Source organism: Peromyscus maniculatus, chromosome 19 (genome assembly GCF_049852395.1).
Source record: "Peromyscus maniculatus bairdii isolate BWxNUB_F1_BW_parent chromosome 19, HU_Pman_BW_mat_3.1, whole genome shotgun sequence".
Lineage (NCBI taxonomy): Eukaryota > Metazoa > Chordata > Mammalia > Rodentia > Cricetidae > Peromyscus > Peromyscus maniculatus.
Genome location: NC_134870.1, coordinates 71,748,153 through 72,034,121, shown reverse-complemented (window position 1 = coordinate 72,034,121; position 285,969 = coordinate 71,748,153). Strand labels below are relative to the sequence as shown.

Genomic DNA, 285,969 nt, shown 5'->3' with positions numbered 1-285,969 from the left:
TCTGGGAAGGCAGTCCGCCCAGGACCCCTTCTCTGATGTTCACTGGGTTGTTTCTTTTTAAGGACGCCTTCTCCCACTGAGACTCCAGGGTTGCAATTACAGATCTGAGCCATGCACACAGGCCTTCACTCCGGCTCCGCTGGGCTGGTGGGTGTGGTTGGATTATGATGTTTTATTCTAGGGGAGCAAGAAACATCTGCTTCTTGATGGGAGCCATGTGTTATTACAAGACACTACGTCAGGCATTTTAACACGATATATTCCTCGCAATTACACTCACCACACAGAATACCGATGCAGAATTCCCACTAATGTTCTCATCACACACCAACTCAAGGATCTTCCTCTGCACCTCCGTGGGATTGATCAGTGCAATTATTCTGTAAAGGTCTTTGTCAGTGGATTCAAAATAACCAGAAACAGTAATTATTATTATTTAGGATTCAAGTGTTAATTTTCCAGCTGAGATGCAGCCTCAGCCACACACAGCTACAGGTGTAGATAAAAAAGAAAACAAAGTTGTCTGCACACAGCATATCTTCATATCTCAGGAAGGGGTCCTGGGGACACTGTTTCTCGGCTCTACAAGAACAAGTGTTGAAGATGCTGCTACAGGGGTCTCTGAGGACCCAGGACGACCCTCAGGCTTGGCAAGTACATCATATGCTCACCCTAACTGGTCTTCCTTCTCCGTCAGATAAGATCTTCTCCGAAGATAAGCAAGCAAACCCAGAATGCTGCCTAAGCAGGAGGAGGCTGATACTGCCTCCAGGGCACAAAGCCCCAGCAAGTTGAGCAGGGCTGGAAAGCAAGTGTGAGCAGCAGCTGGGGGTGAACTGGAGAGCCATGTCCATGAGGAGCCCCGGCCCAGACTCTAGGATGCTCTGGTTGCCTCCGCTCCCCCTCCCCTCCTCCCCCTCCCCCTGCTTCCTTGCCTTTCACAGCTGTGAACACATCCCACCTAGAAGTCCACCTGCAAGGCAGACCCAACCTATGATGCACAGGCAGCCTAGGAGGCCAAGAATCATCCGGTCCAAACCATCCATGCTGCGGAAGCTGTGGGAGGCCCTGAGATAGACTGACCAGGGAAAGAGACTGGAAGCAAAGACAGGAAAAGAAGACAGGAGTCATGAGGGACAGGGACATCCCTGACAACTGCACCCCCCCCCCGCCCCGAAAAAAAATTAGAATTACTTTGATGGAATACACACAAATTAACACGGAATGGGAAAACTTAGAAAGATTCAAATTATCAGAAGTGACTCAAGAAGAAGTTTTAAAAACCTGAACAGCTTATAGCAAGTAAACAAATTTAGCTGTGACTAAAAAATCTATCCACAGAGGAAAGCTCAGGCCCAGATGGGGGTCAGGCCTCTCAAGCTTCTAAAGACAATATAACACCAGTCAGTCCTACACAGCTCTTTCAGGAAAAGGACCACGTGACGCTTCCGAGCTCATCCTATGCGGCATATGTCACCCTGGTACCCAAGTTCCAGCGGCGTGAAACGGTATCGTAAGTCATGGCCAACTGCAGGATAGCGCAAGCTTGGTTCAACATCTGAAAAGCAATCAATCTATAGAAAATATGGGGAGAGAATAATAAAACTCAACATCTGTTTGCGATTTTTAAAAATCTCTCAACAAACAAAGGCTGGGAAGAAGGGAGTGTTCTCAGTCTGCAAATGGTGATGGACAAAACCCACAGCTGCTATGGGAAATGACAGGAAGAGGCTGAACGCTTCCCCTTTAGACGATAAAACAAGAAGTCTGTTCCTACCCTCCTGCTCAGCACTGTGCTGGAAGTTCTAGGCCTCTAGAAGGAGAAAAGGGGAAAAAAGAAAATGGATCAGAGCCACAGATACTGAAAGAAAATTGTTAATAATCAACCCGATCTACCAACAAACAACAACAACAAACAAACAAAATACCCTAAGAAACTTACAATAGAAAAAGTCTATTCAACAAGATAAACAATGGGATGACAGGACACAAAACCCATTACATTTTGTATAAGCAATCTAAACATCCAATGACGAAAACAAGTCCATTAAAAACAGCCCCAATTCACCAAGGGCCTGGGAGAGCTGGCTCCACCCCCACATCTGAGAGGAGCGGGCCCCAGCATCCCAGACTGACCAACTCAGCTGCCACCCAGGCACACAATCAGGGCTTGGAGTAGGCACACCCCAACACCTACCCCATCTAAGACCTGCTCGAGTGGGTGAAGGGACTGGTCCTGTGGAACCATAGCAGCAGGATCTCCATGACTCGGGTCAACAGCAGGATGTTAGGAATGCCGATGAAGGTCCAGTATAGATGGTGTACCAAAGCCAGAGGTCTTGAACCTGACCAACAGCTCATCACACAATGAACATGTGCACATAAAGCTGTTTGGGCAAGAGGGTGTAGTGCATGATACACAGCAGCTCCCAGAGCCACTGAGACGAACGAAGAGGTGATGGAGAGGTGGGAAAGATGAAGGAGTGAAGTGTTTTTCTTTTTTTTATTATTGTTTATTTTTATCTTATTTTTATTTATTTTTTAGCTTTCCTTTGGGGGCACCCTATAAGAGGGAGGGCAGTATAGAGGGACTGGGAGATGAGTGTGATTGGGGTGCATGATGTGAAGTTCCCAAAGAATCAATCAATCAATCAACAAACAAACAAACAAACAAACAAATAAATAAAAACAAAAACATCCCCCAAAAGAATAGAATGTGTAGCAGGAACCTTAAAGAGTCTTATTAATAAAATCAAACCTGTGAGCCAGGTATTGGAGTGGAGCTGGAAGATCAGAGAGACAGAACAAGCCACAGCTATCTCAACTCGCCGGATCCTCAGCTGGTCTTGTTTCCTCAGACTGGAGGCCTCTGAATCCTCATCCCAATGGCTCTCAGCTGAACTGCTGCTCAAAAGCCTGAAGCTTAACCAGCCAGATGCTTCTAGTTTCTGGTCTCCATGCCTTATATACCTTTCTGTTTTTGCCATCACTCCCTGGGATTAAAGGCTGGCTTTCTGGGATTAAAGGCGTGAGTTACCATGCTTGGCTGTATCCTTGAACACATGGATTTCTGCCTCTGGAATGCTAGGATTAAAGGTGTGTGCTACCACTGCCTATCCTTTATGTTTAATATTGTGGTTGTTCTGTCTGTGACCCCAGATAAGTTTATTAGCATGTACAATATTTTGGGGAACACAATACCACAAGAGCGCCCTGGCATGTTGGGGAAATGCCTTTAATCTCAGCACTCAGGAATCAGAAGCAAGCAAATCTCTGTGAGATTTGAGGCCAGCTTCATCTGCACCCTGAGTTCCAGTCCATTCAGCGCTACATGGTGAAATCCAGCCTAAAAAAATAATTTAAAAATAAAAGCTTTTTATTAAATGTAACAAAAACATGCAGCACTTATTCTCTGAAAATTGTGAAAACATGAGAGCTGGGCCTGTAGCTGCTTTACATGCCAAACATAGATCTAAATAAATGAAGAGATAATCTACACCCACAGATGAAAAGACTTAATAGTGTTTATATGTCAATTATCCCCAAATTGCTACAGATTCAATGCAATCACTACCAAAATGCCTGCACGCTTTTGTGGAAATCAGTAAGCCAAGCTGTTCATTTAGATGGATAGGGAAAGGGTCTGGGACAGTCAGAACACTATGAGAAAGAAAGAATTGAGAGAATGCACACTACTGACTCTAAACTCATTAGAAAGCCGTAGTGTCACGGACATGGGCATTGCTGTAAGGACAGACCGCAGGATCTTAGAACAGAACTCGGAGTGGTGGGTGCTGGTCTGGCTGGTGCAGTGTTGGAGAGCCCCTGCACCGAGGTGTCCTTGGAGAGGACCCTCTTCATCCTGAAGTTTACCCTTGCGTCTGCCCTTCACTGTTGGTCTAGGACGCCAGCCCATTCGGTTTCGAATTACGCTACAATGGTCCGTCTTGAGACCTACTGTTTATAAACTCTCTCCAGTGAATGGAAACTCAGAAAGGATGAAATGAGAAGCAAATGAGAAGGTAAGGTGTATATAAGTCATAAGTGAATTTATTCAGTGAGACTCTTTCCTCTGACTCAACCTTTAAAAGTGTTCATTATGAATAAATTTCAAACACATACAAAAGAAATGACATTCCTACCCATCTCAGCAGCCGCCAGTGCAAAACCACCTGGTTCCAGCTGCCCACCTGTCCTCTGATCCGTCTAAACCTCACAGAGCATCTCACTCCACCTGTAAGAGCTCTGGCAAGCACCTCTTAGTGACAAGGCTTCTTAACTCAAGGTTTAAGCACTGTTAAGCTCCTGCTGGGTTTCTTCATCTACACAGACACCTTCCAAGGGCTGTGTGGGTTACCCACACTCAGCCCAGGAAGCCAGAGGTCTCCGACGGGGCCTCTGCAGACCCATGTGAAAGGAGAAAGCAAGTGGGCTTTGTACCACGTTAAAAACCTGTACCCGTCCCAGCTGGAAAGCACACGGTATCCTACGCGGTGGTGGGTGACCTTTGGCAGCTTACCTGCCGGAAGAAATGGGTTAGGGATAAGCCATGTTAGGACCTGGCCGCTTGCTTGCCGTGTGTTTCTGGGGCCAGTGACAGAGCTGGAGAAGCTGAAAGCTGCCCACCCACTTCCCTCCAGCCCCACAGGGCTCTTCCTGGAAACCCCGTTCCACACCTGGCAGAGTGAAGTACTAAGTGGAAATCTGTGGGCTGCAAGTGTGAATCAGAGCCACTCTGAAATTTCTTTTCTTAATGCCTGACTTATAATAACAATAGGAAATTAAAGCCAAGCTGAGTGGAAATAGCCAGAGTGCAACATTTTGATCCACACACCCCCATCTCTTGTAGTATTAACATATATATATATGTTATATATATGTGTGATATATATATATATATATATATATATATATATATATAGAGAGAGAGAGAGAGAGAGATGATTCTGTGGTGAAATCAAACCCCTCACCGAAGTATGACACTAGAATCCCAGCCGTGAAAAAATACAACTTAGAGGGTCCAGAGGAGCGTGGAGGAGTTGTGAAACCTGCCCTGTCTGTTGTGATGACTCAGGAGGAGCAGAGATGACTGGAAAGCAATGTGCTCTGCCCTGTGCTCGCATCAACCCTGCACAGCCCACCAGGTGCTCTCATGGTATTTGTCTTAGTTAGGGTTTCTATTGCTGTGGAGAGACACCATGACCACAGCCTTATAAAGGAAAAACATTTAATTGGGGTGGCTTACATTTTCAGAGGTTTAGTCCATTAAGCATCATTGTGGGACATGGTGGCGTGCAGGCAGACACGGTGCTGGAAAAGCAGCTAAGTACCCTACATTTCAACTTGCAGGCAACAGGAAGTGGTCTGTCTCACTGGGCGTGGCTTGAACATATACAAGCCCTCAAAGGCCGCCTCCACAGTGACACACTTCCTCCAACAAGACCACACCTACTCCAACAAGGCTAAACTTCTTAATAGTGCCACTCCCTTTGGGGGGCATTTTTATTTGAACCATCACAGTATTCAAGGTTTGTTCATGTTGTAGACTGTCCCAGATCTTCATTTCTCTCTAGTGGTTGAATAATATACTACTATATGTGTGAAGAATAGGCCTATATATTCATCGGCTGATAAACATTCAGATTACTCCATCTTCTGGCTGCTGTAACATGCTGCATGCAAGATGGGATGGTTGGAGGATGAATGACCTACAAACCACAGGTGACCAGGAAGCTCTGGACAGGAACCTGACTTGACTGACATCACCTGTGGAAGCTTCAGATCCGGAGCTCCACACACCAACCCCCCCCCCCACCCCGGTATTCTACCTCTCCCAGACTGCAGGGGAACCGACCTGCCGACAGAACTGTCCATCTCCCAAAGTCCCCTTTTCCTAAAACCCCCAGGCACCCCATGCCACACAGGCACAGTCTCCGCTTCCGCAGTGAAACTGTGGCTTCTCTGAGGCCCGACAGTTCGGATTAAAGGAGCCGCGCTGCTTCTGGAGATGCCTGTCTGCTTTCTTTTATTCCCAGGTCACCTCCATCAATCCTGACCTAACAACAGCTGTGTTTAAAGACAGAACATCACAGGTGTTGATGAGGCAGTGGGAGAATCAGAATCCTTGTGTAAAGCGGGTAGAAACATAAAAGCGTGGGGCTCCTAAACTACAGTGTTTAAAGGTGTTTAAAGGCTCATTACATCAAACTTTCCAAACTTACTAAAAAACTTTCAAAACAGAACCAGAAGCAGAAAAGAAGGAAAACTCCCCCGAACTGTTCCAGGAGGGGAGTGAAGTTCTGATGCCAAATTAAACCTGGATAAGCAAGAGAGGAGGCTTTGGGGGTTATCTCAGTCATCACATGTGAGAAACCAGGTAAAAAAGTATCCAGAACGGAGTGAGGTTATCTCAGGAATGATCAATTTTCTTTAGGCATAAATGGAATCACACATACACATATATATATATTCAGGTATGCATATATGCATGTAAGCCATTCTATCAGCTGATGGAGGCTGATGTTTGATAGATAATATTCCAAAATAGCCATAAGAATATTTTAGGAGATGACAAATGGATTCGTGCTGATTTGAATAAGAATGGGTCCCACCTGAGCAGATGTTTGAATGCTTGATCCTCAGTTGTTGGAACTTTTTGGTAAAGATTAAGAGATGTGACCTTGTTGGAGAAGGTGTGGCCTTGTTGGAGAAGCTGTGTCTATGTCCCCATATGAGCTTTGAGGTTTCAAAAGTTCACACTATTCCAGTTAGCTCTTTCTCCCTGCCTTAAGCTTGTAGACCAGATGAAAGCTCTCAGCTACTGCTCCAGGGCTGTGCCTGTCTGCCTGCTGCCTTGTTCCACCATGGTAGTCAAGGATTAATGCTCTGAAACTGTAAGTGGGCCCCCAGTTAAATGTTTATTTTTATATATATATTGCCTCGATCATGCTGTCTCTTCACAGCAATAGAAAAGTAGCTGACAGAATTCTAGTTTCTCTCACTTGATAAATAACATTGGCCAAATCCAATTAGCACACATCCTCCATAATAAGGGCATGTTAGCATTCTCCCTTTAACATCTGGAATGAGGTGGGGATTCCACCATGGCTAACCCTGACCACTTCTGCATAGAAAATAAACTGAGATGGCGGGCCATGGGGTGAGACTGGAAAGCAGTAGTAAGTGATTATTTAAGTGATTATCTGTAAATGATATGGCTTTTCACAGAAAACGCTGAAGACTCTACTGGCACACTAGGAATAAAAGATCTTTGTTCTCACAGTCAGTCCTAAGGACGGCACCGACGCCTTGCTCGGCTAGCATCTTACCACCGACTCTCACCCATGTAGACTTAGTGTGATGACGTTCAGGTCACACATCTTTCCTGAAGTTTCATAAACCAGCAATGATGGGAATTTTAGAGTTCCTATTGCTGTGCTAAACACCGTGACCCAAAGCAACTTTGGGAGGAAAAGGTTTATTTCAGCGTACAGTTGCACATCACAGACCAGCATCAGAGGAAGTCAGGACAGGAACTCAAGGCAGGAAGCTGAAGACAGGAACTGAAACAGAAGATTTGTGAAGCAGTGTTCAGTACAAGTTGGAATGGAAACCCCAAGATCTTGGAGATGCCTGGAATGTGTGTCATCTGCAGGGAAGCTGCAGACACTGAGCAAAACCAGCTCAAGAGAGATCCCACGATGCTACAGGCAACAGGGCCAGAGTGACTATCCAAGACCCTTAGAGCCTAGGTGGTGCCCCCACATGATCCAGGTGCCAGACCTGGAGTTGCAGGGTTTAATGTTTGCCATATGGGATTTTGTTACGGTTTGATCTTGTCTTTCCGGTCTGTCCTCCAGTTCTTCCTTTAAAAAAAAAAAAAATAGGAATAGGTGATGATTAATTTTAGTTGTCAACTAAACTGGATTTAGAATCACCATGGAAATACACCTCTGAGTGTATCTGTGTTTCCACAAATGTTTAACTAAGCATGAGAACCCAGACTGACTGTTGGCGGCACCATCTCATGGGCTGGGGTCCTGGACTGAGTAACATGAGAAGGTAAGCTCAACACTGGCCTTCACCTCTCTGCCTCTGGACCCTAGAGGCCATGTGAAGAGCTGTCCAGCAATGCCACCATCACACCTTTCCTGTCCTGATGAACTTGATTCCCAGCGTGTGACCTAGAATAGAACCTTTCTTGCTTAAGTGACTTTTGGGGGTATTTTGTCATAGCAAAAGGAAAAATTACTAATACTGCCCACTTTCGAGGTAGATCATTCATCAGAAGTTAAACCTCTTCGGAAACTCCATGAAGACACAGCCAGAGGTATGTCTATGAGGAGATTCCTAATCTTGTCAAGTTTACAATAAAGATTAATCATCACTGATCCACCCCTTGTCACCTTGACACCCGAGCACGTCACTTTTTAACTTCTGACCCTAGGTCCTCCATAAAGTGCACAGCCATCTCATGCTACAAAAGGCATTGAATTCCATCTTCAAAAGCCCCCAAAGTCTTCACAATTTTAAAACTGTCCAGAAGTTCAAAGTACCATCTCAGACTCAAGGCAATCTCTTAAACATGAACCTGTTTAAACTTACATACTCTCTAGCCTGCAATGGCACAGAATAAACACTGTTATTCCAAAAGAGAGGAAAGGAGGGAGGGCGAAGAAAAGCTCGCCCAGAGCAAGCCCAAACCCCACAAGGGAAACACCACATTTGCATCTCCATTGCCAGCATCCGGAACTCACAATAGAATCACTTACTGTCCGGTGACCTTTGGGGGACCCACCTTGCAGCTTTACTACCGATAGCTCAGGTGGCCTCTCTTTCCAGCCAGCTTCCTTCCGTGCCTGTGGCTTTCCTGGGTGGACGGTTCACGCTCCAGGCATCTCTAACATTATGGGGTCTTCGCTCCAATTTAGGCTTCACATTCTGCTTCCCACAATGGTCTCCCAAGGCCTCTCTGCAGGGAATCTGACCCTGTCGACATTGCCTGTCACCAGTGGCATTGTCAAACCCGGGTGCAAGTCTCCACGGTCCTCTTACTTTCGCATTTTGAACGCCTGCAAACCAGCACCATGTGGATGATCCTGGCAAGTTCTGCCGCCAGCTCAAGGTGTAGCCTGGCACCTTTCTACCTCCACTGTGATGCCCTCTGTGTACTTTTGTGGCTGAACCTGGGCAAACACTCCCCTGCCCCAGTTGTTTTGGAAACAAAATAGCCCTTCAGCGGCACTCCCAGTTCAAGCTCTCTTTCTTCAGGTGAATTTGTGTTTGTACAAGTCAGAGCCTTCAGTGGGTGGGATGAAAGCACCTTTCCTGCGGTCTCAGTACAGGGTCCAAGGTTTCCCCTTTAATGACACTAATGTCTTTAACAATTACCGCTGTTTTCTCCTCACTTGCTTTGTCTGCAGCTTCCAGCTCTCAGGTACCTTTCCTTGTCAAACTGCATATCTTTCAATCCTCATTCTGAACCTTAAGTGAAATGAATGGTAACCATTCCACAGCCTTAGTGCCGTTCAGCCCCAGATTCTCCTCTGCCAAATGACTTAGTGAATTCCTTTTGAATTTGGCCTCATTCTGACGGTAGGACACAGGCAGAATGCAGCCAGATTTTCCCCCATCAAGTGTGTAAATGGTCTTTCACTCAATTCCTAATAGAATCTTTGTTCTCCTATGAAACTCTGGAGCAGTCTTTACTACTTGCTTTCCGATTGACATTCTGATCTCTACCTTCTCACCACTAAGCATTCTGGGAGCTTCTAGTCCACAGTTCCAAACTCTTGCAAATTCCTCCCACAAACCAGTTCCAGAGTCCTATAAACCATGCAGACAGGCGGTCACAGCAATAGCCCCACTCCTTAATATCAACTTCCTGTCCTAGCTCATTTTCTTGTCACTGTAAGAAAATCTCTGACAGAAGCAGCTTAAAGATTTATTTGGGCTGAGAATCTAGGGGGTATCCAGATCAGCACAGCAGAAAGGCTGTGGAGTCCAACAATGACTGTATGCACACTCAAGAGCTGGAGAGCCCAGTGGCTGCTCAGTTCCTGGAGCTAGATGCCTCAGGTGTCCCGATCAAGTGCTGATGGCCTCTCTGATTCCTGGAACACCTCTGCTGTTCAGTCCAGACTGAAGGTCAAAAACGCTGGGATCTGATGTCAGTGAAGGGTGGCCGCAGCAGCAGCACAGACACACTCACCATCAAGAAGCAAAGTCAGGCAGACAAGAAGACGGCTTCTTTTGCCTCAGACCCTTTATAGTTAGGCCATCTACAGGAAGGTGCCACCCACTCTGGGGGAGGGTCTCCTTCAGTTAATCTTTCCCAGATGTGTCCTCTTAGCTGACACCAGATCTCATCAAGTTAGCAATTAAGATTAGTCTCCACATGTTGTGACTAAAATCTAAGGCCATTTATTATTTGGGGGAAGAAACAAGTTAAAAGAAATTTAAGAAAGAAGAAAAGTAATCCAGTATAGTGGAAAGTGGCATTCACTGTCTTACTTGTATTTTTGTGAACTGAGAAATGATCAAGGATCTAAGTGGAATCAGGCTTTCTTTAGTCTATGTTATTAATTCCCCTTATCTATTTCCATACTTTCAAGCAATTCTAGTTTACATTATGAAATAAGAACAATTGCATTAGTAGAGTATGTGATTCACAAAACTTATTACTAATTTTAGGGGCTATATCTCAATGGTAGAGTACTCGATTAGCATGTACAGAGCCCTAGTTTCAATTCCCAGTACCACCAAAAAAATTCTTGCAATATCTATTTTACTATGCAAAAATTAACTAAAACCATGCTAAATGGTTTTCTAAACAGTCCCCAACTTTTCCTTTTTAAAAATTTAATTGTGGATGGCCGGGCGGTGGTAGCGCACGCCTTTAATCCCAGCACTCGGGAGGCAGAGCCAGGCGGATCTTTGTGAGTTCGAGGCCAGCCTGGGCTACCAAGTGAGTTCCAGGAAAGGCGCAAAGCTACACAGAGAAACCCTGTCTCGAAAAACCAAAAAAAAATAAAAAATAAAAAAATTTAATTGTGGTTATAAAAAAATCCACACAGAACTTACCATACACCTGGTAAATTACCGAACACTATAGTACATAAACCTGCTTATTGAGGTACCATGGATTTCCAGAACTCTGTATCTACTATACCATGTCTACTTCCCTTCTAGCAACCATTAACTGGTCAACTTTTTCTTTAAAAGTTTATTACTTTAGGTACATCATAGGAGGATTTATGCAGTATGTGCTCCTTTGTGAGTGGTTTATTTCATTTAATACATCTTTAACATTCACTGCATTATAGTATGAGCCAGATCTTCATTATTTGTAAATCTGAATAGCATCCCATAGACTGTATTGCCAGCTTTTGTTTGTCATCCACGCAACCGTGGGCTCTTTGGTTGCTTCTGTTTGGCTATTATGGATAATGCTTCTATGAACCTAGACATGGAAGTGTCTCTTCTAGATAGTGACTCTAATTCGCTTGGATAAATACCCTCTCTGACCTTTTTCTGGGACTGTTGGGGTACACAGCAATCCCATAGTGATAATATTTTATATATCTGCCAACAGTAGAACAGGCTTTTAATTTATCGTATTTTTGCCAACACTGATTTGTTTTTATGGTGGCCATCCTAATGGGTATGAGATGATATTCCAATAAAGTATTAGTTTACATTCCTCTAATTGAGGCTAGCAAGTATAGAGAAAAATTAGCCACCTAAGACCCTATTTGGCTTGAGCTACACACACACACACACACACACACACACACACACACACACACACACACACATACACCCTTTCTTAACAATACACTTAGAAACCTAAGATTTCTCCTTCATTGAGCTGCATGTACACTCCTCTCCAAGCAAAAGCAATTGGGACAGTTTGTGGTGTCTTGAATGAGAAATGTACCCCATAGGCTCAGATATTTGAACACTTGGTTTCTGATTGTTGGTGCTGTTTGGAGACGTTATGGAACCCTTGGGATGTGGAGCCTTGCTGGAGGATACATGCCACTGCAGGCCGGCTTTCAAAGCTGCCTCATTTCCAGCTCATTCTCTACTTCCCATCTGAGGTCAAAGACATGTTCTCCCAGTTTCCTGCTCTGGTTACCTGCTGCCATAGCTTTCCTACCATTATGGAGTCTTTGTAACTGCAAGACAAGATTAAACTCTTCCTTCCATAAAACGCTTTGGGTCATGGTATTTTTATCATGGAAACAAAAAAATAACTAATATGCATTCTGACCCATAGCTCTTTCGCCACCTTTAATAACTGCTGTGGAAAAAATCCTCTTGTGCACTGTAAAGATTTGTCACTTGGATTGGTTTAATAAAACACTGATTGGCCAGGAGCCAGGCAGGAAGTATAGGCAGGGTGACCAAACTAAAGATGATGGGAAGGAGAAGGTCGGAGTCAGGAGTCGCCAGCCAGATGCAGAGGGAGAAGGAGATGAATGTGCCATACTAATAAAGGTACCGTTACATGGCAGAGCATAATAAGGAATATTGGTTAACTTCAAATGTAAGGGCTAGTTAGTAATGAGCCTGAGCTATTTTTGAGTATTTACAATTAATATAAGCCTCAGAGTGGTTATTTGGGAACAGGTGATTGGGACAGGAAATGTCCATTTACAAATAACTCTCTTTCTTATTTGCTTTTCTATTGCTATGAAGAGACACCATGAGCAAGGCAACTTACAGAAGAAAGAGTTTATTGAGCTCATAGTTTCTGAGGGTGAGTGAGTCCATGGCCATCATGGGGGAGCATGGCAGCAGGCAGACAGCATGGTGCTGGAGCAGAAGCTGAGAACTTACATGTTGAGAAAACAATCACGAGGCAAAGAGAGAGGTGGAGCTCACTGGGAAATGGTGCTGGCTTTTGAAATCTCAAAGCTTATCTCCAGTGACACACCTCCCCCAACAAGGCCACACCTCCTAATCCTTCCAAAATAGTTCCATCAACTTTGGACCAAGTATTCAAATATATGAGCCTCTGGGGCCATTCTCATTCAAGCTCCTACATTCTACTCCCTGGCCCCCCATAGGCTTGTGGCCATATTGTAATACAAAATCTATTTGGTTCCTAAAGTCTCTATCATCTTTCAGTCTCAAGACTGTCTAAAAGTCCAAAGTTTCTTCTGAGATACAAGGCAATTCTTAGCGGTAACACCCTGCAAAATCAAAAAGCAAATTACATACATTCACCGTTCAAGGCACAGAATATATATTACCATTCCAAAATGGAGAGATTGGGGCATAGTGAGGAAATACTGGACCAAAGAAAGACTGAAACCCAGCAGGGCAGAATCCAAACCCTGTAACTCCTATGCCTCATGTCAGAGGACCTAGATGGCTCCATCCTTCCAGCTCTGCTGACGGCAACACTTCTCTTGGGCTGGTTCCATTCCTTATGTGCAGCCCTCCTTGGCAGACATCCCATGGTGATGGCATTTCCAACACCTTGGGGTCTTCAACATAATTCAGGCTTCACTTTCACAGCTTCATTCAATGACCTCTCAGGGTCTCTAAGCAGGGCCTCCTCAGCCACATGCCTGGCCTCAGGAGCTTTCCTTAACTGCAAAGGAAGATTCTACAACCCCCTGCTGTGGGATGTCTTTCTGTATGCTGTGAGTATGTGTGTCTCCCATTGGATAATAAGAGCATTGGCCTATGGCAGGGCAGGATGGAGTCAGGTGGGAAAATCCAAAAGAGACAGTGAGAGAAGGGCAGAGTGAAGGAGACGTAAGCCTGCTTCCAAAGGAGCTACAAGATGCCAGCAGACCGGTAACACCACGGCCACGTGGCAGCATAAAGATTAATAGGAATGGGTTAATTCAAGAGGAAAGAACTAGCTAGCAAGAAGCTGAAGCCAGAGGCCATACAGTTTGTAATTAATATAAGCCCTGTGTAATTATTTTATAAGTAGCTGTGGGACCGTAGGTGGGAGAGATTTGTCCAGACCTCAGGACCCGGCAGGACTGGAGAAACTTCTGGCTACAACTGCCTTTCTCCTTCACTCTTCGTGACTCTAAAGCCAGAACCACCACACTCCCTCATCTTGAAACTAAGGGTAGTGGCTAATCCAGCCTAGACTGGTTTGGGGTCTGTGTAAGGCAAACTATATATTCAAAATGAAATTTTTTGGGGAAAATCTTTTACTTACTCTCTTATGCCTAGGCGCAACTAGGCATTAATTTGGATGCTGGGGATTTGAAATCAAGTCCTTATGTATGCATACTAAGTGCTCTTACCTAGTGAGCCATCTCCCTAGCCCTACTAAGCATTAATTTGATTAAGTCAGCTGTGTCACAAGAAGGGGTGCACAGTGTACAGAGACCTCCGCAATCTGAGTCTGTCAGTCAGAACAGAGAATCACCTGTACTCTACCTCTAGTAACCAACTCCCCCTTTTAGACTCTGGAACAGAAAGGTCCAAGCAGTGGCCCGGTATTCTTGAGCACTCACTCTAGTCTAAGTAGCCCACCGTTCCTTTCCCTTACGGTGCATCTGCTCTGCTCCTTTGTTTTGCCTTTGAATAAAGCTTCTTGCTGCTTTCCTATTTGTGTGTGCTTTTGAATAAGATTCCAAGAACCTGGTAACACTCAGTCAGGACAACTTCCTGTGATGTTGTTAGTAACTATGAGCATCTTTCCATTTATTATTATCTTGTTTTGTTTTTGTTTTTGTTTGTTTTTGAGACAGGCTCTATGTGTCTATCTGGCCTTGAACTTGTAATCATTCTGCATCCACTTGGATTAAGGGATGTGCCACCAGGCCTGGAAAATAATGAGTCTTTTTCTTTCTTCCCTCTGTGGTGCTGGAATCAAAGGCAAGGCCTTTAAACATCCTAGTTAAGACGTCTACAACTCAGCTACATCCCCAGTCCATGTGATTTTTGGTCATTTTTAAAATATACCTTACCTTTAAGAAAATGTCTACTTTGCCTCTTTTGTACCCAGTTCTGGAGAGCAAGCCTACCTATCCATTTTTAAATTAGGTTGTTTGATTGCCTTTGAGTTGCAGAAATTCTTTGCATATTCTGGATACTAGCTCCTAATCACATACATATACACCTTCCAAATATTTTCTCATTTTTTCAAGCTATATTTTCATTGTTGTGTCCTCTGAGAACAGACAGTTTTCAAGCATGTCATTTTGTTTGTCTATTTTTACTTTCGTTGCCCATGGATCTGTGTCGTATCAAGAAATCAGTGCTAACCCCCATGTCACGAAGCTCTTCCTGTTCTAGAAATTTTGTGGTTTTTAGATCTGTGTTCAACCTAGTTCAAGATGATTCCCCCCTACCTTATGAAGATGCGTACTTGAAGCTTTTCTGGAAGCCACAAGTTTGTGCATGAAACAAACTTTAGCACAGGCACACAATCATGCAGACGAAAGTCTGCGAGCCTGAGAACTCTGGGTGTTGTTCTTGCCCTGGCAGACCTCTTAACTGCCTCTTAGTTTTGACCTCACTAGCATTGACCCGTATCTGTTCATCAGAAAACAGAGTCTGAACGAACCGTATCTCAGCCAGGAAAACAGATGAGGTAATGCTCCAGCTCTTGAAAAACAGTCTAGGTAAAGTAAATCAGCCTGGGATTCTAGAGACATGGGACATAGAGATTAATTCATCACATACATAGTATGTGAGGTCTCAAACTCAGGACAAATGGCTGAGGTGCTGATTAGCATGTCAAAACTGCCACTGGCTGCCAGGTCCTTCCAGCATCCCTCAGTCCCCACCTGTTACAAGGTCCTCCTGGCTGGCATTCCCAGCCCCCAGCTGCTCTTCTCTATAGCACTCGGCCGTTTTGGCTATACTGGTCCTTTTTCTTGGCCTCTTGCCCTCTTGGCTGCTGCTCCTGGTTCCCTCTCTCTTCCTAGCCCCTCCCTCTCTCATATGGCCTAGTTCAGCTGGATGCTCACGTTCAGTCTGGACTCTTCCAGATGTCTCTGGCTGTGCTTTCCCTCATATCTACAATAAACCTCCTCCACCATACCTAGGAGCAGTGATGTCCTTATATTTCTTTTTTCCATTAGTAGTATTCATGTCTTTCTCTATAGACCCCAAATACAGTTTAAAACACAGTAACTTTAGTGTAACTTATTTGATGGCAGAATCTGACATAATTTGACATATAGTTTTCATTTCCTTACATTTTTTTCTATAATATTTCATGAAGATGCTGTCTCTACTTGCAGGTGATACATGCACACAATCTATTTCTTAAAATCTGAAAAATTATGGACTCGGAAACCCATCTATTCCTAAGATTTTAGGTTAGAGGGTTGTGGTGTATGATAAACTTTCCTGGCTCTGGCCTCACCTTCGGCAAACCAGTTACCTTTCTTTCTAATGAGTAACAATTGTTACAATCTGTCTGATGCTCATGATTGGTCTCAAATTTGTACAAAGTAACTGTATGGTGGATTTGGGCTATAAGACAGAAGTCACATTCCCACCCACCTCACCCCCCCCCCCAAACACACGCACCTCTCAAGTCTCATAATCTGGTTACACTATTTCAATTTGTTTCCTTATACATTTCCTGCTAGACTAGTAAAAAGTAACTTGGAGAACCTTTTGTTTCTGCACACTGCAATCCTTACCTGGTGTCTTAGGGATGCTAAAGCTATGAGGAAACATTGTATCTATTTTGCTTAGATTTCCACATCATTGTCTGTCTTAGTTAGGCTTACTATTGTTATGATCAAAAAGCAAGCAAGATCGGGAGGAAAAGAGTTTATTTGGCTTGCACTTCCACTTCATAGTTCATCAATGAAGGGAGTCAGGCAGGAACTCAAACAGGACAGGAGCTTGGAGACAGGAGCTGATGCAGAGGCCATGGAGGAGTTTGCTTACTGGCTTGCTCCTCATGGCTTGCTCAGCCTGCTTTCTTACAGAACCCAGAATCACCAGCCCAGAGGTGGCCCCATCAACAATGAGCTGAGCCCACCCACATTAATCATTAATTCTGCAAATGTCCTACAGACCTGCCTACTGCCCAATTATGGAGGTGTTTTCTCAATTGAGGCTTCCTCCTCTGATGACTCTAGTGTCAAGTTGACACAAAACTAGCCAGTATACTATCATCAAAGCAGGGTCCAGGTAAGAACTCAATCAGGGCAGGAACTGATGCAGAGACCTTGGAGGGGTGCTGCTTCCTGACTTGCTCCCCATTGCTTTCTCAGCAAGTTTTCTTATACACTCCAGGACTACCTGTCCATGGAGGGACACCACCCACAATGGGCTGGGTCCTTCCACATAGATCACCAATTAGGAAAATTTCTCAATTGAAGAACCCCTCTGAGGTGTTATTGTGTTCCCCAAAATATTGTGCACCCTAATAAACTTATCTGGGGTCAGAGACAGAACAGCCACAATATTAAACAAAGACGATAGGCAGTGGTAGCACACGCCTTAAATCCTAGCATTCTAGAGGCAGAAATCCATGTCTTCAAGGATACAGCCAAGCATGGTTACTCATGTCTTTAATCCCAGAAAGCAAGCCTTTAATCCAGGGAGTGAGGCAGAAAGCAGAAAAATATATAAGGCGTGAGGACCAGAAACTAGAAGCATTTGGCCGGGTTAAGCATTTGGCTGGTTAAGCTTTTAGGCTTTGAGCAACACAGTTCAGCTGAGATTCATTCTGGATGAGGACACAGAGGCTTCCAGTCTGAGGAAACAAGATCAACTGAGAAGTTGGCCAGGTGAGGTTAGCTGTGGCTTGTTCTGCATCTGATCTACCAGCATTTATCCCAATAACTGGCCTCAGGTTTGGTTTTATTAATAAGACCCTTTAAGATTCCTGCTACACCTCTCTTCCCAAATAACTCTAATTTATATCTTCAGTGTAAAATGTCGGTAGAGGACCTATCAATGAACTGCCATCCCTTGAAAACCCATTCAATTAAAGCAAGCAGTTTTGAACAGTATTTTTTAATTCTCTTGGTTTTAGAAAAACCAGACTCCCCGGACGCTATTCGCTGCACTTTAGGCAATTCGTTGGAACACAGCCCATAGAAACAAAGGCCTGTGGCCTGTTTGCATAAGACACGGTAACAAGTGTAGGCATCTTTGGGACAAGCGTGCTCACAGCCCGGGACACCCACTCAAGCTTTATGAGAATGCTATTTGATAGGATTCAGAAACTGTGACAATAGAGATCCTCCCGGCTCCCACTTGTAGGCCTGATGAGTAATGAGCACGCGGCAGCCCAGGAGGAGCGAGCCGGCGAAGTGGATCCCCTCAACCAACCGCAGCCCCACGCTGGGAACGCCACTCTGAAAAGAGCGCCAGCTGCTAGCGGCCACTGCGTACGCTCCTCCGCCGCGCACCAGGCTAGGGCAGAACCGAGTGAGTCCAGGTCCGCGGCCACTGAGCCAGCAGCAAAAACTCAAGTCTCGCTACTGCAGGATTCACAGTGCACGACCGGAGCAGTCGGCTAGAAGTGGACTGCCGGTCCCGAAGTGTATGGGCAGCACTGCCTAAAGGGACCCGGAGTTTCTCCCCGGCAAACCTCGCAGAGCACGACGGGAGTGTTGGGGGGGGGGCACAGGTTCGCGTTGCATGCTGGGGCCGGTAGTTTTCTCTCGACACCAAGACTACAGCGTACTATCAAGCACAGCCGTCCCCGCTGAATGCTAGCAATAAAGTCTCCCGTAGTCGGAACCCGCAGTGTACGACGGGAGTTGCCGCAAGACCCGCGCTGCATGCCGGGACTCGTAGTCCCGATGCGTCAGGACGTGCAGCGTGTGACAGAAGTCTTGTGACAGCGACCCGCGTGGCCTGTCTGAAGTCTCAGTACCGCGGACCAGCGCCCGGCGGACGCGAACCAGCGCCTCCCGGCTTCGCGTGGGCCGACTGTTTACCCGCGGCCCGAGAGCACGCCGTCACGCGGCTGCACGTCGCCGGCCCCGCCCTCGTGACGCAGCACGCCTCCCGGAAGTGAGTGCGCAGCGAGCGGCGGCGGGTGAAGCCGGTGTCGGAGCGGGAACCGCAGCGTCGCTGCCGCCCGCGGTGGGCGCCGCGCCCTGAGCGCCTGTGTTTTCCTTTCTCGCCTCCGTTGTTCCGACCGTCCTTGCCGCTCGCTGGGTCGCGATGGAAGCGCCGCCCGCGGCCGGCGTTCCCACCGAGGGCGCTCCGGCGGCGGCCGGGGCAGAGGTGCGCTGCCCGGGCCCCACGCCGCTGCGCCTGCTCGAGTGGAAGGTGGCGGCCGGCGCGGCTGTGCGCATCGGCTCGGTGCTGGCAGTGTGCGAGGCCGCTGCTTCCGCGGAGCCCGCAGGCACAGCCCCGGCTCGCACCACCTCTGGGGGCTGCGTGAAATCCGCGCGGGCCGAGCGCAGGCTCAGGTCGGAGCGCGCCGGCGTGGTCCGTGAACTGTGTGCGCAGCCCGGCCAGGTGGTAGACCCTGGGTGAGTATGCGGGGACCCGGTTCCCAGGGGTGTCCCAGGGGGTCCCTGGGCTACAGCTGCGTTCGGGCGTGCAGGGCGGCCCGAAGGTGCTGCAGGGTGAGAGTATATAGGAAGAATGGGCGCCGTTTGTGATCTAATCAGACCCGAGATACTTGGAGTTTGAAAAGTTCTCGGTGACCCAAAGTTACCCCTTTGGGAAATGTTTTGCATCTGTCCCTCTTCTATAATTGGTAGACTCCACCTTTGTGAGTGAAGGCAACTTGGGTGGCTGTGGCCGCAGGACTACTCAGGCAGGTTCCAGGCTCGTTATTGAGATAGAAGCTGTGGGGCGTGTGTGCTTCTTTAAACGCTTATAAAACTTGGTGAAACGCGGTTATAAAACCTGATGGTTCTGCATCATAGCCACGAAATGGGTAGGCAGAACCCAGGCTGCATCGGGCGCCGGGTACTTGGTCCTCAAGTCATGTGTGGATTCTAGCTGTCCTACTTGTGTCCCGATTCTACAGGGTCTTGAATTGGTTTGATCTGCCACCGTCTGGCTTTATGTCTGATTTTGCCAGTGTTGTGTGTTGAACCTGAGTTAACACGTCGGCGTGTGTGTCACATGGCTGTGATTGTTTTGATTGTAAGGAATAGAAACTACCGGGAGAAGGTGACTGTTCCTGCCTACAGTGTGGGTTGGGCTGGGCGCTTCCCTCTGAAAACATTCTTTTGGCTCCTATTCTGGTGTCCTGTGCTCACCTCTTTGGTACTAATCTTGCCTTTGTTGAGTATTTGCTGCCCACCATTCTCCATAAGGAAAATTCCCATTTTCCATTGGTCTTGTCACAGAGAACCCTGCCTGGCTGTCTTCCTGGTCACTCCCCCTCCTAGTGCATGGTTGCAGATGTTGCCTGGGCTCTTGGCCTGTGGACCTTGCCCTTACTCTTTCTGACTGGATGCTGGAGGGTGGGGTTGTACAGCCACCGGGAAGACATGGTTCTTTGGGGCTGACCCCCTGAGGGAGCTGTCTGCTTGGCTTCTTCTGGAAGGACAGGGCTGTGGGTTTGGTAGGCATGGTTCTTACATCAGAGAAGCTGCTTTTTTTGTTAGCTTCACCTGGGCCCTCACTGGCAGTTTCTCCTGTGGTGATAACCTGCTTTTCAGTTGATTGGTAGAAAGTGCCCACAATGAATGTCTCATTTCCTTCTGGTCCCCTATGACAGGATCACTGAGGCCCAAACAGGTACCACCATTGTCCTATAACTAGCTAGTATACATATTCAGACTCAAATCCATCAGTCTGGTGAATCAAACCTACCGAGTTCTTTGACCCAAGGAGCCAGCGGAGGGCTACTGTAATGAATTCCCAGCTGATATTTGCTTCTTCTCTTCGATGTTTGAGATCTTGGTGCTTAGAGCAGTGGCTTGAAGCAGGACTCTGAAACTGATGAGCTATGTCCCTTTTCAGATGAAGCATCTAAGTGTCCTTGAAATGATTCTTGGAATCCTGGATCACTCGTGGCACCTGTACCACCAGTTAAGTGATGTCAGGTGAATTCCTACTTCTGGGGAAATCACTAGCAACATTACTTTGATTTAAAATATTTCCTTCCCTATTCCTATATGTGCATTTGTGGACAACATTTTGTCAGCATTCTGGGGAGTATTGCAGTGAGACAGTATTTCTCACAGTATTTTTCCCATAGTATTCCTGTATGCCTGCATGTACCTGGGTGACCAGTGTGAAAGGACTAGGAAGAAACAGTTAACAAAGCCTTAGTGTAAAGCTCTCTTTCATTCCCTGTGTCAATCCTAATAGTTTCTTTGGAATAAATTCATGGCTGTGGGTTGCATTTCCCAGTTGAATTCATGGGTGTTGGGCATGGATCAGGGGCTGATAGATGTGCAGTACTTTTGGAGCTACTGCTCTTGGGGACACCAGTTAGGCCTCCCCCCAAATGGCTGTCGTACTTTTGTGGATTAAGTCACTTTGTACAAAGACCACTCAGTAGAGAATTGTCTTCCTAAGGCATCAGCCTGGCCGAAGCAGCATCCACTGAGAATCTGCACAGGATGCTGTGGGTAGCAGTCAACAGAGCTCTCCATTTAGAGTCTGTACAGGCTTTTGTAGCACACAGATTTCAGCCAAGTGGGTCTTCGTCACACAGTTTACTTGTACAGGTTGAGTATCCTTAATTCTATAATCCAAAGTCTAAAATATTCCAAGATCTAAAACTGGGGCATATTTGCTTTTGAGTTTTCCAATGCTTAGTATGCAAGGCCTATGCAAACATACAAACTCCAAATGGCCCCCCAAAACTGCAGCACTTCTGGTCTCTAGATCTTTGAAGGTGGGATTCATGTATTAGAAAGTCTTTCTAAAGGGCATGTGCATTTCCCTGTTTGAGAAAACAGAATAGTAGATATCATTTGATGCTGGTATTGAACGATACTTGCCATGACTCTTAGACCTTGGTCAGCAAAGCGCTGTCTGGCTCACACCAGGTACCCTGAGCCAAAGCCCTCTCTCTGTTTTTAGAAGGATTTCCATGTGTGGTTTTGGTGCAGCCTCATCCAGCAGCAGTTCATCACAGCACTGCTTCACCCCAGGTGGGGACCCTGGAAGAGGGGGCGGTCAGGAAGAAGCAGCCATGCCTGATAGCCGACTAGATGCTTACTTCTTTCTGAGCACATTTCAGAATCACACTTGAGACTACTTTATAATGGGTTTATCAGAGCAGTACTAGAAGTTTGCTCATGACCTCAAGTTCTGGTCTTCCAGCAATACCATCCATTTCTTTCTCAGTGCTAGGGTTACAGATGTGCACCACTGAGTCTGACTAGATATTCTAAAAGTCACATGGGACAGCCAGCATTTACTGACATTTACACTTAATCTTTGTAGGGTGATTATTGGATGGTGGTCCTTAGAGCCGCGCCCCCCCCCACTTCTATAGACTTAGGATTGGTGAATTCAGAACTGTTTTGAGGATACTCTTGCCCACCTTCAGCTTGTCTGTTGGCAGAGGAAGCATCCGTTCATGGACTTTTCTCCCCCTACTTGAATCTCCCCACACCAGTGGAACCTGTGGCTCTAGCGATGACCTGCACTAGTCCCTCATTGGTGTCTCTTCTGAGGTCAGGCCACTCTTAAGCCCTTGTAGGCAGCATGAAGAGGTTCTAAGCCTGACATCTTTGTGGTTTTCCTGCCCATTACTGTCCTGATTTCTCCCAGGGTTGGCTGACACCATACTTTGGAAGAACGAAGGAAGATCACCCACAGTCTGGGTGCTGTGGCACAGCTGCCCCCAGATGTGTGCACTTGGTGACAGCAGCCCTCATTGACAGGTTGTTTGACACCAGCTTGTTTTTGCTGAGACGGAGAAGGTGGCTTGTGTACTTAATAAAGACTGACAGAAATGAGACCCTGTGGTTGTGGTTGTCACTGCTGTTTTGGTCATTAGCAACATCCAGTCATGCCGCATCTGAGTTTGTTTCCAAAGAACTGTGTCTGGTTGAAGTTGAAATAATCACTAGGCTGTCATCTTGCGCTGTGCTAGGACTGTTTCCATAGCACTTCATCCTCTCGGATGAAAGAAGGCGCTCTGCCGAGCAGGGGAAGGGAGGAAGCTGAAGGTGCACGGTGGCACACGGGTCGTCTGCCATGTGTAGGCGTTATCAGTGACTGGCCACTTAGTACGCTCCCTAGACCTTATCATGGTGCCAGAGCTCAGAAGAAAACAGGGAGAATGATAGATACTCTGTAGCAGTTTATAGGAAGAGTGATACTTCGTATCGGTTTGCCTTTTTGTAATGTTTACATGGGTTACAGTTACTATGGTTGAAAACACTGGTCATTCACCATCTGTCAGAAACCTGAATTGGTTCGCCCTAGTGCTCTGACCCTCTGCGGCACTTGTTTGCTTGTTTTTGTTTTTTCTAGACAGGGTTTCTCTGTGTAGCCTTGGCTGCCCTAGAACTTGTTCTGTAGACCAGGCTGGCCTGGAACTCACAGAGATCAGCCTGCCTCTGCCTCCCAAGTGCTGGGATTAAAGGCTGCAGGACTTTTTCAAGTTCCCACAGAGGTTTGAGCATGTACTCACTGGAGGGGTGGGATGGAGAGAGGTGATAAGAACCCTGCATCAAGGAGACTTCACTTTGCAGGAGAGTGAAACCATTACAGAAAAACCACAAACAAAATGCAGAGTTGTGGAGCCCAGTCCCAATAGATACATCTACAACACGACTCTAGTACCTAAGGCTCAGGAATCATTGTGGAAGAGGGTATGGGAGGATTGTAAGAGCAGGAGTCTGCTCTCAGCTTGTACCTCCTAGTGAGGTCAGAAGCTACACCCATAAAGTCTTACCAACACGACTGCCTAAATATGAACTGAACACGGACAACAATAAACATACTAACGTGGCTGGTGGAGTCCTCAACTCTACACAAAGAGGTACAGGCAACTAAAGAATGCTGACAATGGGAGCAATGGTCTTCCCTACTACCAAATGGTCAGCCCTGGAAACATACATACAAGTAACATGCATACTAAGCCATTTATACTTATGTAATTAGGTTTCTTAAAAAGCAAGGAAGGATACCTGGGAGGGTTTGGAAGGGAGAAATGATATATTACAATCTCAAAAAAATAAAAGAGATAAATTTTAAAAATATATATCTATAAAACAAAACAAAAAACTACAAACCAGTAGAGGCAGAGACTGTAGATTGCATTTGGGGACAGTGCCTGTGGGTTGCTGGGAGACGAGCATTTGCCTAGCCAGCCCTGGCTAAAACCAGGAGTTATTCCAGCTGCCTGGAGAATGAAAAAGATCTTAGAAAGCCTATAATAAAATAACTCAGGGTTGCTCCTAGGATTAGCTCCCTATTTCAGTGTGGGAAAGTTAGATGAGGAGAGGTGCCCAAAATCACAGCACATCCCAGGTGCCACTGAAGCTGTTGCCTACACAGTCTGGCTTTGGGAATAAGATTTCTTTTACACTTCCATACCCAGGATTTTTATGAATGAATATTCTTTGGCTAGTACTCATGACTCTCCCTGCTGGTGTCTGCTCTATCTAAATAATTACTCAGAAGACATTCTTGAACATTCTGAAGCTAGGGACATTGTTCTTTTAACTGAACCTGTTGAATACAGATGATCTGTACTTCAGATGGAGCTGTGTTATATTGTGTTGTATTCCTGGTTTTGAAGGAACTCTTCCGGCGTTTTTGGTTCCTGTGCAGGCTTTTAAGTAGCTTGACATAATCATTTAACAGAGGCCTCTGAGATAGGTGGGCTTTGAAGTGTGTCTACTTAGGAACAGCACATTGGCTCTAGAACTGTATGTATGTTGTGAAATGTATCACTAGCCTTGTATCTTCTTCATTTCATTTTAGAGGATTTAAACGACAGGGTTCAGAGGTTAAGAGCACGGACTGCTCCTCAGAGGATCTGGGTTTCATTTCCAGCACCCACATGGTAGCTCACAACCATCTGTGACTCCAGTTCTAGGAAATCTGACACCCTCTCTGGCTTCTGCCAGCACCAGGCACATATGTAGTACACAAACATACATGCAAGCAAAATATCCATACACATTAAGTAAATCTTTTTTTGAAAAACATCAAATGAAATCCTCATATTGATGTGGAGGAATAGATAAGTCAATTCCATATTTTTAAAATTATGCATAAATACCGATGTCATTGTCAAACATAACAAGTGATGTACATCCATTGTCTCAGCAAGAGTGTTAACTGAACTGGTAGGAATGTAAGTCTTGCGCCTGTAGGTCGGCAGGTGCACCCTGCAGCTTTGGAGCTTGATGAGCATCAATGGCTTTGTACAGCTACAAGCATTTAAACCCTTGGCCAATGAAATTCTGAGACAGCTTTGGCTGGTACATCCATCCTTGGAGGTCTGTTTTCCAACAGAGCTAATAGGGTGAGTACACATGTGTGCAGCTTCCATACTTTTGAGACTAGCAGCTCTGGACCACAGAGGTGGTGTCTTTGTGTCGTCAGAAGTCAGTAGCAATCTCTTGAATCTTAGCTGACCCTCAGTAGATTCCGTAGATGGTTTTGGGAAGTGTCCTTCTCCAAATGTCTTAGACTGTTTTTTATACTGCTGCCATAGCCTGGCCTATCCGGTTGTTCCAGGCTTTGTCCTGACCCTGTGTCTCCTCGGCCCCAACCCAACTCTGGCTGCAGGTTGGCAGATGAGTGTGTTCCCCATGTGGCACCTCCACCCCACCAAACGGTTATAGAACAGGAAGTGTGGTCTTTCAGCCTTTTTAAAAACTTATTGCCCCCCCCACTTTGTGCTATTGCGGTATTTTTTTGTTTTAGCTATTGTGTTTTGATATGAATTATCCCCCACCATAAGGGATTGAAGGCTTGGTCACCCAGCTGGTGGGGCTTGGGTCATGAAGGTGCTAGCCCTCAATGGGTTAGCACCGTATTGAGTGGGCGAGGAGGAGGAGTGGTACCTATCGGAGGAAGTGAGTCCTTGGGGTGTGCCTTTGAAGAGTCTCTCTTACCACTGGCCCTTCCTGTCTTTATTGCTCTGCTTTAGAGCCGCCGTGAGGTGAGCAGCTCTACTCCACTATGCCCTGTCGCCCTGATGGGGCCAAGTAACCAGGGAACTGTGAGGCAAGTAACTCTCCTCCTTCGGTCGATAAGCTCGGGTGCAGCCAGAGCTTCCGACTTAGAAGTTACAGAAGAGCAGAGCGTTCACATGAGTGCCACTCGGGCTTCTAGAGGGTCGGCAGTTACTGTGTTTGCGTTCTCTTTCTCTCTTCTTGCCCAAGTCACTTTTCTCTGAAGAGTTGGAGGGTGAGTTGTCCTGCGGTATGACATTCTCCTAAATACTTTCTGCAAACCCAAGGTCCTCTTATGTAAGCACTGTGTAGTCAGCATCTGTGCGGTGTGCTGTCTTGTCCTCTGCAGCCTGCTCTGCTCTCCGTCTTGATCATGTCCTCTAGAGTAGACGCAAACTCTGTCCCACTCTGCCAGTTGCATGTGACAGTCAGCTTCTGTGCCTCCTTCCCCTTAGCATTAGTGGTGACTTGTTTATAGGCTGTCCTTCAGTTACACTGTGGCTCGACTGATGCACAGCGCTGATACCCTTTCAGATATTAGTTTGTCTCACTTTGTATGGTTGAATGTTGATCACTGGGTAATGGTGGCATCTGGTGGGTTCCTGTTATGGAAAGAGACTTTCTCATGAGTTTCAGTGTCATGATAAATGTTTTATTCATCTATAAAAACTGTATATTCTCATCAAACTTTGACCCTAAAATAAGGAGGTGTGGCTACACCTGAGTTTCTTTGAAGCTTGTGTCGGCTGTGTTCTGTCTGGGCCATCATTGTGCATATCGTACCTGTCTCTGTTCGGACACAGGCAGCAGATACCATGTGGGTTTTGCCTGTGTTTGAGCAGACATTTGTCTGGAACAGTGGCATCTTCCAAAGATGCTCTGTTGATAAGTTGTTCACTTCCCCTCCTTACACTGTGGCTGTGGCATCTTCCAAAGATGCTCCGCTGATAAGGTGTTCACTTCCCCTCCTTACACTGTGGCTTTGGCTTCAGCATTCTTTTACCATATGGCAGCTTCCAAAGGTGCATTGCATGGACTTTAAATTTAGTGGGTCACTTTGCTGGGTCATACACTTGTGTTCTGTACCTTGTGTTATTTTACTTCTTCCTGAGGTGCGGGCAAGCCCTGTCAGCCACATGAGTTTGGAAGGAGTGAAGCACTTACTGCCTAAGTGACAGGCATCAGGAAAGTCTGGCTTTGTGGTACACCCTCAAGACACCATTTGCGAAGAACAGGAATTCTTAGAGTCACTTGGAGTTGGAGAGATCAAATTTGAATTTAGTAACATTTTAATGTTTTCAATGAATGCAATTTGTGTATTCTTAACCATTATAGGTAGAAGGAAGGTCACAGGTCAAAACTTAACAGATGGGGTTGTAGGTTTGGTTTGATTTTTTGTTTTAGGTTTGGTTTGATTTTTGTTTTGTTGTTTGTTTTACAAATTTGGAGATCAAATGCAGGTTAGTGTGTATGCCAGCCAGGTGCTGTACCAATGAGCTATATCCCCTGCCCACTGAGATTTTTGAAATCCAGGCATGTTATAAGAGATGCAAAGATAGATGAAACCTATGCATGGTCCCAGGTTGTTTTGGTGATGCAAGCTGTCGCACATATTAGCTCTCCAGGTGGATTAGCATGTTGGCTGGCAGTGATTCATTAGGGGTGATGTCTCTAGGACACTGAGAGCACCAGTAAACTGGATGAGCATAGACAGTATATACTCTGGTGTGCCGTTGGTCTCATGTCTGTGCTTTCCAATCTGATCCTGGAGACATTCTGAGACAGTTACTCTGTGCCCTGTGAAATAATTGAGCAGTGACATGTGTAATATCCAGAGTGTCTATAAACATGGTCGTGGGTCCCGGGGCAAAAACTGCCGTACAGGATAAGATGGGCAAAGCCTTTTGAGTCCAGTACAAAATACTACCTGATTTTCTCATCCAGTGAGGCCGTCAGTTTCCTAGTGCCTGAAGTACAGGGTCCGACTGAGCTGCTCCTCCTGGGCCCCCACTCTTCTTCACGGCCTTCCTGTGCATGCTTTTGTTTTTCCCTGCCCCTCTCCTCGTTACCAAGGGTCCACAGCAGCACTCTTCCGCTTGCATGAGAATCCACCCTCTGTGTTGGTGGGATTCTTCCTTCCAGTGCTTACTGTCTTGATTTAACTCATGGGAACTGGGCTGTGAGCTTCCCTTCTCGTCAAGTCTCTGAGAGCAAGGTTGTGTAACCCACTGCTTAGATTATGGCCGTGTTTCTTCTGTTTATGAAGCTAGCCTTTTCCCAGAGGAATTTTTACCCATGGCTTTGATGCCCATGCTCCAGGGAAGACCAAACTGGACAGGTCACCCACCAAGGTAGTTGGCTTTGTTACCAGCTCTGTCTTCACAGCAGACTTCCTTTTTAACTTGACCCCTGTCCTTGATGGTGGCTCAGTGTTGCCATGTAGAATACCATATAGTTTCCAGACAGGCACAGGAGCTAGAGAACCAGGCTGACTCCACATGGGTGGGTGGACAGGGGTACTTAAGGGCTCAAGAGACTTCCCTGTGCCTGAATTAATACTAGTAAGGTAGGACTTGTGATCTACTGCTGGTGGGTGGGGAGGGGGTTCCACGTCACATGCTTCCTTGTGCAGCCCCTGTGGCCATGGGGAAGATGCTGACTTGTTACCCGAGCAGAGTTTAGCAGCTGTGCTTACAGAAAAGGCTGAACTGGTCCTGATGTTTGTACGGAAATACAGGGAACCTTAACTGCTTGGAGAAAGAATACAGTTGAGAAAAATAGAGTTTTACTTACTGATTTGGAGACTTACTTTAGAGCTACAATAATCAAGTTCCCCATTCAGTTTTACTGTTGAGTTGTGAGGATTCTTCATGCTAGATAGTAGCTCTTTGTTAGGACTGTGGTTAACTTCTGGGGCCTCACTGACCAAAAACTCAGATCCTGCACCTGACACTGGGCCTTGTGTTTAGTTGTAATTTGTTTTAAGTCAGGTTTGGTATAAGATATGAGCCTTATACCAAAGGTCCTTTGTTTTGCTTTTTCTTACCTATGGTATCCCACAGCACCAGGGGAAAAGGCTCTCCTGTATCCACGGGACTGTGGTGTAGACCCTTGGGCATGTGCCCCTCAAGTCAGTCCCTCTTCCAAACCTCATGCACAAGGAAAGTCAGGATGCATGCGGAGACCTTGTCCAGTGAGGTTGATCTGGAGCTGCGTGTCTTGGGTCTTGGCCTTCTACCTCCTGTGAAGTACCAGGGAAGTCCTTTTGTTGTTCCTACATGGCCAAGACTTGGTCTAACCTTTGTCCTGCTTTCCTTCATCTCTTTCAGAGTGCTGTGAGGGGAGCAGTGGATAGGCTTCCCTGGCCAGGTCCCTGGGAGGGCCAAGTGCTCTCACTTACAGTACAATAGATAGGTTGGGCCCTGAGAGCTTCTGCTGGGGACAGAATAGACCAAGAAGCAGAGTGCCCTTGAGTGTAGAGCAGGGTAGGTAGGGCCAGTTCTGGTTTCTGGAAGGTGACCCTGCTTCTGGAGACTTTAATTTCATGCCACTAGGAAATAATTGGAAAGGTCCCAGCAACAAGCATGGGCCTGACAAGCACCCGACTGAACCATATTAGAGAAGTGTGAATCTCTCTCTGCTGGGTTATCTATCAGAGTTGTAGCCTCTGCTTTTACAGTCTGGAGATTTGTCTATAGTAATCCCTCTCTGAGGCAGTAGTGTGTGTGGACCTAATAAGAAAAATAATTTCTGTTTATTTAAAATAGAAAGTGGGCATGGTGGCATAGCCCAGTACTTGGGAAGCTGAGGCAAGAGGATGTTCAAGGTCAGCATGGGCTACATGGTCAAATATTGTTCTAAAAGGAAATAAACAACCAACTAGGGATATTATAGTAATTCTTTCAGAAAAATGTCAGATGAATATGAACTGGTCTAGTCTGGGAGTCATCTGTGGGAAGGAACAGAAATTTATTTTTGAATTATACCAACATGTGCTTACAATAATGTAGGTAAAGCGTGATTTTGATGCATTCCTTGTTAGAAACATGAGAAGATCGTGTGCACATAGTTATTGAGACCATCTGTATGTCGTCTCCTCTTCTGACTAGACCTCTCTCTGCAGCTCTTTCTTTCTTAGGCAGTGGATGGTTGTCCTGGCTAGAGTAATCTGAGTCAGATGGAGGCAGCCCGAAGACCTGTTCCCCTTCAGACGCCCTTTCTCCCACCATGTGATACATTGTTACCGTTTGCTTCTGTTTCTGCAGAGCACTTCTGGTGAGACTGGAAGGATGCAGCCATCCTGTCGTCATGAAGGGCCTGTGTGCCGAGTGTGGCCAGGACCTGACCCAGTGAGTACACATGGGGAGTGAGGCTCAAGAGTTTTAGCTCTCAGGTGGGGACCCTGGGGAGACAGAAGGTGTAAGGCACCATACAGGGTCCCGCTGCTTCTGCTCAGAGTTGGCCAGTTTCCCAAGGAAAGAATCCTTTTTGTTTTCAGCCTTCACTGCCTGACACCTAGATTATGCAGGGTACCCTTCTCCAGTATTTCTGGAAGGCATATGCTTTCCTCACAGTTGGGACTGCAAATCATCTTCTACGTCTAGAGCACCCCCTCCCTCTCCACACACACACACACACACACACACACACACACACACACACACACACTCAGGGTGTAGCTGACCACTGATGCCAAGTGGTCTCTGAGCTCTGTTCATTCAGCAGTGTAGGTGGGGGTGGCCGTCACTATTTTTGTTTCCATGTGACTGCCGTCGATTTACAAGGAGAGTTGACTCTTGCACTGAGCATGTGGCTGGCATATCTGACTGCAGGTGTGACCTGGAGCTCAGTTTCTCGTGTTCTTCCTGTTTTTAAAGAAGGCAGCATTCACTTTGCTGTCTGCACACAAGTGTGCTAGGATAGAAGTGTTGGTGACCACCTGCGAAGGCACGTCACTCACAGTTAGATGTGCCTTCCACACAGTTAACCAGGGGCTCTTTCCACATTCACAGGTTGCAGAATCAGAATGGAAAGCAGCAGGTCCCACTTTCTACAGCAACTGTTTCCATGGTCCACAGTGTGCCGGAGTTGATGGTGAGCTCTGAGGTAAGAAGAGTAGCAGCCACTGGGTTCTTTAGGGGAGCTCTGGAGCATGTCCTGGTAGACATCATTTTATAGGCAACCCTTATCTGGAATACTGCTTTCTAAGACTTGGAAGCTGCCTTTTTTCTTTTCTCATTCATTAACAATGTGTCTACACAGATACTTGGAAGCCCCACAGCTCTTAGTTTTATGTGTTGGTCATCTTCTTGGTACTGCCAACACTGCAGCAGGGGTGTTGAGTTCCCCTTGAGCCAGACTTTCCTAGAAATGCTGTGATGGGCTGCCAACATGGAAGCAGTAGTGGTGGATGGCTAGGGACCTGTCTGTGTGCTTTATATTAATAAAATTGGATTTTATTAGTATTTATAAAGTATACACATACTTTGCCATTTTTCTCTTTTCCTTTTTGACTTTAGCAAGCTGAAAAACTAGGAAGGGAAGATCAGCAACGACTACATCGAAACAGAAAACTGGTCCTCATGGTTGATTTGGACCAGACCCTGATTCATACAACTGAGCAGCACTGTCCCCAGATGTCCAACAAAGTGAGTGACACCAGCTTTCCCGTGGTAGCTGTCACAGCAGTCTTAGACCCTATGGTTCTATTTCAAAGTGCATTATCGTGTGTGAGTGAGTTCCTGTGATCACCTAGAGAGATGTGGGAAGCAGGCCCATCGCATATCTGTGTCTGGGCTGGTCCAGGCAGCACTGAAAGTGGCCGCTTACTGTTAGCATCGAGCTTTTGGGTGAGGTTCACACTTGCTGGGGTCAACAGAGTTCAGAGACCTGTAAAGACAGTGAGTGGGGACACAAGGAATGCTGTTGAGGGTATGGTCTTGGGAAGAGGTCTTATGTGGAGTTCCTCATTTCTGGATGTCTAGAACAAGAGGCTATCTAGGTCTGTGTTTAAGAGAACCTAGGAGTCACCATGAGGGAGTTGAATTCTCCAAGGTGACATAGGAAGTGGCCAGGTGTGGAATCACATTCAGGTTAAGCTTGAATGGGAAATCAGCCACTTGCTGGCAAGTTGAGGTTCAGGAGTGAAAAGCTTTTAGTGCCTAGTAGAGAAAGATGACCTAAAGCCTGTAGTCATGCATACTATTAACAAGGAAGGCCTGGCTAGTGTCAGTTTGTCGGGTTTTAACATATGAGCTGTTGGGAAGTGACACATAGACTGTTACTTTAGATTTTGGGTACATTACAGCTTTGTGTGTGTCCTGCTGTTCCTCCAGGTCTAGGGATGAGACGGCGCTAGAAGCTAATCACAGCCTAGGCTATGGGTCACCAGAGAGCTAAATTCCTTTGCTTGAATGAACTGCTGTGGATATAATGGTGAGATGAATAGTGACCAGTGAAAATAATGTAATGACAAGAGTGTAGGTAGAGTTTTGTGAAGATTAGCCTAATGTGACTAGAGTTCTGCCTCCACAGCACAGCTTACACTTAGACTTACATTAGTTATCTCTGTGTACCATGGCGTGTTACAGGACAATATGCACTGTCCTGTATGCAGTATTTGGTGTGATAGAAGTTCTTACTGAATAGTGTATCGTTTCAGTCACACCGCCTGTCGGGGTAGTGAGCGTTTTGGAACGTAGATGGCATGTAGATGGAGGCCTTTGCTCCTGTGCATCTCAGTGTGGGTTGCTGTGGTTTCCTTTTATTGTGCCTTTGGAGTTGCACATTTTGAATTAGTTCAGTAAGATAGCTTGAACCAGTTCTCAATTGTAAGGGATCTGGAGAACTACAGTGTGTGTACCTCTGTGTAGGGCAGTGTTTCACAACCCCTTTCATAGGGGTCACCTGAGACCATCAGAAAACAACATTTACATTATGATTCATAACAGGAGCAAAATTGCAGTCATGAAGAAGCAACAAAATACTTTTATGGTTGGGGGTCACCACAACATGAGGAGCTGTTAATATTAAAGGGTCACCACATTAGGAAGGTTGAGAACACTATAGGAAGATTTAGGCAGGACCAGCCTTCTACTAATATCAGGCTATCCTGGTTGTGATTATCACAGGTAGTTATCATGGTGGTTGATCCTAAATAGTTACAGGTGGTTATAGGTACCAGGTAGTTTATAGTAAGTAGTGTCATGGACATTTATAATTATGAGAGGTAGTTATTGCAGCCTGTCATTACAGTGGCTGGTTGGCGTAGCCATGATAGTTAGTGGCATCCATCATCATGGACCTTCCCATGCCTCACTCAGGCAGTATGTGGCTCTCATGTGCCCTGTGCAGTTCTTCATTTAACCTGGGTGTCTGCAGACCCTTGCAGGGCCCACAGCTCAGATGCTGCCTGGGCAGTTCTCCCTGCATCCTCTTCTCATTCTTGCCTCTTCTTTACAGGGCATCTTTCACTTCCAGCTGGGCCGGGGGGAGCCGATGCTGCACACCCGCCTGCGGCCCCACTGCCGGGACTTTTTGGAGAAGATCGCCAAGCTGTATGAGTTGCATGTTTTCACTTTTGGCAGCCGTCTGTACGCCCACACGATTGCAGGTCAGTCAGGCACAGTGTGAGGTCTTTCCTGTTTCCAGGGTCTGTCTTCAAAGCAAGGAATGGTACAGAAACTCAGGTTGAGACTGGCAGTTGCAGTGGGAAAGTTGACTGGGACCATAGGTGAATGGAAAGAGAAAACTTACGTGCGTGTGTTTTCAAAGGTAGCTGACTGAAGATGGCTTTGGAGCTCTGTTGTCCAAGTGTGTGCCAAATGCTGTATTGGCCATCATGAGTTACTTGAGGACTGAGTGACCTTTGCTTGTCTTGGTTGGACATGAACTGCTGGCAGTCACTTCCATGTGCTCTTAGTGTGCAGTGGCCACCAGGTGGCAGCACTGTCTGGGGAATGAGTTCTGGCTAGAGCCAGACAGGAAGTTACCACTGAACCACTCACTGTACATCACAGTCACCGCCTAAGTGATGAGGCAGGACACATTTCATTCCAGCAGGCTCGTGGCACCTGAGTAGCAGTTGCAGAACTTGTTCAAGGGAGCACTTTAAAATCCAAAGTCCTGGGGCTCAGGAGATGGTTCAATAGGTACAGCTCTTTTTGTGCAAGTGTGAGGACCTGCGTGCAGACCCCAGCCCCCACTACAAATCAGAATGGACAGCCAGTTTCTGAACCAGTAAGATCAGATTCCCTGTTTCAAAACAGCAGAAAACAACAAAACAAAGCAAAAAAGCGATAGAGGAAGAAGCCCAGTGTTGACCTCTGGCCTTCACACATGCATGCATGGGTAAGTGCGCGCGTGCACGCACACAAAAAACACACACACACACACACACACACATCAAAGATACAGATTGATCTCTGTCTTTATTGATGGAGTTGGTAGTTTAGACTCTCCTTTTAGTCTTTAGTTTCTTTGTAGCCTGTGTTTTTAAATAGACTTTGTCTTTTAGGTCAACTTTAGATTCACAACAGAATTACAGAGATTTCCCATATACATTCTCCCTCCACAGACTCTGCCCCCACTACACACCCCCTACCCTTAACACATCCTGCCTCCCCACTGTCAACAGCTCCCACCAGAATGTGTACTTAGTAATCTGTGGGTCTACACTGATACTGTGTTTGCCATATTGTCTTTGATTCAGTGTTTTGAGGGTGTGATTCCTGTGTACCTGAGACATAGGATTTGAAGATTTGTGTAATTGTGTAAGAGGAAGGTAAGCCATCTCAGACCAACAAAGAAGAACCCTGTGCTCAGACTGCATAGTCCAACCTTTAATCAGCAAGGTGATTATTAAGAGGTGGCCTTGGGAGGTTATGGAAGTGACCCCAGGACATTAGCTTGTCATTTCCACGCTTCGAAGGCATAGTGAGGTGGTACCACACCAGAACGCCTACCACCTGCCCCTGGACTGGAGCTGCTGATGCCTTGATCTTGGGTTTACAGCCACTAAAACTCTGATGTGTAGATCGCTGTTGGCTGTCAATTACCCAGTCTGCAGTAGTTGGCTGTGGCAGCCCCAACAGCTAAGGCATCCCTATATAAAAGTAGATCCACACCCAAGCTTGTGGCTTTCCCATTGAAACCCTCCTCTCTAGGTGGTAATTAGTGACTCATGGGCTAATAGCAATAATGGTGCAAGCTTTAGGCAGGTGACTTGGGCAGACATCAGCAGAGTTTAATGAAGAAAACATCCCAGTGCATTTTCAGACTTTTAATTTTTTTTTTTCGACTTTTAATTTTTAAGTTAAAGATGTCAGAAAAGTTAAAAATTTGAACTGTTCATCACTATCATCATGTCCACATGCATTCCCTCTTCTCTTGCTTGGGGTGTGTGTGTGTGTTTTACGTAGTTTGTCTTAAGTGTACATACACATTCATGCCATGTTCTTCTTGAATAAGAGTCTTACATCATCGTGGTTGTTAGTAAACCTGTGTCACATAACTGCATAGGAACCATTTCTTTTTGAACAATTGCAATCATTTCAATCTTTCTTCATAAGAAAAACGTCCACTGAGCATCCAACATGAACGAACTTCTCTGCTTTGGATTGGCTCCTGTGGGTGAGCACGTCAGCACCCATGCCTCCTGTCCATCTAGTAGCGATGACAATATGTATTTGGGGTCTTTTAGCTCTTATCCTAGTTACTTAGGACAGTTGCTGGACAAATCTTAGAGCAGCAGTTCTCCTGGAGCTCGAAACCCCTTCGGGGGTGGAAGGACCTTTTCACAGGAGTCACATATTAGATATCCTGGATATCAGATACTTTCATTACTGTTCATAGCAGGAGCAAAATTACAGTTATGAAGTAGCCATGAAACTAATTCATAGTTGGGGGTCACCACAACCTAAGGGACTGTATTAAAAGGCCACAGCATTAGGAAGGTTGAGAACCACTGGCCTAGAGTCACTCTTCCTTGTAGATACTGTTTTATTGATCTGACCATGTAGACCCAGCAAGGACCAGAATGAAGGAGACTTAAGGACCGTGCCAGTACTGAGCAAGAGGACATTTGCTTAAGCAAAACCACATCCTGGGTTTCATCTGGGTCACCTCCTCATTAGTCCTTTTGACACTCAGCCCATGTGATACTGCATCAGGTCCGTGTCAGTAAGGCCCCAGTGATGAAGATAAGAATGAATGAATGAATGCCAGGCTGCTTTCAGACCAGCAGCAGGAGAGCGTACTGACTGTGCCCACCGTTGACGGTGCCACACCGTAGCAGCCAGCTAACAACCCTGGCTTTGTGGGGCTGCCAAAAGCAAATCCTGCTGCTCTGAGTCTTCTGTGCTAGGCAAGCACTTGTGGCTTTAGCAGAGACTTCCAGCATCTAGTTCTTCTGAAGCATGTAGGACAGACTCGGACAGCAATATCCAGTAAAACTGGAGACAGTATCTGTAAGAACCTAAGTGTGAAATTCTCCCAGGAACACTGCACGCCAGAGCCCGAGGACAGCTGTGGACAGGGTGTGAATCCAATGGCAGATATTCCTGTGGCATATTCTACGTGCAGCACACTTAGCACAGTGCACGTCAAGGTGACTGGACACCAGTGGGAGGTGGTTGGGCCTTAGGAAGTTGGCTGAGCGAGGTCACTAGGGCAGTGTCCTTAAAGGAGGGAATACTGGGACCATGCTCCTCCTCTTCCTCCTCCTGTGCTTTGTGCAGGACAGTTGCATATTACAGATTGCTTCTAGTTAAAGTTACTGTAGACAGACAGCAAGTGTGGCTTTGTTTTAGAAATTCTGGCGCGTATAAGAGAAGATCAGACTCAAATGAGCAGGTCTCAGCTATACCGGTCACAGTGGAGTGCTGTGTGCACAGTGTCAACTTTGCCCTTTGTCCTCTTACAGGCTTTCTGGACCCTGAGAAGAAGCTTTTTTCTCATCGAATATTGTCTCGAGATGAATGTATTGACCCATATTCTAAGACAGGAAACCTTAGGTATGTACTTGGCTGAATTACCTTGGAAACAGCTTACTATTCAGTTTCCTCTTTAAAATTTGAATTTTGAGCCAGACAGTGGTGGCACACGCCTTTAATCCCAGCACTCAGGAGGCTGAGGCAGGTGGATCTCTGAGTTGAGGCCAGCCTGGGCTACAGAGCAAGTTGGAATACAGCCTGGCCTATACAGAGAAACTCTGTCTTGGGGGAAAAAAAGAAAGAGATCAAATTTTGAGAATCAGTTTCAGAGGGTCGGTACATGGTCATCATTGTGGGGTGCAGGACAGCAGGCCTGGCATTGGGGTACTGGCTGAGAGCTCACATCTGGGCCTGGTCTGGGTTTTTGAAACCTCCCAAGCCACCCCCAGTGACATAACCTCCTACAACAAGGTCATACCTCCCCAAACAGTTCACCAGCTAGGATCTAAACATTCAGATATATGAGCCTATGGGGTCTTCTCCTCCATCCACCACAGGCCCTAAGGGGACCCCACTCCTTTCTGCAGCCTCCAGTCCTGTTCCCTCCTCTGGACCATACAGTTATACAACTACCCTGAGGTGGTTCTTCATTTCTGTCTTCACCACCTGGGGTGGTGGTCATCTTTCCCTGCATGGGATGCATGTTGGCTTGCTCTTCATCGCTCACCCATCTGCTTCCATGTCTGCCTTCACCAGCTGACCTGGGAGAATAGGCCTTGAATTTCAGGCCTATTTAGAGGCCTGGCTAGAACTCACTATTGCAGAGACAGGAAGCAGTGACTTCAGAGGTGTAGGGTTGGGGCTCATAAGGCAGAGGAGCCTAGAGGAGGTGAAGGGCTCACAGGAGCAGCAGTGTGACCCCAGCAGCTGCCAGAACTTCACATGGCCCTCTGAGGTGAAGGATGAGCAGACCAGTGCCACCATCTCAGAGTTATAATTCAATAGGAATTTCCTGGGATCCATTCCACTAATACATATAAAACCCAAGTCACATAGCCAAAGTTTCCCCTTCTTCTGTCTTGCTATCTTTTTGCTTGTTTCTTGTCATTTCTAAGCTTCTACTCAGTCCTACTTGGAAAGCATTGTTGTATCTGAAATTTTTCACTTTGTACAAGATATTCCCCATTTCTACCAAGAAAGGGCTCTACCAAGAAAGGGCCATGTCTACCATTCTTATGCATCAAGTGGCATTTGTTTCTATAGTGTTTCTGTCAAGACGTGGACCATAGCGGTTTTGTATGCCAGCTGAAGGGGGTGGGGCTTGTGCAGGCATCCTCTTCTGGTTTCATTTTTAGATCAAGGGATCCACAGAGACTTGAAAGCTGTGTGCTGTTATTAACTAGAAAAGAAGAATGTGAAGTGTTTAGTTGAAACAAGACCTCACTTTGACTAGCTGATGTAGAGGGGGCAGACTGAAAGCATGGGTTTGTGATTCATCAGCACACAAAGCTGGCTGCAGGGAGGGTGCTAGACTCCAGTGGAATCACCCCAAATAGGCGTATGCTGCCACCTGTGGTGTGGACAGCTGGCCATCCACTCTAGGGTACCAGGGGAGCAGTTGGCTCTTTTACCCTGGCTGTGTTTGTGAATGTGGTCTGACCCATTTGTTTACAAGAACTGAATTTTCAGAGTTGCGTTCTGACCTGTGACTGAACTATTATCATCTTTAAAAGTTTTCTTAAGGAGAGCCAACAGTGGAGAAAAATATTTTAATGTTACTTTCTCTGGACAAAAAAAGTATAAATTGTGAATTAAGTGAAAGTTCCCTGTTATAGCTTGCTTCTTTTTAAGGAGTCTGCTGTTTGCTCTTTATATGTAGTCGAATGTCCTAAACTTTTATTTTTAGCAGAATAAAAGATTATTGCAAGTGGCAAATCAATGTTTGTGTAAACTGCATGTTTTTGCTTGTAGAAATCTCTTTCCCTGTGGAGACTCAATGGTTTGCATTATTGATGACCGGGAAGATGTCTGGAAGTTTGCCCCTAACCTTATAACTGTGAAGAAGTATGTCTACTTTCCAGGCACAGGTGATGTGAATGCACCTCCTGGGGCCCGGGAATCTCAGACAAGAAAAAAAGGTGGGTGATCCCCTTCCCAATGTGAAATTAGCATTTTGATAAATTTTTATCTTTTTTTATCTCTATAATGACTTGTAAATTCAATATTCACTTGATTCTTGTTTGCTTTCTATTTGTACTTTAATTTTCCCGAGGCAGTTGGGTTTATGTAATGAAAAATAGGATATTTAAAAGTCATATTAGGGCTGATGATATAGTTTCATGGTATACTGCTTACCTACCTTTCACAAGTCCCTGGATTCAGTCCTTAGTACTGGAAGGGCGGGGGCAGCAGCAGATAACATACTGCTCTAAAGTTTTGCTGGCTGTAAGATTAAAGATGCTGGCTGAGTATCTAACTATGATGATGCTACTTTCATCCCAGGTTTTCTTAAGCAATAGGACCAGTGGATTCTGTATCCTATAGAGGAAGTGAGGTGCAGGATACAGCTGTTCCCTTTGTCAGAACCAACCCCAAGCAGGGACTCCATCTATTGCCTGCATGGAGACTGCAGGGAACTGTGTCTGCTGGGCACATGTGAGCCAGAGTGTCTGAAGGAAGTTTATATTTCTTTTTCCTCCCTCTTGTTTTTTGAGACAGTCTTTTTATGTAGCCCAGACCCTCTACCTCAGCCCGAATACAGGGATTACAGATGTGCATCACCAAACTCAATTTAAAGTTTTGGTTTTAAGAGTTTGTGGTGGATTTTAGTTTTGGGGGAAATGTTTAGAGGCATGCTATTGCTCCTGTAGTCATTGAAGTAGAAAAAGAAGGTAGAACGTTTTGGGGCCTTGTAGATGAGGCCGTTGACCGGGAAAGCCATGCCTGCATGGGCTGTAAAGGTCTGTGCTTGGCCACAGGCCTGAGCTAGAGGGCAGACAGTTCAGACTGTCCTGGAGATGGGTGCGGTTTAGGTTTGAAAGTATTTACTACCATTAAGTAACAGTAACTTTTTTTTAGTAAATCACTCTAAAGGAGCTGACATCTTGGAACAAGCTCTGTCAGTGAAGGATCCTGAGGAAGGCAAGCCTGCATCTGGGGTGGAGCAGAGCAATGGCCTTGGGAAGACCTCCCGGGAACTCAATGGTGGCGAGGCTGTACCAGGAGCTCTCCCCAGTAAAACAGACGAGAAGGATACCTGGTCCCTTCCCCGGGCCTCTCCTAGCAGCAGCCCCCGCGGCCACGAGCTGACGGAACCTTCCGAGCTCCCAGTGTCTTGTGAGTGGGACAGTCGGACCACAGCAGGGAGGCAGCCCCCTCGGGGCGACTCCAGGCAGGATTTGGATTTTGACTTGTCCAGCGACAGTGAGAGCAGTGAGGGCAGCAGGTCCGAAGGGCGGAAGTCGTCCTCTGCTTCCTCCGATGGGGAGAGCGAGGAGAAGAGAGGCCACAAGTCTCCAGCCACCCAGGACAGAACCCAAGTTCCACAGCAGGGGGCACCCCCTGACCCAAGTGCAGGGAGACCTACAGCAAGCCCCTTGGGAGAGTCTGGCTCCAGCACCCACCTGCATGACAAAGGATCAGACCTGGATACACAGGAGGAGAGTGAACGGGACAGTCTCTGTGGCCTGGGCAATGGCTGTGTGGACCGGAAGGAGGCTGAAACAGAGTCACAGAACAGTGAGCAGTCAGGTGTCACTGCGGGCGAGTCCCTGGACCAGAGTGTGGGGGAGGAGGAGGAAGAGGACACAGATGATGATGACCATTTGATACACCTCGAGGAGATCCTAGTCCGAGTCCACACCGACTATTACACAAAATATGACAGATACCTCAAGAAGGAGCTTGAGGAAGCTCCAGATATACGGAAAATTGTGCCAGAGCTCAAGAGCAAGGTGCTGGCAGATGTTGCTGTGATCTTCAGTGGGCTGCACCCAACAAACTTCCCCGTGGAGAAGACTCGGGAGCACTATCATGCTACGGCCCTGGGAGCCAAGGTCCTCACTCAGCTGGTGCTGAGCCCTGACGCCCCAGACAGGGCCACTCACCTCATTGCAGCTCGAGCTGGTATGTGCCACCGTCTCTGACCCCTGGGGTAGGGACATACAACCAGCCTGCTCCCGGGCATGCATGTACCTTTTGTGCTTCGACTTGGTCTCTTTCTGAGGCTAGATCATAATGGAACACTCTTTATAATCATGACGCTTTAAAAACAGGGTGACTGGCTAGGGAGAGAAATGAGTTGATCAGGTGTTTGTCACACAGGTGTAAGGACCTGACTTGGGATCTCCAGAACCCATGTAAGCCAGGCTCAGTGGCTTATGTCTGGAATGTCTGTGCCCCTATAGTATGATACAGTGACAGAGACAGAGAATCCCAGAAGCTCGTGAGCAGGATAGCTGGTGTAAGCAGACACCAAAGACCCTGTCTCGAGGTGGAAGAAAAAATACCATCTAAGGTTGTCTTCTGACCTCCACATTGTGTGTGGCACCTGCACACACACGCAGACACACACACTCAGGGGTGATAATTGACTTTGGGTAAAGGTTTTTCCTGTACACACTTCACCTGTCTTGGGTCCCTAAGCAGTCGCCTTCCTGTTTTGTGTGACATGGTCATAGAAAGCCAGTAGCAGTTTGGCTTCCCTCATAGAGCTCACGCACACTGTCTGGGCACTGCTGGTTCCCTTGCTGTTTCTCAGCAACAGTCCCTGGGCTGGAGTTCCTCATGCTTCACCTCCAGGCTCTGCACGCCTGTCGATGGCTCATTCCCATCGTCTCCCTGCAGGTTTCAGCTTGTGGGACTCTGGCTTCTGACCATGATGTCATCGGCTCGGTAGAAGAGTTAGCACAGACTAGAGGGAAGCTGGCAGGCTCTCTGGCCCCAGCAGCATCTTGTGTCTGAGGAGGGAATGTAGCAGCAATCTTCCTCAGGAACAAAGGGGGTTGTCCTTCCAAAGCACTGGGAGTACAAGTCAGGTCCCCCCTTGGGTTGTGTCTGGGTGTGCACCTGCTTATGTAGGGACCGCCCAGGACTTGGTCCATATCTCTATTTTGCCTGGTTCTGAAGCTCTTTTTCCGTGGACACTTGAGCCGTTGGGACGATGTAAGGTGTGACCGTCATGTTGTCATCCCACCGTTTCCTTTGAAGAGGAGGACTTCTTGAAGCCACAGCCAGGGGCTCAGTTGGCCATCCTACAGCACAGGGTCCCTGAGCCGTGTACAGACCAGCTGTAACACATCAGGATGGGAGTCACTCGGTGGGGGACCAGGAGCCCTCCAGGGAGCTCTTGCCATACATAGGAAGGACAAAAGACGAGGCAGGGGACAGGGTCAGGACAGGGCCAGGCTGGTTAAGGAAGCCCTGGAGTTGCAGTGATAGGTTGCCTCAGTGTGGGGAGAATTGACAGGGCCTCCTGATAGATCTCTTGCCATGGGTGGTGCCAGAGCTCAGGTAATAAACAATCCTGGAGGGCCTCAGGCTGTCATGGGGATAGCTTGAGGATTAGAAAGTAGCTTAGCTACAGAAATCCTGTTGGCAGAGGTTCTAACCCCCAGTGGTGAGGAGGATGCTTGGCTGTAAACCTCCGTGCAGCTCCATCCTAAGGAATATATAACCCCCACTCGGGTCCACCAGGCAAGCAGTCTGACATGTTGTCTCTGCAGGCACAGAGAAGGTGCGCCAGGCACAGGAGTGTAAGCACCTACACGTGGTCAGCCCTGACTGGCTGTGGAGCTGCCTGGAGCGCTGGGACAAAGTCGAGGAGCAGCTCTTTCCACTCCTAGACGATGATGCCCGGGCACACAGGTAGGCTCGCTCCCCTCCATGTCATTCCACGCTGCCTTTCTTCCATGAGGTACCCAGACACTAGCAGGCGTCTAGGTGTGGCCTGCATGATCTTCCCAAGCTGGGTCAGGAGTGTCTGCGGACTCAGTTACACTTCAATCCAGCAGTGTTTTCAGGTGGCTGGATACAGTGAGGAGAGCCTTGTTGTTCAAGGGTGTCCATCCAAGATCCATGACATATTAGTTACTTGTCCTGATGCTGTGACACAGTACCTGACCAACAGTTTAAAGGGGGAAGGAGTCTCTTCTATCATGGTAGGGATCTGGTCGCAGGAGCTTGAGGCAGCTAGTCATGCTGTTTCAGCATTTTAGGAAGAATGATAAATGTTGGTGCTCAGCTAGCTTTCTCCTTTCTGGGTAGTGTAGGACCCAAGCCCAGAGAATCCAGAGATGGTTCCCCACATACCTTTAGGGTGAGTCTTCTCTCCTCAATTAACTTAATCAGAATAATCCTTCACAGGCATGGCCAGAGGCTTCTCCTAGATGGCTGTAGATCTGCACGGTAGTCATTATTACCGTTACAAATGCCACCCAGCCCTAAAGCTGCAGTGCTCCTTAGAGGGAGTGTCCACCCTGGCTGTGACCTCTACAGGTGATCTTATAAAGATCCAGAAAAGCATCAGCTCTGGGTTTTCTTTTAGTACAGTTCAATGTGGGATTCAGGAGTACATCCTAGTTTGCATGTATTTCTTCAGGGTTGATATTATACAAATTATAGAAAGGAACCAAAGGATGGGAGGTGGGGTGAGGGCCATGGAGCAGGTCTGCAGAATTACTCCAAGAGGGAGATATATGGAAAATGGAACTTCGCATCTTATGTGTATTTGTGATGAGAAACTTTTGGTGTTGGGGTCAAGTGGCAGTCAGTTTCTGTTGAGAGTACCTTTGAGCATTGTCAGCTCAAGCAGCTCTCCAAGTGTGAAGTACAAAGAACTGAAGTTGTCCTGCTGAGGTAAAGGCTTCCTCCAAGCAGGCCCTGCTGCGCAGCAGACTTGGTGATGCTGGTGGTTGACCATCATGTTATTTTTACACATCGTTATGTTCTAGAATTCCAAGTTGCAAATCTTCCATCTTAAGCTGAATTCAGTCAAGAATTGAAGAAGCTTTTCATTTGGAGCCTAGCCAGTAGTTTGTGGTTGTCCCTGGTACATATTGCCACCTTTCCTGCATCCACATCCTTAACGTTGCTGTACATCTCTTTCCTCTTGTGTCCGTGGGCCATGTGTTATTGATAATACCGTTCATGGCCCTTGCTCTCCTCCCACAGAGATAACAGTCCTGCAGCCTTTCCAGACAGACAGAGTGTGCCCCCAACAGCCTTGTTCCACCCAACACCCATCCATTCCAAGGCCCACCCGGGCCCCGAGGTTCGGATCTATGACTCCAACACAGGCAAGCTCATCCGGATGGGCACCCAGGGTCCTGCACCAGCTCCCTCCAGTGCCCCACTTATCCATGGGGAGCCTTCCTCCTTCAGGTACGTTGTGGCACTTGGAAGCTTCCTTCGCTGAGAAAATAGGCATCTGAAGTGTTAAGGTTTAGCTTTCTGAACCTGTTAAGATGGTTGTGTTGGCCCAAGTGGTGTTGGAGGCTCTGTTCAGTCCTGAGTTTGTGTTGGGTTGCTTGCCTAACAGCGGTGATTTCCAGTGCATAGAGCACCTCCAGCTTGCGCTGGGCTCTTGTGGTTATTCTGCCGAGTCTTGGGTTACAGAACCAAAAGTAGAGGAATCTTGCTTTAGTTCTGCAGTATCCTATACAAGTCATGTGTCTCTACAGAGTGCTCAGTGCTGGCAGGGTATTCAAGAGTATCGTGGGGTGCCCAGCAGAGGAGGGTGCTCTCACTTCCCTCGCAGATCTGTCCTCAGGCCAATCTGTCCTACAGGCAGGCAGTCTTGGCCCCCTGGACTCTTCTACATACTGAGAGAAGACACTTTGTCAGAAGGGTATGTGAGAGCACTGAGTAGATTAAAAGTCACTTCTTGGTTGGGTTGGTGATGCCCCACAAGCGACAGCCCCTTATTACCCCCTACTTTCTCTGTGCAGCCTTCGTCACCCCCATCCCTCTGAACCCCTCAGACTGCCCTTATATACCCAAAGCACATCCTGCTTGTTTAAATAAGGAGTCAATAAGGGGCAGTAGATACAGTGTTCAGCTTGCAGTGGGCATGTAGTCCCCTGCCCATTCCTCTGTGATCCTCTCTGCAGAAGCAATGAGATCATTCCTGGTACTCGCCCTATGTGGTCAGCAGCCCAGAACTATAATGCTGTTCATTCTGCTCCGATTGTAATGCTTTACATGTTTTCAGCAGAGCAGTCTTAGGGCTGAGCAAAAACTTGGTCCTGGGTGGCCCAGCCTCCATGACACACAGGCAATAGGAAGTAGGATTGGCACAAACAGAAAAGCCAGGATCCTCATTCAGGACTGGTGTGAAGCGGCTTTCTGCTTCCTCGGTGCACACTGACTGCACCTGCTGCTCTGCAATTCAAAACAAAACTTGTTTTCTTCCAATTAGTCACTACATGCTGGAGCGTGTCCACTTGCTGCTGCTTCTAGTCTGTACCATCACATCACCAAGGTGGGGTCGCGGAGGTCAAGGTTGTGGATATTTTTAACTGTAGTACAGCATGGCAGCCATGTTGCCACAGCACGCTGCCCTTTGCCCTGACACCCAGAGAGGAGACCTGTATGCCCTGGGGAGGTGGGGGGGGGGGACATATCCAGCAGCTGTCCTGGGAAGCTAATGGCTAGCAAGAGCTTGGGAAGGCGGCCTAGCCTCTCTGGGTGTGGCTCACTATCGGAGTACACTTGAGCAAACTGCCTTATTATGTCCTTTCCATCCTTTTTTTTCTACTGAGTTCTTCTTTGGATAGGGGTGTAAGGGGTAGGTTTGTCATGTGAAGCCCCCTCCGTGCTTACAGGAGAGAGCCATGGTTAGTACCATGCTGCCACAGCTTCCCTCCCTGTGCAGGACCGCGTTTTTGAGTGGTATGGAGTACTAGGTGTTTTCCTCCACAGCAGGCACCTGTGACTCAGACATTTGTTCCCTGTCTATGAGATTAAGTTCAGTGTGGATTGGCTGTACATGGTTTTTCTTGAAATTTTTACATTCAGTTTGAGTCTCCTTTCAGATTCTGTTGTGATTAATACCATTTGGCAAATTGTCCATGCTCTGGAGTGTTACCTGGTCCCAGAACACAGGGACGGCAGAAGTTCGGCACCTCCTGCCATAGCCCCAGCCAAGCCTGACTGCTGTGCTGAGCCCAGCAGGTGTGAGGTTGCCGTCACACACGATCCTAAGTCATCTGTTTGTGTTGCGGTGTGAGAAGTCTGAGTTTGGTTCAGAGCACTGTATGTATTGTACTGTCCTAAGGTGAAACGTTCACTCTTTTGCCAAAGTGTCTTTAAAATGGTGAGGCTATCCTCATTTCTGAGGTCTTGGTTAGAAAATAAAGAGGATGAATGTGCACAGCTGGGGTGGGGGTATGCTGTACCCCTAGAACCCACATAAATGCTGCACAGTGGTGTGCATCTGCAGTCACACTGCTGGCCAGGTGGAAACAGGCAGATACCTGAAGGTCAGTGACGAGCCAGCCTGTCTGAGTCAGTTAGAGGCCTTGTCTCAGACTTGTAGTGGAGGGTGGTTGAGCAGACACATGATGTGTCGGCCTCTGGCCTGCACACGTGCACCTGCTTGTACGACCATGTTCATCTATCCATCACATCCACGTGTAGAAGAGTGCTATCCCCTCGGATGGGCAGCAGTGACACCTTGTTCACCGGCTTGTTCTGTCATCTCACGGCTTCTGCTTCCGTGCACATGTGACGGTGGAGGAGAACCACAGGCACCAGGCATGCCAGCAGTGTGGAAGGGCGGAAGCTGGAGGCCAAGGTGGGCTGGGGCTTCTAAAGAACCTTCTAGCAAAGCTACAGAGCAGAGTGTGTGCTGTAACAGAAAACATAAAATCACATGGGTACAAAACAAGCCCAAAAAAGTAAAACCACAGGGAACTTGTTGGCTGTAGGCCTGCACATCCTTCATGTAGGACGCAGATGCACCCAGCTGGAAGTCAGGGCAAGTGTGGTCTTCGGGCTGACCTAGATACTGGAGCCCAGGTGGTCTCAAGAGGGGGCTCTGGCAGTGGGGAGAGAGAGGTTAAGCATTCAGCTTGTAGGAATTGGGGGTGTGATGAACATTCGCCCCCACACGTCGCTAAGTACAAAGGCTTTATTCCAGTGCTGCCTGTTCATTCAAACGTGAAGTGTGCTTGTGTTTCGCTGAGGATGTTTAAGTGGGCTCAGCACTTGGCTGAGCTCTGGCAATGTTTACTGAGTACGTACCCTTTGACCCAGGTCCTGATTTAGGAGCTGTGCTCTAGAAGTAAAAGCAGTAGCTGAGGGCAGTGGAGTGGGGGACAAGATTTGGAACTCTAATTTCTTTCTTGCTGAAAATAATCATAACACTGTCACACGAAACACTGATGCATAGTGTTGGGAGCAGCCCAGTGACCAGCTGGCCTATGGCCTGTATCCACACTGGTGCTATTCTCTGGGCTGCTGTCGTGTGAGGCCTGAGCAGCTGTACCCTTCTGAGCTGAAGGGACAGAGACAATAGGGAGTCGAAGCCACCACAGCCTCCAGGATTTGAGAAGCAAAGCTGAGGGAGGGGAGGCCCCGGAGGAGCCTGGTGGGATTCTGGAGTTGTGAGTCCTTCCAGAGCCTCTCCGCCAACAATATCTGTGGAGGGAATGTGCCATGGTCAGCCCAGAGAAGCAGATGGGTATGGGAAAGGGTGGAAAGATGGAGAACTCAGGTAGGATTCGAAAAGATGTGGGCCTTTCCTGGGGTCGTGGAGGCTGGGCACAGGAACCTCAGTCCCTATGAAGCTGGGGCACACCCACTCCAGAGCTCTGTGAACCCACCCTCTGGAGGTGGAGGATACTTTACATGGGTATAGTAGGTTAATCCCTGCAGCTAATGATTGGCTCTCTGGAGGTCAGAGGTTGGGGTTGGGTTTTGAAGTTCCAGGTCTCAATCTTTCTAGGGACGAGCCCTGTTCTGAAGCCATAGCACACCTCCATGGACACTCCAAGGTTTTGACTTTTGTGTCAGGAACCGGGAACATGCTAAGATTTCCCCTTGGAGCAGAGTCTCAGTGGTCAGGGGTGCACATTTCCGTGGCTGTCTGTTCTGCAGTGTTACTATAAGCTGATAAGGGGCAGGAAGGAGCTGTGATTGAAGGCTGTTTCTGAAATTGAGTTTCTGAATTGCAGTTGGACAGCAGTGCTTCCAGGATTTAAAGTCAGGATGTGCTGGTGTGCACCTGCGCATCACCTGTGCAGTCTGCTTTCCACGCTGCGAAACCAACCCAGCCTCTCTTTATTTCCCCTTACATAAAAAGCAAAGGCACCTTGTCCTAAGGTGAGTACAGTGTTAGGTACAATACTGTTTTGTAATTATTTGGCTTTGTTTGAAGTGTGTGTCAGTAGACCAGAGATATCTAAGACAAGTGAAAAGTAATCAAGTGTTGTCTGAAAAATAATTTGAGTATGGTAGGCTGAGCCTCAATAAAGCTTTTAATATGGCAACAGAGAAAGCAGGTTCTGAAAGGTGAAGCTGCCTCGTGCAGCTGCAGGAACTGGTCTCTGGCAGTGCATACTGGGAGGTGACTTTCGCTGGTGTTTTCTTCTTTTGAACCTGGAAGTGTCTTGTGCACCCAGGTTCCAGCCTGTCCTGTACATTAGAGGATAGCAATGAGTCATCACTGTATTGGTTGTAGACCCTGTATAACGGACAGTGGCTTTGTACAGTCACACTGACAGGTCATCTCAGCCCAGTTCACTTGGGAGGCTGCCAGGTAACCTGTCAAGGGCCCATACTTCTGCTGTCCACACTTGAAAGCACAGGGAACTTGGAAGCGCCGCAAGGTCAGCAGGTGTCAGAACTACTTATTCCTGACCCTGATTTCAAAAACTGATGAACTGACCAGTTTACATAAGGACACATGGGGTCCCTGTCCCTTCCTCTCCACTGCTTACAAGTCTGCACACAGAGAATTGCATGTGTGAGGAGCAGGAGCATCCAAATGCAGAAGAATGCTTTCCTTGTGGGTGGCTGTGTCCACTGAGGAATGTAGCTGAGGGATTTGATCCCACTCTGATCTGACCCACTCTGCCATGACCCCTTCTTTGCTGAGTGAGGAAACCTAGCATGTTTTTCCTAACAACACCTTGTAGAATACTACCTTTTGATTTAAATTAGAGACGTCCTTCCCATCCGTGTTGGACTTTGCTTCCTTTCTGCTGAGTCTCATGTGTTGAACACTGAACAAGTAAAGTGTGCTCGGGTTCAGCTCTCCATGCTGGTGGTTGGCACCTGGTGACTTTGTTTTTAATAGTCATACCCACCACAATTCCAGACATCCACAGCGGCCTTTGCAGCCGCTCTACATCTTTGGCTGTAGAGCGTCCTTGGACCCATCCCAGCATAGTGGAATGGACCACTGTTCCAGCCATCTTACAGCCTGTAAAGCTCCTGCTTTGTCTGTCACAGGGCTCCTGTGGCAGCTAGCCTCATTCTGGGCCTGGAACTCTGTGCAGACCCATTGTGACAGGGCACTTAGCAACAGCACCAAGCACTATCCTTGATGACCATTGTCACCCATGCTGTGAAGTTGTAAGTTTTGTTTGGTACTTGGTGGCTAAGAGCACAGTGGAGTCTCCCAGACTTGTCACTGAGTGAAGTCAGGGACATCTGCAGGCACTCCTGAGTGACACTCAAGCGTAGTAAATGTGTAGTTTGAGACAGGCTGTGTCCAGTTGCTAGGTGATGTCCATCTGATCCCACTCTAACTTGGTGTCTGAAGCAGGGTGAGGTACAGATCCCCACTGGCCATGTGTGGAGGCGGACCCCTTGGCCTTACTGAACTTGCTAAGATGACAGGGTCCCATCTGGAAGTGAGAGCCCAGGGAGAGGCCAAACATGGCTCTCTGAGGGGCACTGAGCTATGAGCATTCACTGACGATGCTTACTCCCGGTGGAACGACTGTGCCCAGTCTCAACTGAAGTGTCTGGTTATTACTGTTAACGGAAGCCTTTGTGTGCTCTCCACTCAAAGGAGCGTTTTCTCAGTCCACCGCAGCCTGTCTGTCCACCTCTCCACGGGCCTTTGCTAGGGTGATAGGTTTTTACTTTGTGAAGTTGTGCTTACCAGCTCTTCTTCTTCTTGTGAATTGTGTCTCATGGTCGTTTATTGCTGGTAGCCCAACCCTGTGTTTCTCTGGTGTTCTATTCTCACATTTGCACATGCTGAAATATGATCTGTTTTCAGTCAGGGTTGGGTTTTTTAGGAGGATGGTGTGGGGGGCGGGGTTGGGTGTGTGTGTGCACACACCCACAATGTATGTGGAGGCCAGAGGTCAGTGTTCCATATCATCCTCATTTGCTCTTAGCCTCATAGTTTAAGACAAGAGTCTGTCACTAAACATTAGCTCACCAGTTTAGTTAGCAGACTGGCCAGTGGATTCCAAACATCTGTCTGTCTGCCTCTCCAGCTCTGGGATTAAAGGGGCATGTGTGTGGCTGTGCCAGGCTTTTATAGGGCTTCTGAGGATCCCAATTCAGGTATTCGTGTTTGCGTGACAAACACTTTATGAGTCTTCCCAGCCTGAGTCACTTTCTATAGAAATTGGGAGAGGTCTTTTTCAATGGTGGGATTATTGGTTAGCATTTTGAGACAGTCTCACTTTAGCCCAGTGTGACTTGGAACGTGGCTATCCTCCTGCTGAAGCATCTCCACTGGAATTACAGGTGTACATCTCCACACCCCACTAAGCCGGGAGATTTTCTTGCTTCTGTCTTTCTTGTTGAAAATGTCATTTTCTCCCCTGACCTTCATTTGCAGTTCTCAAAGACACTCGAGTCCATATATCTCTGTGGATCTGTTTCCTAGTTCTTTCTGTTCCGTTGACCGAGGATGCACCTCTCTTTCAGTCTTGGGTGGAGCACTGTCTTGTTGCTAAGCTATTGAGAGCTGTGGGGTTTGGTGCATCCTCCTTGTCACACTGGGGAGGGTCCCTCCTTCTTCCCCTCTTGCTCTTAGACAAACTTTCCTTATTTGGTGGCTGTGAATGTTTTGAATGATTGTATATATTAACTAATATGAACATGGGGTTTTCTTCTTGACTTGCTTCTACATGGGTAGTTAACCTTCTTTGCCCTTTCTTTATTAATTTATGCACTTAGTTCTTAGAGGGAAGGTGTGTGGGCTTGTGGGATGTGCCATAGAGCAAGTATGGAAGTCACAAGACAACTTACAGAAGTAGTTCTCTTCTTTCACCATGGAGGTCCTGAGGATCAAACTCAAAACTCAGGTCAGCAAGTTTGACCGCAAATACCTTCATCCAGAGCATCTCCCTGGCCCATTGATTGGTTATAAAACAAACAAAAAAAAATCCTTGAACTCTTGGAATGGAGCTGTGTTTATGGGTTTGTAAGTGTTGACAGGCACACCAGCTCTGCGTCTGTGACATCTTTCCGATTCTATGCATTTTCATGCCAGTGTGACTTGTTAGTGTTCTCTCCATTCCCTTCCTTTGCTGAACCTGTAGAGAGCTGTCTCTGTTTCAGTGATACTGACTGACCCTGGGGTGCCCCTTGTTGCCCTGATACAAGGAATCTTGTCTTTTTGCATGTCAGTCTTGCTGGAGACCTCTTTCTAAAACCAGTTATTTGCAGTTGTGAGGTAGAGAAGCAAGAGGATCAGAAGTTCAAAACCATCCTAAGGCCAGCCTAGACAACATGATACTGTACAGTCTCAAAAACAAAAGAAACAGCAGTTATTTAATTTATTGACTTGTGGTTGTTTCCTTCTTCTGTTCAGCTCCATGGTTTCTATTCTTTATCATCTTTCTCCTGCTTGCTTGCTTGCTTTCTTGTCGTTTGTTCCAACAGTCGAATGCAGTCCAGGAGACTCCTTCAGAGCAGGGTCCTCTGTAGCGCCCTCCCCTGATCTGTCCTGTATGTCCTCCAGACTCTTCCACAAGAGAGATCCACAGTGGGCTCTCTGTTCCCTTTGCCTGCAGTAGTCTTGACTTAGCTCCATTCCTGATAGTTCTCTTCTAGTCTAAGGATCCAGGCTAAGAGTTCTATTTCAATCCTTTGGAAACATCTGGTCCTCCTGGTCTCTGAAACTGATAGGCAAGCTCTAGTGTTGGCTTTCTTTTTCCCTTTAGGAACACGTAAGGCATCTTTCCTCACACTGCTTCCAGGACACTTTGGGGGGGGGGGGGCGGAGGGGGACAGAGCTTTAATTGTCTGCTTTGTGGGCTGATATGGATTTTGATACTCTGTGGAGTAAAGGATTCACTCAGTCTCTTAGATCAGAAGGTTTATGTCTTATGCTGGACCAGGGACATTTCAGCCATTGCTGTTGGTTCATCTCTGCCTCTCTTGGGAGTCGAAACCTTTGGTTCCCTCTCACCTGACTTCTCAGAGCTGATTCATCTTTTCCTCTCCGGTTGTGTTTTCTCTCTGTCCAACCAAGGTGATTTCTGTGGGTTTGCTGACATCCCCCCTTTTTCAGTTTGCTCTCAAACCTAGCCTGTGTGTGTGTTTTCCTTGTGCTTTTCATCTCGTCGATTTCCCTGCTTTTCATCTTCTAGTCTTTGCCAAGGATTTCTTCTTCTTCTTCTTCTTCTTCTTCTTCTTCTTCTTCTTCTTCTTCTTCTTCTTCTTCTTCTTCTTCTTCTTCTTCTCCTTCTCCTTCTCCTTCTCCTTCTCCTTCTCCTTCTCCTTCTCCTTCTCCTTCTCCTTCTCCTTCTCCTTCTCCTTCTCCTTCTCCTTCTCCTTCTCCTTCTCCTTCTCCTTCTCCTTCTCCTTCTCCTTCTCCTTCTCCTTCTCCTTCTCCTTCTCCTTCTCCTCCTCCTCCTCCTCCTCCTCCTCCTCCTCCTCCTCCTCCTCCTCCTTCTCCTTCTCCTCCTCCTCCTCCTCCTCCTCCTCCTCCTCCTCCTCCTCCTCTTCTTTTCATCTCTTTCAGATATACTTGTAATTGATGGTTTAAAGTCTTTATTGTGGATACTTTAAAATCTCTGAAAGATGAAAGGTCACCTTGGAGTTGACAACCCCCTGTTAACTTTCCTTTCCATCAGTTGGAGGTCTTCATGGTTCCTACACAAAAAGTCATTCAGATCGAAGCCTGGTTACTTCCCCATCGTGATAGACCTGGGTCTGGTTCATCCTCTGTCTTACCTGACAAGTGGTATTGAAATGGGGGAGGGGTGGCAGTATTCCTAGAAAATGATACCAGTCTCCTCTCTCCTGTCCTCTTCCGGTGCCCGGCATGGAATGGCCTGCTGTAGAGAGAGGTGTTGGACTCCAGCTTCCTGTCTTCTTAAAGACGGCACAAGCAGGGCAGCACTGGGGCTTGGCTCTCTTTAGCTAGAATAGAAAAGTGATTGTCCAAAGATGGATTTATCAGCCCATTTTAATAGAACATCAAATGATCGTCGGTTAGTTAGCACACGGTTTCTGTTAAGTGAAGTTCCTTCAGACTGAGAAGGAGTGTAATGGGAGTGCTCTTCATTTCTGTGACTCTCTCATGTTTTCTCTTTGGGTGGCGGTTCTGGAGGAACTAGTCTTGCCTTCATTCCTGGAAGAGCAGGAGCTCCCAGGTGCTCCGAGAGGTCCTAGAAAGCTTTGGTGTGGGTCTGTATGTGGTCTCTTACAGGTCAAAGAAGGAGTTCTGCATTTTTCCATGCTCCTGGAACCTATTAATTACCCTTTCAGAGCTCCCCTGGCACCAGCAGACCCAGGATGGCTGTGAGCTGGGCATGGCCTTGGCAGTGTTGACCTTTGAAGATGAGCACTCAGCTTTAGAAGACAGGGCTTTCTCTTTCTTACACTTCAAACTTGGTTGAAACATTAGACAACCTTAAGGAGAAGCATGGTACACTTAATGTTAGAAAAGGACACTTAGACGAGCTTTTCCTGTTTCTCTTTGGAACTGTGGCATTGGGAGCACGGTGGAGGCTGTAAGTGTCGTCAGCCGGTGTCCGGGGACCTGTTGTTGCTGTCCTGGAGAGAAAGCATGCCAGCGAAGGAGAGGCTCTCTTGAGGTGCTTGTTCCTCAGCACTGGGCAGCAGCACTGGGCAGCAGATGGCGCCCTGGTGTTAGCAGTTCTCCAGCAAGCCTCTGGCGTCTGCGCCCTTGGATCTCCAAGTGTTTGTCCAGTTTACAAGAGAACAGCTCCCTGTAGGCCTAGAAGATTCAGAATTCCTTAGATGTTGGCACAAGTTGGCATTGGAACTTCCGTGCAGGCCTAGATGCCAGTATCCCTAGCCCTTGACAGCAGCTGGCATGAGCTGCCCAAGCCTGGGTGGCTTTGACTCTCAGGGCTAAGCAACACTGTAGAAGTCTTCCTGCACAAGGTCCATGGGTGCTAGTCTGCCGCTGGGCATCCTCGCTTCTCCCCTTGTTCTTGTCCCGGCTCCTCTGAGCTCTTCAGCTGCCAACCCTGGCCCTTTGACAGCTCTGTGTGCCGACTGCTCAGCTGTCACCTCCCCTCACTGCCTCTCCCGGACTGTGCTCTGCTGTCGCTGCTTCCTTCATCTCACCACCTAGCCCGCTCCACCAGAGTCAGGAAGAAAGAAAGGTGCAAGAGAAGCCAGTGCTGCAGAGCCAGGAGAGGCCACAGGAGGGCATTGCCATCCAGCTCTCCAAGTGAGCCAATCGGCCTGCCCCATAGAGAGAGCCGGGGGACAGGGTTTTCATGGTGCTCACAGCATTGCCCTTGGGGCCAGTCAAAGGCCCCCCAGGGGAAGTGGTGTCCCTTTAGTCTAGGTGGAAATTGTTTTAGAGTCCTCTAAGCTTGCCAAGGCTTGCATATGACAGCAAAACTCTGGTACAGAGGGCTGGAAATAGCCCTCTCTGGGCAAGCACCTGAGGTTGCCATGTAGCTTTCCTGCAGTGTCCATGGAGGTTCAAGACTGACCAGGGCTTGCATAAAGATAACTCAGCTGTCTGTTCCAGGCAACCAGGACAACAAGGGAGAGTGCGCTTGCCTCATCCCCAAATTCAGGAGTGGATACTGTAGCACATGTATCAGTACTAATAGTGGTGTTTTGTTGTTTTCAGAGTCACCTCCTCTGTCTCAAAAAGGCAGTATTGGGCCGTGGCCACACACACCCTGATCATACTTTCTGCTGAACTTTTGACTGTGATCAAACTGAATTTGCCAGGGATAGGAACATGGAGTCTTCACTTTGGAAAAGCAGAGATTACACTTTTTAGATTTCTAGGTAGAAAATCTTTTGCCCTCATTAGATATTTGGTTAGCCTAATACAGTTACTTTTTAATTTGTGAACTTTGAGTTAATGCCCTATTATTCTTTTTATTACATTTTAATCTTTCTGTTTGTGTGCATACTTACATGCATGTGTTTGTATGGGGATGTATATGCCAAGGCATTCTTGTACAGGTCAGAGGGCTTGTAAGAATCGGTTCTCTCTGTCCACCTTGCGGGTCCCAGAGGTCCAATTCAAGTGGTCAGGCTTGGCTGCAAGGACCTCTACCAGCTGTGCCATCTTGCCGGGTCCCACATGTTTCTTCATGTAGTAGGGTCTTGTCACCTTATCTACATGTCAGTGAGGGCCAGCCTGGGACCCAGTGGACAGGGATACTCTTCTTCTCGGCTCACTCCCTTACCTGGGGAAGAGCCCGTTAGAGAGACACCTGTCTTACTCTCTAGCATAGGCTGACCTCAGCCTCACAGCAGTTTTCCTGCTTCAGCCTTTCAGGTCCTGGAATGTGTATATGCGCCACTGTGCCTGGTGTGCCTTAAATTTTGACACAAACTTACACATGCATAGAATATATTCAGTGAGGTTTGGCACACCTAGGTGCACCTTGCACACAGATGCTGTTTGCGCAGAGCTGCAGTTTTTGCCAGTGAGAATACCAGTTGATGTTGGCTTGTTGGGGTCACAGGTAGGAAGTGTATTTGAGGTTTGGACTTGGTCCTTGAAGCTGGTTGGTTACTGTAGTACTTACTGAGCCTGTGCACAAGGAATCTAATGTTTCTTCCCTGTCCTTTGTAAGCAGATTTATTCTACTCCGTTGATAGCCATCTCTTAATTCACTATTTTTGTTTGGGTACTGTTCTGTGCTCTGAATAGAATGTAAATGTCACTATGGTTTCTTTTGTCTTGTGATCCTGTGACTTTATTCGAGGATAAATGACATTTCCTGGTGATTTCTAGCAAGCCATTGGTCTTTAAGTTTTGTGCTCGGGTCAAGTCAGGTGATGCTCTGTGGACCGGGTGTGAAGGAGGTGAGTGTGAGCTTCCACAAGGCCCAGGGAGAAACGCTGGGTATGCTAAACAACAGAGAGAGCAAATGGACACGGTGGACAGAGCTCCTTCTCTTTCCCTCCAAGTGTTCTCCACGCGTGTCACCCGGTCCAGGATTCGGGTGTCTGCTGCAGAGCTGGGAAGGGGCTATGGAACTGCTTTCCTCACGCGGGACTGTAAAATTCCTTTCAGAGCTGTTCAGCCACATCAGCAGCAGATGTTTGGTGAAGAGCTGCCAGAAGCTCAAGATGGAGAGCAGCCTGGCCCTGCTAGAAGAAAGCGACAACCCAGTATGTCAGAGACAATGCCGCTGTACACTCTCTGTAAGGAGGACTTAGAGAGTATGGACAAAGAGGTGAGAATGTGGTGCAGGTCCCAGGTCCGGGAGGCTGGTGTGACCAGCACATCCCAGATTCAGTGGGTCTCATGCAGAATAGATACAGGTGTTGTGAGCCACACCTGTTTTCCTCTACAAAGGGATCTCTAACCATATGAAAGGATGAACTCGTGTGTTTGGCAACAAGAACACTTGAGCCCCCCTCCCAGAGCTTCATGATCGTGTCTGCAGACATCCTACATTGTCATAACGAGGGTGCTTCTGCATTTTGTGGTGCAGGAGACACAGTGCTTTTCAGGATACCTAAGGGAACAGTCCAGACAGAAAGTCGATGGGCTTCAGGATGAGAAAATGTGAATTAGTTTGCATTCAGTAGAACATAGATTTTAAATACATGAATTCAGACAAATGAACACCAGTTTCTTCTGTCATTTCTATACCACTAACTAGTTTTAGGTACACTTTTTAGTTAACTTTTGGTTAGCTTTTTCTGATGCTCTGTTTGGGGAATTGCATACCTGGACTACAAATGTGTTTTGACTATACCCTAAACACGGGGTGCATATCATTTAGAACTAACACAAAACTGGCTCCTGGGTCAGTAGTCTGTATTCTAGACTCATGTTCTTTCTTACACAGCCCTGGCTCAGCCCTGGATAGCCCTGTGTCCCTTGGCCGTACACATCTTCCTCTGGGCTCCCAGGCTAGCCCTCTGACAAGAGCCTTTGCTCCAGGGGTTTGGTCGTGTGGTCTACAGTGTCACTGCCCTGCACACTGCTTTCAGGGGACCACTGGAAGAGATGAGCCTCGGGTCCAGTGACCAAGCTGCCTACACTTTCCCTGCAGCCACGGTTGGGCACAGTCTACCTGGCATGCTGTGCTATGAGGACAGGAATGTCATGTTTCCATTGACCATGCAGCAGAGAGTGCTAAGGAAGAAAGCATGGCTTTCATTTATTTATAGCAAAAGCAAGAAAATGCAAACATTATTTTCAGGGTGGAATCCCATCAGCAACTCAGATTTTCTCAGTCGATACCTTACTTTCTGAGCTCTTTACTATTTCTGTGTTTTTAAACATTAACTGTTTCATTGCATGCAAAGGTTTCTCTTGGCCACTGCTTCCTTGTCCTCAAGGTCAGCTGACTGTTACCTAGAGCAGTGCCCACTCCCTGCAAGCGTAGTTGGCTCTCCATCCTGTGTGGCTGCCATGCGCTGTTTCCCTTCTGACTTCCTGGTCTGTCACAGAGGGCTTCCCTTGTCCAGTTTGACACAACTTGGCCACACTAGGCTTTTTTTTTTACGTTTTTTTTTTTTTTTTTTTTCCACACTAGGTTTTTATTCATCTGATGTTAAAAGACCTCAAATTATCATATGAAACAGCAATTTTGACTTACTCCAAAATCTTGCTTTCAGCCATAAAAGCCAGCCTTAACCCCCAGCCTCCATTCCTCAGAAGCGTGCTCCTAAGGAGGAAGGGCTGGCCCTCTGGCTTCACGTGCATGGGCGCTGCTCAGGTGAGGGGAGAAAACTAGAGGCTTCACAGCCCTCGGCACCTGCACGACTTTGTCAGTCCTGGGTCCTGGGCCAGAGGAGTAAACGTCCCTATCCTCCAACAGAGATGGCAGCCAGGTTTCCCTACACTTAGGCATAAGGGAAATGTTCCTGCCTTCTGAGTGCCATGGGCCCCAGATCACCATGGGCTCTTTTTTCAGTCTCCAGGGGAGGAAGAGGACAGTAGTCTCACAAGATGTAAGCACCAGGCTCTTCTCATGTGCCTCTGGCCACTAGGATCTACCTGAACGGTCCACATCCATTTAGTGTTGATATACCACATAGGTGCTTAGGTTTAACTCTCCTCCATGTCAGGGCCTGTCCTTTCAACAGTCAGTGGTCGCTCTAGGACCACCCTGATGTAGGTGACCTCATCTTACCTAACACATCTACGAAGACCCTGTCTCCAGTGAAACCATAGACACAAGGACCAGAGCAGAACTTACAGGGCAGGGGGCAGTGTTTTGGAACTTGGGGCTCTCTCTGACAGAAACACACACTCACATCCTTCACTGTGGCTGCCTGGGGTGCTTCCTTGGGTGAGTTGGAGCAGGGGTTTTTTACCTGAGAAATTTAACCTAGTTTATAAAATAGGTATACAGATCAAACATTTACTTGTAGTACATCATGAAGAATTTTATTTTAAAATAATTCTTTGATATACATAATAATCTTGTCATTTACTAAAGATGAAAGCAAACTTGTATACTAATAAGCTGAATAGGCTTATTTGAAGAGTGTTCACAAATACATATATTTCCATGCGTGTGGAGGCCAGAGGACAACCTTGGACATTGTCCCTAAGATACTGTCCACCTCGGTTTTATGGCAAGGTCTCTCACCAACTAGGCTAGGTTGACTGGCCAGCAAGCCCAATGGGTTTACCATATGCCTGGCTTTTTTGTTAAGTTGTAGGGAATTTCATTCAGATCTCCAGATCCTAATGCTTGCATAGCAGACACTTTCCCAACTGAACTCTGGCCCACCACTGTTTGTCTTGGTGGAATATTGATACTGCAAAATACGGAGCATCTTCAACATTTTTCAAATTAGTTGATATTTTTGATTTTTCAGTTATCAATTCTGAGAATACTATTTACCAAACACACACGAAGGGGAAAAAAAAAACATGTAAAATGGAAGTAATATGCTTAGGGCCATTTCAAAAATTTTTGGGAAATTATGTGCTAATCCCAAACCAAAGTTCTTCTGATGATTTTTTTAGTGAAATTCAAGTGAACAACTCAAATACCATGTTTAAAAATCAACATTCTAACACAATATAATTGAAAGATACACTGATTTCATATTTATGGTTCCTCATGAGAGAACAATATTCTTTGAGCAGAAAACAGTGCGATTCCGTCTCAAGTCTGAGCTGGGGTATTTCCGGCGGCATTCATCAGTGTTGTGTGTAGTGGCAGGGTACAAAATGTACGTCCTATGTGTAACTCGGCTAGTAAGTGTTAACTGTCAACTTAGCACAACCCAGAATCACCCAGAAAGTGAGTCTGGTTCAGGTTGGCCTGTGGACATGTCTGCAGAGGGACCCTGAATGTGGGCGGCACCATTTCATGGACTGGCCCTTGAACTGTGGGAGTGAAGAGAGTTGGCTGAGGGAGGAGGCACGGGCAAGCAGGCAGCATGGTGCACTCGTTTCTGCGCCTTTTACTGGATGGCACGTGACTGGCTACTTCACCTTCTGCCACTGTGACTTCCTCAGTCATGGACTGACCTGAATTGTAAGCCAAACAAGCCCTCGCTCCCTTACGTTGCTGGTCAGGGTGTTTTTATCTTAGCCACAGAAAGAAACTAGAACAGAAATTGTTACTAGAGAAGTGGGTTTGTTGTTGCCATGAACTTGACCATGTGCCTTGGACTCTTTTATTGGAGGATTGTGGAGGATTTCAGAACTTTGGGCCAGAAAAGCTTTTGAGTGCTTAGAGCTTAATGGGCCTTTCTGGTAGGAGTTGGAAGATAAAATTGCTAAGAATAATGCAGACAGTGGAGAAATGTTTCAGAGGGGAACCAGATTTTTTGTCCTTGACTCAATTGAGGCTATTTGTGGATATTTTTGCTAAGAATGTATGTGCCTGGGGCTGAGAAATGGCCGTCATTGTCCAAGAGGTCCGTACCACTGAAGTGAAGCCTTCCCTGCCTTCCTGGGACAATAGGAACATGTTTCCTCAAAGTCAGCACACAGGAGCTGCCAAGGGGCCCGGCTGCATCTTGAACTTCCAACAGAACTTGGCAATATCTGAGCATCGTCCACATGGTGCTGGTTTTGAAAGCATGAAAGGTGCAAGATTGAGAGAGCCATAGAGAGTGGCTGAAGCTTGGTGCCGTGTGGTGGGGTCACAGTACCTGTGAAGGGAGAAAGACTCAGAAATAAGCAGACTTCCCCTTCTTCCCCACCACATCTGTTCCCCCTGAGTGGTGAGAGAGACCCCGCCCTTGTCGCCCCCGTCCCTGACTGACTTCACAGAGCTTTGGATGGCTTACTGCCTGCTAGAGCGCTGTGGGCAGGGAACGCCCGTGCTCTAGCACAGTGCTGGTGGTGCCATTCTCTGTCCAGAACCACAGAGTAGTCCTCATTGCCTAGAAAGCAAATGAGAGGTGGGGTGGCCACGAAAGGTACAGCAGAGACACAGAGTTGATAAAAAGCTGCAACTCTGTCTTCGCTACCTTGTAATCCTGTGTATGTTTCTAGAGGCGTGGAGAAGCCAAAGATTCTTCTTGACAATCTAGGGAGTCAAGTGGGCTTGGAGGATATGGGCTGCCCCATCACTAGTAACATAGATAGGTAACTAGGTTAACTAAACTGTCCAGGCCTTATCACTAGTAAACTGCTCTAGTAGTTATTGTTCTGTACAGTCCAGAGAATGATCTTTGATAGCCATACTTCTGGTTTTGAATGGGTGGATTTATTACATACACAGCAGTGAAAGAAGAAAAATAAATGTCTTGTAGCAAATAGAGAGCAATGATAGATAACCATCTAGCAGAGGAGACTGGAGTAACCTAGTTGGGGGAGCAAACAAAAGGTAACCTCACTAAAGCAGGGGCTTACAGAAATCAACTGGGGAGCCCCAGAGGCAGCCAGGCAGAGGTCCTGGTCCTGAGTCATCAAACCAGGCAATTCCCATCATCCATCAGCAATGAGCAGGTCAGCTGAAGCAGTCAGCTAGAGTTCTTGATTGTGCCTCTCTCTGTGGGAGAGCTTCCCATGGCTGAGCTTCCAGTTTCCCAGGCCCACAGTAGGCACTTTCATACCATAGGATAAATGATGATAACGCCTGTTAGAAATGGTTCGCCTCTAGCTGTTCTCAAAGACATGGTGTTTTAACTCTTGAACTGTTCTCTTCCCTCCGTGTTACAGATTGAAGTGGGCTAGCTCTTCTGTAGCTGGGAAATCTTGGAGGACACTTGGAGACAGACATGCTTAGGTCTGAGCCAGCTTCTCAGTGAACTTACATAGCACATCTAATGTGCATTACATTATTCAAAACAGTTATGACAAAGGGACTTCTCAGTTCTTCTACAACAACATGAATTTGACAGCTTGGGTGCTTATTTTGCAGACTTATTTTGCAGAGACAACCTCAGTCTGTCCAGCCCATGGTCAGAATTTACACTCTGGCCCTAATTTATTCAGTGTCAGGAGGAGAAATGAGAACAGTCTGGGCACAACTGTGTGGCCTTAGCCTCCTTAGCCCATGCTGGAGAGAAGAACCCATCTCAACAGTGAAACAAATCCCATTCCTCATTTGAGCAGGACCAGCCATAGCCATTCCCCCTGTCCTGGTGGACAGGGTCTCCACCCTTGAGATTAGGTGCTGGCAGTTTCCACCCTGCAGGCAGATGCAGCCCAGGATTATGGTTTGAAGGTTGTTTTGTTTTATCACTCACTGGGCGGGGAGGGGTGCCGTGCATGTTGAAGATCAGAGGAGAACTTGCAGGAGTTGGTTCTCTCTTTCTCCTCTTTGGGCCCAGAGGGTGGAACTCAGGTCATCAGGCTTGACAGCAAATGCCTTTACCAGCTGAGCCATATTGCTGGTCTCAGAGGGTTTGTTTCTGCTGAACATTTATATACTTGTTTAGGATGCATACAAGCTTAATGGTTGTATGCTTGGTTCATGCTTATATGAGTTAAAGGTGGCTGAAGAAAATGGAAACTCTGAGGCATGTTCATATTACCTGGTTAGTTCAAAGTCTGTTTGGTGTGAGCTACTTTAAGGTAGTGACTGCTGGGTCCTACAGAGACCCCACCCCAGAGCCTGCAAGCTGGTCTTCTGTACAGTTTGCATCCAGGTGCCCTGTACCTCGGGAAGCCTGGCAGTGGCGGGCACAACTTTCTCCTTTGGTGTCTCACAGCTGTGCCCAGTTTGGGGCTGAGGCTGCTGCACATAATTGCTTTTCCCACTCCTGCTGGGTGCCATGTTCACAGGCAGGTTGCCTAAGACATGTTCTTTGCTGGAGGCAAATTGTCTCTGGCAGTTGTTCCTTTCTGAGTGAAACAGGTATCTTTCCACTGCCCTGCAAGCGTTAGGACAAGTTGAGTTTGCTTCTGGAGCTGAGAAAGCCCATGGGGACAGGGCATGGATTCAGGCCTACATGCTTGTGTGTAGTCAACGTTGCTAATAATGCCTTCAGAATCCTTTGTGTAAATTAACCTGCTCTACTGTGCAGTCACTTTTGAAAAGTCATGTTCTCTGGTTCTCTCAGGGCACTGTATGGGATCCCATCATTAGTACATGAGGGTGGGAGCAGGTAAGTTCTGCTTGGAAACTCAAGTGTGTACTGGGAGGTGTGAGGTCGTACCATACCCCGTGCCAGGAGCACTGAGCCAGAGGAAAGGCAGAGTGGCACTTTGAGGGCAAAGTCAGTAGGACGGACAGACAAGTTGTCTTCCAGGGCAGTCCATCCTGCTTTGTCCATGCCACAGCAAGGATTTGTGTCGTGAAGCAATGGCATTTTATGTCTTTTCTATTTTGATGTACCTGAGGACTGCCGGTCTGAAAGGAGGGATCCCCAGTCTGTACAGACAGTCCTTAAGTGATGAACATGGGTGTGCAGAGCTGTGCAGGAGTCCTCCCCAGGCTTGAAGGTGGTAGAGGAGACTGGCTTCCGAGTGAAGGCAGGCACACCAAGGCTTCTGTTGGCCCTTTAGACATCTGCTGGGACCAGTGAAATGGCAGAGCTCTCATCAAAACCGGCCGGCCCCTATGGTTCGAGAACCCATGACTTACCACTCTGCCAAAAGCAGCTCTGGTCCCAATGTACTACCTACCACTACCCACTGCCGAGTGGGGGCTGAGGGTAATCTCTGAGGAAGACCTGGGGAAGGAATCCCTCCTATGTCGGTTATGAGCCCATACCAGTCTCAGGCTCATCTGAAAACACAGGCGTGGGCCAATGCTGTTAGAACTGACTGAGGATAGAAGTGATCAACTCAGCATCTACCTCAACAGCAGGTAGCGTTACAGAGCCTCTCAGATTCACTTTGGAGCCTTGTCCACAGAAAGCAACACAGATTTCCTCTGCCAAGTCAGTACTATACAGTGAAAAGCAGGACTATGACAGTGAAATGACCAGACAGGAACTTTGATGCCGCCTAAGGTGGCCAGTGGGAGGTGAGCCATCCTGAAGTTACTGAAGAAGTAGGAACTACACAGAAGGACTAGTTTCAGAAGTGACGTGTATAGAAGTGTGGCAGAGCACAAAAATCCACCAGTGGAACCACAGTGGGCAGGGGCACTGTCCTGGGAACTGTCACAGGACCCTTCCACACAGAATCTCAGGAGTGGTTTACCTTGAGGAGCACCCAGGAATGGAGGGAGGGAACCTGGGAGTGCTGCTGCTGGTCTGAATCTGAAGGAGGACGGCTGGAGCAGGAATGTTCCTGAAGAAACGATGGCTGAGAGTGTCTGAATGAGGAGGAGGAGGTAGATAGCAGCCTCCTGGTGCACATTGGCTTGGCCAGGTGTGGAGGTGGATGGGTTAAATCCATACTGTGTCAGTGTCAAGTCCAGACTTTCCTGGTGCTTTTGTTTGGGTCGGAGAGACCATGGGAAGGTGTGTGTGTGTGGGGGGGGGGGGCTGGGCCTCTGTCAGGTGGTCACCAGCTAGGCTTGTGCGGTCCTCTGCTTCTTAACCTGGTGCGAAGGCTCTGTGGAGAGTAGATCTAGGAATTGGCCCAGGGGCTCTTAGATACCAGGAAAAGTTTGTAGTTCTTTGCCCAGTTTTAAATGCTTGTTTTCACAGTGGCTGGACTTTGGTGTATTATTCCAGACTTCTTTTTGCCGCTTTGTGATTGTGTCCTGTGACTGGAGGAGAGGTGGTCCATGTCTTCTGTCTTGTGGCCCTATCTATTGTATACTGTCTTGGGCAGAATGTGTTTGGTCAGCCATGAAAACCAGGAAACTCTCTAGCTTGTGCAAGATGTAGGCTTCCCAGAGCAATGTTTTAAGAAAAAAAAATCGGTACTGGAGAATTCTGTGTTTCCCATGTCTTTTATCTTTCCATTTTAGGAAGCAAGTTACTATTGTGGACATTCTGTTTATCCTCAGCTGATTAATAAATACTACCTTTAAAAAAAGAAGCCAAGAGCGCTAGCACCTGAACAGAGATGGTTTCGTATTGTGATTAGGAGGCAGGGCAGTGCACCACCTCATCTCCTGCTTGCCTGCCTCTGTGATCAGTCTTAGAAAGTTGTTGCCGAGGAAAGTCAGGCCTCGAAAGAAGCGGGCCAGGTGCCTCACCGGCTGTGGAGAGAGGAGATCCCTCCCGTTGCTGGGGTCCTCCTTGGCTGAGTGGACACCTTCAGTCCACCTCGCTGTCTTTGAAGACGGTCGCCTCCTACTTCAGGAACCTGTGAGGGAGGGCATGATGAGTACCTGCTGAGTGTGTGTGTGTGGGGTGCTTTCCTTACACAGTGGAAGAATCATCTGATTCCGTGTTTGGCACCATAACCTAAAAACTACCCTTGTTAGAGTGGGTTTGTTTTCCCACTGAATTCAGCACTTGTCTATCTGCTCCCATTCTCTTTATAACAGTAATTAATCACTCTTACCGTTTGGCCTAAGATCGACTGTGTAACAGTAATTCATGCTGGATTCCTCTCTGTCCGGGAAACTGAAAAGACAGCCTGGACTGTGACCATGCTCTGCGTACTCACACATCTGAGGATTAGTTTCCCAGAGCACAGCGGACATGGAAAGGTATTTGGGAATACTGTTACTGAACAGCAGTTGTTTCTACCTCTTGTCAGCTTGTGACTGGATCTTAGACGATTGTCCTAGTTAACCAGTCCTTAAGAACACATCCTTTTTGTAATCTGTTTAGTCAGTAGAGGTCATTGAGCCATTTGGTAACAATGTATCCTACATAGAATGTCCTTTGATGGTGATCAGAAACTTCCTGATCAGGTGTTTGTGCTTGATTTTGATTTTTTAGTAAAGTGTTTGGAAGAATGGTCCTGTCTCTCTGGCCCTTTGTTTTTTCCTGAAAGTATTGGTCACTGGAGTTTCAGTGAGATAAGGTTCATTGCATGTGAAAATCTATGTGTGAGAAAGTTTGTGGTTCTCTTTTGTGTTCATCTCCCTGGTGTAAAGAACTTTCTGGGGGTTGTGGAGTCATTTGCATAAGTCGTTTTCAGAGCATATGTGCTGCCCACAGCCAGCATCTGTGTGAGACTTGAAATCCTCTTGAGCCGTTTCAGAATGCCTCAGTTTGTTTTCCAAGTTTGGGGGTTTTCACATGTCATTAAAGTTCCTCTTTGGCCTTCCAAGTGTTTTCTCTTCATAAAAATAGCTTCTCAGTTGACATCATCCCCTAAAATACATTCTACCTCTGTATTAGTTTTCTATGCTGCATACCGAGGGCCACACATGTAAGGCAACAACCCATGTCTCCCGCCGTGTTCCCAGGGTCAGGAATCCCCTGCTGGGCCTCAGAGCATCCTCCCGGCTCCTAGGGATGCACGTGATTTCCTGCTGTTGTAGGACTGAGGTCATGGGCTGCCACTCTTGCCTTGGCATAACCACTAGGCCACTGGACGTCCAGTAGGAGTCCTTCCAATGGCCAGAACAGCCTTGTGTGGGAATATCCACCATTGGAATGGCGACTTCCTCTGTTGCAGCTGCCCTTGGAGTGAGTTACAGGTCCCTCCTGTCTTGGTTGGCTGCTTGGCTCCCAGCTGACTTTCAGATGCCCACCACTAGAGTCCCAGAAGCGTTCTGTGTGGAAAACACAAGGCCTTGTCCAACAACAGAAAACTAACCTAGCTACAGACAAAGAAGAATGCATATAATTGAGTTTAAAAGTACTGTGAGATGGTGGCTGTTTATGAAGCTGAATCATGGTCATAGGAATATGTCAGGAACTGTGACTGATGGACATTGACTTTCATGTAAGGAGGAGACCAGGACAGTCTCAGGAAGCAACAGGGTGAACCAGGCCATGAAGTCAGCATGTGTCAGCAGTGTCCTGTAGGCCCTGAAATTCTGTGTGGAATCCTCTCTGTCCTTTGTAACATCGTCAGGAAATTTCCAGAAAAAAGTGACTTAATGCATCTATAAATTGAGTTTTTCTGTCAGAAAGTTCTATTAATTAGAAGATTGGTTGCTGTGGGATGTTCTGTATGTCCTATGGGAGCTTGTTCTTGGGTTCCTCGTGGCTTTACCCAGCAGGTCCGCATAGAGGATGATCAGGACCACGGGCCTGAGTGCAGGTATCTAAGATGGTCTGCACTTGGCTGTGCTGGGGGATGGTCTGTATGGCAAATGTGTTGCTCTGATTGGTCAATAAATAAAACCTGATTGGCCATGGCTAGGCACTAAGTATAGGTGGGACTAACAGAGAGGAGAAATAAAAGAACAGAAAGGCAGGAGTCACTGCCTGCAGCAGCCGCCAGGACAGGGAAGATGTAAAGTACCGGGTATAGATTTGTGGAAATGGATTAATTTAAGCTATGAGAACAGTTAGCAAGAAGCCTGCCACAGCCATACAGTTTGTAAGCAATATAAGTCTCTGTGTTTACTTGGTTGGGTCTGAGCAGCTGTGGGACTGGCGGGTGACAGAGATTTGTCCTGACTGTGGGCAAGGCAGGAAAACTCTAGCTACAGGTGGTTCTTTGGGACAAGGAAGTAAATATATTCATTTGGGTTCCACGTCAGTTGGTGTAAGTTTAAGGTTGAGGAACTTGTTCCTGGAGCTCCTGTTCTCTGGTCAGGTCTGTGAATAGTGGCACTGTAAGGTACGCTGCTCCTGTCTGAACTGGGCGGGGGGGGGGGGGGGGGGGTTCGCTGGTTCTGCACATTCCCCCTCTGGGTCTGTACCATGCTGAGAAGAGGCTGTCTGTCCGTCCGTCTCTTGCATGGCATTTCCATGACCGAGGAGAAAGACGGGCTTCTGGGCTGGCTGCTGGCTTCTGTCCCTGGGTTCAGATGTCACTGTTCACCTCTTGCCACACTTACTGGCTCTAAACCTGTGATGAGACAAATTCTCAGAGAGCTTGTCTCCCGAGATTGGCTGGGGACCCAGGAGTGTTTGATATGCTGTGTGGCCTTTTGTGAAGATTTAGTACTTAAGTCAGTATATGTTGAATTTTTTTTCCAAGTCACATACTGGCTTTTAAGTTTTTCCTTAACATTTAAAACAACTTTCCTATTTTGTCTTTTCAGTAAGTTCATTGAAAGATATCATTGAGGTAGTTCTCGTTAAGATAACTAGTTTTCAAAGGCAGTTGACACATTTGTAAACGAAAGCTTCTGGAACATTTATGGCATTCCCAAGAGAAGCCTGAGTGAAACAAGGCCAGACTTGGTGTCCGCCCACATTTTTGTTTGGGCTTTTAAGATGTTTCTGTAAGTCTTTGGCCAGCCAGCAGAGTTAATGCATGTTGAAGTCAGTGTCTGCCACACAAGAATGCTGGCATGGTAGATGAAATGCTTTTCTGATCGGGATATAGATGCAGTCAGCCACGCAGAGACACTGGTGGCCATGTATCTCACCCCGGCTGCCCCTTGGCCTGGCAAAGCTGTGCTGTGGGCAGAACCTACCCCGTTATATTGCTCGGACTCCGTAAACCACTTGAGTGGTGACAGCTGAATGCAGACCCACTCTCCCTGCTTTGCTCATGCTGCAGTGCAGGAAAAGAGCTAAGAGCTTGAGTTCTGGGGCCAGAAGGCCAAAGCCAGGTGCCTTCTCTGCACAGCATTGGCCGCTACTCTCTGGTACTCGGGTACACGGTAGTTCACTGTAGTGTTGGCCCCAAGTGAGGTTCCCCTAACGGCAGCCTGTCACCTGTCTTCTACTTGCTGTGTGTCCCCCCATTCTCTGCCCCACCACCTCACTTCCCTCTGCCCACCCTCAAATCAGGAGCAGGAATCCCAGGCAGGCAGGCCGGCCGGCCTGTTCCTCCTCGCCATCACACTGTTGTAGCATCATCCTCATGTGAGATTCCTAGCTTGAGGTAGGTGGGAAAGAGAAAAGCCAGCTAAGCAGCAGCCTTGCAGCACAGCTGCAGGCCAGCCTCCAGTGTCCAGAAGCCACTTCCTCCTGGGAAGTGGGTGCTCAGGCTTTGGGTCTCACTGATCTAGAAGATGGTGAGAAAATGGCCAGCTCACAGACAATCCATCAGTACTGTATGTGAGAACTTCAGCGGGTAAATGAAAGCACCATCCCTTCCTCCGGGCTCGTGTGCAGGCTCCATGGGAATTTCTGCTCTCTTGCTGTCATTTAAGCTTAGTTTCAGACCCCAGAATTCAAGTAGAAAGCAGAAGTAAACATCCGGCCCCTGCAGGATGGTGCTGAGTATGCCCTTATGTGAGGATGATGCGAAGCTATTGTGGTCCTTTCTGGGTGAGTGCGGACCATGTGACTCTTACAGAAAGCTAACTTGCAAGGCCACTGACTCTCCACCTTTTGTCAGGTCGATGACATCCTTGGAGAAGGCAGCGACGACAGTGACAGTGAGAAGAAGAAGCCAGAAGACCCAGACACGGAACAGGAACGAGCTCCGAAGCCCAGGAAGCCCAGGGCCCCAGGGGTCCGCAGAGAGCAGCCTCCAGGGTTGTCCTCGTCTGGAGAGAGGAGCGCCACCGGCGTGCGGGGGCCCAGGTGACGGTGGGCAGGGTCCACGGGAGGGACCACATGAGTGGGAGTCCCCGGCCCGCACACTGCCGTCTTTTTCACAGCAGTGGGAAGGGAGCAGAGAACCCTACTTGGCCTGTTTTGGTCTCTAAGACTCTTCCGACCATTCATGGGAGCTGGTTCTGGTTACATGTGGTTCTGCTCTCTACTGAGAGGTCTGACTGTCACACCTCAGGTCATTCTGTGCAATGGTAAAGGGTGGCAGCTGTGGGGTGGGGGACTGGCCTGAGGTGTACCCTTGGCCTTGCTCCAGGAGCTGATCATGGAGCCTGTGCAGCGTCTGCCTGTGCCAGTCGATCTTACCAGTGGGTGTGCGGTTGGCTCTGGTAGCACTTAGAGACCCGTCCCGGGGAAGCTGCCTTGCCCTCCCTTCTCCTGTATGTCAGTACAAACACGGATGAGGTGCTGCCGTGGGGACTCTTCCTAAATATCGGAGGTCACCGTGACGCTGAGTCCCAGCTCGGTAGTGCCTGTCCTGTCACTAGTGGGCAGTCGGGGCAGAGCAGGACTCGTGCGGCTCCACCTGCTGCTGTCAGAATGGAAGTGATGGGCAGCATGCCCGTCGTCACCCTCCTCTCAGGACGGGGCAGTGCTTTTCCAGTGACAGACCTGTGTTCTTTAGCTATCGCTTGTCTGTCTTGTCCCGTCGCACAGGTGCTGACAGCTTCTGTGCAGAGTCAGAGCTGGCTTTCCTGGCCTCAGGGTCTGCAGTGACACACGTTTCTATCAGATACTTGAGGTCCTGACTTCTAACAAACATCTCAGCAAAGATTCACCTATTGTAGTAAAACAAATAAAGGACCTAATAGTTCTGTCACAGTTTATTAAATAACATTCTCCACGAGTTTGAAATTAGTCTCTGGATATATGGTGGGCTTTTTGTTTTTATCTGTTGATCCCTGTGTACTATTATTAAATAGTGGTGTAGGGCATTATATCCTCAACGAGCTGATTTGCCTTTAAAATTTTGTTTTACCAAATTGATGGGAATTTATTTAAAATCCCAAAAGCAGAAAAAGGCATAAAATAAAAAATAACTAATTCAAGTGTTCTGCCCCCAGCCCTGCCCCGCCCCGCCCTCCTCTGCCCAACCTTGCCCTCCCCTCCCCTGCTCTCCCCTCCCCTCCCCAGCCCACCTTTCTGCAGCCTTTGTTGCATTGTCCCTGTTAAAGAGAAAGCCCCTGCTTTCCACACTTTAACTCTTTCCTTGCCTCAGTCCTGCCTGTGTGATCCTTTCAGGTTTAGATTATAAAATGATGCAGCATTGTTTGTGACTTCAATCATTTCACTGTCTAGAAGGCCACATGGTTGTATTTTCCTTCATAATCATCTTTGGTCTTTTCTTGATTTGATATTCTCATCTTTTCTTTGCTTAGTGTTTGTACCTGGCTGCCTGTGCAGAGGGTAGCTGAGTACAAAGTTATATAACGTCTTGTCCTCTCCTATTTCCCAATGGTGGGCAAGATGCAGAGCTCAGGAGTAGTGTGTAAGGGCCCTTTTAGAACAAACAGCGAAGATAACATGGCTCAGCCGTATGGCATTCCTGTGGCCTCAGTGTCACGGCAATCTTATTGCATCCATGTAGTCTTAATGGCCTAGCGCTGTGGCTGTAAAATAACATCCACTGGAATGTTTGTTATCATCTTAGAAGGGACAAAGGGACTTAAAGTGTGTATAAGACAGGGCCCCCACTGCACTGGGCACCAGCCTTTGGATGTGAGTCCCCTGATCCCCTGAGTACAGCTGCTCCTGCAGAGGAAACCCTGCTGTCTGTGTCCCTGTCCAGAAATGCCATCGCCATCACGGTTGAGTCCTTTGACTTCCTTGCCCTGTCCCTTCTCTCTAGGATTTGGAGTCTTGTCTTATCCCTGCTATTGTCCCTTGTGTGGTCAGAGCTCACAGCTCAGGGTGAGGTGTGGACTGTATGTACCACGTCACAACTGTGCTCTTTTTCTTAAAACCTTGGACAGCTCATCTGAGAAAAAACCCTGAGCTCAGCAGTCTGGCAGAGCCTTGGTTTACAAAGAAATGCAAACCAAATACATCCTCAGGGTCTCCTTTAGAACTCGGTTTCTGGTGCCCTCTCCCACCCACCGTATGACACGGGAGAGTTGCTCAGCCTCCTGGCATCCACCTGAGAAACCTGAATGAGAAGAGCAGCAGCATGGGTCTGTTGTCATCTAGCCGGGCCTTTAACTATTCTTTAGTGAAAATGCAGCAGTTAGAAAGAATGTGTGTTTTTTGAGGTCCTATACATCAGCAGCAAATGGAGATGGTGTCGCTTGTAGCGGATGGCCCTTACCCCAAATTTAGAATGGCTCAGGACAGATGGGCTCACAGCTTAACAGGAATCGGGGTTTTCATTATGCCATCAGGAAGGGGTACTTTCCAGGGGCATTGAAATGGTGCAGAATCATGTTAAATTAAAAAGATCTGTAACTTCTATACAGGGTCATGACAAACCTGTCTTTCCACTTGAGTTACATGTTTTGGTAGATGTGTCTTCAGCTCTGGGAAGACACTAGGGTCTACAGGGAAGCTTGGAACTGGTCTTGGGGAGGGAATCATGGAGTGGGGCTCTTAGGATTAGATTCCATGCCCCCTTGCGAGCCTGAATGAAAGGTGGGCTTCATTGTGCTAACTTGGTCTCTGTGCCGTGGTCAGGATGAGTCCTCTGAGCAAAAGCCACCTGACTTAGCCAGAAGTCTGGGTGTAGCTGCATCAAGATGATGTAGACTGGTGTATACCCACACAGATTTCTAGGTAACAGGCCTGTCTGTTCTCTAGCTCCTCAGGTAAGAAGTCATGTCTGTAGTTGTTTAGTTTTGACTAATTGTTTTGGAACTTAAGAGCAGAAGAACAAAGGATGAAGGAGGGGAGCCTTGTTAGCAAACACACACACAGTTCTCACCCCAGAGACCCACGTCATCCACAGCAGTTCTTGAGGGGAGAGCTGCAGGTTCCGTGGCCTTTCTAGCTGTCACAGCCGACAGAGCCAGCACGCCTCTATTGGGGACTGGATGGGAAGGTGACATTCTGGGTGGGCCCGGCTTCCATCAACTCTGCTCTTAGACTCGGAGGTCTCACATCTCTGCCAGGTTTCTTAGTGATCCTATTCCTCGTGTGCTGAAGCAGTGCAACTGAGGTGCAGGCCTGGCTTGTCATGTGTGCTCTGCTTGGCAGCACATCTTGTCAGGTTCACACGGCCAAGCTGTTCAGAATCTTAGCGCCACTTGAACTTGAAAATGACTAACAGAAGGAAGGAGGCTGTATTTTGTACTTAGCCACTAAGAAGTGATTCATTCTCTTCTCATAGCAGCACACAGCATTCTCTGTACACATTCCTTAGATAAGAGACCCAGCCAAGCCTGGAAAGTGTCTGCCACCCAAGTAGAGTACACAGGTGTAGCAGGACCTCTTAGGCTCGGACCTTCGTAGCTACCTTCCCTTCCAGCAAGAGCTTTCTGTAAGGAGGGGGAGTAGGGATCACGGCCAACCGCCGTCAGCTTTGAAATACAGCATGACCTTAGTCTGCTCCTAGAGTGAGGGGGAAAGGGAAGCAACAGTATTTAAACGGCAAAGCCCACAGCAGTTATGCTGATACTGTAACTCTTGGGTGACAGAGAGCCTGATGAGGTCTGTCTGTCCTGCCCTGACTGTGATGGCACTAGAACCTGTTCCTTATTGATTTCAGTGTTGCTACTCCACACATACTGGCTGGCAGGACCCTCTGAGATGCCAGCCTGAGAAGATGCCAGATGGACACAAAGCCCCAGGGCAGGCTCTGCTGCGTATTTAGCACTGGCCTAGGTATGGGGACATAGAGGGCACAAGGAAAGTAGCACTGCTTTATAAAGGAATAGTGTCCTGATACAACCTCCCTATCCTGGCCCCAGGCTCTTTCTGGTCTGTTGGATCTTCTCATGCAGAGTGTGTGGTTACAGGGATGGCCAGGGCAGCTCTGCCCAAGCCTGCCCCAACCCTTTCTTTCCTGGAGGCTTATGTTAGTCGCAGCTCTCACATCTAGGTACCTCACTAAGTAGAGCTGCAGAGATGCTCACACAGAAATTAGGTTTGGCATGATAATTAACTTTAAGAGAGAGAAAGCAAAAAAATATATATATATTCTTGGGGGTGGGGCTAAAAACTTCTGAAATTTGATGACATTGATATTTATGACCCAAACGTTCAACACACTCCATGTAAGATAAGAAATACACCAGACACAGTACAGTAAAACTGTGAACGTGAAAGATGAGAAGAAAACTTAAAAAGGCAGCAAGAGAAGCCTGATGTATTTCCAAAAGCTCTCCAGTGAAGTGAAACTGCTTTCAGGTGAGAAACAGGACAGACAGAAGGTCATCCAGGTGCTCCCAGAGCACTCACCTGCCGAGCGAGACTCCTGTGCCAGCAAAACTGCCTCACAAGTGGAGTAGACTCCTTCTAAGGAGCCCTGACGCTTTCAACTGAATGCGTCCTACTTGAACAACATTGTGAACCCCACAAGCAGTAGGGCGTGTCGGTCGCCATGGAAAAGAGTGCTCTGTGTATCTCCTCCTCCTGATTGACTTACGCTGTGATGCACAGAGTGGACTGCTGGGCCTGTGACATACTGAAGTGCGGTGTTTGCCAGCAACATTGTAGAGGAGAGAGGCAGGAAGAGGCAGTTAGGAGCGCACAGCTGTCGCCTCAGATCTGATGCCGACTTACCCATGCCAGCCCTTGAAATAGAGGCTGTGGTCCAGAAGGAAGCTCAGGATCTGTGGGCAGCTGGTAGTCTATGAAGAAGTCTAGCCTGAATCAGTCTATCTGAGGCTAGCAGGAAGAAGAGCAAGAACAGCTCAGAAATGCTCCTAGCTGAAACTTCGATCACCTGGGTCTGTGTGTGAGCTTGCAGTTTTCAAAAGCTGTCAGGTGCCGGGTGGCGGTGGCGCACGCCTTTAATCCCAGCACTCAGGAGGCAGAGGCAGGCAGATCTCTGTGAGTTCAAGGCCAGTCTGGGCTACAGAGTGAGTTCCAGGAAAGGCTCAAAGCTACACAGAGAAACCCTGTCTCGAAAAACAAAACAAAACAAAAAAAAGCTGTCAAGATAAGTGTGAAAAACACATGAGCTGTGTGACCACATTGTATGTCCCAGCTGCATTTTCTGGACTACTGCCTGTTCAGATGTAGACACTAGAATGGACCTCCCAAAGTGTGTGTATGTGTGTAAGCAGAGGCACATTTGTTCCCTATGTAGTTTTATCTGTGTGCAAAGCCACACAAACACAAATCTTTTGGGAAGTATTTCTCCAGGCTTGTGCACCTACCCGTCCATATCCAGTGAAGACAGTGGAATAAAGAAAGCAGGGTTGCCCCGTAGAATGCTGGCCTTTCCCTTCCTTTCTACCGAACAAACCACACAGCTGGCTCCTCCTAGATCGGGTGCTGGTGTAAAACAGCACTGTGATTATTAAAATAGTGCTGCATCTTTGAATAATAAACCCTGGGCGGTGTTCCATGCATGCTGTGACAACAGTGAGTTCAGAAAGCTGAAATATTGGGGAGGAAATTTACATCTATTATTCATATTTATATTCTTCTACCACATTGAATTAGATATGCTTTTTTAAGCTTTCAGCTTTTCCAAAATTAAATCTGCTAATATTTCTCTATGGAGTTGTGCAGCTGGTTGTAAGAACAAAATATAAATACTGCATGTTACACTAAGAGGCAGTGAAACCTATCAGTTGTGGCACTCATCACTGTGGCCTACAGCTATCTGTTTCTAATTTTCAAGGTAATTTTTAATTACCTTGATTTATTCATGGTGTATTTTAAACTGTATTGCTGTAGACATTGTTTTAGCCAAGAGTGGACCCTGTGCATTGTTTTCTGTAAAGCTCTGCCAGGGTCTCTTACAGGCTGAGGCCATAAAGGGCTGAGCTAGTCTGGTTGTCTGCAGTAGGACTTGTCTCTTCTCATATGGACCTGCTAGCCTGTCCCCTCCTGCCATGGACCTGCTCTCTTGCCTTTCTCTTTTCCTGTGGTCTTCGTGCCCCATCAGTCTGCTCTCCCCTGGTCTTACCATCTCTGCAGAGGACATGTACTCTGCTTCATGTTCCCTCGGAGTTGGCACAAGTTTCACATCCATGACACATGTCCTGTGCATTTCACTAAGAGTCACTCATTTCTAAGGTGATGAGCACACGCAGTCCCTCTGCTCTGTCACACCCGTGGGGCAGACACTGCCCTGTTTTAAGGACCTGTGAGACTCAGCTCCTTGAGATTCAGACAGATAAGACAACACCCACCAATGGGTTTCCTGTGACCATTAAAGGAAACAGCACCCAACTAGAGATGCAGCGGTAACTGCTGTCGTAGCTGGGTGGGGCCAGCAGGATGGGTAGCATAGCTTAGGCAGCCCCTGTGTGCAGCTCAGAGGCTGTGTGGGGAGATTCTGTCAGTCTGAGTATCCTGGAAATAGGAAACCTGTTGTAAAATTCAACTCTGATGGTGTTTATTCTCTCTCTCTCATCTAAAATATAAAATATAGTTCGTCATTTGGCTTTCTATCCAAAATGGTGTTCTACCTTTATCTTTCCTTTTACTTACGTTATACACATAACTTTAAGTGCTGGTTTAAATTTTTAAAAAATTAAAATGCCAAATTGACCTTCAAAGGATTGCTTGAAGACCAGAAAAAGATGGTATTGATACTTTGTGTATTGTTTTCAAACAGTCAAAGCTAGGTGTGGCAATACTGTCTGTAATTCCAGGAAGACAAATGCAAGAGGATTAGGGGCCCAAGAACAGCCTTGGCTACCTGAGACCCTCTCTCAAGACCCCTCCCCACAAAGCACTTAAGTTTGTAGTAAAAATGTACTTGAGGGAATTAAGTCTCCGTAGGGAAGCCAGCCATTGTGTGCCTGAGCTCTGCATCACACCCCAGAGGAAGTGAGAATTTCCAGAATCTCAACCAAGTTTCCCTGCTTTCTGGAGGGTGGCTGGGGAGTAGCGGCCTGGCAATAGAGAAAATAGGGAGGCCTAATAGTGCTGACATTTGAACTCACATGGGAGTCAGTTCCCATCCCAGCACACTTTGTGACCGAAATTTACAGCCCCAGGAGCCATGAAGTGTGTATTGCTATTTGAGAATGGAAGTCACCAGTGACAGCAGCATGTGACAGCAGCCAGTTGTGTCAGATAGAAGATCCTCCTCCTCCTCCAGTGTTGACCACCTGCAGCTGTTTCCTCCTGGCCAGCGAGCAGGTCCCCAGGACAGGCACATGTGGCTGTGCCATCCTCCCTTATGTCTTCAGGTCCTGGGAATAGGACTGGAAATAGTCAGGTGCCTCTCATATTTTTATTTAACCTTCGGATCATTTTGTCACTCTGTTTTGGGGGTTTTGTAGGATTCTTATTTGGTTGGTAGGGTTTGGGTTTTGTTGGGTGTTGTGACAGAGGCTTATTATGTAGCCCCAGCTGGACCTGGAATTCACAGAGATCTACCTGTGGCCCCATGCCTAGCTTCTTCGATGTTTTTATCTTTAGTTTTTTGCTAGTAAAACATTCGATCTTTTTCTGTAATGATGGTTTCTGGGTAAGCAGAATGGTTGTTTGGTTGTTGGTAGGAAGTGGTGTCTCCAGGACAGGCTGTGGCAGCTTATGAGCCAGTGTCAGCTCGAGGAAAGGCTTCTCGAGTCATTTTTCAGTCTTAGATCCAAAACTCCTGATGGTTAGGACATCAGCTTCCTACTGTAGACTCCTTCCACGTCACCCGTGGTTTCTGAACACACCTGCCAGCAAGACACTGCTGGGCCTGCCAGGCTAAGAGTTGCCACGTGGGGGCCACTCTTGTTCTTGTGGGTGCTCTGCAGGCCACCACTAGAGTGCTTGTCTACCATGAGGCTCCTTCACGGCGTGGCTTTAGAAGGATGCTGTGAGGACCAGTTCTCGTGCCTTTTGCTGTCTTTCTCTGACATTTTTCCACCTGCTCTTTCCGGGTCCTACTTCTCCCCTCATAGTTCCTCAGGAACCTCTCGCACCCAGCTGCAGACCTGTGCCCACTCTGGGCATCGTTGTTAGTCCAGAGCAGGCAGCTGTGCCGCTCGGCTGTCAGTTGTGCACCAATGCTGTAATCAAATGGAAGGATCTTCAACAGTGGACACACACGTTTCCATATGCTCCAGAATGCAGCCAGCTTTCCCGGAGCAGAGCTACATGGGTTCCATGTCTGCCCAGAATGTTCTCCTGCTCAACCACTGGGCATTCATTTGCGCTACACCATAACAAATGAGCCCACTTGGAGCCCAGTCCTCAAGGTGGGGAAGCTGGCTGTGGTATTCATCCATTGGCCACTCAGCCACAGTTTGGGGCTGCCCTGTGCTTGGGCTCACTCTGTTTGAAGATGCTGTTGGAGAAAGAAGCATAAGTGGGAGGGACTTTTGAGGGTGGGTGAGACTTATTTAAAGCCCTTTGAGCATGGCTAGCAAGCACTAGTTAAAAATGCATTTCAGAATCGGGTGCAGGTTATCCCAACTTCTGCCAGCTCTGAACCTCCGTACCCTAGTATCTGTCTACCTCCTTCTCTGTTGGCACAAGTTTGAGTGACCCCCTCCTTGGCTTGTTTTTGTGTTCAAGAGCATGCACACATGCATAGGAGATGCATCAGCCTATGCATGCACATCTGGAGGGCAGCACTGGGTGTCTTCCTCTGCCACTGCATCTTATTCTTAGATACGATCTCTCACCTAATATGGAGCTTGCCATTTCAGCTAGACTAGCCAGCAAGCATGTCCCCAGGATCCACTCTTGTGTACCCCCATCCCATCCCTAGCTGGGATTATAGACGTGTACTATCATGTCCAGCTTTTACATGAGTGCCAGGGATCCAAACTCAGACCTTCCTTCCTTCCTGTACTTTACCCACTGAGCCATCTCCTCTCCCCCTTTGGCCTCCTTGGCTTTCTGGCAGTCATGTTCATCCTGGACCAACATTCTCATCTGTGGATGCTTTTGTTCCTGACACGTGATGTCCTGCAGGTGGGACAAAGCAGACTTGGACCAAAGCAGATGTGTGTTTCAGTGTCAGTGTGCTGTTGAACCTGTTTCCTAAAGAGCCTGAGTTCACATGGCTTCCAGAACTCAAGGCACTGAGTTCTTGCACCCAGCTGTTTGAGGGCAGCCCAGCTGGGGAGTGAGGTGTTCTGTACCCTCAGTACCCTGACTTACATTTCGCAGCACTGTGTTTTCTGTCTGCTTGAGTTTGGGTGGTTTTTGTTCACTGAAGGAGTATTTCTCTTGTAGGTTATTTGTTGTCCTGCCGCTTTTAGAGCATTTCATACATCACATCACATACATGGCCAAGTATGCGCCATCTGTCTTGCAAATCCAGTGTTTGCAACTTGGTGATCTGTTTGGCTAAACAAATACTCGCTTTCCTGCAGCCAAGTACACTTCTGGGGAGGTTTCTTCTTTTGCTTCAAATTCAAAAGGTTTCTTTAAATAATGGGTCTTTATATTCCCTCAGGCAGTTCTTAAATTTTCTTTCCCACAATTGGTACTATAGCAGTGAGCTGTGCAACTGTAGAAGAAAGAAATCTCAACCCATACCTTACACCCAACACAGAAATTAACTCAGAATAGATCCAGACCTAAATAGAACCAGAACTAAATGTAACCATGTGTTACACCGTGAGTTTCTAGCAGCAATATAGAACGGACTGGCTATAAATCAAAAGGTAACTTTTTTGTAAAAGAACTGTAAGAAAATAAGAAGATAGCTGCAGATGGGGTGATGCATGGGTGCACGTCTAAGGAGACTCCCCCAGACCTGAGCAGTGAGAGACTATACACACCCTAAGAACAGCAGAGATGAAAGATGTGGCCATAGTCACTGGGAGTTCAATAGAGCCACAGTGAGACTTGATATGCACTGGTTCAAATGGTCAAGACCAGAAACAAAGCTGTGGCATTCCCGTAAGGGTGACAAGGGTCTGTTTGTCAGCAGAATGTGGTTAGGCCACAGTAGATAGTGATCTGGTGGGTTTTTATAGGGAGTTTCGGGCAGCTTTCTTTTCCCTGCCTTTGAGAAGTTTGAGGTATAACCTGGCAGCCATAGATGCATGTGTCTGCATTGAAACCACCTGAGAGCATACTGTGTGAGCCTGAACTGAAGGCTTGAGCCTGGGAGTCGTGCACTGTGTTCTGGAGCTGTGCCCTCTGTACAGAACCCAGGTGTCTTCAGCACGGAGTTCCCTTGTTTCCAAAGGCCCTGCCCCATTCCTGCCAAAGTTTCCAAAGGCCCACGTGACCAGCTTCTCTACTGCTCACTCAGCATCTACTCCATGTGCATGGGCTTGCAGTAGCCTGGGGCCAGACTACTCCATGTTTGTCATGATTTCTACCAAGACTCCTGTCTAGTCCGGACCCCTTTACACTATCTTCCTGGAGAAATCTACTTTTACCTCTTCTATAGTTCCTCTTCATTTTAATTGTCTTTTACAAACACTTATTTCTGCAAAATAATGTGTTTCTATATGTGGAGCTCTGCAAAATACAAGTTTTTCTGGAGGAAAAGGACCCAGGCCAAGGATCTGGATTCTGCCTTTTATATCGGTTTTAAGATAAACTCTTTCGGGGCTGGAGAGATGGCTCAGAGGTTAAGAGCACTGGCTGTTTCTTCCAGAGGTCCTGAGTTTAATTCCCAGCAACCACATGGTGGCTCACAACCATCTGTTATGAGATATGGTGCCCTCTTCTGGCCTGAAGGGATACATGCAAGCAGAACACTGTATACATAATAAATAAATCTTTTTTTTTTTTTTTAAAAAAGATCAACCCTTCATTTTTGTATATTTAAAAAAAATCTGTTTTTATAGAAAAGTTCTGCTTGACATTTCAAAAATGATTTATGGATTTTGAATTTAGGCTGATAACATACATAGCTTTTGATGCAAAAATCTCACAGTGCAGGGGCCCCAGCATGTAGATAAAAAAAAAAATCACATTCCTGTCCTCCTCAAGGGGTGCAGGGTAGGGCTGGGGACCTTGGAGGAGCCAAGGCTGTCATGGAGGTTACAGTGCACTGAACTGTTGTGGTTGTTAGTGTTGTATTCGCTGTAACACTGATGCTACGAGCCACCTGGAATGGGCACTCCTTCACTTGGATACAATCAAGGAGTATCTTGTCTAATGCTTCCATCCCATCACCTTGTTACATTGTACCTGCCTCACATGTAAACCACAAAGCTTTCCTAATGTTAGCATCAGTAATTTCAAGTCATTATGCTGCAGGTTCCCACTGTGCATGCTGTAGAGTATGTGTGTGCATACATGCATGTGTGTTAGCCAAAGAAATTTCTGTTCTGTGGCCATGATTACAATGTGTTTAGTTGTCTGAGGATTGGAGCTATTAGATCAGTTAGGGTACAAGGTCATATAGAGAGAAACTTGAGAGATCAGGGTCATTAGAGCCTGCGGGCTAAGGAAAGGAGCAGGCTAACCAATGTGGTGCCTCTCTGGCTCTGGTCTGCAGATTCCTGGGCAACAGAATTTGGTGATTAGAAGCATGCAGTAGTGCTTGCTGTTTGTACAAAGTGCTGGTGATTGCTTTAGTTTATGTAGGAGAGTGACGGCCTGAGGAAATGGATCTTCAGACAAGTCCCGAGTGCTGCACGGAGTTACCTGAAGAGACTGCAATTTCTTTTCAGAACTTAGCCTTGAGTGGTTGTTGTAAAAGAATCCCCTTCTGAGTTGTCATTCAGTTGTTCCTCTGTGGATCTTGTCTTTTCTTTATGCCAGTGTCTGGAACTTTGAATAGCAAAAGAAAGGAGTATATGCATGTCATAAGCTCCCCACCCCACCACACACACACACACACACACACACACACGCGCGCGCGCGCGCGCGCACGCACACACAGCTAAGGCGGTTCACGAGTAACTGAGTCTTTATAGAATGTGTCGTGGCACCCATAGTAGCACCTCTTGTCACTGTGTGGTGTTCATTCCTGTTGTCCTCGCTCAGAAGTGACATGCTCTTTCCACTTAGAATCTCGGAGCCATCCCTGCATGCCTTACTGGGTTAGAACCAGCTCTGGTGAGGCTGAGAGTTCATGGGTGTGTCTGAGTACCTGTACGTCACCCACCTCTTACGTAAGCTCCTGTTACAGATCCGTCACCTATACCTAACAGAGTTCGTCCTTGGCATGTACCTCAAGATTGGGATGTTCTCCACCAGTCCACCCAGCCCTCTGCCACTCCCTCCTCTCCAAAGGCAGCCAAGTGTGGAGTGTGCCCAAATAGCATGCCTTCCTGAGACAGTGACCACGGGGTTGTTTCTGCACCAAGGTGACTAGGGGCTGCATGCTTGCCCACTGCCAGTTCTCACAATGTCTGGCTTCTCTTCTCTCTTCAGAGGCCACAAGAGAAAACTGAACGAAGAGGACGCTGCCAGCGAGTCCAGCGGGGAGTCCAGCAACGATGAGGAGGAGGGCAGCAGTTCAGAAGCCGATGAGATGGCCGCTGCTCTGGAGGCGGAGCTGAATGACCTCATGTGACGGGGACCTGCCACCAGACAGCCCCTGGGGCGGCTCCTTTTTCTCCAGAAAAACTTAGATTTTGCAGAGCTCCACATACAGAAACACATTATTTTGCAGAAATAAGTGTTTGTAAGAAGTTTTACTATAGGAAAGTCTACTTTTTTAAGCGACAAAGTGTTACGAGGAGTTGGTGTGCTATGCCAAAGAGCTCGGCAGGGCCTCTCGTGGCGAGAGTGGACATGTGATGTCTAGTCATGTAGTGAGGGCCTTGGGGGCTTCCCTTTGAATACAACAGCATATTTAGTGTGAGGACTGGGGACCCAGGAAGACTTAGAGCAATGTAGCGAAAACCTGGCGTCTTGGGCTTTGTTCACAGCTGATGCGATCAGAATTGTGAAGGATTTTTAAGTGAAACGGCAGTGTACATACTTGTGTACAGGACACCAAGACTCACAGGCAGGCCTGGGAGCCTCAGCCACCCTGCAGGCCCTCGGCCGATCTGCAGATGACCTGGTTCCTGATGCAGGTCCCGTCTGCAGCCTGGGCTGCCTGGGCCACAGCCTGCCACTGTGGGCAGTGTGACGAGAGGTGGCCTACGCTGCCCTAAGAGAGCTGATGTAAAGTTTTTGTATATTTCATACTCCACCCACCAGATTCTTCTTCCATTTAATAAAGTCCTTTTTGTAAGTTCTCTCTGGTGCCTGACAGCAGCGCGGGCGGCCTCTCGGGATTCCCTCAGCCAGGCTCCTGCTCAGCAGCAGGCGCTGTGCGGGCCAGGGTGACCAAGCCTGAGTCTGTCCCTGTCAGAGCTGGTAGAACAACAGACAGCGCACTAACGGAGAAGGACGTCCTGGGACTAGACGACAGCGCTTGCTGCCCCCAGCTCTTCCTGTTCCCTGGGGAAGTTTTTCAGAAGCTTTTACCAAACCATGAAGGATGCAGTCATAATTTCCAGCATGAGGTGGACACCTGGGGAATCGGGCAGCTCTGTTCTGGTGCTCGGGGCCCGCAGCTAGAGAGAGGGTTCGTCATGAGACGCATCTACTGTACTGTACTGCATTATTGCCAGAGCCAGTCAGTCTGCCACACAGGCATCCTCGGGAGAAGCTGGGGGGGGGGGGGGGGGCGGTGTCACAGAGTGCCCTCTGTCTCCAAAGGTACCTGAACGAAAGAACCAGTCAGTCACTCACTCTTCTGTTTGTTCTGTAAGCGGTGGGTAGTGCGGGAAGAAGTCTAGGTGCGTGTTGGGTCCATGAGGTCACTGCCAGTGCTCCGGACCTGTCGTTCAGACGGTCAGTTCTGCCTCTCACCTGCTCTTTTCTCACCTTCCGCGAGAACGAAGTGAGCCAATAGCGAAGGTGAACAGGATGAGACTCCGTTAACGTGGGATTGGAGTCCCAACAAGAAACCGCTCACCACACAGGCATGACAACTGAGGGAGGGTCCCAGTCTCAGATGTGCAGGGTGCTGGCTAGCTGAGAGCTCGCCAACGTACATCAGGAGGCGGGCGTTCCAGCCTGCAACCAGAGCATGGAGTCTTAGAGAATGCAGCGGTGAGAGACGGAGCCAGGTCTCTGCCTAAGGCAGCACCCTGAGGGGTGGTGAGAAGCCCAGCGTTCTTCCCTCGCCATTACTCCAGGCACGTTGTTTGCCTGTCCAGAGCCTGTGCCTCCTGTTACACAGACCTCTGTGCACTGATTGGCTGGCCGTGTGTGGGCAAATAAGTATAAAATGAAGGCCAGGCCAGGGAGCTTTCCCAGCTGGTGGGGGTGGGAAGCAGGTACTCGATGGTTAAAGGGCACAACAGGACCGTCCATTTCAGGTTGCCCTATCCAGGAGGCGGGTCTTTGCTTGCATGTTGTCGAACAGCCTGTTCATGGCTAGAATTGGGGCCTGAGGTTTTGTTGGTTTCCCAGCAGGTTTTTTCAGGCGAGCTGGAGCCCCTTCCGTCCCTATGCCAGGACCTAGGGGCAGCCAGGATGAGTTTTGTTGATAAAGACACCTTCTGTCCCTTCTGCCCCTCTCCTGGTTAACCACTACATTGGCAGTGAAGTTCCAGACCAAGACAAGGCTGCATCGCCCGTGCTCAGGGGCACACTCCACACTCCCGTGGGCTCAGCTTCATGTATCGACTGGATTTTTCAGAGAAGTTACAGATGGAGCTCCAGGTACTGCTGCATCTACGTGTGCAGATGCTCGGACGTCGTCAGGAACTGGAGCTCCCTCTGTGGTTTACCTTGCCACTCTGCTGGGCTTTCCCTGTTGCTTGGCTAAGGGGGGTCATACCCTGAATGATGTGGACAAGGAATGAGGTCATGGAAAGACTGCTATGGACCCCGAAGTGAATGTTGAGCAGGCAAACACCCAAAAGCCAAGCCTCACAAGTGTCACTGAGTGCATTCATTTACTCCAACGGCAGTAAACAAAACCTGTCTGCCAGTCAGCGCTTCCTGTGAAACGGTAAAGGGGGAAGCCTTGCTGGCAGAGCTGCGCTGGGACGGAAGTGAGAACATCATTAACGTCATCTTGGAGTATGCCAAACCAGCTCTCCGCCTGGCTTTCTGAGCAGTGATGACCAGCATCGGCATCTTCTCACAGTATCGTTCTGTCTGATGCTGTGCTCATCTGAGCTGCCATTCTGCTCCTCTCCCAGACCATGTTCCTGGCTGTCAATCACCGATGTTTATATTGCTATTCATTCATTCATTTCATCTTATTCCCTATATGGCCCAGATGAACAAAAGCCTTTCTAACATGGCCCCAACTTCTCCTTCCCCCGGAAGGAGAGAAGGAAAGCTGCTGGGGGAGGGGGGGGCGCGAGTCCTTATCTGCAGCCGAGGAGCACAGACTTGCTGCAGATGCTGGCCAGGGCAGTGCCTCTCCCAGGCCACCACCAGCTGTCTACACCTGTACCCAGGGCTTTGCTGTCCTGTTGGAGGTGGGGCTTAGCCCCAGAGCACCACACACGCAGATGCTTAAGATGGACTTTCTTCCCCCACCTCAGTTCTGGCTGCCTTCGCACATCAATGCCAGGGCTGGAGCAAGCAGAAAAGTGGGTGTTGAAGACCCTACCACAAGGTTTTCCATACTGACTCCTACCTGTCAGAACTAGCCATGTCCTCTGGTAGGCCCTGACTGTCCACTGACGACCTATCTCGAGCTAGCTGCACACCTGAGGGCAAAGGACAAAGGCCTGCAGCAAACCCAGGTCCTCCAGACAGATCGTATCTAAACCGTCAAGAAAACACGTTTAATAGTTGTACATCTATTTGAAATAAGGTCTTAGTAAAGCTTAATGGCTTGAATTTGCTTCTCAGAGGTTTGTTTTGTTTTTTTAAATAGGACAGGGTCTCTGTGTAGCTTTGGCTGTCCTGGAATTCACTGTGTAGATCAGGCTGGTCTCTAACACTCAGAGATCCCCCTGCCTCAGCCCCCACCCCCAACTGCTGGAATTAAAGATGCGCACCACTATGCCAGACTGACATCCTTTTTATGATCCAGAGCTTGGCAGGAGGAGTTTGGTGAGGTTGTGCACTCAGGAAGTTGAGTCAGGAGGCCTACTGTGAATTTAGGATCAGACTGGGCTACGTGAGACCCTGTCTCAACAAACAAACCAAGAGAACTCATCAAAGCCCAAAAGAAATCTTTATATAACTAGGCAGTAAACGGACTTACTTTCCACTATTTGAAAATCTGTAACAACTGGAATTGAATGGTTTTCCCTTGTTTTCTTTTTTCCAAAACTGTCCTACTGTATAATACAGATTCAGCTTCGGCTCATGATCAAGTTACAAGTGTTGGAGTTACAACTGTGTGCTGCCATGCTCAGCTGACTTTCTGATCTTTTTTGAGAAACAGAATGTTGGCATTTTGAGTGTATTTCATATCCAGAGGTTTTTAATCACAAATTTTCAAGGTGGCCATAAAGCACTGACCTCTGAGCACATTTGCTTTATGTTGCAAACGCAGATCTAGCCACAAGGCCTCCCTCCCCAACTTTCGTGGCTTCTGAGGCCTTTGTGGCTACATAGCTTATTCTTTTTGTCTCTCTGGGTGAAACACTTCATTTAGGCATCCCCTGCCAAGGGACATTTTGGTGTTAAGTGTGCACAGTGATTAATAGAGCTATGGGTAAATACTTGAGTGTGGAGTGGCTGGGTGCCACTGTAAGAGTATTTAGGTTTGTAAGGATAGGACAAAGCTGTTGCTGCACTGTGACATGCCAGCTTGGCCTGGGCGTCCTGCCGCAGCACACTAACACCGTTTCTACCATGCCCTTTTCCATGTTTTGTGCGCAGTCATTTATCACTGGTTAGCTGGTTTTCAGGGGCCCTTATTTGGTGCTGGGAAATACCTGATTTTCACATGGATGTGGTATCTTTGTCCCAGGAGTGGCTTGGAGATCTTTCCAATCGCCCGGTCATCAGTCTCTTGCACTTTCACGTGTCTTCATGGTGACCTTTCCACTTTAATATCCGGCTGACCAGGCACATGGGCTGAGTTAAGGAGACCTTCCACAAGGGTATGAAATGCATCACACTGCAAATGATACGAACTTGTCTTCTTGTAGTTTTGCTAGGTTTGCTTGTTTGTATTTCTGTACTGGCACTCAAACCCAGGGCTTTGTGTGTGCTAGGCAAGTGCTCTGCCCCTGACCTACTCCCCCACAGTACCTCCTTCTCAACCATTTGTGTAGGTGGAGTTAAAAATTCTCATCAATCACACGGTTACACTTTAAAACGCAGTGCATTCAAAATCACAACAGGAGGGTTTGAAGCATAATTTCCTCCAGTAGACTTGCAGGTCTCAGAGTGGTTTTCTTAAAAAACAGAACAGAATAAATTGCTCACTTTTAGGGGATGCTATTGTAATGGTTTACTCTTCATTGTCAGTTTGGCTGTCTCAATACCCACCCAAAAAAGAAAGTTATTATTTTATATATTGAAAGATCTATGGATAAAATGTGAGTCTTCATTAAAATACATGGCTCAGGAGTGGTGTTTTAAGATCCGCCATTCTCAAAGTTGGCTCATGAGCCAGCCCAGATTCTACCTATTTTTGTGTTTGAAATGATCTGTAGTAAGAACGTAATAGTCGTGAATTCTTAAATACATAAAATTATGCAAGATCTTTTGTAATCAAAATGACTTAATTGCTCTGTGGCAAGCCAGGTCTTCCTTTAAAGTCATTGGAACTGCATGAATAAGTACTGGAAGCACACAGTGCCCCTTTCAGGTGGGCTTCTGGAAAGATCAAGATCCACAGACAGACTTCTGGGCCTTTGTCAATGCTCGGCACAGATGAGGGTCGGCTCAGCAGTTGCCCGGGCTGTAGGATTCACAGTTGTTCGCATACCCAGAAGACTCTGGTGGGCCTTTTAATCCACAACTTCCTGGTTCTTGGGACAGGACTTCCACTTCATCTGAGAGGATGGTCTGGTCTTTGTCCTGAGCCCTTGTGGACCAGATGATGACTATGATCTTCTCAAAGTCAGTGATTACTGGTCAGGCTCCACTGTAGCGCAAACACCATTACTACAAAAGTTCATGTGCCAGATCAGCTAGAACATTTTTAGAACTGTTTTTATAATTTTATTTCAGGATTTCTTTGGATATACTGTCTTGGTGCTGATTTTTGTTTGAGAATGAGCCTGCATACATGAATCCTTTTAGCATAAATTGCCTTTGGTTTTGCTTCCGTTGGGGTTTTCCTGGGCCTTTGGGAGAAGCGTGGTTCCCACTGTCTGTCACTTCTCACATTCTCATCTCCTTGGCATCTGCATCTGCCCCCGAAGCCTGGGAGGACGTCCCAGGACGTTCTCCACACACTTCATGGGAAAGCCAGGAGCGCTCCTGGCAGGCAGCTCAGCTCTGGGGCTCGGCCAGGCGCTTCCTTCCCCAGCCTGAGCCCTCCGCCCTTGTCCTCATGACATGCATACAGCTTCATGCTTCTCTGCGTCCTGCATAGAAGGCACAACTCTTCTGAAATGTTCTTCAGGTTAGTGACTTTGCAAAACATAATCTGTTTTTTTTTTCTGCATAGTTTTCAAAGGCCTCCACTTAGATTTTTTTTTTTAACCTCGGGAAGAGAGGTGTACTCAGCTTCAAAATGGAGTGCTTTGGGGCCCGGAGATGTGACTTAGTCATAGAGAACTTGTGTAGCATGCAAAAGGCCCTATAATTGATCCCCAGCACGTGTGTACACACACACACACACACACACACACACGCACGCACGCACGCACGCGCGCACGCGCACGCACGCACGCACGCGCACATGCACACACACACACCACATGAGTAATAGTCACAGCCCCAGCTGTGGTCTCTGAGGCAGCTCCTTGTGGAGTCCTAAGCCTCTCAGCTCTGACAGGATGGCCTGTTCCCATCCCAGGGCTTTTACATGTGCCTTGGGCTTCCCTCCTTGGGCATGACAACTGACACCAGACAGTATCCACCCAGTGTTGGGAAATACTCCTTTACACCGTGTCAAGATGTGTCACTGTGATTGGTTTAATAAGGAGCTGAATGGCCAATAACTAGGCAGGAAGCGGTTAGGCGGGACTTCTGGGGACAGAAAGGACTCAGAGAGGAAAAAAGGCAGGGTCAACAGCCAGACCAGAGAAAACAGCATGAACAGTACCGAGAGATGAGGTAAAAAGCCTCACGACAGAACATAGATGAAAAGAAATGGGTTAAAATTTAAGTTATTAGAGCTAGTAGCCCAAACCTAAGCTAAAGCCAAGCTTTCAGAATTAATAATAAGTCTCTGTGTCATTATTTGGGAGCTGGCAGTACAGGAAAGATTTACCATGACCAAGTCTCAGTACATGCGTGCGTGTGCACATGTACACACACACACACACACACACACACACACACACACACACACACACACACCGCCCCTCCAGAGCTCCCCTTACCCCGTCTCCTCTCATTTAGTCTCTGCTAATGTGTGGTTGGTTTGGGCTCTGCCCCCATCTCCGTGTCTTGCCTGACGGCTCCACGCTATGCTCCATGGCAGCGGGGAAGCAATTTGACTAGTGTAGCTTCTCCTCCCAGCGCAGACCTGGTTTCTGGAACCTGTTCAGTACAGGTTTGTTGTCTGGTATGGTTCAGGTACCCCACAGCTTTCTTACTTCACTCCCATCTCACGCTGGGGCTCTGAGTTGCTTCTCTGCCTCCCGTCACAAACCAAGGTTACACTTGGTAGATGCAATTGTCCATCCAGTGCGAGAACCAGAGGAGCAAGAGCCTGAGGTAAGGGGGTCTCTCAGACCTTGCCACGGGCTGACATTGGTACCCCAACTTCATTCCTTTGTGTTGTAGTAAGAGTGAGCATGTGAAGTATGAGTGCTCTTTAAACTATGGATAGAACTGGGTAGTTCTTGAAGGAAAACTCACCCAGATTGTATATATGAAACTGCCTTCCCAAGTAACACGTTTGTATAGGGAAAATCTGAGTAACTTAAACTGCTGTTGGCTCTAAGTTAGCAAGGTTGCAGGATAGACCATCAGTTCATGAAAGCAGGTTGTAGCAGGCCTGGTGGCACACATCCGTAATCTCAGCACTCAGGAGGCCGAGGCTGAAGGGCGTATTTGAGGCCAGTCTGGACTGTGTGATGACCCCACACAGAGCAGCCTGGGCAGCAAAGCAAGACCCACTAAGAACAATGTCTTCAACAAATGGTCCTGGGAAAGTTGGATTGCACATGGAAAACAGTGAAGATGCCTCACCCCCTCACAATGGAACAAAGGCCTAAATGTAAACCCGAGACAGCAAAACCATCGGAGAGGACATAGATGTAAACCTTCGTGTACTGGATCAATATAAGATTTCTCACGTGTGATAAATAGAGCACAGCAGCTAAAGGAGTGGGTAGGTGGGACCTCACCAAAACTACAAGATTTTGTACAAAATACACTATCAAAAAATTAAAATGCAGTCTACGGAAAAGGAAAATGCCAATTATATCTCTGATAAGACTCTAGAATATGTAAACAACAATAAAGCAATCCAATGTAAAAACAGTTGAAGAACCTAGACATGATATAGATATAGATATACACACAAATAGCTAATGGACAGATATTAAACAAGGCTCAATGCCATAAATCCAAGAAGGTTTCAGGGCTGGAGAGAGTGCTCAGTGATTAGGGCTGCTTGCTACAAAGTGCTGAGAACAGGTTTGACTCCCACTTAATAAGCCAGGCATCCCACAGACACCTGCATTGGAGGGATCTGACGCCATTCCTGGGCTCTATGCACACAAGTGCACACACACACACACACAGAGTAAGCTAAAATCACACTCCCAAGAGTTGACAAATGGGGTACATGAAATCTAAGAGTTGTTCAGCCAATGACAACCAGCAGAAAGAAAAGTGCCCACAGAGTGGGAGAAAATCTTTGCCACCTTTGACAGGATTAGTATCTACAGTATATGAAGAACTCAAATACCAATGAAGCAATCCAATAAACGAGCAGATAACGTGAATAGGCAGCTCTCAAAAGATGGAGTACAGATGGCCAAAAAATATATGGAAAAAATGTTGAGTACCTTAAGCATCTGGATTAACGCAAGTGAAAACCACACTGAGATCCCATGTCACCCTAATCAGAATGGCTAATGAAAAGAGAATGAATGTGGGCTGGGACTATGCCTCAGTGGTTGTTTGCCCAAGGGAAAACAAATCTGGAAAGCATGTGGAGAAAAGGGAACAAGAATCCATTGCTGGTGAGAATGTAAAGGGGTGTGGCAACTATGGAAATCACCGTGGAGGTCCCTCGAAACTCTTACATAGAACTATCCTAGGCTTCAGCTATCCCAGCCCTGGCTGTATACCCAAAGGAATCTAAGCACACCCCAAGAGATATTCACACACATCCATGCTCAATACAGCACTAATTATAATTCCAGAGCAGTGAAGTCAACCTCGCTATCCATCAACAGATGCACAAGCCCAGCATGACGGCCCTAGATTCTACAGCTCCCAGTCGAAAGAAAGAAAGGAAGGAAGGGAGGGAGGGAGGGAGGGAGGGAGGGAGGGAGGAAGGAAGGAAGGAAGGAAGGAAGGAAGGAAGGAAGGAAGGAAGGAAGGAAGGAAGGAAGGAAGGAAAGAAGAAAGAAAGAAAGAAAGGAAGGAAGGAAGGAAGGAAGGAAGGAAGGAAGAAGAAAAGAAAAGAAAATGCGAATATATCCAGTTGTATGTCATTTTGCCATGAGGAAGAATAAAATGTTTGCAGGAAAATGGAAACAGAGGGAACTACAAACCATCATATTGAGTGAACTAGACCAGTCTCCCAAGTGTCTCCTCTTTGTTTTTCTCATATACATACAACATTGCAGTAGATGAGGACCCGTGGCGGAGCAGAGAATGGGTCAGCAGAGAGAAATGGGGGGATTTGATCAGTGTTAAATCATATCCCTGATTGATGAGGAAGCCATGACTACAATGAACGTGTACTAATAAAGATAAAGATGGACAGTCACTCATACTTCAGAGAAATGGAATAGGCCATTTTAGTTCATTTTAATTAGAGCATTAAGTAGTTACATGTGGCTGGTGACTTGATTCTGCAGACTTTAAAATTTTCTCAATGATGATATTTAAGTAAAATTCTTTTCAAAGTACAATTCTTTTTTTTTTCTTCCAGTTTCCAGCTCCTAGTAACCGTCTGCTTCTGTCTCTATTGTTTTGACTTTTCCAGAAAGTCATATAAGTGAAATTATATATGGTGCACTTGAGATTCATTTTTTAAATGATGGCAGAGAGCAGAGGGTGTGTCTTCTCAGCTTGTGTGTCCCAGGCGTGGGTGGCTCTCCCACATTCTGAGCTTCTGCAATAATGTGAACCAGGCACTGGCAGCATTTTAGCTCCAAGATGGTTTTTGTTGTTACTAGTTTCTAAAAATTCATAGTTTATGTTTTGCCATGGAGAAAATCAGGAAAGCTGGCAGTGGGCACTTGAAGCCCGGAGGCTCTGGATGTCTGCAGCCGGGAAGCATGGCTGGGAAGCTCACAGGAGCTGCAGAGCCTCGGGGAAGAAAGGTCTGCAGTCACAAAGGGGCTCCCGGAGCAGTGGTACCAAAGTGGACTACCTGGGCAAAGGCAAACACCCTCAGGGTTACCCTAGCGTCTGCCAAGAACTGTTCACCACCGCTGCTTTCTTTAAAAGGCTCAGTTCTCCAGAGAATGTCAGATGTTTTACAAGTCAGAGTACGGGAAAGTGATAACTCCCAACCCAAGCCCGAGGCGGGAAGGTGTGGGAACGCCACCTCAATCTCTATTCCAAGCAGCTCCCAGAAGACACCTTGATCTTCCACAGCTGCTGTCTCCATGGCAGTCGCCTTGTCGCTGCTGTGCCGCCACAGACTGCTGAAGCTTTTCGGCTGCCTGTCCAATCAGAAAGGCTGCCTCAATCCACTCTGCATTTCCCAGAACAAAAGCACTCATGCACCTGGAGCTCACTGAAGGTCAGCACAGAAGCCTCAGACCTCCACAGAGGACACGTGCTATCCATGCTGGGACCCTGGGTAATGCCCCTGGGCCCTGGGCTGCTGGCTGTCCCGAGAGCCCAGATGTACCCTAAGCACTAGTGTTTGTTCTGGGGCAGGAAAGTTGCCTGTGCAGCCTGAGAACCTCCATCTCTGGGCCAAGTAGAAGACAAAGATGTACCTCCTCTCTCAGTGCAGCATGGGTAACGGAGTGCTCCTCCACCCTGTTGCTTATGGCTACCAAACTAGTTTATTTTCCCTCCCCGGTAATTGAGTCTTCGCCTCCCTCTTCCTGGACACCAGAAGTCCTGAAAGCTTCTGAGTCAAGGGTCTCCCCAGGTACTCAGGTGGAACTGGGTACTGAATGACTCAGGCTGGGCATACAGAGAACAGCATCATGTTAGAGATGCCCATGTGTCTTCTTCTGCTTCTCCAACCAGTTTTTAGCTTTTCTTGTGTGTGTGTTGGGGGGGGGGGGAATCATGCGACCTTCTCACCAGCATGAGGAAATATGCAATACCAGAAAGAACAGAGCAGCCTCCTTGGACCCATCTCTCAGGCCTGGTCTGCATGCCTAGTCTCCTGTACACGTGGAGGTCTGCAGCTTTTCTACGGTGCAGAGCTGACATGCATAAGAAGTCTACCTTCCCTGGACCTCTCACTGGCTCTTCCACTTCACTGCACCCACTCCCTGAGAATAGTGAAGTACATTGGCATTTAATAATTGCACCAATAAGCCAATATCCACCAATATGTTTTTGAAAGCATAAACAGGTTGTTAGGAACCTGGCAGGCCAGGCAAGTGTGACGTGATGCTCCAGAAGGTGAGTGTGACCTTCTGCAGTCAGCACGCTTTCAGGGATGCAAGCAGCATCAGGACCGGAGGTTTCCTCCTTCCTCGGCTCAGAGCCCTCGGACACGAAGTCACCCTGAGCATGCACACATAGCTTCAACGGCACACCTGCTGTGGGGCCAGGCAGAGCCACCCTTGATTGTCAGCGGTTTCCAGAGCATTCCAATCTACTGGGGGAAGTGCGGGGGTGCTGCTACCCCAGTGTTGAATGAAGCACAGCTCTGTGGCCCTATCCAGCAGCCATCGTGTCCTCCCGTCTACCCTGCTTCCTCTTGGGGGCCACTCTCACAGGGCCTGATGAAACTTAACCTCTAGCACCTCGCTGTCCAGGGCACCTGGTCCCTGGCCCTTCTCTATGCCCCACCCCCTGAGATGACAGAACCATCAGAGATGGCACTGAACCCGGAGTTACTGTGGATGCCTTCAGATGTTTTCAGTTAGCTAAGCCCCACTCTCTGGGGAGGAGGGGTTAGGGGCATCTGATACAGCGAGTTGGGTTCACATTGAGGCTGATCTGTGGCAGGCACATCTCCACACGGCAGTACCTCCTCTTCCGAATGGACAAAGCTCCATCACAGAGAGCCACCTGGTCCAGGAACCACAGTGCATTTGGGCATGTATAGTCCCTTCCTGTTGTCTTTTTAACCCAAATTTCCAGATGACCCCTGTGAGCCTCACAGAGCAATGGTGACTCTGTTTTCTGTTACTTAAGAATGTGCCATCTCTGTTACCTTTTATTTGCTGTGAAGGACACCATGACCAAAACAACTCATAAAGGAAGGCATTTAATCGGATCTCACAGTACCAGAGCGTAGTAGGGTCCATGGCCATCATGGTGGATAGCATGGCAGTGGGCAGGCAGACATCAAACTGGACTAGTCGCTGAGAGATGACATGTTGAAATAACAGCCATTGAGGCAGAGAGTGAGAGCTAGCTGATAATGGCATGGTCTTTTGGAACCTCAAAGCCCGTAGCCAGTGACATGCCCCCTCCAACAAGGCCACACCTCCTGATCCTTCCCAAAAGTTCCACCAATTGCAGACCAAGCCTTCAAACACAAGAGCTATATGAGTCTATGGGAACTGTTCTCATTCAAAGCACATGTGCCTTATTCCCTAGATCACGGAGTAATTAGCATGGCCCTTGGGAAGCAGAGGACTCAATGGATGAGTAAAGCTCAAATAGTTTCAACCACCGAAGGCATGCCCTTGAAAATATAGTACCCACCAGGATACAGATGGCCAGTGCTGTCCCATGCCAGGTACCTCCAGCTCCAGCCAGGAGGGGTCTGAGCTCAGTCACATCAGACTCCATCCAGGTGGGCATGGTTGGCCAGTGTATGCCACCTGTATGGCACATGATATCATAGAGTTAAGTCACTGTCCTCCTCACCAAACATGCTGGGTCAGAGATCCTCACTGTAATGACAGCACAGGACTCCACTATCCATGTGCCTGCAGTAAGGAAGTTCCAGAGAGAGTGGGCCACTTAGGAGCCCAGGTTGGTGGCTAGACATTGCAACTCTGCACAAAAACCCTCTGTAAGCAGACTACCCAACACATTGACCAGAGGCTGTGTTAGCATGTGTGCAGGGCCACCAGGATGTCCCCATGAGGAGAAAGGCCATGGTGCCTGCAGGAAAAGTCCTATTCTCCCTTAATCACACAGGATTTCCATTTTGGTTGCCCCAAAGGATATAAAGGAGCCATCCCCACAAGCCTGGCCAATGGAGGAGACATATACAACTGAAGTAGATAGGAAACTCCAAGGAGGCCAGAGGGGAGCTGTGGATATACTTCTCGAAGTCTGCTTACACAGTCAGGTCGGTAATGGTCCCCATAACTGCCACACCTAGAAAGACACGGCCACCATCACAGCAACGTGGTCTACTTTGCAGCAGACTGCAGAGAAACTAGGATCTTCAGACCAGCACTGTTGTACAGGCTGGACGAGAGTTACTGCATTCTCCAGCCAGGAGTATCACCTCACCCTGCAACTGCAGTACTTAGGGCAAAGCTGAGAGGCTCATTCTACCTTGGGCTCCACAGATATTTTCTCTCAGATGTCACAGTCTGTCATTCATGAACAGTGAGTTACAGGACATCACTTCTCAACCTGTGCATGAATGGATCACCAGGAGGTGAGGTGTCTTTCCATTAGGACCCAGGTGGTCGGGGCTCACACAGAGCATCCTGAAAGAACAGGGTGAGGATTTTGTCTTTGGTCTTCATCACCTGAGCCATGAAGCCAGCGACACAAAATCACTGGTGGGCTCCTTCTGTTCCTTTGCTCCTAGAGCCATTAGGCAGAAGGCATGCAACCATCTGTACCTGTCTTAGGACCCTTGGACACAGTTCCCAGGACAGGATTCAAGGAATCTGGTTTCATACCCAAGTCTCCCTTAGGGATGTCGAGGTTCTGGCTGTCCTGGCTCTAGGCTTGGCTAGACTCGTCTGAGGCTCCATGGGACCTGGGGCGTTCTGCAGGAACACAAATGGCTGCAAGTTGTTGGTCTGTGACTGCAAAAGAAGGCAAGTCTCCATCTCAGAGGAGCTGCAGGCCCTGTGGCCTCTACTGGATGCAAAGCTTGGCTACAGGAGGACCTGACACCCAGGGAGACCCAGGACACAAAAGACAAGTCAAGGCCTGGTTCCAGCCCCAAACCACAGCATCCTTGGTGTGTGTTGATCACCAACATCCAGTCTGCAGCTCCTCCCTATACCCTGGCTCACTGAAGTTGACTTCAAATACAAACACAGTCCCTGTGCTTTTATATTATTTTTTAATTTTTTTATATCTTGCTTGGAAAATGTCCAACAGGGCAATGTTCTTGGAATCAACACACAATATACATATATGCGTATGTCTTGTTACATTTCCCATCTTAGGCTGAGCTCTTGGGGAGTCCAGGTGATTCAAAAGTGACTTGGAATTGTGTTCAGAGCAGGTGCTCACAGAACCTTAGCACCCTGACTCTGAGCCCATGGTACCAGCTAGGTCACAGTGTCCTCAGGTACCTGCTCAGGGAGGGTATAGGCAGATGCCACCTCTCTTCCATGTCGGCAGGTTTTGCTTTCACATTGCTCCTGGCTTCTGACCTCAGACCTTCTGGTTGAGCTTTAGCTCTGTGGTCAATACTGATAAAATATAGGTGGACCAGTATCCCTCCCCAGGACGCACAGCCTGGAGCTGGCTGGCTCCATTGTTGTCTGCATAAGACAGTGATTTTCCTTTCCTGGAATGATATGTGTGGAAATGCACATCTTCCTAGGACCAGCGAGCCACAGTGTGAGATGACAGGGTGTACCTACAACGTGAGATGACAAGGTGCACCCCATCAGCTTGTCCCTGGGAGACTCAAGAGAATTCTGGTCACTTTCCCATTTCCCTGGAGATGGTGGCGTGTTCCAGAAAAGTCAGTCCAGATTTGTTACTAGGGAACGAGAAGATGGTGTGACACAGCTTCCTGCTTCCCACAGGCCTAGCTACCTGGAGCTCAAGGTCAGAGCTGGCCAAGGACTAGGCCTGGCCTCGTGTCACCTTGGGAAAGGACCTTTACTCCCCCTCTGGAGTGTGGCCCTGTGTGCACACTCAGCTGGAAACCATCTACAGATGCCCCTGTCCCAAGGCGTCTGGGTATCCATGAGGCACAACAGAGAGCTCTGAGCAGTCCCTGCTTCCAGAGGCTGCAGGGGGTGGAGACACAGTGGTACAGCTGCCCATGGAACAGTGGGCATTTGCATTCTTTATGATTATTGAGTTTATTTTATTGTGTCTATGAGTGTTTTGTCTGTGTTTATATATGTGCACCGCATGTATGCCTGGTACATGAGGAGGTCAGAAAAAGGCACTGGAGCCCCACCTGGTAAAATCTCAGAGTAAATGTTGACCAATAGTGACTGAAGATGAGGATGGGAACAGGAGGGTGAGTGAATCCTTCTGCTGGGGGAGGGGGGGACTCCATCATCTCCACCATCCATTCAGGTTTCCTCTGAGGATGTCTGGTGTTCAGTCACCTGTTCTGCACCTGACAAGAGGCCCAGTAGCAAAGACATAATGTCTCCCTGGGCCTTGCTGCTCTCCTTATGCATCTGAGCAATGGTCGGGGGGTCGGTGCATCCCACAGCGGGTGATGTTATAAAGTGATTAACCTCCTGCCTCCCTTCTTTGTGTAGCTAGTTTTCTCCAGTCCTGCCTGGCCCACAGTCAGGACAAATCTCTCTCACCCGCCTGTCCTGCAACCGCTCAGACCCAACCAAGTAAACACACAGAGACTTATATTGCTTATAGACTATATGGCCACAGCAAGCTTCTTGTTATCTAGTTCTTATATCTTAAATTAACCCATTTCTATTAATCTGTAAGTTGCCACGTGGCTCGTGGCTTACCGGTACCTTACATCTTGCTTGTCATGGCGGCGGCTGGCAGTGTCTCTCTGCCTCAGCCTTCCTGTTCCCAGAATTCTCTTCTCTGCTTGTCCCACCTATACTTCCTGCCTGGCTACTGGCCAATCAGTGTTTTATTTATTAACCAATCAGAGCAACACATTTAACATACAGAACATCCCACAGCACCTTTGTGCACGGCAGGGGCCCTCAGAAGGATCTGGGACTCTGCAGCAGTTACAAGGTGGCACCAGAAACAAGTTCCCACATCCTTGAGCCCATCCATGCTAGCTGTCACTGTTCATGACGTGAGGAGAGGGGTGTGGACCGGAGGACTTGGTGGCCAAGTGCTGAGTGCTCAGGTAGGGGAAGCAGGTATGTCAAGAGCTCCCCTCACCAGGAAGGGTCACCTGGACCCTGGGGGAGCTACAGCCCCAGACATACCCAACTCCAGAGCCGGCACAGTGGGGGACCAATGAAGCTCCGTGGGAGCATTCACAGGATAAAATCAAACTAAAACCCTATGTAGCAGTTTGACATCACAAAGGCTAAGTGAGGAGGGTATAGCCTAATGGCTATTCTCAGCTTCAGGACCCCTCGGGCCTCATGGAATCACGACCTAAGTGTAAGAAACTGATTTCTGTAGCATCTGTGACTTATGAGCAAGTGTTCAGAAGGGATCCGTTTAATTAGTGCTGGCATCAGAAGCTACAGATTGTACCATGTGTCAGCTTTGCTCACAGAACACCGTGTGGTGGCATTTGTTCCCTTCCGTGGGCTGCACGAAGAGCTCAGTCCGCGGCCCCACCCTGCTGGCTAGCCCTAACGTCCCCAGTGGAGATGTGATTGTGTGTCTTTTTACACGGGCTCTCCTAGAATCTCAAACCTGTTGGAACAAATGCTAACACTGAAGAAATCAACACGAAGGAGTGTGAGCCCACTGTGCGTGCAGGTCGCCTGCAAAGCTGTTGATAGTTTTCAAGTGTGCCGTACGGCTCTGAAGGTGTCAGTTCTAATATGAAGCCGTACACGATTCCCAGAAGTCAGACAGCCATGAGGTAACCTTTCCCAGCTGTGAGCAGGCAGACACAGAGGGCTCGAGCCCCAGGTTTGGCCTCCTTTCTACCCCCTGACCTTGGTAGTGGTGACAGCAGCTCCCCATCATCTGGGACTGGCTGGCAGCAGCCTAACTGCTCTCCCAGAATCCCCTGCGTTCTGAGCCGTCACTTCACATGGTCAAGAGCTGCTGGGGGCCAGGTGAGATGGTACAGATGCTAAAGACACCATCTTCCTAGCTTGAGGGCCTGAGTTTAATTCCTGGACCCCACGTGGTGGGAGGACAGAACTGACAGCCTCAAGTTGTTCTCTGACCTCCACATATGTGCTGCAGCATGTGTGGGTGTGAGCATGCATGTACAGGCGTGCACACATGCATACACACACACACTTAATAAATGTGAAATAATAATAATTGCTTTTATTTTTATCATTATTATTATTATTTTGTTTTTTGAGACAGGGTTTCTCTATGGAGCCCTGGCCATCCTGGAACTCACTCTGTAGACCAGGCTGGCCCTCAAACTCAGATTCACCTGCCTCTGCCTACCAAGGGCTGGGATTAAAGGCGTGCACCACCGCCACCTGGCAAAAAATTAATTACTTTGTAAAAAGAGTGGCTGGGGCCCACTGGCTCATTCTCGCCTGAAGGCCATGCTTCCTACCGTCGTGTGGATTACAATGCTGAACAATAGCAGATTGGACTTGCAGGGTCAGTTCTTCCTCTAATACCAGTGTCGATGGTCTCTAAACTTGGGGAGCAAAGGTAAGCCCCATTCCTGTGTAGTGGGTCCCCAGCCAGAGCCAGCACGGGAGCAAGATGCAGCAAACATGGGCTGTGAGAAAACACTAAGGTCATTCTCCTGCGGTAGCCCCAGGACCTCTCAGTTCTGAAAGTGGGAGGCTTCGGGGTATTGTGGTGGCTGTGTCTTCAGCTGAAGCTGGCAATAGGCGTGACCCTAACGGCCCAACCTCTGGAGGCCTCAGCTCTTCCGAGTCCAGCAGGCTCCTGGAAGCAAGCCTTTGGATGACAGCAGTTGTCCTCCACTCGTCCCCTCCCTGCGTGTCTCACTGGCTCTGTCTTCCTGAGCCGCCGGGTCTCCTCACTGGAGGAGCTGCTCCACTCAGCACCCATCTTCCTGCCTGCTTCCCTGTTGAGGCTTGGTGGCCTCGCTGGACCCACACAGAGCAGGTGCCAGCGGCTGATCCGTGAATGCTCACTGATCAGGGACAGAAGTGGTGTTCCCAAATGCAAGAGAGAATGATGGGTACAGCCCTGGGGCTGCAAGGGGGCTCATTGATTATCCCCCTCAGGCTCAGCCCAGTGCAGCCTTCTGTAGCATACTGGACTTCCACCTCGGCTGCTGCTGGCAGAAACGGTTTCCCTGAAAATAAAAGAAATAGTGACATCAATGATGAAGGTGGTGATTCTTGGAAGGTTGATGGTGCTAAATTTGGCACTTCCGACACCAAAAAAGAAAATAATCACACACACACACACACACACACACACACACACACACACACACACACGTGCGCACGCGCGCACACACCCCACAGATAACCCCTTCCTTGACACAGAGAGGAAGCCAATCTGCCTCCGCAGGTGAGCTCCCCTACAGCACACACAGAAACACTTGGGAGCCTTCCTGTAAACAGAGTAACCAAGCTAATCCATTAGCACTCAGGATGTCACAACATGCCTTAATGAATGAGGAAGGAAGCATCCCACGCATTCCCTCAGCCTGAGTCCTGGTAGAACTAGGGAGCCTCTCTGTGGGGAGTGAGATAGATGCCTGCCTGGGAGTCGAGATGCCACTAGGTGAGGACCAGCCCTTGGGCATACCTGTTCTTCAGTGTCACAGGGTGAATGTGGGGGTCTTCCCGTACATCTGCATGCAGATTGCTCCAGCCTGCTCCTGCCACCCAGGCACTGGGCTGGCCTGCTGGCCTGATAATGGCCTTCGAGTTACTTGTTACTTGGTGCCGTGCAGAGAGGCTGGCACCAGATGAAACCATGTTCTTTTCCCATGGGTGAGATCAGCAGACATGGGAGTCAGCAGTAGGTCTGTGGATGGAATAAGCATCCCCCTAATGGTTTCTTTCCCAGGACCAAACCTTCCTATATCCAAACCTCTGTCACCAGCCTGTGCTGGCCTTGTTATGACTGTGCCCTTTTATATCTACTTCACAGGATGGTGGCAGGCTTGTAGGTACTGCACCTACTCTGCTCTGCTGTGACTTGTCCTCCACAGCATGACCAGTGACCTGAAGACCCTCAACAGAAGCATGCCTCAGGTCCAAACTGAAGTGACTCCTCTCTTGGGATCCACAAAGCCATGAGTCTTGGTCGCATTGTTCTCTCGTGGTTTTGCAGGGCGGTGTGCTGGGATAGAAGCCATAACCTCACGCGTGGCAGGTGAGCACCCTGGTGCTAAGCTGTGTGCTCAGATGCCCAGCCCCAATACTGCCACCAGGAGCGGTTTCTACTTTGTTCCTCGGGGACAGCTTGTTTGGTGAAAAGATGTCTGATGGCCTCATTTTTGTGTGAGGAATGCTGCTAGCCCCTGGGGTGCAAGGCAGGGGTGCCATTGAACACCCACATGCATAGAACACCCCCAACAATGAATAGCACATGTCAATGACCACAGCTAAAAAGCCCGGCTCAGTTCCAGCCTGGAAATGGTACCCCTAAGACAGACAATGGAAAAACACACACAACCTTCTTCCTCCCAAATCTCTGAGGGTCTGTACTTGGGCAGTACGGAGGAGGAGAGGCTGTAGAAACAGACAGGAAATGTCCTCAATTTTTATTATTATTATTATTTATTTTACAATACTATTCAGTTCCACGTAATAGCCACAAAGTGTCCTCAATTTTAAGGCTGTCTATAACTGGGAACAGCCTCTCCTGTTGTGCTTGGGAATGTACGATCTGTGGCTTGATCTATACTTGTTCATCTTAAAAAATGGTTGACTTACTCAACAAAACCATAGAACTGCCTCTACAGGAAGGCAGCGTGCTGTGCTCTGAAGCACCCCCACCCTCCCATCATGCACTGGGGGTAGATGGCTTGTCCTGTGGTGTGGAGGACCTGTCCTGAGATGCTTTCAGGTCAGATGTCGGGGCAAAGCACAGCTGTCCCTCAAAGGGAGCAAGATCGCTTATCTCAAATAAGAGTAGCTATGGACAGGAACCTGGATTCAGACCGCATCCAATAATAACACATTCCAACCTGGACGTGGTTATGTGTATTTTCATAATACAAAAATCATAAATCAGTGTATTTTCCAAATACATTTGTGGGAACATCAGGTAGGTGGTTACAGACAAGCTGGGGAAACTCTGCTTTAGGTCTCAGATGCCAGCTAGAGACATTTAGCATTTGGGTTAGTGGGAGCTAGGAGTCTGCTAAGTTAACACATGCCAAAAGTTTTACCTGATAGTTGAAAGGATACGGGCCAGACACTGAGATGTGCAACAAATGGTTGTTAAAGGGACTAAAGAGAGCCCAAGGTGATTCCAGCTCTCCACAATCATAAAGTTATACTCAATCAGCCTCATGGAATCATTTGTACAGGTGTGTGTGTGTGTGTGTGTGTGTGTGTGTGTGTGTGTGTGTGTGTGTGTGTGTTCTGGGAACTTCAGTTCACACAGGTATGCTCACATCTGAAATGCTAGGCAGCTTTCAGCAGAGCAGGAGTATAGTGAGACTTTCTTTAGACCACCAGCCTCAAGAAATGACATGGTGGCTTTTTATTAATTATGAAAGCTGGGCCTTAACTTGGGCTTGTTCCCAACTAGCTCTTAAAACTTAAATTAACCTGCCATTTATATTAATCTACACTCTGCCATTTGACTTCCTCTGTATCTGGCTATTGCATTCCCTGCCTCAGATTTTTCCCCCAGAGTTCCTTTCTCTGCCTGGAAGTCCTGCCTACCCTCTCCTGCCTAGCTACTGGCCATTCAGCTCTTTATTAAACCAATCAGAAGGTGCCTTAGGCAGATGGGGTAAAACAGAGACACATCTTCACACTGTTTACAAAAAGATTATCCCAACATCTCCCCCTTTTATTTTGATTAAAGGGTCTTTCTCTAAGATTAATAAACTATATAAAATAAGAACAATTATCAGATAAGAATTATATTCACAATGTCCAGTCCATTTGTATTTGGCAACTTTGATGAAAGTAATCTCTAATCTATCCTAGCTCAGTGAGTCCAAAGTTTTGGATCTAAATCACTTTCTATCATAACTTCTATTATCAACCTAGAAATATCTTTTTAGACCTTAAAACATTTTCTTAGATAAACAATTTAAGCTTTTATGTCTCTCAACCTTTATAAATTTTATGTCTTTTGTGAGTTTCTTTTCTGAATTTGGTAACAAGGAAAACCTGTAAAACTATAACTATCTAGTCTTCAACTCCATCAGAGACCCGAGAAGAATAAAATATTACCTGAGTAAATAGGAAGTGCAAAACAAGCAACTTTCAAAACTATAAAAATGACAGAGATCAATGGCTGGCTGGACAGTCACCCAAGGTTCCTTTGCAACATTGGGGCATCCATCTTTGGCCTACAGGTCTAGAATATCTGACAGACTTTCCTATGGAGCAGAAAATTTGAAGGACTGTTCTACCTTGTCTTGGCAGAGTTCAGGAGTTGATTTCTTTTGTGTCCTGCTTGTCCAATTTGGACAGCATACTATCAGCAGTAGAAGTAAAGGGAGTTTCTTGCCCAGTGGCTAGCTTTGCCACATTTGAAGCAAACTCCATATGGAGATTCTTCAATGCTCATCATCTTCTTTGAAGTAGATTGGTGCTGTCAGGAGCAGATGCGTCTCACTGTTATGAAAGACACTATGTTATTAAAACATCTTAAATGCCATATTCTGTAGATCTCTGAAATGTTTGCAGACCATTTATCTATCTAAAAATATATCTGCTAACCTTGAAAACATACTTAACATGATTACAAGTTTGATCGTTATAGATAACTAACTACTAACCTGTATTTGTTAATTATCCTAAGCAGTTTATAATAGTAACTTTCAAGGACTAGAACTTTACATTTTTTTAAATTAGCTATTTGAGCAGATAAAAGACAGCTGTCACCTTATAAGTCCATTTGGACTACATAGCCAAACTGTCATGAGGACTCTGTAGCCAACAAGATTTATCATGTCTCTTCCAGTCTCATGGCTGTTCCCATGAAGGGGATCAGCATATATTTCACCTGTCTAGTAGTTTTTCTTGGTTTCTTCCTTCATGTCAGCAGCCAAGATTTTCAGGAAGTATCCCATGATCAAATCAGGTCTTTATTAATTTTGAAGAAATTCATAGCTTTGTGTTCCCTGTGGAAACAAAGGCATAACCTCTCCCCCAATGCAACACACTTCCTGACTTCCATTCTAAAGTTAAGACATCCTTAAAATATATAGACTGGTTTAATCCAGCAGATTTCCCCACAATCCAGTGCCTCTCAGCAGCTATTGGTGGTTTTTTTTCTCATTAGCATTTAAAAATTTTTAAAGTTAATAAAGCACAATATGGGGTCTGAACACCCTGAATTTTGGTATTTCCCATCCTTACGTGGCTCATTCTTTTTATATTGCTTTACTCTCTCTTTAAAGACTTCATTTTATTATTTTCAAGCTATTTTTTTCTATGACTGTCTATACCCATTTTCTTTTCTTTCTTCAGCACCTAAGCACATTTTCTAGCACACTATACCTGTTCAGAGATTTTTCTCGGTCTGCACCTGGCTTTTTGCATGCCTGCAGCGTAAGCCAAGCCTTAAGGGGGCCAGGCCACCTACCCCAACTGGACCCAATAGGACCGGGAGGTCGCATGAGTGTCTGCAATGTTGCCAAAGAGACTGCAGTGTGTGTACACCATGACTCTGGGGAAATGTCTTGTATGTCCACAGGTTCCTTCTGCGGTTCTGTGCTGTGGGATGGCCAGGCAGGAAGTATAGGCGGGACTAACAGACAGGAGAATTGAGAGACCAGGAAGATGGAGGGAAACACTGCTAGCCACCGCCATGACAAGCAGCATGCGAAGATGCCGGTAAGCCACTAGCCCACGTGACAAGGTATAGATTCATAGAAATGGGTTAATTTAAGATATAAGAACAGTTAGCAAGAAGCCTGCCATGCCCATACAGTTTGTAAATAATATAAGCGTCTGTGTGTTTATTTTATAAGTGGGCTGTTGGACTGCCAGGGCTTGGCGAGACCCGGAGAGAAAACTCCAGCTACAATTCTGCTTAGCACATGGCACTGGCAGCTGGCTCTGTCCCCCTCGGGTTGGTTCAGCAGGCTACTCCACTGGTTCTGGGCTGCAGCTGTTGCCTGTGTTTCCATGAGAGCCTAGTCTCACACCTCTGGGTACCTGCCTGCCTGAGAGATGATGGTTGCTAGGAAGATGCACCCAGCTCAGTTTCCAGAAATTTTCTCAGCTTTCTCAGGCCATATGTTTGGATATATGTGCCATGCATTGGGCACCAGTAATAGTCTGATTTTCTGTGGACCGCCAGCTCCTGAATAATGACTCAGAGACTTTTTATTAATTATGATGAAAGCTTGGCCTTAGCTTAGGGCTTGTTCCTAACTAGCTCTTAAAACTTAAATTAGCCCGTTTATATTGATCTACTTTCTGCCACATGGTTCATTACCTTTCTTCAGTACCATACATCCAACTTCCTCCATGTCTGGCTCGCTAATCTCCTGCCTCAGCTTCTTTCCCAGAGTTCCTATCTCTGCCCAGACATCTTGCCTATCCTCTCCTGCCTAGCTATTGGCTGTTCACTCTATATTAAACTAATCAGAAGGTGCCTTAGGCAGGTGGGGTAAAACAGAGATACCTCTTCACACAGTTTGCAAAAAGATTATCCCACCACAGGAGTCTTTACACATCTTGCAGCAGTCTTGTTATATCATTGATAGAGTTAATGTTGCATTTGTAAGATCACACCAGCTACAGTTACCAGTAATATTGTTTGCCTGCAATATTTTTTATAGTATTAATCAAATGACAACACATCATATCAATTCACAATAATAGTAATAGTACAATAGTATCAGTAATGAGAATTGGCCTTACTTTTTTCTCAAAGAATAAAAGCTATTTGTTCTAGTTTGTTTTCTGATGCTGTGATGAACACGATGATGAAAAGCAACTTTGGAGGTATGCTGGACAGTTTTAATGCCAACTTGATACAAGCTAGATTCATCAAAGATGAAGGAACCTCAATTGAGAAAATGTCTCCATAGGATCAGGCTATAAGCATTTTCTTAAAGTGATTGATGGTGGAGCACCCAATTCATTGTGAGTGGTGCCATCCCTGGGCTGGTAGTCTTGGATTTTATAAGAAAGCAGGCTGAGCAAGCCAGAAGAAATAAGTAAGCAGTACCCCTCCATGGCCTTTGCATCAGCTCCTGCCTCCAGGTTTCTGCCCTGTTTGAGTTCCTGCTCTGACTTCCCTCAGTGATGGACTGTGATGTGGAGGTGTAAGCAGAATAAACCCTTTCCTCCCCAAGCTGCCTTTGGTCATGGTGTTTCATCACAGCAGTAGTAACCCTAGCTAAACCAGGAATGAAGGGTATATTTCAGTATACATGTCCAGGTCATAGCCTATCATTGAGGGAAGTCAGGGCAGGTGCCATGTAAAAGCCTTGTAGGAATGATTTTTACTGGCTCTTCTCCAGGCTCATGGTCAGCTAAACTTCTTGGTCAACACATGCAGACATGGCATTACCCACAGTGGGCTGGGCCCTTCCTCCCACATCAGTCAACAATCAAGACAATTCCTCACAGACGTGGCCACAGACCAGTCTGATCTGAGTCATCTCCTAGCTGAGACTCCTTCAGATGACTAACTCTAGGCTGTGTTGACTGCTGAAGCTAACCAGGACACAGTACGTTCTTTGCATTGTGTGGAGGCCAGTGTGAATCTCTTGCATGTAATGGGCCTCTCACAGTAGGACACGGCTCAGCTTGAATCCCGAGACCTATTGTCATTGTAGGCACTGGACATTTGCTTGGCTGGACCTCAGAAGCTGTGTCAAGTGCATAGACAACTCCAAACTTCTCCTTAGTCTTGCCTCCTCACCCCAAGTCCTTGCTCAGTCAGTCTGTGGCAGCCTATGATGAATCTCCATGCTATAATGCAGTGGGCTTGTCTCTCATTCTCACTGGCTCTAGACTCACCGAGACTGATGCACACAGCAGCCTGTAAATCCTCAGCCCAGCATGACATGGCTTGTCCTTCTCCACACATTTGAAGCCACATGCCAAAACAGCCCTAGAGCTCAACTGGGCTCTTGATGCCTTGGATCCCTACTTTGGCCTCTGCACCCAAGGGAGAAAGGGTGGGAGGGGGAGACAAGACCATATATCCTGCTTTTCACACAGGTGAGTAACTAATGGAGTTGGGATACATGCTATGTCCCTCCTTCAACCATACACTACCTGAATGTGGGGGGGGGGGAAGAGTTCCAGGCTGGGGAGGAAGGATCTAGACTGAAGGGTTTAGAAGAACATGAGGCCAGGTGGAGTCCATGGGTCCATCACAGCTGAAGCTCCTTGGGAGCCATGCTGCTCAGTCACTGATGACAGCCCTCTCCGGTTTTGGTGTGGAATGATGAGAGAGCAAATAGCGGATGTGCCAGCGGGGGAGACTGGGCCGTGGGGACAGAGTTTCATGGCATCCCAGAGGTCAACCCTGGGTATTTCTCCTTAGGAACCCTCCACCTTGATACTTGAGACAGAGACTTTCACTGGCCCAAGGCTCACAAATTAAGCCAGTTTGGATGGCTGACAAGCCCACATAACTGACAGTCTTTGCCTTTCTAGGGCTGGATCTATGTGGGCTGCCATTCTTGCTCTTTCTACACACGTTCTACACGTTCTACAGAGTGAACAGAAGTCCTCATGCTTGTGAGGCAAGTGCTCTGTCAGCTGAGCACTCTTCCTAGCTCTTTAAACTTGTTTCAAGTCTCTTCTACACTAGGAAGTGATATGGATGAAGGTTAAACATCGCAACTCTACATCCCAGGGTCTCTCCTGGACAAGCCCCATGATGACCAGGACTGGCACCATTTATTATTGGGCAGTGTTTCCAGAGCACCTGGGCACCTCTTGGCCAAGGGCAGACCGGAAGGGCAGCAGAACTGCTCCTTAGTAAGAAACAGAAGTACTCAATGGAGAAAAAGACACGGGCATTCACACACAGCCTTCAGAGAAGCTGCAGGTAAGAACAGCATACGGAACTGGAAAATCTGATGTCTCCTCCTATCAGATGAGACGATCTCCAGTGTGGTGGCCGGAGCCAGGGCATCATGGGGAAAGGAGAACCAGAGGAGACTAGGGGAGCAGGCTAGGTGCGCTGTTGGAGGGAGATGAACCGGTCTGAACATGTTCAACCTTCTCCCTGCATTTCTGAAACGCAGTCCAAGATGGACAGCACAGGTAGTGATTTTCCCGTAAGTGCTTGGAGAGCCCCTCCCCCACCAGCCCAGCCACACTGAGAACAGGTGGCCATGGAGTGGCCTAGGATGGGATGCCATCACGAAAGATAGACAGCCCACGGGACGACAAGACAGCCCCCACAGTGCAGGGCAGATGCGCAGGACATTAGATCTCGGAAGAAACAAGAGGGCCCTGTAAATTCCAGCAAGCGAAGAGTCTGAGAGGCTCAGCTTTCGGGATCAGCGCAGGGCTGACGGGAACTGGCCTGCACATCTGGAGGGCTTAGGCCTGCCTGCTTTTGATGTGTAGGGTTGAAAACTCCCAGCGTCAAGGCGGTAAGTGTTGTGGGAGCCGCTCGAGCCAAAAGCACTGCTGTCCCCTCGTTCTCGCCCCTCCCTCATTTTCCTCCTCCCCGCCCCAGGCCCCTCCCACTCCTCATCCCTACCGGCTTCGCACACCGCAAGCCTCCACAGGGCAGCTGATTCTTCATTGCTGCAGTGACCCCTCCCCCCCCCCCAGCTGAGTTCTTACAATGCGGATGGACCTGACACACAAAAAGAAAAACTGGGATCACATGATGTGGGCTCCCTGATGGAGAAACCGCAGGACCCCAGAAGCTTAGCGTGTTTATTATATACAACTGAACAGAGAGGTGGAGCGATTGCGCACAGCTGAACAAGGAAGCTGGTGATTACAGATAAACAAGGAGGCGGGGCTTATGGTACACAGCTGGATCAAGGAGACAAGTTCAGCTAATCTGAACAGGAGGGGTCTCTGTAGGAGAGCAGTCTTCAGGCAGTAAACAGGGAGTGGCAATCTATAATAACGTTTTCTGCACATGCTATCATCATCCCCACATGGATCAGAGGAAAACTTTGTCCTTCCTGTGAGCCTCAGTCTATAGGGAAGACTGCCATTTGCCCATGGGTCTGAGGTTATGGGACCCTTGACATGGCTGTGCCCATGTTGACAGCATGCATTCAATCCGGACTTCACTCACTCGGGGCTTAAACTCTCCTAGGAGGGATGGTGCTGTATGGTGGATCTCTGCTTCCTGTCATTATTGTGTAATGAAGTGACTTGGGGTTCTGAGCAGCTAACAGGATCAACCGAGGAGGGCAGACTGATATAATTATGCTCTGGGCTTTTAGGGTCACATGGCCTGGATTTGCTGCTGTCACGTATGGAGCCTCATGTGACTGCCACCTGCCATTCATGAAGTTTACCGCCCATTTGTTTGATTTCCTGTTTTCTTCCAGCACCCAGCACCCAGCACCCAGAACCCAGCAAATGGTGACCCAGGGGCTTCTCCGTCCTGGCTGGAACTGTGGCCCTTGGTCATATTGAAAACACCATGCAGGGAAAGGTTTCTGCCTAATGCTGCATGCTCTTGATGCCATAGACAAAGGAGGTGTCCACTCTGGGACCACAGAGGCTGATGACTGGGAGAAGCCAGAAGCAGAGGCCACACCTGGGCTGAGATGCTCAGGAGCAGCAGGGAGGGACAAGAAGGGTCCCTCACAATGTTCGCCAGTGAAAACATTCAGTATCTGAAGCATGCTTAGGAAACTGAATATGAAAAATACACACTGGCCGGGCGGTGGTGGCACACGCCTTTAATCCCAGCACTCGGGAGGCAGAGGCAGGCGGATCGCTGTGAGTTCGAGGCCAGCCTGGGCTACCAAGTGAGCTCCAGGAAAGGCGCAAAACTACGCAGAGAAACCCTGTCTCGAAAAAACCAAAAAACCAAAAAAAAAAAAAAAAAAAAGAAAAATACACACTGTATGTAATATAAATCATGCATGTGCATTGAGCTGTGGTTTTCCACTTCAGCAACAGAAAGATATAAATACAAAATCCACACGCCTGGTGTGGCTGTTCAGTGACCCCCAGAGTGTGGCTACAAGAAAGTTTAGAGAGGTAATTAGCAATTGATGAGTTTTCTTCTTGATATATTTAATTTGAAGTTTATGAATGTTCATTTTTAATAATAGCTGCTATCTGACTGGCAAAGCTTCCAATTCTCTGACAACTCCCAGCCGCCCGCCCTACCAGCTCGTGCATCTCTTTGAGCTAGCAGCCAATAATAACAGCCCTCTGCCCGCTGACCTGGGCCATTCTGAGGAGCCTCACTGAGGTCCCTTTATGGCCCTTTAAGAGCTTGCCCTTCCTCTCTCAGAAATAAAATGAACCTGCAGTCAGAGCCCCGAGGGATCCTCTGCTCAAGCTCTTCAGACCTTAATTACACGGGATCACCTGGAGACCCTGCTCTGTGGGCGATGGGCTGAGACTCAGCCTGTGCTCCTAACGCTACCCACAGGAGCACGCAGACCACAATGCAGGCAGCAAAATCAGCCAAATACCTGCAACCGAGGAGAAAGAATCAGAGTCACAGGAAGGTTTCATACTTCCCCAAGCCTCCACAGTTCATAGGCAGTGGTGGCTTGTTCCTCACAAAGTCTTGTCGTCTTGTGTCAATCTACCTTACAGCTCTCTTCCCATTGAATGTGATGAACATTCTCCAGCATTTTCCTGACAAACACACTCAAATATGCATGTTAAAACAAAAAGAATCACTATAGGGACAAAATGCCGGAGAATATTTGGCTAATTACATGATGGTAAATACGAAAAAAACCAGCTAAAGGGGGTGATCCTTCAGGCCTCATATTTCACAGGCATGGGTTCTCCAGATCTCTGTGCATAGTGCAAATGTGCCATCTCTTGTAGAACAAGCTTGTCCTGTGTTTGAGGACACTTCTGAGAAAGCTGCCACCAATCCCGAGGCCCATCACCCTCTGGCGCTCATTGTTTGGACACACCGTCACCTTAGGCCAATAAACTGGCAAATGTCTTTGCTTCGGAACTGGGAAGACAGCATCCTTCCCAGATGACTGGCACCGGAATCCAGCAAGGGAGAGCGGACAAGTGAGACCGTGTCTGTCCCTGCCACACCGAGAGCCGCTACCCATTCCCTTTCTCCAAAGCTCCTAGACAAACCGGCTTCCTAGGCAGCCAGGCCTAGCCCCCGACTCCTCTTTCTCCCCAGAGACAACCCCTCCTCCACTGTGCTTTGTGTGGCTGCCCATTTGGAGAGCAGGCAGCAGCAATGACGACCAGGACAGAGATGGTCGAGCTCCTGAGCCGAGGAGAAGCCAAGCCTGCTGCAGGCCAGGCCCACATCTGGCTGGGATGCAAGCAGTCTTGTTCTCTGCTGGGGTGCAGGAGGTAAGACAGTACCTCAGCTGGGGAGAATCTCACGTTCTACCTTGGAGGAAACTAGAGGCCTCTGGGAACATCAGCAGCGACTCTGGGCCAGTCCTTCTCTGGCTGGAGATGTGGGGCTCCTGGACACACCTGCTGTGGAGATGACTGTCACCGGTGTTTGCAGGCCGTGCACTGGTTGTGTCTGGAAAGACGTCAGGGTGCCAGCTCTAACGAGGGTCTTCTCTCCCTGTCGCCACCTACACAATGTCCCTTCTGCAAGACCGGCTGCTCCTCTTGCACCCAGGGGCTGTCGCGTTTCCCTCGAAAATCCAAATTCGCACATTTATAACTTGGCCCGAGTCCAATGTGACAAAAACATTTTAAAGGCAGCAGCATTTGATATTTTTTTTTCTCTCTCACTGGCAAATGCTTCTCTAATTGCTCTGCCTTCTCGGAGTTCCTGCCAGGCACACTGGGGGAGTCTCGGGGGAGCCTTCAATCAAGGTTGTACCTGTTTGGAAAGCTGTGGGGTGTCTTTTTATTTTTGGTCCTAGTAATCTCTGGCTCGTAGGTGTTGAGGGATAAGGAATTTTCCAGTCACTCTACTGCAAATGCAGGACAATTAAGCAGGGTCACAGTCCAAGCTCAAGCTCTAGCCTCCCGCCATGCGGCTTTTCCTACCATGGAAATCTGCCTCTCTAGCCTCACAAAGGCTCTTGAACAAACATTTTCAAAATCACATACTGACTTATTGTTAGCCAAGCCCTTAAGGTCCTACAGCCCGCCTTTTGGTGGCCAAATCAGTCACAGCAGGTGCCCTAGGGGCTGGCATGGGGAGAGAACTTGATTACCATTTGCTAGAGGAATAAATGAGAAAACAGATGAAGGGCCCTTGGCCGATCTGAACAAATGCTCTTCCAGCGCGGGCAGCGGCTGGAGTCTGCGCTAATGTGTAGCTGTTACTCCGGCCTCAGTGGGCAGTCTTTGGGTTCTCCAGGCCTCAGCTGCTCAGCTGCAGGCACTAAATTCATATCCAAGGGGTCACTGTGGGAACAGTCCCTGCAGAACCGAGGTACCTGAAGCTGCTCAGGAGACAGCTGTCATTGCTGCTGCTAATTCTTCAAATGGCATGCAGGAGCTGGCTTGTCCAGGGCCTGGAGTCACAGGCTGCCTGGGGGGTTGATGACCCCAATCAGCAGGCTCCACTGACCATGTGGTTTACACTAGTCACTGACCCTGTTCCCTACCCCGCTGAAAGCGTTCCCCTCGGTGCTTCCCTCCGGAAAACCTCTTCAGAGCATTTGATCCAACAGTGTGTTCTCAAGGCTGTGTCCGTGGGCCACTGGCCAGCATTCATCCCAACACCTATGGGAGATGCCACTTCCGTACAGAGCCAAAAAGCTTCTGCCTCGAGTTTCTTGGAAACCATTCCAATTTTCTTAAACACACTGGTCTTCTAAAAGAATGACTTATTGCTTGTTCTAGCTGACTTTTTTTTTTTCTAAGATAAAAAACACTCTAACCAAAAGCAACTTGGGGAGAAGAGGGCTTATTTTAGCTTACAGGGTACAATTTATCATCAAGGCCACGGCAGGAACTCACAGCAGAAACCGTGGAAGGGAAGCTGTTTGCCAACTCGCTCTTATCGGCTCACACTCAGGGAGCTTTCTTACACAACCCAGGTACCACCTGCCCAGGAGTGGTACGGCCCAGTGGCCTGGTCCTTACTACAGCAAGCAGCAATCAAGAAAATGCCTCAGTGGATCTGGAGAGATGGCTCAGCAGCTAAGAGCACTTGATGCTCTTGGCAAAGAACTCAGGTTCAGTTCTCAGTGCCCATGTGGATGCTCAGAGCCACCTGCAATTCCCATCCCAGGGCATCTGACCCCTTCTTTTAGACTTTTCAAGTACCACACACATGTGCATTTGCACATATGCGGGCAAACACTCACACATACAGAATAAAATAAATAAATCTTTAAAAAGAAAACGTCCCACAGAAATTCTACAGGCCAATATGCAGGCAGCGCCTCAACTGAGTCCTCTCTGCAGGCGACTCTAGTCTGTATCATTGACAGCAGAAACTAACTAATTGCTATTTATCTTAATAGCAACCAAGTACAATTTTACATTCAAAGTATACATTTCTTCAGATTAAAAAGACAAAAGGACTTTCCAGGCCAGTGAAAGAGCTTAATGGGTAAAGGTGCCTCTGCCAAGTCTGATGACCCCAGTTCAGTCCACAGGATGCACACTGGGAAAAGAGAACCAACTAGCATAATTCCCACAAGTTGCCCTCTGACCTTCACATATGTGGCGCGCGCACACACACACACACACACACACACACACACACACACACTAATTTTTTCAATGTTATAAAAAGGATATTCCTTAAGTCTTTGCATGGTGACCAAATTACCCACAAGTGCTACTAAGTGAGGAAGGCACAGTGTTGGGGTACGGAGAGATCCTGCAGTCACCCCAAGGACAATCTGAACCCCCCCACAGAAATGACAACCTGTGGCTGATGCTCTAGGGGTCATGCCATACAGGATGAAATCACACAAAACAGGACCACACATGATGTGTCATGGAAGTGACATCACTATGGGACGATATCGCAACCGATGGCATCACACAGAACGTTGTCATGGAGAGGGTATGGAATGGCACAGCACCACACACAGTGACATCAGGGGAGGCAGCATCACGTGAGATGAGGTCACAACTGGTGGCATCGTACGGGATGCATAGCGTAGGGGATGGCACACAAATGTCCACTGTCCGGTGTCGACATGAGCAGAGTGACCTCAGCAGCCGAGAGGGCCCAGAGGACTCTCAGAAGCCCATCCCCCCAACGCCACCCCCCACTGCCCTGCCCTGGCTCCCCAGCTCTGGACACAGTGTTCCTGGTGCTCTGGAGAAGGTGAGATCCACCCATCACTTTGAATGACCAGTGATGAGTGACCAAACTGAACTCATGCCTATATTTGCTCTCAGATGTCCTGACAGGAAGGGGAAACATGAGGGAAGTGTTAGGGGCTACCAACCAACAGAGGAGCTGGACAAAGGCCTTGTCTCCTTCTTCACAGCCTCTTCACCCCCTACGCTCTCTTTGTACTTGGGTGAAGGCTTGCAATAGAGTACGCAGGGGTTCATGAATAGTGACTGTGCTCAGTGTGGCACACGGTCTCCTTCTGCTGCCTGCAGATCGTGATGGAGAGCTCTCAGCTCCTTCTCCTGCACCATGTCTGCCTGCATGCTGCTGTGCTCCCTGCCATGATGATAATTGACTGAACCTCTGAAACTGTAAGCCAGCCCCAATGAACTGTTTCCCTTTATAAGAGTTGCCGTGGTCATGGTGTCTCCTCACAGTGGTAGAAACCCTAAGATGTTGAGTGAACACCTGGGAGTTAATATGGAGAAAACATTCTAGTCAAAACAATAAATATGATGAGAGAATAAGGAGGGCAGATACACAGGGAATGCCACAGAGCAAGAGAAAGCCGTCCTGCTGTGTGTGGACTCTGTTCCCGACAAGCCTCGGGTCCCTGTGCAGGACGGTGTTCTTGGCATCTGTCCATAGTCAGCACAGCTGGTCAAATTCCCTGCTCTATGGCACAGGGGTCATAGACGATGATATGGAGCTTGAAAGGTCTAATATAGTGCCCATATTTCCATATGTCTGCAAGCATGGAGGACAGACCACAAGATCATGTACAAGAGAGCTGTTTAATTAGCCAGTGTCCTTTGAGATTTCCTGCCCTCCTGATAACACTTCCAAGTCCAGGCTCCTAAGACCACCCTCAGAGAGGGAATTCATCAGAGTGAGACAGAGCTCACAGACCATCTTGAATGTGTAGTAGAAGAGATGTGGACTAAGGGCAGACAACGCCAGCCTGGTGGGGAACTCAAGAGGTGCCATTCCCACCATGATCAATAGTAACCACATGGTGGGCTTTCTCCAGGGAGCCCACCTGGGCCAGGGCTCAACCTAAGGACTCCAGGGCCTCCTCAAATCACTCTGTTGGACTTTCTAAGTGATTGAAAACCCCAAGCTGAGGACGACAGCGGGGTCAGACTAGAGGTGATGTTTCTGTAGCCAAACCTGGCTGCAGGGCTCAGGAAAAGTCAGGAAATACTGCCATTCTGCACTGAGAGTCCTGCTGGTCAGCTCTCTGCAGTGGGGCAGCTCACGTGGGAGGTGGTAAAGGGACTTGTCTGTGGTCACACACTGATGTGGCTCCACCATACCCCTGATCTCTACCCCGCGTTCTTACATAGAGAGGCTCACTGCATCCCTGTCCCGTGTTCTTATCCAGCTAGGGTGACTCCTAGCAGGCCAGGTCCTTCTGAGTGCTCTTAGGTCCCTCACGTGCACAGCGCCCACGAAGGACAGCACCCACGATGGACAGTAGCACAAAGCTCCGAGCTGCAGACCAGGAGAGTGAAGGTACCAGATAGTTCCAGACATCCCCAGAGGTGGTGAAGTGAGCAAGCAGGTGAGGTATTCCATCAGCCTACTGGCAGATGTGCCTATTTCGTTCCTACTTGGAGTCTGCTCCACCACGAACAGACACCAGGCCACACGCAGTTCTACACATGCCTTTGCCAGAGTCATGAATTATGCCAGTTTCATAAAACATTCTTTGGATTTTGTTGTTAATGTTTGGTTTTGGAGTCTTTTTGAGATAAGGTCTCATGTGGCCCCGCATGCCCTTGAACTGGTTATGTAGCTTAAGGAGACCTTACACTCCTGATCCAGGTTTCCACATCCAAGCACTGAAATCACAGGTGTGCACTACTGTGTCCAACTTCTGCGAATGCTTTTAATGGCTGCATCTTTCTGTGTGATGTGGCTGTCACATAATCTATCAAATCAATCTATTATTGGTGCCCATGGTTCCGATCTCTCACTGCTATGGAATATTCTTCTTGTACACTGTAAAGATTTGTCACCCAAATTGGTCTAATAAAATGCTAATTGGCCAGTAACCAGGAAGGAAGTATAGGCAGAGTGACCAAACTAAGGATGACTGGAAGGAGAAGGGTGGAGTCAGGAGTCGCCAGCCAGACACAGAGAGAGCAAGAGATGAACATGCCATGCTAATAACGATACCACCAAGTGGCAGAGTGTAAATAAGGAATATGGGTTAACTTAAATGTAAGAGCTAGTTAGTAATAAGCCTGAGCTATTGGCCAAGCATTTATAATTCATATATGCTTCTGTGTGTTTATTTGGGACCAGGCGATCAGGACAGGAAACATCTGTTTACACTCAGTACTGTGATGCAGCTTCTGTAGACATTCCTAGACACAAACATCAAGGACTTCAAGGGCTAGATGAGGAAGTTAGGGTTTTTTAGCTTGGGAGTGCTGACAGCAATCCCTGTAAGAAGCAGCAGGCTGGAAGTGGGAGGGGCAAGCCTGAGATATCCCCTCCTCCCCCCGCAAACCCTGTGGCCAGAGCAGCCACTAATGCCCAGCTGTCTACGCCTCTCTTGTTCTGCCCGAATCTTCTCCAGGCCACTTCTGCACCCCAGCCTTACTGAAGGAAGAACTAATCTTCATTACAGTTCTGCAGATTCATTAACCTCCACAGGAAGGTGGCCATCTCCCTCACAGGCAGAAAACTCCTGCTGGTAGCTGCTCACTTGTGGAGAATGGCTTTGTTCTAATTGGGTTCTGGGGGTGAGAAGGCCATGCTCCCACACTCCTGGCTCATTCCAGGTGTTGGGTCTGTCCTCTGTGACTGAGCCTGGGAAGGAAGAATTTAAAGCTCATTTTAAAGGAGGAGCAGAGGCTATGGGCATTGGACACTTAGTCTCTCTCTCTCTCTCTCTCTCTCTCTCTCTCTCTCTCTCTCTCTCTCTCTCTCTCTCTCTCTCTCTCTCTCTCTCTCTCTCTCTCTCTCTCTCTCTCTCTCAGGCTTGCTTTTTAACCACCCACCGAATCTGACTTTTCATTTGGCTGAATACCTAGGACGCTTCTTCTTCGACAGTTTTTGAGCCTCTGGCCTCTTGAGAGCAGTAGCTGTTTGAAGTTTCTGTGCCTAGTACGTCTGACCTGGGGGTGGGGGGATGTCTCTTGGTGTGACGGGTGACCAGACAAATGCACAAGACAGATAATGATCTACCCCCAAATGGAGAATGGGGTCCCACTGCACAAAGGCAGGAGACGAATCTCTTCAGAATGTCTCCATTACCATAGAGTGTGGGGAGAGAAGGTGCCCACCACCCAGAACCTCATCTACTCACCAGTCAGCGCGGAGCAATGCAAATACTTCAACATGTGACTCTGTCCAGCTTGAGACTGCTTCTAAGCATCAGTATCACAGTGGTGGTGAAGGGTCCTGTGTTCCACAGGACCTGTGATCACCAGGATGCTGCAGAAGAAACTCTGGATACTTGCTGGACACAATTATGAATTAAAAAAAAAAAAAAAAACCTGTGTCGTGAGGCTGGAGAGAAAGCTCAGTGGTTAAGAGCATTTGTCACTTTTTCAAAGAACCTGGGTTCATTTCCCAACACTTACCAGATGGCTCACAATCACCCACAGCTCCAGTTCCAGGGGATCTGGGCCCCTCTTCTGACCCCTGTGGGTTCCAGGCACACATGTGGTACACATCCATACACACAGGCACACATTCATATACATAAAATTTAAAATTCTTTTTTTTTTTAAGCTGTACTGTGAATGTTGTCTGACTCCACCCCTAGACCTTGACCATGAAAGTTCACAAGCGTAACCCCACACAGCAATGCTGGCCGGCTTCAGCCACACACATAGCTGCATGTTGCAGGGGGACAGGAACCCTGTTACACACAAAGCAGGCTACTCTTCCCTTATCCCCCGGATAAGAAAATTCAAGGGGCTAAACCCCTCCCTTTCGTAATAGTGAGAAACCAGCTGCTTATCCCAGAGAAGTCAAGGAGAGAAACTCCTTGCAGCGAGTTGTTGTGTGGAGGACTCACATGCAGGAAGTTGTGTGGAGGACTCAGGTGGAGCACTCACATGCAGAAGGTTGTTGTGTGGAGGACTCACGTGGAGGATTCACATGCAAACCCCCTGGCAGCATTTCAGTTTACACAGATTTCAGAAGCGCATCTCTTTCTCGAGCGACACTGCCTGCTGCTTCTGCATGCAGGCACACGCCCAGAGGACAGAGTGAGCTCTGCCTTGCAAAAGTCCCTGTTCAGAGGTGGGAAGATAAGCTGAAGTGATGAGGTCTGTGTTTTTGGCTGCCTCCCTTTGGAGCCCAGACAAGGTGAGGACACAGAATGATGGTAAATGTAGGAGGTGGGGAATCAAGGATACAGGATTCAAAGTAAGGAACAAAGGTGGGAAGTTGAGAAAGCTCAAAGAGAGTACACGTTCCCTGGGATGAAGAATGTTTGATCTATCAAAAGCCGGGTGGCAGGGAACACGAGAAAGGCGTGGCTGGCAGAAGAGTGGAGGGACAGATGTGGGGGCAGCTGGGGCAGTTGTGTAATGGACTGAAGATGTGGAGCACTGCGGGCAGCTGACAGGAAGAAAAACCAGAGACGAGAGGAGCAAATGATCCCGCACAGCTTCGCAGTGTTGAGGAAAAGGCTGGCTGTGGCGATGTGGAGGCCCCCAGAAGGCTCTTCAAGAGGGGGTCAGGCTTTGCAAGCGGAGATGAGTGTTCTAGAAGAGAAGAAGCTATGGAGCAAGGCAGACTCACAAAAGAACACAAGTCCCCAAAGTGGACAGATGTCCGAGAAGAGGTGGCATACACAACACAAGGGGACACCAGGCTCCTTCGTGTCCCCTAAGTGCTGACGCAGGAAGAGGTAAGAGGAACAGACAGGACCAGAGGTACCAAGTGTGAGAAAAGTGTCCGGGTGTCCTTATGGATGACAGGCATGTCAAACTGGCTGTAGAGATGGCTACGAACACGGTAAGAGCCGCAGGACTGGCCACCATGAAGTGCGCAGTGTCTAATTGGATCTCATTGAAGCTGTTAATGGCAACCTAATGGAATATATCATCTTCCTTTGAAGAGCAGCCAAGAAATGAAAATTATAGTTAAATGTCTAGGAGAAAATCACCAATTTAGAAAATGCCAGCAAGGGAAGTAACTTGATATCTGCTCAAGTTAGATAAAAATGGAGGCCCAAGCTTGAAGAATGCTTTAGACGGAGCCAGGCAGGCCTCTGAAGCGACCCAGCACACTTGGTTCGCAAACATCGGGAGCACTTGGCTGCGGCTTGTAAATGCCTGTGTTAAAAAGAAGCAGAACCTGAGCTCAGGCAGTCATGTTACATAACAAGTGCCTTCCAGCGGAGACGCTGTCTATGTGGCCCCACCATCGTGACCGGTCAGACTTCTGCTGTTTGCCACACTATACTGGTCCTGTGATAGCCTCACTTGGTTCCTGAGCCACTTCCGGGTTGCAGATCCCCCAGTATGCTAATCATTATGGGCTCGGTGTCTCTGTGAGTTTATTTTACCTCTCCTTACTTTATAACACACAATTTACAACAGTATCCACTTACCTCCTTACTGATATAAACAGTAAACATCTATTAGCTTACAAGCTCACATGATAGGCCCTGTGCTGAGGACCAATGATGCAAAAATAAAACATGTCCCTACCCTACAGGCCAGTGTTTGCTAAGACAGAGAGGCAAATGTGCTCAGAATTTCCTGTTTCTTCAAAGAAATCAATTTTCAACTTCAGGTCAAGGCAACATTTACTTCGGGGATTTTTTGCTAATAATACGCCAGTTGTGATTAGGTTATACATTAACACAGTCAAGAACAGGACCCAAATATGTCTATGAAGGTAAAGTTCTTTGAGAGTGGAAAGTTGGAGAGAACACCATGTCAATTAATAAGGCATGGTACACGTCACAGAGACTGGAATTCTGTTTAAGTAACTCCTAACTTTTATGTGGGACAATGGAAACATTGGGAACATTTGTTACCTGTGTGGTGGTGAAATGTCAGCATATGTTATAATGTTATTTTTGTATATAAATGAACCAAAAGTATTTTTACATAAAAATGACCAAAGTGTTTTGGTGTCAAGATTGGTACCAATATATTAACAGTGGTGAAGTTTAGATAATGGAGCTACAGGAAGTTTTTCCCTTTTGTGTTTTTCACTAGTTGATTCTTTTTTTCTATAATAATTATGTACTGTAGACAGAAACCATTCTAAAGCATTCCTCCTTCCTAAACAGTGGCTACCCCAAAATGTAAATGCCTCACCCAGATGTGAACTTCATGTCATTTAGAAAAAAAAAAACAAAAAAAAAAACAGTGTAAGCCCATGTTGGCAGAATCACTACCACTTCCCACCAACTTCCCAGGGCTTTCCTGTTGGTGGGAGAAGCTGGTGTTGGCACCAGCAACCAACAGAATGTCCCATGCCCTCCCTAGACACCTTCTGCTGCTGCTGCCCAACTAAGACACAAAATGCTCAGAAGCCCAGAGATGAAGCAATGAGAATTGGGAAGGTGGCGCCCAGTAGGGGATTGTGGGGCCTGGAAAGAGGGAGACTGGCTGAAAGGCACACCATCCTTCTGCCTATCGTGGAGAGTTGTATGAATGAATGCTCCTTAGAACATCACTATGCCTGAAGGCACCGTGGGTCCTAGGGCAGGAAGCTGTGTGACTTCACCACACACCTATTGGATCCTGCATCCCAAGATCTCTCAGTGGGAACATTGCTTAGTGCATCAACCTTCCTGAAACATTTTTACAATATTTGTAACATTTTACTTCAGTGTTTTGCAAGCTTTAACTTTCAGTGTTTACAATGGGCCTGGCATTCATATTACTCCATTCAGCTACCAAAGGGAACAACACAGAGTTCTTGTCTTGGTTCTCAGTCTGTGGACAAGGACACTCAGACAGAGGTAAGGGATGCACAGATGCCTGTGCCACTGGAGGCAGATGTGCTCACCTGCACTGATCTACCAAACACGGATTGCGGTGGTAGTTGCTGATGAAGTCATGTTAGGTTATATGTGTTGTCCTGTTTGGGCATGTGTGTAATATCTTTATGGGCTCAGTGTCTCTACAAGTTTATTTTACCTCTCCTCACTTTATAACACACAATTAGTAGAGTTAGTTGTCAGTTCAAATGTTCTGCTGTGGATATCGCTCTATATAAATAAAACACTGATTGGCCAGTAACCAGGCAGGAAGTATAGGTGGGACAAGGAGAGAGGAGAATTGGGGGAACAGGAAGAAGGAGGGGAGACACTGCCAGCCACCACCAGGACAAACAGCATGTAAAGATGCCGGTAAGCCATGAGCCAGGTGGTAAGGTATAGATTTATAGAAATGGGTTAATTTAAGATATAAGAACAGTTAGCAAGAAGCCTGCCATGGCCATACAGTTTATAAGGAATATAAGTGTCTGAGTGATTATTTTATATGTGGGGTTGTGGGACTGTGGGGCTTGGTGGGACCTAGAGAGAAGCCCTCCAGCAACAAAGTTCCATCAATTATATTTCAGTTTCAAAGGATAGTAAATCAATGCTGGCATCGTTCTAAAACACTTGGGAAACACTGGATGGATAAAGCAGCCAAGTGCGGACCAACGCTGAGGCTGGTAGGACACCGGGGCCCCCAGCTGTTAGCTCCTGCCTGAGTCAGAGCCTGCCCTGGGGTGGAATGCTGTGTTGTAGCATTTTGAAAACTGGGCCCATACTGAGGACAAGCTACCCTAATCAGTTTTATAGATATCCAAGCAGATAAGGGGACAAAGTAAGGCTGAGTCTAAAGTATTTTACAGATTCACTAAAAGGGGAAATAAAAACGAATGAGGTGGAATTTAATAGGAACAAATTGTAATTTACATTTCAAGGAATAAAAAAAACCTAAAGATTGTGATAGATCAGGGAAATGAATACCAACAACCACATGGATGAAGCACAGACTTGAGGACTTGGGTTGAACAAAGCCAGGGTCATCTGCAAGTGTGCTGGGTGCCAGGATAATGAGTGCTTTGGCTGAAATAAAAACACAGAGGTACAGAGTCTTCAAAAGTGAGGGAGACAGGCTAGTTCCAGTGCATGGTCACTGTGACCCAGAGACTTGGCACAAGGTGAGGGTCTGAAAGGGGTTGCTATAGTGAAGCAGGACCTGGCCATTTCCTCCCAGGAAGAACAGGACAAGGCCAGAGACTATGAGGCCCAGAAATCACCTGGATCCCTGGATCCCTGTGAAAACACGACCAGCTGGGCACCGGCTGTGAGTGTCCCTAGGGTTGCCCTGCTTATCAAGTTGCTTATCACTGCATCAAAGGCATTCCCAGCCTGCCCTGCCTCTGTTGCCACAAGTATCCAGAGGGCTGGCCAGGAGTCCCCAGGGACAGATTGTGTTGACAAGTAGAATTACCTCAAAGGGCACAGGCCCCAAAAGCAGTCATTTCCTGCGGAACATGGTGGCCTTCCAAAGATACAATGCCTGGGCTCCTGAGCTCTAAATCCAGTGAACGGTTTCCAGGGAGAAAACGCCTCTCTCCCAGGCCTGGTGCAGGACTGAAGCTGGAAAAAAAAAAAAAAAAACCATTGCCATCTCCATGCAAACAACGACACAGTGGCCACAAGAGGCCTCCTGCCACCAGATCTGTAGAAGGTCCCTGTTAAAGCGGGAAGCCCACACCTCCTGGTGACTTGTGCTCCAGGTCCCACAGTTGGAACTTGTCCATAGACTGGACACTCACACCTCATCCTTCAGTGTCTCCGGAGTTTGTTTAGAAGAGCTGTGTTTCCTTCTCTTGAGGAGCGAGTCCGTGCATCTCAAATGGCACAGTGTGCGAGCTCAGGTGAGTGAGTCCCTTCCTCGGTATGGTATGAGTGACTGTGCAGGTGTGTGTAAGAATGAGTGTGTGCATGCCAGTGTATCTGATTGTGTGTGAAAGAGCACTCTGTTTGCTCCCGGGTGTATTTGTGAGCAAGTGCCTATGCATAAACCATGAGTGTGTGCCTGTGTGCTCGTATGAGTGCCCTAGGTTGTGTATGGGTGGTGAATGTGAGTACTAGTGAACATGTGAGTTCATAGGTGTGTGCCTGTGTAGCTATGTGTGCCTTTTTGAGTTTGGTTGAATGTTGAGAGTAGAAGCCCGTGTGTTTGAGTGCGTGGGTGAGGAAGCGCACGCCTTTGTCCTTCCACGGCCCCATGGTCCCGCACGGTGCCCAAAGAAGCCAGCCTCGAGCTCCCCCAACTATGACGGGGGTCCTCGCCCTGGGACCCTCTGGGCACGAGGGGGCGCCTCGCTACCGTAGCCCGGACGCGCTGGCCCGGGCGGCCCGGGGGCGGCTCACGGGGCGGTGCCGGACTCTGAGCTGTGGGCTCTGGGGACGCTGCGCTCCGCCCCGAGGAGCTACGGCCGGGCAAACGGAGCAAGCAGCCCGAAGCCCGGGCCGGAGGTAAAGTTGAATTTACAGTGTGTGGCCGGAGTCTGCTCCGATCGTTCCTGGGACCGTTCGGGAACAGGGGCGTAGCTGCGAAAGGGGTCTGTGCGGAGGAGCGCGGGCCCTAGCGGAGCGTGGGCACCTGTCCGCGGGCGGCCACAGGCGGGAACGCAGTTCGGTTAGGGTGGCTGGCCACGCTGAGGGCGCCGTAGCCCACGGAGGGGCGCTCGAGGGGTCGGGCCGGGCTGGGGCAAGCGGAGCGGGGTCGCCGCGCGCCACGCGCTGGAAGCCGGAGGACGGGGCTCGGCCGCGTGGTGCGCTTTCATGGAGGTTCGGGCGGCCGCCAGAGGCTGGGTCCTGCTGCCGCCCCGTCTGCCCGCGTCGGTTCTACCGGATCCTGGGTAAGAAGGAGAGAGGAGGGCAGAGGAGGTCTGCATCCGGGAAGGGGCCAGGGCTCTCCCGGACGGTCCCGGGCTTGAAGGCTGTACGCACCCGCTTCGGGAGAGAGGTGACTGGGCGAGTCCGCGGTGCTGGTTCCCTTTTCTGGTCCGAGGTGGTGAAGTGAACGCCCACCCACCCACCGCTTACACGCACAGTCTCGTGCACACGCGCTTTGCACGCTCGGCTGTCCTGCTACCCTTCCTTCTCTAACCTTCCAGGGCGCCGGCTTGAATCGGGTGCGGGTTCCGGCTCCCGCACTCCGAATTCTGCAAAGTCTGTCCTTCTCAGCTCGGACAGCTACATCTTGGTCGGGACAGTGGCGCCAGGAGTGAGAATTGTTGGGAGAGGAGGGGGGGGTCTGAGCCTGAGCAGGCGTGTGCAGAAGGTGAGCTGGCTCCTATGCGCCCTGGAAGATTGTCCAATCTCGCGATTTGGGGGGCACCCCACGCGTGTTTGCCATGGAATGGTTTCCGAGTGTGGAAGACCCTTGGTCTCAATCGAGTTCTGACTCTTAAGCACTGCCCCGCGAGGAAGCACTGAGGTCATGTGCTGTCCTCGGGACGCTTTTGGTCATGTCCAAATTCTCCTGCTCTTGGACCCCGGAGTTTAGGGGCTCGGATGCAGCCTTGTCCTTGGCCCTTAGAAGTCCTAGATATCCTCCCTCGCATCCTCTGCCCTTGGCTTAAAAAGGCCAGGCCAGCATTCGGAGCAATGGCATGCTGTGGATAATGGATTTTGATCCAGTCTGGAGCTCTGGGAGTGATTAAGCAGGGGCTTACCCTGTGACCCTGCCCTTGGGTCAGTTAAGTAAACCGCCCCCCGTCGTCCCCCCGTCCCCCCCCCCCCCCCCGCAGGATTGGCCTTCAGCAAGTGGTTTTCATTTCTTCAGATGTCAGGGCCGGGGCATCCACAAGCACCAAAGGCAAGAGGACTGCCCTCTCATCCCTCTTGGGCCCTGCAGGACTTTCACTGGCCTCTGGCTGGCTTGGGTAGGTTGTGGGTGGGATTGCTGTGTTCCCTTACACTATGAACCCCCGGGGGTGTTGTGGCACACCTGGGGTGAAACCCACTTGCCTGGATGTCCCTGTTGTGCTGTATGGTCGACACAGACACAGGCACACTCAGGAGGGCTCTTGTTTCTGGGTCTCTTTGGGAGAGACTTGACGGCAGCTCCCCAAGACCAGTGCCAGTTTGTGTATTGCATTTTGAGTCGTCGTCGTCCCCCACCCCCGCCTTGCGGTTGCCATAATTAAGACAAAACAAACTCAAGTTGGGTGTTTGTGGGGGCAGGGAAGAGAGGGGAGAGAGCTCCTCGCTGACACCGACTGGAGCTGGTGGTTTTCCTTTCCCACTGCCGAGCAGAGCCGTGCGTGGGCCAGATGCTCAGAAAGTGTGTACTGGTTGATTAATTGTTTGAGTTATAATTAAGAGGTTCTACCTAGTGTATGGCTGGGATCGGCATTATCATAATTACAGGTGTGTGCGCCATAATTAGTAGGTCCTGTGAAACACATAGGTTGATAGGAAATGATAAAATGTTGGGGTTTGCCCTGGCAAGGGCAGCTCCTAAGCTTCTCTGAGTTTGGAGGAGGATGGGTTGAGGCAGATATGATGAGGCTTGGGGTCCTCTTTCCCCTAGCTCTGGGCTGGTCTTCTGGAAGAAGTGTGTCTCACCAAGCATCCAGAGCAGTGTAAGCCATGGGTGCCTGGAGAGGGGAAGAGTGTTATCTGCTCAGAAACCCTATGCAGATATGTGGGGGCAGACTGGAGGGGAGCAGATGTGTGGCAATGAGTGTGTAGGTGCTGAAGGCAGGCAGATCTGAATGATGAGGCTGGCCTCTGGTCCAAAATGGTGCTTTGGGTCTGAAGACCTGAGTGCCTGCCCACCGATGGTCATTTGGTGAGGAACAGAAACATCCAGAGCTAACACCATCCATCCAGGGATATTCTAAAGGGTAGGGACTCAGGGAGCTCTCCACTTCTAGAGTGGAAGTTCTTACTGAACAGAGACTGCCATGGGACGGCTCCTGCCATGAGGAGAGGCAACCACGTTGCTAGGGGCTGGTTCCCTGAAGCCTCCACAGTGGCTGACTGACAGCCACTGAACCACAGCTGGCTTGCAAAATGCCCCCTACCGCCAAGGCTGACTCAGAACTGCCTTTAACAGGGGTCACATCTTCACCTTCCAGAACTTAAAAGTACATGGGATCCCTTTCTGGGGCAAAGAACCGCCCCACCCCACCCCACCCCACCCCCCAGTCTCTCACGTCCACCAACTTCCTTAAGCAGAATCCCAGCGGTTCCTTTTCCCAGCCAGACTCAAGAGGGAGCCAGTACAGGCACTAACATCTCCAGTGAGTTGGAGGAGCTTGGGCCGTGGCAGATATGATGAGGCTTGGGGGCCCTTTCTCCCTCCCCCTTTCCTACACAGCTTGGAGGAAGACACTTGAGAAGCAGCCATGCATCCGACCAATGGTCACATTCCTCTGAGGACACAGGCACAGCAAACACTGGTCTCCCTGTCCACAGATGCGGGGCAGCCTGCAGGGCTCACGTAGAACTTAGTCCCTGAATCGGTAAGAGGCTGCCCCAAACGACATGGCTGCTGCATTCTAGCTCCAGGGAGATTTGCCCATAACGTAAAACGCAAACCACATTCCGTGAGAAAGACCCAACGTTTTGATTTGACTGTGAGTTCGGAAACAGATTACTTGAAATGCGAATGTAGTACAGAAACCTTCCCCGAAGAGAGGGAACCTGTGGTAAGAGACCCATCAGCCAAGGCGGAGGCCTGGCTCCGGTGGCCCCAGGGCCTTGGGCACAGCGACCTCTCTGTCACTCTCCCTGATGAGCCATGACACCTCTTAGTTTAGTGTTTCCTCTTTCTCTAAGCACCCCAGTTTCCTCCACCAAGGCAGCTCCCCAAGATCTGGGGTCCAGAGAGGAACCCTGCAGGGTGCAGGCAATAGCCCAAGAACTCGGTGACTCTCCTGGGTATTCCCAACCTCCCTAGACATTTAAACAGTGGCGTTTAGATGTTAGACTAGACCTGAGTGGTGCTTGAAATCAAAGGCTAGAATTCAGAGGCTCCTCTGAGCCTCCAAACCCTCTGGCTGATGTGAATACGGAGGCAGTTTTAGCTAAATTCCGTCCCTAAGAGGCAGATTTATTTTTGTCAAGGCTTCGGCTGTGGTGGGAAGGGCTGTGGGATCCATTTGTGCCTGACTCCCGGCTCCACTCTGTGTGGCTTCCTGGCTCTGGAAACATCCTTTAACTGGTGGGCTTCTCGGGGTTCAGTGGCCACTGTGTTGTCACATGTCATTCTACCCTCCCAAGTAAAGAGGGATCCGAGGGTCCTCCAGACAGCCTGGCACGCATACCACTTGGCTGTTCCAGATTAGGCCGTGCCCTGGGGGCCAGGCTCTAGTTTGGTAGTGAAGGTGGGACCCTGGGGATGTAGATTCTGAATGTGGATCCTAAGTGTGCGTGTGTGTGTGTGTGTGTGTGTGTGTGTGTGTGTGTGTGTGTGCAGACCTAAGTGTGCCAGAGCATGTGTGTGGAGGTCAGAGAAAAGTCTCGGCTACTGGTCCTCACCGTCCACCTTGTTTGAGACAGGGTCTGTTTGTGGTACATCCCTGGCACCTGAGCCTCCAGGAATTCTCCTGCTTCCTTCCTCAAAAGGTGAGGCTCTTCATACATCAGCCTGGTTTGTTGCACAGGAAGCTTATGTAGGATGAATGTCTAATCCAATTACCTCTCAAAGGCTCCACCCCTAAACAAACACACAGTGGGATTAACTGTTCACCTCCTTAATACATTAGCATTTGGGGGCCTGAACTCCTGAAGGAGTTAAACTACATTCGAAACAGAGATTGCCAGGCATGGTGGCTAACGCCTTTAATCCCAGCACTGGGAGGCAGAGGCAGGCGGATCTCTGAGTTTGAGGCCAGCCTGGTCTACAAAACAAGTTCCAGGATAGCCAGGGCTGTTACACAGAGAAAACCTGTCTTGAAAGAAAACAAAACAAAACAAATAAAAAAACAAAAAGCGAAGAACAGCAGAGGCGAGGCAGTTGTCCTCGTTGCCTCAGCCTGACTCTGGCAGGGGCCTGCATCCCACGTTGTCGTCGTCACAGTAGCTCCAGGTCAGATGGAGGGTGGCCCTTGAGTAGCTTTCCCTCTTGCTTTGGGTGTCAATTGTCTCTTGTTCAAAGCTGGTAAGAGTCTGTGGTAGTTTGAATGTGATTGGCTCCTCATAATCTCGTAGGGAGTGGCACTATTAGGAGGCATGGCCTTGTTGGAGTAGGTGTGGCCTTGTTGGAGGAAGTGCGTCACTGTGGGAGTGGACTTCGGGGTCTCATATATGCTCAAGCCACATGCAGTGTCTCAGAACACTTCCTGTTGCCTGCAGGTTAAGATGTAGGAATGTTAGCTCCTTCTCCAGCACCATGTCTGCCTGCACACCATCATATCACACCACGAAGATAATGGACTGAATCTCTGAAAATATAAGCCAGCCACCCCAATTAAATGTTTTCCTTTTAAGGGTTGCCATGGTCGTGATGTCTCTTCACAGCCATAGAAACCCTAACTACGAGCCATTCTGCTATGACGCTCACACAGTGTGTTCCTGGGCAGTGCTATTGTGTCCCTAGGCAGTGGGGGGTCAGGAGGTGGGGAGACCTGCAGTGTTCTCTGTGTATTAGCAGGGCTGGTCTTGTAGTTTTTGTTCAGGCTTGGGCATGACCTTGCTCTCTTCTGCATCCCATTAATGGGATAATTTTGGAACTCTCAGACACTCATTTGATTCTAGACAGGCCTTGAGAGGAATATGGACTGGTGAGAGACTCTCTCTTCCCTCAAATTGATGCACGTGTGTATGTGTGTGTGTCGACATGTGTGTGTGTGTGTGTGTGTGTGTGTGTGTATAAGCAGGTGAATTGTTGGGGGCAGAGGTTGAAGGCCAGAGGGCGACATCAAGTGTCTTCCTCTATTATATATATATATATATATATATATATATATATATATATATATATATATATATATATATGTATGTATATATATCATTTTGTTGTTGTTTTAGCTAGACTGACCAGCCAACAAATCCCTAGGATCTGTCTGTCTGTCCCCTCCCTCCAGCCAATGTTAAGGCTACAGGCACACTCCCCAATTTTCTGTGGGAGCTGGGGATCCAAACTCAGGTCCTCATGCTTCCACATGAGCCATCTCTTCAGCCTCCTGATGCTTTTAAGAAAAGTACTGGTAGAACTGATTCATCCTTGCCAGGGGGAAGCTGGAGAACTCTTGCTGTTTCTCCCTCAAAGCGTTAGTTTAGTATCTTGCTCTGTCTCACGGGAGCAGCTTTTAGACTGTGTAATGACTTTCTTGGAGCTGACACAGAGGCCAGGTATACACATCTCTCCTGGCAAATTAATAAGGAGGAAAACATCTCCTTTCCTTTCTTGTCAGCTCAGGGCAGTCAGTTCTCAACAGTGTGCCTCAGCTCAGGGCTAGAACAACAAAATTAATAAACGAAATGTTTCTACTATTGTCTTCCCTCTCCTCCTCAAAGATCCAGGACATGTTCAGGGCACTGCAGTTCCAGCCAGGATGGAGCCCTTCCTCTGTGGTTCTGTATTAATGCTGAGTAACATCTGAAACCTCTGCCCTCAAAATCAGGCCCTCAGAACTGGAGAGGTCCTGGGGGTTAGGTGCCCACCCAGGTATAGAGGTCTCCATCTGGGTTGGTCCCAGGGTTAGCTGTGGAATATTTGCACACTCAACACTCAGAAATAGTAATGAGATGTCATCAAATCCTGAGGTTGGGGTGTTTATCTATAGAAGAGAAACCAGTGTTATGAGGGGCATCCAGATCCAAGTGAGTGCCAGCCCTTTCCTGACTCGGGTCCTCATGGCTACTTCAAATACCATTTCAAATACTTGAAGAGCAACTGAGCTCACCTAGTCCAAGATTTAAGCAGCTGCACAGTTGCTGTACATTTCCAGAAGCTTCCTTCATGAACGTTTTAAACTTCTCCCATCCATGTGATTCTGGTCTAATGGGGGTCCTTGGGCTCTTCATGGGGCCCTTGCCTCCTGCATGCCAACTGCAACAGCCTCAGAATGCTCATGTGCCTGGGCTTGGAGCAGAGAAGCCCTTTACTCTCTGGGAAGCTGAAGGAAGACAGGGACAGCTTTCTGCCTGAGTCGGGGGGGAGGAGCTTCTAGAAGTTTTGTTAGAGCCCTGATCTCATATGGGAAGATTTTCTGTCTGTCTGCAGGGTGTGTGTGTGTGTGTGTGTGTGTGTGTGTGTGTGTGTGTGTGTGTCTGTGTCTGTGTTTAGTTTGGTTAGCGTATAATAAGTGCACAAAATGTGTTTTATTATGACATTTGCGTACATGTATAATGCACTTTAATCACATTCATGGCTCCCAATGACCCCATCTTGCACCTCCGCATCCAGTTCCTTCCTCCTCCCAAATGGTCCTCTTCCTCCTTTCACATCTTCTGTAGTTAAATCTATCATAATCTGAGTGGCTTTTTAATAGGAACTTAGAAATGTCCTAAGAGACAAAAGACAGGGCAAAGGGGACAAAGGGAATCTTTTAAAGGAATGTCTGGAAAAGAAGGAAGGCTGGCATTAGAGAGAGCAGGAGGATTGGGAATTCAAGGCCACCCTTGGCTGAGTAGTGAGTTTAAGGCTACCGTGAGTCACATGACATCTCAAAACAAAAGCAGGAGGAAAAATAGACTTGAAAAAAAGAATTTTAGTGACAGGGACCTGTGTAACAATGACAAAACCATCAACACTAATATTATTTTATTATATGGTCCTGGAAAGAAATGGTAATAGAAAAGCATATAGGGAATGCCTGCAGACATCGCAACCTGACTGACAGACTCAAACCTACAGAAGTGAGAAGAATAGAAAGACAAGAGCTAAACATCAAAATAACACAATTTAAAATAATAGTTCTATTAACTCTTTGAGAATTTCACACAATGTATTTTGGTCACATGCTCCTCCCTACTCTTCCCAGATCGACCCTACTTCCCTATTTTCCCAAACTTTGTGCCATCTTTTATTTTCATTTTAAATAACCCATTGACTCCAATTTGTGGTGTCCATATACCCCCGGGTGTTGGGCCATCTGCTGGAGTGTGGTCACCTTGCCAAGAACTACACATTAAAGTAAACTACCTCTCTCTTCTCAAAACCATGAGCTGTCTACAGCTCCTCAGCTAGGAGTGGAGGCTTATGAACCACCTCCCACTCCACAATACAACGTTGATTGCCTTGGTCTTGTGCAGGCAACCATGGCTACTGGGTTCATGAGTTCAGGGGTCCTGTCATGTTCAGAAGATACCGTTTCACTCTCATCAATCCTGACCTCTGCCTCTTTCAACATTTCAGCCCCTTCATCCATGGCCCCTGAGCCTTGCCAAGGAGGTGTGACATAAATGATGCCCCATTTGTACCTGAGCTCTCCACAGACCCTTCTCTGAACTTGGACGAGTCATAAGTGTCTGTCCATGTTGCCACCTTCAGCTTCACAAGGAGACTTCTCTGATGAGGTCTGAGATCTGCACTAATATATGAGTAGAGATATATGAATTTAGAGGGCATTTCTTTACTACACCAATTTAGCAGAATAATAGTAGTTGGTTCACCCCTAGAATTTGTGAGACCCTCAAAGGTGGGTTCTTGACCATATTTATAATTTAGGCATATGTTTCCTCTTGTGGGTCATGCCTCAGATCCAATCAGGAAGCGGTTGGTTACCCTCCAGACGCCTGCACCACTGTTGCTGCCCACGGGCATATCTGGCCACGTTAGTCATTATTGCAGTTCACATGGCTCACAGCTGAGGAAGACTGTTGTTGACTTTTCCACCACTGCAGCCTGTACACAGCATCTTCCAGGGCTATGCAAGCTATTCAGCAGGGAACACGTCTCTAGGTCAGTACCAACTGGATTTCTCCATGTCTTATGACTATTGTGTTGGGTATCTTCAGGAATACTGTGAAAATGGCTATTCTTCTAAAAGCCATCCATAGATTAAATGCGATTCCCATCAAAATACCAATGCAATTCTTCACAGATTTTTTTTAATCTTAAAGTTTATACGGAAGCACAGATGAGCCCAGGTAGCACCACAAAACAAAACAAAAGCAATTCTGAACAATAAAAATACAGCTGATGGTATCACCATACCCATTTTCAAATTACACTACAAAACCACAGCAGTAAAAACATCATGGTACTAGCACAAAATAGACACATTAAACAATGGAATGCAGCTAAAGGCTCAGTTATAAGTCCATGCAGCCTATCTGAGTTCTGACTAAGATAACAAAAACATACACTGAATGAAAGATAGCATCTTTACTAAATGGGGTTGGGAAAACCGGGTAACTACATGGAAAAGAATGAGATCTCTCTCATCTTGTACACAATCAACTCCAAATGGATCAGGTATCTCAGAGTTAAACTCAGAACTCTGAAACTTCTAGAAGGAAGAGCAAGGAATGCATGTCAGCAAATAGGCTTAATAAGGACTTCAGGACAGAATTCTGGTTGCCCAGGAAATAAGGCCACCAATCAACAAGGGGCATTTGATTAAATTAGAAAGTTTTTGTGCTGTAAACAATACTGTTAACCAACCGAAGAGGCAGACTATAAAGTGAGGGGGAAAACCTTGGATAGCTGAACACCCGAGTAAGAATTAGTGTCTACAATACACAAGAAACTCAAAAATTAAACATCAAGAAAACAACTCAATTAAAAAAGGAAAGGAGGGCTGGAGAGATGGCTCAGAGGTTAAGAACACTGGCTGTTCTTCCAGAGGTCCTGAGTTCAATTCCCAGAACCCACATGGTGGCTCACAACCATCTGTAATGAGGTCTGGCTCCCTCTTCTGGCCTACAAGGATACATGCAAACAGAACACTGTATACATAATAAATAAATAAATTAAAAAAAAGATATTCAAAAAAAAAAGGGAAGGATTGAACTGAACAGAAAGTTCTCAGAATAAGAAATACAAATGGTTAACAATTGTTTTAAAAAGTGTTTGTCATCCTTAGCCATCAGGGAGTGCAAATTACTTTGAGATTTTATGTCACTGTAGTTAGAATGGCTAAGAATAAGAAAACTAAAGACAGCAAATGCTGGTGAGGATGTGGGAAACAGGGAACCTTCGTGTATTGTTGGGGGGAGTACAAATTGGTGCGGCCACTATGGAAAACAGTCTGGCAGTTCCTCAGAAAACTCCATACCACGGCAACTCCTACAAAGGAAAACATTTAATTGGAGTGGTGGTTTACAGTTCAGAGGTTCAGTCCATTATCATTGTGGTGAGACACAGCACCATGCAGGCAGACATGGTGCTGGAGCAGTAGCTAAGAGTCCCACACCTTGCAGGCAACAGGAAGTGTTCTGTCTCACTGGGTGGTATCTTGAGCATGGGAGACCTCAAAGCCCGCCCCCACAGTGACACACTTCCTCCAACAAGGCCATACCTCTTATTAGTGTCACTCCCTTTGGGGGGCATTTTCTTTCAAACCACCACAAGCACAGATTTAAAATCTTCAAGAAAATATTAGAAAACTGTTTTTGAATATTGAACAAATATGATCAAAGTACACTGCATATATGAATGAGAATGTCATTAAAAAAACAAAGCATGAATCCTATCTTTTTAGGTGTTGGGGGGAAATAGAAGATTTTCAAAATTAAAGAGTCAAATTTTAAAATATACTAGAAAATTAATTTCAGCAATATATAGAATAGCTGAGCCAGGTGAAATTTAATCCAGGAATGCAAGGCTAGCTGGCCTACATTTGAAGATCAATTAATATATTCTACTACACCAGCAGGAAGCCAACAGCTGATACAGAAGAGCATTTAACAAAATCCAACACCTAATCAGAATGAAAGTTCCCATAAACCTATTCATAGGCTCTTTGCTGGAGAGAGTGTGTACATGAAAGGATGAAAGTGAAGACTTTCTTTAGGATCAAGAAGAAGGCAAGATGTTCACTGCCATCACTGCTACTCATTAAAGTCCCGGAAGTTAAGAAGAGCTGTGGGAGAAATAATAGATATGCAAGTTATAGAAGAAGAAGTATTACCCTCTCTGTTTGCAGATGACATGATCATTCCAAGAAATGTATGTTCCAGCAAATTATCCCCCCAAAATCCCCCAGAACTGGCAAGTGAGTTCAGCAAGATTGCAGCATGTATAGTCACAAGAGAACTCACACTTCTGTATGGAAACATCAATCTTTAAAACAAGTCTGGGCTAGGGATGTGGCTTTGTGGTAGTGTGCCTATCCAGCATGCAGTTCAGTCTTCAGCACTAGGGGATGGGGAGTGATAGAAAGTCATTTACGATCATTCTAAACCAAATTATGTAGGAGGTATGCATTACACAGTACACCCACAATCAGTATGCTTCAAATTAGAAATGTTGATTAGGGATATCAAAAAAGTTCTGGGGATATAGGGCAGGAATATAGAACATGCTTAAGGCCCTAGGTCCAATCCTTAATACCACAGAAAAGGGAAGAAGCTATCCAAGAAACACCTAGGTAGAAAGTCATACCATGTTCATGGATTAGAAGACCGTGGTACAGGTATTGTTTCCCAAATTGATGGATAAGTTTAATGCCACTTGTGGGAACATCCCCATACAGTTTTTGAGAGGAACTGTACATAGGCATATTAAACTTGTTCTGAAGTTCACAGGGAAAGTACAGGATACAAAACAGTCGAAAGAATCCCACAAAGGACAATGGCTGGAGCCATTCTGGCCATATTAATACTTACTCTGTACTTACCATTATCCAGACAGTGGTATTGATTGTGTCCTGGTGGGACATATAGATCAATGGAACAGGACACAGAACCCATACGTTATGCCCAGCTGAGTTTTGGGCTGTTTCAAAGCCAATTCAATGGTAGGCCCTCTCGGTGAAGGATATGGGAGTGACTGGTCACCTGTAAAGGGCTGGGCTGAACCTCACCCTAAGCCTACAAGTACTCTGAAGTCTGGCCCACAGATTTCCATGTAAATGTAAAATGTAAGACTGGGGAAAAGATCATCCTGATCTAAGGTAGGCAAAAAATTCTTAGATTTGAAACCAAGACTATGGCCCATAAAAGACAACCTGGACACATGAGACCTTATCAGAATAAAAAGTACCCTACAATGACCTTTTTAACCATGTGGAAGGAAAACTATAGAGTGGGAGGACATATTTGCAAACCATACATTCAGGCAAGAAAACAAGAATATGAAGAATCAATAATCTATCAAGGAATTCCAATTAAAACTAGGCAAAATATGACAACAGACACTAAAGAAGAAACCCAGATGATAAATAGTCATGAAAATATATTCCAGGTTATTAATCTTTAGGGTTGTGCGAATTAAACCACAGTGAGATATCATGACCCATCAGTCAAAAAGACTAGAGTAAGAATTACTAGCAACACCAAATGCTGACAGAGAAGCAGGGGACCATGGCTCACACAGGCTGGTACAACCACTCAGTGTTTTTTGTACAAAATAAATATCTATCTACAATCATTATGACTTAGCATTGTAGTCACTGTCCTAAAGAAGTAGAAACTAGAAACCAACAGGGCGGTTGAGTAGGTGAAGGCACTTCCTGCTAAGTGTGATGATCTGAGCTGGCTCTCCAGGACTCACCTGGGGAAGGAAAGAATGGACTCCCAGGCTGTTCTCTGACTTCCTCATGCATTCTGTAGCATGTGTGTGCACATGTGTACACACACACAATTTTTAAAGTTTCAAAAAGAGGGAACACCTGTCCAAAGCCTAGCCATAGATTTCCACAGCACCAAAAATGTTCCTAGTAGCCCCAAGCAGGAAATGACCCAGATGACCTTCAAGAGGAGACTGTTAACCAAGGATGCTTCTCTGCGGTGGAACACAGCTCTGAGAGAGAATTATTGAGAACAGTGAAGAGCAGATCTCATGGTTGTCAGACCTCATGATTCTATTTTCACAGCATCAGGATAGCTGAAATGTGGGGCTACAGTGGTTGTTATGTGCTGTAGGTGTGCAAGGCTGTAGAGGGAGATAGGATCATGCTGGTGGTGATGTGCTATGGTCAGGACTGCCCTGTTATCTCCTGGTGGATTTATAAGAAGACATCTTTGTGAGAACTGGCTGGGGGGTGCTGGGCCCTCCCAGTGTGAAGTGCAGAGAATTTCAACAAGCTAAGTGTAATTTACAAAGTCCGGACATTCATGCATCACACAGGCTTAGTGGAAGTTCTGCACACATAGAATTCCCTTGAAAGTGGTGTCCAGCGGGGAAGGGACTTGACTTCCAAGGGCAGAAAGTGGCCGCACGTGTGTCGCTCTACAAAGACTGGGCAGGGAGGGTCATGTCTAGGTCTTCTCGTTCTCCTTCAGAAGAGCTCAGACGGGGGCCCCAACGCCACTGTGAGCATGGGCCCGCTGTAGGCCAGACACCGTCCATGAGGTGACCGCGCCTCCCAGCCTCCTGCTGTCTCTCCTTCCCCTGCCCTCCCAGGCTCCTCCTGGGGCGGCTGCCTCACCTCATGCCTGGGGCTCCTTCCCTGTCGCCTGCAGATGATTAATAAAATTCTTTCAGAATCAATTTTCTGAGCAACGTTGGTGTGTGAATGAGGCATTTATGTAATTCCCTCACTGTTTTTCTTCCAGAAGTGGATAATGGGCTTGTTCCAAATTGAATTAAGAGATAATTAACACACATGCAGTCAGAGACAGGGAATTCTCTCTCTCTCTCTCCTCTCTGTCTCTGTCTCTCTGTCTCTCTGTCTCTGTGTGTGTCTGTCTGTCTGTCTCTCTCTCCTCTGTCTGTCTGTCTATCTCTATCTCTCTCTCACGTTGTTTCTATAAAGACTTGGTTGTGGGCCTGACCAGTGGGCTATATAAGGAAATGGTCCCTGACCCTGTCATACGACCATGGGACCCTTGGAGAGCCTATTGTGTGTGAGCTGGGAGGGACACAGCAGCCCTGGTGGCCTTTGGGCCACTAGGAAGGCGATGAGGACCCAGCCTCACCAGGTCATGCGTTCCGAGTCAGATGGTGTATCCTCCTGAACTCTCCCCCTGAGTCTGCCAGCTCTTCTTCCCTGGGTCCCTGTTCATTTTCACCAGGGCCGACTTGCCCCTCCCCCATTTGAGTGTATAATGAGGCCAGAGGCGCTGCTCAGGCATCTTCTGCTGGACCCCAGGTGTTCCCCTGGGCCACCACAGGATCAGCTTCTCAGAGAAGGTCTGGTTGAGGCATGTTCCAGGAAGAGACCCCTCTGGGGAAGCATCTGGCTTCCTCCTGGAGGGCAGGTGGCCTGTGGTATCTGGTATGGTGGCCAGGAGAGTCTATGCTCTGGCCTGATGGGCTGACATGATTCACCTCAGACCTAGCTAGCTGTAAAAGCCTCAGGTGATGAGAGAGGAACCTGGTACAGACACACAAGCTACAACTCCCATCCCCACAGGAAACAGTATTTCTTCCAGAAAATGTGTTTTCTAGTCCTGCACATCTAAGCAACCCACACACAAATTACCCAAAGGCGTGGGCAGGAGTTCCACTGGGCCCTAATTATACCGTACAGCATTGGGGGAGTGTCAGGTGCCTCTGTGGAGGGTGCTGCAGGGCCCAGGAGGCAGAACTCAGCTCTGGCAATGGTCCTGGGCCTGAGCCTCTGTCAGGCAACCTGCCCCCACCCCAGAGTGCCCAATGCTGCGCCCCAAGCTGCCAGAATAGAGCCTCGGAGCCCAGTCAGCCAAGACTGCAGCTTTAGAGCTCGCCTATCCTGTGCTTCATTATAAAACACTCTCTCTCTCTCTCTCTCTCTCTCTCTCTCTCTCTCTCTCTCTCTCTCTCTCTCTCTCTGTGTGTGTGTGTGTGTGTGTGTGTGTCACAGAATCTGCCATTTTAGCCATCTTAGTATATAATTTAGTGGCACCAATGACATTCACAGTGCCATGCAACCTTTACCTCTGTTCCAAAATTTTATTACTCTGAGCAGAAACAACCCTTACCACCACCACCATCACCACCATTACCACCCCATACACATCATACATTCTAGTCTACTTTCCAAGTGTATAACTTTGCCTGGTCTAGTTCAAGGCTTCTTAAGATTTTGTTATTTGCAATCCCTTTTATGTGACCGTGGATATGTATACACACATGCACCATAGTTATAGAGATAAAACATTTATTGGTAATCATGCTGAATTTTTAAAGAAGATTCTTTGGCATATATATCTGTACTGGCTGATTTTGTGTGTCAACTTGACATAAGCTAGAATCATCAGAGGAAAGAGCTTCAGTTGAAATGTATCCATGAGATCCAGCTGTAAGGCATTTTCTCAATTAGTGATCAATGGGGGAGGGCCCAGCACATGGTGGGGGTGCCATCTTTGGGCTGGTAGTCCTGGGTTCTATAAGAAGGCAGGCTGAGCAAGCCAGGGGAAGGAAGCCAGTAAGCAGCACCCTCCATGGCCTCTGCATCAGCTCCTGCCTCCAGGATCCTGCCCTGTTTGAGTTCCTGTCCTGACTTCCTTCAGTGATGAACAGCAATGCTGAAGTAGAAGCGAATGAACCCTTTCCTCCCCAACTCGCCTTTTTGTCATGGTACATTGTTGCAATAATAAAAGCCCTAACTAAGACAGTCTCTAATTTCTACCGTTAACTAAAGACTAAAGCAAATTTGCATGCTACTAAGATAGAATGCTTGTTTATTTTTACAGAAAGATTGAGTCTTGTCTAAAGATCTGACGTCTGTGGGTTGCAGGATGTCTTCAGTGATTTTCACAGTTGACTGATGTTTCAATTTCATAGTCAACAATGTTGAGGATGTTACTTAATATAAATATGTAGTACAAAATGGAAGTGTATGTTTAGGAACCAGTCAAAAATAGTTGAAAATTTTGTGCTAATCTCAAGCCAAAGTTCATTTAACATTTGTTGTTGTTGTTTTTAATGAGATTAAGTCAGCAGCTCAAACACTGACTTTTTAAATTAAACATCCTAACACAATACAGTGTCAGGGTAGTCTAACATTCTCAGGAATGGTGGTAGAAATATATTAAAGGTGTTTTCTGTGATGAAGCCATTATGTTTCTGTAAGAGTGGAAAGCATTGTGTGTACAGTTAAAACCCTGCAATTCATAACAGAATGGTCTTGAATCTGAGCCAAGGTGTTTTAGGTGGCATTTGTTGGTATCGCATGGCATAATAGCATGCGAGGTGCAAAGTGCATGTGCTGAATGTTTAAAACTGCAGTGCAGTTTAGGCTGCAGTAAAGCTGCACAACGCGACAGAAATGAGCAATACCGGATCAACCTGGACTCATTACTTACTTGATTTTGCTAATGTTTGTCTTAGTTTGTGAATTTAGAAATCTTCTGCTCTTGTCAAATGTTACATGACACACATTGTTACATGAGAAATCGTGACCCTCGGTTAAAGAAGATGTACTCTAGGTGTTCCTGGAATTGTGCAACATAGTTCACCTATGTCATAGTGCTGTATGTGGTGTGAGGCTGGACCTCCTGCATGTGGGTGTCCCCTGTCTCAGCACCGTTTGTGGAGGGGACTCCTTTCTGACATGTCTATATCCCCTGTTCCCAAGTGTGCTGCCCATAGACACCAGGATCTATGTCTGGGCTCTTTGTACTATTTTTGTTGATTAATATATCTGATACTACACTGTCTTAACTGCTGTAGCCTTTTAGCTCCTTTGGCAGTTGGGAAGGGTTCCAGGGTAGTCCTTCCATGCCAGAGTATGTGGGCTGCCCACAGGCCATTGTGACTCCATATGAATTAAGATTAGCCTTTTCCATTTCTACAAAACTCTATGAGATTTTGATGAGCTGTTCCAGAAAGGCTTTGCTTGTGAGGAAGTCCCAGCATGAACATTTGGGGTGTGAAGACTTCAGTTAACACATCAAATTCTGACTCAGGGTGCTTTTCTTTCCAGGTCCCCAGGGTTTAAGCTGGAAAAGTTAGGGTTTTAAACACTTTTATCTGAGCAATTTTTAGACTCACAGAAGAATTGGGGACTTTGTGCCATTTTCTAAGCCAGTGTCCTCCAGTGCTGGTGTCTCTTGGTGGAGTTAGACCTCGCTCTGTCCCTCTAATGCTGTGCTGTAAGGCTCTGTCCAGGACCTTGTACATATCCCGTTTGTACTTCTTGGTTGTTGTTGGTTGTTTTTGCTCCTTTGCTCTTTGGGGGACCCGCCATCCAGCTCCCAAATAAATCACACACAGAGACATGTTTTATTACTTATAAATGTCCAACCTTAACTTGGCTTGTTTCTATCCAGCTTTTCTTAGCCTAAATTAGCGCATCTACCTTTTGCCTCTGGGCTTTTTCCTTTTCTTACTTATGTATACCTTACTTTCTTTCTTACTGCATTGCTGATTGTGTAGCTAGTTGGTGGCTCGTCCCTTGCGTCCTCCTCCTTCTTTTGCTCTTTCTTCTTTCTTCCCAGATTTCTTCTCCTATTCATTCTCTCTGCCTGCCAGCCCCACCTATCCTTTCTCCTGCCTCGCTATTGGCCATTCAGCTCTTTATTAGACCATCAGGTGTTTTAGACAGGCAAAAAACACAGCTTCACAGAGTTAAACAAATGCACCATAAAAGAATGCAACACATCTTTGCATCATTTAACAAATGTTCCACAGTGTAAACAAATGTAACACATAAAATAATATTCTACAACATCTGGTCTCCTGCCTTTTCTAAAGGCTTTGCAGGTTTCTTTGGGTCTTCTATGGTCTCGACACTTTGAAACGTGTTATTCTGAGCCCAGGAGGCCTTTTTGATTGACTGGATGAGGCCTTGTAAGCACAGATTTTTGTCTCCATGCTTGCGGTTTCAAATGATCATTTTCTGGTAACTGGAGTGCTGTTCTGACCATGGTTCCTTGTGGCTTTGCACTTGCCTGGGATGGGTCCTGTCCTGTTTGTAGCTGTGTGTGTTCATGTGAATGTGGTTCTGTCTGTGGGGTGGGGACCGGTGACTGAGCTCTGGCTGTAGAGGCAGTGGCCTGTTGGGTCCTGTCCTAAGCTCCCTCTCACCTGTGCCTCGGGCCCAGTGTGTGCAGTGCCACAGCCCTGGCCACTGTCCATATGCCCACCCAGCATTCTTTTGCACCGAGGCTTCGATCTCAGCAATATTCCCTGCACCTTGCTCCAGGATGGCCAGACCCTCTTCCTACGGATGCAGTGTGTTCCTGAGGAGGCCATGTTTATCCACTCTCTTCCTCTGCCAGGAATTGGGATCTTCCTACCATTTGCCAACTAGATAGAGCCACTTTGCAGCCAAGAGCCCTGTGTAGGCATTTTAAGTTGCTCTGTTGTTATATCCTAGAGGTGGATCGGCTAAGCTCTTCCAGACTTCATGCAGGGAACTGGGCACCGAGTGGCCTCCACAGCTAAGTGATGCCATCTCATGGTGACAAGGGGCTCCTCAGTTGTGTTCCAACTGGCATGTGTCTAAATAGGGGCGAACATAGACATTTCCACCCACACACTTGGGGGCCATTTTTATCCTCTGACTTTCCCTCTTTTTCTATTGATTTGGTCCTTTGTCACTCAGTCATCAAGAATTCTGTGTCCATTTTTCTTCTCATGCTTCTTCAGTGTCCTTTCACACTCATACTTTATTATAAAGATGTCTTAATTTGATATCAACTTATTTTGTTTTAGGGAAAAGGGGATAGGATTTAATTTGTAATTAATGCCAAAAAGGAAAGTATCATGGTCTGAGGAGTTGGCTCAGTGGGTAACACTGAGTTTGAATCGACAGCCCCCAGGCAAAAGCTGGGCATGGTCATGCATCTCTGAAACTCCAGACCTAGGGATGTGGAGACAGGAGGATTCCTCAGACCTGCTGGCCAATCAGTCTGGGTGAAAATGGTGACCTCTGTGTTCAGTGAAATCCTGTTTAGGTGAATAAGATAGAAAAGAGATAGGATACCCAACACCCTCATCTGGCATATGTGAACAAACATGAATCACTACCCCCCTCTCTCAGAAGGGGGAGGGAACATCACAATGTTCAGCTGCCTTATCCAAGGACAGAGAATTATGTTCCATGTGTTCAGGGTGATTGTTCTGATACTGCAAATGGAGCCCAAGGCCTTGCATATACTAAGCAAGCGCTTGATCACTGAGCCATACCCTAGTCAGTTCAAGTTTACCTCTGTGTTTCCAGAGTATTGTCGACTTTTCCTGTTAAAAACTGTCTGCATGCCTTGTGAAACTTATTCATCTGTTTTTTTTTTTTTTTTTTTTTTTTTTTTTTTTTTTTTTCTGGTTTTTCGAGACAGGGTTTCTCTGTGTAGCTTTGCGCCTTTCGTGGGACTCACTTGGTAGTCCAGGCTGGCCTCGAACTCACAGAGATCCACCTGGCTCTGCCTCCCGAGTGCTGGGATTAAAGGCGTGCGCCACCACCGCCCGGCTATTCATCTGTTTTTTGTTGTTGTTATTTTAAGCAGACTTCTTTTTAGTCACCATGCCCCCTGTTCGTTGATTTTATAGCCAGCTATTTTAATAAACTTTTTTTATTCGTTCAAGGCATGTCCCTGGATTCTTGAGGTCTGCACTCTCTTATAATCTGTCTGCAGATAGAGGGATTCATGCTTCTCCCAGCCCACCCTGGGCCACTGGCCGCTCCTCTGTCTACTGGCTTGGCTGGTGCCTCTCAAGCAGTGACAAACGGGGCCAACCCTGTACCATCCATTCACTTGCCCCTTGCTTTCATTCTTCCCCATTAAACACAAGAGCGGCTTTGGACCCCAGCCTGACAGTTCATCCGTTTCAACCCTCCATTCCCTGAGCCTTTGCGGAAGGAAGGCTTTCTTGGCATCTGTAGATATGTGACAAGTGACAGAATGTTGCTCACACTCAGCTGGCATACACTGATGGACATGTACAGTATCATGTTCTTGTTCTTCTGTCCTCTGGGTCCAAGACTTGCAACATGAATAACATCTCTCTTGCCCAGAACTGCAGAAGAAGGGAATGGGCTCAGGGCCATGAAGGTCCTGATGAGCCCTGACTCTTAGCTGACCTCAGGCTGTCCATAGGCTTCATACCCAGGATGTCCATGAGAGTTATGGTGCAGGAAATGATACATTATCATTTCACAGGGACTACACACTCCTATAAAAAAAAGCTGTAAGATGATATTTTCTCTCCTAAAATTGGAATGGTTTCATTCCTTTTTCTAGTTACTAAAATTACCTGTATCTTTTGTTCAAAAGAATCTTAAAGGAAAAAAATGCAACAGAGAAAAACTAAGGAAGAAGTGAAATTGCCTAAAGCTTCATACCCAATCTGTGTTCTACCGAAGTTGGTTTGGGTGTCCACTCTTGTTGTCAAATGCACCCTGTGACCTGTCCCACCACCTGAGTGCTGTCTCTAGACACTGTTCTAGCTAAAACCAATGGAAAGACTGAAGAAAATACGTAGTCCCAAGAGAAGGCTTGGGTTTCTGAGTTCATTTCCACTCCATGGGCCTGCCCCTGGATTGCCTCAAATATTGTCAGGAGGGAGTCCAACTGATGGGCTGCCTGTGGTCTTGGGGTACAGGGCCATAAGGGAGGCATGTGTCACTATTGGCAAATCCAAAAACACCGGTGCCGAACAGAGAAGGGTTTTTCTGAGCAAAGGTAAGGTGAAGGAGACTGGTGCTAAGGGAAAGGTTAGCAGTTCCAGGTCTGGAGATCATGCATAACCCCCAAAGAGTGTCCCCTGGAAACCAGGCTAGCAGGGCATTGAGAGGCCAGCATTAGCCCCGATACATTGCTGCTCACAATAGCACAGTGTGGCCTTCACAGTGAAGCACCTGATATCCCGAAGTTTAACTGTGTGCCTTGCATGCGGTGACAGGTCTGAGATGAGGAATCATTTATTCGGTAAAGTTGGAAAAGAAACCATCAGTTAAGAGCCATCATCACCGATAAGTAAAAAACACAGGGGCTGGAAAAAATGTCTCCATTGGTACAGCGTCTGCCACACAAGCATGAAGACCTGAGTTCAGATACCAAGAATCCACGTAAAGCTGGGCACAGCAGCACGTATCTGCAATCCCAGCTCTGCAGAGGAAAGCATCTCTCTGGAGCTCATCAGCTATCGGCTACCCAGCCTAGCCAAATCAATGAGCTCCGTGTTCAGTGAGAGATCCTGACTCAAAGAAATAGAGTGGAGGTCAGGGGAGCTGGAGATGGCTCAGCAGTTAAAAGCACTGGTTGCTTTTGCAGAGGACCTGGGTTCAGTTCCCAGCACCAACGTGGTGGGTGGCTCACAAACATCTCTAATTTCAGTTCCAAGTGACCCAATGTGGTTCTCATACATACATGTAGGCAAAACACTCATATACATAAGATAAATAAATACTTTTAAAATTTTCATAAATAATCTGGGTAGCAATAAAAAAAAAATCACCTGATGCTGACCTCTAGCTTCCAAAGACATGCATCTGCAAAGCACATGTACACATATCCACATAAATACCTCACACTCCCACACCCATAAACATAATAAGTACAATTTAAAAAGTAAAATGTGATTGTCTGGAATAGGTTCTGGTTTCCGGTCACTTTCTGTGCATCACTGGGGCTGTTTCTGCTGTTTTTGCTGTTTGGCTTAACCTGTGGGCATGGGCACTGACCTCCACTGGTGAAGTTCCAGCTTCTCCCCCAGGCAGAGACTCTTAGGAGCAGAGCTGGAGCCTGGAAGCATCTGTAGCCAGTTCAGCCCACCCTTGACCTTTGGTGTGTCCACCTCTGACCCTTAGCGGTTCTGTTCTAGCCTGGCACTCAGCGGTCATTAGTGGTTCTACATCTACCCTGACCTCTGATGACTGAGCCCTCGTGCATCTCTGTCCACTCTGAGCCTCAGTGCATCTGTGTTCACTCTTAATCCCAATGGATCTGTGTCCAACCTCAATCCTCAATGGACTTGTGTTCACCCATGATCCTCTGTGCATCTACATCCACCCCTAGCCTTCAGTGGATCTGCATTCACCCACACTTCTCTGTGCATCTACATCCACTCCTAGCCTTTAATGGATTTGTGTTTACCCCTCGCCTTTAGTGTGTCTTTATCCCCCCGACCCCCGACCCTCAATGGATCTGTGTTCACCTCTGATCCTGAGTTGATCTGTGTCTTTATCTAGCTCCCAGTAGGTCTGTATTCATCCATGGCTCTTAGTGGATCTGTATCCATCCTTGGCCCTCAGTGGGTCTACATTCATTGGATCCTCAGTGGGTCTGTTTGACCCCTGGCCCTTGGTACACATCTACCTTAAATCACGGTGTGTGGTCACACTTGTCCCATTGCCTCCTCTGCACACCTTGCCCACACATCTGAGTGCCTCTCTGGTGTAGTACATGCCATCTGTCATGACACACTCCAACCCCACTGACAGGCAGGAGTGGAGACCTTTCCTCAAGCAACCATGAGAATTCCAAGTCAGACCCTCAGTTTCCCCATGACTGTCAGCATCTCTGGCTCTGAACAGTCTGCTCACTGGTCCCCATCCAGGTTGAACGTGTCTCAGGCACACAGTTGTTCTGGCCTAGAGAGGGATTCACTCCAACCCCTGGTGGAGCAGGAGGCCAGGACTTGGTCGCTGGCTGCCGTGACTCTCAGATGTGAAGCCTTAAGAGGGCTCAGGACTCACAGGACTTACATTCATGAAACGGGGAACAGCACCCGAGGTCCAGAGAAGAGGGACTCTCAAGTGTGCCAAGGTGGTGGGAGGCTGTGTTCTTAGAGCTGTGATGCCCTGTTACCCCTTTTGCCTGCAGCTCCGCAGATAGAGCTCCGTGGGCTGGACCGAAGTCCCTCTTCTCTGGGCCCCCCAGCAAAAATGCTGACGTAAATAACCACATCAGAGGGGAAAAAATGGTCTTAACAGTACATTTGCATACAAATACACTAATTATACTCCTCTTCCTGTGTGCTGGAACGGAATTAGCAGTTACAGCTATTCTGGAACACAATATTCTTAAAATCTGTAGTCATATAGGCATACAGAGTTGCCTAAATACACACGGGAATGCATTTGTTTGAACATGCATATGTATGCACACTTTGCATCTCTGTGTCTGTATAAATATCTGTGTGTGCATATATACCCATATGAGTATATATGTATGTGTCTGTCTCTGTGTGCATGTATGTTTGGATGTGTATGTTGTGAGCATGTGTGCAAGTGTGTCTGTGCGAACATGTGTGTCTGTGTGTGCGTGTATATCTGTGTATTATGTCTGTGTATGTCCTTGTGTCTGCCCATTGGTGTGTCTGTGTGTGTGGATGTGTCTTTGTGGCCATGTGCACACATATGTGTGTGTGTGTGTGTGTGTGTGTGTGTGTGTGTGTGTGTGTGTACCTATCCATGTGTACCTGAGCATTGGGGTCAAACGGCATATGAGTTTAGGGGACATTTCATATCAAAGCCACATGCTGAGCATCTTTGTGGTTGTTTGTGCCTGTGTGTTAGGGTAGGAAAACTATATTTCTGCAGCAGACGAGATCGGGCATGTTCAGAGTGGTAGCTAGCTGTAGACTATTTCTGAAACAGAACCATGAGGTCCCCGGGTCTGTATTTGAAGGACTTGCCTTCTGTTGACACCCACTTCAACCCCGCTGCCACACATGGCCTACTGCTTCCTGGGGGAGGGCTGTTTACTGTGGTTGACTTTTGAAAGGCAGAGGAGCGAGCGGCTGGTGCTCCCGAGGACCTCCAGTCCAGTCACACCCAGGGCTTCACGGCAGCAGCAGCACCTGAATAAAAACTCCTAGTGTCAGGGGACGGAGTCAGACTGCTTGGCAATGGAGTTCCCTGGAAAACCAGATTGTACTGTGGGAGCAAACTGCGTCCTTCGATGAAAGTGAAAAGTCTTGGGAACAGCCGAGAATGAACATCCCGTTTCTTCTTTATCCTGTTGTGGCCGTGGCAGCCGAGCTGAACAGTCACTGTTCTAAGTCAGGGAACGGACCAAGCTAAACAGAGGGGCAGCTGACGCTCAGGGAGTAGCATGGTGGGGCCTGGGAGTCAGCGGGGGCGCCAGCGATCGATCGAGGGGCAACCTTGGGGTGGGGGAGGGCAGGGAGGAACAAACAGGACACACGGCATGAACGGAGCGTGAAGCAGACGGGGGGGGGGTCAATCTGGTTAGAACCTTTGGACGATTGGCCCGCGAGGCCGGCGAGCCTGGCGTGAGAAGCTGCTGTGACAGAGGTAGGGTGGAGGTCCTCTTTCAGAGATGCGGGTCAGAGGGTGAGAAACAGGCAGAGCCGGGCTAGAGTCACAGGCCTGAGGGAGTTCCTGCCTTTCCGCTTCTGTGTGGAGAAGGGAGAGCCTGGCAGAGGGGCTCGGGAGAGAGGTGATGGGAGGAATCGTTCCTCCCGCTCTGGGCGGGTGGGACCGGGCGGGTGGGACCCAGAACACAGAGCACAGAGAAATCCCCTTTTCCGGAGACAAGAAGGGTGGATAAGACGGGGCTCTGGGACTGAGATTCGGGAGATGGTTCTTGCCTTCTCCGGTGCGACGTCTAATTTGGTAATGGAGGACAGGACGCTAAGGAGGAGGAGCCAGTTCTGAACAGCTATTATGTTTTCATTTATCTTGTCAGAACTCAGCACGGGGAGACTCATTTGCACAGTGAGGACGTCACTGGGGGAAGGAAGCACAAACCACAGTGATTCAGTTAAACGCTGTCAGAATAGATGTAAAATGTCCCTGAAATGGCTCTTAACCAGGGGTCAGTGCAGCGATGAACAATTCCACTGGGTCCCGGAGCCACATAGAACCCCAGGCAGTGAGTGGCTGCGTACATGCTGCGAGGGATGGAATCTTTCCTGGCTTCTTCAAGGGCTGGGCGTCCCTGGACTAAACACAGAATTTTTCCTATCATTTCAGGGGTTTGAGAGGCGTTGGCAGAGAGCTCATGAGATGGCACCAGATGAAAATGGGCCACTAGGATGAGCCCCCACTTGGAAATCGTGATCACGGGTAAGGAATGTCGAGTAAGGGCATATTGCCTGGGAAGAGGCATGGGCCCGCCATGTACAGCCCCAAGGCAACATTAAGTGGCAGATAGCTTTATAATAGGCCAGAAGATAAGATGCAGAGGAAGAAGCAGAGGATGAGCACTCCGCTGTGGATCCCCCATGGTGTTCTGGGGATGCTGTCCCTGGTTATGGGCTGGGAAGTTGGCATGAGGGAGCTGTTTTTGGAGACAACACTAAGTTTCGTGTATTGAAGGCTTGCAGGATGGGCGTGTGTGGGAGGGGACCATCCTCCTTCAGGGAGCTCGAAGCCTCCTCAACCTGCCTCACTCTTACCTGGTAGCCTTGTGGGTGACTAACTTGAAGTTTGGAGCTTGTAGCTTCCATCTTCCTCCTGCGGGCACACATGACCCACTGTCACCTCCAGCCGCTGCGGGAAGAACGGTCTCCAGTCAGGGAGGACCGTCAGAAAGGCAGGTGACTGACCTCTGTGCCAACAGCAGCCCTGTCTGCTGTTCACGGGGCACAGTGGATGTCCACCGGCCTCCTCTCAAGCGTGCCCACTTCAGTCTGGTTCCTGAATCTCTCCCCGCACCCCACACTCCGCTGGGTCCTGGGCCATCCCCACCTGCCTTCTTCCCTTCCCTCCCTTTCTCCCCGCCCCTTCCGGTGTCTCCTCACTCTTCCTCCTGACCTCTCCCCTCTAGCTTCACCTGCTCATTCTCCCTTCCTAGCCTCCCCCCCCCCCCCGCCCTCTCTCCCTCCCTCCCTCCTTCCCTCCCTCCCTCCTCCTCCTTCTTTCTTTCTCTTTCCTCTCATCACCTCTCCTCCTCACCCACCCTTTACCTGTTCCCCCTCGCTCTACCTTCAGCACCTTTTCCTTTCTCCCTCACCCTCTTCCTGGTCCCTCTCTGGGTTTTGTTTTGTGTGCTCATCTGGGGCGTTTTCAGGCACCTCATATGTGGACAAGAGAGGTGGGCACGACAGGTGTAGACAGTCATGTTGTGACCACGCCCGGACCCTTTCTTCCCGCTCAGTGCCGGGTCTTCCATCCAGGGAGTGGAGAGTCCTCCTTGGCACACAGTGTGGGTGCTCCTGAAACAATGCCCGGGTAGGTGAAGGGGGACGTCTTCCCTGCAGCCTGGCTTTGTTCCACCCATTCCTCTGTCTGCCTCAGCTGCCACATCCTCAGGCTGACCCAGAGGTGCTTTGGTGGGGTGCCACGAGCTGCCTGCTCTAATACCTCCATTAGCACAGCCCCCAGACTTGGGGCGGTGGAATATCATTGCCCTACTCGCTGGCAATGAAGGAGAGGTGTCCTGTGATTTCCTCGGCTGTGTGTCCCAGCATTCCTCGCGTCAGTCATTAAACACGTCTCGATGTCTAACCTGAGTCCCTTCGCTGCAGTTTCCTGACGGTGTTACCGTGGCTGGGAATTTTCGTTGAGATCGTAATTGTTGTTTTCCTTCAACACCCACACTGTTAGTACTATGTTTGGGAAGTGAGAAAACAGAGAGCGTGAGTTGTAGAACAAAACCCAAATTTGTTTGGCCACAATAGTCTCAAAGAAGCAAACTTTCCCTCAGATGTTGGTCTCACTGACAGACACAGCTGAGGAAGTCAACGGGTTGTGTGAGTGAGTGCAGAGGAGGACCAGAGGCCTCCACCCCTGTGATCGGACATCCCAACCTTGGGGTGGGCTGGAGTCAGTGTGGGCAGGAAGCCTGGTGCCTACCCTTCTGAAGAGCAAGAAAATGTAACACCCCCCCCCATGCATTTCAGGGGGAGATTAATCAGGTTTCTCGTGGGAAGCTCCACAGGACTCGCACCCTCCCAGTCACGGGATGCCTATGGGGAGCTCCTGCCCAGAGTCTTGAAGCGCCATGCGTAGATGCAGGCAGAGGCCAAAAGGGAAACCTGGGTTCCTCTCGCCTGCCAGTCACTAGCTGCTGTTCAGTGCCTTGCAGCATGGAGGGAGCATGACTCAGTCCCAGTGGAGAGCCCGACATCATGGGACACAAGCGTCCAGATTCCAGCAAAGAAGCCGGCCATCGTACCCAGAATCAGGAAGATCTCAAAGTGAGTGAGAAAGGACCGTCAGCAGATAGACAGGAAGTCAAGATGACCAGACACTAGAATTACTGAACAGAGACGTAAGTCACCTTTGTGAAGATGCCCCAGTGAACAACCAGAGATGTGGTGGGAATGTGGGCATGTAGACTCTCTTCCATGGACCAGAATGCATAAATAAAAAACTGACTAAAAATGCCGGGACTGAGAAATACAAGAAATGAAATGGAATTCTCCAGGGATGGCTCAGTGGTGGTTGGAGTAGACAGAGCTGAGAGTGAACCAGAGACAGGACGACCCATTGAGCCTGCTTTTCAGCTGCAACAACAAAATTCAGTGGTGATGCTCAGTTCTGACACTGCCAAGGACCCATCTTGCCTATAGTACTGTGGGATGCAAAATGGTCCAGCTCTTCTGGAAGACACTTTGGCAATTTCTCTCAGAAATAAACTTGCAACAGTCAGCCAGTATAGGAAAGATGATCAATCAGACCTTGGTCAAATTTAAAACTTTTTCTCTCCCCAGAGTGGAGTAGGGCAGGGCGGGACAGGGGAGGCATGCAAGGATGTTTGTAGCAGCTTTATTCATAACAGCAAAGTACTGGAAATAAGCAAAATATTCTTCAGCCTCTGAATGGTTGGTCAAACTATAGTCCATTCAGCCAATTAGATGTGAAATGGGTACCATGTGCACAGAGGACCAGGTCATCTCCAGGGAACTGTGCAGATCTCAAAATAATCAGACGATTTTCTTTTCTCAGCATCCCTGAATGGCTTGATGTAGGAGTGGAGAGCAGGCTGGTGACATCAGGGGTGGATATGGCAGAAGTATGGTGGGGGGGGGGAGCAGGCAAATGCTGGTAATCTGGGAGCTCTGTGTTAGTCAAGCTGTGTGCTGTCATGTTCTGCTGTGGAGAGCGGACTACAGGTTTTCAGGAGGTGTCTGTCGTGTGTACAGAGAGGGGCAGCAGGATCCCTCTGTGTCCTGCTGATGGTTGTATGCAGCTGTGCAGGGATCTCAACCCAAGAAGTACAGCTGTAAAGGTCTCTGAGCCAGTGACAGTAGCCTTGCCTTGTACATAGAAGCCATTAGTCACCAGGTTCCCTCATACCTATGGATTTGGAGAGTAAGTCTCATAAATCATAACTGAAAAACACTTGTCAATTTCTCTGTCAACATTGTGGCTAAAAAAATGGATCTAATTAGCAAGTTTTCAGTCCAGTTCATTACACACTCTTGTGAATATATGAAAATTAACACTTGGTAATTGCGTCCCTTTGACACAGAAAACAAACCTGTTTCAAAATAAAATGACTGAACTCATATATGAGTTTAACAATCAGAAAAGAAATTGTAGGAATAATATTAACATTCTACCTCATAGTTTTACAACAAACATCTCCCCAGGCCAAGTTTACTTAAAACTGTTTACTATAAACCCAAGTATGGTGACACATACCAATAGCATCAACACTGGGGAAGCTGAAACAAGAAGACTGTTGCAAGTTCAAGACCAGCCTGGACTACAACACAGTAAGACCCTGTCTCAAACAATTACAATAAACAAACAAATAAATAAAAATATATCAGCTCCTTTCTCAATCCATAAGCAATTATTACCCCAGCTCATATGGTGTTTTTCTCGGTAGAACAGGTGAGATTGAAAAATAGCAAGGCAATGTCTCAGCAAATGTTAAGCATCAGCCTCTCAGTTGTCATAGTCAGGCACATTTTAATTTTAAACGTTTCTCAGCTGCAGTCATTCAAGAGTTAATGAAGGGAAAATGAATCTTGTTTAGGTCACACATGGCCTGCACACTTGTGAGAACCTGTCCTCTCAGAGCTTGTCGCTGCCTAGGAAAAAAGACAAGCTCGAATGGAAGAAACCAGACTATCTCTTAGAGAACCTATAGATGTTAGGTTACTCCTTCTCCTTGAAGCAGATTTATGAAAACACCAGAGTCACACAGATAGGGAGCCACCCATCAAAAGCTTTATGTGAAGCTGGAAGATAGTCCAGTCAGTAGGGGGCTTGGCATTCAAACATGAGGATGTGACTTCAGTCCCCCGAACCCATGAAAAAGCCAGGCATAAATAACGTCACATTCTTGTAACCCCGAGCTGGGAAGGCAGACACAAGCAGACTTCTGGGGTTCACTAGCCAGCTAGTACAGCCTACTTGTTCTCTCCAGGCCTGGTGAGAGATCCTGCCTCCATAAACACTCACATGTGTGCATGTACGCATGAACACACACATTCAGCTTTGTTTGCCTGGATATCATCTAATAATATCTTAGCAGGAAAAGTCTTTCAATCCTTACATGGTTGAAGCCTGAGCTTAGCCCAAAGTTATCCTCAGAGCCTCCTCTTTGCAGTGCTGTAGCTTGGTGTGATGGGTCCTCTGACATCTGAACTACTCCGGGCTCAATCATCCCTGGTATGACTCTTTCCAAAGCTGTTCACTTGATGATACTGAGTGAGGAGTTCCGGCCCTTGGCACCATGACACTTTGTGTTGGATGCTATTTATACCCACTCTGAGAGTGACAAGTGCGGACCAGCTTCCTTGACTATCACTTGGTGTGAGGAGCACTTCTGTCGTGAACAACACAAATGTCTATGGAAGTCTCCATGTGTACCCTGGGAAGCAGGGCTAGCGGTGGGTCCCAGATGAACCTGGTCTGGAAGCCACCAGGACTCTCTACCCAACAAGGACTCATTAGCACAAAGGGAACGCTTGCCTTTGGTTCTCCAGCTCTGACACGGCTTGTTTCGAGATATTTGATTGCGCTGTGATGCTCTGAGAATGTTAATAAAGTTAAACCTTGAATCAAAGGGCGGAGCCCATGACTAGCTGACCAGAATTAGCCATAGGGGTTTTGGAGAGCCCAGACAGAGAGTCACAGGACAAGAAAGGGAGGGGCTTGGAGAGATTTGAGCCCTTTTTGATCTGGGAAGGCAGAGAAAGGGTCAGATGGTCGTTCCTCTACTGCTTTCTTGATCTATCATATTTGTACCCCGGTATCTCACTCCCGAGTTTTTACTAATAATAAAACTATTTAGGGAAATGCTTCAGTTGCTCACTGGATCATTCCCCATCTCTCCTTCCTTTGGTAGTTCTCACAACCATCATTCCAGCCTTACAAAGAGGCTGGTGCCTCTGCCTGGACCCCTCGTGTCCCAGGGCACCTCCCTCTCCAGGACACTTCCTGAGCTCTGAAGTCTATGTTGGGATATGTTCACAAACAAGCATCTGTGTTGGAGGGTTTCGGGTGGAGTGTCAATCTGTGGTGTGTACGCCCCATCTACGCTCCACAGAGTTAACCCTTGTTGCAGCCTCAGCTCCCCTGACGCTCTCTACCTCCCATAATAGTCTCATGCACACATCGGTGCACACACATATGCATGCACCCACAGACACATGGAAGTAAAAGATATCACCAGCTACCCATGCCGCTCCCCCATCCCTGCAAGCCCACTGTCATCGAGGCCCGCCTGAAGGCACTTTGGGTTTCTATAAGGTTGATCTGTTCTGCTCCTTTCTTATTTGGTAGAGCTCTCAATAAAATCATTGGATGGTTTGAGAGGAAACGTAGATATTTAATTACTGTTTCCATTTTTTTTTCCAGTGATTGCAGATGCATTTGGGTTTCTATTTCTTTGTTCTTTTCTGGAGTGCACCGTGACCCTGCTGCCCAGGCTGGTCTTGAACTCCTGGGCTTGATCGATCCTCCCACCTCAGCTAATGTCCCACCACACCCCGCTGGGGTTTCTGTTTCTGCAATCAATTTTAGTGCTGTGTGCTTTTGTTTTGAGGTATTTCTTTTTCCCTTACTTCCCTCTAGGAGCACAGAGTCATCACTGCGTTTCTTCACGGTGTGTTGGTCCCTGCGGGATCTGGAGCTATGTCTCTCTTTCAGGCCCAGCTTCTCATTTCTCTTCATTAACCCTCCAGTTTTGACTTTTTCTGTCTGGATACGAACTGGAGCTTAACTCTGCTTTCATGCTTTTGCTTTGGGCTTTATGATGAGAGAATCTTTTCACATCCTTTGTGATTAGCTTTATCCTCAGTGTTGTTAAGCTTAAAACCTTTGTCATATACATAACTTTTTCCCTTGGAGTTTTATCATTATTGGTGGTGGTGGTGGTGGTGGTGGTGGTGGTGGTGGTGGTGGTATGTGTGTGTGTGTGTGTGTGTGTGTGTGTGTGTGTGTGTGTGTGTGTGAGAGAGAGAGAGAGAGAGAGAGAGAGAGAGAGAGAGAGAGAGAGAGAGAGAGAGAGAGAGAGAGAGAGATGTATATATGTGTATGTGTGGTGGTCTGAAGGAGAATGATCCCCATAGGCTCATATGTTTGAGTACTTAGTGGAACTGTTTGGGAAGGATTAGGAGGTGTAGGCTTTGAGGTTTCAAAGGTCATGCCAGGCTCAATGTCTCTTTTTCCCTCTGCTGGCTGTCTGCAGATCAAGATGTAAAGCTCTCAGCTACTGCTTCAGCACCATGCCTGTCTGCTCCCCACCATGATGATCATGGTCTAACTCTCTAAATCTATAAGCAAGCACCCGATTAAATGCTTTCTTTTGTAAGTGTTGCCTTGGTCATGGTGTCTCTTCACAGAAATAGAACAATAACTAAGACATTGTATGTATATGTGTATTGTGTGTGTGTGTGTGTGTGTGTGTGTGTGTGTGTGTGACAGAGTGCCTTTCTCAATCACTGTTTTTTGATCACTGAGTCTGAAGCTCATCAATTTGACTAGACTGCTGACCAGTGAATTCAAGGGATCTGCCTGTCTCCTGACTCTTTTTGTTAGTTCTAGGGGCTCTGACATTGGGTTCTCATGCTTTGTAGCAGGCATCTTACTGACTAAGCCATCTCCTCAATGCCCACTCTGAGTTTAGTGTTTGAAGCCAGGAGAGGTGGTATGTAGAAGAAATTCCAGCAGACTCTGGAGCAGGCACTGTCCAGTCCACTGAAGCATGGATGGAGCCAGCTCTACTCCAGCCCTGATCCCAACATCATGGAGCATATGGTCTCGGGACCAAACCACACACTATTCCAGCAGTCTGTTAGGTAGTGGCCTGGAAAACTGGGAAGCATCCCAAGGTTGTGTGTGTGTGTGTGTGTGTGTGTGTGTGTGTGTGTGTGTGTGTGTGTTTGAAAGAAAATGACCCCCAAAGGGAGTGGCACTATTAGGAGGTCTGGCTTTGTTGGAGTAGGTATGGCCTTGTTAGGGAAGTGTGTCACTGTGGAGGTGGGCTTTAAGGTCTCATATGCGCATGCAGGGTCTCAGACCACTTCCTGTTGCCTGTGAGTCAAGATGTAAGAACTCTCAGCTCCTTCTCTAGCACCATGTCTGCCCGCATGTTGCCCTGCTTCCCGCCATGATGACAATGGACTAAACCTCTGAACTGTATGTGGCCACCACAATTAAAAGTTTTCCTTTATAAGAGTTGCTGTGGTCATGGTGTCTCTTCACAATAATAGAAACCCTAAGACAGTGTGTGAATGTGTGTGTGTGTGTGTGTGTGTGTGTGCATATATACTAACAAATATGAAGGGCTGTGTGTCTAGCATACTCTCAGCAGTTACGGTGTCTTTAATCTTCATAATTGCCTTAAGGTATGAGCTAGCTTTTCTTGTCACTGTGACAAAATGCCTCACAGAAACAGCTGAAGGGAGGAAAACTGTGTTCATGATTCCACAGATTTCAATCCCTCATGGAGGAGCAGAACCACTCACATCATGGTGGTCAGGAAACAGAAAAAATACAGAAAGGACCGGGGTGAGATACAGCTCCCAAATGCAGTTCTCCAGTGCCATGCTTCTTCCAGCTCAGTTCCACCTTCCAATAATGCCACCCTATTATAGATCCAACAGCAATTAATCGACTGACTAGTTTAGCACCTTCATAATCTAATTGTCTCTAGAAAAGCCTTACACACACACACACACACACACACACACACACACACACACACACACACACGTGCTTCTTTTTTGTTGTTTTTTGTTTTTTGTTTTGTTTTTCGAGACAGGGTTTCTCTATGTAGCTCTGGTGCCTTTCCTGGAACTCACTTTGGAGATCAGGCTGGCCTCAAACTCACAGAGATCCACCTGCCTCTGCCTCCCAAGTGCTGGGATTAAAGGTGTGAGCCACCACCGCCCGGCTGCTTCTTAAGCCAACCAATTGACCATCAAACTAGTCACTACACCTTGTAACAGGTACAATGATACCAGTGACCCCCCCCCCAAGTCTCAATGGTATGACTTTTGATATTTCAAACCCGCAATGGCATGAATACCACAAGCTCTCAGTGGAGATTGTGTTGAATGATGGTTAACTGTTTAGAGTGACCTTTACAACTATTGTTCTTCATTTTCAGTACAGTACTCAACTAAATTATCTGGGCTACTCACTGTTTTATATTAAAATAGCCTTTATGTTGGATGACTGCGCTCCACTATGTCTGATGCCGGTCTCTCTAAGGTGGGTGGGGCTAGGCTGTCTGTGGTGCTTGGTACTCTAAATGCACTTTAAACTATCAGTTTATGATAAGCTCATCTATAGCCCCTGTGAGTAGAGGAGCAGCCACACCATTCTTTGTCCTGCTCTATGGACGTGGCTTGGAGAAGCCACTTTTACAAGGCCATGAGGCCAATAGGCTGGGACACCAAGCTTTACTCACCTCTTACTAGATTTTCAAATATCCTGAGACACCTTGGGTTGGAGCTAGCACTGTGAGGACTCAAAGTCACCATGGTCTATGTAAGTAATGTTTAATTACCACCCATGAGCTATGTTCCCTCCCAATGGCCTCCTTTCATGAAAGCGCTCTCTGTTTTCATAAGTGCTGTGCCCCAAGGGAGGGGATAATGTCAGCATTGATGTTTCTGATAATGTGCCATTAATCTCCAGCAGTGCGAAAGACACCAGAGCTGAGATACTCAGCTCCCTCCAGAACATTCTGTATCCAACTTGATCTTTGCTTTATGTCTGTGTTATCAAATCCATCTAAAGAGCCCAGAGCTGTCAGAATGTATTCACTGCAAATTTAGATCCCAGCAAACCAAGGGAAGAGCTGCCCATATCAGGCCGACACCCAGGGATCAGGCTGCACACACTGGGGAGAGGTTTGGGTCCAATCTCGTGTCCTTAAGAGAGTCAGAGACCCCATCTTTCAGGACTTGATGTCCTTGATTGTCCCTGGTGTCTCCTTGTTTTTGCCATATAAGTGATGGCTGCATTCCTCACACAATTGCTGATATCCATGGACGGCATAGTGATACGGTGTTCTCAAGCCAAGAGTGACACTAAAGAAAGCCAGAGCTGGACTCTTAACGTGTTGACAGGGAAATTAAAATGAACAGAGGCCCGTGGCTGTTCCCCTCCCCCCCCCCAGAGACAGAGACATCGAGAGCTGGCAGGATTCTATCTCAGTGTAGGATCTTGTCTGCTTTCAACAGTGCAGGGACTCCATGTTTTCCCTGTAGGATTCATACTGCTTTTTCTGACTTAGTTCCCGTCCCTGGATACCATCTAGAGCAGCAACAGAGTTGACTTGCCAAGCTGGCTTCCATCCCACTGATACCTCCTTTGGTTCCTGGCTTCTAAGTGCTCCTGTGCCCACCATGGCCATCACACTCAACTCCAGACCTAGCTAAGCACCCTGAGGCAGTGTCATGACGATATCTCTAACTAATGATGCCTTCCCCCTCTCCGTCTGCCTCAGGGAAGTCACCAGTCACAGCAGCCTTCTACACATGGTCACCTAATAGCTTTGAATTTCACAGACAGAATTCCAACTCCACACAGTCAGCTTGGGCTGTGAGTCTTACAACTTCATTTTTTTTTTTTAACCTAGAGCCAGAGAGAGAAATCATATAACCTCCTTTATGGATAGATTTTTCTTTCAGATGTCCTTTTTTGCCACTGCTGTGGCTACAAAGATCACCCTCTAACTCTAACTACATGCTGCCTTTTAGAATCCAGCCATGTCCCTCATGGAGTTTGACTTGTGGATCTGTCTCACCGCAGTGCCTTCCGGTCACTGTTTGGTTTTGCTTTGGTAGGACACCGAGGGTTTTTCCATCCACCAGGAGGCGTCTTTGCCTTGACTGGGCATTGGATAGAGTTATCTATTTTTCTTTTCTATAGCACTGTCAGGCTTCCACTGCGACTGCAGAACCTGTAGCCGTCTGCTCTGTTCCATACCAAGGGTGGGGAAGGACTTCAGAGATTTCAACTTTGCAATCTTAATTCAAAAGGAAGTTGACTTAAAAATACTTATAACGCCACAGGCCTTTAATCCCAGCACTCGGGAGGCAGAGGCAGGCGGATCTCTGTGAGTTAAAGGCCAGCCTGGACTACCAAGTGAGTCCCAGGAAAGGCGTAAAGCTACACAAAGAAACCCTGTCTCGAAAAAGAAAAAAAGAAAAAAAAAAGACAAGAAAAAAAAAAAAACCACTTATAACGTGTAATTACCGTTCGGGTTTTCAGATGTACATTCTATGGGAGGAGAACTCAGCCAGCAGAAGTTTCTCAGCCATTATCCAGCTCTGCCCCTCATTACTCATCCTTCTCTGCGAACACTCGGGCTTGCCTGTGGTGACAGAAGGAGCCAGGCCATCCTGCCACAGTGGAAGAAGACGTGGGGGTGGGAGACATGGGGACAGAAGGCAGGCAGTGGCAGGGCCTCTCTCTGGTTGTGATGTCCCCATGGAGCACGCAGATATCTCCCCTCTTTCTCAGGTAGAAGCGTGGACTAGTTCTGACTTTGGCAGGTAGAGAGAATGAGCTGCGCTCCACAGGGCCTTGCAAACCCAAGCCCCACAGGATTTGGCAGAAGAGCTCAGCAGTACTTCCGCGCTTGTTCTTTAACTCTGGGAGTGTGATTCCAGAAAGGCTAGTGCTTTTGGCTTGGCAGGGAGGGTGAGACACTGGTGTGCATTTGCCAGAGGCATATGGCCAAGGCGTTAGGAACATGGGTGTGGTACCTTCGGGGAGCCCTATCTGCAACCTAGGACAAATTAGTTCCGCAAGGACACAGCAGATGGGCGGGGCTGCATGCAAACCAGAGAGCTGGGTCCAGACGCTGCCCTTCCTGGACAAATCAGGACATTGCCATTCATTCCCCATGCTCATCTTCCTGTTCACTAATAAGCTTTGTCTCCAAACTGAACACCCGCGTCAAGTCTCCACAGCAGATGGCTGTTGAGTAAATCAGGACCGCCCAGCCCTAACACTTCCAGCTGCCTCAATGTCCTGGGCCACTGCCCTGCTCTGGGAAGCCCCTGGCTATGCTCTCGACTTCTCTGGCACGCCACCATCCTTGCCTTGTAGGACAAGCCAGTATGAGATCTTTGACATCTTATGGCTGGCACAGGGAGATAAAAATGAGTACATCCTGGGATAGGAACTTGGTGTTGGTCTTGAGTGTCCCAAGGACTGAGTTCTTGGAGGTTACAGCACCCTCAGCACAGACCACTGGAAGTCCCCCTTCTTTTCCCTCCCCCACCCAGTCATACTAAAGTGATTTCTCATGTGCAGAAGCTTCCTAATTCTTCATTGGCACATAGAACTTACTGTCAAGCATGGGCACATTGTTTGCTTGTTTGTTTTGCTGTGACAGAATCTTTGACAAAAGCAACTTGAGAGAGAAAGATTTAGTTTGACTCACAGCTTGAGGGCATGGCTTGTCGAGGCAGGGAAGGTGTAGTGGCAGGAATGTGAGAATTCTGATGACGTCTTAGTCAGTGCTCTTATTGCTGTGAAGAGACCCCACGACCCCAGCAACGCCTATGAAAGAAAGCATTTAACTGGGGCTGGCTTACAGTTTCGGAGCTTAGTCCATTATCACCACAGCAGGGAGCGTGGCGGTGTGCAGGCAGACGTGGTGCTGGAGAAGGAGCTGGGAGCCCCACATCTGGATCCGCGGGCAGCAAAAGAGAGAGACTCTGGGCTCGGAATGGGCTTTTTGAAACCTCAAAACTCACCCCCAGTGACACACTTCCTCCAACACGGCCACACTGTTGTTTTGCCGTTGACACAAAGGCTGAGATTTAATCCTCTGCTGTTTCAGCCAGCAATTTCGGCACCGGCCTGCTTCTCTGGCAAGGGCCAGGCAGCTTATGCCACAGCCCGGCAGGAATCCTATTCCTGAAGCACCGGCTTTGTCACTGCCACCAAATATGTTTTAATTAAATGTAATTTAATTAAATCCCTACTGTTCTATTCATTAAGAAGACTCGAGACTCTAAGGCTGCAGTGAAAACCTGCTAGCTCAGAGAGGTTGAGTAGCAACTAGCTGACCTTCTCTCTTTGCCTGTGTCCCCGAAAGAGACCGTCCTTCTGCTCTGTCAAAACAAACAAACAAATCACACCATTCAAAGCCCCTCTCTGCTACTTCCTGTGCATCACTCCATCCATCTTCTAGCCCTCCTCTGACTCTCTATGATTACTTTCTGTCAACTAGCTGCTAACTCGGCCTCCTTCCTCAAGGTTGATTTTATGTAATTAATGCAAATGCAAACCTGAGGTCCACAGTGTGATCAAATATCCCGAAACACCATGACACCACACCTCCTAATCCTTTCAAGTAGTGCTACCCCCGTGACCAAGTATTCAAATCTATAAGCCTATGGAGGCCATTCTCATTCAAACCACCGCACATGGCCTCCACAGTCAGGAAGCAGAGAGAGATGAATGCTGGGTCTGTTTTGGGCATTCTCCTTGGTCCTCGGTTTGAGATGCCAGCCTGTGGGATGCTGCTGCTCACCTTCAGGGTGGGTGTTCCCACCTCAGTGAAACCCCTCTGGGAACTCCCACACAGGCATACATAGAGTGTGACTCCTGTATCGTTCTACACCCATCAAGTTGACAATCCAGATGAAACGTTGTAGTGTGTGGACCACACTTTGTCAGCCTCCCCTCAGCACCCTTCCCGCCTCCTGCCACTTTTTCTGGAATGCATCAGGTGACTCACACGCGGGCCTGGCGGATTCACAGAAGCACACACTGAACCCACTTGGACATGTATGCTTTCAGTTCCTGTGTTGTCCTAGTGAAAGGTTTGTGCTTCCCTGGGCAGTGTTTAGGGAAACGAAGTGTTAAAATGATGGAAGGCCTTAGTTCAGACCATCAAAGGCAGTGATTTTCAGAGCCTAAACACTGTTGTTCCAGTGGATTTCACCTGGACCTACTCGCTCAGAATGTTTTCCAACCGACATAAAAATCACATAGCATTGTACTTACCATTTTAATCATTTTAAAGTATTTAATTTGGTAGGCTTTCAAAAATACAATAACATTGCTTTAGAATCATCACCACTGTGTGGTTTCAGGTCATTGTCAGGTTGTACCAGCGGGAACCCTGCACCTACTAAATGCTTGTGCTCCATTACCCCTCCACACTGGGCAGCCATCAACGTTCAGTCTCTGTGAATGAAGTTACCCATGTCATATCAGCGGGTTCATTCTATATGACCTTTTACATGTGGCGTAGCATGTTCAGGTTTTGTCCATGTGGTAGTAGTACTTCATGGCTTCTGTCTCCATAATATTTCCATGTACGGACGTGCCAGCTTCTGTTTATGTAGTCAGCAGTTGGTGGAATTTGGGTTATGTTCATTCTTTGGCTATTTTGAACACTGCTATAAGCATGTATGTACACCTTTTCGTTTGGATGTATGTTTTTGTTTCTCTCGGATACTCACGTAGGAGGTGATCACTGAGTCATGTGGTGAGGGGACTCCGCCTGGTCTGGAGGACACTGCCAACTGTTTGCTGTGGGGAAACAGTGCTATTGTTTCCCCACCACGTTTGACATTCTAGTATTTCCACATCTTCACTGGCATTTGGTTTTACCATCTGTTTGGTGTATAAGTGTATGCGGTTTTGTGCATTGCACTACGTATACATATGTGTGGAGGACAGAGGTCGACCCCAGGTGTAATCGAAAGTTTTTCTGTGTCCCACCCAGTCCTGCAGCCACTTGGACCCAAGTAAACACACAGAGGCTCATATTACTTACAAACTGTGTGGCCTAATGGTGCAGGCTTCTCAATAGCTAGCTCTTACAACTTAACTCAGCTCATTTCTATTAATCTATGCGTTGCCATGTGGCTTCGTGGCTTACTGGTACTTTCACAACTTGTTTCTGGTAGCAGCTCATAGCATCTCCCTGCTCTTCCTTTCTTCTCATCTCTCTCTAGTTGGAATGTACTGCCTCACCTTATCCTGCCCTGCCATAGGCCAATGCAGCTTTATTTATCAACCAGTCAGAGCAACACATATTCACAGCATACACATTCCACAGCACCCACATGTCATTCTTCAAGAGCTGTCCACCTTGGTTTTGAGACAGGATCTTTTACTGGGACCTAGGGATCACCAGTTCATCTAGGCTGGCTCCAGTGAGCCCCAAAGACCCACCTGTCTCTACCTTCTCAGACCTGGGGTTAAAAGCACGCATCACTCTACCTCTGGCTTCTTCCATGAGTGCTGGGGACTGAACTCAGCCCTCAATCTTACGTGCAAATGCACGTGCACAGTCCTGGACTTCACCCGGAGCTCCTCACCTTGCATGCTTTCCAAATAAATTCTGTGTGACATAAAATCACGTAGAATTGTACTTACTAGTTTCATCATTTTGAAGTATGCAGGTCAGTGTTTTTAAAATACGTAAACAGTGCTCTGCAGCCATCACAGTGTAGCTTGTACATGGAGCTTCTTCCACACCTCCTGTTTGGTTATAACTAAACCAGGTGGCATCTCTGTGTGCTGTGTGCCATCCCTGCACCTGGTGGCCTCAAGGCATCTGGTAGAACCCTGACAGCTGGCCCTCATGAAGATCCCTTTGGATGAATAACAAGTGACCCCCTCGCTGCTTTCAAAACACTCTTGTATCCTGTCTTTAGAGAGTTCGTGTGAGCTGGGCCACTATGGATCTCTGGATTTATCTGGCTTCAAGTTTCTTGATGCACAGAATAATGGTTTTCATCAAATGTGGGGATATTTTATAGTCTGAGAATTTCATAAACATATAATGTGTTTTGATCATGGCCACCACCCCCCATTCCCTCCCTCTGGTTCCTCCTCTATCCCAACTACCACTGCCCCCCTCCTTCGTGTGTTCTTTTTTTTTTTAACCCAACATGTCCACTTAGTACTGCCTGTATGCACATGGGTGTAGGGACATCTACTGGATCATAGGTAGCCTCTTAGGGGTCTGCATCCTATAAGAAAGCCGACTCTCAGATTTGGGGATTTTATTTATTTATTTATATTTACTTATTTTGGTTTTTCGAGGCACGGTTTCTCTGTGTAACAGCCCTGGCTGTCCTGGAACTTGCTTTGTAGACCAGGCTGGCCTCGAACTCACAGAGATCTGCCTGCCTCTACCTCCCGAGTGCTGGGATTAAAGGCATGGGCCAACATGCCTGACCGGGGATTTTTTTTAAGCATTGTTTTTTTCAAGCATTCTCTTCACCTTTTCCCTCTTTCCTCTCCTTTTGGGATGCCTCTAGCCCGAGGCAGTTGGCTTCCTGCAGGCAGCCTGCTTCCCACTCTTCAGTTCCACCTCTGTGCCTCTTAAGGGGATGCTCTCGTAGGACTAGTCTTCATCCTGTGATGTAATTGGACTTTCCTCTGGGCCACCAGCTCACAAATAATGACACGGAGACTCATTATTAATTATGAATGCTCAGCCTTAGCTTAGGCTTGTCCCACTAGCTCTTATAACTTAAGTTAACGCATATTTTTATTACTCTACATTCTACCATGGCTTTTATCTCTTATTTTGTGTTTCCCACTCAATCCCTGTCTAGGTGGTATATTGCACACCTCAATTTATCTCCTACTTCCTCTCTCTCTCTCTCTCTCTCTCTCTCTCTCTCTCTCTCTCTCTCTCTCTCTCTGCCTATTCTCTACCTCCTGCCTAGCTGTTGGCCGTTCAGCTCTTTATTAAACCAATCACAGCAATGTATCTTCACCTAATGTGCAAATATCCCGCAACACTGTAACGCTGTCTGAGGCCTGCTCAGTTCTACAGCTTTTGATCTTATTACTATACTTTTCAGCTCCAGTATGCTCTTGCTTCCTTTTTATAATTTCTGTCTCCTTGGTACTGCTGGGAGAGTCATTCTTGTAATTCTTTGGATCTTCGGCATGGCTTCCTTTAACTTTTTTGATTGTTGGGTTTTTGTTTGTTTGTTTTTTATTTGTTTTTGTTTTTGAGACAGGATCTCACACTGTAGCCCAAGAGGACCTGGAACTTACTTTGTAGCCCAGACTAGCCTCAAACTCATGGCTTAAACTCAGTTTTGCAAATTGGAATTACAGGCATGCATCATTTCCCTAGGCTATGTCTTGAGTATATTTAATTCCGTTTATTTAATCTTATCTGATGAAGCTGATTACAGGTTTCCTTGGGGATGGTTCATTTTACTTGTCTTCTTCCTGTGTGACAGCCATTCTTCTTTATTCTTCATATTCTTGGTAAGTGTTGTTGTGGAAAACTGGACCTTTTGAACAGTGTAAGCGGCAGTTCTGGAAATCAGATCCCCATTCAATGATTCGTCATAGTCACTGGTGTTTGTTTGCACAGCCCATAATTTAAAACATTGATTTTGTAAAGTCTATATGCCTTGCCTTGTCATACCTGCCCATAATGTCTCTGTTTCATGAGATTCACAGAGAGAAAAGCAAATCCAGCTTTGGCAGATGGGCTGTGTGAGCTGGGGCCTTGCCAGCCCTCAGCCAGGCGGCCTGGACAATTCTTCCGCTCACCTGCTTCCGTGCCTAAAGGTCAGCCCTGGAAAGCACTGGAGGCTTCTTTGATATTTACTGAGTAAACACACAGCCCAGGCATATGTGCGGCATCCTGAATCCCAAAGCATTTTCCAATTCCTTATTCCCCAAGCACCTCATGTCCAGCCTGTCTCCAAAGCTCTGGCTTGTTCCAATTGCAATCCATTGCCTCAGGCAGTCACAGCTGAAATATCCTCCTATGAACGGCTTTGACACAGTCTTAAGCTGGCTGTATTGACACCAGGCAGATTTCTGGTGTGGGAGATAACAGCAAAGCCTTTGGGCCAGAGCTTGGAAGGAGCTGAAGGGAACGGTGACCCCTGGTGAGGTATGTTCTTCCAGCACCAGTGCTGACGTCAGTAGTACAGGCTGTGCTTTGCGAGGACACCGGTGAGCTGGAAGCATGGGGTGGACCAAGTGAGTTCTCTGAACTAGGAGCAGGACTTCAACAAGATGAGTCCTCCGAGCTGAGATCAGAGGGTAGATGTGGGGTGAGTCCCCCAGGCTGAGATCAGAGGGTAGATGTGGGGTGAGTCCCCCAGGCTGAGATCAGAGGGTAGATGTGGGGTGAGTCCCCCAGGCTGAGATCAGAGGGTAGATGTGGGGTGAGTCCCCCAGGCTGAGATCAGAGGGTAGACGTGGGGTGCATTCCTGGAGCTCAGGGATGGATGTGGGGTGAGTTCCCCGAAATGAAGTAGGGTAGACACAGGGTAAGTCCAGTTGCTGCAAAGGGTCATTGTTATTAAGATTCAGTCGCTTTCCCTTAAGATCCTCATGGTCACTAACAGTTTTTGGTTGGTCCCAAAGTTCCACAAAAGTTGGATGGGCAAGTTTTTACCTGTTTCTCATCACCCCAAGGATGGATTTTGGAGTGCTCCATTGTGTGATGTATTTGTCACATAGGATGCTATGTTGGGCTAAGAAAATTCTTTCCTAGCATGTGTGCTGACAGTTACCATTTGTCTGTCTCCCTGTCTGTCATTATGAGAACATTGGGGGGTGTCTCCCAACAGACATCTGAGGTGTCCACAATGGCAGGTTGCTCCATCCCAAACCAGCTGGGACTTGCTTGCCTATCATCCATCCACCTGCTGCTGTTACCATGGCCCTAAGTGCCTCTGCTGAACCTCTGGCCTCTCCATTCCAGGAAGCAAAGAAGCCCTGAAAACAGAAAATTGGAGGGGCTGGGGAGACCTCTGGGAAAAAGAGTAGAATCCTCCATGCAGCCCAAGTCTTGGATGTTAGTAATGGTACCCACCTCCACCCCCTTTTATATAGAATCCTCTAGGAAAAGTGAGCCCAGTGCAGGGGGGGAAAATGTGTATGCCAAACAGTTGGCATAGAAACCTAGAAGGCTCACTGACCATCTGAGGAATTTCTGTGGATACCAAACAGTTCCTCTGACTTAGAAACCAAGGCTGGCTGCAAAATCAAGCGCTGTGGGTTTCCATCTCTCTTGATTGATCTGTGGTTCTCCACCCCAGCTGTGCAGCAAAATTACCTGGAAGCTGTGTTCCAAGCTGAGCGGGCTACGGAGCAGAGCACACGGAGGTGTCAAAGATGCATAAAGCGTAGCGAGGCCCGGTGCGATGCAAACCACTTTGAGACGTGGTCAGTTTCCTCTGGGACCACCGGTATCCTAGACCCCTCCTCGTCTGTGAATGTGCAGGCAGGACCTCTAAGAAAAACTGCCCTGGTTTTTCATATCCAATTATCATATCTTTACATTTTCGTTTCCTTCCTACGTTGTGCTCAGTGTTTCTCATTTGGCTTTCAACGTCTTTTTTATAATTGGTTCCTTTAAATCCGGTCCAGAGCAGTGTACCCGCGGCGCGTTTGCTGGAATTTCATAAGTCTGTTTCTAATTTATAGCAAGCCCCCCCCCATTTTCCTTCTTTGTTGAAGGGTGGGGTAGATGCTTGCTTTTTAATACTGACCAGCTCAGGGCAGACCAGACATGGGTTTGTAAAAAGCTTATGCTACCAGATACATTCCACAAACTCTGTTTAGAGTCTAGGGTTTCGTAAACCATTTCCACCCACGACCCCTCCTTGCCTGAGAAATTTTTATATGTTCCTGCTCTCTAGAAGATGAAGTAAGGTAACATGTCCATTTTACAGCGTCCTCTGGAAAGTTTGGGGGAATCTCAAGTCTGGAAGGTGGAGCCTGCAACTGTGCCAGAGTTAGAGATGGACCTGGGATAGGAAGCTCCTGGTCCCCCAAACCCTGGATCCTGCCGCCCGCAGTCCTAACACTCGGATTCCTCTTGCAGGCCCAGTCTTCTGATCGCAGCCACCCGGCATATGGGGCCATGGCCCGGCTCCCGGGGCACCCGGAGGCCCCCGGCCCGGAGCATGGCAGTACAGGCCGGGGGAGCCGAGGCGGTCGAGCGGCCCGGGCGCGGCACGTCATTATCAACGTCGGGGGTTGCCGGGTGCGGCTGGCCTGGGCCGCGCTGGCCCGCTGTCCCCTGGCACGCCTCGAACGCCTGCGAGCCTGCCGCGGCCACGACGAGCTGCTGCGCGTGTGTGACGACTACGACGTGAGCCGCGACGAGTTCTTCTTCGACCGCAGCCCGTGCGCTTTCCGCGCCATCGTGGCGCTGCTGCGCGCCGGCAAGCTGAGGCTGCTGCGGGGCCCGTGCGCCCTGGCCTTCCGCGACGAGCTGGCCTACTGGGGCATCGACGAGGCGCGGCTGGAGCGCTGCTGCCTGCGTCGCCTGCGCCGTCGCGAGGAAGAGGCTGCCGAGGCGTGCGCCGGGCCACCGGGTCGCGGGCCCCAGGGGAGCCCAGTGCGAGCCCTGGGCACCGGGCGGCTGGAGCGCGGCCGACGGTGCCTGCGCGATATGGTGGAGAACCCGCACTCCGGGCTGGCAGGCAAGCTCTTCGCCTATGTCTCCGTGGCCTTCGTGGCCGTCACAGCCGTCGGCCTGTGCCTAAGCACCATGCCTGACATACGAGCAGAAGAGGAACGGGTAAGTGTGGGCATGGGCTTCAGGGCAAGGGCAGGACAGAGGGGGAGCCAGGGTCATGGAGGTGTGGACAAAAGGCCACATCTGGCACCCAGGTGGGATATAGAAATTCAGAGAGTGCCTGCTGATTACTAGTCCTGGTTGTCCACTATGCCCCCTGCCCTGGCTAGAGCTACAGGCTCCATAGCCCTTTTCCCCCCAGGCCAGGTGAGTGGTCAGGAGTGAGGGTACAGTGAGCTGATATATGGGACTCCAAACTACATTCAGTTTCAGGACAGAAGGCTTCTCTGTGTCTCCAGCAGTTCAGTAAGGGGTCCCTACAAAGTCTGGACAAGGTACAGCTAAAAAACACCCAGTATCTTAAGGGTCTAGAACAGCGGTTCTCAACCTTCCTGATGCTGACGACCCTTTGTCGTGCTGATCACCCTCATGTCGTGGTGATACCATATTTTTCATTCCTATTTCATAACTGTAATTTTGCTACTATTATGAATCTGATATTCGACCCCTGTGAAAGGGTTGTTCGTGCCCCACACGTTGAGAACCACTGGTCTAGAGAGCTACAAACTTGGACATCCCAGGGTTAGAGGGCCTTTATGGAGAAATGAGAACTCTGATCTTGTTGAACGATCTGTTTCTTTTCCTTTTCTCGCTGTCTTGTCCACCAATCCTAGAATACCAGTACACAAAATGTGGACAGATCTGTTACCTCTGGTTATCCAGTTCTCATAACAGGCTAAAAGAGATAAAACAAAACAAACCAACTTAATAGCATTAGTGCACATTGGTCATCATGGAAAGTTCTGGAAACAAAGGGAAAAGACATTATGTAGCAGACTGGGGTCTATTTGGAGATGTTGGGATTCCTGCAGAAGAGAACGTTCTGCATTTGAATCTAGCTGAGTGCTCTCCAAGTCCTCCCAGCCCCTTCCCTAGGCTCCCTCTGTTCCCTCAGCAGACACTCCCAGCTTCTGCACACTGACACCCCTTCCTTGGACAGAGCTCTCAGGCCGCTCCTGGGCGTCCTGTAGTGTCCCTGGCCACGCCCAGTGCTCACCTAATGGGATAACTCATTCTGAGAAACCAAACTGGCCAAGAGCAAGGCAGCCCTGACTGCATATTAAACTTAAACGTAAACGTAAGGAAATTCATTTGGCTTGCTTCATTATTGGGTGTCCCAAGCTGGAAGCACCTCAGGTCATGTTAAATGGTCATGAGTTTCTGGTTCTGCTTCTAAGATGATCCTTGAGGCGTGAAGTTTGGCTCAGGAGTAAAGCATTTGCCTAGCTTCCACAGTGGAGGTGGGGTGCGGGAAGAGGCACTCAGAGTGTTGGATTTTTACATAGTAGTAGCTCCATATATTACTCACCTCCCTGTTCCCCCAACAGTGTACACGTCTAAGCACCAGCTTCATAATTCACTTTCTGTACCAGGCTTTTTCTGTCGGGGCCACCAACCAGCTCCCAAATCATGACACAGAGACTTATTATTAGTTTTGAATGCTCAGCCTAGCTCAGGCACATTTCTGTCTAGCTCTTTTAACTTAAATTAACCTGTTTATCTTTATCTACCCTTTGCCTCGGGGTTTTTTTACTTTTCTTTCCTCTGTGTATCTTACTCTCACTGTTTCTCATGTCTAGCTGGCTGATGGCTGCCTGGCTTCTTGTCCCGGGCGTGTCCCTCATTCCTCCTCCTCCTTCTTCCTCTCCTTCTCTTCCTTCTCTTTTTGAGCCTAGATTTCTCCTCCTATTTATTCTCTCTGCCTGCCAGCCCTGCCTATCATTTCTCTGCCTAGCTATGGGTCATTTGGCTTTTTATCAGACCAATCAGGTGCCTTAGGCAGGCAAGGTGAAACAGATGCAACACTTCTTTACATATTTAAGCACGCATCCTTACATCATTAAACAAATACAACATTAAGAAAGTAACACACATTTACACAGTTAAAGCAGTATTCTGCAGTGCAAACAAATGTAACACATCTTTACATAGTCAAAATAATATTCTACAACAAGTTACAATTAAAAAGTGGTGACCCCTATTGGGAGAGAGGCATCCTGCCAAGGTCTATTCACAGTGTGGACTCACACAGTCTCTTTGGAAAGCTCTTGGCAGCAGAGAGCTGCACAAAGATGCTTCTACTGAATATGTCTGAAGGACGTCTGCTCTCGGGCATGTTAGGGACAAAATGGACCCACAGAGCTTCCAGTGGTCCAACTGGAGCCAGCTTGGTAAATCTCTTCTCTCTACTGCCTGGGATGTGGGGAAGCCATGAAACGTCAATATCTCATCTGGAAAATTGCTCTCTGCTCAACATAACCTAATAGCTGCTGATCACCCTCGTAGTAAAACCATGGCTTCAGTGTGGTTAGAATAACTTCTCTAACCTGTGGCTCTGGCCCTAAGCTCAGCATACTGGGACAACATGAGTGTGAATTTCACTCTCTTGCCAGCCAGCACTTTCCATGGTGGCTATTGAAACATTAGTTCCTGTGAAAAGCAGCTTTGACACACTGTGTCAGGCCTACCTGTGAAGGGGTTCTAGGTCCACAGTGCTTTCTCAGGCTTGTGTGGTGTGGGCAGTGAGAAGCCCTAACCCCCCTTCACCATGTCCTGTCACACACCTTAGGAGACCTTGATCCGGAAGCCGCACAGAAGGGGCCTCTGGGATCTCTAGTGTGCAATGACCAGAGGTGGGACTCAGCGTGGAGCACTTAGGGAATGTCTGTCCTCTGCATGCATTAGGGGCCACATAATTGGCAATGTCATGACCATCTCTCAGGAGGAAAAGACCTTGTATCCCATCAGCTGCTTCATTTTTAGAAAAACATACATAAAACTTGCCATGTGCTAGCATCTTGCCACATGCTAGCCTGCAGCCATGATGCTGCACACATTCACAGGTGTGGGGCTTTTACACACCCATCTCCAGAACTCCCCCACCTTCTTAAGAACAACAGAAATTCTGTCACCCATCACCAAGTGGATAGCACATGAGGATGTTACACGCGGTGAAAGAAGAACGTCATGAAAACCCAGGGTGAGAGTGTAGCTCAGTGGTAGCACACTTGCCTAGCGTATTCAGGGTGCTAGGTTAAGTCCATAGCACTGCCCAGGAAAGAGGAAGAAGGAAGGGAAGGGGGGAGTAGGGGGGAAAGAGGGAGGGAGGGATGCTGCAAAAACAAATAGCTATTACCCTGCATTCCGTGTGTGGTACTATCATGAAGATGGAGACTATCGTGGTGGGTTCTGGGGGCTGCGGACGGTTTGGGGAGCTGATATCTGCTGGGATCACAATGTCAGTATGAGAAGATAAGATAAGGCTGGGTGGCATGGTGGCTATGTACAACACAAGGAATTTACCTACGTGGCTGGCCCTTTGTCCTGGTGGGTGCTGCTGGAGGGCTGCAGACAGACACAGGACATGAGGTCAGAGACTTGTCCAGGGCCCAAACATATAGCAGGAAAGGCCCGTGATGCTGAGTAACAGACTTGCCCTCCTGGGAGCATCTGAGGGCCGTGAGGTTACCCTCGTGTGAGTTAGAGTTGGGACCCACATTCAGACTCCATAGCCTCCAGAACCCAGCACAGGAGTTTCCACCAAGGCAGTTGTCATGGCAACCCCACCTGTACCTTGATGAGTTATCCTTGGGTCAACAATATGCATGGTTGCCAGACCTCCCCTAAAGCTTAGCTCTGCTGCCCTCTCCCATTAAGGAGCAGGTCTGGTTTGCTGGGTATGCCCTAAGAAGTTTGTGAGGCCATGGCTGGCCCTTGGTCTCTTACCCTCCTGCTCCATCCTACCTAGGAGCAGAGGTCTGAGGGGTCAGCAGGCAGAACTCACTGTAAGTGGATGGAGCTGCTGATGAGACCTTAGTAAGGGCTCAGAGTCCACAAGTCTAACGTGTTAACAATAAGGCTAATAATACCAAGCCTGGTTAGTAGGGAGAGGGAGTTAAATAAGATTAACTGGGCACCACAGATTACACTGGCTGGGAGCTCCATCAGGAATCGGTATACTTGTTCCCTAAGCCACAAACTGCCTGCCTTACTGTGGGGCACAGCTCTGATGAGTAGAAATTCATAATTCATGCAGCCAATGTGGAGCAGAGTTGACCCCTTCCCGAGCCGGCTGGATCTGCCCCTTGCCTTCTAGCTTCAGGCCATGCCTTCTTGTTCCTTCATTGCCGAGGTGCATCACTGTGACCACTGCTTTCACATAGCTTCTCTTATTGGCCCAGCCTTCTGTCTGCACAAACCCTAGAATCTTGTCAGGCCCACCTGAGTAACCAGATCAGCATCCCTTCTCGGGGCCTGTAACCTTGTCATACTGCAAGTTCCTTTTGCCACACGGGGTGACATATTCTCAGACAGTTTCTCGGTAACCAAGCAAAATTATGTTACACTCAAGGTAAGCCTGCCGCCTTGTCCTCCGGTGTTTCAGGTTCTGCCATGCACTCTGTCCAGGTTGGCTTGTCTACTGGCCTCAGAGTTCAACAAACACCAGTTGACTCAGTTCTGGCACCCAGAAAAAGGCTATGTGACATGGTTTTGCACTGGTGGCCAGGAACAACCATGCTTGCTGTGGGGACTGGAAGGATACATGGGTTTGCATATAGCCTTTGTTAGAATCACATCATCTACCTGCCCACGAGCTTTCAGCTCCTCGAATCTGTTGGTTGTAAAGTGCTGTTCTCATAGGAGACAGGTCTTTTTCATACTTCTTGTGTTGTGTTCATAACCCTACACTAAGTAGAAATCCCACCAGTCTTTCCCTGGGGGACTGTGCTGCGACACTGTGTCTCTGTTGCACCTGGGACCCAGCCTTCCAGTCCCAGTAGTCTGTGTCCTCAAGGGAGTCCCTGGGAGATCATTCACACAGTAGCTGTGTCTTTTAAAGAAGAAAAAGTTCATTGACTTCTAAACCTACAGTATTCTCATGCCATGGGAACAGAGTTAGCAACCAATAACCTGAAAATGTATGGCCACAATAGCTGCCCTGAATTCTTTGACTCTCAAAAACTACATTCCATAAAATATGCCATTATATATTTTCCCAAATCCCCAGGTGGACACCTCATGGTAATGTGCAGATTTCCCATACTTCGCATACTAAATTGTGGCCCTGGGGTGAGTCATCAGTGTCTTAGCACCAGGTGCTGAAGGCAGTTGGAAGGACTCAGAGGCAGGGCCTGGAGCAGGTCTTGCAGACGGAGATTGGGTTTAGTACTGTGTCTCTCCAAGCTTGTCCTCTGCCTTCTGTGGGAGACCTGCAGAGGAGACAGGAGCCCCCACCACAGAATTTTCCATTGGTCAGATGCTGGATACTCAATCTACAAAGTGGTACTGATTCAATATGAAACTTGCATCCACTTTGACCTGGGAAGCTCACTCTACGAGCATGTCCTTCACAGATGCTCCCACGGTGTGCAGCGGTAAATAGAGGGCTGTTTATACTAGAACCAAAAACTAGTTCTTAAACTGGAAATGTGGGCTGGGGAGAGCGCTCAGCAGGTAAGGGTGCTTGTGGCTCTTCCAGAGGACTCAAGTTTAGTTCACAGCAGGTGACTCACAACTACCTGTCACTCCAGCTCCAGGGGAACTGACGGCCTCTTCCGGCCTCCGGGGCTATCTTTGCAGCTCCTAGTTCCGCGTTTTTGCTGAATCCATTCACATTTCATCTATGAGCAGTCTTTTTGTCTTCTCTGAGAAAGCCAGCTAACATCTTCATAAAGCCTCCAATGAGTCTGTAGCCTTCACTAGGTTAGGGTGGAGAAGACAGCTCCTCGACTTTCCACATGTTGCAGGCCAGTGTTAATGTGTGTGCTCAGGTATTGTGTACCTTTTCCTGGGGAACATGAACAAGCATCTGTTCAGATAGACACCAACAAAATGACTACTCAGGTCTACGTTAGTGAACCAGTGAGTGTGTTGTGTTTATTTACAGGAACATGAGTGACCACTTAGGCCACTAAAAAGCTCACCCAACAGGGGTGAGGACTCATAAAAACTGCATCCCTGGAGCTCTCTGCATAGATTACAGACAACTTTGGGAGCTGGAGAAATGATTCAGCAGTTAAGAGCACTAGCTGCTCTTCTAGAGGTTCTGAGCTCCAATTCCCATACTCACATGACAGATCATAACCATCTCTAACTCTCATTCCAGGAGATCAGACACCTTCTTCTGGCCTCTGAAGACACTGTATGCATGTGCTACACACACATATGTTGCAAGCAAAGCACCCATATACATAAAATAAAAATAAAGGGGAAATTTTATAGGTAGCTTGAGCAATCACTAATCTTATATAACTTTGGAAAGGAATTTACTGAGTCCTGTAAATTTCAGGAGCTTCTTGAGCGTTGTAAGTAAACTACTTCCTGAATCTTATTAGCCTGCCTCCTTACTATAGGAGAGAATGTTTCAATTTGGAGGAAATAGCTACATAACATCAGAGTCCTTAGGGATCCCCAGGACAGTGGTGCTAAAAGAACCTATAACCAACATAGGCCCTGCCCATGACTGGTAGCCCTGATTACTATGGAATCATTTGGAAGTAGATGTCGTCTAAGAACTCTATCCACGGGGCCGAGAGGTAACAGTGGAAATGTGCTCTTCTCTGGGGTTGAAGGTGCCCTTGTTGGTAGGAAATGCACAGCAGAGGTCAGGCTTTGGGCTGGGAGGGTATGTTTCGGTATCTGTTTTGGGTGATTCAAATGTGTGAAGAGATGATGCACAGACGATTTTATGCCAACAGATAACTGCAAAGTTATCTTTCTATGCGGTGGTGGCTGCTGTGTTGCCTGGAGACAGAGCTGAGCGCTTGCCTGGGCCCTGGCGCACAGCAGGGACGGGCTGTGCTTGCCAGTCTGCCTGAGAACAGCCTGTCGCTGTTGAGGGCCCGTGGGGTGCGGGGTGCTTTTCGAAATCCATCATTTCCTTCTGCACTGGGCTGTGTGGCCTGTGCCAGTCAGTGTTTCCTGTTGGTCCACGTGATGAAATTAAGGCTAGTGTAATGAGCTATGGATTTCATGCCTGGGATCTCAGCTTTGAATTCACTGGGGTTATTTTCTGCAGCAGCCTGGAAAGCTGGTGACAAAAGTTTCCGCTGCACAGACAGACTCCAGCAAACACAAAGCTCTGCCACCTTCTGGCAGAGTGAGGGCTTAGCCAGTTAGTCAGGACTCCCCAGAGAAGGTGAAAGGATGTGCTCACCGGGTTTCGCTGTAAAGACTCAGTGCATACAGTCTCTGGCTGAGCTGTCCTAGACCTGCAGCTTCTATGAGAGACCTGGGGGGCCTCGGCAAGGCTTAGAGCAGAAGAGGCTGGAGTCCTGGCCCCACAGTCACCCAGAAGGGAGGCCTTCTGTGACACTCATTCTTCCACATGGGCAAGGCCAGTGGCAGGGGAGGAATGTATGTTTTGTCACATTTTATCTAGACACCATCACAGGCACATCTGGAGTTACGTCTGACCAACCCCCAGCCACCCCAGAGTCCATCCAGTACACACAAAGTTCCCCCATCACATGGGCTCTGGCCTTTGGCCCATGCCCACCCTGGTGTCTCTAGTTGGAGGTTCCCCACTCACCGGTACCCACGTAAGTCTTGCAAGATGACAAAGCACACTTCCAGCTCTGACTCAGACATCTGTGCATTCGTTGTCCTTGCCTCTGGATCATGTCTGGGGGAACCTCTGACTGGTTTCATGGGATGTGGAGCCTGAGGCTGGAGGAGGCTCATCTCCAGGGAGTGACCAGGGGAGCTTCAGTGCTGGCCTTCCGTCCACACTGGTAGGAAAATGGCCCTGTTGCATGTGACACAGAGCCATATTCTGGAGTCCTAACATCAAGGCTCCTTCCATTGTCCCAGCATCTAGGGTAGACACCATGGCCAGCAGCATGGCTTTTTTCTACATTCCTCAAGGGGCTGTAAGGCCATCCTTCCCCCTCAACAAGGGCAGAAGAATGTAGGACAGATGGCTTTGAGTGAGGCTAGAGTCAAGCAGCTGGATCTCTTGTGTGCGGTAGCAAGACCTCTACAGTGTACTAGTGCATAGGGGGCCAGGTGGGAACTGCCTTAACCAGGCAGCTATGAACCTAGGGAAAGGAAGCCTCAGGTGCTCTTTGCTTGGAGAAAAGACCTGACCTGGCCAGGAGCCTTTACCATTGCTGACAGTGACAGACTACGGTCCTGCACCTCTCTGCTTGGGTACCTGCCCTCGGGAATGTCACCAGGTCCTGTCACCTTCAGAACCACAGGAGCCTGGGAGGTTAGAGGGTAGAGACTGGGCCTTACCTGAGGCTGGAGCCCTACAGGACCACTGTATGGTCAGGCCGGTTAGCTCTAGACTCCATGTCCCCATGTCCAGCCAGTAGTGTGTTTGATTGGCTTACCTGCCTGTTTGCAGATCTACCTGCCTATAAACCAGCAGGACATTACAAAGAGAGCCAGCAAAGGGTTGAGCTGCAGGCAGTCAGGGGTCTGAGCAGGTCTGTTTGCATTTCTCTTGTGGAAAATGTGGTGATTGCGCTTCAGATTGCTGCGACTGTGGAGTCAGCATGGTGTGTGGCTTTGGGCCTGTTCAGTGCAGCCTCCTTCCCTGTTATGGTCAACCCCTCTGCTCAGAGTTGGTGTGGGAGCCCGCAACAAAGACTGCTGCCCTTTTCCATGGGAGGCCCTGTGGGTGCTTCTAGAGATGTGGGAACAGCGGGGCCTGGTCAGTTTGCTGGACACTGGCTAAAGATAAAGTGAGGGCATTTGTTTTTCCCAGCTTCCTTCACAAATTTAGCAGAGAAAGATCTAGCCTTGTGTTTTGGATTTTGCCTTAGTTTGAAAAAATGGTGTTAAAGATGTGTCTAAACGCCTAGGAGAGAAGCTGCAAGAGCAAAACTCTTTCCTCCAATCTCTTTTCTGTCCTCATAGGAGTCAAAATTGGATACTGGTTAAATCCTACACTAAAAGCCTATTCTTTTTTTTTTTAATTTCAAGTGTGTGTGTGTGTGTGTGTGTGTGTGTGTGTGTGTGTGTGTGTAAGAGAGAGACAGAAGCAGAGAGAGAGAGAGAGAGAGAGAGAGAGACAGAGAGAGAGAGAGACAGAGAGAGAGAGAGACAGAGAGAGAGAGAGAGACTGCATGTGGAAGCCAGAGATGTTGGATCCCCTGGAGCTGGAGTTACAAACAGTTATGAGCTACCTGATATGGATGGTCAGAACTAAACTAGGGTCTTCTAGAAGAGCATCAAATGCTCTTAACCACCAAGCCACCTCTTCAGCCCCTAAATGCCTGTTCTGACTGTTGTGGGACTGTTAAACATTTATTTCTCCTCGAGGACCTCAAATTCTCCATCCATCAAATGCAGGTTCTTCAAAGAGGCGAGAGTCAGTGATTTATGAGAACTGGGGTCTCGTTATCCTTTTGCACACAAGAATACAAACATACCTCAAAGAGCCACAGCAGCACCGTGAGAGGGGCTCTGTGTGGTAGAGGGGGGCCCCAGGCCCATGAAGTGGGCAACCCCCACCCCACCACCCACTCCCCCACCCCCGCCCCCTGCCTGACTCCAGAAGGTTCTGATAACAAGTAAGGACTGTGGGTCTGCAGACACCGCAAAGCTGGATGAGAATGGTAGGCCAGGAAAACCCTCTGCCTCCACTGGTGACGTGCTCAGCACATGAAGACCAGTGGTTGTGCCCCAGGGCCTCATTTTTTGTAAACCATCTTGGTATACAGGGGTTATTTCTCCCCCACTGTCCTCTACCTCGGCCAGCGCGTGCAGCTGAGATGCCAAGGACTCACTGGAACCAAGAGGAAATGGAAGATTTTTTTTTCCAAGTGTGTGTGATTTCTTTGCCTCCCAGCATTTCCCTAAATAGGATTGAATTATTTTGACAGATAAGCTGTATTTTTAAGGGAACTCAGTTCACCCAAGCATAAATTCAACAGGCACCACCCAGTTTAGGAGAACATATTTGAGAAGTTGGAGTTGAGATGATTTTTTGACTCCAGCAAAGCTTGAAATATTGAAGTGCAACATAAAGGGGAAGTTGTCAAAATTCATCAAGTTAGCCATGGCCAGCTCATGCCATTTAGCCCAAGCTGTCCCCCCGGAGGCACCACAGAAAGCTCTGTTGTGGTTTGGAGTGGAACTCTGCGGCAAAGACCCAGGTGAACCTTCGTCCTCTGGCCTCCCGGTCTGTTAGGGGAAACCTTCCTAACCTGGGAGATATAACACACACACACACACACACACACACACACACACACACATAAATATATATATAAAAAACCTCTCACTCGAACACGGACTTGGACATCTTGAAAAACAAGCCTGCCACCTCTATGGGAGCATTTGTTACCAGCTCAGTGTCCACAGAGCTTGGAGGAAGCAGTCAATTCTCAGGTCCTGATACCTAACTCGTCTCTGTCCACCAGCCAGGGGTCTCTGTGCCTCCTCCCTGTAGCCTAAAGAACATGCAGATCTCAGAGGGATTATTATTATTATTGTTGTTGTTGTTGTTATTGTTATTATTACTTCTACTACTACTACTACTATTGCAAATGAGAATTTGTTTTTATAGACAGTTGCAAATTGCAGAGCCGTTCACAGTTCCCAGAACAGAAGGACATTTAACTGAGAGGGCCGATGGGCTCCTCTTAGCCACCTTCCTCCTCGTGACTTCCTTTTCCTGCCAGGATGGTGGCCCACCCCCAGCTTGTCTCACAGCACCCTGGCTAGAGCCCGCTCTGCACACCCCTACCTCTCCGCACAGCATCGAGGGATGCGATGTTAGGGGTTCCCTTGTGGCTGCTCTCCCCCGACTCCTCACTGTGCGGACTGACTCCGAGGTGATCATTCTTGTCCACAGATGATGTGGAGGAATTTCATCATGTGGTGTGTCGCTGGCTGGGACTGGGCCTTGTGGCGGCTCCACAGGCTGCTCCTCAGAGATCAGATCAGTGATCTTGGGTCCATCCATCCGTATGTCCTTCCAGATTGCCAGGCTAAACCAGTGAAGGAATCCGTCTCCAGATTCGCCTGCCTGTCTCAAACACTGTGCCATAGCTGTTTAAGTCTCCTTGATCACTAGGCGAGAGGCCTATTTGTCCATCTAGATCCGCTAATTATTGACGTCTGACCATTGACGTCTCTTCTTTGCCAACTGTCCTTAGGTGGTTGCTGGTTCTTGATCCTTCATGCACACTGTGGTGCTTTCCTGTCGACCGCATGTGTGTCTCTGGGGCTCAGCTTGCTAGGGGGAAACTCTCCCCACCTTGCTTCTCCTGTCCCTTAGACCCCTACCTCAGCATGAAGCTCCACAGATCCAGCATCCTCCTCCTGCTGGGCACCTCCCTGACAATCCCAGGCTGACTGAGCTCAGCGAACGCCCAAGAAAGAGCTTTGTCTGGCCTTTTTAAACCAGGTGAGGGCCAACTCAGCCCGGGCTGCTGGCGCTCTCCCATTGACAATCCTGCCTAAGACGCTCCCGATCTTGCTTGCCTTGGGTCCCCCATGAGCCTGACCCTCAGTGGATATCTGTTGAATCTGCACTCAGTAATGTGGAGAGAGTCTGAGAGACAGGTGTTGTATGCTTCTGCCTCCCACCAGAGGCTGAAAGAGGCATTCTGCCCATAATTGCTGGCCGGTAGGTTGAACAAGGAAGACTAGAAGCAACTTCACTAAGCCTCAGAAGTTCATTTCCTAAAATGTAGCAATGTTTCTACTTAGTCCTAATAGACTGCATAAATAAGCTCTTCCTTTTAACATGGTATGGTAAAATATGGATGACTAAATGTCAATGTTACTCTTTACTCTTGAGACTTTGGTTGCATGTGTACATGATCCAGCATAAGCTTTGACCACACATTGGCAAAGCTACTGCCTCTGAGTCAATCACTTTGGGACAGGTCCTTCTGTTCTCAGGATGCACCCTGAGCAGGAAATGTTTTACCTGTTCCTTTTTGGTTTCTGATTCCTGGGTCTGCGATTGCATTCCAAAGATTCACCCGTTGACGATGGCCAGAGGCTTCCTCCTCACAGGCTATGGCCACCTTTTGTATGGATTTTGCTGCAAATACAAGTAGCTAAAAGTGCATTCAAAACAAGTGCATTTGTCAAGGTGATTGTTTAAAAATAAACAGAAAAGGGCTGGAGAGATGGCTCAGAGGTTAAGAGCACTGGCTGTTCTTCCAGAGGTCCTGAGTTCAATTCCCAGCAACCACATGGTGGCTCACAACCATCAACAATGAGATATGGTGCCCTCTTCTGGCGGGCAGGCTGAACACTCACTGTATACATGATAAGTAAATAAAATCTTAAAAAAATTAAATAAAATAAAATAAACAGAAAAAAATCAGTCACTTCTCTGCATATGAGTAGCAAAAAAAAAAAAGTGAGAAAGTTGTTCCAGTCAGTATTAGAATAAAAACGTGAAGTGCCTAGGAATATTCTTAGCAAGAAAGGCTCTGTGTTCGACATGAGGCTGGATGAGGCAGAGAAAGAGCCAGGGAGTGTAGCATCTTGTGTGCTCAGATGGGTGAAGTGGCTCCCCAAATTGGTACATACGCATGATGCCGTCAGCCACAAGCCCAGTGAGCATTCTCGGAACCTTCCAGAACATCCTTAAGGACCTAGAGGAATGCATGTGTTCAACTAGCTGTGAGTAGAGAATAAGGAAATTAGATGAGCAGGAGGCTTGGTCGTCTCTGGTGTCTAACAGCTTCCCAGACTTGGAGTGTGTGAACGGTGGTCACATGCTTACTAGTGGCTGTGGTTAACACTCCGCTGAAGCCAGCTCTGTTCCTGTGGTTTTCTGGCTCGTAGGAACCTGGGGCATCGTTGGTCTCATTTTCCTCCTATCTAGCCAGTAAAAAGGGCTCCTGGATATGCGGAGCATGATCTTTTCCACTGTCTTGTTGGGGACACACGTATCTAACACCAGCAGTGACATGGGAGGGAAGACAGGGGTCTTTGGGGACATCATCCTAGTAATTCACAGTTCCTGTACTTACCAGATATAGGAACATATTATAAAATTAAATAATTACGTACTTAGTAACAGCTCTTAGAAATACTATATGCAAAATTAAATGATTTTAGTAAGACACATATTGGAAAGTGCAATAAGGAAAATTAAACAAACATATATCAGTAACAACAGCGTGCTCACCCTGGCAATTTGGAGATGATCACGTACAGAAATAGAACAAATCTGTGTGGCAACTTAATGTAGGAGGTGAAGCCTTCCCACATCTATGAGTGGTTGCCTTAATAGATGCAGCCTGAAAGGTTATTGTTTTGGTGTTTGTTTGTTTGTTTGTTTTTTGAGACAGAGTTTCTCTGTATAACAGCTCTGGTTGTCCTGGAACTCATTCTGTAGACCAGGCTGGCCTCCAACTCAGAGATCCACCTGCCTCTGCCTCCGGAGTGCTGGGATTAAAGGCGTGCACCACCACCAGTAGCCTGAAAGATATTTAAATAAATTCCAAATATGTGGGAGACCATGGAAAAAAACCAAATCCATGTAATTAGTAAAAGAAAATGTAAGCTAATATACCCAGTCTTGTGGATATGGGGGAAATCATTTTAGCCTCCACAAAAAAAGCCAGAAACCATAAAGGTAATAAAACTACAATGTATGTGACAATAGGCTAATACTCTTCATATAGAGGCTCAAACACATTCATAAGAAAAATGATACCTCAGGGAGGAGGAGGCTATACCTGTGAGCCAGCTATGAAGGTTAGCAATGCCCAGAAAATGTAGCAAGTGTTCTCTATAGCAAAAAGAATGGCACAGCCCCTTCAGTGATGGATAGTGTCTATTTTTTTGTGTGTTGGCAGAGACTCCAAACTTGTCCCCACTAGTATGTGTGAGGTCCTTAAAAGTGGGCCTTTCACAAACAATAAATGGATGCAGAAGAGAGGGAGTTCCACAGATGAGCCTCTCCAAAGGAGGAAAGAGTGAGTCTCTAGTAGGAAGACCACTTCCGGGACTGGAGGACCTTACCCAGTCAGTGTTAAACCTATATAATGTTGGCCTAACATGTGTGAAGCCCTGGATTAAACAAACAAACAAATAAATAAAGTAAGTAAGCCAGAAAGCCTGTTTCTGGGAAGTCTGCCTGAGAAGCCACGGGCTTTGCATGCTTAGCATTGTCCCCTGGTGCATTGTTTGTAGTAGGTAAAACTTTAATGAGAGAGAATATTTCCTAGTAATGGCAGTTGGGTTAATTCAAACCAACCCACCTGCCACAAAGCTCGTGGTGGGCTGAGCCAAGCACAGAGCATCAAGCCCACCCTAGTCTTCAAATAGATCTGCAGCTGTGGGCTGTGGCCTTCAGGAAACAGCTAAAATTGTCAGCTCCATGAAGAAGTGGCTGTGCGCTTTGTGTGCCATTGTTAAACCAAATGGCAAGTCTAATCCGCGAGCTGGGACGCTCCGTGCCCTGTCTGTCCGCATCCTGCTGATTCCATCCGCACATCTAGCTGGAACCTCAGTGCGCTGCTCAAAGCTGGGTGAAAGCACGCCTGACAGTCCCAGGGCCACAGCAGAGCCCCCGGCTGCAGGAAGCGCACCGGCAGGCTTGGTGTGTACCTCATGCACTTGCCTACTGTGAATCCCTCCCTCAGAAGAAACCAGCGACACTTGGGGCGAGGGCCCTTGAAGGATTTCTGTATGCAGCGTTAACACAAACTAGTGAACAAAGTGTTGTCGGGCGAGCAGATCGGCAAGCCTGCTGCCCTCAGCACAGACTCTTCGAAATGAGCAGCTCGTTATTTCTGCTTAAATGGCTACAGTGATGTTTTTCAACAAGAGCTCCTCCTGAGTAGATTTGATATTCCTGTGCTACTTTCCTGCTGGCTTCACCAAATCTGACTACGAGAGCTCTATTCCAGAGATAATTAAGAAGAATAAACCTCAAATGAGTTCAAAGTCAGATTTGCAGTCAGTGAAACGAGCTAACAAACACATTGTTCCGATTCTTCGGAGACAGGAGGTGAAATCCGCTTGGTCCTTAACAAGAATGTGTGCTGCTGTGGTCTCGGCCTTCGTCATGTCTGCCTGTGGACGACACCAAGTTAAGACTGCTGAGTGCAGGAGGCTGGATGATGCCGCCGATTGTCCTACCTGACTACCTAAAGCAGATGGTTGGACTGATGAAGAGCTGGGAGTAAGTCCAGGTGATGTACGAGCCGGAGGCGGAGTGGAAGAGTTTAATCACCCACCAAGGAAGACACAGACTTCAGATACATCTGTCTTCCTGGGCGTCCTCCTGTCTCCTGTCTGCTGGCGCTCCTTAATTTGCAGAGAGTGAAATACACAGTTAGTCGTCCCGGGGCTCCTCGGCAAGCTACTGTCGCTAATTTTTAATCACACGAGACAAAAGCGGGGACGAAAGTGAGCCTGCGTGGGGCAGCACATCAGGGTAGCTCAGTGGCACACCCGCCCCACTGCAGATTGAAGCCTCGCCTCCATGGGAGTTGAGCCCATCCTTCCTTTCGATGGAAAGTGAACAGGACCAGTGCCAACATGGGCCTCGTGTCTACAGACCTTGCTTTCTGGAGCGTTTGGTTTTCCAAAGTGTGCCTGCCCTGTTCGCTAGTTGTAAGCCAGCCTGGACTTCTGATTTCTTTCCTCTGCTACCAGGACGGGTAGAACATGAGTCACGTTCCTCTCCGATTGTTGTGCTGGTCACATAGTTGCTCAGATGTGGCCTGTGTGGGCCACACGCTTGAGTTTTGTTGACCAGTGTGAATATTGCAATTCAACAGCAGAGTCAAAGGGTAGGGCCTAGTGGGCATCACCAGCGTCCCGAGAGAGAATTATTTTCTGCTCAGCATTCTACAAGCAAAGTGAGTAACCCGTGTCAAGACAGAAGAAGGACGTTTCTAGATGTGCAAAATCTAAAAGAAATCTCCCCCACCACCGTTCTATAAACTGCTAGAGGGTTTGCTTCAACAAAATGACCAGTGGGAGAGACACCTTGGGCAGGAAACGGGAATCCAAAGCTGGAAGGAGAGGCTGGAGGTCCAGGCAGGTGCTATCTCCTGGTGTGGGGAGGGGGCAGTAAAAGGCCAGGTACAGAGGCATATTCCTGTAACCCCATGACTTAGGACACTGCGGCTGGAGGAGAGAACATTTGAGTCTAGTCTAAGTAACTTAGTTGAGACCCTATCTCAAAAATAAAGGACTAAGGCTGTATCTCAGTACCTGGTGCAATGGTCCAATCCCCAGTACTCTGGGGGTGGGAAGGAGGAGAGGGGAGGGGGAGGAAGGAAAGAATAAAGCAGAGCTCTTGCTCTCTGATTTGCTAGCACACTTAGAAAGGATGTACCAAGACTTATAGAAAGCCAAGCAGTTTTAGAATAAAGCCATAAAACCTCACATCTTATGAGGGAAAAATGTTGACCATTGCCTGGCTTAGCCAGTTCAGTCTTCTTGGTAATGTCCAACCTTTACATGGACAGGTAAACATGGAAGATGGAGTATTTGCCCCCTCTCTCCTTCCCAGGCTATGATATACTAGACATTCCCTTTGGGGCATTGAAGCAAGAAAATGGAGAGACTCAAGAAATCCACGAAAAAGCCTATAGAAGAAGTAAGTAAGTTAGGACAATCCCGGGACTCTTAACAGATAAAATCCAGCTGCACACCACAGTCCAGCAATGAACAAATGGAAATTGGTTTTTTTGAAGTACTATTCAGAGCTGCACTGAACATCAACAGACCTGTCAGCGAGCTAGAAGCCTGATAAGGTGTGCGTGGAATTCTATGTGCCCAAAATGACAAGACAGCCAGGTTAATGTGCATACCTATAACTCTATCACTTGAAAAGTAATGGCAGGAAGGTTAAGAGTTCTAGACCAACCTGGGCTTTGGGAGATTCTGTCAAAAAAAATCACAGCACAGGCGAGAGACATCCTTTACCAAAGTGAACAGAGGTACATGTCTTGCCGTGAACTGGGAGATCAGGTGCTATGGGACTCACCCCAGCTGAGTGCTAGGGTCTATGAAATCTCATTCCAAACCTGTTTTTTTTTTTAAATATCAGCAAGAAAATATTTATGGGACAATAGAGGAGCCACTTTTAAGAACTAGCTGGAGGAGTCACACCTCCTAACTTCAGGATTTACTCCAAAGCTGCGGCTAGACGCTGTAGCACTGTGAGAGGTGAGGCCTGTAGTCAACACGGAGAGCAGACACACATGCATAAGATCAGCTGAATTTTTGTTTTTATGTGTTCAGGCGTTTTGTCTGTGTATGTGTCTGTGTATCATGTACATCTAATGCCCGAGGAGGCCAGAAGAGGACATCAGACCCCCTGGGGTTGGAGTTACAAATGGTTGTGAGCTGGCGTATGGGCACTGGGAATTGAACCTGGGTCCTCGGGAAGAGCACTGGGCCATGTAACCACTGAGCCATCTCTCCGCCCTTCTGCCTTATATTTTATTTTTAAAAACATTCAGCTCAAAATGGACCATAGATATAAACATAAAATATAAAACGTGGAACTTCGACAGGAAAACCTAAGAGACAGTCTTTGCTTGTCTAGAGTGGAGCCTTCAGATGTTATAACAAAAGCCTTTCTACAGAAGAAAAATTGGTAAATTGCACTTCATCAAAGTTAAACACTTTGCCTGTGAAAGACTGCTAAGGGAATGAAAAGGCCTGGCTCCGACAGGGAGAAATATTTGCAAATCACGGATCTGACAAAAGGCTTGCAATTAGATGATATAATGAGCTGTATAAACTCAGCTGTAAGAAACCCCAGTTAAAACAGAACAAAAGGTTTGAGCAGATCCTAGAAAAGACATACAAATGAGAATACATGAGAAGACACCGAGCTCTACAAACTAAGTGATTGTGCGAGATAACACACTTCCCAGGGCAAAGAGAGGCAGAGAACGAGGACACGTGTAGGTGGACTGTGGTTTGAAAAGCAGTCGGGAGCAAGTGCTGACGGGACTGCAGAGCGCCGGAGTCCCAGACCCTACATGGGAAGGCAGGTGGCGTGACTACAGAAGTGTGCTCTGATCGTGACATGATCTGATCCAGCGATCTACTCTAGGAACTTATCCAGAAGAAAAGCAAATGCCCACAGAGACTGACTCATTAATGTTCACACCAGGTTTGTTTGCAAAAGCCCCCGGAACACAAATGTGTATCCATATATGGCCGGTGGATATACAATGGCACCATCATGTAATGGGACTAGTCAATAGCAAAAGAGAACAAAATGTTGACAGAGAAACACAAGGGAACCATGAATCTCCTTGAGCAGGAACGTGGACACTAAAGCCTCAGTCTGGATGCCATCCACATGCCCATCTGGAGCAGGCATGGTCAGCAGGCCTGGGAGGACTGGCCAGCCCTGAGAATCTGTGTTGGGTGGGACCCTTGTGAATCTTCCTCCTGGAAGATGCCTTGGGGGTACTGTCTTAGTTCACAGAACTGCTCTCTGCCATGTTTCCTTATGCAGAAGACTTTGGACCCATTTCTAATGCTCCCTGTGAGTCTAGTCCCCAAATGAAATCCCCAGGTCAAAGTGTTTGATAGTGTTTAAAATTTATCTGTGCAGAATTTTCATCGTTGTGTATTTTGCTCAGCATTCTAGACCTCACCTGCAATACCCTGGACTCTAAAACCTTAGCCTCCGGCCCAGCTGACCCATGTGTACCGTAGAATGGATAGACTAATGGAACAACTCAGAAATTTCTAGTCAAGAAGGGAATGTGTCCGTCCTGTGAAGCTACATCTCACATCCAACAATCCTAGAGAATCCCTGGGGTATGAACACAGAACATTCCCAGCAGATTTGGTTTTGTAAGTTGTTGGTGTTGGGGGGGGGGCGGGTTGTTTCTGTTGTTTTTTGTAATTATGGATGATTCCACATGTGGGGCTTAATGAAATACACCGATTCCAAATTCAGCTCAGTGTTTCTTACATATAGAGGGAAATGGGACCCGAGTAGACATTTGCCTCCCAGGTTCTCATGGGTGTCCTCAGTCTCTGACTTTCCATTTCATGGAGCCACTTCCCTGGAAGACAGCTGACCTTGGTTTCCTGAGCCATAAGTAACCCCAGAAGCTGTCATTTGGGAAAGACTCCCAGCACAGTTTCCTGAAGAGGAGGTTTACTCATGGGATCAAATATTCAAACACAGTTCGTGCCTCCAGAGTCCGAGCAGATAAGCCAGGTATAGAAAGGAGAGGAGACACCACATTGACACGGCTATAATCGCCCACGCAGTGACTGCACTGGCCAGACAGTGGCCCCTGGGATGCCCAGGGGCGTCAGGAAGAGTGAGAGGTCTGCTGTACCCGGGCTGCAACTGTGGGAAAGCCCCACCCCCCGCTGAGTGGCTGAGGACCAGGTGTGGAGTGTGGGGCTGGAGCTGCATGTGCTCCTCATCTGCGCAGCTAGACCCAGATGGCCTCCAAAGTCCTGTCTCTGTTCTCCCAACCCCTTCTCCTCTGCACAAGCCCCTGGGTCTGACCACTGCTTCTTCCTGCTCCTCTTCAGTGGACAAGAAACCTGCTCCCTGGTCCCTCAGGAACCCCTCCCTTTTCCCCAGGACCCTCTTCCTAGTCTTTCAGAACCCCCAGACTCCCTTCTGTTACCCAGGACCCTTTTCCTGCTCCCCCAGATTATCTCCTGATCCCCCAGGAAGCTCTTCTTGCTCCCCCAGGACCCACTTTCTGGCTCCCCAGCACTACCACATACTCCAAGGTCTCTCTAGTCCCTAACGATCCCCTGCTGTCTTCTAAGACCTCTTCCTGGTCCCCTAAGACTCTCGTCCAAATGAATAGGCCCTAAAAACAGACATACCTGTTCTCGTCCATCCAGATATGGCTGCCCCTGCTTACCAGTGTGCAAACAGCTTAAAGTCATTTCCAGATTCACCTTCAGTGAGAAACTTCCCCCTGGGCTCCTCAGCCTAGAACCTGGTTTCTTCATGCAGACATCCCATACCTCTGTCCTGGTCTCCCTGGAAAGGAGCTAGCTTCTGAAGGGGATACGAGGGTTCCAGAGACAGAGCAGGGGTAGGACTGTAGCCTAGTGGCCACCGTGGGTCCAGAGAAAGAGAAGTCTAGAATCTGGAACTTCTTTTATTGTTACATCTGCTCCATGAAAGCTGGACACTGCCACAGCTGCTAGGTAGGGTGGAGAATGGCAAGTCCTGGTAACAGAGCTACCCATGCTGCCTTGGCCAAGACACGGGGCATGTTTGCTCTCCCAGGGACTCTTGACTGTGGTGGGGACTCCCTCCGGCCCTCCAACCCTCAGGCCCTCACATCTGACACTGCACATGGACATCACAGCTTGCAGAATAATCGGAACTCGAGTGAGGAAAAGTACAAGCAGATGCCAAATAAAATTACACAGGGAAACACTCCAGAGGCAGCTGAGGATGAGCACAGGCTTATTTCTGACCTGGTTTTGACCAAGTAGGACAGACATATGTCATGTCATGGTGAATCAGGCTCTGCCTTCTGGGTTGAAAGTTCCAGAAGTTGCTCCCTTCCACTAACCTCAGGCTTGAAGATACCACCACCCTTAGCTGAACCTGGCATTTTCTAGCCAGAGAGGTTAAGCTGGGTCCTGGGTGGCAGCATCTGGGTCTTTCTCTAGCACAGGCCAATAGTGAACTGTGGGACTCAGAGGATATGTTCTAGGCCCTGGTAACCTCCTGTTTTGTGGTTCTCAACCCACCAAGGGGCTCAGGGTTATTTTCTCCCAGCCTGTGACAGCAGCCATGCCTCCAAAATAGCTTTAGGGTAATGTCCTTGAGGTCAACCTGCCCAGTGCAGATTCCATGTGTATGACCTGGGCAAGCTACCCAAGGAACACAGGGAAGGGGACATTGAGACAAAGATGGACAGGAGACCTCTGAACATGCAGTGTCTTTACTGAAATGTGCATCGGAGTTTCCTTGAATGAGGCTGAGGCTAGAATCTCGCTTGTCCTATTTGTCTGCACGTAGAGACTTTGGCAGCAACAAGCGGCAGTCTATGGATGAGACTCCAGGGTCAGGGCCAGGGCTCTTTCTCCGACTTGAGTGCAGCCCCCACCCCTCTCCTTAGCAGGAATGTGAGCACAAGGATGGCATTTCCAGCCACACAACAGGATGTAGGTCAAGGTGTGGGGGGGCTGGCAGCCCATTAATGTGGGAGTAGATGAGACAGAGGCCTCTGCACTCAGTACCCTTAGATACAGAGGGCCAGTTGCATGTGGCTAGCTAGGATTTGCAGCATTGAACAGAGAAGTCTGGGTGCCAGCTCCCTGCATTCCTTTCGGTAGTGACCTCCCAGAGTCCTGCCCTGCATACACAGGATGGCCTGCACATCCCTGAGTATCCCACCCACATCCCTCTGTGTGCGGGCGTCATTGTTGTCTGTACACCTGCAAGTCATTGCTGAGCCAAGACCTGATGACCACTGAAGCCCCAGACCCCTTCTGAGTGGAGGTCTCACTGGTGACAGAAAGCTGCAGGCCTTACCGCTCCATCTGCCAGGCCTCGGACACAAGATGCTCACACGGACCCAGAGGCTCCTTGCAGGAGGTGAAATCAGGGCCTGAGTGGTGTAAGCATCACTGTGGCTATTTCCCCCATAGTGGAGGTGGCCTGGTGACAGATTCTATCGCACAGAGTCAAATACTCCGAGCCGGGGTGGCCTGTGGGCTGGTGTGGTTGTGGTAGGGAGGAGAATCATCAGGTAAGACGTGGCAGCCTCGAGGTTGTGTGTGGCCAGCTAGGTCTGCCGGATTTCCCAGCAAGGTGACTGTCTCCTATGCCATTTGATGAATGCAGCTCTAAGCCCCAGATTGTATCCCAGCAGTGAGACGCCAGTCACAACCTCTGTCCGTTGCCATTCACTTATTTTCTGTAGCCCACCTAGCCACATACACTGAGGTTTGCTTAGAGACTGTTTTCAGAAAAAATACTTTATTGAGAGATAACACACACACACACTGGACATTTAACACATTTGAAGTATCTTCCCAGTCCATGCTTTTCAGAAGTAGTCCCATCACCACAAATGAAAACCTGTGTCCCCCCCAAACCCTGTGTCCCCCAAACCCTGCCTCCTCAACCCCAACCCCTGGTGGCCACTAATCCACTTTCCTGTAGATTTCCTTAATTTGAACTCTGATGCGAACTGAACCATCAAGTGTATCTTCTGTATCGTTTCTCACGTCACATTTTCAGGGTTCACTCACACTGCTGTCCGTTGATGATTCAGAGTATTCAGAGTATTCCATCACATGAACAGACCACATTTTGTTTATTCTTCATCCATAGAATCACATTCTGGTTATTTTGCCTTCTGATGTAAAATCCTGTACAAGTTCTATGGAGACGTGCTTTCTCCAGCAGAGACCCACGTGTGGAGCTGTGGAGTCTGGTGGTAACTCTGCTCCTCATTTAGGGAGCTGCCAGAACGTTCTCTAGAGTGACTGGACCAGTCCGAGTCTATCTTACTATGTGGAATGTCCTTCAGAACTGATGGCATCAAGTGTGTGTGTGTGTGTGTGTGTGTGTGTGAGAGAGAGAGAGAGAGAGAGAGAGAGAGAGAGAGAGAGAGAATATATATATATATATATATATATATATATATATATATATATATACCTTCTTTCATGGTATCATAAATGGGATTTAAAATTTTTCATTTTCAGATTATTTGTTGAGAGTTTATAGAGATAAGATTGACTTTTGTATATTTGTCTCATATCCTTCAATGTTACTGAATTAATTTTTTCAGCTTTAATGTGTGCATTTATTTTAGTGGATTCTTTGGGCTTTTCTGTAAACAAGGTCATGTCACCTGTGAACAAACAGTTATTTCTTCCTTTCCAAACTGGATTTATTTGTTTGTTTGTTTACTATATCAACTGTCCTGGTTTGAGCCTTCAGAACTCCTTCGCTGCTGATTATCTGATCTTACTTAGGATGGGGTTGTGGGGGTTCGAGACAGGATTTCTCTGTGTGGCTCTGGCTGTCCTGGAACTCACTCTATAGACCAGGCTGACTTCAAACCCAGAGATCTGCCTGTCTTTGCCTCCCAAGTGCTGAGATTAAAGGCGTGTGCCACTATCTCCCGGCTCTGATCTTACCTTTTAATGATGCTATTATTATGAATTATATTAAGGAGTTTCAGGTGCCAAGTCAACCTCGCTTCCCTAGCAAAAATCGTCCTCTATTATTTTTTTTAACTTATTACATGCATCTATTTATTGAGAGAGGGCATGTGTGTGCCATGGCTCACAGGTGAAGGTTAACGTGCAGAAATTGGTTCCCTCCTTCCACCATGTAGGTCTTAAGAATCAAAATCATGTCATCTGTCTTGGTGGCAAATGCGTTTACCTGCTGAGCTGTAGCTAGAGTTTTCCTGCCTTGCCCACAGTCAGGACAATTCTTTGTCACCCACCAGTCCCACAGCCACTTAGACCCAAACAAGTAAACACAGAGACTTATATTGCTTATAAACTGTATGGCCGTGGCAGGCTTCTTGCTAACTGTTCTTATAACTTAAATTAATCCATTTCTATAAATCTATGCTTTGCCACGTGGCTCATGGCTTACCGGTACTTTACATCTTCCTTGTCCTGGCAGCTGCTGCAGGCAGTGACGCCTTCTGCCTTCCTGTTCTTTTATTTCTCCTCTCTGTTAGTCCCGCCTATACTTCCTGCCTAGCCACGGCCAATCAGGTTTTATTTATTGACCAATCAGAGCAACTTGACATACAGACCATCCCCCAGCACAGCCAAGTGCAGATCATCTCAGACACCTGCACTCAGGCCCATGGTCCTAATCATCCTCTATGCAGACCTGCTGGGTAAAGCCACAAGGAACCCGAGAATGGGCTCCCACAGGACATACAGAACATCCCACAGCACTGAGCCATCTCAAAGGTCCTCCATCATGGTTTCTAAGTCTTCCCTCTGCTGCTGGGTTCTGTTTGTTATCACTTTCTTTTATTGTTTTCATTTTTGTTTCTGAGATGGTCTCATGTAGCCTAGTATGGCCTCAAGATGGATATACAGTTGAGGACGGCCTTGAATTCCTGATTCTCCTGCCTGTACCTCCCAAGTGCTGGGGTCAGAGGAGCGCACCATCATGCTTGCCCTTATGTATGCTCCCGTAGTTTTTTAAAGATCACACTGTCTGGGTCTTGTGCCAAGGTCAACAGAATGAGCTCCGAAGTGTTTCCTCCACTCTTGTCAAGGATGGTGAAGACTTTGTGTTAATACTTGGAACGCTGCCGTCTGGACCTGTGATTTCTGTGTGGGTGGACTGCTCACTTAAATCCCAGCCACTGCCTCTGTCTCCAGGCTTGTTCAAGGTCTATCCAGACACTCTTTCTTCCCATGCCCATTTCTTCTTTGCCATTCTAGAATTTGCCCATTGCGTCTAAACTACTCGCCTCGCAGGCACATTATTCCTTTTCCTCCTTGGTGGCACTAGCAGGGTCCCACCTGCCTTTCCTGTTCCTGTGGTATGAAGTGTGTCGGTTTTGGTCTTTTCAAGAGTCAACTTCTCAGGTCTGCCTTCTGCTCTGGTATTCCTGCTCCAATTTCTATTGCCTCTTCCAGTGTACTGTGATTCCTTTTCCTCTCCTTTTCCCAGCTGTCTAAAAGTGGAATGTTAGGTCATTCATGCCAAAGCTTTTTTTGTAGGCATCTCACCGATCAAATCAGAAGTGCTCAGTGGTCAGTGGTTCCAGGTTTTAAATGCCTTTCCAGTTTCCCGGAATCAACCTGCCCATTAGCCCACATACAGAAATGATGTTAAATAAATCTTCAAGAGGAGGAGGGCAGATTGGGCCTTTTTAGCCAAATTCTTATACCCTTCCCCTATTCCCACACGTCCCTGGTGCCGGGTCTGTGTGACATCTCGCGTCCCTGACTGACTTCCTCGTAGCCACCGTCTGCCAACCGGGTGTCCCTCTCCTCCACAGGGCGAGTGCTCCGCAAAGTGCCGCAACCTGTTCGTGCTGGAGACGGTGTGCGTGGCCTGGTTCTCCTTCGAGTTCCTGCTGCGCTCCCTGCAGGCCGAGAGCAAGTGCGCCTTCCTGCGGACTCCGCTTGCCATCATCGACATCCTGGCCATCCTGCCCTTCTACGTGTCGCTGCTCGCGGGGCTGGCGGCAGGGCCCACGGGCAGCAAGATGCTGGAGCGCGCGGGGCTGGTGCTGCGGCTGCTGCGGGCGCTGCGCGTGCTCTACGTGATGCGCCTGGCGCGCCACTCGCTGGGACTGCGCTCGCTCGGCCTCACCGTGCGCCGCTGCGCGCGCGAGTTCGGACTGCTGCTGCTCTTCCTCTGTGTGGCCATGGCGCTCTTCGCGCCGCTCGTGCACCTGGCTGAGCGCGAGCTGGGCGCTCGCCGCGACTTCTCCAGCGTCCCCGCCAGCTACTGGTGGGCCGTCATCTCCATGACCACCGTGGGCTATGGAGACATGGTGCCGCGCAGCCTGCCGGGCCAGGTGGTGGCGCTGAGCAGCATCCTCAGCGGCATCCTCCTCATGGCTTTCCCTGTCACCTCCATCTTCCACACCTTCTCGCGCTCCTACTCGGAGCTCAAGGAGCAGCAACAGCGCGCGGCCAGCCCTGAGCCGGTCCTGCGTGAGGACAGCACGCGCGACGACAGCACGCGTTCGGCCAGCGCCACCGAGGACAGCTCGCAGGACCCCGAGAGCGCAGGCGCAGCAGGAAGCTCGCCAGGCCGGGTGGGACCCTCAGCCTAGTGCCCTGCTAAAAGCTTCCGGAGGGACACGAAGCGTCCGCTGACCCAGGAGTCGCAAACTTGGTCTGGCATGCCATTGCAGCCGGCCTGGCACCCCCAAGCAACCCCGAGCTTCGCGTAGCCTGGAGGATACAGCAGCCTGGTCTTTCTTCCCTCTTTTATTTTCCCTCCAGTTTTAAATTTTCTATGGCTAATTAAAAATAATTGAGTTCCAGAAAGTCCAAGTCTGAAGCAAATGCCAGCCACCCCAGACTAACTTTCGCCTTCCCTGGCTCCCAATCTAGGGCAGCCCCAGGGAACAGAGGGTGACATCCACCTTGTGACCCCCGGTGGGCAATACCCCATGTAAAGGACTTCAGCAGGCACCTGACACTACCAGTGTCCACATCACCTGCCAAGCGTTGGGGCAGAGGTTTGCCGGGGCTGTTAGTCCCCGAGTTCTGCCTAACTGCTCTTTGCAAGGGGAGAGGAGACATCTCAGCGTTGACCTCTGACCTCTGATCCTCCACACCAGCTCAATCCGGTGATAAGGTTGCTCTCGAGGTTTGCATGGTGGCCTTTTAACCCTTTCCCTGCCCTCCCAGCTGGTCTGTGGGAAGGTTGTCTGTCTCCAGGGGATGCTCTCTTCTGTTGGGACGTTTCCCTCAGACATGGCTCAAGTGAAAACCAAAACTTCGGTGAAGGGCCTATCGGGGTGAGGGGCAGTTCAGAGAGACTCCTGCTGGGACACTGATATGCCAAGGAGGCATGGCCTTTCTCTACTCCATGAAAGCAAGGGAAATGGAACTTTCCAAGCCATGTGGCTTCACCCTGTCCCCACAACCCAGCAGGTGGTGGCCCATGCCTGTAATCACAACACTCGGGAAGTAGGGGCAGGAGGATCAGATGTTCCGTGAGCCCCAGGCACCCACCCAACACACACATCCATACATAAGAGATTCACAGACCTCCTCCATCAGGAGGGAAAGTCCTCTGTCTTCAGGCCATCATCACAGTCTACTGCATAGTAGCTTTCAGCAAGGCCCCTACGTGGGCTCAGTACAGGCCCATTTGGGGCCCTTGTACCACACAGGCTTTGCAAGAATCTACTGCAACCAAATAACAAGTTGCAAGCCCCCTCCTCACAGCAGGAAGCCGAGTTCTGCTCAGTTGGGTATCATGTATGTTCTGTGGGGTCCATGCTGAGTCCGGGGCTCCTAGAGCTGTGATTGGGGGGGGGGTTGGCAAACGCACACGGCAGGAACAGAGCACCCCCAACCTTTGACTTTGCTAGCATCCTTGGTGATGGCACACACTGCCCTGACAGTGCAATTAGCCCATCCTTACATGGTCCTCACTCCCCGGGCAGGTGGGAGATTTCAGAGTATCAGGCAGAGAACTGAATCCAGGACTGGAGTGGGCTTGGATATCCATGGCATGTCTCTAGGGGTAGGGGTGGCATGGAGTGGCAGGCGTGCACACACATAGGCTTCACCTGTCAAGGCAACGGGGCATGAGAGATAAGGGCCCTGGGAAGCAAACAGGTAACTTGGTCTTGCCAGAAGCACCTCCTCCAGGACCAAGCAAGAGATGGAGGCCAGTGACCCACACCAGGCAACCTTCTTGCACTTCTCTTCAGAGCATCCCACCTTTTCTGGGATCTCCGTGTAATCTCCTTGAGACAAAAGGGGTACTCTGCTGTTAGATGTAGGAACAGTTGCTAAGGATGGGCCTGGCCAAGCTTGGCTGAAACCTGGAGCCCAGCATGGGTTTTGCTGAGTCCCTGGTGGCAGCCCTGTACAGAATGCCCTTCTTGCTACTGGGTCCACATCCACTAGGGCCAAAGCCAACAGTTTTGTTTTGTTGTTTTTAAGACATCTTTGAAGGAATGGCGAAAATGCAGGGACTAGAAGAGCCAGAGCATCCTCCAAAAGTGGGGAGAGCTAGAAGTTACCCCAGGGTACCTTGAGCTCAGGCCTGCCTCCCCAGCGTGTGTAACAACATGGGTAGACCTTGAACACACACTGAAGATGGGTCTGGGACTTTCAAGGTGAACTGCCTTTCCTGTAGCAATGGCTTTGGGCTTGCTTAGGTCCCGATGGGGATTTTGGTACCAGCAGACAGAGATCTAGCCAGAAGGAAACCTCCTGTAACCAGGCTGGCATTCAAGGTGAACCCCTTCCCCAGGGACAGTATGGACTCCTGCTAGTCAGATGCACTGACTTCCTCCATGAAGATCTGAGAAGTAAACTTCAGGCTGTTGTTCCTTGGAAGCCAGGGAATCGATGAGGAACTAGCACGGGATCTATTGTCATTCTGACCAGTAGCCAACAACACTCTCAACCAGGGGCATCGGAAGCCACCGTGTTACCATACGGCGGAGGTGACAGCCAGCCCTGTTGAGAATGATGGACAGGGAAGGACACATCTCTCCTGAGCTAGCCACCTCCTAAAAACTATTCGCAGAAGGATATAGGGCTGGGCGTGCTGTGGCCTCAGCTTCCTGTTTGGTTTCAGGGAACATGTCATGTATTCCCCTGGATTCCAACCAGCCCTCTTGGGACATAGGAGAAGTCCATATAGAAACACAAGGCAAGACACCACAGTGCACTGGCTGCATCCTTGGTGCGTGTGATACTTAAACGTTGACCACAATCACAGCAGGGATTGGGTTGCGGAAAGCAGCTCTTCCCATACTGCCAAGAGCTGACTGGGCTTGCGTGCTCAGAACCGTGGTGAGGTGCAGCCTCAGCCATGCAGGCAATGACCCCGCAGTCTACAACACCCTGCCAGGCCACTGAGGTGCAGCCTCAGCCATGCAGGCAATGACCCCGCAGTCTACAACACCCTGCCAGGCCACTGAGGTGCAGCCTCAGCTTGCAGGCAATGACCCCGCAGTAATCTACAACACCCTGCCAGGCCACTGAGGTGCAGCCTCAGCTTGCAGGCAATGACCCCGCAGTGATCTACAACACCCTGCCAGGCAGAGAACAGGAGTGAGTCCAGGCAGTGCCTCCCTCCTGTGCTTCTGTTTCCTCACTGTTAAACGGTTGGTCCAGAGTGGTCCCCCAAACCCGTCTACTTCAACAGCTTGGAAAAGCATAATCCCAGTCATGACTGCATATCTCTGGCTTACCTGGAACCCTCCGTCAGCTTCACGGAGGGCAATTTGAGTCCATTCATCCTCAAATGCCAGACAGATGTCCTCATCCACCCAGACATGGACCACAGTCCCTAAGAGCCACATGAACCCTTCAGCCCAATGCCACCCCGTACCAACCTCCACCTCCCAAACTAGTGCCAGTCACCCTTCTCCACAAATCTGTACCACTGCCACCCTCTACCCTACATCTCACCCCCCTCCTGCTCTGTAATTCCATCCTCCCTACCGGACCCACATACTGTTTACTGACTTAAAGACACCACAAGGAGCATGTTCGTTCAGCAGCTGGGCCTGCAACCGATGGCGTTTACTTTGGAGGTAATTACCATTACAGACATCTCCCTTCATCTTCAAAAAAATAAACATCTTGCAAGCATCTCACAGGCCCGAGAGAGCGAGTAAGCAAGAATCTCGCTCACACACTTAGAATATCTGAGGCAAGCTTGAAGGTGGCACAGTGCGGCCTCTTCAGCCACCTGGTGCGCCACCAGGACTGTCAAGAGCTATTGTGCTGTCCGTGGGTGGCGTCACTGTGTGCACGAGAAGACCTCCTGCCCAGCAGAAGGGAAGAAACTGTGATGTAGAAGCATCTAGAACATTCTGGACCCAGGAGCCAGCCAGGCCAGCACAGGGCTGCCAAGCATACGTGATCTCAAGATGAGCAGAGAGAGGAGCAAAATACAGTGACCAGGGTCAGGCCAGCAGCTTCCATCTCCACCAGGTGCCGCAAATATACCCGCGGCACACCAGAGCAGGGCAGGGCAGAGCTTGAGGACAGACCAGCCACCAGCAGCCATGACTGAACACTGTCTAGAGCGCCACAGGCTCTGCCAAGAGACAAGAGGCTCGCTGAGGGAGACTGGCTGAGAGGAAGGGACTCAGCGGGCTGCTGTGCCTGCCAACTTGCTCAGCTGCATGAACCTACTTCAGGGTCAGGCCAGCGTTTTCCTGAAGGAGGTAGGGAAAGACACCTGCCTTTTCTATCACCTTGAAAACACCACAGAGCCAGCCCTAGCTCCACTACCCCCGAGTCCCCCACCTGAAGGCTGTGGGGACAAGCACTCAACTTCCTATCTCTGGCTACACGCGGCCTGTTTGTCTGTGGCGTGTGCAGGGCCAGCCTCCCTAATGCAGACGCATAGGTTGGGACTCAGCACCCACGGCTGATTGGTCACATGTCCTTGTCTTCCAGAGATGCCTCAGAGAGCCTTGGCACTAGTCGGGTGTACTGCGTGGGGTGCTGGCTTCTGGGGGTGGTGAGCAAAGGCATAGGCCTGCCCCAGGATAGCCAGGTCCACCATGACCTGCAGCAGACCACAGACAGAGAACTGCAGAGGAGCGCCATTGAGCAAGAAGTAGGCTGTCTTGAAGGTGTCGCCACTTGTCCACATGAGCACCATCTTGAGGCTGCAAGGAGACAAAAGGACAGTCAGTGTTGACCCGAGAACGGGGACCTATACAGAGGTCAGCGGTGTGACCCAGAGGATTAGGGGGCATGTTAAGAAATGGGGCCAGGGGGCGGTGGTGGTGCACGCCTTTAACCCCAGCACTCGGGAGGCAGAGCCAGGCCGATCTCTGTGAGTTCGAGGCCAGCCTGGGCTACCAAGTGAGCTCCAGGAAAGGCGCAAAGCTACGCAGAGAAACCCTGTCTCGAAAAAAACAAAAAAACAAAAAAAAAAACAAAAAAAGAAAGAAAGAAAGAAAAGAAAAGAAAGAAATGGGGACCACAGAAGGATACCCTGACCCAAGCCTGCCCAACCTACCACCTTGCACCCTTCTCTGGTCCCAGAGAGAGAGAGAGGACACTCTACCTCACACCAGGACCTGGCAGTTCTGACCCCCGTGGGTCAGACCATGGCTCTGGCCAGAATGGCCTAATCACAGAAAGCCACAAGGGCTGGTATCCAGGGAGGCCAGAACCTCAGGGCTCTTTAGCCTGGCCCAGGAGGTTCCCACACTGGGTGCTACAGGTGTTGGGGGACGGTGGAGAAGACAGAGGAAGGACAGGAAGCATAAAGAGGCTGCCCTGGGGCCTTCTCTCAAGAGAGATTTCCATTAGAGAAACAGAAACGACCATGGCCTATTGCCCCATACATCCTGTGTCTTCACATGGCATTAGAGACGCCAGACATAACTGCTTCTCTGCATCATAGGCGCAAACAAGCTCAGCCTTCCTAGCAGCTGAACCTGCAGCATTAAACTACACGCAGCCCAAGTGTGCAGGCTGCAGCTGATGCCCCCAGGCAGGCAGCTGATTGCCGCTTACCGCCGCCAAGTCCCCTCACACACCATGCAGAGGAAACATCCCACAAGCGAAAGACACAGCCACTTATTTTAGCCACCTCTCTGCAATAATGCCAGCTTCCTGTCCTCTTGGGGACACCAGCTTGCTCCTTCCTGAAATGGCTCTCTCTTTATGCCAGTCCCAGTGCTACAGCTCAGGTGCCCCAGAACAAAAGGGGCATCACACCCAGGTGGGGTGGCACTTGGACGGTGGAGCAGATGGATTAGGAGTTCAAGGTAAGTCTCAGCTACAAGACTTTGTCTCAAAACAAACAGCATTACTGGAAGACATCACAGACACACACAATCCAGATAAAGGACCCCTGATGGGTATACTAATATGGGGCCACACGGAGGTTACTACTGGCTCCTGTTTCTCGTGTGATTGGACAAGTCTGAGGTTGCAGGGAGCTGAAGCCAGTTGGTATGACATAACTGTATGACAAGGTCAGAAAGCTCAGATTTCACCTCTCAGACAAGTGGCAATGTCCCTCATAATCCCACAACACCAAATGAACAGGAAACAACTTCCACGGGATCTTCTATGGGAGTCAAGCCCAGAAAGAAGGCTTTTAGCTCTCATTTTATGATCAGGAAAAGCCAGGGGATGGAGAGATGGCTCAGCAGTTGAGAACATTGGCTATTCTTCTAGGTTCGATTCCCAGCACCTGCCTGGCAGCTTACAACTGTCTGTAACTCCAGTTCTAGGGGATCCGACACCCTCACATAGACATACGTGCAAGCAAAACATCAATCAACGCTCATAAAATAAAAATAATTATTTTTAAAAATCAGGTAAAGCCAAAATGTTGGGGGGCTCAGAACACCCAGGGTAATGGATGGAGGCTGTGGGGACGAAATCTGGGTCTTGTTGGATCACCTGTGTGACAACATCCTCATACCGCAGCTTCAGTCCCTCAATAAAGGAGCAGAACGTGGGGCGGGCTGGGGTCACTGCATCTGATTCACCACCTCTTAAACAGAGCCCAGGATCCCCCTACAACGGACAGACAGGCCAATCTTCCAGAGGCCTCTGAGACAGCCACACCTGTCCAGGCCCCTGGGAAATACCTGGACAGTCACGTCTGGACACTTATCCCATATAGAGAGCAGGTGCTGGATGCTCAGGGTACAGCCTGAAAGTCAGTGTCACAAAGCCCTGGTCAGACAGCAAGCTGACCTGGACAAGGGACATGTGACTCATGTGGGTTCGCTGCAAACCAAAGAGACTAGGAAGACCCTGCTGCAAAGGTGGCCCACCTGCCCCTCAGAGTCACAGATGCATGTCAAACATGTGCTGGCACAAAACACACAGAGGTGACCTGTGTGACCCAGTTACACACACACACAGAGTGAGAGGGTATTTAAATAATTCACCCAGTGTCACATACTAAGTAGGTGTGGGATCTCTTGGGCTCGACTCCAAAGTCTGGTAGAGACAGGTCACAGCACAGGATACACAGCTGTAGCCCTTAGCCCCAGACCACCTGTCCCTCCTGCCCAGGCCTCCTGCCCAGTGCCCTCACTGCTAAGACCCCATTGGCCCCAAGTGCATAGTTGTGTCTGTAACAGCAAGTGGAGACATGAGGTAATTGCTGGAGCATGGCACTGCCCAGTGCCAGGGATATTCTTAGCCGCTTGGATTCTTCCTTCGGATGGTCTGTATCCTCCAGGGAAGGCAGCGTGTTGATGATGCCAACACCATTCTGTTCCTAGGACCAGGCATCTAACCAAGCTGCGGTTCTCACACACTCTGAATGGCTCAGAGAGGTAGCAGAGGGGACAGAGACCACGGCCTCCTCATCAGGAGCTACAGGGCTGCTGGACACAGGGCAAACTCGGGGGTCCATTTCCTGGGGCTGTTAGTGCTTTGTCTGCTCTGAGGCAATGAACCCTAGCTTTTCTCCACACTAGGGTGTCCCCAATCCTCTACTGCAGTGACATCTTCATGTGCAAAGAGTGAGCACTGCTCCTGAAACCCCAGCACTCAGGAGCCTAAGGCAAGAGGGTCAAGTGTTGAACCGGCCGGGGATGATGCTGTGTGCACACCCTCAATCCCAGTACTTAGGAGGCAGAGGCAAGAGGATCTCTGTGCGTTCAAACGCAGACTGGTCCGCATAGCAAGTTCTAGGACTACATAGAGAAATCCTGTCTCAGAGAGGGGAGAGGGGAGAAAGAAAAGAGAAAGAGCCCAAGGGCAGGCTGGGGAAATGGGTGGTAGAGATAGATCATATCCCAAGAAGTCCGTCTCTCATCCTTGGATGGAGGAAGCAGCTGGCCTAGGGTCTAACCAAAAGATACCCAGAGTACAGGACTTCCACTCTCCCAGGCCATGAATCTTGTAGTGGAGCCAGTGGGTGTGGAGCAGACTGTCGTCCCAGAGGCCTAGATTTTCTGCTTCAAGATATATTCAAGATCCCGAAGTAGAGGGAGGTGCGAATCCTAGGTGGCCAAGGCACGGCCACAGTTCCCTCCCTCCCTGCCTCTCTATGGAGTGCTGACTGCTGTCTCTTCAATGGGCCTCCTGGCCCGACCCTCCTGGCCTCCCCCACTGTTTTAATCTAGGCTCCCATTACCTCATTCTTGGCTCCAGCATTTTCCTTCCAAACCAGGCTGCCAGATCACTGCTCTTAAAATACCTCCTCACCTCATCCTTGCCCCGGGCAGCCGACAGGAGTGCCTCTCTTTGGCACCCAGGACAGAAAAACCAACTGTTGCACCTGCTCGGCTTGCCTTCCAGCTTCAGCCCTCCGGCATGCTGACCATGCTGACCTCAGCCCAGCACCATGCCGCCACCGCCGCCGCCGCCGCCGCCGCCGCCGCCGCCACCACCACCACCACCGCCACCACCTGCAAAAGCTCCCCCAGGCCTGAAACCCACCCAAATCATCATGTCCCCTTGGAGGTGATTTGTAACCCTGAGTTAGGTAAAGTTCTCTTAGATGAGACACCGGAAACAACGAAAAGAAAAGGCAGATATATACACTCCATGTCATCAAAGCTGATGGGGTCTTAAGTATCCTAGACTGGCCTTACAAGCCTAACATAGCTGTGGATGACCTTGAATTCATAATCCTCCAACCTCTACCTCCTAAATGCTGGGTTTGCAGGTGTGTACCCCACGCCTGGTTGGTGTGGGGCTGAGGATCAAACCTCCAGGGCATGCTAGGCCAGCACTCTACCAACTGAGCCATCCCCATCCCCTAGAGCTGAAACTTAGGTGCTACAATAGATAACACTGAAAAAGCAGGCACAAAAGCCAGGGTGGGGCATCAGAGACATATTTATAGATCATATATCTGATATGATTCTAATACCCAGAACAGAATGTTCTCGTTCTTACAATTCAGCAATAAAACACTACAAATACACACATTAAAATGGGTAGGGATCCCTAAGACAGACACTTCTTCAAAGACAGGGCCAGGGCCACATGAGATGCTCATCATCATTTAATTGTCAGTGAAATGCAAGCCAAACCACCATGAGCCCAGTACTTCACTCCTGCAAGGATGTTGGAAATAACAAACAAGAAGAGCTATGGGGGGGGGGGGGAGGCTCAGTCACACACACACACACACACACACACACACACACCTGGTGGAATGTGAAAATGTGCCTCTCTGGAAAACAGGCTGGCAGTCCCACAGAAGGTCACATGCCAAGCCATCCTGTGACCCAGCCAGTCTATGCCTACATGCTTTCTCAATAAAGGAAAGCATAGTATGTCCACAGGAAAATTTGTACAAAAAGCCAGGACAGCATGAGTCACAGCGTCCATCAACTGAAAACACCAACAGACACATCTGGTGCATCCACACAATGATGTAAGCCATGGACAGGAATGACGCTCAAGCCAGACAGATGGCCACATGCTACCTGATTCCACAGGTGTGTAATGACCAGAACAGGCAAAGCAGGAAAGACAGAATGCAGGTAAGTGGAGGAGTCTGGGTCAGGTGGGCATGGCTGCTAATGAGTTCAATTTGCTCATCGGAAACTGCTCCAAAATTAGAACATGGTGCCGCTTTGAACTAGAGCCGGTGCCTGCATGAACATGCACCACCAGGTACTGTGCAAGCCAGTGACTTGTGGTATATGAATGCTATGTTCTGGGGGGGGGGGGTGTACCTGGCCTGTCGACTGTGGACACTATGAGCAGGATCTCTCACATAGCTATCAGAATGAACGCACAGCACAGGCAGATTACAGAGGTCCGGCAGTGACACATCCCAGAAGAAGCACGCTGGGTTTCCCAAAAGGTTATAAATGCTAAGGGGCCTGCTCAGGGGACCAAGGCTAGATCTGTGGGATCACTGGTTAAGCAAAGCCCAGCTTCCGGGAGCGTCTCACTATAGCAAGAGAGCCCAGAGTCCCAACTGGATCCTGCAGAGTGGCCTGGTGGCATGGTTCAGGGGTCTGTCCCTCAGCCTCCTTTGTTTTAACTGCTTGTGGTCTAAACCTGCCTGCCTCCTCCTCATCCCGTTCTCACATGGCCTCCATCCTCACTCATGTGGGCCCTGCCTCTGAGCACCTTCCCTGCTGGGTCCTTCAGACCCCCTTCAATGCCTCTCCCTCCCCATTCTGCACTCCCAGTGCATTCCCCAGCGACTCCTTCCTGTTCCACGCTGTTGAAGGCTGCAGAATGCTTGGCTCCCTCTTATCTTTTACACCCACCCCTGTTCTCCAGTAATTACTTGTTAGGGAACAGTCTTCAAATCTAGTAAAAACCTGGAGGAAGAAGAATGCAAATACCCCCAGGATCCGCCGTGCCGAGGTTCGCTGCATTAATTAGTAAAGTTATTCCAAACGTATCATCATTCATCACCGGCTCCAAGACCACAGCCGGTTAATATTTTTCTTTTTTTTTTTTTTTTTGGGTTTTTCGAGACAGGGTTTCTCTGTGTAGCTTTGCGCCTTTCCTGGAACTCACTTGGTAGCCCAGGCTGGCCTCGAACTCACAGAGATCCGCCTGGCTCTGCCTCCCGAGTGCTGGGATTAAAGGCGTGCGCCACCACCGCCCGGCAAGCCGGTTAATATTTTTCAAGAGGGAAATTATTCAAAAATATCTCGAGCAGTAGCTCTAAGGCAGGAAATCTGAATACGTGCCTGTGGGGTTGTGTATGTACATGTGCATGTGTGTACGCACACCCATCTGCACACGTGTGTAAAGCAAGACTTTCCAGAAAAATCTGCTCTGAGGACTACTAGAATCAGAAAGGAACAAATGCTCCCAGTTCCTGAGCAGCCCTTCCAGACTCCCAGCCCCAGGAATCCATATGTAAAGTAGAGTTGGTTTGAAGTCTCAAGGTAGAATCCTCCTCATTATGGTGCAATGGCCTGAGCAGGTCCTTAGAGGAAAGTGAGCAGCCTCTAGTTTCTATGTATGTTTAAGTGTTTATGTGTGTGCGCATGTTTTAAACACGTTTTCAATCCATCACGAGAAGCACCCACACGCCATCAAATTTATTTGAAACTGCACTTCCCACGGCTTCAAGAGTCACAGTCCCCAGATCTGTGGCAGTCCATCCCTCCATTGGAGAAGGTGAGGGCACAGTGGGGCCCGAGATATCCTCAACTAGGATTCCTGGTGGGCAATCCTATCACAGCATCAGCCCCTGCAGTAATGGCAGTTTGGCTGGCAAGTGCCCCTGTGCATGTGAGCGTCTAGGACCCTGCCCCTCGAAGACACCCCAGTAGGGAGCCCTATGCCTCCAAACACTGGTTCCTCCTCGGCTCCATGACACCTTCTCTAAAACACCTCTGCTCCCAGCTGAAGATGGGTCACCCAACCCTCGAGTTTTGGAACGACAGCAACAAAAGTTAGTGGTGTCCAGAAGTTACTCTGTGCCTTTCCTCCAGGCTCCCCATTGACATGGACTCAGAGCTGGAGCTCTACCTGTACATCCCCCAGCCCCAAACCAGAGCTTCAGGATCCTCATGGCTCCAGCCCCACCAGACGTAGGAAAAAAAAAAAAAAAAAGAAAGAAAGAAAAAAAAAACATCCAGACCCGATTTAGAGCTCCACCCACCCAGCACTTGGGAAACCTGATCCACCGTGGTCACCACTGTCAGCCTACCTCTGCCCTGCCCGCGTGTGTATCACGTTAGAGCTTAGGTGGCACCACTTCCCTCCCCCCAGATCTGTGGGAGCATTGCACTCTATATCTGAACATACACACTCTATGCACGCACACATGCGTCCAGTCAAAGGAACTTCAGAGAACCTGGTATGTGGCATGACCGCAAAGCTCCGCCACCCAGGCCACTGTGAGTCCCTCCCTTCCGGGATTCGGTTTTCTCCAGAGAACAGGATGCTGTCATTCCACAAAGCGCCACCGCTATGCACAAGGTCCCCCCTCCGAGAAAGGGGACCCCTGGGTATCTTCCACAAGAGGTGGGATGACCTTAGTGAGTAGTGGATATGGGGTGAGAAGTGGGCAGCGTCTCAGTGTGAAGCTGAGTGGCTTCCTCAAGGATGGCGCCAAATGAACCACAGGGCTGTGTTCTCCCCTCCTCCTCACCAGTGGACCTGTGTTCAGTAAATGCTACCTTCTTCGAGACTTTCCAATGGTCTATGGGGACTGTCCTGTACTAGACGGATGTCTCCAGACACTTAGTATGATCCTGACAACAGCTTTATCCTCCTTCTCCAGACACTGTAGCTTTGGGAGGTTGTGGCAAGTCCCACTGTGGAAAAAGCCATAGTTGGGGCACCTTTGGTAAGATCACCTGCCCAGCCACATCCAGTTGTATAGGTACCACGCTCCTCAGTCCCTGGTCCTGCATAAAAGCTCTGCAGCTTCTGATGGGCCGTGGCCTCCCCAGAGGGTTTCTGCTTCCCTCCCCTGCCCCACCTAAACATATCCTCTCAGACAAGAGTCGGAGGCCGAGTGTGTTTACGCAGCGTGATTTCGTCATACTGTCAGTGCTCCACGGCTCCAGTGAGTGCTGTGGGAGCATCCTCAGGAACCCCCTACCTCATGCCCTCCGTGGAGCGGTGGCGGTAGTTCCGATACAGCTGTGGCACACCCAGCATGGCCTCGGTCAGCACGGCCAGGAAGCCTAGTGTCTCCACAAACAGAGCCGAGTCGATGGACAGGTAGGTGACATAGCCCGCCACACCCGTGAAGGCCAGGACACACTGCACATAGTCTGCAAAGCTGCTCCAGTGCCAGAAATGGTGAGGGTCAAAGTCTGGCGGGGGAGAGAGAGAGAGAGAGAGGTACCTCAGCTGGGTGAGCAAACTGAAGCTTATGGGGAGGTCAAGTCAGTGTGGGGAGTCGAACCCACACTGACACGTCATGGTCATAAGTGAGGAGAAATGAACGGGTCAGAGCAATGCGAGGTTAGTGTGGAGAAAAAATACAAACGGGTCAAGGCCAGTGGGAGGAGACTTGACCAGGACAAGCCCAGTGTGAGGAGACTTGAGTGGGTCAAAGTCAGTGTAGGAGATGTGGACCGCTCCAATCCAGTGTGAGAAGAGATGTGAGCAGGCCAAAGTCAGTGTGGGGAGGAGACACAAGCAGGCTGCGGTCAGTGTGGGGAGATGAGAGCATTCCAATTAAAGCAATCCTAGAGACTCTTGGTATCAACAGTAAGTCAGCATAAGGGGTACTGAAGTCCTGTAACTTAATCCAATCGCTCCAGGAAGGAGCACAGTACATTGTACCAGAGCCTCTGGAATCCGAGTCCTGGGTTAGAACTACAGCTCTGCCGTCTGTAACTCTGGTTAACCGTGTGTCTCCATCCACCCAGGTTAATGCACCCACCTCCCGGGACCATTCTAAGGGTTAACACATTAGTTCTGAGTCTGAGGGTGCTTTTAGCCCATAGGAGGGATTCAGTCCACACACAGCACTATTGCTACATCCTTGGTTGCCACAACAATATCCCTTCTTGTTTGATGAATATTCACACACAGTCACACCAATGAACTAAATGACACTTCAGCAGATGAACGCTTGGCCCTGGAGACAGGAGTAGCTACAGGGAAGCTTCAGGTGAGAAGGGAAAGCCTGCCATAAGCAAGGATGTGGCACGGCTGAGTCTGACCTGGTTCCTAGATCAGCAAGTCCAGGACAGGAACATCCAGCAGGTGTAGGTGGGCAGAGCCAAGAGATGCCGGGGCACTAAGTTCGGCTAAGTATGGCTGTTTTGATGGGGTGGTGGGTTTTTCTTTTCTATTTTTGTTACTGTTTTACTTTTGGTGCTGGGGAAGAGGAAATCCTCACCCATTCTAGGCAAATGCTCTACCACTGAGCTAAACTCCAGCCCACTGGACACACTCTGACATAAGGAAAACAGCTAGCGGATTACTGACCTGGTATCCCTGTTTGTAAATGACTTGGCCATGCAGACTCCAGCAAAGCTGCAGCCCTGGGGTTTTCAGAGACTCAGCCTGCCCTGCGTCAGCATTTCTGCATTCTGCATTCTGCACTGTGCATGTGAATCCGCAGGTCACCATCTCCCTCTGCTACGGGAGAAATCAGCCTGTGCTGGTGTGGTACACATTAAAGTGGGGGGTGGGAGTGGGGGTGGGGGGAGGAGTGCCTAACTTCCTCCCAGTTACTCAGACTCAAACACGAAAAAAGGCTGTTTCTAATACTACCCAGGAAGCTCCTTTTTGGTTCTGGGGGTGCACCAAGACAAAAAGGAATAATCTGGGAAACCCCAGAGGGCACGCACTGACCAGGTTCCCTGCACCAGATGGCATTTTATGTGTGCCACATACTATGCAGCTTGGAGGTAATGTTGCCCCATACCCACCCCACTTAGCAGGCTCAGAGACACAAAGGAGCCACCCCGTCCAAGGTTACAAGTCTCACTGAAGCCTGGACTCAGGAGAAACTCCACAATGAAGACCTGCCTTTCTGGATTTGGGGTCCCTGGGGTCCTCCTCTGCAGCCTCGGCAACAGACATGTGACCCTAACAGCCTAGATATGTCATCAATACATCAATGGAAATTTGACTCAGGGCCTACTACAGGGCTAGAGCCATGCAAGGGGACATGGCAACGTCACCACACACCACCTACAGTAAGGCTCTCAAGTATTGGTGGCCCATGGACTAGGCGTGGCTTTAGTTTATCTCCATTCTAGAGCCTTCTTGATGCCAGGCTAGCCTGGACTCATTCACAGCTCCAATGCATCCTGATGATGACCTAAGGGGCAGCAGGCACTGATCCCCCTCAGATGACAAGCCCAATCCTGGAACGAGCCTGCTCTGGGGCAGCAGGTGCAAGCGGAGCTGTCCTGAATGACGGGGTAGAGGTACAGGCTGCACTACCTCCCCGTGTGTTCCAGTGCCTTCAGGGAGAGCTAAACTGACCCTCAGAGGTAAACAGATTCCCAACAGAGCACCAGAAAGAAGCCCTCGGCCCAATGCAACATCATCACACGTGTTGAACAGGTGGGTGTGTGTGTAGCTCAGTGGGAATTCTCCATCACACATGTGCCGTGTGGTGATCGGGGACCTGGGGGCCAGGGGTAGGTAGCCCTCCAACAGCAGGTAGCCAGGGTCAGCTGAGGGACAAGGGATGGCTCCTGGGACAGCTGGTTCCTGAGCGGCTGTGGGAAGACTTGGAAGTGACAGGAGAAGACAGACAGTAGCGAGTCCTGCAGGACACTTGAGCTTTCACAGCACACATTGCCGAAGGCCCCGATGTCTGCTGAATCGATGATGTGTAACAGGATGAACAACCCAATTTTAAAAATGGGCAAAGGGAAGATTCAGAAAGTGGCCAAGAATCACGTGGAAGAAAACTCAGCATCCTTAAGGTATAAGGACAAGTCCAGTCCTCCAGGACCCAGTGGGCAGAGCCTGAATGCAGAGTTGCCCTCACCCTGCTGTGAGGCGGAACGACTCCGGGTCCACCGAAGTGTTGAGAGCAGAAAGAAACCGAGTCCAGGCCAGAGTGCTTTGGGTGGTGTTGTTTTATCTTCGAGGGCCCGCCTCTCGGGCAGCGGTAGATGCCACCTTGAGACCACCAACAAGGACAGCAAAGTTACACGAGGCAGCTTTGACATGTGTGGTTGACAATCCGTGGTCCTACGGCAGCCCGCCAGCACCCTCGTGTGGCTTGTCTGTGCCAATTCAGGCAAAGACTTCCCGCTCCCTAGGAGCGGAGTAAGAACAAGACACGTCCTCCAGAGAGGCAGGCAGGGCCTGGGTTCTCTCAGCTCCCTGCCTAAAGTTCAAGCCAATGACAATCAGCCACCGAAAAGGCAGAGCGAACCCCAGACCCAATGAGGAACAGGGTACAGGGCTCCCTACTTTGGATGTGAATCCTCAGGAATGGCAGCTCCGCTCCTAGCCAGCAGAGGTCAGGATCCCGCCAGGACCAGCGGGAGCACTCACCTCTGAGAAGCTGCCTGAGAAAAAGCAGCTGATCCTTGGCACTAACTAACATGAAGTAGGGCCCGGGAGACTGAGCTGCTGGGGGTGGTGAGGCTGGGTAAGGACAGGCCACCCTGATGACAGCATGACACCACATGGAACACCTCACAGCTCCACCCGGCAACTGGGACTCCGTGTTTCTCTCCAGCTCCCTAAAGGACTCAGCCCCACCACGGCAGACCCAGGGCCACAGCCTCCAAGCTCCAAAAAGGTTTCTCGTGGCTGTCATGCTGTCCCGTATCCTCTGTGGCAGAGACACAAGTCTGGACTGTGGGCTGGAGAGAGCAGGAGCCCAGCTGGCCACCCAGAACCCACACCCCAGTCTATAAATCTGGGAGCGCCGAGAGGCATGTGTATCAGTTGCAACTAACACTGACCACTCTTTTCCTGAGCCTCACCAACCAAGGCCACCTAATGAGGTCCCAGGGCGAGTCTCACACAAAAATGAGCATCCCTATGGCCTGCCGTCATCACAGACCCCTGGGTCAACAATCCAGAACAGCTCCCACCATCCTGGGAGACAGCAGCATCAAGGGAGATACCTTTAAACCAATCAGAAGAGACAGGAAATGCAGCACTCTGCCCCTAGCTGGGCAATTAAACAACTGACCAGGGCTCTTCCGAGGAGACCAGGAATCAGGCTCAGCAGCCCAAGGACAGAGCCAAGCCCCTCCCCCTTCATCACATAAACATGCTTGTTTTCAAACCCACGGCTTGTCCTTCTTAGACAGCTGTGGCAAAGCTGCTTCCGCCCTCCTCTCCAGGGTCCCACCAACATGCTAGACCACGCATCCCAACCAGGGATGGAGGGGCACACGTCTAGCTCCAAAGGCTTAGGACAAAGAAGAGGAGGACTGTCCAACGTCTGTGTTGACTCGGCACTGAAAGGATGTTTTGTAACGTGAACATAAAGGGTAACTGGACCCATGTCTTTTCCCTTGTCTGGGCGATGGCGCCTTGGCCCAGGTGGCCTCAGACTCCGGGTCCTCCTGAGTAGCAGGGCTCCAGGTATGCCCTGCTGCACCTGGCTTTGCCATCTTCTTAGATGAACTACTGAGAACTCCGCACTTCTCTGTGCGGCTCACGCACTGGCTGCATTCTGTTTCCTCAGCAGCGCAGTCTGCCCCTCACTACCTCCTGGCTGCTAGCACCATCTGCCTGGATCACCTGGGAGTCTGAGACAGTCTGCTCAGACTGCCTGCCCTAAGGGGCCCCAGGCCAGTCCCCCCCAGCCCCCAGCCTGGCTAGACCCTCGGTCAGAAAACCATCTGAGCCAGAGCATCCCAGGTCAGGACCAGAGCAAGGGCAGACAGACAGAAACCAGAGCCCAGCACGGGTTTACCAAAGTCAAGAGCAAATCAGAGGTCTGCTCCTAGAGGTAAGACAATAAAGTACGCAGCAACTTATTTGGGCCCTTTTGTCTGGAGGACACTGAGGCCTGTCGACAGCAACATTCTGGGCAGTTGTGGGCGGACATCCTTATGTTTGGAAATACACTTAACCTCAAATGGCTCAAGGGGGGAAAAGTCACTGTGGTCCAAATTAAACTTGGTAATGTCCAAATAAATAAATGACATAAAAATAAAAAGCTCTAAGCCTAGCTAGTCTGGTATAGATTCGTGCACAGCCTTCCTTCCTGCAGCTAATGCTCACAGGAACTCAGGCTGAGAGGCAGAGCCCGTAGTCCCAGGGCCAAGCCTGCACAAGAGTCCAGGGCATGGAGCCTCCTCACCTGGAGCTCAGATGACAAGAGCCACATGGCCCACGCCCTCCACAGGCCAACACCAGCTTGCACTCTGCCTAGATTCAGGTCAGACACATGAATAGATTTTTACAATAACAGCAAGACCTCCTGCAACAGCCGAAATGGCCCTCCTGGCCTTCCAGACCAGACTGGTGGCCCGGACCCGCCCCAGCACTGCCCTCCCCCACAACAGACAAGGGACAGGCGAGGACAGCTCAGAGACCCAGAATCAATGTTCTGGGAATGGAGCCCGAGCCCTCCAAGGAAGCTGGGCAGCAGGGCTGGTGGCGTGCCATGCTCAGTTCCCCACTCCTGGCTTCCAGACAGGGACCCCTGGGAAACCGACTGGGAGCCCCCACTGCTTGACCAGAATAAAACAAGCAGCTACCGAGGTCAGCATCCCAACCCACTTTGAAGGCTGTCATGGTCCTGACACTGGTGAAGGGTACCACATCACTGTGGCTACAGAGACTCCAAGAGTCGGGGAAGCTGGAGTCAGTGGTGCCCATTATGGACAGACTGTCGGTGCTCTTGACTCGGTCACTTCAGAAGTCCCTTCTGACTCCGTTCTGACAGAGGGCTGGAACACTCAACTCCCCAAGTTTTTCCCTCAACGGCACTGACAGGTAATGCTGAAGCGTGTGGGTCAGGCTGTACGAAATGTCCGTCCTTAGCAGGATTCCCTTCAATGCAGAGATGAGCCAGGCGAGAGGGTTCAGTGACCCCCACATGTCATGTCACCCTGGTGACACTCTTCATGTCTCCGTTACTGCAGCTGACGAAAGCAACCTCTGCTCCGCACAATTCCATACGAGCTCATTACGGCACAGCTCACAAACAGCTGGAAGGGCCCAGCAGGGCTCTGGCCCAGGGAGCGCCAGAACAAGCAGCTTGACCACCCAAAATGGTGCCTTCACTTCCAAGACGTTTTCAGGTTCCTGCCTTATGAACAACACTGAGCTCTGTCCCAACAGTAAGCCACCACGGAACACTCAATCCCGAGTTTATTCCTCGATGACATTGACAGATAACAGCACCAAGGCCTGTGCTCAGCCTGTATGAAACGCCCTCCCTAGTTCTAGGCCCAGGGTTTCAAGTTGAATAGAACAGTCAGGTAAGAAGGCTGTAGAGAACCGTACCAGAAAGCTCCTGAGCTGGTAGAGACACACGTCTAAGCCCACAGCAGCGGTCAGCTGCTGTCAGCACCCCCTCCCCTCTTCGGCTCCCCTGCTCCGGGCTCCATGCCCAGCCAGCACGGTCAGGGCAGGAGTTCCACACAGATGTGAGGCTGAGAATACTGACTGGTGCCACCACCACAGCGCACACAGGGTGGGGACTCCATACAGGAGGAGAAGACCAGAGGTCACCCAGGGCCTGTCCTCAAAGGAAGCTGTTGCCCTGAGCGGTTCACTACTGTTCTTGCCACCAGCTCCGGGGCAGCATCTGAGGTTCTGTCCTGGGGACAGCCATGAGAGCAGGGAGTTCAAGGCCCTCCCTAAGGGACAGAGACTCGGAACAGAGCATAGGCTTGGGCTCGAGAGCGCGCTATCAAGAGTGAAGGCCTGGGTCCTGAACCATGAGGAGGAGGTTGAGCCAGGAATGGTTGGACACTTGTAATTCTTATACTTGGGAACTAAGATGGGTAGATGGGTGACTACCAGGCTGGCCTGGGCTACACAGGGCTACCTAACCAGAACTGGTCTTGAAGGACAAGGGAAGCAATGAGGACGCAGCAGCCGCTGGTGACTCCATGGCCAGACGAGGGAAGAGAAGCAGGCAGCCAAGAGCTCTCCTGAAAGCAGAACAATTTTCAGGCTGGCCTTAATGACCCCCCGAGTGCCCACTGTGATGTGGCATCGCCCAGAGTATTAGCACGTCCACAGAGCCATCGTTGGAGGCAGTGGAGGCCAAGTGAGGTACCAAAAGGGCAGAGCATTCAGGAGCTCCACGCTGACCAGGGAGAAGCACAGCAGCCAATAGCATCAGGCAGACAGGAGGGTGGAGCGGACTCAGACTGCCCCATCTAACCAAACCAGGACACAAGCAAATAAGACACCCTCCCCAGGCGTGAGATCAGTGCCCATGGCTGCCACAATATTAACTCTAAATGTCCAGGATGCAAACACACGGGGAAATGTAGTCCCTACGTGGAGGGGAAACAACAGAAAACAAGAAACATTATTTGGGAAGAGACAGACTAAGCAGGAAAACAACAACAACTTCAGAAGAGCATTGTAAACATATGGAGAACCAAAGGGAACCAAAGAATAGATATGATGAACTAACGGCGGTACAGGGTATCATCTCACCCAACGGAAGGGCATTCATTCCTAAATCACTGAGAGCCAGGAGAGTCTGGAGCCACACTGTCTGGAATAAGATTCATTATCTGGGCTCAACAAGAGACCTGAGCTAGAAGAAGCGTCAGTAAACGTCAGTATATTCCATGGACACTATGCTGCTTGAGGAAGAAAAACAGCAGTGCCTCTGAGGAACACAGACGGTACCAAGTGCAGCAGCACAGGACACCGAGCATCCTGAAGAGGAGGAGAGAGAAGAGGGGACATGAAAAGGACTCAGAGACCACGACCACAGAATCCAAACGGGCCTGCCAACCCAAGGAGCCCCATTACGTCCAAGTACAACACACAGATCTCCGTACCTCACCACCTCTGGCTGAATGTCAGAGACAAAGACAAAATGTTGAAAGGAGCAGGAGAAAAATGATGTCACTTACAGGGGACCCCCAGTAAGATGAGCCACTCACTGACTTCTCACCAGACACAATGGAGTTCAGAAGGCAGAGGGATGGCGTTCAAGGTGCTGAAAAGAAAAACAACCATCAGCCAGGAGTCAGCGCCCGCGCCCGGAGAAAGCTCTTTACTTAAGGAGAAAACCGAGTCCCCAGATAAACAGGAGCTGGGACACTGTTGCTTTCCTCATGGAAACCACGTGACAGCAGTGGTCATGTGAGCACACAGGACAAAAATGGAGTGTGTACATAAAGGAAACTTTGTAGGTTGCTCCAAAAAGATACAAGTGAGTGGTTCCCACCTGTGACTCCAGCCCTGGGGGTGGGGTACGAGGCTGAGGACCACCTGTGACTCCAGCCCTGGAGTGGGGCAGGAGGCTGAGGACCACCTGTGACTCCAGCCCTGGGGTGGGAAGGGAGGCTGAGGACCACCTGTGACTCCAGCCCTGGGGTGGGAAGGGAGGCTGAGGACCACCTGTGACTGCATTGGAAAATCTATTTCAAGAAAAAAAAAAAAAAAACACCCCCTCCACACACAAAAAGAAAGCTAAACAAAACTACAAGAATACAAGTACACACTTACACACCTTTCTTGTCTTAACTGGCTTACAAAGGAACTGCAGAAACCCTCCTCTATGTTATCGTACTACCTGGGGTGTGCAGCACACCTCCCATGATAGAGTCTCCAAATCAGCACAGGAGAGCAGTACCCGAGGAGGTAACTCAGACCCACAGATGGAAAAGAGGATAGACAAAATATGTAAGGCAGCTTGACAGAGTAACTAGCTTCTCCTTACTCATCTTCTTTGGAAGGAGTAAAATCTATACAGAGTAACAGTCAGAAGACACATAGTTACAATTGTAACACTCATAAACAAAATGCAAATGTGTTCCTCACGCAACCAAAAGAGGGAGGGAGGAAACTACATCAGACTTTCTAGTTCTCACCAAACTGAAGTTAAGTACAAATTTAAAGGAGTCTGGTAAGTTAAAATCTGCATTGTAAGCCTCAGAGAAACTTAAAAAAAAAAATACCACACTATTAAAATAGTCACTTAATATAAAAAACTGTCTTAGAGTTAAAAGAACAGGGATTAAAAAACAACAACAACAAAAAGAATGACAGATTAAAACATGAATCAGATCATAGGGCAGAAATCATTTTGATTTTTAGCATTACGCTTATCTGTGTGAGTGCAATGGTGTGCACGTGAGGGTCAGAGGTCACTATGTGAGAGCTGGTTCTTCCTTCCACCACATGGGTCCGAGGGTCCATCTCAGGTCTCCAGGCTCAACAGCCTCCATGTAATACCAACCTAACCATCTCACTGGACCTGTATTTTTTTATTGTTTTGAGACAAGATTGTGCTATGTAGCCCAGGATGGCCTTGAACTTGTTAAAATCATTACTTCAGGTGATCCACAGAGGCTATGCTAATATTAGAATAAGCTTTAAGCCAGAACTGTGAGGTCGGCCAGCCACTCAGCTACTCGGGAAGCTGAAGCAAAGGGTCAGACCTTCCAGGTCTGCTTCGAATGCAGTCAGTCCAGCCTAGGCAACTCAGTGAACCAGGCTCAAAGAAAAAGAAAAAAGAAGGCTGAAGAGATAACTTGGCGGTAGGGCCCACCCATGAGGCCCTGGGTTCAATACTGAGCAGGAAGGAAGGCTCTGAAACAAAACCAAATGTCATCGGAGCCCTTCCGTGATGACAAAAGGGTCAGTCCAGCAGAATGGCACAGCTGCATATGGACCCAACGATGATTCTAAAATCAAGAAAGCAACAACTGTCAGAAATGAAAGGAGAGAGGTAACTAACAAATGCCTGGAAATTTCAATGCCAACTTTCAAAATGGATACAACTGGGCAGAGTAACGAATGAGGAAAGAGAAGACCACAGCATTACTGTGAACCAGCAGGCACCCAACTCCCTCCACAGTGAAACTCTCTCTTCTACCAGAGAGAGCACACTACAGGAGGGGCCCAGAACGAGCTTCACCTCAGAATATGTGAATGCATTCTCCACAGTTACAGCAGATGTTACTAGAAACCAGCCAAGAGAAGTGAGGGACTCACAAACGTGAAGGGTTGTAATGTATTCTTAAATAGTAAATGGACTGAAGACATTTTGAAGAAATTTTCTTCACTTTAAGATAGAAAAAAGCACAACAGACCAATTCACACAGGAGGCCTGTCCACCATTGCAGAGTGACTTTATGGCTGTAAACACAGATATTTCAAAGTACAATAGGAAAAAAGCTAAAATCAATAATCCTCCATGTTAAGAAATCACAAGAAAGTGCTAACTATGGCAAAAAGCAGGCAGAAAACCAAACAACCAGCCGAAGTGAGGCAGTTAAAGTGGGATTAAGTAAACTAGTTAAAGGAAACCAAAAGTTGCTTCTTTGAAAAGATCAATAAAATTGACATACTTGTAAGTAGAGTAACAAAAACAAAGGATGGGGATGGGATTCAGATCACTGGAGCTGGAATAAAAGAAGGACCAGGACCAAGTGTCAGGCAAGTAAAAAGGGTTCCGGAAGAACAAGAAAAATGTCTGCCCTCGCCCAGCAGTGTGTCACACGCCTTTAATCCCAGCACTCGGGAGGCAGAGGCAGGCAGATGGATCTCTGTGAGTTGAGGCCAGCCTGGACTACAGAGCGAGTCCCAGGACAGTCAGGGCTACACAGAGAAACCCTGTCTCAGAAAAGAAAAGGAAAAAAAAAAAGATAAGAAAAAAAATGATATGCCCACAGCTGTTGAGACGAATCTGAAACCAAGCCATAGTACAGATGAACCAAGATGGGTGAAGAAAGTCACAGAAAATCTAGAGGACTCAGAACTTCAGGTGGGGCTGACACTGTTAGAAGTCCAGGTCCAGCCAGCCTTACCAAGTAACTGTACCAAAATTTTAAAGAGGAACTGGCTCAACCCTTTACAAACACCTAAGAACTTACTTCATTAGCCAGTATTCAGAATAATGCAGGCCTCTATTCAGGATATACTAAAACCAAAGCCATGGCCAGCATAAAAGGACTCCAGACCAAAACTTTTTGTGAATATGGACTTAAAAACCTTCAACATACTATTGACTATGGCATCCAGCAGTTAAGAGGTAACCAGACACTATCATCAAGTGGAACTTAGCTCAACACTCGAAGATCGATCGCCGTAAAAACGGAATGAAAGGCAGGAATCACGCAATCATCATCTCCACAGACAGGGCATGTGGCCCAGCCAGCGCCATCCACAGCAGCAGCACAACCCGGCCCCCCCCCCCCCCCCCGCCCTCTTCAGCTCACAATAGCAAGGGGCTCCCTTCAGCCACTAAAGGCAACTTCAAAAAGACAGAGTGACACTCAGTGAGGAAAGACAGAAGTCCTCAAGGGAACCAAGAGTGGAACACACACACACTCTCTCACACACACACACACACACACACTCACACACATACACATACGCACGCACACACACACATACATACACACACATACACACTCACACATACACACTCACACTCGCACTCACACTCGCACACACACACACACACACACACACACACACGCACGCACGCGCGCACATGCACACGCACGTCTTTTCTCTCATCTCCGTCCAGCCAGGGTGATCTGGGAAGACCGGAAAGGAAGCAGACTGGTGTCCCTCCTTGCAGGGGACATGACCTTTCAGGTGGACAGTCCTCAAGCAGTCCAGGAAGCGGTGCGCAGCCGACAGCTGGGTGAGGCCGCGGCACCGATCGCCAAGTCGAAGCCGGCACTACCTCTACAGAGCAGCAGTGAACAATTCAAGAGCAAATGGGGATAATGATTCCACTGGCACGCCATCAAGAAGAATTAGCTCGGAATGAGTTTAAAGCTCGTCATCTTGAATTTTCCGCACCCATTCTTCTTTCCTTTGGGTCCTCCCCTCTCTTGGAATCGGCGGGTTCTAAAATATCCCAGGCTGAGAGCAGCAGAGCTGGGGGCTAAAAGTGTATCGTGCCGTGAACAGAGGCCATGCTTGGTGAAGCAACTTGTGAGGTCACGGGTAAGTGCAGATGGAAGCTGACAGAGGGAGGGGCAGGCTGCAGGGCTGAGGTGGAGCGAGGGTCTCAGTAGTACGTACCCAGGTAGGGCCGCCTGGGGGGGGCTTTGAGTTCTTCATCCTTACTGTCTGTAGCTACATTTAAAAAGAGAGAGAAACAAAACAGGAAGAAAGGAGACAAAAACAGACTTTTTAACACTGATAAGTGGGCATTTCCTGGCATTGTTCGCATTTCTGAAAAAAAAAACAAACAAACAAACAACAAAACAACAAAGACATCAGAGCAGAACAGAAGATTTTTGTTTCTTTGCTTTCAAATATCCACTTTCTGAACTATTCTCCAATCTACCCTCTTCTGATAAAAATCCTCAGACAGTGCATGGGTGGGCAGGCAGGGGTGGGGTGTGGGGTGTGGGGGGATCCCCACCAAAATCTAAGCCAGCAAGTTCTCACTTCGCTTCTACAGTCAAGGGACATTAACTACCGTGGTGCGACAGGCCCCAATTCTCATGTCGCTAGAAGCTCAGGCAGCCTGGGATTGAGGACAGTTAATCCGGGGCTGAAATGCTCTTCCAGGCCACGTGGTACGACTATTTTAGAGCACACCCAGCAACAGGTCCACCGCCAAAGGGCAGCCAGTTTAACAGTGAATGTGGCAGGCACCGTGCAGAGATGTCATGACAGAGACACTCAGCTTCCCCGGGCAGACATCTCACCTAGAACAGGCAGGACCTCGGGAACAATCAACAGTTATGCTTTAACTTCCTGCTGGCACCGCACCAAGTCAACAGCCCAGGGCCCTCCATGCCAGGGCACCTCGGGGCAGCTGGTAGACTCTGACTTTTGGGTATAATCTGCTGAAACAGAGGTGAGGTCACAGGCTGTGTTCCTGTCAGCACACTGTGGAAGTAAACAACTGGAAGCTAACAGAAGATGACCTCTTTCCTGTGAGGGGCTGCAAAGGAGGAACCGGGTCCTGTCACCAGATCTGTGGGTAGCAGACCACAAGCACCACACGAAGTGTAACCTCCTGACACCCAGCTATGATTCAAGCCAATTTTACTGGCGCCTCATTAAAAGATCAAGACCTACAATGTAGAACAAGAGAAAGAGAGCATGCTGGAACATTTAGGCACAAAGTCTGGGCAGAGCAAAGGCCCAATGGTGGCCCAGGACAGAGAAGTGCAGGACATGTAATGTCCCTAGGCACCTGAAGCTCCTTTGGTCTCCTGTTTTCACAGCTAAACAGGCTTTGAGTTGGAAACTGCTGTTTATAGGGCAGACAGGAGAAAGTCCCAAGCTGAGAAAAGAATGAGGCATTTGCAGCCATCACACATCTCTACAGATTTGTTCCATTCTCCACAGGCACTGGGGATCTGGATCCCCGGAAATGGCTGGATGCTCATCAGAAAGTATAACTCACTCTGAGTGACAGAGTGAGAGTGTGTGTGTGTGTGTGTGTGTGTGTGTGTGTGTGTACATGCACGCACATTTTTTCCAATCCTCAGATGCTATGTGATTTCCAAGGCCAGACTGCACACACAGCCCAGATTCTCCTTTCCCGGCTTCAGTTTTAGGGTGACCTGAAGATGAGGCCCAGGGCTCATGTGAGGGTTCTTAAGAAGCAAGTACTCAGCTGACACAGGTGTGCTCCATTTCCCAAGACTCAGGAAGGCAGGTCTGCAGAGCAGGACCACCACGTGCACGTGGACAATGGCTGAAGGTGGGATGGATGGACAGGGCAGCTCAGGCGATAGAACCAAGGTGAGCCAAGCTTAGAGCCGAGGTGGATGCAGGCTCAACACAGAGGTTCCTACTGTGACTCTCAGCAGCAGCAGAGAAGCCCTTGAAAAGGCAACCCTCTCACACAACACTCGGTAAAAATTTACCTTGTAAGGTTTACAGCTCAGTGGCTCTTCCACACCCACAGAGATGGGCAATAACCACGACCACCAATTTAGAACATTTTTGTCACAATGAAAGAAACCGTGGCCCATAAATAGGCACTACCCATCCACCCTAGAAAGTCCCAACCTAGAGTCAGAACCAAGAGTTGAGACAGCTACACCCTAGAAAGTCCCAACCTAGAGTCAGAACCAAGAGTTGAGACAGCTACATTCAACTATCTGACTCGGAGGCACGATTTTGTCAAACAACTACTAAGGGAAGTTTAAAATGAAAAATACACTATAAAACAAAATTTAAACTAAAAAAAAAAAAAAACAGAATAAATTAGAAACAAAATCACTCAAATGGACACACATATCCAGCGGGTGGAGCATCTGTTTAAGGCACCGCTCATGGTGACTCTGAGGCTCATCTCTGCCAGAACGGGGCCTAAGATCCCTCAGCCCTGAGTGGGTAACCCTCCAACCCACCCACTGTTCCAGCAACCACATTGCTGACATCGTTATCCTCGCTTATAAAAGCAGTATGGGCTATGGCCCACATCCCATAATACTTTGGGTTCCTGAGAAACACAGTTGGGACACAGCTGGCGGAAGAGCAGAGGCATGTTTGAAGCTCAGCTGGAAGAATCCGTGCAGTAACGAGCCAAGCACCCACAACTGGCCAGAACAAGAGGGCACCAGCAAGTATTAAAACAGCAGCCAAGCAGAACACATCACGTGCCACCAGCCAGGTCTGAAGTCATCCTTCAGCATGGTGTAAAAGCATCATTGCAGCTTCTAGGAAGTCAACTGCAAAAACTGATAGAGACCTCCACCTCCTCCACAAATCAACCCTGGCAGCTCAGTGAGGGGACACGGAGCCTCTGCCCAGAGGTGCTCTAGCTGAACAAACACTGTGCAGCCCTCAAAGATAAAAGATCTCCTCGGGGGCCAAGAACCCTGACAAGAGTGTGTCCTGAAAACCCAGAAAGACATCCTGGGGCCAATCAACCTCTGGATCCAATTACCTTTAAAATTCTTTTCCAGGGCAAAAAGGAGAGAGAGGCATCCACTGCTGTGGATGTCTATGGAAGCATGCACCACAGAGCCTCCTGGAGACCCTCGGAAATCTGCAGCTCTGGCCGGCTGTTGCTGCAGAATGCCGGAGAGCCACATGGAGCTGGAGACCAACAGATAAACCACAGTTCATGGTGGACAGTGCAGGGAGAAAGGGGGCTGGGAAGAGGTTCCAGACCAGGAATAATTAATGTTAACAAAAGACAAAGACGTGGCCCAACTACTGAGGGAAAAAGACCACCAGCCCTCACAGGATGCCTGTGCTCAGACCCTGACTCATAGCCACATAGCCCAAAGTCAGAACAAATGACCAATTAATTATATGGAATTGTGCACTTGTATGGATGGTGTGGGTATTTTGACTGTTTCCTATACCAGCTTCTAGATCAACAGTTTTCAACCTTCCTAATGTGGAGACCCTTCAATACAGTTTCTTGTATTGTGGAGACTTCCCCCACAACAATCATAAAATTATTTCATTGCTACTTCATAACTATAACTTTGCTACTGTTATGAATTGCAATGTAATTATCTGTGTTTTCTGATGGTCTCAGGCAACCTCTGTGAAAGGGTTGTTGTTCAACTCACCCTGAAGGGGTCTTGACCCACAGGTTGAGAACCAGTGTTTTGAGATCCATTTGAACCATTTACAAATGCAATGATGTCTGGGGTTTGCCTCAAAACATGCTGGACTGAGCTGGGATGCTGCTTAATGGCAGAACACCTGTGTAGCATGAGCAGACCTGGGTCCTAACCCTAGCAGAGATCAGGATGGTGCTGTGGGATGTCCTGTATGTTGTGAATATATATTGCTATGATTGGTGGATAAATAAAACACTGATTGGCCAGTAGACAGGCAGGAAGTATGGGATAGGTGGGACAAACAGAGAGGAGAGGCTGGGAAATGGAAGCCAAGAGGAGACGCCAGCCTGCCATCCAGGGAGCAGCATGTAAAGTCAGCAGGTAAAGCCATGGAACACGTGGCGACATATAGATTAACAGAAATGGGCTGAGTATAAGAGTAAGAGCTAGACAATGGTAGGCCTGAGCTAATGGCCGAGCAGTTTAAACAATATGAGCTTCTGAGTGATTATTTTATAAGCGGTTGTGGGGTCCATGGGGCTGGGCAGGACTGGCAAAACTCCAGCTACAGGGTGGGGTCAAGGTATGGGCTCAAGTAGGGGGCTAGGGCGGGTTCCCAGTGTGGGCTTAATCACAAGTGGGCTCCCTTAGACTGACTCCCCACTTCCTAAATGTTAGTGATTTCACAAATTAAAAACTGAAAACCAAAACAAACCCAGAACCTACAGGGCAGGCCCACTCTCCACAGGCTGCAGAGACACAGCGGACATGCCTGGCAGGAAGAGACTTCACACTGTCCCGTGGGGCCACCCTGTCCCTGCCTCCCCCAGATTCGGTACTGAGAGTCCCTCACTCTAAGTGAGCAGAGATAGGTTGGAAAAAAGTCTCATGGAATGTGTGGTTCCAATTTTGGAAATTACACAAAATTTGTGATAAGCCACTGAGTGTAAAAGAAAAAACTTGGAAAAAGTACCAAAATGTTCAAAATAGTCAAAAATAGGGGTCAATTTTACCGTGCTTTCCTCTGTCTTCCTCCAAGTCTACTGTGAGCCTTCCCTCTGTGTGGTCTTTATAGCAAGACAACACACCATGTATTTGATGTTTTAGATCACTTTCTTTAATTTTTTGATAAAGGAGTCTCACGGTGTAGCCATGTGGTGGGTCTGCAATTTGCTATGTAGACCAGGCTGACCTTGAACTCAGAGACTTACCTGAGTTAGCCTCCCAAGTGCTAGGACTAAAGGCATGTTAAAGGCATGAGCCTTCATGCCCAGCTTTTTTTTTTATTTTTATTGTTGTTTTTAATCTTAACTAGCAGATTGAATTAATGACCTTCAAAATAAAAAGTGTATAATATTAAGGCAACTGGAACATTTTTAAGCTTTTTTTTTTTTTTTAAACAAGAACATTAAGTCACAACGCTGCCTCCCAAGGAAGGCATGGGTAAAGACATTTTTAAATAGTTGTAACTCAATGTTATCATTAAAAATAAATATATAAAAGCTTAAAATTTTTCCAATTATCCTAATATTATAGAGACTTTTCATTTTGAAGGCAGAGGCAAGAGGATCTCTCTGAGTTCAAGGCCAGCCTGGTCTACCATAGTGAGTTCCAGAGCAGCCAGGACTACATAGAGAGCCCCCATCTCAATGTACAAATGTCTTCATAGGGCTGGGGGGATGGTTCAGTGGGTACAGGCACTTGCTGTGCAAGCCTGAGGACCTGGATTCTGCTCTCCAGAACACACACAGAAAACTGCTATGGTTATGCCAGCCTAGATAGAAAATGGTGACTTCTAGGTTCAGTGGGAGATCTTGCCTCGAGGGAGTAAGGCAGTGTACAATAAAGGTTACATGTCCTAACTAGTATGTCAATCTGACACAAGCTAGAGTCATCTGAGAGGCGGGAACATCAATTGAGGGGGAGGGCCCAGCCCACGATAGGTGGTCCTATTCCTGGGATGGTGGTCCTGGGTTCCATGAGAAGACAGACTGAGCAAAGCTCTGAGGAGCAAGCCAGTAGGCAGCACCCCTCCACGGCTTCTGCATCACTTATTGTCTCCAGGACCCTGCCCTGTTTGAGTTCCTGTCCTGATTGCCTTTGACATGATGAACTGTGACATGGACGTGTAAGCCAAACAAACCCTTTCCTCCCCAACTTGCTTTTTGGTCATTGTGGTGGTTTGAACAAAATGGCCCTCATAGGCCTGTAGGGAGTGGCACTATTAGGAGGTGTGGCCTTGTTGGAGGAAGGGCGTCACTGTGGGGGCAGGCTTTGAGGTCTCACATGCTCAAGCCACACCCAGTGTGGCTCACTATCTTCTTTTCTGTTGCCTGCAGATGCAGAACTCTCAGCTCTTCTCCAGCGCCAGGTCTGCCTGCACCCCACCATGTCCCACCGTGATGATGACGGACTAAACCTCTGAAAATGTCACCCAGCCCCTGTTAAATATTTCCCTTATAAGACTTGCCATGGTCATGGTGTCTCTTCCCAGCAATAGAGACCCTAAAACAACACCCAACGTCCTCTGTATGTGTGCACTGGTAACATTCAGGTACACATGAACAAGTTTATACTAATTACTCTTTTTTCAACTTTTTAAACTTTATTTGTCTGTGTATGTGTATGCGCCCATGCATGGCACGGCATACGTAGGTTCAGATAATAACATGCAGAAGTCAGTCTACCAATTAGGTCCCAAGGATCAAGCTCACGCTGTCTGGCTTAATGGCAGGTGTCTTCTTCCTAGCCCTTCACTAACTATTTTCACAGGCAGTTTGCCTGAACTGTGCCTCGTGAGGCCCACAGGGCTACCGGGCCATATTTATTCCTGGCATGGAGCTCAATGGTTTGTTAGGAGGCACCAACCTTCGGTGTAAAATGCAGCTGCTGGCAAGAAAGCGAGGTATCTCCTGGGCCCCAGGGCTCGGCAGCTGCAGGACTAGGAGACCAGACCATGGGCTGGCACCAGAGTGCCTTTCTGGGTTTTTTTCACGCGCCACCCTCCTCCTCCTCCTGAGAGATGCCAGAAAATGAACCCCCACATTTCATTAAAGCTACACTCAGGAATACATTAGGACCAGTGACTTGAGCAAAGCAGACATGAAACCCTGTAAATATGAATTGGACTCAAAAGCTAAAAGTACTAAAGTTGTAAATATCAAGAATTCTCTGGCTGGGTGTGGTGATGCGTGCCTTTATTTCTAGGATTCGGGAGACAGAAGCACCTCTGTGAGTTTGAGGCCAGGCTGGTCTACATGGTGAGTTATAGGACAGCCAAGACCCTATCTCAAAAAAACAAAATAATAACAGCAACAAAAATAATAATTCTCAGACAAGCACCACAGCCCTCTGCAGAGGTAGAGAAGTCTGAGGCCCAGTGACCTTCAGGTTTATGAGGTGGGTCTTGCTCCAGTCCTTGATTTTAGATGGAGACCCAGAATCATGTTCTTCCTCAGAATCCCACATACTAATCACATCTGCAGAGGCCCTTCCTAAAGTAGGGGGACATCCCTGGGGTCAATATTATGCCCATAATGGGCCCCGATAAAAATTCCTATCCCAGTCCTAGCCCTGAAAACTGTGACTAATCACTATTTTAACTCAATCCTAGTTACCAAAATGCAAACACTGCCTTATGCATATATAGGGCAACATGCAAGAGAACAATCGGGACTCCACTGCCCACGCACTTTATCATCTAGACTGTCTGGTGGTATTACACTTCCAACCCCGGTATGTTCTCAAAGCTCCCTGCATGCACCGTCTGTCACCTGGGGTAAAGGGACAAGCACAACGTGGTTCTGAGTAAATAAAAACTCTGCTCTGAGTCTGCTGCATGGCATACCATGCAAACCTTCTGTAGCCATCATCTGACATGGGTCACCATCAGAGCCAGCACACATGGCAATCGAAGCCACAACCCTGTTCCTGTATCTGCAGCCCAGAAGCAGTGCAAACCCAAGGCAAGCCTCTCCTTAGCCTTTCAGGATTCCCAGGCACAAACATGGGGCAGGACTCTCCCGCCCCGCCCCCCGGCAGCCACGATGGCATCTGTTTCAAGGGGACGCTGAGGCTCAGAGGGGCTCAGATCTTGTTATAGGGAAGCTTGGAGCATAGAGAAGAAGGGTAGGCAGGTCATACTTCTAAGAAGCAAGGCCATGGAACCACGTAGAGCCCTGGGAAGCCTCAGCTGTTTTCAAGACACACACACACACACACACACACACACACACACACACACACAGAGAGAGAGAGAGAGAGAGAGAGAGAGAGAGAGAGAGAGAGAGAGAGAGAGAGAGGATTCTCAATATCAGCACCAGCACTGGTGTCGTTCTAACAAAGATACCAGGAGGTTGGGGAAGAGACAGATTCCCAGCGGAGATTAGGGATGACATCAATTGGAAGAATGGATGACAACTTGCCAGAAGATGGACGTGAGCTATCATCCTTATAGGCCTTGCCCCCAAAACCAGGTGTGACCACTGTCTACGATGACAGGGATGTCATCGCCTGTTTTACTAAAACCAGGTGGAAACAGACACACAGAAGAATCCTGTGAATGGGGGAAAATAACGATCAGAAATAAAAATGTAGTGACACCACCTCCATGGTGGCCCCCAAACTAAACACGAAACCAAATACTTGTATAAGCAAGATTAACACACGCTCGCTTTCAGATCAACGCAAAGGGAGAGCTGTACTAGTTCACTAGTGGAAAGATAAAGGAAGACTTTTGCTGGGTGTGGTGCTCATGTGCCTGTACTCCCAGCACCGAGGAGGCGGAGGCAGGAGGATTGAGAGTTTAAGGCCAGCCTGAGTTATGGAAAGAGAACTAGTCTCAAAGAAAGGGGGAGGAAAAGGAAGAGAACTAGCATTAGGGGGAGGAGGAGGCAGATTTTAAGTCTCCTGCACCCAAGAAGCCCGCCAGGCTACACTGACTGCAGAGTCCTATATCAGAAAGCTTTTGTGAAGAGAAGGCCAAAACAGCAAGTGTTTCGTGTTTCAGGCCCTCAGACCACAGAACACACAGACCCTGGGTGTGTTCTACCTTAGCGGGTGACTGTGCCGTGTGAGACATGACTAATGGGCACACCGATGGGACTTCAGTCCCCTGGCAGCTGCACCCAGAAATGACTCTGGCTTCTCCAGTTCTTCTGTGGCAACACGCCGTCAGGATGTGAACAAAAGTGCCAGGAAGAGGAGTTAGAACCTCACCCAGATTCCAGGAAAGACATTCTTAATTGTTTCAAACTGTGAGATGGTTAGTCTTTTACAACATAGAAAATACTACTATCAATTACAGATAACCGCCATTTAGTGAGAAGAAAGAGGCCTAGATAACACTAAAGTGGTTTTTTGTTTTTGTTTTTGTTGCTTCACACGAGCTAAGTTTTGTCTATGGACTCAGCAAGACTTTCTAGCAGACGTCACACACCCACCTGCAAAGGAGCGGCGTTTGATGTTCAGCTCGTTGGCCACGCGGACCTCGGTGCAGAGCTTCAGCATCAGCAGCATGGTAAGGATCATGACTATGCTCTGCCACAGGAGCGGGGACTCAAAGTGCCTTCCAAACCTGGGGGAGGGAGAGAGCCCACATCAGGAAGGAAGCAGATGCCGAGCCCTGCCGGCACTTCCACGGCCCTTCCTCAACCAGAGCCTGAGCTGCATCCTGGAAAGGAGTCCAGGGGAGGGTCTCCAGCACATCACAGCCCTAGCACGGGCTGCCTCCTCTTCCAGGGTCCGTGTGGAACTGGGCTGGAATGGGGGAGGGCCAGGTGACCCAGGTCAGACTCAGCAGATCACCTGGAACACCATGCCCAAATGAGGCTTTTCCAAAGCCACGTCTCCCCTCCATGAACTCTGGGACCTAGTCACAGACACCCACCCAGGGCCACATACCGGTATGAGAGGACCCTACACACCTACCGTCCTGGAGTCAAAATCTATTCTTAACCAGGCAAGACACTATTTCCAGACCACAGTAGCTCCACTTCCTCCCTGGAGAGGAAATGTAGCCTGGTGCCAAGTTTCCAGATACATCCTCCACTTAGAAGAGGAGGCAGCCAGGGACACCCCACCAAAGACCCTTCCTCTACCCCAGGCCTCCTAGCCCAGGGCCACCTTCCCTCCCCCAACCACTCTAGTGGCTTCCACTAGTGTTGAAAAGTTTATCAGCTGGGCCATCAGCTTTGGAGGCCAGAACTGCAATTCAGCAACCAACAAGGTCTGGGGAATCACACCCTAGGCAGAGCAGAATACCACCCGGCTGTGGCACAGAGACAAGCCCACACAGCTCATCTCCAAAGGCAGGTCCCAACGCGGCCTTAACCTCACCACTGTAGAGCACACACGCAGGTTAGAATTAGCCTCAGAGTCTGTTTGGCTTGAAAGTTACTTCCAAGACCTTAACTGGTGGTTAGCACGTGAAATTCAAGAGAAGATCCACAGCAGCCCAACAACTCCATCTCCTCCTGAACACTGGGAAACCGAGCCACGGTGCCAGGCGTTCTGTCCCCGTCCTCGGCCCCTCACTACACTGGTCTCCTGGGACAGGAGTGACCTCCAGGCCTGAGGAGGGCAGACAGTAAAGCTTGTTACTGCAGCTCCAGAGCCCATACACAGGAAGGGCACAGGGGGAAATGGCCTTGCTGATTCATAGCCAGCACCAAGCCTGCCCAGGGACACATCCTATCCCATCATCCATGTGGCTACTACTATGCCAGGAACTTGCTAAAGAGCCATCCACAGATGAAAACCAAACACGCCTATAGGCCCACACTTGGGAGACTGAAGCCAGAGGATCATAAGGCCGTGGCTAGATTGGACTACGTAGCAAGTTCCAGGCCAGGTCTGACAATAAATAAATAATTTACAAAATAAATGCATTTCACAAAACTCTGCAGTGACAGCAATTTGTAAAAGAGGAGCTGGAGACGGGGAGACAAGCTCGCTTGTATCTCAAAGACTGTGCTGCCAGGCTGTGCGTTCCATTAGGAAAGGCTGTCCCATCTTGCACAGCACAAAAACCCTTTAATTGATCCAAAAGCTACCTTCAGTTCCTGAAAGTTGTGCCTACAAACAATTCCCGGTCAAAGAGAATCCTAACCGGCTTGAGGACCTCCAGAGCACTCTGGACATTCCCGAAACAGCTCCCCATGGGGTGTGCTATGGCCCAGGGAAGCAGAGCCAACGGTAAGGTGTTACATGAGGGAGGGCATGCTGGAGGGAGGCTCCCCTCAGTAATGGGGCATGTCCTGGTTTCCTGTGGGGTGGCAAGCCAAGACTATCTTCTAAGTCCAGGACAAGCCCTCTGTGCAGATTTCAAGGGCCAAATGTCCCCTGGGGGTCCAGAAGCTCCACAGACTACGCAGCTGCCTGAGGTCAGGACAGCTTAGGGCGCTGATGGGAAGACAAAGAAAAGGGACAACTTAGGCACACAGTGGATGCGGAGCTGGCCGGGCAGATGAGCTCTGTTCTTAGGATATGCCCCAGGGTCCTGTGGTTACCACACTACCGCCAGATCTGTACATCTATGACCCACCATCTCAGAGCCTCAGTATTTTCACGTGAAAATTGTAAATCATAACCTTAGAATTACTGGGAGGCAGAATCAAGCCCTTAGTTGCTGTGGGACAATGCTTTTGTACACTGGCTTAATAAAACACTGACTGGCCAGTAGCCAGGCAGGAAGTATAGGCAGGATAAGCAGACAAGGAGAATTCTGGGAAGAGGAAGGCTGAGTTAGGAGACGCCATCTAGGGAACAGCATGTAATGGCACACAAGTTAAAGCCATGGAAAATGTGACAACATATAGATTAACAGAAATGGGCTGAGTTCAAGTGTCAGAGCTAGTCGGTAGTAAGCCTGAGCTAATGGCCAAGCAGTTTTAATTAATATAAGCCTCTGTGTGTTTACTTGGGTCTGAGTGGCCACGGACTGGGCGGGGCACAGGAAAACCTCCAGCTACACTTAGTTGCTCTAGGAACTGTTCTTCCACTGGCTATCTAGCTGGCAATTTGTTCACAAAGAGGGTTACATGGGAAGGTGCCACTTCAGGGCCACATGAAGCTAAAGGCACAGTTTCACAAACAAACTGACACCTGCTACTAGAAAGACTACAGAGAAAAAGGTCAAGGTTTAAGCTTTCATGTGCCACATCAAAGTCAATCTTAATGAGCTTGATGGTCACAAGAAAAGAGCAGACCACTTAACAGAGCTGAGGATTTGGCTGGCTTTATTTATGGGAAGGCAGCTTAAACAGGACACAAACTTTCAAAAAGCATGACCCCGAAAGACATAAGGGACAAAATAAATAGGAAACAACACTTAACATCATCCATTTTAGAAGATATAGAAAGGTGCCATTTCTTACCAAAATAATGCCAACCATCTCCTCCTGAGTATATCTAAGAACGTTGTTCCTCTCCTGCTTAAGACAGTGGGTTAGCAGAACTCATCTGAGGTCAACTGGTGATTGTCATCACACAGCTCGGATGGTGAGTCCAACAACTCCCATAGGAGTGAAAGCTGGTAAATGAGGAGACATGTGCTGGAGTGGGGTGCACAAGGTTGACCAAGTCCAGCAACTTGTTCTCTGGACAACCTCTCCAAGTTCCAAAGTAACAGAAAAACTCCTCTGGAGGAGGTTAGATATCTCTATGGCTACTCCCTACATATCAAAAGAAACTTATCACCCTAGTAGCAGAATGTTACCGCACCTCAGATACAGTGTTTCAGCTCACAGCCAAGACCTGCTGCCAGCTGTGGTGGAGACTGAGCTCCACCATCCTCAGATCTACCAGGACTAACCTGGCGCCAGGCTGGCATCCCCCCATTCTTGCCCTCCTCTATTTCTAGTGCCTACTTTAGCCTGTAAACATTAGATAATGGATCACTTGGCCCCAGCTTCTAACATCAAAAATGCAAAATCCTGTAACCCACATTTCATTGTGAACAGCCTGCTAAAAGTGATGAGGATTAACCTCATTATAATATGATGAGGATTCTAAGAAAGAAAGGCTTGAGAGTTTCACAAGTTTCAGAATCCCTAGGTTTGCACAGTTAAATCAGTCTCTTCCTGAAAGACTGTCCAACCTAAAAATAAATAAATAAATACTGTGCACCAAACCTCCAATGAGGGCTGAGGTGAGGTCTGTGTCCCAGTCAGTGCTGGAAACCTGCTGAAGGTTCTAACTTTCACAGTTGGAGGGCTCCCATCTCATCTGGAGTTGGCCACACTCAGGACCTGTTCTCCTCCCTGGGGAAGCTGTGTAAACAGGGAAGGGGTGTGTGTTCCAGGAACTGCTTCCACTGAAGCGCAGACATTGCAGCCTTGGGCTATGTGACCTCCGAGAGGATGCCGAGCTGTGAAACCTTGGGAGGGACACCAGACTGGGGCCTCGGAAGGTTCTATGGAGCAGTGCAGAAGAATCGCCACAGCACCTTGGAGCATCCGTGTCTCTATCGATGGGCAGCAGAGTCCCAGACACTGTCCAGACCTCTGGCTTTCATGCTCCGAGGATATGGAAAGATACTCCCCAGATGGAAACCGTCAGGAGGGCCAGGACCCTCAGCTCCCTCCTCCCTCACAATCTTCTAGAATGCACTGGGAAACTGAGGCCCTAAGCACAGTGCCCACAGGAGCCCTGGGTGGCCCATGACATCTTGGGATATGGGTTCTACTAAAGAGGCCATTTGTAGACAAGGCTTGGCTCCCAGAGAAGGCAACCAAGCCCCCATGATGGGAGTTTTTGAGGTCTTCCCAGAGGCCCCAGCACAAAGGCAAGGGGACCAGGCCCAGTGTCCCTCCCCACTGCGGCACACAAGGAAAATGGCCTCACTTCTGATGGCTCCAAACCAGGTCAGTAGTCCAATCTTAGGCAGTACTTGGAGAAAATGTATCCCTCAAGACAAAAAGTGAATACCCTATCCCTACCACCGTAAGCTAAACAGTGAGGCTGGGCTCCACTGGGCAGCCTGCCTGAAATCAAGGCTCCGTCCTGAGCACACAGAGCAACAGTACGAGCACGGTCATATGGAAGGATCTGCTTCCATTCAACTTAGATTTAATTAGGGCTACTTCACTGCACTCAGCCATAGTGACAACCCAGCTGGGGACCTCCACCCGCCTCCCAGAGGAAAGCAGGAGGAAGCAACCTTTGAAATGCAACTTCCCAGCTTTTTAAAAACAAAAGTGAGAACTCGGTGACCCCTTTCTCAGAAGTCACCTGGCCCAAAGACAAACCACAAGGTGATGTCCTCCTAAGCTGCTACAGTGACCAACTTCCTCCATTTCAAAATCAGCTCACTAGCTTACTTCCTAACAGACCCAGGCAAGAACCCACTCCTGGGACACAGGGGCCCAGTGCTGGGACAGCGTGCCAAAGAGCAGGGTGAACTCTCTCCTCGTAAATTCAGGGTGGACACCTTTGACAACGCTCTAAACTGTACAAAGTGGGTGTGTTTTTATTTAGTGGAGGCTTACTGCATTTATTTCTGCATGTGTGGAGGTCAGGGGACAGTGAGCAGCAGCTGGGCCTCTCTTTCCACCATGGGGAAGAGACTGAACACAGCGCGGGCAGGCAGCAAGCTCCTTTACCCGCTGAGCTGTCTTGCTGACCCATCAATACATTGATTCTAATTCTAGTTAGTAAAAACTCAGGTCATTTCAAACAGTCAACAACAAGTCGAAGGCAAACAACTCTGCCACCAACTCTGTGGATCCCTTCACCCTGGCTTCTGCAGGCATCTACCTTCATGAGAACAGCAAAACCTTCGTATATGCACAGAGGACTTGGAATTGGCCAGAAGAAAAACTACAGACATTTAGCATGTAGTGAGGAGACTTTTTTTTTCCTCTGAAATTTCATCCTCTCAAGTATGTATGGGATAGCCATGGTGGGGCATGCCTTTAATCCCAGAACTCGGGTGGCAGAAGCTGGAGGATCTCTGAGTTTGAAGCCAGCCTGGTGTACAAAGTGAGCTCCAGGATAGCCAGAGCTAAACAGTGAAATCCTGTCTCAAAACAACAACAACCTCATGTACGTACGGTTTCAAGAATTATTAAAATTAATTTCAACTTCCTCGGCAGAATGCAAATGAAAATGAGAGGAAGTTGGCCCAAGAAGGGCTAAAAACAGACTCCACCTAAGTATTATGAGGAAAGTCTGACTTCCTACCTGAGAAAACCCAAGCCACATAAGAAGTCAGGGAGAAGCTGGGTGGTGGTAGCACACACCTTTGATGGCAGCACTCGGGAGACAAAGACAAGAGAACCTCTGTGAGTTTAAGGTCAGCCTGGTCTACAGGACAGCCAGGAAACCCTGTCTCTAAATAAATAACAGCAACAAAAACAAAAGCCAGGGAGAAAGGACAGCAGAGGCTCTCCCCACAGGCGAGCCTGGAGAAGATCCTGTTACTAACTCACTTTATTAATTTCTCACCCTGGCACCCCACTCCACACACTAGAAAGGAAAGGCAGGGAGGGATTCAGGAACTATGCCCAGAGAAAGGCCTCGGGTTGTATCAGACAAAGGTAAGCTCCATGAAATGAAAGAGCAGATCTGGAGATATTTGACTCTCTGCTCCAGCCCTGCCAACCTTCCTGGAAAATGACGAGACCTAGTAAGTTCCGTAACCGCTCAGGCTACTCAACACCATCGAAGCATACGCGTCTGTTCTTCCCGAGGTCTTTCAGGGGAAGACAGCTCCAAGCTGCCACTTGAAAACCCCAAGAACAAAGCCATCTCTCCAGCAGCGCTCCCGGGTAGGGAAGTCCTGAACTTACCAGAAGAGTATCCGTAAAATATTGGCCACCAGTAACACCAGGCACACGTGGGTGGAGAAACCGTCGGCGTTCTGAGTCCTCCGGATGTCTCGGTACTGAGGGATGTATGGCACCACCCCTCCGAAGACCATGGCCCCGGCGGCCACCCAGGAAACCAGCTGGTGCAGCGGGACCAGAAGCCACCCCAAACCTTCCGCTTCCATCGCCAGCACCGAGGCCGCGCTGCCAGCCAGCGGCGTCCACCTGGTCCAAGCTCCTTTGCGCTCCCTGAGTCCACAGGCTGACTGTCACCTCCACATGGCCGCCACTATCCTGCGCAGTCAGCCACCATCCCGACCTGGAACGGGGAACAAAAGGTAAAGCGCTGACAGGAGCTGGACCAAGACGCACCTGTGCCAGACCTGGAGTCTAGGCAGGGCCTGGGAGCTTTGCGCTCCGCACCCACAGCCTCCGAAGCCCAGGCTCCCAGGGGCGCGCTGCGGGGGTTCCCGGCACAGCCAGGACCGGTCCTGCGCCCAGGAAGGCTGGGGAGCTGGAGATGCGCGCCTGGCCCTTGGCCGGCCTCCCAGAGACTAGGAGCGCGTACCCCGCGGGTTAGGGGAAGCAAGGGGTGCACCGCCCCAGAGCGGAAAGCCCCGGGGGTGACACCGCCCCAAAACGGGTTCAGCTCGTGGGGGGAGGGGTGGACGCGTGGCCCAGCGGGAAGCATAGCAACCTGGACCCCGAGTCCTCAGGTTCCCCAGGGAGGCTCCGCCCCACAGCGAAGAGCAACCAAAGTGAAGTGAATCCACGACCCTTACCAACCACTCCGCGCTGGTCGGTCCTTCTGTCCCTCAGTCCCAGCCAGAGGAAGCCCCGCCCCGTGACGTCACAATGGCGGGCACGCCCACTCCAGGATCCCACGGCTACCCCACTGGGTCCTAAAGCGCGCACTGCAGGGTAGGACCGAAGTGGTGGCGGGCACTCAGCTCTGTTCTGCTGTGTGTGTGTGTCCTAGATTAGGAAAAATTCTACAGGGAGGCGCTTTCAGGCCAAGTGACCACGTGAACCTATCTCCAGCTAACGCCGCGCTCTGGGCACAATGTAGATGTAATAATGCCGAGCCACTAACAGCTGTGAGGATGAGATACTGGGTGTTGAAAAAAGAGCTGTCACAGTGGCCAGCTCTTGGAGGCCTAGGACGCCATCCTCCCCTGGATCCTAGAGGTCTTTAAAATCCTCTGAACAATCCTACGAGGGGCTGACAACCCTTACTCAGGATCGGAGCTTGGAGCCACTCACTGACTACCGACTATAGGGCTGGCGTCAGCACGCTACAATTACTGAGCCTCCATATGTGAGGTCAGTCCCGCTCCAGGTGCTCATTTACTGGAAAAGAACATTGGAATTCCCAAGTACGTCTCTGACCTCAGACGGACCGTGGTAGGCTGGGCAAGTTGAACCAGAAGAACCTGCCGCCCTGCCTGTCAGGTGTGACCTATGCAGTGAGGCGCCAGATGAGAAGGTGACCGCAAACAATAGGAAACATATCAAAGTCTGCCTGGCCGTCGTCCTTCTGCATAGGAGGGGCAACGTGAGCAGGGCAGCCCCCGCCCCGCCCCGCCCTGCCCCCGCCCCGCCCCCAGAACGCAACTGACCCCCCCACCCATCTCACCAGGTGGTGCCCGTTTCCCAGCTGGTTCGTTTTGTGGTAAATCATTATAAGACTTACCGAAGAAGATCAATTCCAAAGAAGCCCGATTGTCCAGGGGCCAAGAAGACACAGGAAGTGCTTTTCCCTCCAGCAGAGCCCACAGCCCCCCAAGCCACTTCCTGGATCAACACACTCAATACTGAACACCAGGAAGGAACAGGAGGGAGAAGAATAAACAGAAGGAAGCCATGGCCCGGCTGGGGGAGGGGGAAGTAGGTGTTCCTATTTTGCACATGCTCAACCACTCCCCCACCTCCACCCCCACCCCCGGCGGCTCCAAAGTCTCTAAGATTCCTTTGCCCCCTCCCGCCCCGCGCCCGACTCTCATGATGCATTTAAGGGGTTACATATGGTCACCTTGTTTGTCCTGAATATCCCAGGGGCTGTGGACACACAAAGCGGGGCTTACTGCTCAGCATGTGCCAGAGGCACCTCCAGGAGCCCAAATAAGTGCACACAATCTTGCATTCTGGTCCAGTACTGCACACCATGGTGGTCTCTGGTAAGGCAAGGTACCATCTGCAGAGGTGTACATGCTTTTTTAACATCACCATATTTGGGTTCTGAGCCCTTGGTCTAGAGTATCTGTGTGCAAGGACATTCCGTTCTTGCCAGGTGCTCCACTAGTACCTGAATCCTCGAGTTCCCAAGGAAGAAAGCCAACCGAGCAGTGCAAGGCTGAAGAATGGTCCTCAGAGATGGCTTACCCTAATTTCTGCCAGTTGTGCAAGCTGTCGTGTGTGTGTGTGTGTGTGTGTGTGTGTGTGTGTGTGTGTGTGTGTAGGGGGATCTTGTTTTTGCACGTGGGATTGCATTAAGCATCTTGAACTGGACCCATTCAAGATTGGGAACTATCCAGGGAGCCTTTAAGTACAGTGGCATGCATCTTCACAGGAGAGGGCAGATTTAAAAAGACACAGAAAAGAAGGCCAAAGAAGATGGAGCAGAGAGAGCTCAAAATGCAGCCTTGCAAGCTGAACTGAGCCAAAGGTAATCTATGATCCCAGTATGTGGGAGGTTACCCGTAACTCAACACTGCATTTTAAAAAAGCATACATTACAAAGATATTTCAACTGTTTTTAAAAGAAACCAAAATACACTCAAATAGTTACCACCAGAAGAGTTATTTTACAAAAATTTTAATGATAATTTCAATAATACAGAAAGAGTAGTAGCAGAGGATGGGAGGGCAAGATAGAGAAGGAAACATGGGGAGGGGTAACGAAACTAAAGGCTGTTGGGGAACATTATTTTAAGGTGTCTTACTTTTGTTTATGTTGCATTTGTCAAACTCTGTGAAGCTGTGTTACTGTGCCTGTCTAAAACACCTGATGGTCTAATAAAGAGCTGAACGGCCAATAGCAAGGCAGGAGAAAGGATAGGTGGGGCTGCCAGGCAGAGGGAATATATAGAAGGAGAAATCTGGGGAAAAGGAAAAGAAGTAGCCAGAGAAGGAGGAGGACTCCAGGGTCCAGCCACCCAGCTACACAGCAAGCCATGGAGTAAAAGTAAGATTTACAGAAGTAAGAGAATGGGAAAAGCCCAGAGGCAAAAGGTAGGTGGGATAATTTAAAGTTGAGGAAAACTAGCAAGAAATAAGGCAAGCTAAGGATAGGCATTTATAAGTAAGAATAAACCTCCATGTGTGATTTATTTGGGAGCTGGGTGGCGGGCTCCCCAAAAGAGAAAAAAGCAAAAATAACAAAAGGCCTTTTGAAAATCCATGTAGAAACCTACTAGAGTATAGAAGCTTCCTGAGGTAAATACATCTATAAAAGTTTAAGTGGAATTACCCTATAATGGGGGTTCAATATCCCAGCTAGACATTACACATTACCAAATAAAACTCTACCAGGAATTTATCCTTTTGAATTTGTTGGCCAGTGTGGTCCCATAGACCTCCTCCCACCCCAAACATTGCAGGCTATTGCCAATACGATTGGTTACCCCCAGAACTTGATAGTCAGATGCCACACAGTTGTGTCATAGGACATGAAGAAATGTGGCCGGTGGAAGCTTCATCCCTACTGGCTGGTGTTCCTAGTGCTATGCGCCCTGCAAGCTGCAATAAGGACGTGCAAAGCCAGACGTGCACACTAGTGTAACAGTGACGTGAACGGTAGAGTACTCAGAATTCATCCATGTTCGAAAGGGAGGTTGGCCCCTCGGAATCAGTACCGGACAAACCCAGACACCAAATTCTCAGCACCATGGAGGGCAAGGCGGGTGGAGCTGAAGAGGAGTCTGTGCTAGGGTGAGTTGGTAAGTCCTGATTGGATGTATTAGCCAAATAGTGGATTTTGATTGTTGGACCCTGGTGTTTTGTCTCAGGAACCAGTCAGTGGCCAAATAAGGGACTAGACCCCAGGGGCTAGCTTTAGGCATGTAACATTTTTAGCAAGGGAAAGGAAAAGTGTAAATGGGTAAAACCTATGTGCCATGTTTGCCACGCTGGGGCCAGTGAGAGCCCTGCACTCTTGCATTAGGGAAGACATCAGAGCACTTCCCCTTTGGAGTAGTTTGACCAGGAGCAAGCCCGGATTTGAATTCTCTCCTTCTCTCCCCATGTCTTCCATCTCTCTCCTGTCTGCTGTTACAAGAATCTGACTGTGCCAGCATGAATGCTGGCTTGTGAATCTCTCGTCTGTGTCTCTGTGTCTCTCGGTAACAAAGGGCTTTTTTGCTGTTTCTAATGCACAGAAAAAATTATATGGGAAAGGAAGGAGAGATTCTTCACAGAAATATTTTTTTGTTTTAGCTATTTTTATTTTATGTGTGTATCTGCATAAAATTAAAAAAAGAATTTGCCTGTGTGTATGTCTATGAATCATGCATGTGCAGTACTTGAGGAGTCCGGACAAAGGTACTGGAATCACCTTGAAACTGGAAGTTACAGACAGCTATGAGCCACCATGTAGATGCTGGGAATCGAACCAGATTCCTTTGGAAGAGCAATCAGTGCTCCTAACCAATGAGTCATCTCTCCAGCCAACTTATCAGAAGTCTTTAACGGGGTTTTACTACTGACTCCAACTGACCCAGATAATAATCTGTGTGCTGTTTCCAGCATTTATGGATATTTATCATATTAGGTTGCTTTCAACTTATTACTCTTTTCGGCATTTATTACTATAACACATGTATATACACACATACGTTATTCTGGGTGAAGGACATGAAGGATGTAATTTAAAATTAAAGCTGGGTGTGGTGGCACACGCCTTTAAGAGGCAGCGGCAGGTAGATCTCTATGACTTTGAGGCCAGTGTGGTCTAGATAGTAAGATCCAGGATACCCAGAGGTACATAATGAGACCCTGTCTTGAAAAACAAAGCAAAGAAACAAAAAAGGTTAAAGCTATTTTTTAGCTTAGATTACATGATTACACGAGAAACCCAAGTCAAGTGAGGTTGGTTGTTACAGTGTCCTCTTAAAGACAAATGTTTAAATAAAATGGCCTCCATAGGCTCATAGGGAGTGGCACTGTTAAGGGGTGTGGCCTTGTTGGAGTAGGTGAGGCCTTGTTGGAGGAAGTGACTCACTAGAGGATGGGCTTTGAAATTTCAGAAGCTCAAGTCTGGTCAGTGTGTCACAGTCTCTTCCTGCTGCCTGCAAATCCAGATGTAGAACATATGACTAATATGATGTTTTATTTGTGCTGAAATGTGGTGATATTTTATTTGTGCTTTAATAAATAAAGCTTGCCTGGAGATCAGAGGAAAGGGAACAGTCATTATAAGTAAACAAAGAAGTTATGCAATGTTAGCACACACCTTTAATCCTATCACTTGGCAGGCAGGATCTCTGTGTTCAAGGCCACACTGGAAACAGAGCCAGGTGTGGTGGCACAAGCCTTAAATTCCAAAACTAGTTAACCATGGAGGTCTGGAGGTCTGTACAGACAGACAGGAAGTTACAGAGCTGTGTAGGAAGAGGAAATGATATAACAACAGAGAGCAAATCAGAGGGCAGAACAGCAAGGCATATGTGTGTGGGTAGACAGGAAGTAACTCTCATTTGGAAGCTGCGGAGTTGGTGAGGTGAGGTTAGCTATGGCCTTCTCTATTTCCCTGATCTCTCTAAGGCTTTCACCCCTATATTTGGCTCCATGGTTTTTATTTATTAAGACCTTTAGAAATTCATCTACAGACTAACCCTCTGAACTGTACGACAGCCCATATTAAATGTTTTCCTTTATAAGAATTGCTATGGTCAGGCTGTCTCTTCACAGCAATAGAAACCCTAATTAAGACAGCAGGTTAAACTGGCTGAGTACACAGTAGACTAGCAGTCTTAAATCTTTAGTGGACCTCAAGGTCACTATCTAGACCAAGCTGGCCTCCAAGTACCAGAGATCCACCTGCCTCTGCCTCCTAAGTGCTGAGATTAAAGGCATGCGCCACCACACCCAGCTTAAATTTCATTTTTATTAACTTGTCTGTGAGGTCCTGCAAAAGTTCCAATCTTTTAGAATGTAAGAGATATTTTCATAATAATGTGTTCACACAGTCAGTAGCCAACGACGTTTTGATTGGATTTACAGCTGACTCCATGAGATGAGTCTGTTAATGAGGCCAAGAACCTGACACTAGATAGGTCATGGATTCTAGGAGAAAACTATTATTCTGCTAAATTTACTGTGGTTCTCAATCTGTGATCGTGACCCCTTTAGCAGTTGACTGACCCTTTCACAGGGGTCGCCTAAGAGCCTGGGAAAATACAGATATTTACATTACAATTCATAACAGTAGCAAGATTACATTTATGAAGTAGCAATGAAAAATTTATGGTTGGGGTCACTACAACATGGGAAACTATATTCAAGAGTCACAACATTAGGAATGTTGAAAACTTGAGCGCAGACAGAACATTGTGCTAAAAGAACACAGTATGAAATGATTCCTAATGACATATTGCTCTAACCATAGGTTGGCACATTGCTCAATACTCATTAGAGAAACTTCTAGCAGTAGATGCCAATTTACACAGAAACTCAACAGTTGGTCAACGTGCAGAAAAGAAGGGGATTTGGAATGTTCAGCCCCAAATGCATTCATTGTCCACATCCTACCCCTCCCCTCAAGGCTCAGGGATGTGTGTGGGAAAAGGCATGGGAAGATAGTGAGGGCTAGATGTGGTGAATGACTTCAGGAAACCGTGTTTTCCAGGCACTGGAGGGCAGATGCGCAGACGAACTCAGAGAGACCGTGACAGCATGCACAGGACCTTACAAACCCAAGCCAGACAAAAATCCCAGAAGAGAGAGCGGGGGTGGACACAACGTCCCACCCCTTGCCAAGGAGGTCTTGCCACCTGACAGCGGCGGGGTGAGGGAAAGTCAGCTTCCTTCAGTGGGGTGACCCCGGCATGTTGACCACATTCCATGAACTGGGCTTCCTAAGTTCTCCCTCCCTCCCTCTCTCTCTTCCCTTCTTCTCTCCCTCCTCCCCTCCCTCCCTTCTTTCCTTTCATTAGAGAGAGAGAGAGAGAGAGAGAGAGAGAGAGAGAGAGAGAGAGAGCCTGAAATTGGGTGGGTAGGGAGGTGGGAGAGAGGATCTGGTAGGAGTTGGGGAGGAGAATGAAGTGATCAAATTATATTGTATAAAATGCTTAAAGAATTAACAACAACAAAAAAACCATTTTTAAGGTTGCATGAGAGTCCCCTGAACATGCCAGCAACAGGGTAGCTATACATGGGTGTGAATGAACATCCAGTTGCCCACAGGCAGCTGCTAGCCTATTACCAGGCCCTAGAACCAGAACCCTTCATTGCTGAGGTCCAGAGGGCCAGATAACAGCTGGATGTGCCAGCAGGCACCCCTCCCCCAGCTTCCCCCGGCCTTGGCTTGCCATGAAGCACTCACCTATCCAGATTAAATACATTTTCTAATTGAGAGTTGGTTCCACATTCTTCTGTGCAGTGGTCTGCATCTTCCATTGCGTGAATAGGAACATGAGTCTTAAGCCTGTTTTCCTGAGAACCGCAGGATCTCCGTGACGGGGTGTGTGTGTGGGGGGGGGGGGGGTTACAGCAGGGTAGCCTCTAGAGGAGTATGGGGAGGACTCGGTGTTGATGGTACAGCAGAAGCTGTTTCACTCTTCTGTGTTCTTACCGGGTGGGTGGCTGTCCGGCAGAAGAATGTGAGACCCCTCTGGATATGCCCCCTTTCAGAGGATCCTCAGCTCTGTCTCACAGAGCAGGTAAGTAGTGGGTGCCTCTAATTCAGCCTCTCATGTCCTCCCTTCTCCACTGGTGCAGTTTTCCAGTTGCATTTGTCTTAAACCAAGCAAGTAGAAAAGCAAGATTTTTATTAATGGCGAGTGGGGCCAGGCAGAAAGACCAGACCAGCACCATGCTAGGTGGGCGCCACTATGATGAGCAAGTATGTGGTGGAGAGATGGGCGAGAAAGAGAAGCGCAGCGGTCCATGTTCTGTGGGGAGAGGCAGAACTGGAGATGCAATGGCGGTGAGGAGCTGGCTGGTAGAGCCTCCTCTCCACCTGTAAGGCCCAGCAGCGTGGTTCCGGCTTCTGTCCTGGCCCAACACAAGGAGGCTCCTCTCTGTGCTCACAAGCAGGGCTCTGCATGTGGCTCCTCAGTGATGGGAGAAAGGAGGTTGAGAGTTGCACCGAGATGTTGGAGAATATTATTTTAACGTGTGTTACTTTCATTTGTGTTGCATTTGTTTAACTCTGTGAAGCTGTGGTACTGTGCCTGTCTAAAACACCTGATGGTCTAATAAAGAACTGAATGGCCAATAGCTAGGTAGGAGAAAGAATAGGTGGGGCTGGCAGGCAGAGAGAATTAATAGAAGGAGAAATCTGGAAGAGGTAGAAGGAAGAAGTAGCCAGAAAAGGAGGAGGACATGAGGGGCTAGCCACACAGCCACACAGCAAACCACAGAGTAAGAAAGAATGAAAGGTACACAGAAATAGAGAAAGATAAAAGCCCAAAGGCAAAAGATAGATGGGGTAGTTTAAGTTAAGGAAAGCTGGCTAGAAACAAGCCAAGCTAAGGCCAGGCATTTATAATTAAGTATAAGCTTCCATGTGTGATTTATTTGGGAACTGAAAGGTGGGCCCCCAAAAGAGCAAAAACAACACCATCAAGATGCATTGCTTTAACCCGGTGTCTTGATCTTGACCCCAAGAACTGTCTCCATTCCATCCCAACCACATCAAGGACATTGTCACTCTCTGCAATGGATCCACTTCTGGAATGTTCCTCTGAAATATTTCATGGTCCCATAGTTCTCTCTGCTTGTGCCTCCTGTGTGTCCCACTTTCAGATTAGAGAGGGATCGTGGATACTCCTCTCTTGGGGAGCCTGTCAGGCTTCCTAAGGGGTGTGCCCAAGTTTTCTCCAACAGAACCCCTGGAACAGGCTTTTTGTCTACCTGACCTCCAAGTCTCTAGAGGGGCCTGGAGGTCTTTGCTTTCACAACCTACTGTCTATACTTTATCTAGATGCCACTTGGCTCTGCTCTGGGTTAGTCTGGAAACAGAGCTGAAATATCCAGTGAGACTAGGTCAGACATGGGAGCCTCCTGAGAGACCTCGCTGGTGGGGAATAACCTCTGCTAGTCTGCATATCATCCTAGGCTTCTGTGGTCCAGGCCCTGCTTGCTGATTGCTATTCTTATGTTGTCTGCAATGTGGAAAGCTAAATGTGTGGAGGATGTGTGCATCCATTAGCTTGAGCCATAACGAGGCTCTGTTACGGCTTGGATTGAACTGAATCTGGCTCCATGGTGTCTACCAGTTAACCAATGCCCTGCCTGAGGCTGGCTATGCTGCCAGGGGATGTCAGAAACACCATTGTATGAACTCAAAAGGCCCAAGGGAGTGAGGACACCATTGTGAAACAGCCTCATGTCTTTAAGGTAACTGGAAGACCATTTGTTCTGGGCTGTGACAGACTGAAGTCAGGCCAGCCAGGTGAAGCCCGCCCTGCCAAACAAAGCCTTGGTCTTATCTCTCCAGAAATATTTCCTTTTCCTCCTTAAAGTGGCTCTAGTGAGTCCTGAGCTTTGAATCTCCAGTGCACTTCTGAGAACATCCTGCGTTAGACTCTAGGTCCCCAGATCTCCTTACAGCTGTCTGCAAAGAGAAGTCAGCTGCTGCTGCTGCTGCTGCTGCTGCTGCTGCTGCTACACAGGCTGACTCACGCTGCTTAGACTGACTGGAGCCATGCAGGGCCAGCTCACACCCCTCCCTACTTGTCTTAGGGTTTCTCTTGCTGTAAAGCAACACCATAACCACGGCCTCTTTTTTTTTTTTTTTTTTTTTTTTTAAAGATTTATTTATTTATTATGTACACAGTGTTCTGCCTGCATGTATGTCTGCACACCAGAAGAGGGCACCAGATCTCATTACAGATGGTTTTCAGCCATCGTGTGGTTGCTGGGAATTGAACTCAGGACCTCTGGAAGAGCAGCCAGTGCTCTTAACCACTGAGCCATCTCTCCAGCCCCACGGCCTCTTTTATAAAGGAAAATACTTAATTGAGGAGGCTCATTTACGGTTCAGAGGCTTAGTCCATTATCATCATGGCAGGAAGCAAGGCAGCATGCAGACAGCTATGGTGCTGGAAGAGGAGCTGAGTCTTTGGGTCTTACATCTTGACCCAAAGGCAACAGAAAATGGTCTGTCTCACTGGACATGGCTTGAGCATGTATGAGACCTCAAAGCCTGCCTCCACAGCGACACACTTCTTCCAACAAGACCACACCCACCCCAACAAGGCCACACCTCCTAATAGGGCCATGCCCTTTGGGGGCCATTTTCTTTCAGAGGACCGCATTACTCTTAGAGTTCAGTCTGTACTAGTCACGGCAGCTTCTGTCTCAGTCCCTTTCAGAGAAAGAAAACTAGACAAAGACTTAAAAGGACATTGTCTTAGTCGCTGTTCTAATGCTGTGAAGAGACACCGTGGCCAAGGCAACTCTTATAAAAAGGAAGCATTTAATTGGGGGCTTGCTTACAGTTTCAGAGAGTTAATCATTATCATCATGGTGGGAGCGTGGTGGCGCACATGCCCTGGAGAAGTAGCTGAGAGCTACTTCCTGACCTGCTGGTCCAGGGGGAGGGGATTGGGAGGAAGTTGTGGGGGGAGGGAGGGAAACTGGGCTTGACATGGGCTTTTGAAAGCTCAAAGCCCACATCCCAGTGACACACTTCCTCCAATAAGGCCACACCTCCTCATCCTTCTAATTCTTTTAAAGAGTTCCACTCTTTGATGGGTAAGCGTTCAAATACATGAGCCTATGGGGGCCATTCTTATTCAAACCACCACAGACCCAAAAGGCAAACTGTCCATATTTTTAAATTTTACCATGTAAACACATTCATTGATATGTAATTCACATACTATGAAATTCACTCAAATAAGCAACCCCTATGGTTTTTAGTATATACACAAATTGTGTAGCCATTACTGCAATCTAATGTCAGGAAATGTGTCCCTCAAGAAGGAACCCCTTACCTATGAGGCAGCTTCTCCCCCTCCCCCTCCTCACACTGTTGCAACCAGTAAGGCACTGTCTCTGAGACATTCTCAGTCAGTTACTGATGTTTCTTATAATGGAGTGGTTGACTAGGGGACCTTTGTTTTTGAAGTTCATTCATGTTGTATGTACCAGCATTACACTCCTTTGGTTGTGGAATGGTATTCATGTGTGCACATACCTCATCTGCTTGCCCATCAGGTTATTTCCTCCTTGACGCTTGTGATGAGTGAGTCCTGCTCTAAAAGGTGTGCATGTTTCTGTGTGGGTGTGGGTGTGGGCTGCTGTGTCTTGCACACACCCAGGAGTGGAATGTAGTTACGTGGTGAACCTTGTTTCCCTGTATTTTCCAAAGGGGCTGCCCGAGTCTACATTCCCCCTGGTATCCGCGTGGGTGTGGAGCAGGACTCATCGTGGGTGCTGATGGTGATCAATGGTGTTGGCTGCCTTTGCCTGTAAGGCCACGTTCGGAGGCAGAGGCAGGCGGATCTCCATGAGTTCGAGGCCAGCCTGGTCTCCAAAGCGAGTTCCAGGAAAGGAGCAAAGCTACACAGAGAAACCCTGTCTTGAAAAACCAAAAATAAAATAAAATAAAAAAAAAAATAAAGGAAGTTTCAAAGTTTTATTTACTTTTATGTGTAGGGTTGTTTTCACGTCTGTAAGCACACCATGTACATGCAATGCCTGCGGCGGCCAGGAGAGGGCACTAGATCTTCTGGAACTGGAGTTACAACCCGTTGAGCAGCCACGTGGTGTTCTGGGAACCAAACCCCAGTCCCGGGAAAAGCTGCAAGTGCCCTTAACCAGTGAACCATCATTCAGCCACCCTGTGCTGCCCCCTTCGATTCAAACATACGCAGCACCCCGGCATCCATGTGTTATCTCTGCGCTAGGCTCTAGAGTATTGAGGTGGCCTAAATAGACACAATCTGCTCACCCTTCCGACCTTCAGCCCAAGGAGTGCAAACGTGAAAACAACACAGGCAACTGATAAAAAAGCGTGGCCCTGGGAAGTCACCACAAGGTGATCACAACTCAGACCTGAAAAAGAAGAGGGGTCCTGAGATCTTGTTTCCAGACCCACAGTGAAATCAGACTTGAGCATCAGTGGAAGCCATTCAGCTCTGAAGCTGACATCTTTAGATCTTCAGAAATGACAGATTTGCAGCAACAGATTCAGTTGTTCAGTGAGGTGTGCCATCGGCCACTGGCAGCTGTGTGGTACCCAGTAAGAGGCGGCACATCATATGAAAGTTTGTACCTAGACAGAAGCCAGCAAAGAGGGGAGGGTCACTTGCTGTTTGATGGGTACTGAGTGTGAGGCCAGAAGGTCTGGAGATGGAGGGGCGGAGTAGGTGCGCTTAATGCATTGCACTGTGCATTCGGAAGTGGCTAGGGTGCTCACCATCCTGTCGTGTTTACTGTGCCACAGTAACAAGAATAAATAAGCACCGGCAGAGTTCCTCCCAGGTCACCTCCTCTGAAGGATGAGAACACGCAGCAAAGCCGGATTGGCCGGCTGCCGGTCCGCACATGCCCCCGCGCTCGCTCTCTCCGGGTTTGCCAGTGCTCAGCCCAAAGCGTGACACCCGCTGGGTCTACCCAAGACCCAGGACCCCAGACTGCTACGCCAGTGCAGATGGACGCCCGGGCGCCGGAAGTTCCTTGCGGGGACGTACTGCAGAATGCGGTGAGTGACGCGTGCCCTAGTGCTCTGTGGACTGAGGTCGCCGACTTTAGGGTACTGGAAGGGATCGAGGCCATAACCATAAGGGGTCTGGGGAACCGAAGTCGTGAGCCAAAGAGGTAGATGGCGGACGCTGGGCAGCCAGGGATGAAACTTGTTCCTACAGACCCCGGATCCTTGTCCCATACGGTACTCAGCCTCTCCCCTCCCCCACTTCAGTCCTGTCCTACGTCCCTAGCCATCAGAGTCCTTTTCCCTTCCTCCAGGTCCCGCCCCCACGTCCCAGATCCCACCCACCCCTCCTTTCCCTCCTAAAAGCTCCGCCTCAAGCCCAAGCCCCGCCCCATTCCTTCCCCCTCTGGTGTCTTCTCTGGCCACTGCCAAGGCAAGTCTGTCTCCATGACAGGTCCTTACGTTCGTCCCATTTCAAAGAAAAATCTGCTGGAGTCCACTTCATCTACACTCTTCTGAAGGGCCACCTGCCGTAGGGAACCCACCTACACAAAAGAGCGCAGGGCCCAGGGTCCAGGACCTGCAGTTCCGTTGGTAGGATGGGCAACCAAAGGTGTTGGGACAGGGATCAAAGCAACAAACAAACCGAAAGCCTGGCTGTCACCACAGTAGCATTTCTGTACGCGTTGTGCCGTACACTATTAAACAGCCAAAGCACAAAGTGACCACCGGCCTTTGATTCACCCTGGACTGAATGATTCCTGTGTTAACATCTACAGTGAGACGATTTACACCTCTGCTCTCATGCTTTAGATCTTTTCCATCATAGTGCTCATGATGGCAGAGGCCTGTAATCCCAATGTTGGAGAGCTGAGGCAGGAGGATCTGAGTTCCAGGCCAGCCTGAGGTACATAAACAGACCCGGGCTCAAAAAAACAAAAAAAGTGCCCTGCACCGTGGGGAATAACTTACATTCCCAACACTGTCAGGCAGAAGATCACTGAATACTGGAGGCCAGCTGGGTCCATAGAGTTCCAGCCCAGTCAGGAATATATAGGGAGGCTCTGTCTCAAACAACACAAGCAAAAAACAAAACAAAAATCAATGGGCATGCATGTTTAGGTACTCCATGATATTTACAATGTCCTACACTAATAATAAATACCTTATTCAGCTGGGGGGGGGGTGCACTCGGGAGGCAGAGTCAGGCAGATCTCTGTGAACTGGAGGCCAGCCTGGTCTACTGAGTAAGATCCAGGACAGGCACCAAAATCTGCACTGAGAAACCCTGTCTCAAAAAAACAAAAACAAGCCGGGCGGTGGTGGCGCGCACCTTTAATCCCAGCACTCAGGAGGCAGAGCCAGGCGGATCTCTGTGAGTTCAAGGCCAGCCTGGGCTACCAAGTGAGCTCCAGGAAAGGCGCAAAGCTACGCAGAGAAACCCTGTCTCGAAAAAACAAAAAACAAAACAAAACAAAAAAAAAAAAAAAAACAAATACCTTATTCAGTTACCTAAGGTTCATTTTCAGGCAGAAAATCTACTTCAGGAGCTTGAAGACCACTTCCGAGCCCTGACTACGACGTTAAACCTCAGAAATATCCTTTCCTGGTCTTACTAAACACGATGAAGCCTTTGGGTGGTCTCATTGCAGCGTCTTGTTCTCTGATAATGGTGTCTGATTGTTTACACACGGCTTCCCAGAGTTTACATTTGTGCTTCTGTGTGGCATCGGGGTGCATTAAATATTATTCGCTTGGTCGCAGGCTCTGCTTCCTGACTGGCTGGCGACGCAGGGCATTTGAATGAATAGCCAGTAGAGAGCTCAGGGAGCAGAGGCCCGGCTCTGGCTGAGGGGCTGCTTGGCAAACCTAACTGAGCCAGCCTGGTCAGTAGCGCAGACTCCGCAGCAATGGGGAACCCGCGAGAGCGGTGTGGATGGTCTCTGGCAAGGAGACATTCCTAGGACATGCCTTCCATTTGATTGGAACAAGCCAGTCAGTGTTTTGTCTCAGAAGAATGAAATCGGTTAGAAATGAATGTTCAGTCCCAACTCCACATGTCAGTAAACCTCTGTATATTTAGAATGGCCAGTTGGGACTTGGCAAGTGTCTGAGTGACTTGCTTAAACTGGTTCTGTGATGGTTCTACTTGTGAGTTTATTGGAAGATAGTTGTTTTATAAAATTTAAAAATTAAATAAAAATGTTTACAGTTTGTGTAAGTCTAGGTTAACATCTGCCCTAAGACTTGCCCAATCTAAGGCTTTTTTTTTTACATGATTAAATTCACTTTAAAAAATATTAAGGAGATAAAGAGACGTTCATCCATTAAGAGCATGTGCTGCTCTTGCAGAGGGCCCAGGTTCGGTCCCAGCACCCACACAGTGGCACTCAGCCATCTGTAACTCCAGTTTCAGGGGGTCCTACACTTCTTTCTGGTCTCCTCAGGCACCAGGCATGTCTGTGGTAAACATACATATATTTAGGCAAAACACTAATACATAAATACAAAACACTTATAAATAAATAAATCTTAAATAATAAATCAAGTGAAGTGGGCCATTGAAATGACTCGGCCTGGAAGAGCGCTTGCTGCCAAGCCTTAGTGCCATCCATGGGATCCATCCTGAAAAGACAGAACTACCTCCAGAAAGTTGTCCCCTGACCTTCAAACCCGTGTCATTTACACACACACACACACACACACACACACACACACACAAAGTACTTTTTAAAAAATAAACCACGAAGACGTTGGTTTTAAAAAGAACTAATTCCCATCACAGTTACACTCAGAGTTTGGCTAAAGCTTACCAAGCTCAAGTCCTCAAGCCTATGAACAAGCCGGGGACGGGGACGGGGATGGGGGGGGAGGGGGCTGTTTTCAAACGTAGTCCACAGCTGGAGGTAAAATACCATGTGCTGAGAAAAGCTGAGGGAAGCGTAATGACGCTGACTGTGGACAGCCTGACTTCCTCACCAAAGGCTGCTCTGCCACACGTGCCCAGGGACCTGTGCAGAGCAAGAGCAGGTTAAAGCAGGAACCTTCCATGAGTCGGGCTAACCAGACCACATGTGCCATTCTCCTTGACATTGTACTGGAAGAAATGGGAAGTCGCATTGAGGACTTACAGAAAAATGTTGATGACCTAATGGTTCAAGCTGGAATCGAGAATTCTATCAAAGAACAAACGGTAAGGCCTGGGTTAAGACATGGCCTTGGTGTATCTTTTTTTTTTTTTTTTTTTTTTTTGTTTTTTGTTTTTCGAGACAGGGTTTCTCTGTGTAGCTTTGAGCCTTTCCTAGAACTCACTTGGTAGCCCAGGTTGGCCTCCAACTCAGAGATCCGCCTGCCTCTGCCTCCCAAGTGCTGGGATTAAAGGCGTGCGCCACCACCGCCCGGCTGGCCTTGATGTATCTTGACTTCTTTCACCACCATGTGAGCTAGTGTCAATGTGTTACATGAAAACTCTTCGGTACTAGTGAGAGATGCTTCCGTGTGCTGTTTTACAACTAAAACATGGCCGTCATGCCTTTGAAGGTACATATTCCAGGTGGGAATGATCACCTGAAAATCCGATTTTATTAAACTGTTTTCCAGCCTTACTCCTTAAGTCAGTCTATAGCCACAGCACAAATCATAATGAGAGGCTGGAACTCCTGTCTGAGATAATATATTTGTTTGATCATTTAAAGAAGACAGATGCAGGCGGCATGGTGGTGCATACCTTTAATCCCAGCACTCATGAGTTCAAGGCCAGCCCGTTCTGTAGAGCCAGATCCAGGACAGCCAGAGCTACACAAAGAAACCCTGTCTCTTAACACATCCCATGAGCAGCTTGGAGGACAGCATTCAGCATTCCCTTTCTAAGGAATTTTATTCTTGAGGAGCAAATAAGTGCTGTTTCAGATCTGAGACTGTGTGTGTATGCCCATGTGACATACATGAAGATAGATGATTTTATAAAATACTTAGGCATGTTATGACATGGTGTTCTGATTATATACATGGTTTCAATGAATGTTTTTTTATGTTAGCATAAAAAATGGGTTTCATTGTGGCATTTTTATTTCATCTTTATGTCTAGCGTGTGTGTGTGTGTGTGTGTGTGTGTGTGTGCGCACATGCATGTATGTGATTACACATGTGCCATGGCAAGTATGTGAGGATCAGAGGACAGACAACATGTAGAAGCGGCCTCTCTTCTATCATGTGTCTACTAGGAATCCAGCTCAGGTCATCAGGCTTGGTGGCAAGTGCTCGCACCCCCCAGTCATCTCACTGGCCCCATTATGGCACTGTTACACACATACGACATTCTACTTTCTTCTCATTCACCTTCCCCGACCCCGCCCTTCAACTGCTGCCCCCACCCCAGACATCGAATAACTTAGATACCTTTGTTTACTTCTGTCTCACAATCAATTTACCGTAAATTACCCCTCCTTATCCAGCTAAATCAGAGCTAGGTCACCTATCAATGATGTATGAATAGTCAAATCAAGTAGCTTCAAAACACTGGAGAAACAAGCATAGGGAGATCCCATCCCCCAAACTCAAGATGACAAAAATAAAATGCCTGACTGGAGGCAAAAGGTGCAGCTTCCCTACAAAAATACTACCAGACATGTCTTGTTCACCCATGGGCCTCCAGGCACTGTGGACTCCCAACCTCCCACCCTCCCACCATCAAATCCCCATCTTTTAAGTCTAGGGCAATAGGGTGTCAGCGGGAACAGGCAGGCCTGGTTTCCCTGGTAGACTGGCTTGAGGGTTGCTCTGGTAGTCACTCTGCAGGGTGAACTTCCCAAGCTCTGGCTTCTGCATCCAGTGGGTTAAAAAACCAACCAGATGTAGGCTGAGACGTCGACTTGAGTGTTTAACTAATGGTCAACATTTTGCTTCCTTGGTGCGCACAGTCACTAAAGGCAACATGGTTGAGGCCAGCTAGCTATTTAAAAGCTATCAAGACCTTTTAGGTTTTACAAAGACCTTTTTATAAAGGACGGAGTAATCAGAATACTTGCACCAATTTGTGCTTATGGCACAGCCCTATCTGATGGGAACGGCAAAAGTCATAAGGCCAGCCGGCTGCTTGACAAAGATCCAGCAGAGCTGAGCCGCATGATGGCCACCATGCCACCTTTGATTTTATCTCTACCTGTTGCATACTTGGGGCACTTTTAATATTTGTACAAGTTGGGGATATTGGACTGATGGAAAATTCCTTATGAATCATTTATGCCTTTCTCCCAGGAGTATTGCTTCTAATTGCTTCCCCAGGAAAGTCCTGAACATGCTACCCCTCCCACTTTTAGGGAGATATTCTTATCGACTTGAAGGTCTTCCTCATGCTTTGGAGGTTGTGACAGATAAAGAAGCCAGAGGTCTCTTTAGGAGGCTATGAGACATTTTTTAAACTTCTGTCTTACTCAGGACGAGATATTCAAAACAAAGTAAACTTAAAAAGGTTAACTAATTCAATGGGCTAGAGGAGATCAGATTGCAAACCTCTTCCCACTAATCACTCAGGCAATTATGTGACATGTATAGCAACATAGTCAGATTAGCTGGTTATCATGTCAGATTTTGAATAACTGCAGCAGCTTTGGCCTGGGGATTTTTCGTGGGCACTCTGACATTTAAGAGTTAATAAGGCGGCAGCCGGGCGGTGGTGGCCCACGCCTTTAATCCCAGCACTCGGGAGGCAGAGGCAGGAGGATCTCTGTGAGTTCAAGGCCAGCCTGGGCTACCAAGTGAGTTCCAGGAAAGGCGCAAAGCTACACAGAGAAACCCTGTCTCGAAAAACCAAAAAAAAAAAAAAAGAGTTAATAATATCCTGCTTGGGACATGACAATATGCCCGGGCTGGCTTGAAGATTTTGTTTTGGTCTAGCATCCTTGAAGCAACCAAAGCTACCAGCCTGAGAACAGGCTGTCATGTGCCTCTAGATTTTTAAAAATTGGGTTCTGGGTTAATGAGTAAAAATGATAACTCAGTTTATCAATGATGTCAAAACTTGAGGGAAAATGATTGGAAATGATAAATCTGCCATAATTTACAATGATGACTAAAAGATGAACAAGAAAAAGTGAAACACATGTCCAAAAACAAAAATGATAGATCTATGTTTTGAAAGAATATAAATCTATCCCTGCTTACTAAATTCTGTATAAATAAAAAAGCACCCTGGCTGCTATTGAGTCAGGCTGAAAGATTCCCCCGACCATCATGCCTGGCTCATTCCTTCCCCTGCCAACTCCTTACATCCTCTGCTGGGACCTGTCCACCACTGGGAATGGCTCCTGGCATGCTTGCTCTTGGCTGGGGCTTTCACACAGGACTTCAGAAATTCTGCAAACCCTACACTTGTTCTCTGATTGGGGAGACAGCCCTATACCCTTACTAAAAACTCTTACATTTGATGGGGTAGGATTGTATCTGTGCTGCTAAATTGTACAATCTTTTCCAGCATGCAGTCAATGCAGAATTTTGCCTAGAAAGTTCCTGCCCCCTACACACCAGAGGACAGTGAGTTGGGGGTGGTTAATCACAGTGGCAGGCCCCATGCGTGGCTCCGATGCCTGTGGAGTGCATGCTGTTCATTCAGTCCGAATTCTGGATCCACTGACTCTTATCCAAAGAAAAGGAACATCTATCATTTACATATTTCTCTGTACTGAATTTTGCCTGTGTATAAATGTTTAACAATTACTAGTAGTTATGGAATTTTATTGAAAACTACTCTTGAACTTATTTAACTGAATATTAATTAGTCTGTATATATACCATGTAAATAAACTAATCTCTTTCAAAATTCTCTTTCAGACCTGAAGATGTTAAACAAGTCACAGGAAACTGCTAAAACGGAATCTATACTGTTTGAATAACCTATGCAGAATGAATTTTCATGTCCAGATTTTAATTTTTTTTTTTGAGACTTGAAATCAAACCCAGGGCCTAAAATGTAATAGGTGAGTGGCTACCTCTGAGCTATATGCTAACCCATTAAAAAGTAAAATTCATTTGAGCAAAAAAAAAAAAAAAAAAAAAAACCAGACAAAAGCAATAAAAAAGTAGCATAATTCAGAAGGTGACTGTTTACCAAAGAGGAGACTTGTAAATAATGACAAAGTATTTTCCAATGCATATTTGTAAATCATGGAAGTAAAACATCCACTATATTAGTTCACATATTTTCCAAATTAAAATTCTACATTGGTTTAAAAAAAAATCAATCACCTGATGTAGCTGCTTTTAGCTGTTTTTATTTTTTATTAATTTTTTATTTTTCTTACAATATATTTTATCATATTGTTCCCTTCCCCTTACTCCGCTCACATCCTCCCTCTCCCTCTTCCTCACCCGATTCCCTGCTCTTTCTTGTAGCTGCTTTTACTATTTTTATTTTCGTTTTAATCAATGCAATGCTCTTCTAAGCATGTGAGCCTGTTAAATTTTTTTCTATTTTTTTGAGATTTATTTTTTATTTTATGTGTGTGGATGTTTTACTTACATGTCTGTCTGTGCACCACATGTGTGCAGTGTTTGCAAAAGGCCAGAAGAGGGTGTCGGGTCCCACGGAACTCGAGTTAAAGGTGGTTGCTAGCTGCCTTTGTGGGAGCTGGGAATCATTCCAGGTCCTCAGGAGCATCTGGTGCTCTTAAGGCACTGAGCCATGCCTATAGCCCCATAGGTATCTGCTTTTCCATGGCTATTCTAGCTCCCTCCTGCCAGTCACTCATGCCTTCAAGACTCCATGTAACATAACCGGGCTAAGGAAACTGCAGCAACCGATCTACAAAATGAGGAAGATCCAGAGCTCAGCCAAATCAACACATAGGAACCTTGGCCTCAGAACCCTGTTGCATAGCAACCAGACTGCCCTTCATCCCTCACCTTGGGGCAGATGCTTTTCTCCCAAAGAGAGTTTTCCTGTGTCTTGAGGTGAACCTCACCCCACCAAGGAATCACTGAAGGATAGAACAATGCCAAGATAATTTGCTAGGCTATTCAGCCTTTCAAATAGTTACTCAAACCAATGTAAAATAGCTATTGTCATCTAAAGGGTCTCTCATTTATAAAAAGGTATTCCTACATACTATAAACTTAAAATCACCCCAGTTCTTCCACCAATTGGCCACTGATGACACTTTTCCTATGGAGTTTAATTTGCTCAATCATGTTACCTATAATCTCACAGCCTAGTCTCTTTACCTATCATAACATTGTTCCATGTGAAAATTTCACATGTTTTCCCCCAGTGGCTGCCTAATATTCCAGTATATGGCAATAATAATCTAGGAAACTAAAGGTTTACTAATTCTTGGGCACTGAGATAATTACTCATTTTCATGACATTATTAATAATGCCATTGTGAGAAATTACCCACAAACCCTCTGCACACTTTAGCAAGTCAGAAATTTGACTAAATCCACAGCATTCAGCCAAACATACCTAAGGAAGGAAGTACCATCCAATGTTCCCAATGATGGCAGACATCTTTTGATCTTAAAAAGGTGTGCCTTAAATTGGATCATTTGAGTTTGGTGGTCTTGGTGGTTTGAAATCATGGTAGTGCTATTTGACTATGGTAAAATTCAAATTATCTTAGCTATAATTGTAATTTAGCAGTCTCAGTGGCTTTTTGAAGAAAGTCAGATCTGAGACCTCATCATCAAAATCATGAAAGCTAGTCAGGGCACATGCCTGCAATCCCTGTGATAGGGAAACTGAGGCAGGAAGACTGTGAGTTTGAGGCCACCCTTGGCTCTATGGTAGATACCTGTGTCAAAATCAAAATAAAAAAAAATGAACAAACAAAACCCCCCATAGATTGAGATTATTCCAGAAATGAGTTCTCATTGGCCTTCTATGAGCCTCTGTATGTTCATCCATCTTATTTTCCTTACCCTGCCTTTGGCTTTAATTTAAAATGAACAGCTTGTGGGAAGTCACTTTTAATCCCAACACCCAGGAAACGGAGGTCGGCAGATCTCTGTGAGTCTGCGAATCCTGGTCTACTTAGTGAGTTCTAGGCCAGCCAGGGCTACAGGGTCAGACCCTGTCTCAAAAACAACAACAGCAAAAGTACAATTTTTGTGTTTTTAATCAGTTGAAATTTTATTTTATGGATGGGATCACACCCCTCAGAGAGACTCCCCCCACTTTAATATTGGGCTGTGCTCGCTGGGCTGCGCTGTGTCTGTCAAGCCCTCTCTGTGGTTCCAGAGCAATGCGGAGCTGCCCATCCTCAGGGCTCCTCATAGACCAGTGTGAACACCGTGTGGGCCTGTGTTAGGCCTTTGTCTTGTTTGCTCCAAGGCTGCACAGGCAGTCTGCAGCCAGCTGCACCTTCCTGTTTGCTGTACTGGGCTCACCAGCCGGTACCTGGGACCCTGGGGCAACAACTCAGTGCTATGCAGCGGTCACTGGACTGTTGTTGAGTGTCTTTTCTAATAGCGCTGCAATAAGGCTGCCGCTTTGCTGGTGCGCACACGTGACGCTGTAGGTCTCTGCCAACTTCATTCCATCCGCCTCTGAGCTCCCTGGGTTTACTTCCAAGCTTACTTTCCTCTGTCTTGATAATTCCTGGACATTACCTAAAGGCATCCTGGAATGTTTGGAGATGAATCTCCAGGTGCCGAGAAAACCACCAGCTGGTTTCAGCTGGATCCAAGCAGGAATGCAAGATCAAGTCAACCGTTCTGCACTTCAGGAGCACCAGTGAGGATGGTCACTGAGAGCCAACTGAACCTAACTTCTGTATCTGCGATGGTCTGAATGTTTACAGCCCCTCAACTGGTATGCTTGTATGCTGACCCCAGCACAGCTTTATTTGCAGAGAAGGCCTCTGAGGAAGTAATTAAGGGTAAATGAGGTCACAAGGGCAGCACCTTGATCCAGGAGGTCAGGTCTGGTGTCCTCATGAGAGACAGAAATTTGCTCTTTCTCTGTGTGCACACTAAGGACAGGCCATGAGAACACAGTGAGAAGGCTGTCCTCTGAAGCTGAACTGTCTCCAAAACTTGGCCTTGTGCTTCTAGAACTGAGAAAATCCATTTTCCTTGTGTAAGCCAGTCTGTTCATTCTGGTAGGACAGTCCAAGCAAGCTGACAACAGAAGGTATACAAGGAACGTGGAATGCAAACTGTTTGCTTTGCTTTCTCTCATAACATCTGAAAAGCTATTATCAATAAAGTGTAATCAAACCTAATACAATTCACCCTAACTCAGTAAAGAACTATCTGACCTTATGTTCATTGTGCAAACAATGTAAGTAATTGTAGAACATGTTTCTAATCTCCAACTCCGCAGCCATTTGCTACGTACCCACTTCTTAACGCACCAAGTCCTACGCAATCACTTATCCACTTTCTGTCTGAACAGACTTGCCTATCTGCACGTTACATCTGTTCATCCAGTGATGGACACCCGGGCTTCCACATTTGGGCAGCTGTGGATAAAAGTTTCTGTGTGAACATCTGTTCTTTTTTTTGGGGGGGGGGGCAGGGCTATACTATAATACCATACTGAACTTCCCGAGGACATGCCTGTTTTCCAATGTGGCTACATCCCATTTTAGCCCCCACCAGTATTTTATGAAGATTACAATTTTCCCCATATTCACCAACACTTGTTATTGCCTGTCCCAGGGGAGGGGAAATGTGTGGGAGTCTGTCGGGAGTCCAGCTCCGACCTGCTTCCACCCATGGAAGGGTTCTTGGGTGGAGGAGAGAGGAATGAGAAAATATTAGGTAGAAAGATAGGAGACGATAAGAAAGACAGAGACATAGGATAACTTCAGGAGGGCCCTGGGTCAATACCCAGATGCCCAGAGCTTTATTCAAAAAGGCTTTTTATAATATGCCAAGGGGAAAGGCAAAAGGCCTCCCCCTTGCAAGATCAAAGCACATTGTATAGCCAAGTCTAGACCCTTCCAAACACCTGGCAACCACATCTGTGGTCAAATCATCCTATTACGCAGTCCTGCTAGGTAAAGCAAGCTCAGATTCCATGACCCTGAGTAAGGTCTCACTAGGAAGCCTCTGTGGTCCACCACAGAAATGGAATCAAACTGTGGTTGATTCCATCTCCTTCCTGAATGGTGATGTTGAGTATTTTTATGTTTTCTGGCCATTTCCCTTTCTTTGATAAAAGAATGTCAGGAATATACTCAATGTCTGTTATATGCTAGGTGTTCGGGGTCACAGATTTTTTTTTTTAACTAGCTATTTTTAATACTGAGATGTAGTTTTACTTAATTTTGACTTTTTAAAGATATAGTATTTTAGCTCAGACTAGCCTTGAACTCCAGTTTCTCCTGCCTCCATTACATGAGTGTTGTGATCACACACATATGCCACCATGTCCAATTTTATACCATGTGTTTTCTTGTTTTTAATTAGAAACTCTTTTCTATCCATCTTCTTTCCGCTTTGCTTAAGTGCTTGGAGAAGAATAGCTATGGCTAATTGTGGTCATTTGGTTTTTAGAAGTAAATTATCTTGTTTTTTCTAGATCCTTGACTGCCCTACCCCAGGGACCCCAGTAATGGCCAGCTGGGGAAGATATTTATTGATCGCCTGATATTTTTAACAATGCTCTAATCCAGTGGTTCTCAACCTCTGGGTTTTGACCCCTTTGGAGATCGAACAACCCTTTCACAGAGGCTGCCTAAGACAATCAGAAGACACAGATATGTATGATTCATAACAGTAGCAAAATTAGTAGCAAAATAATTTTATGGCTGGGGGTCACCACAACATGAAGAACTGTGTTAGAGTGCATAGCGTTAGGAACGTTGAGAACCACAGCACTAATCGCTAGCAGTGGTCAGCTGTGGGCTAAAAAAGGGAACTCTGCCTTCCTTCCAGGCTGTAACTTCCTTTCTGGACTGTGACTACCCCAGCTTGTAAGCACTGTGGATTCTGATTCTCATAGAGAACCCCCTCTGCAAGTTCCCCCTCCCCGCAAAATAAATAAATAAATAAATAAAGGACGGCAGAGTTTTGTTTGTTCTTTCGCCTGCCTTTTGCCTTGCTGACCTTTCAGCGACCACTTGGTAGTTGCTGGGATCCATTCAGTGGCTGAACAGTGGGAGCTGCAGTGCAGCCCTGTGGCTCAGGCACAGGGGCACCTGAACGCTTTCGACCAGTCTGCCACCTCTGGCTGAACAACCAGGAACTTGGGGAACTGGCACTGTCCATTCGTCCTGAAATCCCTGCTTTATGGTGATATTTTATTTGTGCTGAAATATGATTTTATCTGTATGTTAATAAATAAAGTTGCCTGGGGGTCAGAGCTGATAGCAAGCCATAGCAGAAGTCTGGCAGTGGTAGCACACGCCCTTAATCCCGATCACATGGCAGGCAGAGTCATGTGTTCAAGGACACAGCCAGTTTAGAGACACACGCCTTTAATCTCAATACCAACCATAGAGACCTGGAGGTCTGTATAGGCAGGCAGTGACGAGGAGGTCATGTGGTTGGGTTTAGAACCAATGAGAAGGCAGAACAGAAAGTTAATAAAAGATACAGACACACAGGAAGTAGGTCTCTTTCTGAGGGGAAGGACGGCAGTGGCAGCTGGTGGTAAGAAGGTGGTCTCAGCTCTTGGCTACTGCTCTCAGATCTCTGGGCTTTTAACTCTGCATTTGGCTCTGTGTTTCTTATTTAATAAAGCCGTCCAGAATTACATCTACACTCCTTGGTCACAGCCTTCTTAGGAGCAGCTTGCTCTTCCTTCTCCATTTCCTCAGGATCTCTGTTGACATCAGGCCTGACCTCCCATGGGTGCTCACGGGCCACCGTAGCTACTGTATTAGATCCCTCAGTGAGTAAGCTCCTTTGGTGCATGAAACGGTAATGTCTACATAGTGCAGCGGGGAATCTGTTACAGAGATGGTAGGCAGGTTCACATGACATGCCACTGTGAAGGGGCTGGTGGTCAGCCCTGGCATGGGACCCTTTATGTTGGAAATGTAGAACACCTCCATATGGACCCATCCCTGGGCAGTGAGAAAGCTAACCTTTTCTCCTGACGGGTCTCACTATATAAATCAGATGACCAGACTGGCCTCACAACCAGAGATCTGCCTGCTTCTGCTTCCCAAGCATGCACCACCATGCTTGGCTATACATCTTTAAATGTTGGAGATTAAATTGCAGATCTGCATATGAATTTTACTTTTTGCTGTGCTAAGAATTATGCATACTATCTCTACCACTGAGTTGCATCCCAAGCCCATCTCTTAGTCCATTTGACAAGTGTATTTATTTGTAAATGTAGGTATGAAATTTGCTTCGCTCCTGAGTTTTAACAATGGATCAGCTTACCAACAGAAGGCACTGTCCATCTGCCAGGAGCCTAGTGAGTGACCACCACTCCATATAAAGAAAAAGATGACACAGAGGTAAAAGCCAGCCTGAGTCAATGGGAAGCTTGACAATAAGGTCAGTTCCTCTTATGTTGACCTTTCACTTCTGAGGATGTGTTCAGAGAGGTGACAGGGAAGACTCAGGTCCCTCCACATCACCAGGAAAGAGAAGAGACAAGGAAATTGATGTAGATATGGAGCCTCCCACCAGGTGGAATGAGGACCCCCAGCTCCATTGGAAGCACGATATGGACACAATCTGAGGAGGAGTGTTAAAATACAAGGGAAGGCTCCGAACAATCACTGTTTTTGTGTGTTTTGAGACAAGCTTAGCAGACTGGCCGCAGACTTCCCATCTTCCCATCTCAGCCGGCATGTAGGAGTGCATCACACCTGGCTCCTGTGCTATTTTATATGCCCAGTGAGATTAAGTCTGGTTCCTGTTGTGGGTTTTATCACCCCGAATCCATATACTGATGTTTTAAATCCAGTATCTCAGACCATGACTTTATTTGGAGTGGTTATCATACGTAACTAGTCAAGATAAGGTTGTCCAGAAGTGGGGAGTGACCAGCAATGTGTGGCTGGTATTCTTACAACTAGGGGGTATTTGAGACAGACACACACGAGGAGAAAACTTGTAAAGAAAACGGCAAAGACTGGGATAACGTCTCCTCAATCCAAGGATCAGCAAAGACTGCCAGTAACCTCCAGAGCCAAGGGGCAAGGACAGATGGCCCACAACCTCAAATGGAACCCCAGAACACCTTTACCTCAGGCTCACACCTCGCCTGGAAGCAGATGTGTCTTTGTGGAAGATACCCAGTCTGTGGTAGTCTGTTCTAACAGCTCTAGCAAGCACTTGAGGATGCAGAACTTGACAGCCTGGTGGGACAAACACCTGGATTTCACCTCAAGAGTCAAGACATCTACGATGAGTAAAGCACACAGCAGAGAGTCACTCCTCCTTTGCCACGTTTATTTGCTTCAGCTACTTAAGGCCCCATACCTCTCATCTCAAGACCCTGCAGCAGCCCACAGCCATGTTCGCTGCAGGCCCTTCCAAAGGCTATGAAGAACTGAGTATTTCTACATGGAAGAGGCTCCAGTGTCCTTTGCACAGCCTGTGAGGGCAGTGCTCAGTATCTGTACTTTGTGGAGTAGTCCTTGGGCGACACCACCAGCCCCCGGCCTTTGCGGGCACCACGGTACACAGTCTCTATGATGTCCACCATTTCCTGCTTGTCTTCCATGGCCCAGTTGATCTTGTTGTTGTTGCCAGTGCCCAAGTCAATCATGATATGTTTGTTTCTGAAAGAGAAAAGAGCAGCAGTGCTCACAAGAGAATGCCACAAACAAGCCCATTTTCCCCGCTGTTCTAAGTGCCTATAATGTCATTTAAAGGCACGGACCATCAAGAGAGACCCACAGTCCAAAACTAGATAAAAACAAACACTAAATATTATTCCCAGGGCTGGAGAGGTGGCTCAGAGGTTAAGAGCACTTGCTACTCTTCCAGAGGTCCAGAGTTCAATCCCAGCAACCACAGGGCAGCTCACAGCCATCTACAATGAGATCTGGTGCCCTCTTCTGGCGTGCAGGCAGAACAACACTGTATAAATTTTAAAAATTAAAAAAAAAAAAAGTTAAAAAAAGAATTCCCTAGGAAATGCAGTGCAGCAGGCACACACCCTTCGTGCACTCTTCTGTGTTTCCTGTGCACTCATACATATATTTTTTTTTAATTGAGATTTTGGAGACAGGGTTTCTCTACATAGCTCTGACTGTCCCAGAACTCACTACATAGACCCATCTTCTTCTGCCTCCCAAGTGCTAGATTGAGGGCACGCACCACTGTGTCCTGTTGTTGTTGTTGTTGCTCTTTTGGGGGGCCCGCCACCCAGCTCCCAAAGAAATCACACAGGGAGACTTAGTCTTAATTATAAATGTTTGGCCTTAGCTTGGCTTGTTGCTAGCCAGCTTTTCTTAACTTTGAATTATCCCATCTATCTTTGGCCTCAAGGCTTTTCCCATTCTCTTACTTCTGTAAACTTTTTTTTTTTTCCTTTTTTTGGTTTGTTTTAGAGACAGGGTTTCTCCATGTAGTTTTGCCTGGATCTCATTCTGTAGACCAGGCTGGCCATGAACTCACAGAGATCCGCCTGGCTCTGCCTCCTGAGTGCTGGGATTAAAAGCATGTGCTACTGCTGCCTGGCCTCTTCTGTAAATCTTACTCTTACTCCGTGGCTTGCTGTGTAGCTGGGTGGCTGGCCCCTGGAGTCCTCCTCCTTCTCTGGCTACTTCTTTTTTTCCTCCCAGATTTCTCCTTCTATTTATCCTCTCTGCCTGCCAGCCCTGCCTATTTCTTTCTCCTGCCTCACTATTGGCCGTTCATTCTTCATTAGACCATCAGGTGTTTTAGACAGGCAAAGGAACACAGCTTCACAGAGTTAAACAAATGCAACATAAACAAAAGTAACCACACCTTACAATAATATTCTACAAGTGTCCTGCAATTGTGCATTCATATAGTAAGACTATAAAGGCCAAAAGACAGTTCTATCACTTGGAAAGACAAGTAGTTTTCCAGAGAGTTGCACTAATTTTCCTGAAAAAGCAATGTGTAACTTTTTCATGTTCTGCTTACAGGAACTTGATACAGATTTACCAAAAGCCTTGTAACTGTGAGTTGAGAATGGTGACCTTGCATGTCCTTGTCTGCTGTGACTGGGAAGCAAATAACCCTTCAGAGGATACATCCCCTCAGCCCACTCCCTTAGGAACCTGTATTTGTACTTTCTGATGTTAACTCCTGTTGCACTTGCATGAATTTTTCCAAGTTGGCTAAAAATCTACTTTTTAGTTTAATTTTTCATTTCTACAGGATCAGGCATCCAGCTTCAGCTACAGTCCATGATCACGCCCCACTAGTTCTGAGAGCAGCGAGGAGGTCAGTTTGACATAATTTCCGCATGTCAAACATTTGCTCTCAGGTCAGCATTCCATGTCCTCAATTAGCCCAGGAATGGGGCAGACACCCACATCACCTACCACCCACAGCACAGCAGCCCTGCTGGGCTCCGTGGCTTACTCTTTGTGTATATTTGTGCTGAGCACACTCTACATGACCAGTCTTTTGCATACCTGGAGCCCTGTGTAATCTAGACAGGTTCTTGATCAGTTATGTCTCTGGCAAGGTTCTGTAAAAAGAGGAGCCTGGCTTCTCATACTCTGTCCAAGTCCTGAGAGTGTGCATACTGGTGCATAAAGTGTCTGCCATTGACCCTTGTTCTAGAACTTTGGGTTAGAGAGGGAAGAGGAAGTTTGTCTTCCTTTCTGAGTACACCATCTGTCTTAGAGACCTCAAATATGCCAGCTATGTTCCTATCTACACAACAGCATTCTTCCCTACAACCTTCTTTCTATGATGACCCCTCCTGTCCCACCTCAAGTGAGGACCTTGTTTCTCAAAAAGAGGAAAGGGGACTTTGGTTGCACACTGGGAACAACTGTGTCCCATGGTTGTATGAAAAGCAGAACTCAGCCATGATGTTCTTGTGTATCTAGTAGAGACTTGACTTCCAAACAAGGAAGTGCTGCCAGCTTCCTCACTGTCAGGAGGAGGAGATGAATAGGCACAGGACTGTTAGTGAGAAGATTAAATTCCCAGCCTCTGCAGATAAAAAGATGCTGAGATTCTGCAATGGCAGCTGAATATGTGGCACAGAAAAGGGACAAGGACATGGCCATCAGAACTCATGCTGAAGGCCTGGAATGACCATAGGTCAGAGCACTCAGACACAGGAGAACAGTGGGTGTGTCTCCCAAGAGCGGGTGGCCTTCTCAGTCTACAGAAGGCATCTGAAGCTGGAACATCATTTCCTATTCAGAAGTCACCCAGTAGAGGACACCTCCTCTGCTTAACTTGCACCTCAAACTGTGAAGGACAGAAAGGGCTGGAGAGGAGAAGAGAATGGCACCCACTGTGGTTGCAGGAGGCTGGTCAACCTGCCCAATTACAAGCACCAATCACAAAGAAGGGGACTTGGTCAGACCCTTCCCAGAGGTAAAACACAGCTAGGAGGGTAACAGCAAGCCATATTACCTAAGAAGCTCGTGGAGCCCTACTGTGTGTGTGTGTGGGGGGGGGGGGGGGCGTTTTCACCCATTTCCTCTGAGCCAGAACTACTGGAGGCCTCACTTATGTCTCAGCTTCACAGAAGCAGAGACAAAGGGGCTTTATAGCTGGGGCTGTGCTTCCGCCACAGAACTCAGCCATGCTGACTCGAGTGATCGGGACAATGAGGACTGTGAATTGCTGGGTCCAGGCGTGGGATCTTAAGGGGTCCTTGGAAACCCGGGAGAGAGCCTGCTTTGCTTATGGGAAGGATGATAATCTTGAGGAGTAAGGTAAAATCCTATGATACTTCCCTACGAGCCTGGCACATGATACTGCAGAGGAAATTGCAGACATGCATCAAGCTCCTCAGCAGCTGGCTTTAAAAAGGAGATTATCCCGGATTACACAGGTGAGTCTAGCCCTCCCTCCAAGAGGTGGAGCTGGAAGGCAGGACTGTGTAAAAAGGACTCACTGTGACAGACGACGGATGCTGCCTTATTGTGGTGGAGGAGCCTGGAGGAGCAGAGTGGCTCCCACCAACAGCACCAAGAAGCCTTAGACACCCCGAGGGGCTCCAGACAAGTCCACAGCCTACACGTCAAACCTGTGAGGCTCTGGCAGGGACTCAGTTGGCCCTGCTTACCTCCAGAACTGTAAATTCATAAATGAGAGCCAATTGACACTGCTCAGTCCCTGTACAAGGGGAAACACACAACCCTGCTTATCAGTTTGGACACTACTTTTGGAGTTCTGTGACTACACACCAACTTCTGTAGTAATTATATATAGGAAAAACTTTTGACGAGCAGTGCCAATGTCAAATGGAGATGTCTTTCCAAATCTCCAGCGGAGGGTTTGAGATGATGAAACAATCTTGGATTGTATAAGCAAAGTAGTTAAGTTCAGGTTTCCTTGAGTGTTATCAAAGGACACCAAATAAAGTCAATGATAATATTTAACAAGTGAAGTTACTTTTTAAAAGGTTTATTCATCAGCAGATTTTCTCTGAAGGCATCTTAAATGCCAGTAAGAATGTCTTCCATTTAATTAGACTTCACACCAGTTTCTGCACTGTATTTCCCATGTGTAATTTGTTACTGAGTGAATGTTAAACCTGGAATTGCTACTTTGGAATCATTTCAAAGATCCACATTGACTGCCTAAGGTAAACTGCACGACCGACCGACTTCCTTCTAACCCAGAGCCTCTGGCCAATCAAACCCCCAACCACAGTACCCACGTCAGTGACAACTTCAAGAGAGCATACCTGAAGAAAAACATGACAGTACACGGGTCATATAACTCATACATCTTGTTGAAATCAGGTACTTCTGTAATATCCACAAGATAAATAACTGCAAAATTTTTAACCTAGAAAGAGATTAAAAAAAAAAAAATTGGCTTTCATTTCATAAAAGCAAATTAAAGCAAAAACAAGACTGTGTAATTGGGCATTTTTTCAAACTAGTTATTAAATATTTGTCCCATAGAGCTGACAGACGAAAACCGCAGAATGCTGCCAGGATCCCGGCTAGTGCTACTTACAGATGCGGCATTTCCAAGTCACTTACAAATTAAACTTGTCTCAGGCATCAAGTTAATAGTCCTGCCGAAGACGTCCACAGCCCTCTCATTCACTCACCAACAAGCCACATGCATTTTTATAAGTTTGTACTTTGACAAATACTCTTTACATGCATTAAACATGCCTATAAGACTCAATCATCCATTCTCCCCAGTTGCTTTTGCTTCAATGCTTACAAACACTGACAGTTACTATCCCATGAGCTAAACTTTATATTTTGAAGAATTTTCTAGTCCAAATTCATCAGTTCAGGAAAAATAAAACCATGAGATTAAAATCATCTTAAATCCCACTCAGAGGCAACTGCTGCTAATATTTTTGCGAAGTTCTGCCCCATCTCTCCTAGGTACATCTAAAACTACACTATTTTAACAAAACATGGTCACACTCATCTATGTCCTGCTTCTACTGTAGGCATTCTCATGTAAATTTCCAGAGACCTACTTCATTTTTTTAAGACAGGCTGGCCTCGACCTGCTGTGCAGCTAAGGATGACCTTGAACTCCTGTCCGAGTGCTCAGACTACAAGCTGACCTCAGCCCTGGTTCAGTGACACTGGAACTGGAACCCAGGGCTTTGTGCATGTGAACATTCTAACTGAGCCGTATCTTTCACCTTCACCGAAGACTGCTGTTTTAGCTGCCAATACTCCATCCAATGGCTACACCATATTTCGGCACTCTATGGTTATTTTCTTCCTGAGGTTCTAGGAGTATCAATAAATCCACCATGCATGTTACCTTTAAATTTATGTGCATATTTCTGTAGTGGGTAGCCATTCCAGCTTGGACCTGGAAGTTCCAACCACTCTATATAAATAAAACACTGATGGCCAGTGACCAGGCAGGAAGTATAGGCGGGACAAAGAGAGAGGAGAATTGGGGAAACAGGAAGAAGGAGGGAGAGACACTGCAGCCACAGCCAGGACAAGCAACATGTAAAGATGCCGGTAAGCCACAAGTGACGTGGCAAGGTATAGATTTATAAAAATGGGTTAATTTAAGATATAAGAACAGTTAGCAAGAAGTCTGCCACAGCCATACAGTTTATAAGTGATATAAGCATCTGAGTGATTATTTTATATGTGGATTGTGGGACTGCGGGGCTTGGTGGAACCTGGAAAGAAGCCCTCCAGCAACATATTTCACCATTTCCTAAGGATAAATCTTAAACAGCCTTAGACCCAGAGTAGGATTTCTTCCTTAAAAATGCTCTGTGCCCTGTAAAGGCACAACTTAGGCATGTCATAGTTGAACTGTGCCCTAGGAGTCTAATTCCTAACCCCCAAACCGAGAAGTGATTCCAGAAAGAGGATCATGGCAGATGGAAGTCAGTCAGGGTCAAGATGAGGAGGTGGGCCCCAAGTCCACGACTGCTCTCTATTCATAGGGACAAGGTTACATGACAGCCACTGGGAAACATGTGGACTGGAGACATACATACAAGCCGAGGACATCAGTGACAGGTTGAAATGACCAGGAGTGGTACCAACAACCAACCTCCTTTCCCATTTTCCATTCACCCTGTTAAGAACTTTAACTTAATTCTCGAGGGTCTGTGTGTAGGGATGAGGAGGTGAGAGGACAACTCTAGGAGCCAGGTTCTTCCTTTCACCACGGAGATGCCCAGACGACTGAAATCAGGTCATCAGGCTTTCGGGGCAAATGCTTCTACCTGCTAGTAAGCCATCTTGCCACACACACACACACACACACACACCCATTCTTGGACATCTTGTCTCATTTTCTCTTCACAAGAACCTTAAAAGGCTGCCCTCAGAGAGTAAGTCACTAGCTGGCACAAGGTCATACACGAGTATATACCCAAGCCCGACTCCATGTTTCTCCTAAGTCGCTTTAACATCCCCGAAGCGTCAATACTGTTGACTTGGTATTCATTCGATTGCTCAACAGGTAAGGGCTCTTGCCCTCATGCCTGACCACCTCAAGACCCTTGCAACCCACATAAGAGAACCAACTCCCAAGTTGTCCTCTGGCCACATTTGTGCTGTGGCATACCCACAACACAGGGTTTTCCATGTCCTGTATGTTTGGGGTTTGTCTGAGATAGGTCTTTTTATAAAGCCCACGATGACCTCAGATTTGCTCTGGAGTTCAAGATGATCTTGAAGAGTGCAGGGATTACAGGTGTGCACTAACCTCACCTGGCTAAGAACACTTAGTGCTTTCCTCCTCCTGTGGCACTGCCGATTGAACCCAGGGCCTCGTGCCTACAAACGAGGCAAGCATGTTACCACTGAACTTATCTCTGGCATTTCCTATTTTCCATTTTGAAACAGGGTCTCACTAAATTTCCCTCACTGACCTCAATTCACTTGAACTCAGGGAAGCCCAGGCAGGCCCTGAACTTGTGACCCTCCTGCTCCAGCTTCCCATGCTCTGAGATGGCAGGCATGCACCATTATGCCCATTTCCTTATTTCTTAATATGACTATTGTTCTTAAAACCTACAGATGGGCGTATGCCCTAGTGATAGTGTCTGCTCTGTATGCAAGGTCCCAGGTTCAATCCCCAGTGTGCTCCCCCACCAAGCCACCTGTAAAACACAAACCAAACTCTCAACTTCTCAGCTGAGAATGTAGGCCAGGGTGCAGCACCTGCCTAGCACATGCAAAGCCCTGCTTTGGACTGACAGAACCACAAAACCCCCACCCTGAATCCAGCTTAGAAAATTTACGGTGAATATGGCATCTGGGATCCCCTTCCAACGATACAGCACAAAGGCAAGCTAGAGAACACCACTCTGAGAGCATGACAGGCATTCACTGCACTCTATTGTTGGTGCGTTTTAAAAATTGGTAAGGAAATTAAATCTACCACCAGTGAGTGTTTACACTTAACAAGGACTCCACTTGTCTTTAGCTTTAATGGAGACCTTAAGCACTGTGCATGTGTGTGCTCCACTGTCTACCTATCATGGCACATAAGCAATATGTGCCGTGTACATGTTATGCATGCCATGGTGCATGAAGGATGTGTGTACATTACCATCTGCAGATCACGGTGCACAGGGATGTGTGCTTTTCTCTTAATCACTCCAGAAACCCTTAACATTGTGCCCTCAGACATCATGCACACACCTTAGTTGGATCTCATTCTCACGGAAAGTATTTCTGAAACTCTGCTTTCCCATCATATCCATATAAAAACCATTAGCCAGGTCACCAGGAGCCAGCTTTCAAAGTAAACATACTCTATCCTGGTTTATTTAAAAATAAAATAGCTCACTACAAAAATTGAGGCCACAGAATCACGAGATTAAGAGTGGACACTGCAATCCATTTTCTCTTCAACTTGCTCAGGATCAAACACACAATTAAGTACCAACCACACAACCATTTAAATATGGGGGCATTTAGTGACCAGGGAGAGCCGCTGACGGAATAAACACCAACCTGTTTTAAGATGCCTGTGTTTCTCCTGTCTTCAAGCTTAGTCTGGCCCATCATCATTAGACGAAGGCTTCATGTCAAACACATACTGTAAGGACTTCCATAAACATTTCAGGGCAGATTAGCTCAAAAACGTCTACTACATGCAAGGAACTTGTCACTCATGGATTCTAGTTCAACAGTCTTGGAGAACTTGTTAGTATTTCACATACAAAATCAAGGCTCAAAAAGATTGTGTTATGTGGCCCCAAGACCTATGGAAAATAGCAGAGCTGACAGTGGACCCAGGTCTGTCCCAAACACATCTAGATGAGATTTCCTGAGCTGAGTCATGAAGAAATTGTTCTGCTTAAAAAGGCAGAGGCAGAATTGCAGAGGGTGGGAGTCATTCATGTAGAAAGAACTCTGCCTATAAAGACAAAGACACAATCATGTGGGAGGCAGAGCCAGGCAGATCTGTGTTCAAGGCCAGCCTGGTCTACAGAGTGAGTTCCAGGGCACCCAGGACTACAGAAGACTCCCATCTAGAAACACCAAAGTGGGGGGCTGGAAGAGAGTGGAGACAGACACAAAAGAGCAGCCAAATCCCATCATCTAGCTCCTGGATGGGAAAGCAAAACTAGGAATTCTTCTCGGGCCAGCGTGCAAGGGCCCTGCACACTGGCTGGGTCCACAAGGTATCCAAGTCCAGTTGGTACAAAGTGAGTTTAAATTAAGAAAACTAAGCATCGGAACAATGGCTCAAAGGCTTGAGATGGACTTGACGCTGGGCTGGGGAAGACTACTTCACGGCCACCATTTGCTCCCAGCAGGGCCCAAGCACAGGTGGTATTGGTGCTGGTGCTTTAGTGTTTGTGTGGAAGCCCTTTGCAGAGCAAATGTGTGTGAGGCCTGCACTGTAATCTCCAACACCAAAACCCAACCATAAGGCCCCTGTGTTGAGGTCGCTGAAAACTCAAGTCAGACAAGACGAAGAAGCTCTGCTGACTGACTCCTGGGTGGTCACAGATGACAGCAAAACAGGGAAAAGCTGCATAAGAAGTTCTGAGGTGAGGAAGACCCTAGAGACAAGACAGGAAAGGATGAAGAGGTCGGCAGGGAAGGAAAGTGTCCTTCAGCCTTCACTCCCCTGTTCTATGGGGTGAACAGCAAACATGGATCTGCTGTGTTTTTTTCCACGGTCCTAGAGAGCCTGAAGACGAGGGGCTAAGGTGAAGACATTCACAAGCCAAAGCTCCAGTTCCCTGGCAAGTTCTTCTCTTTTAAGACAAGGTCTTACTGTGTAGTCCCAGCTGGCCCAGAACTCGCTCTGTACATCAGACTGGCCTGGAATTCAAGATCTGCATGCCTCTAGCTCCAGAGTGCTGGGATCAAAGGGGTGTCATCACACTATTTAATCTTAAGTATCACAGAGCAGAAATACTCCACATTTCATATGCATTACAACAAAGTTAAAATTTAAATTATCAATAAGAAAAGGACTAACTCTGCCTTCTACAGTATGAACTGCTAATCCAATGAAAGGTCAGAATACCTTTCAGAGTGGGGATTATTTAGACATCTAGACTCTCCAGTGCCCCAAATAAAATAGAAACTGGTAAGAGGAACCATGTCCTCTCAAAAATGAAATCCTCAGTTTTATAAATAAGCACACAAATATTCTAATTCAACATTCTCTCATAATTCTTCACACCAGATGCTGGTTTATGGCAAATCTTTTAAAAAGGCCTTATTTCCTATTCTTCACTGAATAAGGAAGGAAAGGGCAGGTCATCCAGAAGACAGTGACATCACAGGGCCTTTCCCCTTCCTTTGTATCACAGCTTTGAGATCAACCCTGAACCCCAAGGGTGGAATTTGTACCTCCACTGAGGGGGCCTTGGGACTAAACACAGAATACTAGGTAAGGATTAACCAATGAATTCCCACAACAAATGTGTATTCCTTTCTAGTATTTTTATTTTTTTCAGGCTAGAGATTACAATTTGATTTCTGCTTGAGTAGAAGTCCGATACCTAGCGCCTTCTCCCACTGGGAAAGGGAACATTCTTCAAAAGGAGGGAGGGCAGGGCAGGCAGTTTCCAGACAGAGAAAGCAAGAGGAAGTAACTTCCACCAGACAGAGGCAGAGGGCATAAGGACTGACTTGACGGTCAGTCCTGCCTACTCAAGAATGAAAACCCAGATAAACAATGGCAAACGCTGAAAGCTGGGGAGCTTCCCAAGTTGTCCGTACTTCCTGTTTGGCATTCTAGGGAAATCTCCAGGACACATACACTCGGTCAGTGCAGGACAACCGCAAACAATACAACGGCAGCTGGAAGAAGCCAAGGAAGGTGCTGCGATGGCAGGCCTCGACATTCCCTGGCTCCTGCACAGAGGTTCTGTGTCCAGGAGCGCCTTCATGATCAACGGAGGCTATGTGCAAGGCTGCTGCTAAGCGCTGAAAATGAGAAGCCATTGATCACTGTGAGATGACCCCAGAGTAGGTAGAGAGCACAGGCAGGTCCCCAGGAAACGTGTGTTTTAGCCAGGCTACAAGACAAGAACCGTGCTGCTCCAGCAGGCTTAGGGGGTGGACTCCAAGTCTTGCAAGCTGTCCTGGACATCAGTGCTGTCTTTGCTGTCACTGCCACTATCCTCTCCGACCAGGTTCTCCTGCTGACAGGCCTCTTCAGAACCAGGTGTGCTGCCCTGGTTCTCCTTGGAGCCCAGGACCACGTATCTGCCCTTCTTCAGCACCAGCTGCCGTCTCAGCTCATCTGCCATCTGGGAGAGATCCCGCTTCATAGCATAGGCATCTTCTCCATCTGCATAGTACTTGGGCTCCACCTCACTAACCTGGAAGTTCAGGGTGTTGGAGTAAAGGTGCAAGGCTGCTCGGTTGCTCTTCCTGACATGCAGGGATACATACTTAGCGCTGAAGTTCTCAATCATGGCCCGTGAGGCCTGGTCCATCAGCTTCTGGGCCAGGCCAAGGCGCCGATGGGAGCGTTTCACAGCCAATGAGGTGATGTGTCCATGAGGGACATCATCAGGATCCTCTTCCATTTTGGCCAGCACATAACCCACGATCTTCCCATCCTCATCCTCAGCAATGTAGGAGAGCTGGGGCCAAGAGAGGCCGTGATAGAAATAGTACTTCATCTGATAGTTCTCAGGAAGGCAAAGGAGGTTGCAGTGTTGCATGTTCATCAGGTCATCTGGCCGAGCCCGGCGGATGTTCATATTGGCAGCAGAGAGGCCTATCAGACTCGAGAACCAGAGAGGATGCCACGGAGCACAAGCGACACCAACCGCGTTTGCCTCGAGGAATTGACACAAAGGTGTATTTCAAAACTCAAGAAACACAGCACCGTCATTATAACTGTACCTTTGAAGAATACGATTTAACAGGCAGTCCTGGCTACGGAACCTTAATGTAATGACATGATCTTAACTCTGTACTCAAGCTTGCAGAGGCTTTCATCCACAAGACCTTGGGAGCAGGGTCTTGGCAAAGACTGGTCCTTCTGGTGAGGATGGGTTCTCTGTCTATGAGGCTATCTATATACTCATGTGACAATTAGGTGAGAAAGTACTAGCATAGCATCAGACCTCCCCTGCTGACTTCTGCACCTTCCTGGATTCTATCTGCAACAGCAGTGTGTGCAAGCTACCTCAAAATAGGGGCTGCTTGCACTCTGGCTCCTGCTTCCAGGTGGGCTAGAATATAAACTCAGCGGCACTGGTTCTCCTGCTACTCACTGTCCACCCATTTATCAATTTGTAGTTCACTAAGATTTCCACTCCTGTTTTATATAAAACAGATTAAAGTAGATGTCCATTACTTTTTTCTCCAATAACCGTTTGGAAAAATATAAAAATAAATGGAAAAATATTGCTGTATATATGCTCTGTATATTTATTTCCCACAAGTTATGGGACTTTAAAAAGCATGGGCAGCATCTGTATGTGCTTCCTAACAAGCTTGTGTCTGGGCAGAGAAGTTTTTCACAAGCTCCACAATAACACCAAAGTCTACACTCTGCTGTGTCTGAGACTCCCTGACAGCATTCTTTAAAAGCTCTATAAACATTATTTGTCTTGTCAGTTTTCCAAAATTTTATCTTGTGTACATTTATATTCATGTGTGTATATGGTACACACATGCCATAGCACATGTGTGGAGGTCAGAGAACAACTTGTGGAGCTGGTTCTTTCCTTACTTGGATATGAGTTTCTGTGTGGTCTCCCTCTGCTGAGCCATCTCACCAGCCACAATATGTTTCTTTCAGAACATGCCATTACATGTCAATATATCCCAGAAGAGATTTTAAATGCTATTTATATGGACTTTTTAACACACAAAACTAAATGAATCATTATTTTTGTGTGTCACAGTATTAAAGGGATACTAATTCCTAGAGTACTTTTGTAGCAAAGTATATTCCCACCCGATGGGAAAGAGATCACAGGTTCATAAAATAGTCTCTCTTCAAAGTCGCATGTAATCAGCTTTACCGAGAACTTCCTCAGTAAGCTCCAGATCTTTAAGGATACCTGCTCCCTCCTACCTTCCTTCCTTAACTATTTAATTCAAAACTATTCCAGCATCAGGTGGAGGTGGGCACTGAAAGCAGCACACTGGCTAATGAACACATTCTAGGAGAAATGGGACACTCAAGTCCAGCCTGAACACACAGAACTTTTACTCACTTTAAAACAGCTGGGATATCCAAACAGGACTCATACAAGATGAGAAAGATCTCCCACTATCTTCCATTTCTGCAGAGGGAGATTTTCAAATAGTTATACTGTTCTCTATACTAAAATCTTAAAATTTCAAAACTTCTGTTCCCCCAGTTTCCAGAAATATGAATTTATATTTTGCCATTATACTAAGAAAGCAAAACATTAATAGTAGTCTTTTTAATTTATTTCAAATTACATTTTTAATAACTATACTAAAACACAGTATTAAAGGCTTATTAAGGATATGGAAAAGGATTACTCAGTGATTACTTTAGAGAGCTTGCAGGGCACAAGTTCAGAACCCCAGAAACCCACATAACTACCAAGAAGGCGTGATGGCCTTTCTGTAATTCTAGTCTTAGAGGTGAAGACAGAGGACCCCCTAGGATCATAATGGCTGGTAAGACTAGCCTTAGTGACAAGCTCTAGTTTTAAGGAAAGACCCTGCCTCAATGGATAATGAGGTGAAAGATGGACTGAGGATTATTGCTAACAAATACCTTGGGCCACCATCTGTGGTGGTGGTGGTGGTGCGCACGCGCGCACACACACACCCACACAAAATGGAAAAATAAAAGGAAATTGGAGGACATAGCCCCCCTGCCTAGCATACTAGCACCAGAAAGTTTTTAAAAAAGGGAAAAGTGGAGAAGTATGTAAGAATGTAATCAAGGCTGGGCAGTAGTGACACATGCCTTTAATCCCAGCACTAGGGAGGCAAAGGCAGGAGGATCTCTGTAACTTTGAGGCCAGCCTGGTCTACAAAGCAAGTTCCAGGACAGCCAGGACTACACAGAGAAACCCTTTCTTGAAAAACAAACGACTATAATCAAATTTAGGACAAAAGAAAAAGCAATTTAAGAGACCAAAGAAAGTATTTTAAAATGAGACCAATGTGCCCACTAGCAAATACAACACACGTCTAGTAGAGCTGACAGTTCCATCTGCACCTGACACAGTACAACGAGAAAAGCAGAGAACACTTCCAGCAAAAAAAAGTTCTACTTAGCTGGGAAAAGCCAAGAGCATCATCATACCCAGCCATCCTGACAGGAAACCCCACCCGAGGCTGCTCATGCCTCCTTCAGGTTAGGACAGTTGTCCCTAACTGACAGAACCAACAGCACAGACTTGCTTTTAGTGCTGCTTCAGAGAATTTCAGCATCTGTTGATGTAATGGATCCAACCACCTCATTCTTACCTCTAGCCCTGACTGGCAAAAAAGCCAGCATGGGAGAGAAATGTTCTCTCAGCCCTCGCCACACCCTCAGGTCTTCACTGTCCTGGAGTCCAAGAGGAACAGGGCAGGGATGGCTGAGAAGAATTCCCTGGGACCCACCCTCTTTAACAAGGCTTCCTGCGCCCCGGCCGGGACCAACATCCCTGAAGACACCTGTGATGACTAAAATGTCAGAACTGCCCTCTATTGTTCTCTCCTAAATCCAAAAGCAGAAACCAACCCACGGAGAGCCAAACAATGCCGCCTTTCCTACTTATACACACACCTAAGTCTTCCTCCAAAGAGTTTCTTTGGTATGGTGATTGTGGTTCAGTGGTAGAGCCCTTGCCTGGCATGTCTGAGGCCCTGGCTTCACTTGCAGCACAGTAAATGAAGTAATGCTGCTATGGGAGAGCCATTTGGAAGACAAGAATTACTTCAAGCCAGCTTACATTAGCATCCGTGAGAGGGAAAAGTTTCAGGGTTTCTATTAGTGTTTATTCTTTAAAACAAACTCTCAGGTTAGGCACAGTGGCAAATGCCTTTCATCCTACCACTGGAGGTGAGGAAAAAAGAGTTAGGGATGTCCGTAAGGTCTACACAAATTCCAGAGCTACTTACGGAGGCCCTGTCTCAAGACAATAAAAAATAAGAAAGAAAACAAAAGACTAATCAAATTACTCATGGAATAGTATCACTAAATGTTTTATTACTTGACTGTCTTTGTCACTGGCCCTATTGTTACAATTACAAAAGTCTAAGTAAGTTATCCTAAAACTGTTAAAAGGAACTCACAGAAAGAGAATAAACCTCCTAACCAAAGTGCTTTGGAGCTCAGGCCTATAATCCCAGGACTTGTGATGAGGCAGAGAATGAAAAAAAGTTCAAGGTTACCCTGGGCTACACAATAAATCCGCTGCCCCCTCCTCTCGCAAAAGGAAAAAAAAAATTAAAAAGTTTACCACAATATTAACCTAGAAGTTCTGATTTATAAATACAATAAAGTACCAAGGAAAGGCCAATCCTGTTAAACTAGACTACTTAAGTACGTTCCAAAACTCTCAAATTCATTCTGTTCATTATACACACCATACAGTAACTCTGTGTTTTGTTTTTTTTTTCTTTTTTTTTTTTGGGGGGGGGGGGAGACTGGGTCGTAAGTCCTGACTGGCCTGGAACTCAGATCAGTCGGCCCCAGCTTCCAAAGTGCTGGGAGTTAAATGCTTGTCCGTTGCACCTGGCCCTAGCAAATTCTTTAAGAAACACTATCAAGGTCCACAGTGGTGCACCCCTGTAATCCCAACACTCTAAGAGGCTGAGGCAGGACGGTGATGAATTCAAGGCCCATCTCGATTACATACAAGACCTATCTCAGAACAATTCTCTTCCCCAATCATCACAACAAAATTCATCATCACAACGAGTCACGTACTTTAGGAGGGCGATCATAAATCTCTTCCAAGTTTAAGAAACCGACTTTCTGGCACAAACCTTCCCCGTACGTGTTCATGAACCCTGTCTTTCCCTTCCGTGGGTCAATGGGTGTGTAAGGAACTCGGGACTCCGGCGCTGCAGGCAGTCGGACGGGCAGGGCCCAACAGGGCGAGTCCCGCACATGCGTTCGTTACCTTCTCGGCGATGCTGTACAGAACCTCGTCCATCTTCATGCAAGTGGGGTCCCAGTCGTGTCCGAAGCGAATGACGACCACGCGGTCCTCCTCGGAAAGGATGGCCTGGTCTACCTGCCAGCCATTGTGCAGATGCGGGAGCATGTACGACATCCTGAGCGGGCCTGCGCGGCCGGGTGCCGCGAGCTGCCTGGGGGTGCAGAGAACCGTGAGCTCCGCGGCCCCACCCGGGCCCCAGGACCCCGGCCCGCACCCCGGACTCTCCGCCTGGGGCCCCACTGCGAACCCCGCAGGCCCGCGCCAACCCTCAAACCTCCACTTGCGGCCCAGGGCCCGAGGCCTGCGCCGGGCCTCGGCTCGCCCCGGAACCACACCCCTGCACCTCCATCTCCACGGGGGCCGTACCCCGGCGGCCCCAGCCCCAGGGGCCCACGCCGGGCAACCTCTAACCTCGTGAGAGCCCACGCGGCCCGACCGCCTGCTTCTCCTCGCCCGCCTGCGACTCCTCGCCGGACCAGCGCCTCCCGCGCCGCGGACCCTCCGGGCGTACGTGCTGACGTTTTTTTCCTATCGCTGCTGCGCAGGCGCGGGCGCACGCCTGGCCCGCGCGCATGCGCGGTGAGGACGCGGGCGGGCCTTAGGGCTGCCCTCACCCAAACTGGTTTCGAGCGTCTGCACCCGGTCCGGGCTCGCCTTCTTGGTGGGTGGGTGCCTGTGCCCTAATCCCGGCCCATCCTGGTTAGCAAGAGCTCCAGAGCACGGCCGACACCCAGATGGCCACATTCAGAACGCACTTGGGTTGCGGGTGGTGGTTTGCCTCTACTTTTATTATTTTTTATTGTGCTGGAACCATCCATGCCCCTGATCGTTTCCGAAGGCCTATCTGTGCACTCTTGTGTAAAATCTCCTCTTTCAGCGCCGTCAGACGCTCCTCTGGATATGACCAAGGTTTTTTTCCCCCTCTGCCTTAGCCTTGAAGTCAGTTTTCCTTGGCTTCAGCCATTATCTTCCTCCTAGTTTCTCTTTCACAGATCCATGCCTCTTCCCCAGTAAAGGTCCATAGTTCATAATAGAACTCCTTTTCCTCCCTACAAGGCAGTGTCGCGGTGTTGCTGAACCATCTTCTTAAGCTTTTACAACTAGGATTGATTTTATCTGTGTGTGTATGCACGCGTATATTTACATGTATATAAATTTGTCACTTTAACCATTTACTGGCATTAAGTAGGAGTACAGCCGGGCGGTGGTGGCGCACGCCTTTAGTCCCAGCACTCAGGAGGCCGAGCCAGGAGGATCTCTGTGAGTTCAAGGCCAGCCTGGGCTACAGAGCGAGATCCAGGACAGGCACCAAAGCTACAGAGAGAAACCCTGTCTCGAAAAAAACAAACAAACAAAAAGTACGAGTATATTTGTATTGTACAACCATCGCCACTATCCATCTCCTGATAACATTTAGAAATCAAAAAGCAGAGGCTGGAAAAATGGCTCCGAAGTGAAAAGCATTTTTTGCTCTTCCAGAAGACCCAGATTCGATTTTCAGCACCCACATGTCAGCTGACAGCTGTCTAGAACTCCAGTTCCAGGGGATCCAGCATCCTTTTCTAGTCTTCTCGGGCATAAGACACAAACAGTGTACTTACATGTCTGTAGACAAAACACTCATATACATAAAAAAAAAAATAACCTATTTTCTTGTTTAGGTTCATTCTTGTGCTACATAGTATGTGTGAGGTCAGTCAGAACTACCTAAGATCCTGTCTCAAAAATAAATAAAAATAGTTTTTAAAAACACCAAAACCAGGGCTGGAGAGATGGCTCACAACCACCTGTAATGAGATCTGGCTCCCTCTTCTGGTGTGCAGCATACATACAGACAGAACACTATACATAATAAATAAATAAATAAATATTAAAACAAAAATAGGGGTTTCGGATTTAGCTCAGTGGTAGAGCGCCTGCCTAGCAAGTGCAAGGCCCTGGGTTCAGTCCTCAGCTCCAGAAGAAAACATATTAAAACAAAACTAAACAAAAAAAAAAACCCCACCAAAACTTTTATTGACATATACTGTATACATATATTCTAAATTTCACCCAAGTAAGGTCGGAGAACTGTGAAACTGAGATTACAATAAAATTTTAGGGAAAAAAATCACTCTTAAGAGAAAAGGCAATCATTTCCCATTTCTTCATCTCTTCATCTTCTGGCAATCACTAATCTATATTCTGTCTGTAGACTGACTTATTTTAGACATTTCAAATAAGTAGAATTGTATATGGTTATGCCTAGCAGCCTTCCCAAAACTAGATAGCTTCAGGTTCTAAAGTCCATACATGTTGTAGCTAACATCAGTATTTCCTCTTATTACCTTTTAGTATTCAATTACATGCATATACCATTATATACTATTTCTCCCCTAGTCCATTGGCATTTAGGTTCTTTCCCACCCCCCTCTTAATGTAAATTGAGTCTTCCTTTACATAGCATATCCTGATTGGAAGATCCAGTGTGTGCGTCAACTGACCAGCGGACACAGTACTCTGTCCCATGGCACTTCAGCTCAACACGAATCTCGTTGCTTGATGGGGCCCACTCCAACTGCGATCCTGTCCTTCGGCTCGTCTGTCTGGACACTAGCCTTGCACCTTGCCTCTATGCTTCTGTGTCTTGTCCCCACAGTCCCTGGCTCTGTGGCTCAGCTATAATCCTCAGGTCAGCTTAAAGTCTCATACTGGAGACCCTACAGCTTAGCTCTGAAATTCCAGCAGATCTCCAGCTGGGTTTCTCATATTTTCTAACCACTTCTATCTCCAGTAAAGCCTCTTTGAACTGTGGGACCTCTTTAAAACTTTTGTAATCTCCATTAACCTACACACACACACACATACACACACACACACACACACACACACACACACACACACACACACACCTTCCGTGTAAGATATAATGTGAGATCCAAGAGTTAATATTAATAAGATTGGAGTAAAAGAACTTGTCTGTGTTTAAGCCAGGTGGTGGTGGCACACACCTTTTTAATCCCAGCACTCAGGAGGCAGAGGCAGGCAAATCTCTGTGAGTCTGAGGCCAGCCTGGCTACAGAGCAAGATCCAGGACAGGCTCCAAAGTTACACAAAGAAACTCTGTCTTGAAAAAAAAAAAAAAAAAAAGAAGAAGAACCTGTTTGCCAATAAGCAATAGGAATAGGAAACAAAGAGTACTTGGTGAAGAGTAGACAACAAAACCAACCCAGCTGTGGATCCCCTGCTCTTCACGACACTCCAGCATCGGGGGAAGACACAGCTGTCCGTGTTTCTGGCATAGCATACCACAACAGCTGCTTTGCAGATGACTCTCCGAGTTCTGTTGTCCGTGTTATTGTCACCTGCATGGTTTTCATCCTCACCATCCAACACATCCTCTCGAGTCTCTGCCACCCAGCCCTAACGTGTGGCTGCACCAGGGAGCCTGCTAAGCCCATGAGATAAGCCTTGAGGCACTTAAACCTTTAATTCATCACAAAGACAGTAATAAATATTGTTTTACTTCTATGGTGGAAAATGGTCACTTCCAATACGTTTTGTTATCAGGAAGTTCAAAGTATTCCACCTCCGAACATGCTGTACTGATTTATCTACTATTTTGAATTAAAGGCATTTAAAAATGAGCAGGTACAAAAAAAAATTCCCTGACTTGTATTTTTTCTTAAAAGGAGATGAAATTCCTGTGTAAAGCTGTTCTTCTCAGCCAGGCATGGTGGTACACACGTGTAATAGCAGCCCTTGAGAAGCTGAGGGTTAGGGTTTTAGGTCAGCCTGGGCTACAGAGCCCTCCCCTGAAGTGACAAGCCTGTCCTACCACTGTCACTGAGGACCGGGAGCGATTTAAACATTGCTAAAGAACCCTCCCATCCCCAGTACATCTCTAGGAGCTGACTGCTCTGGTCTAAGCCCTTGGGCCTGGCCATCCTGAGGCCCTACTGCTCTGTCCAATGCGGTGTGTGTGTGACTGGCCCCCGGTGGAGCTACAGTTCCTCATAGGGTTCATCAGCGGGAAACTTGCATTTAAAAACTTTGAATACAGTTGTAACCCACTAGGTTTCCTAGTGGCCGTACCCAGCAGGACTGCATAAGAGGTTGATTGGACCATGGGCCTGGGTACCAGGTGTTTGTAAGGGTCTAACTAGCAAGGGAGAGGTCTTTTGCTCCACCCCTTGGCATTGTTATAAATAAACCTTTGGAATAAAGCTCTGGGCTGATTAATAAGGATCCAGACCCACCCGAGTCTATCCTGTGGTTTTTCTCTGTTTTTTTTTTTTCTCCTCTCTATTTCTAACTTAAGTCTCTTATCCCTCACTCCTCAAGAGTTCCTGGGGTAAATAAGTGTGGGGGCTGGTCCCACAGAATACATTCCTCCTGATTATCTGGCTTGTGCCAGTTTAATTCTCCAGCCCAGATGGGAGACAGAAGTGGACTTTTGTGTGTCCTATCATGACATGTGTAGATTGTCCTGAAATTTACCACTGGAAATGTCATATCACAATTTGTTGGCATCAGAAATCCAGCAGCAGCTCTCATGAGGTTGAAGTCCAGGTGTGAGACAGGGCTGCCATTGTTTCCTGTCCCATGTGACTGGTGCAGGTCTCTAGACACAGCACAGCTTCTGCACCAGGAAGCTTCTGAGCATTCAGAAGGCTCACCCCAGAGATGACAGAGACAGAGAAGGACACAGTCAAAGAGGGAGGTAATGCTCAAGTAACTTATTGTAAAACAACCACCTGCATCTGTTTGCTTTTGAGACAGGATCTTGCTACATTGACTGGGCTGGCCACAAATCCTGGGCTCAAGCTGTAACCAGAGTCATAGACTCTGGGAGCTCCAGCACATCAATTCTAGCCATCTGCTCTAAAGAAAGCAAATGAAAACTGGCAAAAGGGGGTGTGTGTAAGATTTTCATCAACATAGCTACGTTGGGAAGATGGAAATTAAACCTATCAGCCCAGTGCTGTACTATTAATATGACTTTGTTTTTTCCTCAGATAGAGTCTCACGGAGCCCAGACTGGCCTTGAACTCACTATGTTGTAAGGATGATCTTGAACTCCGGATCCACTGACTTCTACTTCGCAAAGTACTAGGAATGTTAGTGTGTGCACCATGCAGCATGAGCTTTAGCTATAGAGGAAGAATGGGGGCAATACCAAGAGCTGTGACTGATTAAGCAGTCTTGATTAAACTGCAGTCTGGTTATTTATTCATTTTCTTAGTGTTTATTCTACAAGGTGGACTAAAGAAGTCCTCACGGCTTGAGGGGACAGCTAAATTCCTCTGAGGTAACTGTTTGGGAGTAATCATCACAAAGTGATTAGTTCATGAGGGTCTGCTGTTCCAGAATGCAAGGTGACTTCAGGTTAAGGACAACGACTTGAGTCTTTCAGGTGACTTTTGGGGATGCCTGGACATTGCAAATATTGACACAAAATGCCTCAGCTACTCTTATTTTTGTGCTCTAGTCTTGAAGCAGGATGGCAGGCTTAGTATCACCAACTTTTAGAAAGACAGTCTTTGAGTGGCTAATGTGCTTATTTCAGAGCTATGCAGGAGCCTGAGTTTTAAGACAAAAGAGATGTAAAATACAGGCAGGGACGCCAGGCTTTCATCCTGCTTCTTGTTACCTTGTGGCCAAGGGATGTTAGTGCTTTTCAGCAAAAGCAGTATCTACATGCCCATGATAAAGCAAACCCTCAGCCCCCTTTCCCGAGAGGACCACAGGTGTGTGTCACCATGCCCTCTGGCCGTTTTTATCCTTTTGAGCAAGTTTGATCACCTTACCTTTTGATCTACCAGTATTTACACTGGATGGTGAATTTAGATGGAACTATTTAGTGTAGAAGTTAGCTAAATACAGTTTTTCTCGTCAGTTTTCACTGATATATCTTGAGACTGAAGCTTTATCTCAAATTCCCAATACAGTTGATCACCTATATCCACGTGATATATTTATATGGAAGTTATACCGTGTACCAATATGCCCTCAGTACAATTCAGTTTCACCACAGAGTAAGTTACTAAAGTTACAAAGGATTTTTTCCTTTCTTTTTTTTGAGATCTTATTCTGTAGCTCAGGCTAGCCCTTGAAGCAATCCTCTTACCTCAGCCTCCCAACGATTGGGATTGCACATATGAACCACCACAATGGCTACAGACATGTTCTAGACCTCTTCCACACAACAACCATTTGTCTCCCTATCATGTGTTACTATGGACAAAGGTTGATACATCTGGCTATGTTTTTTTTTTTTTCTTCTGGAGGGTGGGTGGGTGTTCCAAGTTAGTTTGGACTGTGGGGATGTGACAGCAAGCCTTAACCTGTTGGCACTGTGTTATTGCCCACCCAGAAATGAACTGCTCTATCCCAGTTATTAGCCTGCTTAGACCTGAGTGATAATTTACACAGGCTCCCTGTGATGGCTAAAGAAACTTAATATGGAGCCAGGCATTCCTTAAGGGCTGTTGACCTTTACTCTGGAATGCCTGGGACATCCTAGTGGCCTGCAAGTGAGACAAGAATAGGAAAATAATGGGCTGTGGGGTATTAACAGCTGCCTTTGCTTCTGTAAAACTTACTTAGCACTGTGGGAAAAGGATGGAATGGTCTTTTTGTTTGCTCGTTTGTTTCGAGACAGGGTTTCTCTGTGTAGCCTTGGCTGTCCTGGAACTTGCTCTGTAGACCAGGCTGGCCTCAGACTCAGAGATTGGCCTGCCTCTGCCTCCCGAGTGCTGGGATTGAAGGCGTGCGCCACCACTACCTGGCAAGATTTATCTTTTTATTACTATATAGCAGGAAAGAAAAAAACAACTGAAGGAAGTAAAACAATTTTCCTGCCCAGCTTGTGGATTCTCTGGATAGTTGTAATGCACACCTTTCTGATGCCCCTCTTTAAGACCCCACCTTAATGCCCCCTGCACAAGGCATGCTGTTTGGCTCTAAGGCTGCTGTCCTTCTGCTAGCAATAAAAATCAATTCATTTCATCTAAATTTGAACTGAGTCTAAGTCTTTGGTCTTTCCTCGTGGATTGGAGCACCACAGCGGGACAAAGCCAGTTACCCGTCCCTGTTCATAGGCTTGCTCTGGCATTGTTTATAATGTGCTGTCATGCACCAGGCGCTTTGGCTCCTGTGGGAAAACATCAGTGTTCACACACACCCTACTGAGATAGAATAAAGAAGAAAAAGCCGATTATTAGAGCCTGGTGTGTGTGTGTGTGTGTGTGTGTGTGTGTGTGTGTGTGTGTGTGTGTGTGTGATTCACTTAAAGCATTGCTTGTATTAAGCACTGTCTATTGCTGACCATGACTTCCCTTGCTACCTGAAACAGAATGACCTGGAGAAATAGCTAAAAGAATAGGTCATTGCCCTTAACAACTAACAACAAAAGCTCAGCCTGAAAACAGCAGGTTTAAATGAAAACACTAAACTTGTTTTTAATTTGAATTTGGGTGAAAACTCTGGGTTAGATCTACTGATTCATGTTACCTTCCATCTTGTTAAATTCTCTATGTCCCTGTACTAAATTTTCTCCCCAATTAAGAAATGACTGTTTATTTGAGTTGAGTTGAGGAAATGCTACAGGGAAAAAGTAGGGCAGGCATCCCACTCTTGGGCATATACCCAAGGAATGCTGATTCATACCATAAAGATACATGCTCAGCTATGTTCATAGCAGCACTATTTGTAATAGCCAGAACCTGGAAACAACCTAGATGCCCGTCAATGGAAGGATGGATGAAAAAAATGTGGTACATATACACAATGGAGTACTACTCAGCAGAGAAAAACAATGAAAGCATGAAATTTGCAGGCAAATGGATGGAACTAGAAAAAATCATCCTGAGTGAGGTAACCCAAACCCAGAAAGACAGTCATGGTATGTACTCACTCATAAGTGGATTTTAGATATAAAATAAAGCACAATCAGACTACAACCTATAGAACCATTGAGGCTATATATATAGCATGGAGGTCCCTAGGACGACTGTGGCTTATAATAAATTTCGGTTTTACTCAATTACTGAGCAAGCCTCAATGAAACATCTCACTATTAAGATAAGAATACATACTCTATCAAGATGATAATAGAAAAATTAATTAATTAATTTTAAACAATAAAAAATAAAAATAGAAAAATTTGAAATATTAAACAAACAAACAAACATTTTACTAAAGTTTAAAAAAGGGAGAACTAGGGAAAAAAAGGGAGAACTAGGGACTCATCATTCCTCTCCATATTCTATTCTTTCCCTTGTTTTATATATTTTAAATTTTTTTATCAGTGGATTCTGCTGGAGGATCTGATGCAGATAAGCACTGGAGGGCTCCTGTTGCAAATCACCCTCTGGAGCGATGGAAGGATCTTTCTACTAGCATGTGGAGGAGACCCGATCTAGTGTTGGTGTAGCCCCAGAGTTTGGTTTATGTCTTTCCTCAGGACAATGAGGTTCCTCTTTGGATTCCTGAGCACTGAACGCTCCCTGTGGCTGCTGCTGAAGCCCAACATGACAGACACCTAATGGGTCATCATGAAAAAATCTACCCTTCTGATGCTAATGGAGATCGAGAGCCCAATATGGCCAGCTTTGGCAAGCATTAATGTAAGCTTAGGAACTGTAGCCATGAGATTGGATTCTTCAGAAGAGCTGCCAGCTAATGTCATGCTGGGATCAAGAAAAACGGGCCTTGGCGGTTCGTGTTCCTAGAGTTGTATCCATGCCAGTGGATGTCCACACAATCCAGAAGAGAATTTGACATTGCTGCTGCCACTGTTGATGTTATAACAATGGCGGCCACCGCTACTACTGTTTCTGGGATTACCATTTCATAAATGCTTACTACAGCTAGCACAGTGGAGACCCTGGCAGCAAAAGTAGCTACTACAGTTAGTTAATCTTTCATTCTATTGGGCATGATAAATTTAATTCAGTAGTTATATACATCTCGATTGGCTTTGAAAATTATAAACTTATAAACTCAAGTTCCAGTTGCTTTTGGGATACTATCTTACAAGGACTCCAACGTACAGTATGGCTCGATAAGGAAGGGAATGACTCAGTTGCCTTTAGCCTACTGGCTATGGGTGGGATAGGACCTCTGTTGGTCTTTTCTGTATCGAACACACAGATTGCAAGCCCAGTGCCACTTTGAGATCTTTGGCAGCAATTAACCATGCAGCTCACACGATTGAGCCGGTATGATAATGAGTATTCAGAGACGGGTAATTCCTGGGGGGCACTCACCAACCTAAGTCAGAGCACCTGTGTGGCCTAGGCAGGTGTCTCCATGACGGGTAAGGTGACCTGCTGACGTCCCACGCAACCCAAGTCAGAAGCTCATTTTTTAATAAAAGGGGGACCTACAGGGCCCTGCCGCCCCCCTCAGTGTTAGGTAACTGTTGCCTTGCTTGCGGACCTTGACCTTGATATCCTCCCAATGCTAATTCCTTGCCAGGTTCCACTCTCCTGAATGCTTAAGGGAAGTTCCTTATCTGTGTATCCTGAATAACCAGCGTTAACAGCTTAGATGCAAGATTGTAAAACATCGGTAGGGAACTTCTGCCCTC

At 48.0% G+C, this 285,969-nt stretch overlaps 6 protein-coding genes and 2 long non-coding RNA genes across 23 annotated transcripts; 3 read left to right on the top strand and 5 right to left on the bottom strand.

Moving 5' to 3' along the window:
* The first annotated feature begins 18,964 nt into the window (after nucleotides 1–18,964).
* Nucleotides 18,965–82,464, top strand: Ctdp1 (CTD phosphatase subunit 1). 3 transcript variants are annotated; one of them, XR_013046200.1, is made up of 14 exons: nucleotides 18,973–19,442; nucleotides 30,293–30,376; nucleotides 31,040–31,133; nucleotides 31,547–31,675; nucleotides 33,489–33,639; nucleotides 36,949–37,039; nucleotides 38,930–39,096; nucleotides 40,037–41,083; nucleotides 42,682–42,823; nucleotides 44,129–44,338; nucleotides 48,133–48,280; nucleotides 56,400–56,562; nucleotides 69,030–69,217; nucleotides 81,650–82,464. XR_013046200.1 is itself a non-coding variant. In XM_006973875.4 (13 exons), the coding sequence occupies exons 1-13, from the start codon at nucleotides 19,129–19,131 to the stop codon at nucleotides 81,789–81,791; spliced, it is 2,922 nt and encodes a 973-aa protein (XP_006973937.1). In that variant the 5' UTR covers nucleotides 18,965–19,128; the 3' UTR covers nucleotides 81,792–82,464. The 3 variants fall into 3 exon arrangements, 2 of the variants coding, with proteins under 2 accessions (XP_006973937.1, XP_015848185.1); XM_006973875.4 differs by lacking the exon at nucleotides 48,133–48,280 and having other exon boundaries at nucleotides 18,965–19,442; XM_015992699.3 differs by lacking the exons at nucleotides 48,133–48,280; nucleotides 56,400–56,562 and having other exon boundaries at nucleotides 18,969–19,442.
* LOC121824169 (uncharacterized) lies at nucleotides 48,418–49,439 on the bottom strand. The gene is made up of 2 exons (XR_006065995.2): nucleotides 49,104–49,439; nucleotides 48,418–48,592 (listed from the first exon to the last, which is right to left on the bottom strand). It is a non-coding gene; the product is annotated as an uncharacterized LOC121824169 (long non-coding RNA).
* A 33,021-nt stretch (nucleotides 82,465–115,485) lies between the features above and the next one.
* On the bottom strand, nucleotides 115,486–122,837 carry LOC143269633 (uncharacterized). The gene is made up of 4 exons (XR_013046199.1): nucleotides 122,626–122,837; nucleotides 117,507–117,659; nucleotides 117,228–117,315; nucleotides 115,486–117,007 (listed from the first exon to the last, which is right to left on the bottom strand). It is a non-coding gene; the product is annotated as an uncharacterized LOC143269633 (long non-coding RNA).
* Nucleotides 122,838–122,910: 73 nt separating this feature from the next.
* Kcng2 (potassium voltage-gated channel modifier subfamily G member 2) lies at nucleotides 122,911–194,870 on the top strand. 5 transcript variants are annotated; one of them, XM_015992696.3, is made up of 4 exons: nucleotides 122,911–123,055; nucleotides 148,061–148,153; nucleotides 167,298–167,999; nucleotides 192,962–194,870. In XM_015992696.3, exons 3-4 carry the CDS (start codon nucleotides 167,337–167,339, stop codon nucleotides 193,745–193,747), a joined length of 1,449 nt encoding a protein of 482 aa, XP_015848182.1. In that variant the 5' UTR covers nucleotides 122,911–123,055; nucleotides 148,061–148,153; nucleotides 167,298–167,336; the 3' UTR covers nucleotides 193,748–194,870. The 5 variants fall into 5 exon arrangements, with proteins under 5 accessions (XP_015848182.1, XP_015848180.1, XP_015848181.1 ...); XM_015992694.3 differs by lacking the exon at nucleotides 122,911–123,055 and adding an exon at nucleotides 123,563–123,659; XM_015992695.3 differs by lacking the exon at nucleotides 122,911–123,055 and adding an exon at nucleotides 123,666–124,045.
* Nucleotides 194,871–197,161: 2,291 nt separating this feature from the next.
* On the bottom strand, nucleotides 197,162–235,303 carry Slc66a2 (solute carrier family 66 member 2). Of its 7 annotated transcripts, XR_013046197.1 has the most exons (7): nucleotides 234,243–234,383; nucleotides 233,443–233,779; nucleotides 227,095–227,228; nucleotides 217,657–218,240; nucleotides 214,052–214,137; nucleotides 206,152–206,368; nucleotides 197,162–198,295 (listed from the first exon to the last, which is right to left on the bottom strand). XR_013046197.1 is itself a non-coding variant. In XM_042264039.2 (6 exons), the coding sequence occupies exons 2-6, from the start codon at nucleotides 233,643–233,645 to the stop codon at nucleotides 198,088–198,090; spliced, it is 816 nt and encodes a 271-aa protein (XP_042119973.1). In that variant the 5' UTR covers nucleotides 233,646–233,779; nucleotides 235,154–235,303; the 3' UTR covers nucleotides 197,162–198,087. The 7 variants fall into 7 exon arrangements, 5 of the variants coding, with proteins under 5 accessions (XP_042119973.1, XP_006973934.1, XP_015848183.1 ...); XM_042264039.2 differs by lacking the exons at nucleotides 214,052–214,137; nucleotides 234,243–234,383 and adding an exon at nucleotides 235,154–235,303 and having other exon boundaries at nucleotides 218,187–218,240; XM_006973872.4 differs by lacking the exon at nucleotides 214,052–214,137 and having other exon boundaries at nucleotides 218,187–218,240.
* A 10,845-nt stretch (nucleotides 235,304–246,148) lies between these two features.
* Nucleotides 246,149–253,311, top strand: Hsbp1l1 (heat shock factor binding protein 1 like 1). The gene is made up of 4 exons (XM_006973871.4): nucleotides 246,149–246,331; nucleotides 247,810–247,876; nucleotides 249,379–249,473; nucleotides 253,109–253,311. Exons 1-4 carry the CDS (start codon nucleotides 246,281–246,283, stop codon nucleotides 253,112–253,114), a joined length of 219 nt encoding a protein of 72 aa, XP_006973933.1. The 5' UTR covers nucleotides 246,149–246,280; the 3' UTR covers nucleotides 253,115–253,311.
* Nucleotides 253,312–260,621: 7,310 nt separating this feature from the next.
* On the bottom strand, nucleotides 260,622–276,953 carry Txnl4a (thioredoxin like 4A). 4 transcript variants are annotated; one of them, XM_006973867.4, is made up of 4 exons: nucleotides 276,807–276,953; nucleotides 276,357–276,546; nucleotides 265,047–265,150; nucleotides 260,622–260,970 (listed from the first exon to the last, which is right to left on the bottom strand). In XM_006973867.4, the coding sequence occupies exons 2-4, from the start codon at nucleotides 276,507–276,509 to the stop codon at nucleotides 260,799–260,801; spliced, it is 429 nt and encodes a 142-aa protein (XP_006973929.1). In that variant the 5' UTR covers nucleotides 276,510–276,546; nucleotides 276,807–276,953; the 3' UTR covers nucleotides 260,622–260,798. The 4 variants fall into 4 exon arrangements, with proteins under 4 accessions (XP_006973929.1, XP_015848179.1, XP_006973932.1 ...); XM_015992693.3 differs by lacking the exon at nucleotides 276,807–276,953 and adding an exon at nucleotides 273,474–273,542 and having other exon boundaries at nucleotides 276,357–276,407; XM_006973870.4 differs by lacking the exon at nucleotides 260,622–260,970 and adding an exon at nucleotides 273,474–273,542 and having other exon boundaries at nucleotides 276,807–276,929.
* LOC102924821 (N-alpha-acetyltransferase 11-like) lies at nucleotides 270,718–272,003 on the bottom strand. The gene has a single exon (XM_006973866.3). It carries the CDS (start codon nucleotides 272,001–272,003, stop codon nucleotides 271,344–271,346), a length of 660 nt encoding a protein of 219 aa, XP_006973928.1. The 3' UTR covers nucleotides 270,718–271,343.
* Nucleotides 276,954–285,969: the final 9,016 nt, after the last annotated feature.

Bases quoted from the DNA above. Each gene is read 5' to 3' on its own strand.
- LOC102924821 (XM_006973866.3), bottom strand. From the start codon at position 272,003: ATGAACATCCGCCGGGCTCGGCCAGATGACCTGATGAACATGCAACAC.
- Txnl4a (XM_006973867.4), bottom strand. From the start codon at position 276,509: ATGTCGTACATGCTCCCGCATCTGCACAATGGCTGGCAGGTAGACCAG. The intron at 265,151-276,356 runs GTAACGAACGCA...ATCTCTTTCTAG, and splicing joins TGTACAGCATCGCCGAGAAG to GTTAAAAATTTTGCAGTTAT. The intron at 260,971-265,046 runs GTATGCTCTCTT...TTTCTCTTTCAG, and splicing joins ACTGTCATGTTTTTCTTCAG to AAACAAACATATCATGATTG.
- Slc66a2 (XM_042264039.2), bottom strand. From the start codon at position 233,645: ATGGAAGCGGAAGGTTTGGGGTGGCTTCTGGTCCCGCTGCACCAGCTG. The intron at 218,241-227,094 runs GTGGGTGTGTGA...TTTTAAATGTAG, and splicing joins CAAACGCCGCTCCTTTGCAG to CTACAGACAGTAAGGATGAA. The intron at 198,296-206,151 runs GTAGGGGGTTCC...GTCTCCTTGCAG, and splicing joins CGCTCCACGGAGGGCATGAG to CCTCAAGATGGTGCTCATGT.
- Ctdp1 (XM_006973875.4), top strand. From the start codon at position 19,129: ATGGAAGCGCCGCCCGCGGCCGGCGTTCCCACCGAGGGCGCTCCGGCG. The intron at 30,377-31,039 runs GTGAGTACACAT...CCACATTCACAG, and splicing joins TGTGGCCAGGACCTGACCCA to GTTGCAGAATCAGAATGGAA. The intron at 42,824-44,128 runs GTAGGCTCGCTC...CTCCTCCCACAG, and splicing joins GATGATGCCCGGGCACACAG to AGATAACAGTCCTGCAGCCT.
- Kcng2 (XM_015992696.3), top strand. From the start codon at position 167,337: ATGGCCCGGCTCCCGGGGCACCCGGAGGCCCCCGGCCCGGAGCATGGC. The intron at 168,000-192,961 runs GTAAGTGTGGGC...TCTCCTCCACAG, and splicing joins TACGAGCAGAAGAGGAACGG to GGCGAGTGCTCCGCAAAGTG.
- Hsbp1l1 (XM_006973871.4), top strand. From the start codon at position 246,281: ATGGACGCCCGGGCGCCGGAAGTTCCTTGCGGGGACGTACTGCAGAAT. The intron at 246,332-247,809 runs GTGAGTGACGCG...GTTCATTTTCAG, and splicing joins GGGACGTACTGCAGAATGCG to GCAGAAAATCTACTTCAGGA. The intron at 247,877-249,378 runs ATATCCTTTCCT...TTGACATTGTAC, and splicing joins TACGACGTTAAACCTCAGAA to TGGAAGAAATGGGAAGTCGC.